We start from the raw sequence: 243,793 nt of genomic DNA on the forward strand, positions 1-243,793 counted from the left end.
AACATACGAACATTGACTCACGAAACACAAACTTACAGAGTGTAAACACACGTAACATAAACACAAAGAACACAACACACAGAACATACACACACGCATATATGAACAAGAATTACCCAAAACAGCAAACAGATGGTACACTCTTACTTACAGCAACAAAGCAGTGCACATGATAGGCAACATACTCAAAATACAAGGACTAAAAATAGCCTACTGAACAGATAACTGAAGGGCAGGCAATAGAAGCACAAAAACAACACATCCAGTATACCAACTGATATGCCAGGAGTGCCAGTCAATTTATATTGGAGAGACAAGCAGATATTTTAATACTAGGTACACAGTGCACAACAGAGCATTTTAAATTTGCTGAACATCTTATGGTCATGATATACAGCCCAACAGACATCAACACTGGCTTGAAAATTCTCAAGTACAGCAATAGCTCCCAACAAAAACTAATAACTGAAGAAAACTGACGAATACAAGAACCCATTGTCAAAGGAGAACAATGCACAGATTTCTGCAATGTAACTCTGTTTTCAGCCCTCGAATCACTAGCAGACAACGCCAACCATAAAATAACACACACATATGCAATTAAATAAATAAATAATAAAAATAAATAAATAATAATAACAAAAGTTATTAAATAATTAAAACCCACCATACACACACACACACACAAACACACACTCACACACGCACAATGGCAAATACATCCCACAAAGATTCAATACTCCTATCCAGAACACATTCAACTGTTCAACTGTCTAACATTTTGACTTATAATTTGTATGCGGTGTCACCGCCAGACACCACACTTGCTAGGTGGTAGCCTCTAAATCGGCCGCGGTCCGTTAGTATACGTCGGACCCGCGTGTCGCCACTGTCAGTGATTGCAGACCGAGCGCCGCCACACGGCAGGTCTAGAGAGACGTCCTAGCACTCGCCCCAGTTGTACAGCAGACTTTGCTAGCGATGGTTCACTGTCTACATACGTTCTTATTTGCAGAGACGACAGTTTAGCGTAGCCTTCAGCTACGTCATTTGCTACGACCTAGCAAGGCGCCATATTCAGTTACTATAATCTGAACAGATAATATTGTGAATAATGTACCGTCAAGAGCGACGTTCATCATTAATGGATTAAAGTTAAGTATCAAACTAATTATGTCCGCTTTCTGAATTCTAATTCCTTGTCATGTTCCAGACCTCACGTCAGTATAGTTCTTCCCTCCTCATGGCAGCCTGCGTAAGCTAAAACGCGTGCATTTCGGCCTTCTCTAGTAACATGGTGGTGGCTCTTCTGCCAACACAACATTGTAAACAGTGATAATCATTACGTTTACATGCGATACATCTTCCGAAAGGCTAAAATCGAATTTTGGAATCCATTTTTCCTTATCGTGTTCACATGTTAAGATCTGAAGTTGATTTGGTAGCCCAGTTAAATATGGTGTCTGGAAAACAACTGTTCCAGTTTCCGATTTAGTCACCACAATCGCTGTTTCTCTTCACTTAATTGTTAGAGGTAGACAGCTTCACGCTCAGTCTAATATTTCTGCTTCTCCTTAACTACACAATAAGTCACCCCGTCCATATTAGCCAAATATTTTGAGAACAAGACGTAACCTGACAACTCGAGTTCGTTTCAAAAACGGTTATGCGTTAACATGGGAGCGAAAATCGAGTGTGGAATTTGCAAACCGGCAACTAGAAGAGGAGGATTTTCAGAATCTAATTTGAAGTGTTTACATGACCACCCAGAAACGGTATAGGGAAATCGGTTTACGAAATCTGGTTTTGGGAGCCCCATGTAAATGGGTGAGTGAAAGTTAGATAGTGCAACTTTTCAAAGTGAAGATGGCGTCGAAACCAGAAAAAGTAAGTCAAACATAATGCACACACAGACACAAACACATACACACAAACACTGAATCTTCGGCATAGTATCACAATATTCCCATCGTAAAATTTCGAAGTAGATAACTTTTCTACATTAAGTTCTCTATCGCTGCAGACGACAAACTGTGAAAGGAAAACAAATAATGCAAAACATAAAAAAACCAGGAAAATCGCAGCATGTGGTAACAAGGTATATGTACAAAACTGCCTATTTTTAAAGTTAGAAAATATCGTCCTTTCTTAAAAAGTCGAATATAAATGTGTACAATTAGTAATGAGCATTTTTCCCTTTGTTTAATAGAAAGAAAATAAAAGCCTACTGATGATGCTGAAACTTCAGCGAAACACATCTGGGCGAGAGAAGAAATTAAAAAAAATGTGTCCTACTCAAGGCAGATCCCTTCAAAACAAAATTAATACTTTCCAACCGAGTAGGCCTGCAGATGGTTCTTGGCAGACCCTCTTCCAACAGTGCTGTGAATGGAGAAATTAACCACCCACAGACGGCATATGAACATACTGTTATCTTCCAATAGCCCGAAGCGTATATTGACTGGCAGTCCCATAACTTCACCAGTCACTGTCTGATATCAAGAACCAGCAGTAGCAGCAATAATAACAGTACGGGACAGCAATCAAATTAATATATGAGACAGTGGCGCGCATTCAGGAGAAGCAACTAAAGCATTTCTTCTATAGCGATAAGTGTAACAATCTGTTACTTAATTATAATCACACGGTTATTCAACAGTATCTAGATAAAACCGTTACATTTCTTCGAAACACATAGAACATTACGTTACACTGTTGACAGAGCTTTGTGAGCCGAACCCTGTAGCTTAAGCTGAGCAGCGAGAGACTTGCAGCGCGCAGTTTTGTTGGTCAAGGACCGTGTGGTTGTTTTCTCTGCCTCAACCGATGCTAGCATATAACAGACACTGAGCAACGGGTTTGCCCAAACTGTTTGAAACGAGTGTAAAGGTTCAAGTGGCTCTGAGCACTATGGGACTTAACTTCTGAGGTCATCAGTCCCCTAGAACTTAGAACTACTTAAACCTAACTAACCTAAGGACATCACACACAGCTATGCCCGAGGCAGGATTCGAACCTGCGACCGTAGCGGTCGCGCGGTTCCAGACTGTAGCGCCTAGAACCGCTCGGCCGCCCCGAGTGTAAAGGTTCCAGATAGTATCTGTTACTATTTTCTAGTAATGTAACGGTAATATAGAACAGTGTATACATGTGTTGTAAAACAGCTTTTGCCCAAGCTGTTTTCTGCGCATTAGTTCTCAGAAAAAAGGATATAATTAAAAAGTGATGGCCAACATCAGAACTACCGAACTTGGTTCAAAAGACCAGTGAATCTAATAAAAGATGTCCCAGACGTGTATGTGCAGTAGTTTTCCAGAACACCCAAAGAAGAAAAGAAGTAATTTCGTAAAATTTTTAATTTATTAACTACTTAGCCCAATTTGTTTTTTAAATTCCAGACAATTGCACCAAGTTTTCAACAGAAGTTGTAGAGAATTTAATTTTGGAAAAATGATGATAATGTGGTATTAATAAAAACAGACTATCTGACATTCATACAGCTTCAGCTAACGTTATTACCATCATTTAAACAAATTGGGTCAACTAGTTAACAAATTAAAAAATTTACGAAATTACTTCTTTGCTTCTATGATGTTCTGGAAAACTACTGCAGATACACGTCTGGGAGATATTTTATTAGATTCTCCAGATCAATAATAACAAAATAAATGGAAATCGTGCTGTACTTGAACCTCGTACAGTTTTGCGATGGCTTCAGATTAGCGAAGTTGCTAAATTTCAGGCAAAATCTTTAATTACCCGTAACTCCGTAACTAAACATTTGCGGACCTATGTTTATACGAGCTATTTTCTTTAGTTTTACTTGTAGAATAACATATTAAAATATTTGCATATCTTCGTGAGCCACCCTGTGTAAGTTCGACGACGTGCTGAAGCGATATTTGATATATTGTTGTTACCTATTTTTTTATTTTAACTTTTTGTTAAGAGAATTGCGTTTTCTAGAGCTGTATGATAAATCTGTATTGTTTTCTTTATTTTTACTGCAAAATTCCTCTGTTTCACTTCGCAAGTCAACAATTTTAGAATAAAATCATAATTGAACATACCGTTTACAGTAGAGCCCCAGTAATTTGAGTCCTGGCATTTCGAAGTTCAGTGTAATTCGAGCTGGTCTTAAGAAAATTATAATTTTACATAGAACTAGAGCAAAAATACGTTTTCATACTTTGTCGGCATGTACGTTTTACGTGTTTCCAAATGTGTAACCGGCCGGTGTGGCCGAGCTGTTCTAGACGCTACAGTCTGCAACCGCGTGACCGCTACGGTCGCAGGTGCGAATCCTGCCTCGGGCATGGATGTGTGTGATGTCCTTAGGTTAGTTAGGTTTAAGTAGTTATAAATTCTAGGCGACTGATGACCTCAGAAGTTAAGTCCCATAGTGCTCAGAGCCATTTGAACCATTTTTGAACCGAATGTGTTACATTTTGAATTTTCTTTAATTTTCCATGTAAAAAACAGGTAAGACTGCCTCACTTAGGGTTATCGTTTATAATCCACAGAAATAACTTTGACCTCAGACCGTTAATGCATTTCCATCACAGATGGACAGGTACCGTTATGTTCCGAGGAGTATGCTTCCTCTTTCTTTATCGACCCTTCACTAATTGGGACCGCCTGACAATAAGTATAGTCAGTCTAAGTAACAGTATGATATTTATTTTACAACATTGGCTGACCATTTTTGTATGTACTGTAGTTGGTTGCATAGTAACATCTGTGCTGTAGTGAACCAACTGTGTCACGTTAATTTTTTAAGTGTTGTATGCATGCCTAGTGTACTGTACATGTGTAACTGTGTGTTTGTAGTTGTTTTAATCCATACATTACAATGAGTTGTGGGAATAAGAGAAAATTTCTGCCGTTGAATGTGAAACCGAAGGCTTTGAAAAGACTAGATAAAGGAGAAACATTAAAAAAACTTTCTGTGCTGAGTGTGGAGTCGGTGAAGTGACAGTTGAAGATTGGAGTAGAAACATAGACAAAATTAAGAAGTTGTCATCAAACAAGTGTTTTATTTCGTCATTTGAACGGAAGTCAACGCAAAAATTTGAGAATAAAAAACGAGTGAAGCTTTGTTTGTTTGGTTCACTAAACAAAGACAAAAATGAAATCAAATTTCAGGGTCTATTCTGCAAGAAAAACCTATATCTTTTAGAAACTAGTTAAAGGAAAGTGAGGACGATTTTACTGCAGATTCAGCATCGTTGGATAAGCGGAAGGAGCGATACGGCGTAAGGCAGCTTGAAATTTGCAGTGAAAAACTTTCTCTGTATTCTTAAACTGTTACATAATGTTGTGATAAATTGAGAAAAATTATACACGAAGAAAATCTTATTCCTTATCAGCTGTGTAACTGTGACGAAACAGGGCTAAATAATAAAATGCTTCCATGTAAAACTCTAGCCTCAAAAGAAGGGAGGCTGTCTCGGGCTGTAAAAAACATAAAGAGGGGTTAACAGTTCTTGTTTTATCAAATGCAAGTCGAGACCATAAATTGAAGTTGCTGGTAACAGGGTAGTCTGTTAAGCTTAGAGCTTTAAAAATATCACTGCATCTGCATTGCCTGTTGCATATGTCAACAAAAAATCTGCTCAGATGGACAAAAATAATTTTAAGAATTGGTTTTTGGAAGATTTTGTTCCAGGGACTAATATATACCTAAGGAAAATGTACTTACCTTAAAAAGTAATCTTAACACTTGAAAACGCAGGCTCACACCCTGATGAGGAATCATTAACAATGTGGCGGTATTCGCGCATTTTTATTATCCCCTAACGTGACGAGTTTAATACAGCCTATGGACCAAGACACTTTAAAAATGCGTGACGAATAGGTATCGTCGTCGTTTGCTTCAATCGCCTCTACAAACAACAGAAGGTGAAGCAACCATCAAAGAATTTCTACAATAAAACTGCGATTAAAGACGTAGTTTACTGCATAGCCGATTCATGGTCTGAAATAAAGGCGGAGACACTAAAAGAAGTCTTGGAAACAGATTTTAAGGAATGAAACGAATACCTACAGTACAGACGAAGATGACCTACTGTTGGCAGAACTGATGAAAAAGCTCGCTGCATGTGAAAATGAGAGTGCAAGTGATGTTTCAGAATGGATGAATAGTGATGAACAGTTTGAAGTGATTGATCTTGCAATTGAGACGAGGTTCTGTTTTAAAACAAAGGGCTATAAACAATTTCTTTAAATGTAACTCATGTTTTTGCATCTTGGAAACGTATTCCCACAAATGTACCTACAACACAGGTATCTACTATATTGTTTTCTATTTACTTTTTAGTCATTACCGTGTTCATTAAACATATATATCCATGACATACCTATTTATTTAAGGATATTTCCGTATTTTCCGAGTTTTTTTTTTTAATCGAGGTAGCTTCAGCGACAATTATCTCGAATTGCTGGATCTCTGCTATAATTTTAAGGAGCAGGCAAGAGGATAACTATGCACAACAAAAATGTTCCGTACGTTACATGGCCCTTTATACACTGAAGCGCCAAAGGAACTGGTATAGGTATACATATTCAAATGCACATACATACATACATACATACATACATACATTAATCGTTGTTCCATAGATCATGACTACGACATTTCGTAATGATGTGGAACGTGTCACTTTAACATAAGTTTTCTTTACACAAAATAATTAATTTTTAATTTTTTTTTCTTACAGTTACTACTTCATGAGCAGTTGAACGGAATGGACAGTGTCTTGAAAGGAGGATATAAGATGAACATCAACAAAAACAAAACGAGGATAATGGAATGTAGTCAAATTAAATCGGGTGATGCTGAGGGAATTAGATTAGGAAATGAGACACTTAAAGTAGTAAAGGAGTTTTGCTATTTAGGGAGTAAAATAACTGATGATGGTCGAAGTAGAGAGGATATAAAATGTAGACTGGCAATGGCAAGGAAATCGTTTCTGAAGAAGAGAAATTTGTTAACATCAAGTATAGATTTAAGTGTCAGGAAGTCGTTTCTGAAAGTATTTGTATGGAGTGTAGCCATGTATGGAAGTGAAACATGGACGATAACCAGTTTGGACAAGAAGAGAATAGAAGCTTTCGAAATGTGGTGCTACAGAAGAATGCTGAAGATAAGGTGGGTAGATCAGGTAACTAATGAGGAGGTATTGAATAAGATTGGGGAGAAGAGAAGTTTGTGGCACAACTTGACTAGAAGAAGGGATCAGTTGGTAGGACATGTTTTGAGGCATCAAGGGATCACAAATTTAGCATTGGAGGGCAGCGTGGAGGGTAAAAATCGTAGAGGGAGACCAAGAGATCAATACATTAAGCAGATTCAGAAGGATGTAGGTTGCAGTAGGTACTGGGAGATGAAGAAGCTTGCACAGGATAGAGTAGCATGGAGAGGTGCATCAAACCAGTCTCAGGACTGAAGACCACAACAACATCTAAGAATTCATCTGTTGAGTAGAAGGAGTTCTCATTCAGAAATTCTTTTAATTAGCTTTTAATTGTTGGTTGGCTATCTGTCAGACTTTTAATACTATTTGGCAAATGACCAAATATTTTTGTGGCAGCATAATTCACCCCTTTCTGTACCAAAGTGAGATTTAATCCAGAATAGTAAATATCATCCTTTCTTCTAGTGTTGTAGCTATGAACTTCGCTGTTATTTTTGAGCCCGCATCTCGTGGTCGTGCGGTAGCGTTCTCGCTTCCCACGCCCGGGTTCCCGGGTTCGATTCCCGGCGGGGTCAGGGATTTTCTCTGCCTCGTGATGGCTGGGTGTTGTGTGCTGTCCTTAGGTTAGTTAGGTTTAAGTAGTTCTCAGTTCTAGGGGACTTATGACCACAGCAGTTGAGTCCCATAGTGCTCAGGGCCATTTGAACCATTTTGTTATTTTTGAATTGGAATGGGTTATTAATGACAAATTTCGTAAGTGAATATATGTATTGCGATGGTACTGTGAATATCCCGAGTTCCTTAAATAAATGTCTGCAAGGTGATCTTGGGTGGGCTCCAGCTATTACTCCGATTACACGCTTTTGTGCAATGAATACTTTCTCTCTCAGTGACGAATTGCCCCCAAATATGATGCCATATGAAAGCGGTGAATGAAAATAGGCATAGTAGGCTAATTTACTGATATGCTTATCACCAAAATTTGCAATAACCCTAATAGCATAAGTAGCTGAACCTAACCGTTTCAGCAGATCATCGATGTAAACAGGCAGAATATGGCACTGCGCTCGGCAAAGCCTATATGAGACAACAAGTGTATGGAGCAGTTGCTAGACAGGTTACAGCTGCTCTTATGGCAAGTTATCAAGATTTAATTAAGTTTGAACGTGGTGTTATAGTCGGCGCACGAGCAGTGGGACACAGCATCTCCGAGGTAGCGATGAAGAGGGGATTTCTCCGTACGACTGTTTCACGAGTGTACCGCGAAAATCACGAATCTGGTAAAACATCATAGCTCCAACATCACTGTGGCCGGAAAAAGATGCCGCAAGAACAGGACCGACGACGACTGAAGAGAATCGTTCAACGTGACAGAAGTGCAACCCTTCCGCAGATTGCTGCAGATTTCATTGCTGGGTCACCAACAAGTGTCAGTGTGCGAACCATTCGACGAAACATCATCGATATGGGCTTTCGGAGCCGAAGGCCTACGCATGTACCCTTGATGACTGTACGACAAAAAGCTTTATGCATCACCCGGACCCGTGCACATCGACATTGGTCTGTTGATGACTGAAAAAATGTTGCCTGATTGGACCAAATTGCTGAGGTCATCGGTCCCTAAGCCTACACATTACTTAATCTAACTTAAACTTACGCTATAGACAACACACATACCCATGCCGGAGGGAGGACTGGAACCATCGACGTGGGGAGCCGCACGGACCATGACAAGGCGCCCAAGACCGCGCGGCTGTTTCAAATTGTATCGAGCGGACTGACGTGTTCGGGTTTGGATACAACCTCATGAATCAATGGACCCTGCATATCAGCAGGGAACTGTTCAAGGTGGTGGGGGCTCTGTAACGGTGTGGGGCGTGCGCAGATGGAGTGATATGGGACCCCTGATACGTGTAGATACAGGTTATTATTATAGCGTATGGCATTGGTGACCGGGAGACCCCTCGCGGGGCAGTTCGACTACCGGTTAGGTTAGTGGTGTTTAGCGTCCCGTCGACAACGAAGTCATTAGAGACGGAGCGCAAGCTCGGGTTAAGGAAGGATGGGGAAGGAAATCGGCCGTGCCCTTTCAAAGGAACCATCCCGGCATTTACCTGAAACGATTTTAGGGAAATCACGGAAAACCTAAATCAGGATGGCTGGAGACGGGATTGAACCGTCGTCCTCCCGAATGCGAGTCCAGTGTGCTAACCACTGCTCCACCTCGCTCGGTTTAGTTCGGCTACCGCTCCACAAGTTCTTTAACGTCACTACGTCGACTTGCGATTGAATGAGGATGAAATGATGATGAAAGACACAACACCCAGTCATCTCGAGGCAGAGAAAATCCCTAACCCCGCCGGGAATCGAACCCGGGATCCCGTGCGCGGTAAGGGAGAACGCCTCCGCAAGACCACGAGCCGCGGACACTCTGACAGGTAACACGTAGGTAAGCATCCTGTCTGATCACCTGCATCCATTCATGTCCATTGTGAATTCCGACGGACTTGGGCAATTCCAGCCGGACAACGCAACACCCAACACGTCCAAAATTGCTACAGATTGGCCCCAGGGACACTCTTCTGAGTTTAAACACTTCCGCTGCCCACCAAACTCCCCAGACATGAACATTATTGAGCATATCTGGGATGCCTTGCAACGTGCTGTTCAGAAGAGATCACTACTCACTCGTAGTCTTACGGATTTATGGACAATCCAGCAGGATTCATGGTGTCAGTTCAGTGCAGCACTACTTAGGACATTAATCGGGTCCATGATACGTCGTGTTGCGGCACTTCTGCGTGCTCGCGGGGGCCCTACACGATATTAAGCAGATGTACCAATTTCTTTGGCTCTTCAGTGTACATCCTCACTCAGTTTCTAGACGGTCTGCCGCTTACAGTTTTTAGGAGAATTTAGTAATACTCTGATCGCACACATAAAAAAAGCGATCGTTGTGGTGTAACGCCCGATAGGTAAGCAACACAATGTACAGGTAACGCGGTTACCACCGTAACTGACCAAAGCTACTAGGAAAACTACCGTAGGCTACACTTACTTATGAAAATCTACAGTGGCCTACGGTAGTTTGAATACTCTAGGGTCAATACATTCCACCAGCAGTGTCAAAGACCGTTGCATTTCAATGTCAGGTAGATCAGCATTCCAAATTTTACTGAAAGGGCAAGCCTTTTCTCCTTTTTTTGTATTATCTGCCAGTCTAATTTCGATTAATTCATTTAAGACGCAGTCCGATAGCGAAGCGCAGGGCTGCAGACCTGACAGGAATGTCATCGGTTAATATGCCAGGCAACTTTACGAGCCATATCAAGTGGATCGTATGGGGAGGAGATGGTGGGACTCGTACAGAAACTTGTTAATCTTTTTAAGAAGAAGGGAAGCTGCTGACTGCTCTCGTTTCTCTACTGAGGTGCGGTAATTAAGGTATTATACCTAAATTTGTAAGGTTCGTTCATTACATTAGTACCAAAGTCGCCCAACGAGTGAGGTGGTGCAATGGTTAGCACACTGGACTCGCATTCGGTAGGACGACGGTTCAAATGCGCGTCCGACCATCCAGATTTAGGTTTTCCGTGATTCTCCTGTATCGCTCCAGGCAAATGCCGGGATGGTTCCTTTGAAAGGGCACGGCCTATTTCCTTCCCCATCTTTGAAACAATCTCAGCTTGTGTTCCGTCTCTAAAGACCTTCCTTCCTTCCAAAATGGCCATTAGTATCAGGAAGCGTGCTACTTCTGCTCTTGTGAGGAGGCACATTCGTTTTACTAGCAAACACCTGGATTTCATATCCAAAGATTTATTTTACATGCATTTGGAGGTTTCTTCACTGCAGTTCATAGTATCTTGGGGGAATGGGTGCATTGTTCTTGTTGGGCACTATCAGACTGGGCATAGAGGAGTGCTGTCACTAAGCAGTCTTCAAAATTTCAGCGCTTTTTTTCTCGACCAACGATAATGGATGACGACATCAGTCGACGGATCGTGATTAACATCACGAGCAGATATTTGGACAACGCTACTCTATCAGTAGAGAAATTTGTTAACATCGGGTATAGATTTAAGTGTCAGGAAGTCGTTTCTGAAAGTATTTGTATGGAGTGTAGCCATGTATGGAAGTGAAACATGGACGATAACTAGTTTGGACAAGAAGAGAAAAGAAGCTTTCGAAATGTGGTGCTACAGAAGAATGCTGAAGATAAGGTGGGTAGATCACGTAACTAATGAGGAGGTATTGAATAGGATTGAGGAGAAGAGAAGTTTGTGGCACAACTTGACTAGAAGAAGGGATCGGTTGGTAGGACATGTTTTGAGGCATCAAGGGATCACAAATTTAGCATTGGAGGGCAGTGTGGAGGGTAAAAATCGTAGAGGTAGAGCAAGAGATGAATACACTAAGCCGATTCAGAAGGATGTAGGCTGTAGTAGGTACTGGGAGATGAAGAAGATTGCACAGGATGGAGTAGCATGGAGAGCTGCATCAAACCAGTCTCAGGACTGAAGACCACAACAACAACAACTCTATCAGTTTTGGAGAAAGCCCTAAATTTTGTCCCAACTTCCATGCTCCTATGCATCACGGAATTCATTTGCTCTGTGGACCAAGCAGAAAAATCGGGTAGGAGGTTTCACATGCGTTGCTTTTAGGGCTCTGCCCCTGTAAGGTAACATCTCCTGTGCCGAAAAGTTACCAATACGGTCCCTTAGAGAAGATCCGGATTTACTAATTCTACCGGCGATTGAAATTAATGGGCCGGCCGAAGTGGCCATGCGGTTAAAGGCGCTACAGTCTGGAACCGCGAGACCGCTGCGGTCGCAGGTTCGAATCCTGCCTCGGGCATGGATGTTTGTGATGTCCTTAGGTTAGTTAGGTTTAAGTAGTTCTAAGTTCTAGGGGACTAATGACCTCAGCAGTTGAGTCCCATAGTGCTCAGAGCCATTTGAACCATTTGAACCATTGAAATTAATGCCACAGTTCTTTCATGGGAGGATTATATGGACAAAATGGATCTTATACTTAAGGACTTGACAACAGATTATGTGAGCAAAAAGGATCTTGTATGTAGGGGCTCTTATACTTACGGACTTCATTGACCGAAGATGAGCTCAAAAAACTTCATTCTGGTTTTGTTGTTACAACGAGATTATATGATCTACTGAAGGTCCCAAAGACAGGTCACCACTAGTCCCACTGTCAGTAATTTGAGTACGCTGCGGGCTTTCAAAAAAAATGGTGGCCCTCAACTACGTACCCTCAGACTCAGAGTTGAAATATTAAATGTTTTGGTTCAAATGGTTCAAATGGCTCTGAGCACTATGGGACTTAACATCTATGGTCATCAGTCCCCTATAACTTAAAACTAGGTAAACCTAACTAACCTAAGGACATCACACAACACCCAATCATCACGAGGCAGAGAAATAAATGTTTTGATTGGTTTAGTTGTCAAGGGGCTGGGATACGTAGTTGCCGCATTACATGCCAAATAATGCTGAGTCTACAGTATACAATATGAATACACACATGAATCGAATAGTCGCAGGTTCTTATCACTTGGCAATTGCGAATTTTGAATGTAACATAGAAATTTATAAATGAAAGAGTGTAATTAAATAAAATCTGCAGGAACTATTTTAACGACTTTAAATGATGAGTACGATAGCAGAAGTACATTTAAGAATGCCATTTATTACTGTAAAACTCTTATTGGTGTCGTTGGTCCAGCAATTGAATAAAATATAAGTTGAATAACAAGGAAACAGTAGATTCCTACTTCGCGTAATTATTTATGAACAACAACATAGCTCGTGAGATATTCACTTCTAAATGCGTACTACGCCTTCACTGCAGAAACCACGGAAATCTCACAAGTGCACAAGTCGACACTACGAAATACTTCTATCTCCCGCGACCACATGAAAAGTGCTCAACACTCTCCAAGTATTTCCTGCGACCGTCCGTCGCACCTTCCCGTCCAGCACTCCCCTGTCCTGTGCGACCCGATGCTCCTTCCCCACTTCCATACAGTCTCTCCATTTACTTCGGTAGTCGTCTACCGTAGTAACGAGCGCTGTGATTGGCTAGAGCGCTCCCGCCATGTCTCCAAGCAAATACACACAATCATATTGAAACACATACGAAATACTGTATTTGCATTAAATAACTTGAAATTAAATAACTATTCCTGTGGCTGGACCATAAACCGCTCTAACACACATTATTAAATACATAAACAAATCAAATAAACATATATCAAAGGAATAGAAACAAAAGTAGGCCAGTAGCTTAATGTCTGTGCTTTTTAAAACACAGTAAATATTTGACCAAAGTCTTCAGGAATATTATATATCGCATATAAACAAAGAAATAGACGAATAAATATATTTATAAGCATGCTGCTACCGTTTTTTCGTGTAACTGTGGAGTACTTAAGGCCTGACGCGATCAATAGTAATCGGCCACTTTGACCTCCAATAACTCATGTACTATCCATGTTACATCCCTTTAATTCATACGGATTTAGGTTTACACTAACAGCTTTCTAAAGACACTTCGATCGACAAAATCGGATGAACCGTTTAGATTTTGGAAATTCGTTGCTAGGTGTTAATTGTATAATTTACAGTCAGATACTGAACTTTAAACTAACAAATATATTGAAAATCTGATTACACCATCAGAATCGTCGTGCAAATAATGGTAATATACATGTTTCTTTTTAAGGTAACGTGATTCCTCTGGCTATTATTAATTTCTACATGAACTGTGAAATGTCTGCCATTATGGTTTCTCAAAGACCGCCATCTTTGGCACTGCCAGCATACAAATTCCTTCATCGACACAAAGCACAGTCCTCGGCCTGGACCACGCGCTGGGGCTGCCCCTCTTGCTCCGGCTAATGTTCGGCACCACACGGTTGCTGATGAGCCCCGGCTTGCTCAGCGGCCCGTACGGCCACGCCAACTCCGAACTAGAATATTTTCAGGGCGCCACAACTCGCCCGTTACCTCACAATGCTCACGTACAACAAACAAAGTATTTAGCGTTTGTTCTTAGTCCTCACGTAGGAAAATTTGAACACCATACACTATTTGATCAAAAGCATCCAGACACCTACTAGTGTACGGTAATATGTGCTGTATCCACGCTTCGCCTTTGCGATGGCTTCAGCTCTACTGGGGAGACTTTCCATGAGATATCTGAAAGCCTGTGAAGGAATGCTAGTCCATTCTTCCTTAAATGCCGAAACCAGGGAAGGTGGTAATGTTGGATGCAGGGGTCGGGAGCAAAGTCGACAGTCTAATTCACCTCAGTAATATACCATTGGGTTCAGATCAGGACCCTGCGTCTGTACCCAACGATTTTCTACTGCTGAGCTTCTCTTCTAAACAGCATCCCATACAAGCAAACCAGCAGCATCTTTACCTGTGGTTATTCATACTTCAGGTGCTTGGGATATGCACGGCTCTGTTTAAAAATAATAGCTCGATGTAGTCATATTGTTGAGCCCCGCACGTCTGCTTTCATGCAGCACAGATAACTCCTTGCAGGTAACAACCTGTAGGTGTGATCTTGTAGTGAAATAATTTATGCATTGGCTAGGATTGAGAGTTAGTAAAATACACAAAAATGCAAAGTAAAAGTTCAATGAATAATTTAATCACAAAGCTTCTATTCTAATGTCTATAATTGATGTAGACGACAGAGAATTATGTTGAATAATACGAGGTGTGGCTAGAAAAAAACCGGACTAGTAGTGGTGAAACAATAAAACGAATGCAATAAGGCTGAAAGTCGCGTGGCCTGTCACGTGACTCTCGCTCCGCCTACTGCTCGAGTTTCATCTGCCTCCTGCACTCAGTCTGCCCGTGGCGTCTGTTTTAAGTAGTTGACGTTTTGTCTGTGCGTCGGAAAATGTTGAGTGTACAGAAAGAACAGCGTGTTAACATCAAATTTTGTTTCAAACTAGGAAAATCTGCAAGTGAAACGTTTGTAATCTTACAACAAGTGTACGGCGATGATTGTTTATCGCGAACACAAGTGTTTGAGTGGTTTAAACGATTTAAAGATGGCCGCGAAGACACCAGTGATGACACTCACACTGGCAGACCATTGTCAGCAAAAACTGATGCAAACATTGAAAAAATCGGTAAACTTGTTCGACAAGATCGCCGTTTAACAATCAGAGCAGTGTCTGAGTTAACAGGAGTTTCCAGGATGTCAGAACAAATCATTCTTCGGCGTTCATTCTGTTCAATTGTGAGACACTTTGGAACCATTTTTGAACACACTTTGTTCATGTTGAAACTTTTATGAAGAATCTGCCTAACACTTTCCTTGTCAACTCCTGTTAACTCAGACACTGCTCTGATTGTTAAACGGCGATCTTGTCGAACAAGTTTACCGATTTTTTCAATGTTTGCATCAGTTTTTGCTGACAATGGTCTGCCAGTGGGAGTGTCATCACTGGTGTCTTCGCGGCCATCTTTAAATCGTTTAAACCACTCAAACACTTGTGTTCGCGATAAACAATCATCGCCGTACACTTGTTGTAACATTACAAACGTTTCACTTGCAGATTTTCCTAGTTTGAAACAAAATTTGATGTTAACACGCTGTTCTTTCTGTACACTCAACATTTTCCGACGCACAGACAGAACGTCAACTACTTAAAACAGACGCCACGGGCAGACTGAGTGCAGGAGGCAGATGAAACTCGAGCAGTAGGCGGAGCGAGAGTCACGTGACAGGCCACGCGACTTTCAGCCTTATTGCATTCGTTTTATTGTTTCACCAGTACTAGTCCGGTTTTTTTCTAGCCACACCTCGTATTTATTCAAGAAAGGACATCTCAGATAAATGGGAAGTAGTCCTATGATATTCAGTTGAAGTACATAAGGAAAATAGTCTTATCCAACACAGTAAAGTTACGTTGATAGCGTTGTGAGGATGGTAGCACACTCCTCAAACTAAATTTAATCAAAGATACGTCAAACCTAAGTCGATTTCGTAATGATAATACACGAAATATTCGCCAACTCAAAGCAGTTCAGAGTTCAACACGATAACTTACAAATTTTCACATGCGCTACAAAGAATAGTAACTCATACCTATCTATCCTCAGCTCCGTAATACAAGCGGAAAAAGTTAGAATTCTACTCTGGAGCACACTCAGACGTCTCGAAATATGAAGTCCCTTCAGAAGTTAAAGTATGGTAGCAGCCAGTCACCACACAGAATCATACACCTTCACGGTCGAATAGCACTCGTTAGCACAGGCAGGTCTGCCTCCTTCCAGATCTCACGTTAAAGCGCCTAGAATCGCTCCCTTGAACTCAACACTAGAAAATGTGTTCCTCTCCACTTGATCCCATAGTGTTCTGCTACTGTCTGCTTTTCCACTGGCTGAAGGCTATGCCCACCAAAAATATATCATTCTTAAGTTCTACAGACATCATTTGACTCAACTTGACGACTTTCCAAACTAAAACTAATTCATTACAACAATGTTTAAATAAAAAATGTTATAAACATTCAGACACACTCAAACCATTCACAATAAAAATAGAGGTTTGTACATAAACACATAAGCCAGTATTCTTGCGCAAGTGTGCTCACAATAAACGACAACAGATTGTTATGAAATAGTGTTTAAACAATTATTTAGGCCTGTATGTCAGAAGAGTCTTTTAGCACTCTTTTACAAAGGTGGCGTCAGCTAACACATGCGACTGACCACTTCTTAAATTACCACAATTTTGTACTATCAACTGTAATTAATATTTCAATAAGGTTACTGGGAAAATAGTAAACACTTCATTAAATAAATAAACCAGTTTGACAAGATATGAGATAGTCATGCTGTAATCATTTGCTGTGAAATTGTGTAGGATACGATGTCTTGACAAATATTTGCATAATAAAAAGATATAAAAAAATTTACAGATACATAGCTTGCAGAGATGATATCCATAGTACAATGCTAGCTAGCTTCTGAGGTATCGTATATTGCAATTGCATGAAGTGTTTAAACGTCGTTAATTCAGAGATTTATTGTGAAAATGTTTATTCAGTCTGAAATATAACTTCTCTAATTTTAAAGGTATTGAAAACACTGTTGTGCCACTGGATGCACTTCATTTTTATGAGATCGTAGATATATTCAGATTTGTTTTAATACTTGACTGTGGGTTATTATACACTCCTGGAAATGGAAAAAAGAACACATTGACACTGGTGTGTCAGACCCACCATACTTGCTCCGGACACTGCGAGAGGGCTGTACAAGCAATGATCACACGCACGGCACAGCGGACACACCAGGAACCGCGGTGTTGGCCGTCGAATGGCGCTAGCTGCGCAGCATTTGTGCACCGCCGCCGTCAGTGTCAGCCAGTTTGCCGTGGCATACGGAGCTCCATCGCAGTCTTTAACACTGGTAGCATGCCGCGACAGCGTGGACGTGAACCGTATGTGCAGTTGACGGACTTTGAGCGAGGGCGTATAGTGGGCATGCGGGAGGCCGGGTGGACGTACCGCCGAATTGCTCAACACGTGGGGCGTGAAATCTCCACAGTACACCGATGTTGTCGCCAGTGGTCGGCGGAAGGTGCACGTGCCCGTCGACCTGGGACCGGACCGCAGCGACGCACGGATGCACGCCAAGACCGTAGGATCCTACGCAGTGCCGTAGGGGACCGCACCGCCACTTCCCAGCAAATTAGGGACACTGTTGCTCCTGGGGTATCGGCGAGGACCATTCGCAACCGACTCCACGAAGCTGGGCTACGGTCCCGCACACCGTTAGGCCGTCTTCCGCTCACGCCCCAACATCGTGCAGCCCGCCTCCAGTGGTGTCGCGACAGGCGTGAATGGAGGGACGAATGGAGACGTGTCGTCTTCAGCGATGAGAGTCGCTTCTGCCTTGGTGCCAATGATGGTCGTATGCGTGTTTGGCGCCGTGCAGATGAGCGCCACAATCAGGACTGCATACGACCGAGGCACACAGGGCCAACACCCGGCATCATGGTGTGGGGAGCGATCTCCTACACAGGCCGTACACCACTGGTGATCGTCGAGGGGACACTGAATAGTGCACGGTACATCCAAACCGTCATCGAACCCATCGTTCTACCATTCCTAGACCGGCAAGGGAACTTGCTGTTCCAACAGGACAATGCACGTCCGCATGTATCCCGTGCCACCCAACGTGCTCTAGAAGGTGTAAGTCAACTACCCTGGCCAGCAAGATCTCCGGATCTGTCCCCCATTGAGCATGTTTGGGACTGGATGAAGCGTCGTCTCACGCGGTCTGCACGTCCAGCACGAACGCTGGTCCAACTGAGGCGCCAGGTGGAAATGGCATGGCAAGCCGTTCCACAGGACTACATCCAGCATCTCTACGATCGTCTCCATGGGAGAATAGCAGCCTGCATTGCTGCGAAAGGTGGATATACACTGTACTAGTGCCGACATTGTGCATGCTCTGTTGCCTGTGTCTATGTGCCTGTGGTTCTGTCAGTGTGATCATGTGATGTATCTGACCCCAGGAATGTGTCAATAAAGTTTCCCCTTCCTGGGACAATGAAATCACGGTGTTCTTATTTCAATTTCCAGGAGTGTATATTCTCAAAGAGCTGTAAAAAGCCATCTTGCAGCTTGTCTGACACTCCGCCATTTTTGGTGCATCTTCTGTGCAAAGGCCATGCGAGCAACAGCCATCCAAATTGTCAGCTTTCGGATTGACCCATTTCTGGCGACGCTGCACGTCTTCGTGCCTGGACTCTACCGTATCGGTCGCCTAGCCAGATTTGCCACTGTGCAGTCTGAGCCCTGGGCCCGCTAGCGTACAACGTACAACAGTTTCACCTCCACTCACACCAAACCGCTCACCTACATACCACTCTTACCAGGCCAGTCCATTTGAGGGGTATTACTTTCCACAACTATTGCCTCACAGATGCTGCTTTATGACAACATGCAGTGTCATGCTGATACAATCACCATTTACGAACTGTTCCTCTACTGTAAGCAGTATACACTGCTGTAAAAAGTTTCATGTCCTTTCGCATTTAGCGTTTTCATAAGGACAGTAGAGGAACACACACTAACCATGAAAAACACCCACATATCGCAACACTGCCCTGTACTTCATTGTTAGCATTATGCTAGATGGCATTTAATGCCCTTCAGGCATTCGCTAAACCCATATTCTCACCACAGGATGCAGTGTAATTCGTCACTCTGAACCACTCATTTTCAGTCATCTACTGTCCAGGGGCGTCGCTCTTTATGACACATCTAGTGTCGCTTAGGACTAACTATGTGTAGTTTATGAGAAGCTGCTCGACCCCAGTCTTTTCAACACCCCACGCACAGACATTGTGCTAAATGGCGTGCTGGTAGCCCTTTGGCACTCACACCTGATTCCTACCGCTGATTCCATGACATTTATTATTCAGTAACAAGTCTTTTGAAAGAAATGATGGAGTGGCTACCACTAGTCCATTATCTCCACAGCCGCCAATTTATTTAAGGAAGATAATGAAGACGGCACGCCGAGGACAACACTTTTGAAACCTACCTGTGTTTGGAGGCAGCCGGCCGAAGTGGCCGTGCGGTTAAAGGCGCTGCAGTCTGGAACCGCAAGACCGCTACGGTTGCAGGTTCGAATCCTGCCTCGGGCATGGATGTTTGTGATGTCCTTAGGTTAGTTAGGTTTAACTAGTTCTAAGTTCTAGGGGACTAATGACCTCAGCAGTTGAGTCCCATAGTGCTCAGAGCCATTTGAACCATTTTTGGAGGCACATTGACAATACGTTTACGATGTGGTCACTTGGACTAAGCACTCTCAACTCTTTTATGCATCGTTTTAATTAGCTTCATCCCAGCATCAAGACCACAGTGGAGGTCGAAAGGGATGGAGAGCTTCCGTTTCTGGGTGGGTTGGTCTACTGAAAGGACGATGGGGATCTGGAACAAGGTGTTTATAGAAAATCAACGCATACGACGTGTATCTATAGGCATTGCCAATTCAGGGCTTCCTGAGGAAGCTGGCTAGGAGGGCGTACGCCATCTCAAGCGCAGAAACCTTGACACAACAGCTAGGACACCTTAAGCTCGTTTTCAGGAGGGGAAGATGTCTGCAGATCGGTTGCGTTTCTAGCATATGGTGGGTGTGTATCTTCAAAGATAGGCAGGATTTTAAAAATATATAACATTAGAGTTGCGTTTCGACCACTAGACAAAATTAGACGCTCCTTGGCTCGATTAAAGATGATCTAGGACTGAGAAAGTTCGGCGTTTACAAAATCACTTGTCTTTGTGGGAAATCCTGTATTGGCTACAAAATTCGCACTGTTCACGACAGATGTGTTGAGCACCATCGCCGTACACGGTTCCTACAATCTGAGAAATCTGCGATGGCAGAACACTGTCTAACAGAAGTACAGAGAATTATGTATGATGGACACATGTAGTTGCCACTGTGTCTCGCTGTTGTGGCTTTTTATAGTCGAAATTAGTTTAGGATACAATATTACACTGACGGCAAAAAACCGTAACACCAAAATATAATTAATGTAGAGTAATTAAATTTCGAGAATACGTTTGTCTAAGTAACATTTTTGAGTGATTATCATTGCAAGATCATATCTTAGTGTAAGCGCGAAATTAGCCACTGCAAATGTGAATGCCCGGTAAACGAGTAAGTGGTGTAACCGGCAGAGTGTTGAATGCAAGCATGCGAACATGGATGGATTGTGATGTACAGGTGCCGGATGTCAGATTATGCAATGGAGAATGTTCCACTCGGTTGGTCAATACAGGGATGGTTAATGTAGTTTGTGGACGACGCAGGAGTTGACGTCCGACGATGTCCCATATGTGCTCGATTCGAGAAAGATTTGGTGATCGAGCAGGCCAAGGCAACATGTCGACAACAGTGGTATGCGGTCGAGCGTTATCCTGCTGGAAAACACGCCCTGGAATGCTGTTCAAAAATGTTCAAATGTGTGTGAAATCTTATGGGACTTAACTGCTACGGTCATTAGTCCCTAAGCTTACACACTACTTAACCTAAATTATCCTAAGGGCAAACACACACACCCATACCGGAGGGAGGACTCGAACCTCCGCCGGCACCAGCCGTGGAATGCTGTTTGTGAATGGTAGCACGACAGGTCGAATCACCAGACTGACCTACAGATTTGCAGGAAGGGTGCGTAGGATAACCACAAGAGTGCTCCCCAGACCGCAACTCCAGGTGTAGGTCCAGTGTGTCTAGTTCACAAACAGGTTGTTTGCAGACCATCAACTGGTCTCCTTCTAGCCAACACAAAGCCATCAAAGGCAGCGAGGCAAAAATAGTTTTCATCAGGAAACACAACGAGCCTCCACCCTGCCATCCAATGAGCTCTCGCTTGACAACACTGAATCCATAAATGGCGGTGGTTTGGTGTCGGTGGAACACACGCTGCAGGGCGGCTGGCTCGGAGCTGTTTTTGAAGTAACCGATTTGTAGCGATTCGTTGTGTCACCGTGGTGCTAACTACTGCTCAAATTGCTGCTGCAGATTCATTACGATCAACACTGACTCAAAGGAAGGCCTCGGCGCTTGTTCGTGACGTCACGTCAGCTAGGCACGGCGAACGCCAGGTCTGTTGCAGGCACACTCATAATGGTGGTGTCTCCCTCTTTGACACAGGAAAATGTGAAACTATTGGCGGTAGTTGACCAACACACATTGTTCTGAGAGATTTCTGCGATCAATTAATTGTGCAATTCATTACACTTCTTAACAAATAGTGTACTCCTGAACTTAAATTTCCGCCTGTTTTAAGGATTGACATACAAAAACAACTTCATGGTCCAGCAGCAACAGGATTCGTGCTTCTTTACCTTATTTGTAAATCTGAGGAAGTTACGTTTTTACTGGGTTGCTTTTTCGAGAAAATGTGAACATATTGGTGCTCTTCTTTAGGTATCTTGGTTGACTATGGGGTGAGGAGCACTGAATGTTAATGAAGTATCTTGCGATTGTACACGTTGGGGGAGGGGGTGGGGGATAGAAGAAGAGGCAAAAGAGAGATACTTGTTTTACCAAATAAAATTTTTTTATCTTATAAAGTTTCTCCTTTCAGTTGCAAGAGGGGAATATTTATCCTTTCTAATGTGCATGTTTAAAAAAGTTTAAGCTCAGTAGTATTTTCGATGTATGAAGCTATTTTGTTTCCTGTTTAGAATTCATTTCGTCGAAAACGACTGTAATCTAATGACTGGCAACAGTTGGACATTTACACATGTAAATTAGTTCGCATTTCCAGTGACGATGTCAAACGAAACTAAATAAATAAGTAAAAGAAACCAGTTCATTGTAAGGGGGTTGTGGTAAGTTTCGATAACAAAATGGATCAAGTAAATATAGTTTCTCGAATGTAAAATTTCCGAAGCTTGCAATGGGGCAAAGCATCTTCTCATATTGATCTACGTTTGTTTCGACAGGATTCAGTAATACAGAACTATGATCTTCATTTGTAGCTTTACGATAGTAAGAAAATCTTTCATCTAAATAAAACTGCAGAATCCAAAACAATACCAAACAGTTTGAGCAAAAATAAGAGATTTATAGTGATAAGCACGCCCAGGCGTTTCTGCCTGCAACAGACCGGGCGTTCGCCGTGCCTAGCTGACGTGACGTCACGAACAAGCGCCGAGGCCTTCCTTTGAGTCGGTGTTGGTACGATGCGCCAGAGCAATACGCCGGACACGATGGTCTTCTCTCTCAGTAATGCCATATGACCGTTCACAGCCCAGTCTTCTTGCGATCGTACATTCTTCTGACCACCACTGATAGCAATCAACTACAGTGACTACATACCTACAGTATTGCAGAAGGAATATTCATCCTCTCATAGCCCTATTATACGACCTCGTTAAAACTCAGCGAGGTGTTGATAATGACGTCTTTGTCCTCTTAAAGGCATTCTTGCCTAACACCAACTCACCACGTCGATTTTCAAAGGCAACTAACGCTGACGACCGTTGTATCGTATATTTAAATCAAACTTGATTTGAATCCTCATAGCCCGCATCTCGTGGTCGTGCGGTAGCGTTCTCGCTTCCCACGCCCGGGTTCCCGGGTTCGATTCCCGGCGGGGTCAGGGATTTTCTCTGCCTCGTGATGGCTGGGTGTTGTGTGCTGTCCTTAGGTTAGTTAGGTTTAAGTAGTTCTAAGTTCTAGGGGACTGATGACCGTAGATGTTAAGTCCCATAGTGCTCAGAGCCATTTGAACAATTTTTTTTGAATCCTCATAGTGCCGCCGCTAACTTTCGTTAATGTCGCTAAACTCCTTCTCGGTGTTGCGATTTTTTTCCGTTAGCGTATAAATACAGACAAGGCTCACCTTAAAGTAAAATGTGGAACTCTGTTGTACCTTACATTAAAAAACAACTGTCTTTGTCTTAGGCAGCAGAATATATTGACCCAAATAATCGTAAGCGATTCATCGTTTCTTCCACCTTTCACCACAGGGGCATTACGCTTTCACTTTGCGTTAGGGAGCAGCAGCGACGATTTATGACACGCGCGCTGTTGGTTTTCTGCAGCGTACAGAAGACTAACGACACGAAACAAAGCAAACGGGGTCGCTGCTGTAAAGCAGCGCAGTTATGGATGTACGAGGGCAGTTCAATAAGTAATGCAACACATTTTTTTTCTCGGCCAATTTTGGTTGAAAAAACCGGAAATTTCTTGTGGAATATTTTCAAACATTCCCGCTTCGTCTCGTATAGTTTCATTGACTTCCGACAGGTGGCAACGCTGTACGGAGCTGTTAAAATGGCGTCTGTAACGGATGTGCGTTGCAAACAACGGGCAGTGATCGAGTTTCTTTTGGCGGAAAACCAGGGCATCTCAGATATTCATAGGCGCTTGCAGAATGTCTACGGTGATCTGGCAGTGGACAAAAGCACGGTGAGTCGTTGGGCAAAGCGTGTGTCATCATCGCCGCAAGGTCAAGCAAGACTGTCTGATCTCCCGCGTGCGGGCTGGCCGTGCACAGCTGTGACTCCTGCAATGGCGGAGCGTGCGAACACACTCGTTCGAGATGATCGACGGATCACCATCAAACAACTCAGTGCTCAACTTGACATCTCTGTTGGTAGTGCTGTCACAATTGTTCACCAGTTGGGATATTCGAAGGTTTGTTCCCGCTGGGTCCCTCGTTGTCTAACCGAACACCATAAAGAGCAAAGGAGAACCATCTGTGCAGAATTGCTTGCTCGTCATGTGGCTGAGGGTGACAATTTCTTGTCAAAGATTGTTACAGGCGATGAAACATGGGTTCATCACTTCGAATCTGAAACAAAACGGCAATCAATGGAGTGGCGCCACACCCACTCCCCTACCAAGAAAACGTTTAAAGCCATACCCTCAGCCGGTAAAGTCACGGTTACAGTCTTCTGGGACGCTGAAGGGGTTATTCTGTTCGATGTCCTTCCCCATGGTCAAACGATCAACTCTGAAGTGTATTGTGCTACTCTTCAGAAATTGAAGAAACGACTTCAGCGTGTTCGTAGGCACAAAAATCAGAACGAACTTTTCCTTCTTCATGACAACGCAAGACCTCACACAAGTCTTCGCACCCGAGAGGAGCTCACAAAACTTCAGTGGACTGTTCTTCCTCATGCACCCTACAGCCCCGATCTCGCACCGTCGGATTTCCATATGTTTGGCCCAATGAAGGACGCAATCCGTGGGACGCACTACGCGGATGATGAAGAAGTTATTGATGCAGTACGACGTTGGCTCCGACATCGACCAGTGGAATGGTTCCGTGCAGGCATACAGGCCCTCATTTCAAGGTGGCGTAAGGCCGTAGCATTGAATGGAGATTACGTTGAAAAATAGTGTTGTGTAGCTAAAAGATTGGGGAATAACCTGGTGTATTTCAATGCTGAATAAAACAACCCCTGTTTCAGAAAAAAAAATGTGTTGCATTACTTATTGACCTGCCCTCGTACATTGATCCGATGTTGTGCCACAGCGCTCAACAGGCATCGCCGTCCGCTTGCTGATCAATCCCTGGACGATTACCGTACCGGAACCAGGGACACTTCGACACACGGCATACGAGACTTCTGCATCTGCAACAACACAAATAAGCCCGTTTTGAAGGTAATAAATACTTGCCGTCCAACCAGGCTGGGTATGGGTCGAAGCAGCGAGTCTTCGAGTGTTCAACCACCATGGTGTCAGCCTCTGCCGTGAGGTCGCCGCCATACTATAGTCATCATGACAGGACAACCTGCCAAGAGAATCCAGCTACCGCTTGACGGGCCGAGGGTCGAACTAAAGCCCCTTAGCCACCAAGCCACTGAGGCGCTCGCCAGCACCAGTCGCCACGAGCCAGTCGCAGGTCGGGGGTTTGCTCCCTAGACGTTTGCGCCCACCCATTGCCATGGCAGGATGGGAATCGGCATCCCGCGCTAGCAGAGAGAACACGGCAAGTACCATAACCCTGTTTCCTAGAAACTTCACTTAGTGGAAGAGGGGTCAAAATAAGCGAACATATGTCTCGACATACCCGTAGATACATGACCGTTTCTGAGAAAATCACCGTTTTAGGCCCCTTGTTCAAACCCTAATTATTACTTTTAATTTTGTTTTTCCCTTATCTACCCATACCTGTAGAAGATTACTGTGGTTCAAATGGTTCAAATGGCTCTGAGCACTATGGGACTCAACTGCTGAGGTCATTAGTCCCCTAGAACTTAGAACTAGTTAAACCTAACTAACCTAAGGACATCACAAACATCCATGCCCGAGGCAGGATTCGAACCTGCGACCGTAGCGGTCTTGCTGTTCCAGACTGCAGCGCCTTTAACCGCACGGCCACTTCGGCCGGCGAAGATTACTGTAACAGTGTGTTAAGTATATATTGGAATATCGTTGTCTTTATTCGTCGACTAACTGAATGGCTGGTGAGTGAATTTTAAATAAGGTGTAAGTAGGCTGTCTAGGTTTTTATGTTGGTAACGCCACGTAGCGCTCTGTATGAAAATCACTGACTGTGCTATGTGCAGTCTGTGGCTGGTTGGACTCATTGCTGGAATATTCGCTTGTGTAGTGTTGGGCAGTTGGATGTGAACAGCGCGTAGCGTTGTGCGGTTGGAGGTGAGCCGCCAGCAGTGGTGGATTTGGGGACAGAGATGCCAGAGTTCAAGGTTAATATAAGCGGACGATCTGGACGTGTGTCCGCCAGAAAAAGGAAATTTGTAAAGTTGGTTGTCATATATATATTGTGGTGTCACCGCTAGACACCACACTTGCTAGGTGGTAACTTAAATCGGCCGCGGTCCTGTAGTACATGTCGGACCCGCGTGTCGCCACTGTGTAATCGCAAACCTAGCGCCACCACATGGCAGGTCACAAGACACGGACTAGACCTCGCCCCAGTTGTACGGAAGACATAGATTGCGACCAGACGTACGAAGCTTTCCTCTCATTTGCCGAGAGACAGATAGAATAGCCTTCAGTTTAGTCCATAGCTACTACCTAGCAAGGCGCCAATTGTATCAGTGCTAATAGCTTACTACTATTCAAGAGATGTATTCCAACAAGAGAATAAAAGTTAAGTAACATCTACGTACTTTTCTTCTTATTCATTAATAAGTCTCATGTTCCAGAACTTCAAGCCCGTCTGCGTTAGTTTAGCGTGCACCTAGCTACCTCATTGTGTCTATGCTGTATGAGCTAGACACAACATTATTTGGCGACGAGTAAAAGAGTTTGTATTAATTCGTTTGTGTCATGGCTTCGCCGCAATCTCCAGATGTACTGTCCGAATTTTTTCGCTTGCAGAATCAGCAGACGCAGGCGTTATTGGAGGCTCTTGCACAGCTCGTCCAGGGTCAACGTGCGCTGCAAACCGATGCGGCCGCGGCCGCTTCATCGCTACCGCAGCCTCAACACGCCGTTGCGCCGCCCTTCCGAGGTTTTGACGCAACGCAAGAATCATGGCAGGAATGGTCCCGCCGGTTCAACTTCCACCTAGCAGCCTACAGAATTCAAGGTAATGAGCGGCAGCCGTTTTTGCTTTCTTGTGTCGGTGTGTCTACCTACCGTGTGATAGTGAAATTGTTTCCCCGACGCGACGTAGCAACTCTGTCCTACGACGAAATTTTGTCTGCTTTAGATGCATATTTCAAAGAAACAGTAAATGTAGTTGCAAAACGGTATACGTTCTTTCGTACAAAACGTACGGCCGGTCAGACTAATAGGGAGTGGGTAGCAACTTTGCAAGGACTTACTAGAGACTGCGCGTTTGCCTGTGAATGTGGCCTCCCATATTCCGATACTATGGTGCGTGATGCAATTGCCCAGAACGTTTCTGATGTTCGCATAAGGGAACAGATTTTGAAACTAGTTAATCCCTCCCTTCAACAAGTGATAGACATATTGGACAGGCAAGACACACTTGACTTTGCTCAGGAATCATTTGAAACTTCGCCAGCCGTGTGTCACATTAACCGGCCCGCCGGCCGCGCTGCACGGGACGCTAAACGGCCCTCGCGCCCGTCCGCACAGCAGCGGCAGCCTAGCTCGCAAACACGTGCGTCGCGAAAGCAAGCAACTGCAGTGAAATCATGCCCGCGGTGTGCAACGAGACATTCGCGTGAAAATTGCCCGTCACGCCAAGCTATTTGCTTTTACTGTCAAAAGAAAGGACATGTACAAAGTGTTTGCCAGAAAAAGCTTAGATCAGACAATCACACAAATTCCAGGCCTTTTGCTTCGCGCCGGAATCGAACCCAGGACAATCGGGCTCGTGGACCTTCGCCCATGGACATTCATGTAGTTCATTCCCACCCGTCCAGTGACACTTTAGCTAACAGTGACTGTGTTCGTCCCACCACAAATGTGCGTCGACGTCGCCGAAAATCACGTAAAGTCGCAACTGCTTCTGTACCTGTCTCAGTTCACATTGCACGTGACAGTCGCTCTTGTCGTCAACAGGACAATAAACTTTTTGTGGACTTAGACTTTGACGGCAAAGTGATCCCATTCCAGCTCGATACCGGAGCTGCAGTTTCATTGATTAATCACGACACGTACAAACAACTGGGCCAACCGCCATTGCGTGCCGCAAATGTTACGTTACATAGTTATTCAGGACAGCCGATCCCTGTGTTAGGACAGTGCAGCCTTCTTGCAACATACAAGGGACAAACAAAACTTGTGTCATTTTACGTTCTTCGTTCTTCTAGTGCAGTGAACTTGTTTGGTTTAGATTTGTTTCAATTGTTTAATATGTCTATAGTAAATCAGGTCCTATCAGTGAATCAGACTGTGCCTTCCGCCAGTGTTTCTAGTCTTTGTGAAGAATTTGCAGACATTTTTGCACCGGGCCTTGGTTGCGCTAAGAACTATGCTGCACATTTGGAATTGAAAGACGACGCGCAACCGAAATTTTTCAGAGCGCGCAATGTTCCCCACGCATTGCGTGATGAGGTCGCAAGAACATTGCACGATTTAGAATCTCAAGGTGTAATTGAACGTGTGCAGGCTTCTCTCTGGGCCTCACCCTTAGTAATTTTGCCAAAACCGTCCGGAAAATTGAGACTTTGTGTGGACTTCAACTTGTGACTGCTACTTTTCCTTTGCCCCGCCCGGAAGATCTTTTTGACAAACTGTGCCCGGGAAAATATTTTTCAAAATTGGACCTAGCAGATGCGTACTTGCAACTACCTGTGGACGAAGACTCCCAGCGCGTCTTAGTGGTAAACACGCATCTTGGCTTGTATCGCTTCAAAAGACTGCCATTCGGGTGTGCATCCGCCCCTGCTTTGTTTCAGCAATATTTACAAACTGTGTGTGCGTCGGTCCCTACTGCTGCGAACTATCTGGACGATATTGTGATCTCAGGAAAGACAGAAGCCGAACATTTGCAAAATCTCCGAACATTATTTCAGGTCTTGCGTCAGAATGGTCTTCGCTTGAGGAAGGACAAATGTGTGTTTTTTGCTCGGGACTTACCCCACCTGGGGCATGTCATAAATGCCCAAGGTATACATCCGAGTCCAGAGCACCTCCGTGCCATACAGGATTTACCTGCTCCGCAGAATTTAAAACAGCTACAGAGTGTGCTGGGTAAAATAAATTATTATCATAAATTTCTGCGCAATGCTTCTTCCATTTCAGCTCCGCTTCATCGCTTACGCCGTAAAGGTGTTCCGTTCGTCTGGACGACGGAATGCGAACGCGCCTTTCGCCGGTTGAAATCGGCGTTACTTTCACATACGTGCCTTACGCCATTCGATCCCCGAAAACCTCTTTTGTTGATGGTAGATGCCTCGTATTTCGGGATCGGTGCTGTGCTTGCGCACAAAGATGGTTCGCATGATCGCCCTATTGCCTTTGCGTCAAAATTGCTCTCATCTGCGCAAAGAAATTATTCACAAATAGAGAAAGAAGCTGTAGCTCTCGTGTTTGGTGTTACCAAGTTCCATGACTTCTTGTATGGTCGTCACTTTACAATCATCACGGACCACAAACCTTTGACATCGCTTTTTCATCCGAACAAGCCTGTACCTCCACGTACAGCGCAGAAATTCATTCGCTGGTCACTTTTTCTCTCGCAGTACCGCTACGATATCTTGTATCGGTCCACTGCTAAACACGGCAACGCTGATGCGTTGTCCCGTTTGCCTGTTGCTGAGGATAAAGCATTCGATTCTTCCGAACTTGCTTGCATGTTCATTGATTCGGAAACCGATGACGTGGTCGAATCGTTTCCGATTGATTTTCGTCGTGTAGCTACAGCCACAGCTGCTGACCCTGTCCTTGCTACTGTTTTGCGTTTTGTTGCTACGCAATGGCCCTTGTCAAAGTCACGGATCGAGGATCCTTTGGTTCGCCGTTTTTTTGCTCACAAGGAGAGACTTTTTGTACGACGTGGTGTTTTGTTGTTGCGTTCCGATACTGATCAATCCCGAGTCGTAGTCCCACGTTCGTTACAGTCCTCTGTCTTACAGCTTCTTCACCAAGGACATTGGGGTATAGTGCGTACGAAACAACTTGCTCGTCAGCACTGTACTTGGTTCGGAATCGATGCTGCGATTACGAATATGTGCTCCTCTTGCGTGGCGTGTGCCGAACAACAATCCGCACCGCCGCGTAAATTCTTTGCATGGCCGAACGCCACTTCCCCTTGGCAACGCTTGCACATCGATTTTGCTGGTCCATTCTGGAATGCTCGATGGTTGGTTGTGGTCGATGCTTTCAGTAATTTTCCTTTTGTTGTCCGGATGTCTTCCACGACGTCTTCTGCCACAATCCAAGCCTTGTCTGCCATCTTTTGCATTGAAGGTCTTCCGCAGACTATTGTTTCCGACAATGGCCCACAATTCCTGTCCGCAGAATTTCAGTCATTCTGCAAGGCCAATGGTATTCAACATCTGACGTCCGCGCCGTTTTCGCCTCAGTCAAACGGTGCCGCTGAACGCTTGGTCCGGACTTTCAAGTCACAGATGTTGAAGTTAAAAGAGTCGCATTCTCGAGAGGACGCTTTGTTACTCTTTTTGTCTTCATATCGCTCTCAGCCACGCGATGGTCGCTCGCCGGCTGAATTGCTCCATGGTCGTCCTCATCGCACCCTGATGTCTTTGCTGCATCCGCCACATCAGGTTCCTGTGCAGCGGCAGACTCCTGCTTTTGCTCCTGGCGACGTTGTCTATTATCGCAACTGTCGCGGTTCACAGCGTTGGCTCGCGGGGCGCATTCTTCGCTGCCTCGGCCGCGCGATGTATTTGGTTTTGGGGGCCTCTGGTGAGGTGCGTCGGCATCTCAATCAGCTGCGCCTCTGTCGTCGCCTGGGTTCTGCCGCTCCCCGTCTGCTTTCAGCGACGGAGCCGTCAGGTCAGCGCCCTGGGGACCCATCTACTGGCTCGCCTCATCCCCAGGTGTTACCGACGCTGCCTTCCATTTTGCCTCATGGCGTCGCGCCGCCGCCGCAGCCGCCGCCGGCGCCGCCCGCAGCGGACGCTTCGCTGCAGCCGCCTGGCGCCTCCCTGGGTCACGCGCCGCCGCTCGCTTCCCGTGCCCATCCGTCCTCCGCCATGGACCTCTTGCCCGCTCCGGACCAGATGTCGTCGTCGCGCGTCGGCTTCCCCGACGCAATGGAGGTCGACCCTTCGGACCCTCTTGTCTCATTACGTGCGCGTACACCTCATGTTGACGTGCACCCTGGACTAGGTTTGCAGGCGTTTCCTAGCTCCCCTCGGACCGAATGGCCGGGTGCGGGTGGCACGGCCTCGCCTGTTGTTAGGCTCCCCACCTCATCGCATACGTCAACATGGGGTCCTCCCCACGGCGGGCGGAAGCCTTATCTCACGACCGTTCGCCGATTTGCGGGGGAGGAATGTGGTGTCACCGCTAGACACCACACTTGCTAGGTGGTAACTTAAATCGGCCGCGGTCCTGTAGTACATGTCGGACCCGCGTGTCGCCACTGTGTAATCGCAAACCTAGCGCCACCACATGGCAGGTCACAAGACACGGACTAGACCTCGCCCCAGTTGTACGGAAGACATAGATTGCGACCAGACGTACGAAGCTTTCCTCTCATTTGCCGAGAGACAGATAGAATAGCCTTCAGTTTAGTCCATAGCTACTACCTAGCAAGGCGCCAATTGTATCAGTGCTAATAGCTTACTACTATTCAAGAGATGTATTCCAACAAGAGAATAAAAGTTAAGTAACATCTACGTACTTTTCTTCTTATTCATTAATAAGTCTCATGTTCCAGAACTTCAAGCCCGTCTGCGTTAGTTTAGCGTGCACCTAGCTACCTCATTGTGTCTATGCTGTATGAGCTAGACACAACATATATATATATATATATATATATATATATATATATATATATATATATATATATATATATATATGGTGTCCCAGCTATCTTGTCCACCCAAAATATCTCTGGAACAATAACAGCTATTGGAAAACGACTTTCACCGGTATCAATGTAGGGCTGGGGCCCATGAATGTACATATTTGGAAACATTCTAAAACGAAAGCATATGTGTTTTTTAACACAAACTTATGTTTTTTTTAAATGGACCTCCTATATTTTTTCTTCAGCAATCCATAGCATGACAAAACACATACACAATGGCGTTGATTGCATCGCAATATTCCCATTACATCCCGAGATATTAAGACTCGAAGTTGACGTCTGAAACACCCGACATGCGCTGCTAGCGCACGTCCTGAGGCTGAGGCGTGAACCCCATGCCGCTCGTAATCGCGATGTGATTGACATGCGTAATTACACTTCCATACTTATCGAGAGGTCCGAAACGAATAATACGGTTTGCTGCCATCCTGCATTAACGTCGTGCATTCCAGCAGGTATTTATCCCATAGGCTAGGGGTGATGCGGTTCTGTAACATATCTGTGTACCGCAACGTTAGTCACAAAGTTAACTTCGCTTATAGTTAATCCGTTACTAAAAAGGTAATGCCGTTCAACGTTAAAACTTTACTTTACTGTAGATCTAGCGCAAGTGACAGTTAATCATTCACTCGTAATAGTAAAATTCATGTTGATGGTTTTAGTGAAACGAGCAAGTGGACTAAAAGTTTTACCGTTGTTTAGTAAAAATGTGTTGATTTGGGAAGTTCAGGTAGGACATAGAAGATGAATGTAAACATGTTTAACCAATTAGTTTTATTATCACATAATTATCAGTGTTATGTTTATCTAATGCGTTAAATGACAAATTGTTGCAAACAGATCTTTCTTAACATCACTGGGTAAAATGGCCCTTTGTAGAAACTGCCACTGTGATACCAGCACTACATACTAAACATAGCGTTCACATCTCATGCTCAAAGTGATGCCCATTGGCTTGCATACATAGGGTCACTCTGCGGATGAAGGATGCCCTTCTTCGTGCTACTGTTTCCTCTTTGATGGTTGTACAAGCATCGTTGCTTCATGTCCTCTGGTGTTGTTGGTTCATGTTGGTAAACAGCATCCTTCACTGCTCCCCAAAGAAAATAATCCATTGGTGTAAGGTCCGGAGATCGGGCAGGCCACCTAACTGGGCCACCTCGTCAAATCCACCTACCAGGGAACTTACGGTTCAGAAGTCGTCGTGCTCGTAAGGCGTTATGTGCAGGGCATCCGTCATGCTGATACCACATGACCATTCTCCGGTTCAGAGGTACGGTGTCCAAGAGAACAGGAAGATTGTGTCGTACAAATCTGGAGTATAGTCTGCCATTTTGGATGCTATTTATAAAGAAAGGTCCGATAATGGTATCTCCAATAATCCCACACCAAACATTAACTTTCCACGGACGTTGATGCTCTACCTGACGGAGCCATTTTGGATTGTCTGCGGACCAATAATGCATATTCCTCATATTGACAATTCCTTTGTTGGAGAATGATGCCTCGTCGGTAAAGAGAACATCTGCAAAAAAATTTGTATTAGTCAGAAGTTTTTGCTGAGCCCACCGACAAAATGTTACCCTATTGCGGAAGTCATTTCCATGAAGATCCTGGTGTAAATGAACATGGTAAGGATGAAATTTATGACGCGTAAGAATACGCTGTGCACTTGATTTCGACACACCAACTTCACGTTCAATTTGACGTGTGCTGATTTGAGGATTCACAGCTATGGTAGCGAGCACAGCAACTTCAGCACGTTCATCTGTGAGTGTTCTAGGACGATGTCGAGATCTTGGATTTAAGCTTCCCGTTTCACGTAGACGAGATGTGAGACGACCAAACATCCGGCGAAAAGGCGATGGCTTGACAGGGAATCGTCTTCTGTACAGTCGTTCTGTCTGAACAGCATTTCGTCCACTTACAACAGGGTACAGTACAGGTATGTAGAGTAGGGTAGAAAACAGACATATTAACTTAATAATTATAATGTTCGCTAACAGTACAACAACATACAAGCAATCTCATAACGTATTTCCCGTCAACGTACATTCTCCATAGATCAGCAGCATTTCTACCATATCTTCATGTGTGTACATTATACTGTACAGTATAAGTTCCACAACACAACGTTTATTCACAATGTGTACTACCTCCGTGCCGTCACTAGATTACCCTGATGCACGACTACACTGGCAAGCGGTGTACTGCACACCAAAGCAACAACAAATGGGATGCTCGGAGGGTGGTGGAGTACAGGAGTTTGCATGGGTCGCAAATCATAAACAAGGCGAAGTGGTAACTGTGGCAATAGTGGGAACTACGTTGGACACTTGACTAGGTAGAGCCAGGCCCTGCGCGACAGGCAAAATGGGTCATATAACGCATTAGATAAACCTTATTTTGGGTGTGCAGGATAAATAAGACAACCTGACGGGTGTACACGGATCGGTACTGGTTCATATTGTGTACGTAGATACGTAAAACGTGCAAGAGGGAAACCATTATGTGCTTATGAGATTTGATGGCAGCAGACCGTATTATTCGTTTCGGACCTCTTGATAAGTATGGAGGTGTGATTACACATGTCAATCACATCGCGATTACGGGCAGCATGGGGTTCACGCCTGAGCCTCAGGACGTGCGCTAGCAGCGCATGTCGGGTGTTTCAAGCGTCAACTTCGTGTCTCAATACCTCGGGATGTAATGGGAATATTGCGATGCAATCAACGTCATTGTGTATGTGTTTTGTCATGCTATGGATTGCTGAAGAAAAAATATAGGAGGTCCATTTAAAAAAACATAAGTTTGTGTTAAAAACACATATGCTTTCGTTTTAAAATGTTTCCAAAAATGTACATTCATGGGCCCCAGCCCTACATTGATACCGGTGAAAGTCGTTTTCCAATAGCTGTTATTGTTCCAGAGATATTTTGGGTGGACAAGATAGTTGGGACACCCTGTATATATATATATATATATATATATATATATATATATATATATATATATATATATATATATATATATACAGGGTGTTACAAAAAGATACGGCCAAACTTTCAGGAAACATTCCTCACACACAAATAAAGAAAAGATGTTATGTGGACATGTGTCCGGAAACGCTTAATTTCCATTTTAGAGCTCATTTTAGTTTCGTCACTATATACTGTACTTCCTCGATTCACCGCCAGTTGGCCCAGTTGAAGGAAGGTAATGTTGACTTCGGTGCTTGTGTTGACATGCGACTCATTGCTCTAGCATCAATCACATCAGTGCGTAGCATCAACAGGTTAGTGTTCATCACGAACGTGGTTTTGCAGTCAGTGCAATGTTTACAAATGCGGAGTTGGCAGATGCCCATTTGATGCATGGATTAGCACGGGGCAATAGCCGTGGCGCGGTACGTTTGTATCGAGACAGATTTACAGAACGAAGGTGTCCCGACAGGAAGTCGTTCGAAGCAATTGATCGGCGTCTTAGGGAGTACGGAACATTCCAGCCTATGACTCGCGAGTGAGGAAGACCTAGAACGATGAGGAAACCTGCAATGGAGGAGGCAATTCTTCGTGCAGTTGACGATAACCCTAATGTCAGCGTCAGAGAAGTTGCTGCTGTACAAGGTAACGTTGACCACGTCACTGTATGGAGAGTGCTACGGGAGAACCAGTTGTTTCCGTGCCATGTACAGCATGTGCAGGCACTATCAGCATCTGATTGGCCTCCACGGGTACACTTCTGCGAATGGTTCATCCAACAATGTGTCAATCCTCATTTCAGTGCAAATGTTCTCTTTACGGATGAGGCTTCATTCCAACGTGATCAAATTGTAAATTTCCACAATCAACATGTGTGGGCTGACGAGAATTCGCACGCAATTGTGCAATCACGCTATCAACACAGATTTTTTGTGAACGTTTGGGCAGGCATTGTTGGTGATGTCTTGATTGGGATCCATGTTCTTCCACCTATGCTCAATGGAGCTCGTTATCATGATTTCATACGGGATACTCTACCTGTGCTGCTAGAACATGTGCCTTTACAAGTATGACACAACATGTGGTTCATGCACGATGGAGCTCCTGCACATTTCAGTCGAAGTATTCGTACGCTTCTCAACAACAGGTTCGGTGACCGATGGATTGGTAGAGGCGGACCAATTCCATGGCCTCCATGCTCTCCTGACCTCAACCCTCTTGATTTTCATTTATGGGCGCATTTGAAAGCTCTTGTCTACGCAACCCCGGTACCAAATGTAGAGACTCTTCGTACTCGTATTGTGGACGGCTGTAATACAATACGCCATTCTCCAGGGCTGCATCAGCGCATCAGGGATTCCATGCGATGGAGGGTGGATGCATGTACCCTCGCTAACGGAGGACATTTTGAACATTTCCTGTAACAAAGTGTTTGAAGTCACGCTGGTACGTTCTGTTGCTGTGTGTTTCCATTCCATGATTAATGTGATTTGAAGAGAAGTAATAAAATGAGCTCTAACATGGAAAGTAAGCGTTTCCGAACACATGTCCACATAACATATTTTCTCTTTCTTTGTGTGTGAGGAATGTTTCCTGAAAGTTTGGTCGTACCTTTTTTTACATTGTTTGTTCTCTACCAATATCTTTCATTTGCTAACTATGCCTATCAGTAGTTAGTGCCTTCAAGTAGTTAGAGTCTTTTATTTAGCTGGCAATATTGGCGCTCGCTGTATTGCAGTAGTTCGAGTAACGAAAATTTTTGTGAGGTAAGTGATTCATGAAAGGTATAGGTTATTGTTAGTCAGGGCAATTCTTATGTAGGGATTATTGAAAGTCAGACTGCGTTGCGCTAAAAATATTGTATGTCAGTTTAGTGATGATCATAACAAGTAAAGAGAAAACTGTCTGAGTACGTTGAGTTTTACTCAGCTGTTTCTGTATCAAATAGCGTAAGACTTTTTCCAGCACAGTCATTCTTAATTTTTCTAAGGGGATGTTTCATATGTCGACCCTTAGCCGCGGATACCTCACTGGAATCTTCTGTTTTTTTTCTTGTAGTTTGAGTAATCAGTGAAATTATTGTTTATTGCTAGGGCGTATTTGTAGAGAGAATTTCCTTTGTAGTTGCAGTTTTTCATTGTTGTACAGTAAAACAGTTGTGGCATGCATCTAGACTTGCACCAAGTATTTTGCAGTCACGCTTGCAATTAATTAGTTATTATTTTCAGTGCTATGTTAATGTGTTTTCTTATTTTTGCTCTTCAAACTGTGCTTTTCTTGTTATCGTGTGAAATATGTGATAATTATGGCGTGTGAAAAACGTAACACTAGGCTGCAAAGTAAATTGAGAAATGACAGTGAAGACGAGAATACTATGTTAGCTCCACCGTGTAATGAATTAACAAATATTCAGAATAGTAATTTGGTAACGTGCGGTTAAAGGCGCTGCAGCCTGGAACCGCAAGACCGCTACGGTCGCAGGTTCGAATCCTGCTTCGGGCATGGATGTTTGTGATGTCCTTAGGTTAGTTAGGTTTAACTAGTTCTAAGTTCTAGGGGACTAATGACCTCAGCAGTTGAGTCCCATAGTGCTCAGAGCCATTTGAACCATTTTTTAATTTGGTAATTGTGCATAGGGAAATTGACCAGGCGGAAAATAATGGTGCAGTCTGTGAAACAATTAGTGAACAGGGATGTATTGTCGATCGATCAGTCGGCAACAGCTCGCCTCAGGAATCCGAAATGACAGGACAAAATTTTGCAAATACTGTAGATTCAGGTTTTGCAATCTCAACTTTTTCTCAATTAAGTCAAGACACATTTTCTGCTTTTCAAAATACGAATGCTGCCGGTGCAAATGCACTGCCGATAGGCACAAAGGAACATGTTCCAGACACTAATACATTATTATTGCAATTATTGCAACAAATGGAACAAAATCAAAAACAATCACAGCAACAAATGGAACAAAATCAGAAACAAATTAAAGAAACACTTCAACAAACACGTGAAGGTTTAACTGCTGAGTTACTTAAAATCGAATCGAAATGTCAAAAAGTCTGTAATGACGTAAAAACAAAACATGTGAGCATTTTCAACCTATTTTTTCGCGGCATGAAAATGCATTACAGAATCACGAAGCAGCCAGAAAAGAACTGCAAACTATTGTTCATGAAAATCACGACACCTTGCAAGCTAAAATTGACTCAGTTGCATCTACCGATTCGGTTACGCAACTTGCAAAAACTAAGGAAAACTGAAAAGACTCAGTAGATACTCTGAAACTTGGTTCAGAAAGACACGTAGGAAATCAGTTCATTATCAGAGAAAGTAGTGGAACTTTCGGATCAGATAAATAATTTATTTACGAAGGTAGATGATAATCTGAATGACACAAGGAGAGTACGAACAAATTAGGAAATTCAAACAAAATCAGAATCAAATTAATACGCAACACAAAAGAGAAATCCGGGAAGTACAAGATCAGTTGGCACAAGTAATACAAGAATTACATATTTCAGATAACACTCGCGCTCCAACACGGGTAGATGGACATAGAAATACAGAAAAGCCACAAAATAATAACACAGGGCATTTCGGAAATTACGAAAGAAATTGGCAAAGTGCACCGAATTTTGAGATGGAACCGCCGACGCGACGTAACAATAACCGATATGCGACTCGCCGTCATGATGACTTTGACTATAAGCTGTTCTTTACTACACGTAAATTCAAAACATTTAAGAATTCCGGCAACGACATTCATCCACAAGCATGGTTTCATCAATTCTCTCATTGTTTTCCTCCCGACTGGTCATTAGAGCACAGATTAGAATTTATGTGTGGCTGCTTAGAGAATGAACCAGCTGTAAGAATGCGATCGGTCATTCACGATTGTCACAGTGAGAGGAGAATTTTATCATGCCTTCCTCTCAGCATATTGGTCTCAAGCTACTCAAGATCGCGTAAAACATAGCATCATAATGATGAAACATTTCGAACAATCTGAATCTTCCAGTCTTGTCAAATATTTTGAAGACATGTTGCATAAGAATCAGTACCTGTCAAACCCATACAGACCCTCAGAACTTATTCGCATTTTCTTAATCAAATTGCCTGAACATTTACAACATATTATTTTGGCACGACGTTGCAAAGACGACATCGAAGCTTTTCAGGGACTGTTACAAGCATTGGAAATTGACACTGACAGTCGAGGGACGCGAAAACAGGAACACAACAATTACAGGTCACATCCGTCACAATTCCGCGATGACAGAAATAATAACTTGACACGGCAAGGATATTCTTACTACGCAAATCGTGACCAAACCAGACACCACCCGTATGACAACCGTTGGCAGTGTGATAATAATTACAGGGAAAGATCACCTCTCTGCGGTAATGACTATGACAGAGACAATCAGAGAAACAGACAATATGGGAACCAAAATAATTTTTATCAAGGGAGACAGAATAACTTCAGACGCAACGGTCCACCGCACAGTTACTATTCCAGCAGAAATTCTCCACCACTTGACCGAAAAGAAAGAAACTATGGAAACTACCGACAAGACGACAGACGATATAGTCTTAATAACAGACCAGAATTTAATCAGAACTGGCGGGATTCAAACAGGGTAGTGCCCTCTCGACATGTCGAAATTGTAGAAGCTGGGTCTCCTAATCCCAATAACGACATGCGACAACAAAGAGACAGTAGATAATGACTCACACCGTTGGCAGCCGCAAAAAGTACTTATGAAGCTGACGACGTAGCTGCCGTGGATATTAATTACGTAAAAATGGAAGACATTAGGGACATCTTACTCCAGGAACACGAAGTAAAACAGAACAACATTGCATATCCTGTAATTCACATTACAGTAAATGATGTAAAATTTACAGCAGTACTTGACTCTGGCAGTCCCATTTCAGTAATTAGTGAAACAGCTTTTAGCAAATGCAACAGATCGAACGATTGTCCCACACTTCCGCTACGTAAGATTAAATTACAAGGTGCAATCTTTAGAAAAAGTGTAGATGTACGCCAACAAATCAACTTAGAATACTTTTGTCAAAACCACGGAATCTCTATGAACTTTCTTATTGTTCCATTATTGTCGACTGAAATTATATTGGGAGTAGACTTTTTGAATGAATACAAAGCAATCTTAAACTTTCACGATTCTGAAATAAGTTTAGAGAAAGAAGGTAAGTCAATAGCGTTGAAATTTGTAGATTGGCTCTCAAACCATGACGAGGATATTAATCGGCTTTACCTCTTGTTAGACAACAGTTCGAAATTTTCGAAGGACCTTGACACTAAGTCTGCTCAAATTGGTGATAATGAGGTCCCATACTCCGAAGAGCGTAAGGGACGATGCGGGAGACACGCACCGCCGTACTAGGCAAGGTCATATCGGAAGTGGTTTGCCATTGACAGGGATGATATGGACCATGTATTTGATACTAATGACTTAATTCAGAATAAAATTCAAACAATTCAGAACTGTAATGACACTGATAGGCAGGACCTTCCTGACATTTTACAAGCACATTCCGCAGTTTTTACTCACTATACAAGAACAATCAATGGATTTCAATACCAGTTTCGTGTTCGTGAGCATACTCAATTTTGTGTTAGACCATACGTAATTCCGGCACATTATAGGGACCGTGTTATAACAGAAATACAATCTATGCTTGACAATGGCATTATTGAGTCTGCAGTAAGCTCATACAACAATCCATTACATGTTGTTGAGAAGAAAAATGGATCGATCAGGTTTGTCTTAGATTCAAGACAAATCAATACTATCATCATTCCTGAAACAGACAGACTGCAAACGTTGGAAAAACTTCAAAATTTTAATGGTGTAAAAGTGTTGTCTTCTATTCACCTCAGATCCAGCTTTTATCAGATCCAACTTCATCCAGAATGTAGAAAATACACAGCTTTTCTTTGTTTCAGCGTTTTTTATCATTTTCGGAAACTTCCTTTTGGTTTGAACATTTCTTCGGCAGCATTCATTGATGGACTAAATTCCATACTACCTGAGTTCTTAAAACGTCATATCACCTTATATGTGGACGATATTCTAATAGCAGAAGCCTCATGGGAACAACATAATCGCATCCTCAACAGTGTGTTACGTATTTTTGCAGAATCTGGAATTACAGTTAACTTGGAAAAGTCTGAATTCGGTAGGTCAAAGATGAAGTTTTTGGGACACATTATTTCTTCTGAAGGCATTCAGCCGGATCCTGAAAAGTTAGAAGCAATCAGAGCCATTCCAGTTCCATCCACACAAAAAAAGTCCGCAGTTTTCTAGCCTACTACTTTTACGTTGGTAACAGGAAAAGATGGACACTGCCATTTGTCTATGTTAGCCTCCCTCTCTTCTTTGGATAAAAGACTTACTTGGCCATCTGTGACCAACACAAAGTCAGCACCTTGATTCCCTGTTCTTCCCTGCATTATTAAGGCAGATATGTCTTTAACGTTTACTTTCTTTTCCAGCAATAACTCCTCATTTAGTGGCTGCTGCCCTTGATACCTTACAAACGCACTTCTAAAACCATTATGACTATTAGATGGACCAGCCGTCGGAATAACCCTACCATATTCAGTCACTTCCTGTATAATAACTCCTGATTGTAACCTATGAGGCTGTGGATTATCTTGGCTCATTACTTTCTCCTCATTATTAATCTCTCTAGGTGCCACATTTGACGGAACAGTTCCATTACCATTAGTTGAGTTAGCACTAAGATTACCCTGCATTCCTCTATTAAATTGAGTATAATTATTCTGGTTATCATAATGATGGTTTCGCTCACCACGGCCTCTGCCACGTGGTTTACAGTTAACTGTTAGAATTACGATTATAACGAACGTCCTTATTCCTATAGAAGCTCGATAGAGGGGATTGCTCACTTGCTTGTACCCAGATAGCAGACTTGGTCTCTGATTTATCTTTTTCCTATTGTAAGTAATCCAGCTGGTCTAGCAATTCTAATAAAGGTTGCGACTGAGTCCATTTTTCACCCATCAACCTTGAGAGGTGGCATGAGCCCCCTCTCATATTTCTATCTTACGATTCTCCTCTCTAATTGCATGCGGTGGGAAGTTGCTATTCCTTCACACGCGGACTTCCCATGCAGCGTCTCTCGTCACCCGGGTGGTCCAGTGACAGGCGGGCTCTTCTGACTTTGAAAGGGTAAGCCGACAGGTGTGAGGGGTCGAGTGAATGCTTTCCAGACGCCGACATTGTCAAGAGGCACGCCCGCAGAGGCCGGAAGTAGCGGCTGGGCTAGAGGTTCCGTTACTTCGCAGAAACTTAGTGAAAACACTTTCTGGCGGGCTACCAGCGAGGCGTGGGAATGACTTGTGTACCCAGGCAGTTGTGGCGGGAAAATTCCTGCGCTTTCTGCAAAATAGTAACTGTGATTGGCTTGCTCAGGGCATAGCTGCGTGACGTAGCAAAATCAGCACAGAAATTGGCGCCAAGAATCTCCATTGGTGGAATGGTAGTGCTCCAGCAATGGAGTGGAATTTCCGCCGGTTTTCGAGTTGCTGATTGGAACGTTTAACCACGGCCACTGTCGTGGGGGCGGGAATGTTCTGTGTTCGGCCTGTACGGGTGCTCTTGTGGGGAGTCGGCAGTCGCTTTTCGGTCGAGGACGTCGAAGCAACCAGCCCTCGCCTGCGGTACGCCAGATCGCGTTCTGGCAGTCAAGAAGACAGTTTGGTAATGGTATGTCCGCAACACCGGCAGACAGGGATTTTCCTAGGTGATAATCAGAGCTCAGCAGAGCGCGCCTGTTCGTCTTTTTCTAACTTTGTTCTGTCTTGAGTAGCAGCAATTACTGTTGGGTTAGCTGTGTGTCTCTCTTGAGATTTGAGTGGCAAGGAATTGGCTCCACATACCACTTCGTCTTAAACCTCACGATCTAGTTTAGGGACAACTTCACCTTTACAGTGTTTGTATGAATCTCCAATTTGAGCCAATTTGATGTGTTATAAATATTTCCTGTGTTTCTTTTACTATTCTGTGTTTAGTCTTAATAAAGCATATTGTTATTTTGGACAGAACTTTCATTCTGTTAATCGATAGAGCAACCCTATCATTCCTCACTATGCTAATGAAACCTCTGTTTATTTAACTTATTTATCAAATTAAATTATTGCAGGTGCCAAACTCTTTTCTACTCCACTTGCAGGGTTGATTACAGTCAGTTCGCGTATATTTTTTTAATCCTTGTGTAACAGAAAAAGTCGGAGTTAGAATAGGGGGGGGGGGGCCTTAGAGCATCATTTGCATATGTAGATTCTAGAATTTAGTGTTAAATACACTGCTAGCCCCGGCACCTCGCAACCTCTCTCTGACTCGATCTGGTAATCTAGTTGTAAGAACTGCTATAAGATGCACTACATTTATTGGATGGTCTAAATATAACGCTTGGTTGAGGTGATGTTCAACAAAATTACGATAACCACACAAGCCGTCATGATACTTTTTAGGACCAAACAACTCTAACCCCAGTTTCCGTTTGCAGTTTCTGACCAGTACCTAGCTTTGAAAGCTTTTGCAAATCCCTCTGCCGTTCTGAACTTATCGGAATTCAACGTTGCTCACTGGGCTGCATCCTCTCCAGAATTTCGAACAATGAAGTCTCATCCCACACAGCTGGTAAAGCATCTTGAAATGATTTAAGGAAAATTACTGGATGAACTTTCAACTTTCACTCTAGGGTTCAATTTCGGAAAATTACCACCACTGTGCTTTAAACCAATTCTTATTTCTTCTACTAAATTACATCTGCTGAAGTTCGAATGACACTATTGTACCTACGAAAAACTGTATTCCTTTGAACGAATTCCGACACAATCCCAGTATCTGCCATCAGTGATTTACTCGCCACATTGCTACTAGGTGTCGACGTTTGAGTATCAATGCCTTCTAGACGTCGGTCGTCTTTACTAGACTGACTCTTACTATTAAAACTAACTTCAGTCATGATAATATTAATCTCTTTCAGCTTCTCTACAATCCAGTTTTTCGTTTCACCTAGCTTATGGCTTACGGTCTCATTGAAAACCTCTGAAAATAGACGTAACCCATTCATCATTACTTTCGATCTCATCGTTAGCATCATGCCTGAGCCAACTTTTCCTCGGATTCCCTAAGTTTTTCCAATTCCTCAGAATGTGACAATAGCGCTCCCTCCACCGACAATACTTTCTTATTAACAGCTTCGTATTTGCTGTTTAAAATAGTGATTTCATTTCGGAATTCTTTCTGACCGTCGCTAAACTCCTTTTTCTAATCATGTTTAGTTTCTTCTGTTTTATCATTAAGCTTATCTGTACTGGCTTACATCTTATCATTGGTCTCCTTCGTACTAACTCCTATCTTATCATTAAGCAGCTTTATACTAGCTAAAAGCTGCGCAAATTTGTCATCGCTTAGCTCAACGGCCATCTTAACTACCAATTACACGTTGAAATTCAAAACCAACAATATTAATAATACTTCCTTCTGTTTAAAACTCGCTTATCGCCTTTAGTATCTGACCGACTGATAATCCTCCACTTAAATCATCAAAGTATCCACTTCACTTCAGAATGCACACTTCTTCAAAATAAACAATAAAAATTCAACCAAATTATTTTTTAGTTGGTCATGTTCGTGTCTCCTCCTTATCGTAGTCAGACACACCGCCGTAGACGCTGCCGATGCCGTTGGCGAAGACGCAGACGAAGCAGCAGCGGCAGGCAATGCCGTAGCTGCAACCGCAGGTGGGGCATATGCCACGGGGACGATTGGACTTGTCGAATCCTATCCGATGAAGGTCGAAATTCTATGCTGGACTCACAAGGGGAGGCCGCCAATTGTGAAATTCAGATTCGATTCATACTGCGCATAATAAAAGCTCATGGCTAGAGGTGTAATGTGGCAAAGCACCAAGATGCACTTCTCAGCCGTTGTCGAGAAAATCGACAGTTAAAAGAAACCGTTGCGGTGAAATACTCTCTACGATTAATAATATTCTACAGCGTCGTGGCGCAGCGGTAAGGGCTCGGGTTCGTAATCCGAAGGTCGCCGGATCGAATCTCGCGCCATGCAATTTTTTTTATTATTAGTTTTTTCTAATTCATATATATATATATATATATATATATATATATATATATATAAACTATTAATGAATTGCTTATGGATCGCTCTCCAATTGTACCGCCTCAATTTTTCCGTTTTTTTAACAGGGTGTACCAAAGCTCTCCCGTCCGCACTGATTTTCGACGATATAAGTTGCGCTAGGGACCGCATCTACTTTCTTTCGAAGTTAGCAGGCAACTACGCTGTTATGCGGCGGCTCGTTTCGACCCATTCAACATCTGTCCTTCAAGTGTATCGAGCGAGTAACGGAGTTTATATTTCATACCTGCCACAGCAAATTTGTGTTCGTGGGGTCTCTATTCTAATTCGAACGTTTGACTTACGCTATACGTATTCGTTTCGGAATATCGTTTCTACGTCTTCCGTTAACTATACGTGGTTGACATTATGAAGACAATTAATAACATTTGTGAAATACAACTTTGTTTGCGGAAAACATAATGATGTTCGAAGTCGCCAGTTTTTCCACGACAAACGACTTTCAACAACTTATTATATGCATGAATTACAAAAAAACAAATACTAAAAAAAATAGCATGGGGCGAGATTCGATCCGGCGACCTTCGGATTACGAACCCAAGCGCTTACCGTTGCGCCACGACGTTGTAGAAATTTATTAATCGTAGAGAGTATTTCACCGAAACGGTTTCTTTGAACTGTCGATTGTCTCGACAACGGCTGAGAAGTACATCTTGGTGCTTTGCCACATTACACCTCTGGCCATGAGCTTTTATTATGTGCAGTATGAATCGAATCTGAATTTCACAATTCGCGGCCTCCCCTTGTCAGTAGAAGACACTTCTCTATTAGCCGACTCACTCACAATGTACTACTTTTGAATATACAATCAGTAGCACATTCTGGACCACAGGGTCGCCAAATCTTGTACTCCGTCGCCGTTTAGATACAGACCACTCGTAGAAATAACGCAGTATGAGACGACGCTAGCAACACTGCGACACGGAGAGAAAACAACGCCGACCAGTGTAGGCTCTACCTTGGAATACGCCCCTTAAATGTGCAGACAAGACAATGCCTAAGATCAACGACGTAATCTTTGTATTCAGAAACGATCGTCTATCCCTACACAACGATGGCACGTAAGCTAGGATGTTAATTTTCTCTCACTGCACATCACACTACGTATCACTGCATCGACACTATGTACTGAAGGACAGCCACAGTTAGTATTTTCATTGTATAAATGGGCCAGTGGTAGCTACAGGGATATGTTAATACTGATCTAAATAACGCATCTGACTCACATATATCACTACGTTCGTAAGGTTAACTATCACCAAAGCTAATCTCGGTCACAACGATTAATACTATGCACAAGAGTATACGATAGATAGAAATCAGATATTCCACTTTAATACTTGCAGAGCCAAACTAAAATCTTCCAGTGTATGACCTGACAATACGACGACGCACTTCACTAAGCAACGGTGTAACTACAATATGCCAAAAACGTATAATGTTAATAAGTACAGGCTGTCTGACCCGCTGAATCCTCTTACATGCTTTTCCTACCAAAGCTTCAAACTATCATGTAAACTCATCCAATCAATGTCGACTTTAAGTACTTTTTAGTAAAATTAAGTTTACGTTCAGCTTCCAAAGACGTAATTTAATCTTTACCTATCATTTGTTTCTAGTCCTTACGTAGCATCTCGCTACAACAAAATCATTGGTTGGATCGAATTATAACGTCTTAACTCTTTCTCAAAAATCTCAACCTATCTGAACTACATGAAATTTATTTCTTGTAAAAGAAATTATCTTTGATAAAGCGTGAACTGTCTCCGACTACTTCCCATTGGTTCTCAATATTATATTAACAACGTAGGACGTTCTTTCTCCTCACAACAAAAATTATGCTTTCAGCGTATCTCTAAATAGATTTCCAATATTTATTACAATAAACGACGCTCACGCTGAAGTAACAAAATATATCCTAACACCAAATCGCAAAGGGACTAAATGCTTACTTTCTATGCCACAACCACAATACACCAACGCATCGCCACTATTCCCTTAGCGCGTGCTATATTCCGCCTCACAAAATCAAATAATGACTTCACGTGATATCTCGTAACATCTCTCCTCTTCACCAAACCAACGGAAAATCTCCAAATACATCTGCAAACGCTTGGCTATCAAGCAACGCAACATTCAGCGACTGCATCAACACAAAATTAACAAACAAGAGAAACCAATCTCAGACTTCAATTAATCGTAGCCTCAACTGCTACTACTCACAAAATTTTAAGTTTCGTCAATAATTCATCTTCTGATGAACTTAAACTCCACCCAAATCGGTCGAACAATTACTTTCTCCAACAAGCCGATAACACTTCCAAGGCATCTACCTAAACCTTAAGAGTTGCTTTGAACTCTCTCGAGTCTAAACCCTGTAATAGACCAACTTATTGTGACCATCCCATTGCAGCTCGCTCATCAACATTAACTCTTAAGACAAATTCTTAAGACTAACTCTTGAGAGACTAACTGAAATTATTAAGAGACAAGCTAAGAACCATTTACGGCTAACAAACATATCATATAATTTTCTCTTCTTAGCAGCCGCCGGCGTGATCTTGTTGAACCCAGCTACTCCGGAGCTGATACACTATGTGATCAAAAGTATCGGGACACACCCAAAAACATACGTTTTTCATATTAGGTGCATTGTTCTGCCACCTACTGCCAAGTATTCCACATCAGCGACCTCAGTCGTCATTAGACATCGTGAGAGAGCAGAATGGGGCACTCCACAGAACCCAGGGACTTTGAACGTGGTCAGGTGATTGGGTGTCACTTGTGTCATATGTCTTTACCCGAGATTTCCACACTCCTAAACATCCATAGTCCACTTTTTTCGATGTGGTAGTGAAATGGAAACGTGAAGGGACACGTACAGCACAAAAGCGTAGAGGCCGACCTCGTCTGTTGACTGACAGAGACCGCCGACAGTTGAAGAGGGTCGTAATGTGTAATAGGTAGACGTCTATCTAGTCCATCACACAGGAATTCCAAACTGCATCAGGATTTACTGCTATATGACAGGTAGGTGGGAGGTGAGAAAACTTGGATTTCGTGGTCGCGCGGATGCTCATAACGCGCACATCAATGCCAAGCGACGCCTCGCTTGGTGTAAGGAGCGTAAACATTGGACGATTGAACAGTGGAAAATCGTTGTGTGGAGTGGCGAATAACGGTACACAATGTGGCGATCTGATGGCAGGGTGTGGGTATGGCAGATACGCGGTGAACAGCATCTGCCAGCGTGTGTAGTGCCAACAGTAAAATTTGGAGGCAGTGGTGTTATGGTGAGGTCGTGTTTTTCATGGAGGGGCTTGCACCCCCTGTTGTTTTACGTGGCAGTATTACAGCATAGGCCTACCAATGATGTTTTAAGCACCTTCTTGCTTCTCACTGTAGAAGAGTAATTCGGGGATGGCGATTGCATCTTTCAACAAGATCGAGCACCTGTTCATAATTCAGGGCCTGCGGCCGAGTGGTTACACAACAATAACATCCCTGTAAAGGACTGGCCTGCACAGAGTCCTGACCTGAATCCTATAGAACGCCTTTGGGATATTTCGGAACGCCGACTTCGTGCCAGGCCTCACCGACCGACATCGATATCTCTCCTCAGTGTAGGTTTCCCCAAGAAACCTTCCAGCTCCTGATTCAATGTATACCTACGAGAGGGAAGGGGGGAGGGGAATGGGGGAAGGAGGGGGAGTGGGGGAGGAGGGACCGTCGTCACCCACTGCCGCCCTCCAGTCTGTATTTTGTATTTCTCTGTTCGACTCCCCCCCACGGGGAGCTCTGTTGGGCTCCACTGCCTTGCCCCATCTACCGTCTGCCTTATTGCTGTCCCACCATCCTGACTCACGCTGCCACAGGTGCATGCTCGTGTACTCAGGTATGAGGGACATCGCCTTCCACTAGCAGTCTGTACTGTAAAATGTAAACTTTCAAAACCGGAAATGACACAATCAATAAAATGTTCCGGGCTATTATACCGTGGTCGAATGGATTTCACCTTAAAACTCGGCGTTTTGTCCCCATCTACGAAGGACGTTTTCAAGAGGGATCGTAGCTTTTTTAAATGTTTGATTCATACCCTGGCTCGCTACTGACTACAATAAAATTCCGCTTTCTGAGCTTCCGCGCTGTGGCGTGACGCATGTTTTGAATACGTGAGCGCCATTGGCCGTTGTCGACTGCCTATGGTGAGTGCTATTGATTCGCCCACCTATTCGATTGCCAAGTTCTTGACAACATTATTACTACCGTATGTGGGCCGATCGGAATCGTATATCAAGAATTCGGCAAATTTTATCAGTTAATTAAAAGGCATAATGGTACAGCCGGAGGACATATTAGTTACTTTTGATGTCGTGTCACTATTCACTATGATCCCACTCAATGAAGTGTTGCAACAGCTGAATCGGATTTTTCCTCCCGATGTTGCAGAACTGTTTAAATATTATCTCACAACCACGTAATTCAAATGGAACGAAGAGTTCTATGAACAGACGGATGGTGTCGCTATGGGGAGTTCCTTAAGCCCATTTATAGTGACCTTCCTCATGAAAAAATTGGAGAAGCAGGTATTGGAAACTGCGAACAAGAAACCGAATATTTGGTTCCGTTACGTGGATGATACATTTGTTTTGTGGCGGCATGGCAGGGAGGAACTGGATCGTTTAATAAACATCTGAACGAAATCGATCTGAAGATTCAGTTTTCCGTGGAGGAGGAGGCAGGCGGAAGATTAAATTCTCTTGATCGGCTAGTTTTCAAGAAAGAAGGTGGTAGCTTGGGTCACACGGTTTACCGAAAACCCACGCACACAGGCCGCTACCTACACCGGGATTCGAACCACCATCCACTACAAAAGCATGGGATCATAAAAGTGTTGACAGATAGAGCAAGGAAAATCTGCGAACCAGAACTGCTTAACGCAGAATTAAAACATCTAACAAATGCATTGCTCAAGAATGGTTATTCTGAGGATCAATGTGCTCCATCTACTACATGCCACAGTGTACGCTAGGAGTGAAAATTATTGGTTCAAAAATGGTGCAAATGGCTCTGAGCACTATGGGACTTAACAGCTATGGTCATCAGTCCCCTAGAACTTAGAACTACTTAAACCTAACTAACCTAAGGACATAACACAACACCCAGTCATCACGAGGCAGAGAAAATCCCCGACCCCGCCGGGAATCGAATCCGGGAACCGGGGCGTGGGAAGCGAGAACGCTACCGCACGACCACGAGCTGCGGACAAACGCGAAACATCGCGGTAATCTACACACCCACTTGGAAGATACAAGATCACCTAAAATGGGCCAACCGCTGGAAAAAGATGGAATTTATAGGATTCCGTGTAGTTGTGTGGCGGTGTATGTGGCTACTACAAAAAGAACTGTCAAAAAACGACTAGAAGAGCACAAGGACAATTGCAGAATAGGGGAGATCGACACATCAGCTGTTGCGGAACATGCTTCGCAGTAGGAGACCAGCACATTAATTTTGTTAGGACTCAAGTACTGGCAGCCACAAGCGGATATCGTGAAAGGCTATACTGAGAGGCCATTGAGATTGTAAAACACCCCAGGAATTTCAGTAGGAAGGAGGAGGGCGTGAAATTGAATGACTATGGATTCCGGTGCTGAAGAAGATACGTACCAGTCTTCCACCGTGGGATGATAGCAACAGAGCACGACGGCAGCCGACAACGGCCAATTGCGCTCACTAATTCACATGTGACGTCTCGCCACTGCGCGGAAGCTCGCCGAAGTGGAATTTTACTGTAGTCAGTAGCGAGCCAGGGTGTGTGAATCGGCCATTCAAAAAAGATACGATACCCCTTGGAAATGTCCTCCGCAGATGGGGACGAAACGTCGGTTTTAAGGTGAAATCCATTTCATCACGGCGTAATAGCCCGGAACATTATATTAATTGTCACCAGCTGTCGGCCTGCCACACATGAACTGCTCTACGTTCATGTAAGACTGTTATTAAAGAGTTTTGGCAACAGACTGGTTGCCTACATCGTCTGGACCTTCACCCACCTCCAGCAGAGAGCCGCTCAAGCACGCATTTTTAATGCTCGCTCTCTTACACTTGTTGTCAAAAAAAAAACTATTGGAGGCTGTAATGGTGGACCAACGGAGGGCAGAAACATAGAAGAAGCAGAAGCAGTGTCTACCTGGCTACCAGGGCTAGATTCAAGGACCGGCTTTAAATTTTTTCTGGCCTGTATGCTTACGGTTCTTGTCCTTATCTTACTTTTCCACTTCGGTTTATTGGACGTTTGTGGTAGTAGTAAGCAGAATGCATGTCGGTGAGAAAGTGAAAACCCAGGAGACGATTCAGAATTTTCTGGATGAGGTAGTTAAAGAACGAGCAGATAATGAAACATTTCATAAGGAAATACAATGAAGAGCCAAAGAAACTGGTACACTTGCCTAATATTGTGTAGGGCCCCTGCGAGTACGAAGAAGTGACGCAACACGACTTGGCATGGACTCGGTTAATGTCTGAAGTAGTGCTGGAGGGAACTGACACCATGAACCCTGCAGCGCTGTCCATAAATCCGTAAGAGAACGAGTGGGTGGAGATCTCTTCTAAACAGCACGTTGCAAAGCATCCCAGGTATGCTCAATAATGTTCATGTCTGGCGAATTTGGTGGCCAACGAAAGTGTAAACACTTCCACTGACCACCAAACTCGCCAGACATGAACATTATTGAGCATGTCTGGGATGCCTTGCAACGTGCTGTTCAGAAGAGGTGTTCCTGGAGCCACTCTGCAGCATTTCTGGACGTGTGGGGTGTATCATTGTCCTGCTGGAATTGCCCAAGTTCGTCGGAATAAACAATGGACATGAATGGATGCGGGTGATCAGACAGGATGCTTGTGTACGTGTCACCTGTCACAGTTGTATCTAGACGTATCAGGGGTCCCATATCACTCCAACTGCACACGCCCCACGCCATTACAGAGCCTCCACCAGCAACAACAGTCCCCTGCTGACATGCAGGCTCCATGGATTCATGAGGGTGTTTCCATACTCGTACACGTCCATCGGCGCGATACAATTTGAAATGAGACTCGTCCGACCAGGCAATATGTTTCCAGTCATCAACAGTCCAATGTCAGCGTTGACGGGGCCGGGCAAGGCGTAAAGCTTTGTATCATGTAGTTATCAAGAGTACACAAGTGGGCCTTCAGCTCCGAAAGCCCAAATCGATGACGTTTCGTTGAATGGTTAGTACGCTGACACTTGTTGATGACCCAGCATTGAAATCTGCAGCAATTTGCGGAAGGGTTGCACTTCTGTCACGTTGAACGATTCTCTTCGGTCTTCGTTGGTCCTGTTGTTGCAGGATCTTTTTTCGACAGCAGTGATGTCGGAGATTTGATGTTTTACCGGATTCCTGATATTCACGGTACACTTGTGAAATGGTCGTATGGGAAATTCCCCACTTCATCGCTACCTCGGAAATGGTGTCTCCCTCCGCTCGTGCGCCGACTATAACACCACGTTCAAACGCACTTAAATCTTGATAACCTGCCATTGTAACAGCAGTAGCCGATCTAATAACTGCGCCACACACTTGTCTTATGCAGGCACTGCCGACCCCAGCTCCGTATTCTGCCTGTTCGCATATCTCTGTATTTGAATACGCATGCCTATACCAGTTTCTTTGACGCTTCAGTGAATGAAGTACAATGAAACAAATAACATCTGTTGCGCCATAAAAAATTTGCGTTGAACATACATATGGTTGTCTTCCAAAAGTCTACATACATATAGTTCACATACATAAAACATTCAAAAACATTACATCTCATTTGTTTAGCCCATAAGTTTTGTAAAAAAAATTGTTATGTAGCCCTACTGAAACAGCGTCTCATAACATCGAATCATTACTACATCGCATTATGTGCGACCACCTTGAAATAGCCTTGTCCTGTACACAAAGTACGTATCTGTTCATGTGAGTCCGCAACTCGTGGTCGTGCGGTAGCGTTCTCGCTTCCCACGCCCGGGTTCCCGGGTTCGATTCCCGGCGTGGTCAGGGATTTTCTCTGCCTCGTGATGACTGGGTGTTGTGTGATGTCTTTAGGTTAGTTAGGTTTAAGTAGTTCTATGGGACTGATGACCATAGATGTTAAGTCCCATAGTGCTCAGAGCCATTTTTGTTCATGTGAGCCGGCCGGGATGGCCGAGCGGTTCTAGGCGCTACAGCCTGGAACCGCGCGAACGCTACGGTCGCAGGTTCGAATCCTGCCTCGGGCATGGATGTGTGTGATGTCCTTAGGTTACTTACGTTTAAGTAGTTCTAAGTTCTAAGGGACTGATGGCCTCGGAAATTAAGTCCCATAGTGCTCAGAGCCATTTGAACCATTTTGTTCATGTGAGTCCTGTTGTGAATTACAGAAGTCAGATGTCGAAATAGGGATACTAAAGCATTTTACGAAATTCCAAACAATTTTGCGTTACTTCTCATGCATACTGCATGAACAGCCTTTTTCATAAAGTGCTCGTATGATCACGCCGCCCTTCAGACACACACATCATGACCTGACATAATTTACTAACTAGACATGCTAATCCAGTTACAGATTCACTTAAACGCTCTCATACGAGACATTGTTTCAGATTCAAACATCCTGATCCAACATGTTTTCTGGCTTTATATGCACCTCTAATTACGGATAACACTCAAATGATATAGGCCTAATATCCACGACAAAGCGCTCTCGTGCGAGACATTCTGCTGCGTGTCATACAGTGCGCAGTACCTCCCTGTTTATTCGCTGTGAGATCATGATACAGTATTCTGGGCACCTAATGCAGTAATTAAAATTGAAACGGCTATTATAAGTAGCCTGCATATGAAAACCCACATACCCTTAACTAAAAACGAAATAAAATTAAATTAAAATTAGAAGTACTAAAATTTTAAAAGTCAAGAAATATGTTTTTTTTTAAATCAGGCCGTTGTGTCCGACGTCCGTGTACGAGCATTTTGCACGTCGTCTGTACACACTGCTTAACAATCACTTAATCCCAGAGTCCGCGCCACTTAAACGATTGGTGTTGGCCATGCACGAGTGCAGATGACGCTTTAAGTAATGAAATAAAGTTGCTGTTCCCTGTTAACGAAATGTTGAAACTGAAGAATCACTTCGGTATTTTTCGGTTTTCAAGTGGAGAGGAGAGCCTTCCAGGTGTGTGTGGAAGTACTCCCTAATGTAGGCATAACTTACGATGTGATTCTTAGGTTAGACTTTCTGTTAAACATAACGCTGAAATAAACATCTTGAGGTTGAAGCTCTTTTGTACGTGTTTGCTTTAACGATACATAAGTTTTTGATGGGGTCCGCCTATAGCAAAACACAATTTTGTTTTTTATCCCGAACATTTTTCACTGCAGTTGCAGGGATTTTCTCTGCCTCGTGATGGCTGGGTGTTGTGTGCTGTCCTTAGGTTAGTTAGGTTTAAGTAGTTCTAAGTTCTAGGGGACTTATGACCACAGCAGTTGAGTCCCATAGTGCTCAGAGCCATTTGAACCATTTGAACTGCAGTTGCATTGTCATCAGTGGGCTTTTACTTTATGGCTTCTTGCCAAATGGTGAGATTTACCTGAGGCATGATAAAAACTTAATGCCTCAGGGAAACCACACAATGCGGTAAAAAAACCATAAAATAAAAGCCCACCGATGACGCTGCAATTACAGTGAAACATGTTTTGGAAAAAAAATGTTTTGCTAAAGGCGGACCCCATCCAAAATATATGTATAGCATCGCGCTGAAGTTTATCTACAGCAGCGCATAGCAGAGTAGGATGGGACATTGTTCTGTTGAGTTGAACAGGGATTTGACTGTAGAATACACGAAGCTGGGACAGTCTGTCGATTTAACTACACTAAGGAAAAAGGTGTCACATCTGAATGGACTTGATAAAATGGACATCAAGAGATTGTTGGAGAAATACGCAGTATTACTTCATCCGCCTATGCCACTAGAGCAACATAGAATTCCCACTGGGAAAGAGCCACCTGTACACAAAATACCTTATTTGGTCCCATATCATCTACAGCCATTGATGGAGGAGTTTATTGATCAGCAGGTCCAGGAGGGAATTATTGAACACAGCACCAGTCCTTGGTCAGCAACAGTCATCACCGTTCCAAAGAAGTGACCTGATGATAAGAAGGCTTATAGACTCTGTTGCGACGATAGATATTTAAACCAACAGGCATTAACTGAATGCTGAACATTACAGACACCTTCGACTATCTGGGACAATGCTGTTATTTTACCATCATGGACTTACGAAGCAGGTACCACCAATTAGAGGTATAACTGGACTATCAGACCTAAAACAGCCTTTTGGTTCCCATTTGGTCACTACCAGTATCGTCGGATGTCATTAGGTTTCAAAAATGCACCGTTGACTTTTCAACGCTTGTTATGGGATGTTACAGGGTCTGAATCCAAACAATTCAGGGTCTGCCTAGACAATATCATTGTATTCTCCAAGGATATCCAAGAGCATGTAATGCATCTGTTAGAGGTCTCTGAGCCGTTACATATGGCTCGACTGACCGTTAGCTTAGGAAAGTGCCGCTTCTTGTTATAGGAGGTACAGTATTTAGGCCATGTTATCGGCCAAAATTTTCCCACAGTGAAGGAATTACAGTAATATCTCAGGATCATTAATTTTCGTAGAAAATTTATTCAAAAACTTACAGTGATAGCAAGATCTCTTACAAATTTTTTAAACAAGAAAGTAAAGTTTCAATGGACTTCAGATTGTGAAGCAGCGTTTGAGTGATTGAAAGATTTATTGGCCACCAGTCCCATCCTTGCTTTTCCTGACTATCAAAAACAGTTTACATTGTTAAGTGACTGAAGCAACCATGCTCCAGGCTGCTTTCTTTAGGTCGAGAATTAGACGGAATAAAACACCCAGTGGGCTACACGTCTAGACAGCTCAATGAACTCCTCAATTATCGAAAAAGAAGTGCTCGTGCTAATTTCTAGTATCGCCTATTCCCATTTTTATCTGTATGGGCGAGGTTTTAATGTCATAACGGATCACACTACAGTGATATGGCTTTAGAGACTAAAAGAACCAACCAATTGTTTGACCCAGTGGGCTGTACAACTAAACTATTTTGATTTTGAAGTTGTACATCGTCCAGGGAGGGCTCATGTGAAGCCGATGGACTTTGCCACAAAAAGCACCATAGAATATATTAGAGTATGTGCAAAAGATGGCGCAGAGCTCAGGTTGCTGACCCAGTATGTCAGGAGTTGACCAGACAAGCACAACTCAGCTCTGACCACAAGGTGCTGTACAAGCAAACGTGATGCAGTCATTGCATAGTTGTGCCAGCAAGTTTGCGATGTGAGGTACTGAGGCGGGTTCACGGTTTCGTCTTAGCAGGACATCTTGCACTTTGTGGCACGAAGCGTCGTGTTACAGAAAATTATTGGCGGCCAACGAGGTACCAAGATGCAGAGCTTCACGTAAAGAACTGCATTCCGTGTGCTCAAAGAACCGTGGTGAGTCGTAAGCAAATCCCATTACAAAATTTACCTGAGGCAGGCAGGCCTTTGCAAATGATCAGAACAAATATCCTCGGCTCCTCTACACAAACAGCAGCATGGAATCGATATGTGTTATCTATAACTGATCATTCGTCACGTTTCTTGGCCATGACTGCCATACCAAATCAACAGGCAGATACAGTGACACAGGCTATGGTTGATCAATGTTATTGAAATTAGAAATACCAGAGACCATACGCACTAACTTTATGTCCGAGTTATTGAAACAACTAATCCGACTATTACACACATACTAGTGCACTAAACCAAGTGAACAGCAGAACTGAAAACTTCACAGGACACTGGAGAAAATGTTAGGTTATTACGTAAGTAGTAACCACAATGATTGCGACGCCCTCCTCCCGTATGTCGTAGCAGCAGATAACACGAAAATCCACAAAAATACGGGCTTGTCCTCCTGTGAAGTTGTTTTTGGCCAAAAAGTGCCCTCCCCTTTCGAATTATGCCAACCTACCCCAGTAGAAGTTATATCTCCAGTTTGAGATTTTGCTACAAAATGAAAAGTATATGGCGTCAGATTACATAGATGAATGCAAAGGCTCTAGGTCAACAGAAAGGCACACACAGCAGAGAAGTGCAATTGCTTGAGTACCAGGTTGGACAGTGGTTAATGTTATCTAACCCTTACATGCCGAAAGGAAAAACTTAAAATTTCATTTCGCGTTACCAAGGGCCTTATTAGGTAGTCGAGATGACGTCTCCAGTTAACATCAAGCTACAACTGCTGATCTGAAGTACAGTTGTCCATCTAGGAAAAATTTGTCCATTTTAGGGCGAACCAGAACCACTGTCTAATTTAATGGCAGTTCCCTCTCAAGGGGAAAGGGAAGTGGCTAGAGGAAAAAAGACAAAGAAAGGTAGAACTAGGCAAGTGAAGCGTCACGTACCAAAAGTTGTTCCGACACATCCGTACGCCTTAAGAGCAGAAAGTGGCCTTGTGAACTATTTTTTTGTGTTTCGTTATTAGATATTATGGGAACTTCTAAGAATATGCTATGGTTATCTCTATGTTTGCGTTACTTCTATGAGAGGGGCTCACGAGTGAGTGGAAAGCAAACCGTCATGTTTAGCAAATAGCTTAACAGAATATTCAGGTCAAATGTTGTTTGCAATGTTAGTAGAACCTTGGCGTGTCTTATTTAGTTTAGAAGGAAAATATTGATGTTATATGGTGCAGTATGTTTACTATGCCAACGGCCTCACCGCAGTGGTAACACCGATTCCCGTCAGATCACCGTAGTTAAACGCTGTCGGGCTAGTACTTTGATGGGTGACACGATCTGCCGAGCGCTGTTGGGGTGCACTCAGCCCTTGCGTGGCAAACTGAGGAGCTACTTGTTCGAGAAACAGCGGCTCCGGTCTCGTAAACTGACATACGGCCAGGGGAGCGGTGTACTGACCACGTGCCCCTCCATATCCGCATCCAGTGACGCCTGTGGGCTGAGGATGACACGGCGGCCAGTTGGTGCCGTTGGGCCTTCCAAGGCCTGTTAGGACGGAGAGAGGGTGTTTATTATATTGTTATTTGGTTTGTGGAGAAGTACACATTAATGTGAGCACTACCTATGATCAACGTCAAAGTGCGATAACCACTCACAGGCGACAAGTGGCAACACTAGGGGAGGGTATATAAAGCGTGTCGGGCGACGCGGCAGACAATGTGGTTGTGTCTGTTTATCTGACGTCCGAAAGGGCATGATCATAGGCTTTCAGGCCAAGGGTGGAAGCATTTCTGAAATAAATAAGTTTGTAAAATGTTCTCGTGCCACTGTGGTTAAAGTACAGGGTGTCCCAAAAGGAAGAATGACCCGATTTGAAATAGAATTATTTATTAGGAAGAAGGACTTAACACCAACAGATTGCATACTAAATTACTCAGAAAAGACAGAAGTTTATAAAAATCCATGACAAATGTTCAATATGTTCTCCACTGGCTGCACGGACGACATCTAGCTGATAGCCGAATTCATCCCAAACTGACCGTAAGGTGTCTTCTGTCACTGAAGCTACAGCAGCTGATAGTCTGGTTTTTAGCATCAATGCCACAAGATATTGTTTAACATATCCCCACAGGAAGAAATCACATGGTGTTAAGTCAGGGGACATAGGAGGCCAAGAGTGTAAAGCCTGGTCTCGCGGCCCTCTACACCCTATCCAACGTTGAGGCGCGTTGGCATTGAGGAAACTGTGCACGTTGTTGCGCCAGTGTGGTGGTGCTCCATCTTGCTGATACATGAAATTGTCAGAGTCAAGTTGTGGGAATAACCAGTTCCGTTGCATTGCTCCACCCAAATGCTCATCGGATATGTTCCACTGCTTGTTCAGGAACGAGTGGCTTGGCCAGGACTTTTTTGCCTTTACAGAGCACCCTGTTTCTTCAAACTGTTTATACCACCGTCGAATGTTCTTTGGTGAAGTTGGTTTAGCACGAAATCGAATATGAAACGCCCGCTGAACTGCGATCACTGATTGAGTATGACTAAATTCAGTAACACAATATGCCTTCTGTTGCGTGGACGCCATATTGCGGCAGATTGGCTGCACGCTGCAGGTCAACACTCGTAGCGACATCTAGCGGATTTTTTCTGAAACTTTAGACCATGCCGATTACATCTAACGCTGCTTCAGTTACATAGTGACGTTTGTCTCAACATTACGAGGGCTATCCACAAAGTACATTACGTTATGAAATTAAAAATAAAGTATTGGAAATTTTTTTTATTATATACAGATGAAAGCCACACTTAAATACTACATTTCTACATAGTTGCCATTTAAATTAAGGCACTTATCGTAGCGATGGACGAACTTGGAAATTCCTTCGTCGTAAAATTCGGCAGCCTGCGCCTTCAACCACGTGGTTACCTCTTCTTGAAGCTGTGCGTCGTCATCAAAACGCTGCATAGCCAACCACTTCTTCATTGCTGGGAATAAGTGGAAGTCGCTCGGTGATAGGTCGGGACTGTACGGCGGATGAGGAAACAACTCCCACTTAAAAGATTCGAGAACTTCACGAGTGGCATTTGCCGTGTGGGCCCGGGCGTTGTCGTGAATCAGCAAGATCTTTGATCCCAGTTTTCCCCTGCGCTTGTTTTGTATTGCTCTTCTGAGGTTGTGCAGAGTTTGGCAATACCTTTGAGAGTTCATTGTAGTGCCTCTTTCCAGGAAATCCACAAAAATCACACCTTTTCTGTCCCAAAAGACAGTCGCCATCACCTTCCTTGCCGTCATTGCCTGCATGCATTTCTTGGGTTTTTGGGGGGAATTTGTGTGCCCCCACTGCACTGACTGCAATTTTGTCTCACAGTTCACATGCTTAACCCATGTTACGTCACCAGTAACGATGCGATCGAGTAATGAGTCGCCATCTTTCTCGTAAGCGTCCAAAAACGTTAACGCTGCAGCCATTTGCTGATTTTTGTGAATCTCTGTCAAGGTTTTTGGTATCCATCTTGCACAAAACTTGTGGTAACCAAGCTTTTCGGTAATGATTTCGTGGTGAAATTTGTGGAAAACTCATAGATAGTTCCGTTATTATGAAATTACGGTTTTCACGGACCGCGGCATCGACTTTTTCGACAAGTTCGGCAGTCACTATGCTGGGTCTTCCACTTCGCTCTTCGTCGTGAACGTTAATTCGGCCATTTTTAAATTTTATGACCCATTGACACACTCCACCTTCAGTGATTATGTTGTCCCCATACACTTCATAAAGCTGCCGATAGATTCCTATCGGTGTACAGTTTTTGCAGCACGTACTTCACACTTCGCGGCATTTTCAATTAACGCTGACATTTCAAACTGTCACAGTAACTCAACGGAGTACAGCACGAACCTCTCACTAGCACGGCAGGATGCCGACTGAGCGGCGGAATGTCATGACACCAAGATGGCCGCGCTAGCCCTGCCCCTAACGGACACAAACGAAAACGTAATGTACTTTGTGGATATCCCTCGTATTTCAAGTTAAAATTGGGTCATTCTTTTTGGTACACCCTGTACACTGTGAATGTCAAAATGGCACTATCCAAAACTGTCACCGAGGCAACTGTGGTGTACCACGGCCATAAATGGCAGGAGTGAACAACGGCTGTTGAGATGTGTACGGGTGAATAGCTGTGTAACTGTTGAGTAACTGACCACCCAGATGAACCAAGGGGCTATCAACAGTGTCTCCTCAACGAACGTCCAGTGAACACTGCAGCAAGCACCTGGTTCATGTAACCATGCTGACTGCTGTTCATAGGCGACAAAGACTGGAATTTGGGCGCCAATACCGCAACTGGACGTCTACGGAGTGGAGACAAGTGGCCTTTTCAGATGAATCACGTTTTACGCTCCATCGGACAGATGTCGGTTGGAGTGTACTGTGGGACAGCAAACACCCTGCAACAATTGTCAGAAGGGTCTAGGCCAGAGGGTGATTTCGTCATTCTGCAGGGCATAAAGGATCAACACAAGTATGCATCTATCCTTGGGGACAATATCCACCCACACATGCAGTTTGTTTCTCCTCGGCACAATGACCTCTACCAGCAGGATAATGCAACATGTCACACAGCTTGCAGTGTACGTCCGTGATCCGAAGAGCACCAGGTTGAATTCACTGTACTCCCCTGGCCGCCAAACCCACCAGATCTAAATCCAACATAGAATCTGGGCCTCCCTCTAGATCAGGGCTTCCCAACCTTTTCAGCTGGCAGACCCCTTCTTCAGTCGAAAATCCATGGCAGACCCCTAGTCAGTAGAGAGCAAAGTAACTTTAAATTTCAGAGTGAGACCCATGGGAACCGAAAGCTTCTTAATGCAAGTGCCATGTTCCAAATGACCTCCCCTCCCCCTCGCCCCCCCCCCACCCGACCTATCAATAGTCTTTGGTTTAGAGATGAGTGAAAACAACTTGAAGGTCAAAAATCGACTTATGAAATAGGTAGTGCACTGACAAAGCAAGTTTAACATTAGATGATGCCTGGGGCCCCATATGTGCCAGCGAGCGCTGTTATTGGTCGACAAAGCCCGCTCCGCGCATGCGTAAAAGGTTTCAGCGCATCTAGTGCAGTGAGCCGGCGCACAAACGACCCCCGTAATGTTGCGAAACAGACGATCAGAGAAGCCGCATTCTCCGGCACTAAACTGTGTATGCGTTCTCAATTAGGAACCGCAAAGGCTGCTTGGCAATGTGACCTGAAGTAAAAGTACACATGTTTTTCAAAAGAAAAAAAAAATGTGATGAATTTGATTTTCGCATTTTTATTCAATAATTTACCTCATTATTTTACACTATTTGGTGAAAGGTGGCTGCGGACCCCCTAGAAAGAGCCGACGGACCCCCAAGGGGTCCGCGGACCACACGTTGGGAAGCCCTGCTCTAGATCAAGCTATTCGTGCAGTGGATCCCCAGCTGAGAAACCTAGCACAGCTGGGCATGACATTGGAGTTGGGAGGGCTCCACAGCCCTGTCGCTACCTTCCCTGACTGGTGATCACATAAATGTGACTGAAAAGTATACTTGTGCAGATTTGCAACAGGAAGCAGGTTCGCAGTCAATGAGAATGAGTGTGTGTATGTATAACACACTACGGCGTTTAACTGTGAGGTTAAAGGTTCTTACAACGGATGCTCTCTAGGTTAATTTAGTCATTAAAGATGATGGAGGATTTGAGGAACTACTGCTCTCCACTGTAGAATTACTGAAGCGCCAAACCGGGCAAGTCACTGTCCGCCCCACAAAACGAATACGCATTGTCCCTGAGTCATGCAAGTACATTGTACACTACAAGCCATTAAAATTGCTACACGTGATGACTGGGTGTTGTGTGATGTCCTTAGGTTAGTTAGGTTTACGTAGTTCTAAGTTCTAGGGGACTGATGACCATAGATCAGGACCGGCCAAACGCTGCACAGTGTGCAGACGTGCGGAAGTGCTGCACATGTGCGCACGTGTGCAACAGCGAGCATGTGTCCTAAATGAACGGCGGCGGCTCCACTTCCCTGTTCATGTGGTACAAGCAAGAGCTTGTTTGTGAAAGATTTTTCTCGGTGATGAAAATGAATAAATCAAGGTTTCGATGAAGCATAAGTGATGAAAATCTTCGCAACTGCTTGCGTTTGTCAATGAGCCGTGCTTTTGCGCACGATTTTAACTATATCATTTCTCATGACCAGTGATAAACGTGTTGGGATTTATTCCTTTCATAATTAAAAATTACTGTTAACTAATTGTGCATTATTGCCTCATTCTGCTCCATGTTACATTATTATAAGGAAAATTGGTCATTAAACCGATTGTTCCAATGTATACTTACATTTAGGGGTTTTTATTAACGTGTGAAGGGCTACGCTCAACTGAAGTCGATAAAACATAACATTCATCTAATTGTCGGTTGTTATGCACATTTCAGACGGAACTGATGAAAGATACAGCAATAATGGTACTGAAATAACAGCTCATCATCGAGAGGTCTGCGGTTATCATTCTGTTCAAAGATCAGTGAGACAGAAATTATGTGGGTGTAACTCAGGGCACCGAGAATTAGTTATAGGAGACCTTGCATTAGTTTAATGTTATTTGAAATCATGAATAAGGTTCGCTGGAAGTCGCTATTTTTTTTTTTTTCCTTTATTGTATTTCAATTCCTCATCGGGGCGGGCTGGCAGCAGCATAGGCGCTGCTCTTCAGCCGAAAGACATAGAACAAAACAACAGAAGACAGTTAAAAACAGCAAAGGAGAGAATAAGGTGAACATAGATATAAAAAAGGGGAACATCATGGAAGGCAATAGACAAAAAACGGGGTGACTAAAATGGAGATAAAAAAACTGTTTAAAAGTAGCACACACAAAAAGCCACACACTGCGACGGTTAAAAGAACACGAGGCACAGTATGACTGGAGCATAAAGGTAGCGACGTATGGCATAGCACATAATGTAACACTGACGGCGAACCTCAAGGCAGGACACAATTAAAATCACACCTCTTGACGCACACGAGAAACAGCACTAAACAACACTGATGTGGCACACTGATGAAGAGCAACACAGAGGATCTGCCAGGCGCTAGGAGATGAGGGAGACCTGAAGAAGGGAGGGAGGGGAAGAGATGGGGGAGGTGACCGGGGGGCGCGTGGAAGAGGGCCAGGGAGGGAGGGATGTGGGAAGGAGAGAGGCAAGTATGGGGTGCAGGGTCTCAGGGGAGGGGGGGACAGAGGAAAATCCGCTCTGGGAGAAGGAGGAAAGAGGGAAAGAGGCCCTGGGGAGGGGGGGGGGACAAGGCCAGGTTATAGTTGGAAGGAAGGGTAGATGTCACGGCGAAGTTCGTCATCCGGGAGGGGGAGGCGTTGGAAATTGCCCTGATGAAGGAGATGGAGGGTGTGGAGGTGGAGAGAGGGAGGGATACAGCGATAGAGGCGCGGCAATGGGCGGGGGGTGGAGAGGAAGGAGGAAACCAGAGGGTGGGGGGGATCAAGCCTGCGAACAATGTAAAGGATGCGGAGATGTTGGAGGAACAGGAGGAGGTGGGGGAAGGGGATCAGTTCATACAGGAGCCGTGTGGGGGAAGGAAGGCGGATACGGAAGGCAAGGCGGAGCGCATGGCGTTCAAGGATTTGGAGGGCCTTGTAAAAGCGGGTGGGGGCGGAGATCCAGGCAACGCTGGCATAACAGAGGATAGGACGGATGAGGGATTTGTAGGTGTGGAGGATGGTAGAAGGATGCAAGCCCCATGTCCGGCCAGACAGGAGTTTCAGAAGGCGGAGGCGGGAATGGGCTTTCTGCTGGATGGTCAGGAGATGAGGGGTCCAGGTGAGGTGGCGGTCAAGGGTGAGGCCAAGGTATTTCAGGGTGGGGGTGAGTTGGATAGGACGACCATAAAGGGTGAGGTAGAAATCATGGAGGCGGAAGGAGCGAGTGGTGCGGCCTATGATGATTGCCTGGGTTTTGGAGGGGTTGAGACGGAGGAACCACTGGTTACACCAAGTGGTGAACTGGTTAAGGTGGGTTTGGAGGGTACGTTGAGACCGTTGAAGGGTAGGATAGAGAGCCAGGAAGGCGGTGTCATCAGCATACTGGAGAAGGTGGACTGGTGGGGGTGGCTTGGGCATATCAGCTGTATACAAGAGATAAAGGAGAGGGGAGAGGACAGAACCCTGGGGGACGCCAGCCGTGGGATAAAAGATACGGGAGTTGGTGTTGTGGAGGGTGACATAGGAAGGACGGTGCGAGAGGAAGGAAGCGACCAGACGGACAAAATTGATAGGCAGGGCGTAGGTTTGGAGTTTAAAGAGGAGACCGGGATGCCATACACGGTCATAGGCATTTTGGAGGTCAAGGGAAACAAAAATGGCGGAGCGACGGGAGTTGAGCTGGAGGGACAGAAGGTGAACAAGGTTGAGGAGTTGGTCGTCAGCAGAGAAGGAGGGTCGGAAGCCACACTGGGTAAGGGGGAGGAGGTGGTGTTGAGCAAGGTGCTGATGGATACGGCGGGAGAGGATGGATTCAAAGACCTTACTGAAGACGGAGGTGAGGCAGATTGGACGATAGGAAGAGGCGGCAGAAGGGGGTTTGTTGGGTTTGAGGAATAAGAGGACGCGGGAGGTCTTCCACAGGTCAGGGTAGAAGCCAGTAGAGAGGACGACATTATAGAGATGGGCGAGGACAGTCAGGAAGGAATAGGGGCTTTCGCGAAGGTGACGGTAGGTGACACAGTCGTGACCAGGGGCCGTGTTGCGTTTGGACCGGAGGATAAGTTTAATGTCTTGTGCTGTGATGGGAGTGTTTATGTCGGAGGGGGGCAACTGCCCCAAGTCCTGGAGACTAGGAGCAAGAGGAGCGACCGAGGTATCAGCACGTTCCATGACCGTGGGGAAAAGAGAATAATCAAAGTGGGGATCATCGGGGATGGAGAAGACCTCGGAAAGGTGGGAAGCGAAGTGGTTGGCCTTACTGAGGTTGTCAGGAAGGGGGCGATCGTTATGGAGAAGGGGGTAGTGGGGAGCGGAAAGGGAACCAGTAAGACGATGGAAGGCGGACCAGTACTTGGAGGAGTTGATAGGGAGGGTGGCGTTGAGTCGTGTGCAGGTCTGGCGCCAGTCTCGGCGTTTCGTTGCTGTAATAAGGTTCCGTACGTGTCGCTGTATTTGCCGGTGGCGTTGGAGTGTATCCCTGTCACGAGTGCGCAGGAAGGAGCGATAGAGGCGGCGGGATTCACGGAGGAGGAGGACAGCCCGCGGAGGGAGAGTGGGACGGTGTGGGTGGATGGTTTTAGTAGGAACATGGGCCTCCACGGCGTCAGTAATTACCTGCTGAAGGAAGGACGAGGCGTGGTTGATGTCGTCAGGATGGTGATAGGTAAGAGGGTGGCTTTCGACCTGGGCGGAGATGGAGTCCCGGTAGGCATCCCAGTTGGCACGGCGATAGTCATGGACGACCTTGGGAGGGGGTGCAGGGTGCGGAGCCGGAGGGGGGCGGTTTGCAGATGTGATGGTGAGAAGGACAGGGAGGTGATCGCTACCTGTGGGGTCAAGGACGGCGACAGTGATACGCCCAAGGAGGTTGGCGGAGGCAATGACAACATCGGGGGTGGTGTTACTTTCAGGTCGGGTGTGCTGGGGAAGAGGAACAAGGTCACCTTGAAGTGTGGAGAGGAACTGATGCCACCGCCGAAGGGCAGCAGGAGTGCGGCTATGGATGTTGAGGTCGGCGGCAATCACATAGGTGGAGAAGGTGTGGTCAATGTGTGAGATGAAGTCATAAGGAAGAGGAGCAGTGGGGCGGACATAGATGGTGGCACAGGAAATGGTGAGGGAGGGGAAGAAGACGCTAAGGATAAGGTGTTCAGTGGGGTCATTGAGGAGAGGTTGTGGCCAGACAGGGATATGCTTAAGGTGGCCAATCGCGACTCCACCCTGCGCACGAGGACCAGGAGCGTCAGTGCGGTGGAGGATATAGGGGGAGGTGCGGATAGAATGGTGGGGCTGGAGAAAGGTTTCGTTCAAGAGGAAGGTGTCGACCTGGTGGTGGGAGAGGGTGTGCATGAGGAGGTATTTGTTGGAGCGGAAGGAGCGAATGTTCTGGAAGAGGATGCGAGACTCGTGCCGCGCCATGACGGGAAGGAGGGGGGGAAGAGAGGGAAGGGAAGAGACTTAAACTAGGGTGTCGAGGCGGGTGAAGGTGAAGTGGGCTTGGTTGTGGGAGTAAGTGGCGAAGGCGTTCAGGTGGAAAACAGAGCGAGCAGCAAGGGATATTTGTTGGAAGGTGTGGGGGCGCTGAAAAGGGTGAATGTTTTGGAGGACAACGGTAATGAACCGGATGATGTCCTCGGCCGTGGGGGGTGGACGGAGGGAATTGTTGGGATGGACAGGGGGATCGACGGGACGAACTGGGACCGTAAGTTCAGGGGTGGCTGGAGGGGGTTTAGCTTTACATTTGTGGGAGTATGTGGGATGGGGGCCATTGCAGGTATTACAGGAAGGAGGAGCAGCGAGGTTGGGGCAGTTTTTAAGAAAGTGGGAGGCCTTGCAATGGGGACAGGTGGGGGGGTTTTTGCAGTTGGGAGTCAGGTGGTCATTGTACATCAGGCACCGCTGGCAACGGTAGGATTGGGGAGGGGATTTGGAGGATTCAACAGGGTGGCGACGGTGGTATATCAGGGCACCCTGGGTGAGGAGATGGTCTATGGATGGGGCGGATTCAGAGAATACCCGCATGAGGTAGGTGGGACCAGAGGCATTGTGGATACGGCGGGCAGAGCGGATTTCCAAGTCCGGGTGGGAGTTCAGTTCTACCAACACTTCATCCTCTGTGATCACCGGGCTGAGCTTGGTGATCACAGCGGTGTAGGTGGGGGGGGGCGTCGGGGAGGCTGGGGCTGACGAGGAGTGGAAGCGGAAAGGAAGGGTGTCAGAGAGGCGTGGGGGCCAAACATAACCCGTGGGAGTTTTTGCAGGAGGTCTGTGTGAAAGGATGGGGACGGGGACTTGATAAGGACTGAGTCCCTGCGGGGAATGAGTTGGGAAATGGGAGCACCAGGTAAGTACTTCCGTATTTCCTTGGTGAGGGTACGAGCGTCGAGGAACTTAGGATCGGGAGTTGACAGGACAAAAGTGTGGAGGGTGGGCGCCAAGGTATGGGTGGCAGGAGGAGGGGTGGTGTCCATGGTGACGGCAGGGGGAGGGGGAGGGAGCCCGCATCTCGTGGTCGTGCGGTAGCGTTCTCGCTTCCCACGCCCGGGTTCCTGGGTTCGATTCCCGGCGGGGTCAGGGATTTTCTCTGCCTCGTGATGGCTGGGTGTTGTGTGCTGTCCTTAGGTTAGTTAGGTTTAAGTAGTTCTAAGTTCTAGGGGACTTATGACCACAGCAGTTGAGTCCCATAGTGCTCAGAGCCATTTTGAGGGGGAGGGGTAGGTGGTGTTGATTTTTTGTGGGAAGTCTCGGGAGCAGAGTCGGTAAGGACGCGCTTTTGGGATTTTGTGGAGACTGGAGGCTGGGAGGAGGGGAGAGGGACGGGGAGGAGAGGGAGGTGGCGGGTGGCAGATCCCTGTGGCGTAGCGGAGGCACCGGGAGAAGCAGCTGGTTCAGTGGTGGCGATGGTGGCTCGGCGCGACGTGATGCGTGCGGGAGATGCAGAAGACGAAGCGACGGGGTCGGTGAGAGAGGGGAAGCCAACGACCTGAGGGGCGGCAGCAGAGGCGGCAACAGAGGCGTACGTGAGGGCGGGGGTAGGTGTGGGAGCTGTTGAGGGTGTGGAAGCTGGAGGAAGGGTGTAGAGGTGTGGGTATACAGCAGGGGAGGAGATAGGGGGATGTGTGAGCGGGGGAAGGGAAGGGGAGGCGGAAGGAGGGAGGCCAGGGGCGGCACTCCAGGAAGTGACTGTGGGAGAAGGGGAGGGGGAGGTGTAGATGACGGTGGAGGAGGGAGTACTCATTGCAGACGAACGGCGACGGACAGACGGACGTGCAGCAGGCAGCGGCGGCGTCAGCGTCGGCGTCGGCGATGGTCGGCGGCGAACAGCAGGCGGCGGCGGCGGCGGCAGCGGTTACGACGACGGCGATGGGCAGCGAGCAGGCAGGCAGTTACGACGACGGCGATGGACAGCGAGCAGGCAGGCAGACGGACGGACGGACGGACGGACGGACGAACGAACGAACGAACGAACAGCGACAAGCGGCGGGCACACAGACAAACACACACAATCTTCGAAGACGGAGATTCCACCCTGAGAGTAGCCCAGGCTTTGCAATCTGACGCTTTCGAAGGAGGGGATCCAACCCTCTAGATGGGGGTCGCTAAGTGCTCTCTTTCTTAAATACTAGCTCAAAAACATTACACGTATTTACGTGCCGTCAGTCAAGCTGCCTTAATAAAAACCCACGATTGTTAACTATATTGCTTGTCTTACTGGGTGAAACTGTTAACATAAAAGTAGACGTCTCAATGAGCAGTGACAGTAATGTTTAATACGCGAAATACCTTCCCATGGTTGGCTTGCAAGCTGTGGAAAGAGCAGTAGAATTCGCCGGTACAGAGTATCCCAGCAAGTGGATAAAGCGACATCTGTGCGTATAAACATGCACTACATGAACGCTGACGGCTGCGGCGTGCACGCTGTGACCCGGAAGTTGCACATGTGCAGGAGCACCGCACGCGTGCAGAATTTCTGGCCGGCCCTGCCATAGATGTTAAGTCAAATAGTGCTCAGAGCCATTTGAACCCTTTTTTTTAAATTACTACACCACGAAGATGACGTGCTACGGACGCGAAATTTAACCGACAGGAAGAAGATGCTGTGATATGCAAATGATTAGCTTTTCAGATCATTCACACAAGGTAGGCGCGGGTGGCTACACCTACAACGTGCTGACATGAGGAAAGTTTCCAACCCATTTCTCATACACAAACAGCAGTTGACCGGCGTTGCCTGGTGAAACGTTGTTGTGATACCTCGTGTAAGGAGGAGAAATGCGTACCATAAGGATTCCGACTTTGATAAAGGTCGGATTGTAGCCTATCGCGATTGCGGTTTATCGTATCGCGACACTGCTGCTCGCGTTGGTCGAGATCCAATGACTGTTAGCAGAATATGGAATCGGTGGGTACAGGAGGGTAATACGGAACGCCGTGCTGGATCCCAACGGCCTCGTATCACTAGCAGTCGAAATGACAGGCATCTTATCCGCATGGCTGTAACGGATCGTGCAGCCACGTCTCGATCCCTGAGTCAACAAATGGGGACGTTTGCAAGACAACAACCATCTGCACGAACAGTTCGACGACGTTTGCAGCAACATGGACTATCAGCTCGGAGACCATGGATGCGGTTACCCTTGACGCTGCATCACAGACAGGAGCGCCTGCGATGGTGTACTCAACGACGAACCTGGGTGCACGAATGGCAAAACGTCATTTTTTTCGGATGAACCCAGGTTCTGTTTACAGCATCATGATGCTCGTATCCGTGTTTGGCGACGTCGTGGTGAACCCACATTGGAAGCGTGTATTCGTCATCGCCATACTGGCGTATCACCCGGCGTGATGGTATGGGGTGCCATCGGTTACACGTCTCGGTCACCTCTTGTTCGCACTGACGGCACTTCGAACAGTGGACGTTACATTTCAGATGTGTTATGACCCATGGCCTTACCCTTCTGTCGTTCCCTGCTAAACCCTACATTTCAGCAGGATAATGCAAGTTGCAGGTCCTGTACGGGCCTTTCTGGATACAGAAAATGTTCGACTGCTGCCTTGGCCAGCACATTCTCCAGATCTCTCACCAAACGTCTGGTCAATGGTGGCCGAGTAACTGGCTCGTCACAATACGCCAGTCACTACTCTTGATGTACTGTGATATCGTGTTGAAGCTGCATGGGGAGCTGTACCTATACACGCCATTCAAGCTCTGTTTGACTCAATGCCCAGGCGTATCAAGGCCGTTATTACGACCAGAGGTGGTTGTTCTGGGTACTGATTTCTTAGGATCTATGCACCCAAATTGCGTGAAAATGTAATCACTTGTCAGTTCTAGTATAATATACACTCCTGGAAATTGAAATAAGAACACCGTGAATTCATTGTCCCACGAAGGGGAAACTTTATTGACACATTCATGGGGTCAGATACATCACATGATCACACTGACAGAACCACAGGCACATAGACACAGGCAACAGAGCATGCACAATGTCGGCACTAGTACAGTGTATATCCACCTTTCGCAGCAATGCAGGCTGCTATTCTCCCATGGAGACGACCGTAGAGATGCTGGATGTAGTCCTGTGGAACGGCTTGCCATGCCATTTCCACCTGGCGCCTCAGTTGGACCAGCGTTCGTGCTGGACATGCAGACCGCGTGAGACGACGCTTCATCCAGTCCCAAACATGCTCAATGGGGGACAGATCCGGAGATCTTGCTGGTCAGGGTAGTTGACTTACACCTTCTAGAGCACGTTGGGTGGCACGGGATACATGCGGACGTGCATCGTCCTGTTGGAACAGCAAGTTCCCTTGCCGGTCTAGGAATGGTAGAACGATGGGTTCGATGACGGTTTGGATGTACCGTGCACTATTCAGTGTCCCCTCGACGATCACCAGTGGTGTACGGCCAGTGTAGGAGATCGCTCCCCACACCATGATGCCGGGTGTTGGCCCTGTGTGCCTCGGTCGTATGCAGTCCTGATTGTGGCGCTCACCTGCACGGCGCCAAACACGCATACGACCATCATTGGCACCAAGGCAGAAGCGACTCTCATCGCTGAAGACGACACGTCTCCATTCGTCCCTCCATTCACGCCTGTCGCGACACCACTGGAGGCGGGCTGCACGATGTTGGGGCGTGAGCGGAAGACGGCCTAACGGTGTGCGGGACCGTAGCCCAGCTTCATGGAGACGGTTGCGAATGGTCCTCGCCGATACCCCAGGAGCAACAGTGTCCCTAATTTGCTGGGAAGTGGCGGTGCGGTCCCCTACGGCACTGTGTAGGATCCTACGGTCTTGGCGTGCATCCGTGCGTCGCTGCGGTCCGGTCCCAGGTCGACGGGCACGTGCACCTTCCGCCGACCACTGGCGACAACATCGATGTACTGTGGAGACCTCACGCCCCACGTGTTGAGCAATTCGGCGGTACGTCCACCCGGCCTCCCGCATGCCCACTATACGCCCTCGCTCAAAGTCCGTCAACTGCACATACGGTTCACGTCCACGCTGTCGCGGCATGCTACCAGTGTTAAAGACTGCGATGGAGCTCCGTATGCCATGGCAAACTGGCTGACACTGACGGCGGCGGTGCACAAATGCTGCGCAGCTAGCGCCATTCGACGGCCAACACCGCGGTTCCTGGTGTGTCCGCTGTGCCGTGCGTGTGATCATTGCTTGTACAGCCCTCTCGCAGTGTCCGGAGCAAGTATGGTGGGTCTGACACACCGGTGTCAATGTGTTCTTCACATCTTCAGCGATGAGAGTCGCTTCTGCCTTGGTGCCAATGATGGTCGTATGCGTGTTTGGCGCCGTGCAGGTGAGCGCCACAATCAGGACTGCATACGACCGAGGCACACAGGGCCAACACCCGGCATCATGGTGTGGGGAGCGATCTCCTACACTGGCCGTACACCACTGGTGATCGTCGAGGGGACACTGAATAGTGCACGGTACATCCAAACCGTCATCGAACCCATCGTTCTACCATTCCTAGACCGGCAAGGGAACTTGCTGTTCCAACAGGACGATGCACGTCCGCATGTATCCCGTGCCACCCAACGTGCTCTAGAAGGTGTAAGTCAACTACCCTGACCAGCAAGATCTCCGGATCTGTCCCCCATTGAGCATGTTTGGGACTGGATGAAGCGTCGTCTCACGCGGTCTGCATGTCCAGCACGAACGCTGGTCCAACTGAGGCGCCAGGTGGAAATGGCATGGCAAGCCGTTCCACAGGACTACATCCAGCATCTCTACGGTCGTCTCCATGGGAGAATAGCAGCCTGCATTGCTGCGAAAGGTGGATATACACTGTACTAGTGCCGACATTGTGCATGCTCTGTTGCCTGTGTCTATGTGCCTGTGGTTCTGTCAGTGTGATCATGTGATGTATCTGACCCCATGAATGTGTCAATAAAGTTTCCCCTTCGTGGGACAATGAATTCACGGTGTTCTTATTTCAATTTCCAGGAGTGTACTCACTAATCTACATGCTAGACGTATCTTCGAGATCCTGCACAAGGAAAAACTAACTTATTTAAATGGCACAATAGGCTCGATCTCTCTTCCTTTCCTGGGTCAGATGGTAGCAGCACAAAATGGTCGTTTGAAGGTGTAACACCTGCTTGATCATGTGAAAAAAAAAAATTACAGGACCAACACCTCCACCGACTCACCACTATAGAAACTAACACATTAGCTGCCTGCATAAGTCTGACGAAAATCAGTGTTGTGTACTGCCACCTCAGAAGTAGGGTTGCCCGAATTCGTAGTAGTCGAGTAGGCACTAGTGACCCAACCACAATGAGTGAAGCAAACTAATGAAAACAAAACAAGGGACATAGAAACTCTGTGCTCGAGCATCCCAAGAGTGAGATGGTGTATACAGCGTGATATAAAAAGGGTCACGTGAAGGACACGTAAAGTGGAAAAGTTAAGCAAAATGTGTTTACTCTGAATCTGTAGACTATAATATAAAACGTACATTGAAGCGCCAAAGAAACTGGTATAGGCATGCGTGTTCAGATACAGGGATATGTGAACAGGCAGAATACGGATCTGCGGTCGGCAACGCCTATAAAAGACAACAAGTGTCTGGCGCAGTTGTTAGACTGGCTACTGCTGCTACAATTGCAGGTTATCAAAATTTAAGTGAGTTCGAACGTGGTGTTATAGTCGGCGCATGAGCGATGGGAGACACCATCTCCGAGGTAGCGATGAAGTGGGAAATTTCGCATACGACCATTTCACGAGTGTACCGTGAATATCCGGAAACCGTTAAAACATCAAATCTGCAACATCGCTGCGGTCGAAAAAAGATCCAGCAAGAACGCGACCAACGAAGACTGAAGATAATCGTTCAGCGTGACAGAAGTGCAACCCTTCCGCAAATTGCTGCAGATTTCAATGCTGAGCCATCAGCAAGTGTCAGCGTACGAACCATTCAACGAAACATCATCGATTTGGGCTTTCGGAGTCGAAGGCTCGCTCGTGTACCCTTGATGGCTGTGCGATACAAAGTTTTACGCCTTGTCTGGGCCTGTCAACACTGATATTGGACTGTTGATGACTGGATACATGTTGCCTGGTCGGACGAGTCTCGTTTCAAATTGCATCGATCGGGTGGACGTGTACGGATATGGAGACAACCTCATGAATCCATGGAGCCTGTATGTCAGCAGGGGACTGTTCAAGCTGGTGGAGGCTCTGTAATGGTGTGGGGCGTGTGCAGTTGGAGTGATATGGGATCCCTGATACGTCTAGATACGACTGTGACAGGTGACACGTACATAAGCATCCTGTCTGATCTCCCGCATCTGTTCATGTCTATTGTGCATTCCGACGGACTTGGGCAATTCCAGCAGGGCAATGAGACACCCCATACGTCCAGAAATGCTGCAGAGTGGCTCCAGGAACACCTCTTCTGCAAGATATCCCAGACATGCTCAATAATGTTTATGTCTTGCGAGTTTGGTGATCAGTGGAAGTGTTTACACTTCCGCTGGCCGCCAAATTCCCCAGACATGAACATTATTGAGCATATCTGGAATGCCTTGCAACGTGCTGTTCAGAATAGATCTCCTCCCCCTCGTACTCTTACTGATTTATGGACAGTGCTGCAGGGTTCATGGTGTCATTTCCCTCCAGCCCTACTTCAGACATTAATCGAGTCCATGCCACGTCGTGCTGCGGCATTTATAAGTGTTCGCGAGGGCCCTACGCGATATTTGGCAAGTTTACCAGTTTCTTTGGCTTTTCAGTGCAGAAATAATTATGGATAAATCAGTGCTTCTGTTGCTGTCGGACTCTTAAGTAGTAATCAGTGGTCCAAATTAATCTAAGGAGAGAGGAAATGTAGTGGCATAGAACTTCAGTGGCGTGGAGATCATATCAGAACCGTAATCGGGTCACAGCCGTAGCCTGCCAGTGGGACAGCGCCCCTGCCGATACGGCGATCCGGCGGAAGCCACGGCTTCCATAGAGCTGCACCCGCATACCAACAACCTAGGAATGGATCAGCCTTCGGGAAGATTGTGCAGTTTGACACACGGCCACATAAAAACAGCAGGATCCTGGTCATCGACCATGGTTCCAGAGGTTTGAAAATGACATAGATACACAGCTCTTCCACAAGCTCAGCCCTGAGCAGCAGTATTTAAACCCCCAGGTCCATCTCGTCATCGTGGAACAGCTGGGCCATACTGTGGCACACAGCCCATGCCAGTCATCGTCCAACTTATGGCATACCCACAGACGTCGCCTCCTGGCTACTGCCTGACGGCCTGCGCTCAGATGGCCAGTAATCTGCCACCACCTCATGGTCTGCGCCGTGCAGTGAGTTCCAGCCAGCTCTGTACACAGGGTGACCGTCATCACCCTCTGCCGCTCTCCAACCTGTTCATCACCTGGGTAGTTCCGCTGGGCTCCCCAGCCTAGCCCCAGCTACCAGCTGCCTTATTGCTGCCCTTCATGGTATCCCACGTTGCTTCCCCTCTGTGCCGGCGTTCTTCCACCCGAGGGACATCTCCCATGCCAACTGTCTGTCTGTCACAGATGCACTGCTCTGCGTATGGTTGTTAATGAAGAGTTTTGGCAACAGAGTGGCTGTCTACATCGTCTGCGCCTCCACCCACCTCCATCGGAGATCCTCTCATTTACACCCTCCCAAAGCTTTCTCAGTTACAAGAAAAAGAAGAGAACAAGACTCTGGTCGAGGGAATGATTTAAAATATACACATGAAAACCTGTAAAAGGAAATGCTACTCCCAGTTAAAAGTAAGACCAAATCAAATTGTTTGGAATTTATTGGAAAACTATAACGCAATTGTACAAATAGATGGGACTATTTACATCAGAATTATGTAAAACAAATTTAAGAGTTAGTTATTTAGACAGGAAGAACATATGTATTTTTTCCGCTCGTCACTCGCTGTATCACAAAATTTGTGATTCCAGTTGAAACACGAAGAGCACATAAACCACTGTTCTCCACTAAAATCGTCGGAAAACTTCTTATTACAAAATGCACAAGTGGCATCTTTATAATCATCTTCAACATCCAGATCATGATCGTAATCGGTGTCTGCCAGTGAAGGTTCACTACCAGCCTCACTGTCAGAAGAACTTGAGATTTTAGACTTTCTTTTAACTTTCCTCTTGGTGGCAGGATTCCTCTTTCGTGTTGTTCCACTTGTTGAAGCCTCATTGGACTTGTTTGTGACTTTAGAAACATAAAAGGTTTCCAACTTCTTCTTATAAGGAGAACTAGCCAACACAATGTTCTCCCCTCACTTTCGTTTGTAAGATGCTGATTGAACTTTTGGTACAGCTTTAAAAGTTGCCACTCAGTGTTTATTATAATAAGAACAGGCACTTTCAGTGCAGGTATGCTTGCATTCAAATAATTAATTTCTGTTACATTTGAAGTTTTCATTGTAATACTTTTTCATTCACTGTTCACTAACAACTGTGTACCACTTTAGTAGCCTCAGTAGGCCAGGTTTGAAAATGAACCTGTAAAGTTTCGAAACTATTCGCCCAATAAATACTGCAAATGTTGACATAACCATTAAAAAACGCTTTAATGAATGCGGAACTGAGCAAGCTCACACTATTACCACCCACACCACTCACTCTACAACTTGGTGGGTCCAAATTCACGCATCAAATACACTCCGGCTATCCACAGATACATGTGATCCTGCATACTACAAAATCTTACACAATCACTCCTTCACATAGCTGGATAGGCAAATGACTGCCACCGATTTTGCGCAGGGGTGTCCCGTGATAACACTTACAGAGAACGTTGTGTCGTGGTCACACCACCTCTTATCCCATTTAATTCAGGTGTGCAGGTATTGCCCTGGTTCCACTTTTCAAGCGCCTGTGGACATTTGTGAATGAAGTATCCCATTGTTTGCACCTTTGACATTGCGGCTTCCTACAAAACTGCTGAATATGGCGCAGACGGCCACATCTATAACACATGACCCCTCCATTAAAAATTACTTCCTTCTCTCATAATTTTAACAGAAAGAAGAAGCTATGAAACTCAATGATATGTGGACAGTGGCTCTGCAGAATCACTAGATAAGTTTTTATCCCTGACAGGCGACGCTCGATAGTTCAGTTTTATATCTGACAAAGATTAACGACGATAATCGCGTGTAAACTCGACCGCGCCCACTTTACACTGTATTTATGTCGCTCTCCGACGTCTGGCTGTTCAGTCGGCGAGACTCAGCGTCGCCAGGAGCACCCCCGAAGATGTCCAGCACGGCTCTGGACGAAACGTTAGAAATCGAAAATTTTCTTCACCCACGGCCACACATCCCGGAAGACTCATCAACAACCAAGACACAAATGTTAAAATTTTTTTTTCTTCTACTTGGTCCTTCAATGTCAGTTCGTTAAAATACTACAATGTGGAAACATACAGCCTACACAGCCTGTGGAAGAACCGCAGAACTTCGACTATTTTTTATTTTGTTATACTCACGCTTATATTGTGTGCATAGAATATTGATTTACTTCTTCACCTCTTCCTGCCTAACATATGGCTGAAAAAGGTGCGACACCTCTATGATTCTCATAACTGCCAGTGCTGTTTTTATTTTTATCATTGACTGGAGATTCCATAGTTGTTAAAGTTCACGATACAGCGAGATAAATTGTAATAAAATTCCGCCATCTTGTCAAATTTTCCGTCAATCAAAATTTCTCTCAGGCACGTCAAAGCCGTCTATGTTTGACATACTCGTCAAGCAGTGGCATAAACGGTCAAATTTTTGACAAACCTAGTTAACAACTTATTCATTCGTGTTTGGGGGCCTTACCGGCCCATGTAAACAATTAAACTTGTTTGCTAAAATCGCTCTTATCAAGCTGCTGATTTGTCAAACACGCTCTTGCAGATACCACGAAAGTTTGTCAATTTAACCTCACTTTTGAAGTACATGTTCATGTAGGCTGTATTTTGACTCTAAGTGGGAATGTCTACAACCGCAGATAAAACGCCTCTAACACTGACTCTGGCACCGTGCTCAAAGAAACAGAAGAAAACAAGACACTGGTTCAGAGAATGGTTTAAAACAACAGAGGAATACACACAAAACAAGGAAATGTCGCTCTCTAAATCTTATCATTATATCAACTTTCTGCGAATGAACAGTGAAACTTTTAATAACATGTTTAGGGTTACTGCGTTCTCACATTGAAAAATAAGCCACAAGTACGCGAAAATTTATTTTCTTCTACTTGGTCCTCAAATGACAGTTCATTAAAATACTACAACGTGGGAATATATAGCCTACATTGTCCGTAACAGAACCGGAGAACTTCGATTTTTTTTATTTTATTGTACTCCCGCATGTATGTTGTGCTAATTTTTTTTTTTTTTTTTTAACCTCTTCCTGCGTAGTGTATGGCTGGGAAAGATGCGGCAACTCCACCATTGTGGTAACTGCCAGTGCTGTTTTGCTGTTGCACTTGATCGTATGTTCTAAAGGTGTGGAAACTCGTGATACAGTGAAATAAAATGTAATAAAACCATTTTTCACTAAAAGTATGTGCCGAAACATCAACACAGACAACATACACCATCATCTCAGATTTTCTGTCAATCAAAATTTCTATCTAACACGGTCTATGTTTGACAAACACATCAAACAAGACTTACACGGTCAAATGTTGCAAACATAGTAAAACTTGACAAATTGTTTGATCGTACACAGAAGCCTTAACACTTCTGATCACACAGTACACAATGGAAGACGACAATTTCACCAACATAAAGTACTCTTCCTTTCGGCAGTGCACTTGTATGTATACTGGCATCTTGAGATCCACTCTAGATGTTGGAACCGACATCGCTACGTTGCTTTTGGTGTTGCCCACTCCTGTCCTTGGTCTTAAAGAAGATTTCTATGTGATCCAGGTTTAGTTGGAAGCAGATGGTAAGTTTCCTTAATCGTCATCTGTCACTGGTGCTGGGAATCTTTGCACAAATGTAGTGTTACTGTTTTAGGTGATATAGTTAATTCCTGTGATTGTACCAGGAACCTATTTCAGTCTTCGACCTGAAGGTAGTTGCAACTGCAACAGAAGGACACTTTAAGGTTCCATTGCGCTTCTCTTCAAACTCGCAGCTATTTCTCTGTGAATATTAGAGAGGACTATCTCATAAAGTTGACACAGACTGTCAGTTGGACTGTTCTTTGAACAGCCTGTCACTGGCTTACGAGTCTAATTGTGGGCAATGTCCAATTCTTCGCCTTTAGATGATCAATAAGAAACTGGGCATACATATTCTACGGAAGAGTAACAGATATCCAATACCAGTGTAAAAATAGTCGGTGGCTGACTACCACACTGTGATCACTTCACCTGGATGGTTGAAGTGGTCATTGAAGCAAACAGAAATCTACAGATACCAGTATTTAAATGCTGACTGCCCTTTTGACCGGAACCGAGGTTGGATCTTCCTGCACGTCGGACAGGGACCTGAAGATGGCGTAGTAAATCGCCGAAACTGGTAGCCAAATAAAATAAGCTTGAAAATTAGACTGCTGAAAGGTATTTGATTTGACATACAACAGAAAATGAGGTCTCATTAAGTTTGAGAACACATTCTTTTCCAATAGCTCTGTTTTTATTCTAATTTTGCATTCCATTTCCTTGCTTTGAGAGAAGCAAACTGATTGGTTATGTCATTCAAGTCCAATTTAGCAGATATGTAGTGTTCTATCGACAGGATAGTCTGTGTCACCTGTACTCAGCCTTATGTAGTGTTTAATCACCTCTTTAATTTGCTGAAACTGAGTTAGCAAGTGCAGACTTTAAACGGGACATCCTCCTCTAGCATTACTTTCCCTCAACAGTAGTTGTCGATACCAGTATTATTTTTCGACTTTTGGTCAGATCAATATTATTTCAGTTCCTTTTTGAAAACATTCATATAATTTTATACACAGTATTCGGCTCTGAGCACTAAGCGATTTAACTTCTCAGGTCATCAGTCGCCTAGAACTTAGAACTAATTAAACCTAACTAATCTAAGGACATCACACACATCCATGCCCGAGGCAGGATTCGAACCTGTGACCGTAGCGGTCGCCCGGCTCCAGACTGCAGCGCCTAGAACCGCACGGCCACTTCGGCTGGTTACACAGTATTTCAAGCTAAAATTTATGAAAAGAAATTACATTATAAAATATTTTAGTTTCGATGTTATAATCGATAATGTGTACAGTTAAAATTATTTTTTTATAAACATTTGAAACTACGAAATATTTGCACACTTACAGTTTCTACTATTAATTACGCAATCCTGTACTGTTTACTATGCTTATCTCTGGATTCATTTATGAGATTATAATCGAAATTAATAATGTAACGAAAACTAGTAGGAATTCATTTGTTAAGAAAATTGTACAATGTAATTTCAGCTTTGTTAATGTGAAAAATCAAAATATTGTATGATATACTAAAATGCGAGAAAATCAGTGGAAAATATATTTACATAAAAAAAATTGCAACAACAATCTTCCAGTTATTTAGTTCAAACCAACCGTGAGGACCTGATGTTAGATTTTCAGCTTCATGAATCAGACCCCTAGAGAAGAAGAACTGGAGCCATCTCAACATGACAAGCTAAGTAAAGTTGAAAGTTTATTGTAATCTTCGCTCCTCTCAGATCTTCATAAAAGACTTGGGTTATTAATTACTTGGACTGAGCGTTGTTCAATGTGGAGAATGGATGGAAGAAGGAAGGAGGGGAAGATTACAAGACCCTAGAATTGACGTAACTGTCCTCAAAGATCCTTCGATGTTTAAATAATTATCTCGCAACCCAAACTTTGATGGGGAGGGGGGGGGGGGGCGGGAGGGGAACTTTTAAGATATCCAGATGGGAACTTGTGTCGTTGCTTTTCATCAGCCATTCCTACCGGAATTAGAAAGCTACAATTTCGTGCCGGTATTTCTGCTATATTTGAGACCAAAATCTGATGCATATTTTTCGAAATAAGATGCAGAGCTCTTATTTAAAGCGTTCCCGATTGGAAATTAAAGTTAAATTAAATGGTATGTTACGGTGTGTGTCAGATCTGTTTCAAGTTTTACTCTCTGCCGGTATTCTATCAAATAATTCGAATCACTCAAACTTAAAAAGTTTTTCACTCTTGTAGCCGGTTGCCAGATATCGGATTAGATCGAAAGGCTTCGGACAAATAGCACAACTGCTTCAGCGCCCGATGGCTAACCTTTGAAACCAAGCACACCGTAGCGAATCAGCAGCAAAATATCCAGTGTTGAACATGAGCTAGCTGTGTATGCGGAAACTCTATACATCGAGCGCACTGTTGACACGGAGCCCATGTGACCCCTATTCAGTACACAGTAGGAGTCATTTCTTTGTGATGCTACTTGCACTGAATGACACTATTATAACAGCGTACTTTTACAGTCTCGGACCGAGTGTAGGGCATCTTCGCACAGGCAGAATCACGTAGGCCTAAATCTTACGGTTAATTCTTATATCGTCTTCTTTGTCAGTATTTGCGCCCCCTCTGTGCCTGCGTTCTTGGCATGGGCCTATTTCGCCATAGTCCCTTTACGGTCCTGTGATCGAAATATAACAGTGTTTATACGATAGAATTGGACTCGTATTAGCGAGACGCGCGATTTAAATCCACGTCCAGACTTTCTGACTCAGGTTCCCATTAGTTTCCCTAAATCGCAACCGACGAATGACGGAATGCTTCTTCTAGGCAGGTACCAGTCGCTTTCTTGTCCCATCTACAGATATTTCCAATTCATGTTTGTGTTTCGCATAAAATGATCGTTTTAGACGTAACGTTTAACTAATTTTACTTTTGTAAGATATGATCCATGCAGTCAAAAGGTGCGTCCATCGACGTTTTTGCTTTACGCAACCATAGAACTACAAAACCTGTATTAACAATCATCATTACATAAATTGATCGTATACACTTCTCCCCATCGACCACAGCCTCCTACCTACGTGCGTGGCAACATGTGGCGAGTATTGTACGTCTCTGTCCAGCTAGTCTACGTCGGCAAAGATGACTGACGCGTTTCCAAGGCTTGCCCGGAACAGATGACAAGCGTTTGAATTAAACCACTGTGTACATAGGTAGAAGTGCCTTTTTTTGTATATATTGTGGATGTTGTGGGTTAGAAAGAAAATTTATTAGTTGAGTTTTACTTTTGGTTCCCGTCAGACACGCGTTTTCTCAATGAAATGTCGTCGAGCATCGAAGTCGTACAAATTTGTGTCGGCCGGTGACGTTTCGTAGGGCTGTGTAAGAAGTTTAGTTGAAAAGAATGTGTTAGTTAACGCTAGCATTGAACTTTTCATTATTGTTGATATGTGGCAACATTCGCCGTCGGAGGAGGTGAATGTTTGGTTGGCTGTGACGCTTCGTCGCAAGAAACCAAGGTTCAAGTGAAATATTCAGTGAAAAACTCAGTGCTAACATTTGCCTGAAAACCCAATAAAATGGGAACTTCGTCAAGCAGACACGGTGATATAACGACAAATGAATATTTGCAGCGTTTTGTTGGATCGGAGAATATATCGCCAAATGATCCGTTCTGGAACAGATTCCTGTCTTTCTCATACACTCCACCAGTTTCAAGGTAAGACAATATTTGTAGAGGCAAAGAAAATTGAAACACGTTCATTTTTTGTCCACCCCCGCCCTCCACCTATAGTACAGTGTTGACATAACAGATCATAACAAAATACAGATCATCAGTGAGACATGCCAAATTAATCCTTTAAACGCCATCATATGTCTGAGATTATTCGTTAGTTTAATTCTAGTTAGTGAATCAATTAAATCATGTTTTACGGATCTCTCACTAACAAATATTCCCTGAACAATAGATGATCTGAAAACAATATCAGGATTGTGTGTGCTTTCGAAAAATCTTTGAAGCCCACTTTTGCTAACAGATAGTATCTACTTTAAAATTTCATTGACATAACTGTCTTCTATCCTGTGTTCCACAAAACTTTCTTATTGTTCATTCTATATTTGAATCCATTACAACAAAAGATGACTGCCTTTTATTTTTAACTGTGTCATCTTGAGCATACCAGGGAAAAAACCCACTAAAAGGTAAATCAGTAAACTGTTTGCCTAGGCAGTATTTTTTTGTAAGCTTTAGTTGCAAGTAAATGACTGTAGGTCTAAAGCATAGTTTTACATAGCTGGTTCAGAAGGATTATCAAAAAATGCAGTTTGAATTGGTAATTCGTGTTCAAAGCATAACACTAAATCAGAATGTTGTGCACTCTTCATGATAGCATCATTTATTAACATATCTTTGCCAGTGACATTGTAACGTTTTTAAAAGTCTTAAGGCTATAAAATATATTTTCAAATGTAACCTGAAATTTCTCTGACTAATCAGTAAATGAAATTATGATAACTAAAAGATAATATAGTAAACATTACCCTAACTGCATTGCAAGATTATAACTCAATAAATATTTTGTAAAGATGGTAGTAGTTTAATTAAATTTGATGGTCCACAGGCAGTGTTATTCTAGTCAATTTTGTTCAGTTGCTGGCTGAAAGATTGAATGGTTGCGCTGCTCACAGCCTGAGATTATACAACATTTCTACCCAGAATATTCTGCTGCTGAGACTGTATATAGTTCGAGTTTTAAAGTGATTAACTTCAAGTTTCCTGTACTACCTTAACACCTCTTTTTCCCTTTGGAGACCAAATTTTTCAACTCCATATTTGTTCAGTTTGTTTTGAAGACCCCATCATGAAACAAATCTCACAGCTGTAGTTGTGCATAGGAATTTAACAAAACTGGTAATTATCTCAGTGAAAAAAAATACCAAAGACTTTGACATTAGAGAAGGATGCTGAGAAGAAATTGTCTGTATCCATGTTAAATGAATTACTAGCATACTCATAAAGTGATTTAACGAAATGACAGAAATCTTGAAACTGAATGACAGGCTGGAATTTGGATACCTCCTGCCCCCTCCGTCCGTCCTTCCCTCCTATTCTGTTCATACTGTTCCTATTGCATTTCCCAAAATCAGCTAACATCATATGTTACTTTAGGAATATATAGTGGGGTGGAAAGGTGATTTGTTTTTGTGAATTCCCCCCCCCCCTTTCAATAAATTACCTTTTGTACACTATGTGCTTGTTATTTAGGGCATGTCCTTAGGCTTACAGTCAAGAAAATATATACATATAATAGCATACCTAGTAAATATATATAATTGCTTGCACAGTATATAAACAATGTTACTTAGTGCCTAGCTATGAGCATTACGTAATGATTTACAATACCAGAGTTGAAACAATACAATTTTGTGCAATAATAGTATCTTATATGGTACACGAGCGGTCATAATTCTTATTTACTTTCTAACACTAATTTCTAATGCCAGTTTCTCGTAATGTGGTAATAAAATTTATCACTCACAGGATGAATTTTTGTTCACTGTCTACTCATGTACCCATCCATGCTATAAAATTCTTCTTCTATAAGAAACTTCTGTAGGGTTGCGGGGAACATCATCTCAGTTTTGAGTTTTTTTTAAGTCTCCTTGCAAAGCGTGTATTAACTTGATACTGGAGTGTTTAGGATCTCTTTAAAAAATCTGAAGTCTATGTGAAATACACCACAGTTGTTTTGTGTTTGTTGTTTTATGGGGATGAACAATCTCATTGGTCTCTGGTTTTGTGGCAACTCCTAATGCAGCCACGGTGGTCTTGAATATATACAATGATGAAAATATCAAAATATTTAGATCTTTGAAGCAATTTGTGCAAGATTCCTTTTACTTATTTTTCCATATATTTAAATCGTTTTCATGTGTGGTATGAATACTCGTTTCATTCCTGTGCCGTCCAAGTTCCCGCATACTGAGTTCCATATTGCATACACAGTTCAAAATGTCTTACTCAGGTAAGGTTTAGACAGTTTCTTGGTAAATGGTAAGATCTTCTGCAGCCTTTGCTGCTCTATAAACACACATAGAAAAAGTTTCATCTTTTCTTCATGATGTAAAAATCCCTCTTACTTGTTTAACACAACAAATAAGATTCATAATCATTACTATTCTCTCCTTAAAATACTTGTTTGAGAGCTGGTGGTAATATTGGCACATTTACATTACCTAATATGTGACCCAGGCCTTCACTATCAAGTATTTATGATTTTGGGTAGGACAAAATACTGATGTTTGGCTCCAAAATGCACATTATGTTGAAATTAATAGCAGTAAGTGAGAAACGAAGAGTTGTTGTACACCATGGTTCCATAATATTTGTATCATTAGTGTATCTGCACTATAGAGTTAATCTACAGACTGCTGAGTCTCGTACCTAAGTTTGCTTCAGATGTTTTATATAAAACAAATGACAATTGATAGACATAGCAGAAAACGTATGACTATTCTTTGGTATTGCTTATAGAGCTCACAGCCACCTGATATAATCATGGATTATGAGAGTTGCAGGGAATCTTTTAATTAAAAACTTTTGGCAATGATGAACAACTCTGTATTTGAAAATTGCTACAGCTATATATCCAGAGGGTACTGAAATGCATGAGAATGACATTTATCTGTAATGAAATGAAATAAAGTCCAAGGACATATGTGGTCCCGGCATCACCATTATAGTCCAATCAACAAAGGAAAAAAATGGGGGGGGGGGGGTCGTAATCACAAATTTTTGTACAATGCTGGGAGGGAGTGTCATGAACAACATACTAAAAATCCTGACTGGTGGGGTTTGAGCATTGGGGTTTGGGAATTTAAAGGTCACTTTTTATGTTTCCCCGTAAAGACTCAAAAACAGTGGCTCAAAGCAAAAATGGTTCCCAGCACAGAATTAAAGTACATTAAATTTCCTGTTAAAAAAAAAAAGGGTCCTATTCATTTTTTCTCTGGGACTAATAGTTTTGGCATTGCAGTTAATGGAAAAATTGCAGATTATTAAAAATATTGTTCTAAAAGTATAGCTAAAATTAATGTTTGTCCTTAAATTAGGTGGGTTAAAAACAGATATTAAATATGTGTACCACATCTAAGTGCAGTAAAGCTCTATTGAGGGATAAATTGTGTTTTGCGGATGTAACCGAATGGAGGGGGGTGGGGGGGGGGGATGTGTGGGGTAGAAGCACAAGGGAAGGTAGGTAACCAGATTGTGTTCATGCACTCCCCTCCATTATAGGTCTGCAAACTGAAGGTTGAACAAATGATTCCCCACTCCATCTACCCTAATGCATCACAAGAAGCAACTGCCAGATGTTTCACACAATCATACAGACCTTCCACACCACAATGCAGTATGCAGACATGCCCTGAGAGTGTTTATTTTGCGTAAAATGTGTTGACACTACAAGGATTGCAGATATGAGTTACTGATAACAGTAATGCGAATGACAGAATCTACATAAATATCTGCACCCTGTCCTACACTGATAAATACGAAATTTCTTTTGCTTCTTAGTCATATGTTGTGTTCTTCTGGGAAAGGCAACTACTCCTACTGCAAGTGCTGTTCACTTTTCGATTCATGGACAGACTATACCCCACTTCATTTCCTGTTCAGTTTCTTATGTGGATACACAAACTAACTCCATTGAGCTTGTGTTTATATAGTGGAGTTATTTTCAGTTTATTGAGTACTTATTTGCAGTTGTTAAGTGAGCAACTATATGAAAAAGCTCAACAGTTGGAGCTGTCGACTGTCTACCACACTGAAGAGCCTTTTCCAAGTGTAACATGCTGCCAATATGTATTCAACTTTCAGAAGAGGACCAGAGGCTTAAATTGCCTCCCTCTGTAACATAAATAAGTCACTTAGGTGTTATAGAATTTCAGGTATTTGAACTTAAGTGAATCAGTGCTTTACAGCAGATTACTGTTCCAGACTTGAACATGATCAGTCATATTCCATCAAACATATTAACACCCACCTTGCAAGATATGCTGTGGATGTGTGAGAAGTATCTCCACTCAGTACAGCCTACCGTAAAAGTGCCAGCAGTTCCTGAATGGAAAAAACTTGTGTAGTCTCACAATTGAAGTTAAGGGAAGTGAAATATCTTTCTGGTCATTCATTAATTCTCACCAGGTGTCAACAACACAATTACACAATTTTAAAGTATGCTGTAGCAATAGACAGCAGCAAAATGCCATATTTATCAATCCCGTCCCTTTCTCACCAACACTACATAGGCCACTGATAATATCACACTCGTAAATTAAACTCACCGGAACATAGTTTATTTAATGCCTACTTGACAACTGCAGATAAGTAGTCATTTAATAAACTGAAGATAACTCCACTATATAAACACATGCTTAGCAAAGTTGTTTTCTCTATTCGCATAGGAGAGCAAGAAAAGAAGTGCTGGGGGGAGGTACAGTCTGTCTGTAACCTGAAAATTGAACAGCAGTCGTGCAGTAGGAAGTCACCTTTCCCAGAAGAACATTACAGCTGCCGTACAGGATGACTAAGAATCAATTTCCCCTTGAGCAATGCAGCACAACGTGCAGATATTTACATATGTTGTGCCCATTGTGTTACTTGTGTTAGTGTTATTAGTAATTCATATGTACTTTCCATGTAGCGTTAATACCATTTTGGACCCCCCCCCCCCCCCCCCCTCTCCCAGCTATGTCTGGTCTCTACACTGTGTCAACCCCCACTGCTGAACTGCCGAAGCAGGCTGCAATCACTGTGTGGCACTATGGCCCGGCAGTTGGTGTTTTGATCTTAAGCAAGAATCAACTAGACAATGTAGGAGAAGCCTTGGAAAGAAGTCTTATCAAAAACAACTTGTAAAATTATCATATACACACCGGGGGGGGGGGGGGGGTGCTCTTGTATTGTCCTGCATGAAATAACTGTGGGTATTTTCATTAGTTGCTAGTCCTCTGAAGAAAGGTTGCAGTAGTGTATTCACGTAATGATCAGAAGTTATGGTCTGTGGAAAAAGATTGGTCTAATAATTGTGTTGCACTAATTGCGCACCATAGTCGTGCTTATACACCATGCAGAAGCTTTTGCTGTAACTGATGAAATTTTTCAGAACTCCAACATCTGTTATTCAGTGAGTTCATGAAACCCATAAACTGTAACCATATTTAAGAAAGCATTCTAGGATTAGAAACAGTTTCTGAATCGGTTAGTCCACTATGATTACGTTGTAAGGTTTCAGTTTGGAGTTTGTGCTCAGCTCTGTGGGCAGTTGGAACTTGTCTAGTTTATTAGTTGCTAAAACCTCCCATACTGGTCCAGAACCTCAAGCAATGATTACAGCGTGCTAGGAGGGTATTGGCCCAATACCAGAGACATCAGTGCATTATATGAGAAATGGTGTGGGGTATCAGCTATAGTGAAAAGGGAGCTCCAGCTAAACTCTTTGTGGCAATTTGCTGTTCACTCACGTGGTATTCCTCTGTATTGTGGAGGGCTTTCAGTTGTTAGTGGAAGATGGATTAAATTATAAACAATTTAAGATGCAGTCACTGATACTAATAACATGGACATATAATCTTCATAGTGCTCTTGTATCAATGAAACCTGATGTAGTATCTGGTCCCACCAACAAATGTAAGTGAAGTGCAGAAGTAGCTGATGCCTTTCTAATACCACTGACGAATGTATGCAGCCACAGAGGTTAAAGGACATTTACAATCAACAAGAAAGTTCAGTTTCTGGGATCTTGTAAGTGAAAAGGATGGAAATTTTGAGTGACAATGACAGGTTTTGTTACCAAAGCTAGTTGGAATCACCTTGCTCATATACTGATTCACTATAAATTAGTTCCTATTGGGTACGTCCTGTTCCACCAAAAAAATAAAGTTCTTGGACTCATTTTTGGATTTCCTCAGAGCTAAGATGACTGTATCATGGTCCACTACAAAGTGGAAAGGATTATTTTGTTGCTCAAATAGTAAAACTCGTCAATTACTTTTAGTGTCTCATTTCCTTATGTAATCCCTTTAACATTGCCTGATTTAATTCAACTACATTCCATTACCCTCATTTTCTGTTAGTTGATTCTCTTCTTTATTATCTTTTTCAAGTCACTATCCATCCCATTCATTTGCTCTTCCAAGTTATTTGCTGTCCCTGATAGGATTACAATATTGTAGGCAAATATCAAGATATGTATTTCATCTCCTTGTAGTTTAATAACTTTTCCAGATTTGGTCCTAGTGTTGTTTCCATGGTTCTCACTATTTTTTGTGAAGAGAGAAACATTGGTAATGACAAAGGGAATTTCACAAAGCATGCTTACGAAGGTGTGCTGAGAAGTAATGCCTCAGAGATTTTTATGTGAAATATATAAAGCATTTTAAATAAGACAAACATTATCAACATTCTACATCTTTCTTCTTCATGTCTGCACCATTACTTCTCAACATAGTCACTGTGACGACGAACACATTTCTCCGAACGAGATACCTGTTTGTTGATACGGTCACTGTAGAGTTTTTGATTTTGTTGATGGAGCCACAACCTCACCTCTGCTTGCACCACTTCGTCACTATCAAAGTGAAGTCGTCAAAGGTGTTCTTTAAGTTCTGGAAACAGACGAAAATCGAATGTGGCCACTTCGAGAATGTATGGAGGATGATTGATGACAGTGAACCCAAGACATCAGATTGTTTTAGAGGTTGCAGCTCGTTTGTGGTGTGGCATTGCCATGCTGAAGGAGAGGGTGCTCCATGTGTGGATGAACTCTTCAAATTTGAAACTAGATTACGGCAAGCTGTTTCTCTGTCACTGACAAAGCTACATTACATGTTACCACGTTACATACTACAGTTCGGAGCCTTATAGTGATAACAGAGGGCTGTAAATATGTAGACGTGAAGAATAGAGATTTATGCTGAAGCGCCTAAAAGTCATTGTGTCAGACCTCTGTAGTGCAGCATCATTGAATATCCTCAGGATGCAACAGGACGTCTCTTATCAGTCAATCCCTTCATTGATTCCAGTCGTGCCATAAATTTCCTTTTTCCAGTGTCTCTTTATTAGTTATGTAACCCATCCATCTAATCTTCAGCATTCTTAATAGCATCATATATCAGAAGTGTGTATTCACTTATTGTGTACACTATTTACTGCCTGCATTTCACTTTTGAATGTCAACTTCTTTTAGAAAAGCTTGTCTTACTGTTGGCCATCTCAATTTCATTTTGTCTTTACTTCTGACATCATCAGGTATTCTGCACCCCAAACAATAAAATTCATCTACTATTTGCAGTGTCATAGTTCCTAATCTAGTACCCTGATACAATTTTTACTTTCCGCATTTGCCTCCATTACCAAACCCTGACATTTCCTTGATGCCCCAGCATGTGTCCTACCCTTCTTTTAGTCAATTTTCCTGCAATTTCAATTCAGTATTTTTTCATTAGTTATCCAGTTTACCCATCGAACCTTAGGCATTCTTCAGGCCAGTTTACCTATCTAATCTTAAGCATTCTTCTGTAGCTCAACATTTCAGGGCTTCTATTGTCTTGTCTGAACTGTATATAGTTGTCATTTCACTTCTGTAAAGGTTACACCCCAGATAAGTACATCAGAAAAACATTTACTAAATTTGTATCTGAAGTTAGGAAATTTCTCTTTTCTAGAAACACTTCTGTTGCTGTCGACAGTCGGCATTTTATATTGTATCTACTTCGGCATTGTCAGTTATTTTCCTGCCCAAATAGTGAAACTCATCAACTGCTTTCAATGTCTCCTTTTCAAATAAAGTTCCATCTGCATCATCTGAATTTATTTGATTGCAATCCATTATCCTTCTTTTACTTCTTTTGAACTTCATTTCAAGACACTATCCTTTCTGTTCTCTTAAATCTCTAAATCCTTTACTGTTTTTGAAATACTGACAATGTTATAGGTAAACAAAGTTCATTCCTTCTCCCTAAACTTTAATTCCCTTCTCTTTACTACGTACTCAATGTACACACCGCCTCAATCCCTTCTCAACTACTGCTTCCCTTTCATCTCCTTTGATTCATATAATGTGGTTTCTGTACAAGTCATGAATAACCTTTCACCTCTCTGCATTATATCCTTACTGCCTTCAGACTTTCAAAGAATGTTTTCTAGGCAACATGGTGAAAGATTTAGAGAAATCTACAAATACTATAAATGAGGGTTAGTCTTCTTTGAATCTCACTCCTACAATAAGATAATAGGATACAATATTCCTCACATTTGTTCAGAATCCAATCCGATCTTCCCTAGGGTGAACTTCGACCACTCTTTCCATTCTTCTATAATTAGTCAGTCACTTGTTACGTATATCATATTCCTGATTAACATTATGGTGTTGACATGGCAACAATACAAACATAGAAAACCTGTATATTACTAAATAAAAAAATAATATTTATATTACTGCATGCAGGCCATTTATAGTTTTCAGTTTTTAATAACTAATTATCTACACTTAATAATTCCTCTATTGTATAGGAGTTCTTTGGAAGAAGACTTCTTAATCTACATTTGAAAACACTTCTGTTGTATCTCACAGATTTTATTTACATGGGTAGATTGCCAAAGAGTTTTATAGCTGCATATTTCACCCCTTTCTTTGCCAAAGTTAGATTCATTAAAGGGTAATGCAGATCAGTTTCCTTTCTTGTGTTAAATGTGTGACTATCTCTGTTAGTCTCAAACTTAAGATGATTACTGATAAAAGATTTCATAAATGAATAAATGTACTGTGAGGCAGTGGTTAATACTCCGAGCTGCTTAAAGAGTTACCTATAAGATGTTTATGGGAGAACTCGACAAACATTCTAATTACTCTCAATTGTCCAATGACTACTTTTTGGCTAAGCAAGAAGTTACCTCAGAATATTATCCCATAAGAAATCAATGAATGATAATATGCTAACTTGCTTCTGTAGCCCCAAAGTTGGCATTTATTCTTATGGCAATAGTAGCCAAACCTAAACATTTTAGCAGGTCTACTACATGTTTTTTTTTAGTTTGTTTTCACCTAAGAACTTTCAGTTTTCTACCCTTTTCATTATTTCTTGTTGGTGTATTTGGTTAGTAGTATGGGGGATATTTTTGTCAGTACAAAACTGGATGAACTGTGTTTTTTCCATTCACAGAAACATCATTTACTATAAGGATCAATCAAAAAGTTTCTGTTCAAAGGCAGTACAGTGCAGAATATGAATCTGACAAAATTTCTGTGAGCATTGCAGCAACCATCCCTCTGATAACACCAGGTTGAAGATACTCATTTGATTGAACACCTTGTCCTACTGCATGAAAGTCTGTAACTGCCTGCTGCACGTCCTTGCCTGACAGGAATCGTCAGCTCTTCAAGACCTTTTATTAAGGACCAAAGCTGTAATGATTGCATGAGGACAGATCACGATTATATGGGGTGGGGGGGGGGGGGGTTCCCCACTTGTGTTGGCATCCATAATGGATGAGGCTGCCCTTCCAGATCGACTGGTGTCTTGTGTCAAATCACACCCAGCACCGCACTTGGTGCACCATTCCACAATGGTGCTTTTCGACAGACGTGGTGCCTTCTATGCACTCTTCATTCTCCAGTGGATGTCTGCCTGTGTTTGCCCTTCAGCAGCCAAGAGAAGAATAACATTACATTGGTTCTGTTTGGACACATTTGGTAATGACATGACCATACATGATGTTTCAGCACACACACACACACACACACACACACACACACACACACTCACACTGAAAAAGACACTAATGCCATACTAATCCCTTGCCTAAGGTTGATGCTTATATACCTGCATCAGAGCTGCACTGTGCTACAGCAACATCCTCAGATGGAAACTTTTTGATCGTCCCTCATACTTCCTCTGTTGATGCTTGTATCATCTCCAAAAAGGACAGATTCTGCCTCCTGATTAAAATAAAACAGCAGATAATGTACATAAAGCAAAAATGGTAGTGGGTCCTGTGGGGCACCCACTGTAATTTATTCCCCTGCAGATGATGTGGTGGCCCTCTTTCTATTACTTGAACAGCCTAAGATAACTTTCTACATCATGTCAGTATTTTGCAGTAGTATTCACACCTGTCAGCAACTGCCTTTTGTGGAACTGAATTATTACATTTTTCTTGATGTGTGTGAGTATTGGTTCTGTCTCACATATACTGCATACCAGGTGGAATAGTTTTGAAACAGTACATTTGTCCAAGGATTGTAATAATTCTGAGGGAATTTCATCCACTTCAGTTGCCTGTTTTGACTTAGGTGTTTCACTGTTCTGTCAGCTTTTTTATGCAGTATCATACCACCCATCTCATCTTCATTTACCTCCTAGGGGGCCCACAGCTGTGTTGTAGGCACATATGTGGCGCACATGGGGCCCAAAGCTATTGCAGCCTCCCTTCTCTCTCAGGCTGCATTCCATTTCCCCAGATCCACCCCTTCCCACCCTAGCTCCTTTCCCTCCTGCCCCCTTTCTTCCTTGGTGTTTCCATTTACAATGTGCCAGCTATTCCTTCGGTTCCACTATTCCTTTGCGATCTTGTCTCGTGTTTCCCCCTCTCCCTTTTTTCTTGGCATTTTCTGGTCTATTTTGGGGTTTGACCCCCCTCTCTAATTTTTTTCTGAAATTTGAGCCATTTGGGGAAGAAATCCCTCCCAAATTAGGCTGTTATGTAACCATCAGGTTGAGCCCCCTGACAACACAGGGATCACACTTCTGGGACCTGAACTGTCACTGCCTTGTGTATGCCTGGCAGTGGTTGCTCGTCTTTTTGGGTCATTGTAACTCCCGGCAACAACCATTGTGCCAGGTGGCATTTGCTGCGGCTGAGTGGTGACCATGGGGTGAGCTCCTGATCACAGTGGGTGGTTCCAGAGCAGACTGCATATGAAGTGTGCCAAGCTCCCTACTTCTGGCCACTCTTCTGCTGCCATCTCTTCAGATAGAAACTGTTCTCTCTCCCCTCCTACCTTTGCTTCCTTAACCTTTCCCTCCCTGGTCATGCTATGGGTGGAGGACCAGGCCTGCTAGCTGAGGGTGAAACCCGCTCCTTGTTGTAGAACACATCAAAGATAAGTTTGGTGAAGTTGAATCTCTTAATAAGATGCGTTATCGGTCCCTGCTGATTAAAACCTCTTCCGCCAGTCAGTTGGCTTCCCTTTGTGCTTGTGAGTGCTTATGACACATCCTGGTAAACATTACAGCTCACCAGTCCTCAAATGTGACCCAGGTCATTCTTTTTCCCAAGTATCTTCTTTTTCAATCTGATGAGGGAACTCGGGACTAACCTGGCATGCAATTCATTTCGTCTGGCGAGTACAGAGGGGTCCAAAGGACAGTGGCGTTGATACCACCACTTTCATCCTGGCTTTTGAGGGGCATACACTTACAGAAAAAATCAATGTTAGGGTTTATCATTGCAACGTGAAGCCCTATATTCCACCTCCCATGTGCTGTTTCCAGTGAATCTGTTTTGGTCACATTGTCATAATGTGAGGCGACTCCTATTTGCAGCGACTGACTGCACTGCCCAAGTGCATGAACTGTTCCGGCCCACAGTCTTCTCATTTGCCTGATTACCCTATCTATAAAAAAGGAAGATTCTGGAATTCAGAACTCCAGACCACTTATTCTGCTCTGAGGACCAACTGAAATCCAACTGTCTTCACCCAGTATCTTTAGTATTTGTCCTTGCTTCCATTGTGTCCTTTGCTCCTCCTCTGTCCTCCTTACCTCCATTCTCTCCCCCTTCTCTTTCCTAATGCCTGGTGGTTCCCATTCACTCCCTTCATGGTGCTTTCTCTGGCACCCACCGAGGATAGGGCTCCCTCTAGGAGGCCCTCCTCTCCGCCACATCCGGGACAAGAAGCCTGTTACAAGTCAGACGTGGGACCCATGCTCTCTGGGCCTCAAGGTCACTCATTCTCTATCAGATCCTGATGTTTATGTTGCAACTTGCTCTCTTCTCGACCACACCTCCTCTCACCCTCCAAAAGAGAAGAAGATGCATAAGTCTTGAGTCAAAGGACCCCCCTAACCTCCACTGTCTCAGGGGGTGCCCCCCCCTCCCCTCTCTCTCAATCAGGGTCCGATCTTACATTCATGGATGTCACTTTGTCCTTACCGGTGATGGACACTGACACAGCGAACGATTGTTTCTGCCACATTTGACGTCCATTTGGACTCTTTTTACCACTCTCCTCCAATGAAATTGTAATGGTTATTCTCATCACCTTCCAGAACTGCAGTCTCATCTTTCCCTCTACTCTGTATCTTACATTGTATTGCAGGTCTCTCATTTAGTTGGTACTTATTTACTGACTCCTCATGCTTTTCCAAGCCAGAACCGGGTCAGCCATTTGAAGGCCCCTGATGGTGTCTGCCTGTTTGTCTGCGCAGACATTGTTAGTTCCTGGGGTGCTCTTCAAGCTGCACAGGAAGCGATCATTGTTCTGATCCGTGTAAACTCTGCAGTAACGATATGCAATCTTTATCTACGTCCAGTTGGCCTCCTATGCTTCCTGTTCTTCTAGCTCTCCTTCAACGGCTCCAGGCCTTCTTTCACTCGGGGATTTCAACATGTATAACCCTCTGTGGCATGGTACTGTGACTACTGATTTCGGTAGGATTGTTGAAGACCTACAGGCGGAGCTGAATCTCTGCCTTCACAACACTGGAGCTGCGACTCATTTTAGTGTGGCACACGGCACTTTCTTGACCCCCCCCCCCCCAATTCAATGGGGGGTTGACAACAATTTGAGTGACAGCAATTATTTTCTGATTGTCTCTTATTTTTTTCTTCAGTGTCACTCATGTGGATGCCCGTTACTAATGCAGATTGGGATGCCTTTTCCTCAGCTGCCATCCCAACTGCTTCACCACAAAGTGGCACTGATGAGTCTGTACAGAGCTTAACCGACACCATCCTTTCAACAGCTTCTCCAGCGATTCTCTATTCCCCAGGTCCTCCCTGACAGAAGACTATCTCTTGGTGGCCCCCGAAATTGCTGTGGCTATTAAAGACCACCCTTGTGCTCTCCAGTGATACAAATGGTATCCGTCTCTCGACCTTACTTACTTACTTACTTACTCACTCACTCCATGGCACTATGGTCCTCTGAGGACCTTAACCTCCTCAATCACAGACTTCCAGTCGTCTCGGTTGTCAGCACGCCTGCACCACCTCCTCACTCCCACTGCTCTCAGGTCGGCTTCCACATCTTCCAGCCATCTCACACGTGGTCGTCTTCTCCTTCTACCACCAGGATGTCCCATCAGCAGCTTCTTTGGGAGCCTTTCTTCTGTCATCTGCTGGACATGTCCTAACCATCTTAGCCTTCCCATTTTGACTGGGGTTACCAAATCAGGTTCTTTGTACAGAGACCTTATTTCTTCATTAGTCCTAATTCTCCACACCTCTCCTTTTTTTACTGACCAAAAATCTTCCACAGCACTTTCCTTTCCCAGATATTTAGCTGCTTCTTCAAAGCCTACAACAGTACCCATGCTGCACTGCCATACATAAGAACTGGTTTGATCTTTGTTTTGTAAAGTGTCAACTTTAATTTCCTACTTAGGTTCTTACTTTTGAGCATGGAGTATAGTGCTCTCTATATGATCTGTTGGCAGCCTTAATTTGGTTTGCTATATCTGCTTCCACTTTGTTTTCTGATGATGTTGTTACTGAGCCAAGATATATAAAACTCTGTATTACAAACAGAGGATCTCAGCCGAGGGCGGACTTGCTGAAAGATGAGACAGACAGTTTGATAGTTGGAAAGGAGAAAATGATGGAAACGTGGGTACAACATTTTGACGTATTAATGTCGAACAGACACATAGTAAGTGAAGAGAGAAATGGATGGGATAGAGAAGAAACTGAAGAAGAAGAACAAGATGTGAATGGAGATGATGATGATGATGTAGTAAACACAGAACCACCCTCGATAGAAGAGTTAAGAGAAATTGTAAAGCAACTTAGGAATAACAGTGCTCCTGGATACGACATCATAATGGTGGAAATGGTAAAATATGGAGGTAAAATATTAGTAAGGAGGATACATAAAATAATTACAGTGGTCTGGGAAACAGAGAAAATGCCAAAGGACTGGACGTTAGCAACCATCTGTCCTATACATAAGAAAGAATCATGCATGCAGTGTAAGAACTACCGATGAATGCCTCTGCTGAGCATCATCTACAAAATCCTTTCGGCTGCTATAACAAAGAGAGTAAGTACAAGAACCGAAAGAATTCTAGGCGAGTACCAGGCAGACTTCAGACCTGGGATGTCTACAGCTGACCATATCTTTACAGTACATATGGTGCTGGAGAAGCCCTATGAATATAATATACAATTAGAACATCTCTTTATAGATTTTAAACAGGCCTATGGCAGAGTTAAAAGATCAGCACTGTGGAAAACAATGCAGACATTCAAATTTCCTAAGAAGTTAATAAAATTATCTAAGATGACCCTGGAAAACAGCAGAAGCCAGGTTAAAGTTCAGGGATGTCTGTCAAGATTGTTTCGAACGGAAGAAGACCTAAGACAGGGAGACCCATTATCCCCAGTACTATTCGACCTGGTATTAGAGAATACAGTAAGATCAATAACCGCAAACCCAGGAGGCAATATTTACAATAGACTTCTTCAAATTTTAGCCTATGCAGATGATGTGGTAATAAGTGCTAGGAGTACAGAGGTGCTTACATCAGCTTTCAGGGAGTTTGAAGCCACTGCCAAGAACCTTGGTTTAGAAATTAGTGAGACAAAATCTAAGGACATGGTAACTGAGAGAGTTAGAAGAAACACAGGTGATCTCCAGTTAGAAGGGTTCAGCTTCAAAAGAGTGGACAGTTTTATATATTCTCTCGACCACCTCATGTTCTATAATTGGCTTTGTGCTGACCCAGTTATCTTCTCAACTGTCAGAAGCTGATTTGGTGGGAACAATATGTCACGGCCATAGGGCCGCACACTGTCTCTTTGTAGGTATGGGCAAAGATCAGGTGCACTTTTTCTGTCGTCCTACAGCCAGAAATTTCCCTAAATGGTTTTATCGTCACTAGCCTGTAATCTGTTGCTGAGCATTTTACTCGGCATTTCACCCAGGCCTACCTTTATTCTTCATTCCCCATCACCTAGTGCCTTATAATGCCCTGTTTAGTGAGTGGGAATTCACTAGCGCCCATGTTCTCTACCCCAACATGGCTCCTGGACTGGACCAGGTGCACAACCAAACGCTTCAACACTTTTCGGTGGCTAGCCAATGTCATATATATGCCTTTTTTAACTGTCTCTTGAGTGAGGGGATTCCCTTCCCAGTGGGCTATATGAATATCAAGAGTTTAGGTGGTAAGGTAGTACTAAGCAAAGAAGAGAAGGCTTAAAGGTGGAAAAAGGAATTAAAGGGAAAGGTGCCTGGTAGAATTTTGCACAGAGCCGAATTTGATGATTGGTAACATTGATCGTGGCACCTATCTATAGGAGGACCATACAAAGGAAACCAACTTGAAAACTGTGTTACAGAAAGAGAAGAGGAATGAAATGAAGATGAGATTGGTGACTCGATATTGCATGTAGAAGTTGACAGAACAGTGAGATACTGGAGTGGTTGACATACCCTCAGAATTATTGAGATCCTTGGGAGAATGTACAATTACAAAACTATTCCACCTGGTTTGCAATATATAGGAGACAGACACAGTACGCTCACACATAATGTAAAACATAACAGTACAACCCCAAAGAAGGCAAGTGCCAACAGATGTGAATACTGCTGAACTGTCAGTTCATTAAGCCATGGTTGCAAAGGTACTGCCACTGATCATTTACAGAAGGGTGAAATGAGTAATAGAAGCTGACCTTGGCGAAGATCAGGTTTGGCTCTGGACAAATGCAGGCGGTACAGCTTCCCATATCTTACCATAGGAGAGAGATTCAAAGAAGACACATCTCATTCATAGCTTTTGTAGATTTAGAGAGAGCTTTTCACAGTGTTGTGTAGAAGACAGTCTTCGAAATTTTGAAGGTAGTAAGGAAAACAAAAGCAAGGGGGTGAATGGTTGATCACAACTTGTACAGAAGCCAGACTTCAGTTATAGAAAGTGAAGCAGTAGTTTAGAAGAGGTGATACAGGGATGTAACCTATTCACTGTGTACAGTCATAGGAGTTCACTTAAGGCAGCCAATATAACTGGTTGCCCCTCAGTATTGTATAAGTCCAGCCATATGCACGATCTGGCAACACTGTAGGATGTAGAATTGTGTGGAGGAAGTGCTGTCAGTCTTCATGAGCTATTACAATGCTTGTGGTCTAGTGGTAAACATCATGCAAAGTAGATAAACTATAACGCCCTGAGATTGAATACACTACATATGCTATATTTATAAATTGTATTTCAGTTCACTGCTAAAGTTGTCAGTCTGTTGGAACTTAAAAGATAATTCGCTTTACTTTCAAACCCACTTCCAGAAACAATTCCACAACACAGCTTGTGGCAGCATCAAGATTTGCTTATTTTCAAGAGTTTCCTTGCTCTGCAGCAGCCGCCGGCTAGCAACCACAATTAACACTCTGCCTGATGTCAGGTGCTGTCTGACCCGGCAACCATGGCGCAGTGCTGTGAGTGTATTTGTCAGCTGCCATTTGAAATTGTAGTATTCATCTTGCAGTAATGTATTGGAGTTGCATAACTGAAACTTATGACCATTGTTAAAGTGTTATAAAACAGTCGCAAGCAGAAAAAGGTCCAACATTTGTGACATATTCTCCATTTTGGGTTCAATAGAAGGCAGTGGAGGCAGCTCTTAACCTTTGTTTTGTGTGTGGGGTTAGTGCTTTTGTGCAAAATACATCAGAAAAGGATTTTCTTGTTTCACAAAAGATGGTTCGGACATGAATGGGTTTCGACATTCAGGAAGATAAAATAACTGAAGGATGATGCATTGCGACCATTTGAGTATCATGAGACATTTCATTCCATATGCAATGTTTGGAAGTCGAGGTTAGGAGTACTACATGCTCTAATTCAAGGCAACAAAAATCAAATTGGTGACTTTTACTGAATTTTTGCTTGCCCATTGAGCATTCCTCTGCAATATTGTTACTGGTGACGCGTTATGATGCATTTATGTTAACTTCTTAAGAAGTAATTAATGGCTGAACTCCAACAAAAGACTATTCTTGATCAAAAGACAGTGAGAACATAATACTTTGCATCTGGTGGCACAAAAAGGGTACTGTGCACAACAAACTCCTCCCCAGGATTGTATCCATCGCAGCTGGTATATGTTGCCAGCAACTTGACACTTTTTGGTCACAGTGTAAGAAAAATGACAGACAAAATGCCATCCTGTATTGCTACTACCCAACAATACACTCTGCTGATTTAACAAATGAAACTATCTAGAAATTTGTTTGGAAGGTAAACTGTCACACACTTACTTTTCTCGTCTCATGCCCTCAGATGTTTACCTTTCCCACTCCTTAACGTAAAAAATCAAGAAAATTCCTTTGAAGGAAAAAGTGCACTTCCAACCTGTTTTGATGACATATCTGATTCAGATCCAACAGGTTTCCACTGGCGTAGAATTGGTAAACTACGTGACCATTGCCAGAATGTTCTACATAATGTGAGAGAATATATTGTTAATAATTGATTTCTCTTTGATGTTTCCTGTTCTCCTAATGGAAAACTCTATTAAAATATGCGCTGTACTATACAAATGAAGTACGGTGTACCACAATAACCTTACTATGAAAGTATATTTTAATAAAACTTAAGGTATCTTAACTAAAACGAGCCAATATCGGCACAAATTAGTAAGATATTACTCACTCTGGACTTTGAAATGGTCTGTGTGTACTTGCAGTACTGGGATACTCTAATGTAGTAGACTTATGACTATGGGGAATTTCATAAACAAAATAAATAAGATTCTCTTGTTGATTTTCAATCTGGCTGCCTGTAGCTTTGTCGCAAAATGGCGAAAAATGTTGCATTCAGTGAGATTGGAACCAGAAGTCAAAGCAACCTTCATTTCATAATCTTCATTTTACAGGCAACCACATTACCTCTGAGCTAGTGAAGTGTTACACAATTTCCCTTTCACTTATTCCCCTCAGTGGGCTCACAATTCTTTGGTGACTTTGTGCATGGCTACCATGGGGCCCCAGCCTTTGCAGCACCTCCTCCATTTCCGTGCTGCATGTCTATCCTTCTGCTATTCTGTTTCCTCATCCTGGGGAACATGTCTGGGATAATTTTTGGAATGTGTTCTGAGGTTTTAATAGCCTGACACCAGAAAGTGCTCATTAGTTTTTTTTACCCCCTTGCCGCCGCCCCCCCCCTCCCCCCCCCCCAAATCACCTGTGTGCTCCGGAATGCCGGTCTATGCATTTGGCACATAACAGGTGACTGGGGTAATGCGTAATTCCCAGTCCTGGGTTGACAGGTTTGAACATACCTCCTGGTACAGGCCAGGCCCAGGGAGGAGTGATTGCTTGAGCTGTTACCTTCCCAAATTGCCAGTTAATTCCTCTGTCAGACGTTCGGGAGTTGTGACCTGAGATGTGAACAATCGTGTAAGGTGGGTGCGCCCCTCCCCCCCCCCCCCTCATCCCCCCTCCAGTTGAACGCATTGGCAGCCATGGGGCATTTTCTCACATCTTCTTCGCAGTCTACGTCTACTAAACATAAATTGAATGAAGCTAACAATTCAAAGACCCTCTCAGCTGCACCACAGTTCCTCATGGTTTCACATACTGAAGATGGTCAGTCCTTTATTACTGTAAATCCGTTTATTATTCATAAAGGTGTTGATGCAGTTGGTGGCCCTGTGAAATCCTGCCCTTGTTTATGCAATGGCACTTTGCTTTCGGAGACTAATTGTGATTCTCAAGCAAAACAACTGCTTGCCACTTCATTTCTCCACGGCTATCCTGTTCGTGTAGAGGCCCATCAAATGCTGAATTCTTCACGTGGTGTTATTTACACTAGGCTGGATGATGGTCTGACCGAGGAAGAAATCCAAATGTACGTCTATGATCAGGGAATCCTGGCAGTGCATTGAATGGTGAAGAAGGTAGATGCATCCTCAGCGCCCACACACACTCTTTTTCTCATATTTGATATAGTAGTGCTTCCATCAAAGATCAAAGCAAGCTATGAAGTTATCACAGTCTGATTGTACATTCTGAACACAATGCACTGCTACCAGTGTCATCATTACAACAACACTCAAATGTCCTGTCAACATCCAGCCAAATGTGTAACATGCATTAGGGATGCTCATGAGGGTGATTGTCTGCCCCCCTTCTCCCTGCTGTATCGATCCCAATGGTGACCATGCAGCCTCCTCCTGAGATTTTCCCCTGTATCTCAATGAGAGGGCCATCCAGGAGATCTGCGTGAAGAAAAAAGTGCCTTACCCTTGTCTCTTTCAAGTTGTTGGCTAGTTGGAAATCCTGCGTTTTACCATCTGGCACTTACAGTACTGTTCTTATTAAATCTCGCTCCACAGAGGACATGGCCACGCAGACATGCGACCTCAAATTCAGCACCACAATTGTAAAATTGCCCAGTGTCGCAGTAGCATCCCCATCTCCTGCTCCTCCAACTGTGCAACAAGCCACCAAACTTTCTCCTCTCAGGGCGAAGTCACTAGCTACAGAATCGGCAGGCTGGAAAGGACAGAAGAAATACTCCCACAGCCACGTTTTATGTCCCTCCAGCCAACAAGCATCTAAATTGTCATCTGCCACCTGCAAAGCCTCCAGGAAATCAAACAAAGGCATACGATCTTTTCCTTTGCCGACTTGTAGATCCTCTTCAATAGTGTCGCCACGTGATACGCACACCTGGCCAACCTTTGTGTCACTGGTGTGCACTGCCAACCATTTTTGTGCCCTGGACTCTGCAAACTGACAGAGGGAGAATGCCGACACCTCTTTACCTCTCATGGAGCAGGATCCTCCAGTCTCTGTGCCCTGTAACAGTGAGTCTTCAAAGGCTGGCACTCAGCAGCCGCCAAGGTGACACCTTTTCATTTCTTCCCTCCTCCCCTTTCCTCGTCATGACTCTCCTAAAGTGGAACGTTCGCAGCTATAGATCCAGCAAAGAGGAATTGTAGCTGCTCTTGGAATTGCAGTGTCCACGTGTTCTCTGCCACCAGGAAACAAAATTGTGTCTTCACGACCACTTTGACATCTCATTTCTTTCCGGTCTGCTTTGACCTTCTCCCCTGAGAACAACATTCTGTCTCGTGGGGGAGTCACACTGCTCATCTGGGATGACGTTCATAATCAAACCGTCTTCCCGGCTTCAAGGCAAACTCCCTCCATCTTATTGGGCAACTCCCTCGCTCCTTTCTGTTGCTTGGTGACTTCAATGTGAACCATCCCCTTTGGGGTTCTCCCAGAACCTGTCGAAGAGGTGCCCTCTTGGATGACTTTCTCAGTCAGCTTAACGACATTTGCGTTAATACGGGAGCACCCACATTCTTTTCAGACTCCACGCACACGTGTTCTCATTTGGACCACCCTTCTGCACTGCCCAGCATGCCCTTCATCTCGAGTGGTCCATCCTCTCTTACACATACTGGAGTGACCATTTCCCGTGTGCTATCAGTTTGCTGACTCCTACCCCACCTACCTGTACACCCAAGTGGAAGCTCTCTAAGGCCGACTGGAGACTTGATTCCTCCCTGGCCTCCTTTGATGAATAACATTTCCCCAGTTGTGGTGACCAGGTTCAGTACCTTAGAAACATTATCTTCAACTGCTGCAGAACATTCCGTACCCCACACTTCTTCTTTACCACACCGTGTCCTGGCCCCTTAGTGGACTGAGACATAGTGCAACAGAATACACGTGTGGAGATGCGCTCTCAGTGTTTTTAACATTCATCCTATGATGGCGAACTGTGTTCATTATAAACTGTTATGTACACAGTCTCGTCGCATTCTTTGGGATAGCAAAACAATTAGCTGGATTTCATTCACTAGTTCTTTTAACAGCCCACACTCCCTCTTCCGTAGTGTGGGCCAACCTCCGATGGCTCTATGGGACCAAGGCCATTCCTCAGTTTCCAGCCTGACCTTAGCAGAGCAGATGATGTCATTGTGGATCCCATTGCTACCTTCAACACCTTAGGCTGCTATATTGCGGAGATTTAGACCTCCACCCACAATCACCCTGCCTTCTTGCACCAGAAGTGACTGGAGGAGACTCAGGTGATACCGTTCTCCTCTCAGAATCTTGAATGCTACAGTGCCACCTGTACTATTTTCTGCCCCAGGGCTGGATGATGTTCCCATTCAGATGTTGCAGAATCTTTCTCTTGTGGGCACACACTTTCTCCTTGACACATACCATTGCATCTGGGCAGATAGCATGTTTCCTAGACACTGGCACGAAGCCACTGTGGTACCCATACTTAAGCCCAGTAAAGAATAAAAACCTTCCTTCTAGCTAGTGCCCCATTTGTCTCACCAGCTGTGTTTGCGAAGTGATGGAACGTATGATTCATGCCCGGCAGGTATGGTGGCTCGAGTCTCGCAATTTACTGACCATTGCACGATGTGGATTTAGTGTGTGCTGTTCTGCAGTTGACAATCTCATCTCTTTGTCAATCCATGTAATGAATGGTTTTCTGTGAAAATACCAGCCTGATTTGGAGAAAGTGTAAGACACTTGCTGGAGGACTTGTGTCCACTGTACTTACTCTATATGTGTGGCTTCTGAAGTCACCTGCCCTGTTTCCTTCAGGAATTTTTAAAAGACAGTGTTTTCAAGGTACATGTGGGTTTTTCCGTATTGGACACATTTATCCAGGAAAAGGGGTGCCTCAAGGCTCCATCCTGAGTGTCATCCTCTTTGCTGTAGCAGTTAACCTTATTATGGCCTGAATGAGATTTTCACTCTGCAGCGGAGTGTGCGCTGATATGAAACTTCCTGGCAGATTAAAACTGTGTGCCCGACCGAGACTCGAACTCAGGACCTTTGCCTTTCGCGGGCAAGTGCTCTACCAACTGAGCTACCGAAGCACGACTCACGCCCGGTCCTCACAGCTTTACTTCTGCCAGTATCTCGTCTCCTACCTTCCAAACTTTAAAGAAGCTCTCTCTTCGCAGGAGAAGCTCTCTCTTCGCAGGAGAGCTTCTCTCTGAGGTCGCCACCCTCCCTCCGTTTTAACTCTGTCACACTTTCCTTGCATTTGTTTGTCTAGGTGGTCATCTTTTCCCTACATGTGTTCATCTCGTCTTGCCTTTTTGGGGTTGGCATTTTAATTTGTTGCAGAGTGGCTGGCTCAACCTCTTTTATTACTGTGAATAGCCATCCCAGGCCATATGCTCTATGGTTTTAATACCTTCTTCTACTTTTCCTTGTGGTGAATGTTTTCCCCATTTTTTGTTCATTCCATTCATTTTCTTTTTAGGCGTGCTGTTGGATGTTTTTGTACCTTGAGCCTTGCTTGCGTCGGGTAAAAGGGACTGATGACCTTGTAGTTTGGTCCCTTTATACCCCAAACCAACCAACCAATCTCCATTTGTACTTATCCCTTGTCTGTTCGAAACTAGGCTGTGGGTATTTTGTTTACGCATCTGCACATCTTTCGATCTTATGCCATCTTAATACAACCCACCATTGTAGAATCTGTTTGGCCACTGGCATCTTTTACACTAGCCCAGTGGAGAGTCTTTATGCAGAAGCTGCCAAACTACTGCTGTCATACTGGCATGATGGTCTCTTCAGTGGGTACACATGCTGTTTGTCTGCTATGTGTGGCCACCCATCCTGTGCCTCCTCTTTCAGGGACTCTTTTGACTGCCAGTATGGGGAATGTCCTTCTTCTCTGCTGCCTCCTGGAGTTTGCTTTCGGCTATTACTCCGGTAGCTTAACTTCACACTACCTTTCACTTTTCCAATGGGTGTGAACCCTTTATCATATTGGCTTTCTGCGGCGGCCCGTGTTCACCTTGGACTTCGTTCACTTCCTAGGGAAACTACCCCAGATTTGATCTAACACTGTAAGTTTCTCAACCTTTGCACAGAACTTTTTAGCGATAGTACTTTTGTGTACACTAATGGCTCTCGGGCTGACGGTGATGTCAGGTGTGCCTTCATGATTGGCACCGATGATTTTCAGTATTGGCTTCTGGAACACTGCTCAGTATTTATAGCAGAACTCTTCGCCCTGTATCAGGCCACGCAGTACATCCGGCGACACAGCTTTACAATTGTGTCATCTGCTCAGATTCTCTCTGTGCCCATTAGAGCCTCTGTGTGCTGTACACAGCCCATCCCTTTGTGCAACGGATCCAAGAAAGCTTCCAGTTGCTCACTCTTGAGTGAACATCTGTGATGTTTATGTAGGTTCCTGGTTATGTCAGTCTGAGGGAAAACGTGGCTGCTGTCACTGCTGCCAAAGCTGCAGTCCTCCTACCTTATTCCGCTAGTTCTTCCATTCCTTCCGATGATCTCTGTGTTGCCATCTGTCAGCAGCTAGTGTCACTTTGGCATCACCACTGGTCTTCCCTTAATGGGAACAAGGCCCGTGGAATTAAACCTCGCCCAGTGGCTTGGCCAACCTCCTCTCGGCCCTCTCTGTGTCATTTTAGCCATCACCATTTGTTAAGTGGTGATCCCCCACCACTTCATGCTCATTGTCATCAACCTTTGACGAGTCACCATTTCCTGACCGAATACCCTTTTTTTTACCCACTTATGTTCTTTATCCATCATAGCAATATGGTTAAGGACATTTAATCTTTAGCTCGGGACCTCCGTTGTCTGTACGGTGCATTTTGTGGACCTTTCTCTAAGAGGGAGTCCTTGTTCTTAGCTCTCTTTACTTCCATCAATAGGGCTTAAGGCGTAGTTGCTTTTAACTTCTTTTTCGTATTTGTGTTCTAAGGTTCTGACTTGGGGTGCATATGACCTTACTTGTTTTTGTGCCCTAAAACAAAACAAAACCTCTCCCTTATTCCACAATGGTGCCTAGGACAGCTAAATCACAGCGTAAAATATGAGAGAGTTGCAATTTTTACGTGTAATGACTTTCCTGAACTCTACACCATAAATTGCTGACTTTGATTTTCACATGAAGTGTGAAATACTCAGATTATTCAATGGAAATAATACAAATGTATCAAGTGCGTTTAGCAGTATAATTCTGTGCCATCTAGGAAGTAGCTCGTCGGTCACAGTGTTGCCAGACTTATTCTGCATTGCTGCCAAGATTCAATTATACTACCAGCAGGAAGAATACCAGCTGATGTATGCCTTGAGTGGCTGCTGAGGGTCGGAATACTGAAAGTACACTGATGAGCTAAAACAATATGACCACCTGCTTAATAGCTTGTTTGTCTGTCTATGTAATGAAATACATCACAGAATCCACGTATCAGGGATCTGTCTATCTGTCTGTCGGTTTGTGGAGGTATGTGGCATTAAATGTCTACCCGCAGGTCATGTAATTTGCATAAATAATGAGCTGCTGATTTATATATGCGGTGATTGTGCCCAAGAATGACCCAGATGGGTTCCATAGGATTTACATCAGGCAAATTTGGTTGTCGAGACATCAACGTGAGTTCACTATAATATTCCTCAAACCACTGTAACATGGTTCTGGCTCCAAGACATGGACAATTATGCTGCTGAAAGATGACATTGCCATCAGGGAAGACATCAAGCATGAAGGTATGCAAGTGGTTTGCAGCTGTCAGTGTGTCCTCGATTACAATCACAGGTGCGGTGCAAGTGCCGGAGAACATCTCCCATAGTATAATACTGCTTCCACCAGCATGCATCTGTGGCATGCTGCATATTTCAAGCCACCGTTCAGCTCGATAACAGCGTTTCTGGAGATGACCATTGACCTAGTGTAGCAAAAATGTGATTTCACCCAAAGAGCCAACACGTTTCCATTGATCGACAGTTGAATCCTGGTGGTCCAGTGCCCACTGCAACCGTGATTGACAATGTCGTTGGGTCAACATGAGAACATTGTTCAACAATGTATGATGAACAGTGTGCTCCGAAATACTTATGTGCGCACCAGCATTGTGCTGTTTTTGCTGAATGCCATAATCACCATCCATCCTACTTTAGAGAGCAGACAAGCCTCTGAACCCCACGTTCTGTAAAGAGTCGTGGATGTCCAGCCATTTAGTGCCTAAAGGTAGTTTAATTGCCCTTCTGCCGCTTTCCATAGAAGTTCATAACAGTATCACATGAACATTTGACCACCTATGCTGTTTTCGAGACACTCGTTCACAGGCTCTATGTAATAATAGGCTGCCTTTTTTCAAAGTCGCATATTTCAGTGGATATCCCCATTTACAGTTCATATCTTCACTAGGGTAATCCCTCATCCGTGTCTGCCCCACATACGTACGTTATGTGCACGCAGTGCCATCAGGCGACATCCAACATTGCGGTGGGTACTTGATTTTACGTGTCATTACGAATGAATAATCTTTGTGATTTTGATTTGAAATTAGACATAAGGTTATTAATTTATGGTTTTGAATCCAGGAAAGTCATTCCATGTGGGAATTGCAACTAATCTCATCTTTCACATTGGGCTTTAATCTGTCCTCTCGCACAGTAAGTGAGAGACAAACACAGCAACCATTCACTAGCTCTGGGGTAACATGGTTGCCTGTCAGACAAAGGCTGAGTTGGCTCATGTATCCAGTCTCACAGAAGGTCATACTTCAGCTGTTCTGTTACAGAGCTATAAGCAGCCATGCCAAAAATCAGTAAGGAAATCTTAAGAAAACTTTACCCTCAAATATCGTCTCACTACTTCTAGTACCTCATAGTGTAAGGGTAAAAAACTTACGATGCTGCACAATTGATAATGACTCTTTCTGCTTCTGCTCACATAACTTCCAGTTTTTGTGAATGCACAATTTTATTTATGAAGTTCCACATACTACTAGAGTGTGACACAGGACAGCAAGTAAACACTGACTGTTTTGAAGCCCAAAGTAAAAAATATCTTCTTAATGCATGCTCATGTAGGCTCACTCACGTTACAGATACTTCATGCTTTGGTACAATAGACGTTCGTCGTTAGGTTATCGTGATAAGTTGTATTTCATTTTCATGTGTACACTGCATATTTTGACAGTGTTTTCCATTAATTTATTTAACACAACAGTTAACGTTAATCAATCATCAACAATATATTCTTTCACATTATCTACAATAATGTGACAGTGCTCATGCAGTTTACCAATTCCACGCCAGTTGAAACATACTGGTTCTGAGTTAAAGATGATTTGAAGTGCATTTTCATCCAGAAATGAAATCTCTTGATGGTTGTTTGATAAAGGATGGGAAAGGTAAACATTTGAGGTCATAAGATCAGAATAATGAGAGTGTGAAGTATGACTTCCCAAACAACCTCCTGGATATTTTTGTTTTTGAAATCAGCAGTGTATGTTATTGTGTAGTAGCAAAATGAGATGCAGTTTTGTTTGTTGTTTTTCCTACACTGTGACCGAAAGGTGCCTCAGTTGTCGGAAACAAATATCAGCTGTGATGATACACTTCTGGGGAGGAGTTCCTAGTACACAACACCCTTTTCCAGCCACCAGAAACAAAATATGATCACACTGACCTTTGTTCAGTATAAGTCTCTTGTTGTGGCTCAGCTATTAATTTCCTCTAGAGCAGTTAACATAAAGTCATCATAACTCGCCACCAGTAACAATAATGCATAGGAATGCTCAAATTATGAACTGATTGTGTTCAACCATTAAAAACTTGGTTTCATATAAATCACAGTTTGAACAGAGTTTGAAAGACTTTTTGATAGGTAACTCCTACTCTGTAGATGAATATCTTAACAGTGACTGTTAGACCAACTTAAATAAAAATGTCTGTCAGATTTCAGTTTTGTCAGCACTTGGTCACAACAGTCAAAATTGGGTATTTTGTGTATGATAAATTTATTAAAAGTGCATAACTATATTTCATTCTGAGAGTGTATTCGTGCTGTAAATATTAGCAGTTCCACTTCTCTGCAATGTATTTACATATTTTGACAATCTCCTGACAAATGACCAGGGTAGTGAGTATTATACTCAAATGTTTTATGTTTTTCATTTTAGATTTTCTGACTTGTTCCGCACATATGAGAATCGTCTCTTTTTTCCCATCATGTGGAACTAAAACTTAATGTAATCTAATCTCATCTCATCTCAAGCAAAAATGCAGTAATAATTGCTACTTTGATTTTTGTTGCTCTGTTGTACTCCTATACCTAACTTCTGAAACTCTTCTATTGAATGCAGATATCACACAATGCTTAAAGGGTTGCAGTTCGACACATACAGTTTATCAAACATGTCTGCTAATGAGACTTAGTGATTGTGTAAAATCATTCATTCGAGAATGAACTTCCGTGAAACAAGAAAATCCTTTTCTGACCTGTTTTGCGCAAAGATATTCACCCGCATACAATACAAAGGTTCAGAGCTCCCCCTGCTGCCTTCACCCCTCTATTATATACAAAACGAATAATATGTTACACATGGTAGATTTTTTTCCACTTGTGAGACTATTTTACAACTCTTGAACAACATTCATAAGTTCCAAGCGTGCAAAATCCAATGTGTAACTGCAAGAGAGTGCTAGTACTTCAAATACAAAAACGACAGTTGATAAATACACTCATAGCCACACATTCATCCAGTGGACGGATGGCAGGTGGCGTATGGCCAGTAGCTGGTGGCTGACAGCCGCCGCAGGGCAAGGAAACTCTTGAGCATAAACTGTTCTGGTTTTGACACAGCCGCGAGCTGCTTAGCAGAATAGTTTCTGGAAGTTTTTTCTATTATGGGTGGGTAAGAAAATGATGCAAATTATCTTTGAGGTTCTGTTAGATTGACAACTTAAGCAGTCAACCAAAAGGTGATTCAGAAATATAGTGTGTGTAGTGTACTCGAACTCAAGACTTTATATCTATATTGCACAATGCTTACCACTAGACCAAGAGCAGATACAACACTGTATCACTTCGTGAAGACTGACAGCACTCCCTCCATGCACTTCCATGTCCTAAAGCATTGCCTGATTGTGCATATGACTGCATATTTTGAGAGGTGGCTGGTTATATTGGCCACATTAAGTGAATGACTCCGACTTACAAGGAGAACATGTCAAGTGACATAACCCAATTTCCTAGAAACTTCACTCCATGGAAGAGGGGTCAAAATAAGTGAACACATCTCAATGTATCTGTAGGTACTCAACCATTTCTTAGAAAATGATGGTCAATGTTTTCGAGGTACTTTAGGTGCCTTTTAGCAAGTAAGCTGTCCAGCCGTAGTGGTGGCACAGTGGCTAGTGTCGCTGATTTGCACTTTCTCACCCCGTGTTAGTAACTGTATTATTATTTTTGTTGCCGGCTGGGGTGGCCGAGCGGTTCTAGGCGTAGCGCCTAGAACCGCTGGAATCGCGCGACCGCTACGGTCACAGGTTCGAATCCTGCCTCGGGCATGGATGTGTGTGATGTCCTTAGGCTAGTTAGGTTTAAGTAGTTCTAAGTTCTAGAGGACTGATGACCTCAGAAGTTGAGTCCCATAGTGCTCAGAGCCATTTGAACCATTAGTTTTGTTTTTCATTTATCTTTGCATGCCTGTAGAAGATCACTGTGCAAATGTTTTATAGTGCATATTGAAATAACATTGTACTTATTCATGTACTAATTGTATGTCTGGTGAATGAATTTTTTGAAAGATCAGAAAATTATTTTAAATTGTTTTCGGTGAAATTCCTGTAGTGTATCTAGATTCACAACGAATTGCAAGTGCCAGTTCTTGGTAAATTGATCCATTATGCATGGTTTTCTATGAAATTATTGCCAGTGCATGATATCTTCAGTACCACTGACAATGTTTCCTTCCCAAGTGAGAGTCATAGGAAGACATGTCACTCGGCAAACCTGCCTTCGCACAATGTTTGTGGTGTTGGGGATTTGTATGTTTCAAATGTTTCTGTGATTGGTATCATCCAAGGGAATCCACTAAACCTACCTGAAGAATAAACACAGGAATAAAATATAAGAATATGAGAATTTATTAAGATTGTAACCCTTGAAAACAACAATAGGGTGGAGCCCCTCCACACCCACACCGGCATGATGGTCAACACGAAAGGTCTACTGCCATCTCTGCATATTGGTTAGTTTCCACTAAGTGAGGTCTTGAAGGATGTGGTACTGCAATGTTTGCGTATGACTGGTTACAATTAACCATTAATGTGCGACCATTTGGAGATACATTGAGTCATAAGTTGAATGGAGGGTAGCAGCTTGAAGGGCAGAGGAAGTAGAGTGCCAAGGCAAGAACCAAGGCAAAAAACCTCTATGATAGTTGGGTCAGGTTGTAAGAGCAGTAGCAGTTTTCTTGCTGCCTACAACAGGTCATGCAATGGTAGGCTTTGTTAGTAGTGGGTATCATGATGTTGTGGAGCGATGTTACTCGGCAGCTGCAGCTGAGTACCAGTGTTGGCTTTTTGCTCACCATCAGCATACCTGTAACGAGTTGGGTTCATCATCATTTAGTGTCCGACACGTCATATATCGGATTCATAGTGTACGGTAGTGTTGGCGGTTTGTTTGTGCATTAGTGTGCGAGCTTGTCGGCTTCCCTGCTGTAGCATGTTGGTTGGCTGTGATAGCAGCTGGCATATCCAGTCAACAGTGTTGCTGATGTGCAGGGGCTTGCCAATGTTGTTGCTCATGAGTGTATGTTAGCTCACCATAGGTGATTATTATGCAATAGCTAGCTATGTCTTTAGCCACCTTTGCTTCCACCTATAATTGTGATCATAGTTTCCCAGAGTAAGGATGAAAGGGTTGTTCGAGTGTCTCGAGTTCCCGCATAATCATGTGGTGAGTTTTTTGAATACTTCCTTGAGGGTTTCAAGGTGAAATTCTTTGTGAAGATCCACGGTGCAGGTGTAGAGTAAAGTGTTGCTATTGACGCGTAGCACTTTGTTCTGCATGATCTGCAGGCATGTAGGGGCTTCGTATCGCCAGATGGGAGCAATGTACATCATCAGATGTCTTATCAGTGTCATGCATATGGACCTTGACACCCTCCTGTGTAGTGTACTTCCCCTGTTGAGCATTGGGTAGAGTTGTTTGAGCCTCCCGTGCCCTCTGTTGGTAACATATTCTCTGTGGTCCCCCCATATAAGTTTCCGGTCCAGCCAGACACTGAGGTATCTGACTCTCTCTTGGAAGCATATTGGGTGTGCATGTATTGTTACCTATCTACAGTGTTGATATCCGTGCAGTAGCTTCGGTCTGCGTGTGAACAGGACAGCTTTGCACTTGTCGATGTTAACTTCTAATACGCCATCATTCCAACCAAGGCTCTGCAGTTCTGATTGCCATCTGTAATCGTGAATTTATGTATGATGGTTTCCAGGCTTGCGCAAGGATGGCTATGTCATTCATGTAGATGGCTAATGTTGTGTTTTGTGTTGCTGGAAAGTCATTAATTTAGAGGTTGAACAAGATGGGCCCCAGAATGCTTCGCTGGGGTACTCCAGCTTGGATAGATACCCCATTGTGTTGATTGTTTGCCCTGCACGTCAGTGCTGAAAAATCAGTTTGTGAGATATGAGTGTATGAGACATAAAAGTCCATTGGGGAAACCAGCATCACTTAGTTGTGCCAAAGACAGTCGAAAGCTTTTTCGATGTCTAGGAATATGGCCCCTGTGGCTTTGTTCGTGTTGTAGCCGTGTGGTATATGTTGAATTGCATGGAGGAATTGTGTTGTTGAGTGGTGATTCCTAAAGCTGACTTGCTCTGATCATAGGGTGTCATTGGTGATGCAGTGTCTAGTGATGTGTTTTAATATTACCTTTGCAGCAATCTTGCTGAACAAGCACATCAGATTGATGGTTCAGTAATTTTGTAGGACGAAGTGGTCTTTCCCTGGCTTCTACGGCTCTGTCCGTGAAATCATGGGGGGCATGGTTTTGAACACCATTGGGACCAGGGGCTTTCCTAGTACTGGTATGCTTGATAGCCCAAGTAATTTCATTTCTACTAGTGTGTCTGATTTCATCATGCGTGGGCTGAGCTACAAGTTGTGTAACCCCCTAGTTCATTTCAAGTGTGAATACTGGGTCTGAAGGAGCCAGATTCGCCATGAAGGACACTGCAAGTGTTTTTGCCTTAACCTCTGCCACCTCTTTGTGGAGTATGCAGGGCCATCTGGTCCTTGTAGAGTAGAAACATAATGTTTCTCCCTGGTGAAGTGTCTGGCTAGCTTCCACACATCAGGACGTGGTATCAAACCCTGTGAGTTTCTGCTACCATTGCTTGTTTCTAAATGTCTGTATTTCCTCTTGCATCACATCCTGGAGGATGTTGTCATGCAATTTACAGAACCCGTGCCTGGTATGCTGCCAGAATCTCCTGAGGTGGTTCCTCATTGAGATAAGGCCCAGGATTTCTTGGGGGCAGGGCTGTCGAGTGGTGTTGTATGTGGAATGGCGTCAGACATTGCACCTTGGACAGCAGTAGTAAGAGGCTCCACTGTATCATCAGTTTGTTGCATGTTGTTAATTTTGTGAGTGTCTGGAATATGGCTATCAAGCGTTTCTTTGAACAGGGTCCAATTCGCGCACTTGTAGTTCAGTATTCCGCATGGTTCTGTGTCCTGCAGTGTTTCTTCCATGTGCAGTATTACAGGCATGTGGTCTGAGTCCAAATCATTTTCAACTGTAAGTTTAAGTGTGCATGTGATGCTCTTGATGAGGGCTATGCCTGAGTTGGGCCTGTGCAGGCACATACATGGGGACGTGCAGCCCAAGTATAATGTAGTTTTGGCCTGGTGTATGTTCGTATAGGTTTTTGCCATTGGAGGTATGTATTCGTGAATTCCAGTTGGGGTGTTTTGCGTTTAAATCTCCAGTGGCAATTACCTGGAGCACTATGTTGAGAACTGTACTGACATCCCGTGTTACCATGTTTTTAGGAAGGTTGTCTAGTGATACCAGTGTAGTGTTAGCTCTTTGAACTTGACCCTGCCTCTAGTCGCTCAAGCGCAGAGAGCTCAATGTTCGTGTGTTCTATGTCTTTGTGTGTCATGATGGCTGTGCTGCCCCCTTCCTGCCGTCCACTCGGTTGGTACGATAGATGCAATAACCTGGGATGTTTAGCTGTTTGTGAGGCATAAGCAGTGTTTCGTTCACAAGGGCGATTTGGATACCCTTTCACTCCATGAACACAACCATTTTGGTTCTTTTGCTTACAATCCCATTGGCATTCCAAAACAGGATCTATGAGTTTGTGTTGGTGTTTGCATTTTGGGGCTGTTGCAGCATGTTATCCATGTGTTGATGTAAACAGTGGCATGATAATAGTTTGCATGTTGGTCCAGTTGAGCAAGGCCAACGAACTGTGTAAAGAGTTGTGAAACACACCCCATAATCTTCATGGCTACTTCGGTGGTCGTGAGTGCGTGGAATAATGTCTCCATTATTCTTCGGAATGTTGACTTAATGTTGGGAGTGTCAGCCTATGGGTTATTGTTTGTGTTGGCAGATGCTAGTACTTTTGTTGGTGTATGGTGTTGTCTGGCTTGTGAGTTAACTGTTTGTGGAGTAGTTGGGGTGCTTGTGTGGTCTCTGTGGTGAATGGGTGCTTTGTACGGGTCGGTGGGTTGATTTCAGAGTTGTGTATGTGCATATAGGTGTCCTGTTGTCTGTGTACTTGTGGTGGTGTGATCATGTCTTCCTTTTCTGGTTGTTTCTCCTCTTCCACCTTCTCTGGTGTTGTGGCTGTCCCTGTCCCTGTGTAGATGCATTTTCTGTAGCTTGTGGTGGGCTGCAATACATTGTCTCAGAAGGGGGGGGGGGTAGTGGTGTTATTTTTGTCTTGTGAAATCAATGCGGGTGTGGCGTTGGGTGTTGTCTGTCTTGTCTATGTGTCTCTTGCTGTGGGTTTTTGTTGTGTGGGTGCACTGCTCTTAGTTTCCTCGCCCTTCCCTGCGCTGCTGGGGTGCCAGCTACCACTCCAGCAAAGAATATGCCACTTCTTACTGGGTGCGGGGGCAGTTTTGGAGCTACAATGGTGATAGTTTTTACGTGTTTAGCTATTTTGTGCCTCAGAGCCTCCTTATAGGCAATGCACTCCGTGCAGTTGGGAGGATGTGCCTCACTACAGTTGGCACGTTTGTGTGGTGCTGTATGGAGGAATTTGCAATGTTGGGTTGTGTGATCACCAACGCATTTGTGGCAGCAGGGAGCGAGACTGCATACCTGTATGTGCAAAGTGCTGGCAGTTGCGGCATTGTTGGGGGGTGCATGGCGTGTTATATACCTCTGCATGTACAACATGTAAAGAAATAATTTCATCTTCATCAGGTTGCGTGATTTTTCCACATCAACCATCTCAACCATGTAGTTGTGCAATGGTCTCTCTGTACTAGACTCAGTCATTTGATTTACATGATTGTGTTCCCAGCCTAGCGCAGTAAGTTCGTCGTGTATTGTTTTGGTTGGGCTTACAGCATTTACCCCGTTGATCACTTACTGCTGTCTTTATTAAGGCGGCTCTGTACATGAATTATTCTGAAAATACCACACACACACACACACACACACACACACACACACACACACACACACACACATATTATATAGTAGATGTATGATACTTATTATGAAACCCAGTTGTAATTTTACAACCAATATAACATCCTTGTTTCCCCTAACTTGATAAGAAACATTCACATAGTAACCTGCTGTGGTCATTGGTAGATAAATGAAAACCAAAAATAAACAAATGATAACAATAATTGAGTTTCAAAAATGGGACACTAGCCACTGCACCTCCATTTCAGCTGAGATTATTGCATATTAAAAGGCCTATAAACCACATCGAAATCTGTGACTGTCATTTTGCCAGAAACGGTGGATCGTCTACAGGTAAGACGAGACATGTGTTCATTTTTTGAGTCCTTTTCCTCTGAGCATGCTTCTGGGAAATCGGATTAAGGCACTTGCCGTGTTCTCCTCACTAGTATCTGCAGCAGCTGGCCAGTGGCCGGGTTTTGCATCTAAGACTCTACATTTAGCAAGCAGCAGAGAGAAGAGAATTAAAGTTCAGTAAGAAGAAATAAACTTTGTTTACCAATGAAAATGTAATTCTTTCAGAAACAGCAAAGTATTTGGTTGATCATGCGAACAGATTGGATATTGTATTGGGAAGAGGTTGGAAAGTGAATATCAGCAAAAGTAAAATGAAGGTAATGGAATACATGATTAAATTAAATCGGATGATGCTGAGGACATTGCATTAGGAAATCGGACACGAAAAGTAATTGAGGAGTTTGCTATTTGGGCAACAAACGATGGCCAAAGGCTCGAGGATATAAAATACAGACTGGCAATGGCAAGAAAAGCATTTCTGGAAAAGAGAAATTTGTTATCATCAAATATAATTTTAAGTCTTAGAAAACTTTTCTCAAGGTATTTGTATGGATTGTAATCTTGTACAGAAATGAAACATGAATGATAGCAGGTCAAACAAGAAGAGATTAGAAAAGTTTGAAATGTTGAAAATTAGATGGGTAGATCAAATAACAAATGAGGTTGTGCTGAATAGAATGGTGTGGGGGGGGGGGGGGGGAGAAATTCATGATACAATTAGAATAAAAGAAGAGAGTGGTTGATAGGACGCATCCTAAGGCATTGAAGACTCACCAGTTTGGTAAAGGAAGGAAGTGTGGGACTAAAAATTGTACAGGGAGGTTAAGTTTTGAATACAGTAAGCAGGTTATAATGGATGTAGGTTGCAGGACGTATGCAGAGATATAGATGCCTGCACTGAGTAGAATAGCATGGAGAGGTGCATCAAACCTCTCTTCAACAAAATGAATGAAAGAAGTTAACATCACAATAGCAGTCACGGGGTGACCGTGATGAACTGGGAACATAATAGTTTCTCAGCCCTTAGCTATGACACACCATTTACTGCAGGATGTCACTTGGTTTTTACCCAACTTGTGTGCATGAATAGCACAAATAGAGTTGTCATTTGGACCTTAGTTATACTACAGAGAAGTAGCTGTAGTCCTGTCCACAAGATTACCTGGTCACTGTAGGTGAAGAGACAGCGGCAGTGTGAACTCTGAAAGCTTTAAATGTATTGTCTGCTCAGGTAAATTATTTTCTGTCTGTATGTGACTGTGTGTTCATCATATACCTTGGCATGTATTCCAGGAGGACTACATACAAAGAATGGTGCAAACATGACTAAGGTTCTGCCATGTTTTGTAACGTTTTAAATTCATGAGAATGATTTCTTTTGGCTTAGGTGATATATAACTGGAACTAAGAATGCTTCATCAAGCTGCAGGTTAATAATTTTTTTTCCTGTTACACAACACCCAGACTCATGTAGCAATTATAGATTGATAATTAGTTCCTAAAAACAGCCTCGTTGTTGCATCATCCACCTTATTTTTGAGATCTGTCAGCCGCCCTGTCTATATTCTCTTTCCTAAACCTGTAATGCACCAGTGGTTCAAGATTTGACTCGATGCAAGAGATCTCAAAGAATGTGTCAAACAGACTCAAGACAGTTTCTAAAGATGATTTGTAAGGCCATGAAACTGAAAAGTTATGATTAGCAGTATTAATTTCATTTGGATCCTATATAGAATATATAAACAGTGAAGAATTATATTGAGGAGCAGGATTCAGATCACCGCCCAGCCATCCAGATTTAAAATTTCTGTTCTTTGCCAAAATAACTAGCAGTGGATGTCCGTGTGGTTCCTTTGGAAAGACCACGACCAAATTCCTGCACCATTCTTGTTCAGTCTGATCGTATGGTATGTCTGTCTATAATAACACTGTGGTCGGTGGGAAGTTATATCCAAATCATCAGGGAAAGAGCATAAAATTATCCCCCTTTTGCTGAAGTTGTTCTGACTGAAAACAGTCCTGTTCTTGTGTTACTTGTTCCTCTCTATACAGCTAAGGAAGACAAAAAAAAATGAAACTACAGTAAATAGCGTGTAGCACAAAATCTCCATGCAGTTTAATTTTTAACATTTTTTGAATTGAGGTTCACCAGAAACTTTATTTATGTATATATGAGTATTTTCTCAAACGAGAAAATTAGACAGTTAGAATGGTAAGAACAGTCTTCAATAAGACTTAGGAATTTATGTTTTTGGAAAACCCAACTTTAAAATCAACTTTACTTTTGTGAGTGTATTAACTTCTACTATTATTATTATTATTATTATTATTATTATTAGTATTATATAATTGTATTGCCTTTGGACCACTTAAGTCATTCATTTGCTGGTCATCTTCTTTCATAAGGGCATGTTTCAGTCCTTCTGAATTGCCTTATATCTTTTCATTCATTGTGATCTTTTCCACCTTTCCTCACCTGTAAATACCCTGTCCACTGTGCGTCATTTGTTTATTTTTGGTTTAAATCTGAAGTCCTTGTTTTTCAGTTTCTTGAAATTTTCTGTTTTGTTTTCAACGTAATCCAGGCTTCCACATCTACATTCATACGTACATAATCCGCAAGCCACCATATTGTACATGGCAGAGGGTATCTTGTACCACTACTAGTCAGTTCCTTTCCTGTTCTGTCTGAAAATGAAATGGAGTGAGGGAAACAACGATTACCTATATGCGTCTGTACAAACCCTAATTTCTCCACTCTCTTCTTTGTGGTGCTTACACAAAATGTAAATTGGTGGTAGTAGATTCGGTGTGCAGTCAGCTTCAAATGACTGTTCTCTAAATTTTCTCAGTAGTGTGCCATGAAAATAATGTCATCTTCCTTCCAGGGATTCCCATTTGAGTTTATGACGCTTTTCTGTAAAACTTACATGTTGATATAATCTACCAATAAAAAATGTAGCAGCTCGACTCTGAATTGCTTCGATGTCTTCCCTTAATCCGACCTGGCTGGAATCCCAAAATCTCCTGCAGTACTCAAGAATGGGTCACACTAGTATTCTGTACATGGTCTTCTTTGTAGATGAATCACATTTTCCTAAAATTTTTGCAATAAACCAAACTCGATAATTCGCCTTCCCTACTACCATGTTTACGTGGTGATTCCGACATCTCGCCAACATATTCAAACTACATACCTGTATCAAGCAGTATGCAACTAGTGCTGTATTCAAACATTACAGGATTGATTTTCCTACTCATCTGCATTAATTTTCATTTTTCTACATTTAGAATAAGCTGTCATTCACAACACCAACTAGAAATCTTGTCTAAGTCATCTTGTATCCTCCTACATTCACCTTCCTGTACACCACAGCATCCTCAACAAACAACTGTAAATTGCTACTCACCTTGTCTGTCAGATCATTAATGTGTATAGAGAATAAGAGCTGTCATATTACCATTCTCGTGGGCACACCTGACTGTACTCTTGTCTCTGATGAACACTCACCATCAAGGACAATATTCTGGGTTCTATTACTTAAGAAGCCTTCAAACCACTCACATATCTGGGAACCTATTCCATATGCTCTTACCTTTTTTAACAGTCTGCAGTAGGGCACCATGTCAAAAGCTTTCCAGAAATGTAGGAATAAGGAATCTACCTGTTGCCCTCCATCCATGGTTTGCAGGGTATCATGTGAGAAGAGGGCAAGTTGATTTTAACATGAATGATGCTTTCTAAATTCATGCTGATGTGTAGACAAAAGCTTTTCCATGTCAAGGAAACTTATTATATTCAAACAGAGAATATGTTCAAGGATTTTGCAGCAAAGCATTGTTAAGGATACTGGACTGCAATTTTGTGGCTCCATTCTTTTATCCTCCTTTTGTATGAGAGTTGCTTGAGCTTTCTGTGAATCCCTTGGGACTTCGCGCTAGGTGAGAGATTCTCGATAAATTCCTGCTAAGTAAGGGGCAAATGAGTATTCTCTGTAAAACCAAATTGGAATTTCATCTGGGCATGGCAACTTGCTTGTTTTTAGTTGCTTCTCTGCACCAGGGTTGCCTGTTACTATGATCTCCATATGGGAGGCTGTACGGTGGTCAAATGATGGTACGTTTGTACAATCCTTCTGCATTATTGACTTCTTAAATGTGAGATTTAAAACTTCAGCTTTCCTTTTACTGTCTTCTATTGCCGCACAAGACTGGTCAGTGAGTGAGTGGATAGAAGCCATTGAACCACTTACTGATTTTACATAGGATCAGAATTTTCTCAGGTTCTTGGCAAGATCCGATGCTAAGGTATGACGGTAGTAGTTGTCATATGCTTTAGCATTGGCCTGTTATCATCTGTGCATTCTTTTTTTAACCAAGAGTGCAACAGTCTCTGCTTCCTCAACAATTTATGAATTTTGTTGTTAAACCACAGTGAGTCTTTCCCATCCTTAATACACATAGTTGGCACATACTTCTCCATTTAAACTTTGCCCATACTGGCTTAGTTCTAATTCTTCCATACCCTCTCCAGTTTCCTTGATCTATCCTACTTGTTTGAGATTCCCAAGTTTCTCCATAATTCGTCTTGTTGATTTGTTTTCTGGTGTCTTCATGATGTGACCAAAGAAGAAAATCCTGTATCTGTAATTGGCTCCATATCACTCTACACCACTTTAGGACTGTTGACATTTTTTAAAAATATCGAGAATCTCATGCGTTGATACTTTAAAAAATATCGTTATCAGTTCTCGATGTATCGAAGGCGGGGGGGGGGGGGGGGGGGGGGGAAGTATCGCTATATCAACAGATAAATATCGACGTACCAGCCTATAAAAATATTGGTTGCACATTATAAGCATACCACTGGTTTTGGAGCTGTATATTTTAATATTGAATTATTATTATATGCTCTGTACATCAACAAGCTAGCAGCCTGTGTATCCCCCTTAGAGCAAGAATTGAAAGGAAAACTATGAACATTCACACTTGGTGATAACCACGTTGCAAACAATGGTAACTGCATGTAAGTGACGTAATAAAAGGTGTCCGATGGGGTCCGTTGTTCAGTTTCATCACATATCGGATTTATCTGGAACACTTCATGTCGACTTCCCTGTTCCCCCCCCCCCCCCCCTTTTTTTTTTTTCCCCCTAGCAGCTCCAGTGACCTAGCAGGTGTAGTGTCAAAATTGCATGGTGAAGCTAAACATTGAAGTTGAGGTTGGGAGCGCTGAGTGCTAATTACGTCAACATTTCCCCTCATATGTCTCTGTCCGCCACAGAGACCAAACATGTAGTTTAGATATTGTTCATCACTTACAGCAACTGTTTTGAAAGAATGCTGATGTGAAGAAATAGCACACTAGTTGCAGTAAAAATGGTTTTTTGACACAACTGGTGTGCTATTTCTTCACATCAAAAATCTTGTTATTCTGTTCACACCACCAGCGCAATTGGATTTCTTGTTTTTTGCCACCTATACTTGTTTCACACAGTCAAAGAGAAAGACTGGAAATGATAAAAGCTCAAAAATAAGTAAAACTCCTTCACACCGTGAAAGTAAAATCATGTTCTACTCTAGTTTCGAAAGAACAACTTCAAATATTTACCAAAAATTGTGAAAAAATGTATTATAAAATAAAAATATTCGCTCTTGATATTGTCATTTTGATACCGATATATCGGGGGAAAAGCTATTGCCAATATACATAGATATTTTTGGAAAAAATATTGTTATTTCAATATTTTATCGGCAGCCCTACACCACTTCATTTGGCACTGTTCTCCATTGTCTTCCTAATACTTTGTATTTATTCATGTCCTAGCTATTTTCTCCTTCTATAATTTTGTAAATTCTCTTTTTCTGAGCGACTTAAACATTTATGTTATCTCATACCTTTTTCTGCCTGGTTATTTATTTTGTGGTTCTCAGAGAGAGAGAGAGAGAGAGAGAGAGAGAGAGAGAGAGAGAGAGAGACTGACTCTGAAAATATTTAATTTTTGTATTTCATTAGTTTTTAATATATTCTGTGTTGAACTAGGCTGTTTCAGAGTATGTATTTGTTTCAATTACAGCTTCAAAAACCAAGTACTAGATGAGAGGATACAACCATTATGTAAGCAACTAGTTATAAACAATCCACGCTCTGGCAATGTAGGTTCCTTGCTCCACGTGTTCCTGAGCCGATCAAGTGAGCTCCTGGCATCTACACAGACTGAAAAGTAAGTAGATAATGACATGTACAAAAAAATCTTATGACTGATCTGTACTACTATTTGTCAATAAGAAAAACTATATTCTGTGATGTAATTTGTCACAGTGGTGCATAGTAAAAGGGAAAATTATAAAGCATGAAATCTAAACATTTGAACATCGGTGCATATCAGGAGAGGTATTAATGTAAGTCGGTGCAGTTTTTGTGTTTGATTTGTTGTTGGTGGTGGTGGTGTTGCTGATGTTTTTTCATTCCGGAGACTGGTTTGATGCAGCTCTCGACAGTAGTCAAATCTGTGCAAGCTTCATCATCTCTGAAAAACTGCCGCAACCTTAGTCCATTTGAACCTGCTTACTGTGTTCATGCCTAGTTCTCCCTAGTTACAATTCTTAGCCCTCACACTTCCCTCCATTATCAATACCAAGGCTACAGTCTATTGTGCTCACATAGGTAACATTTCAGTGGCGCCAGTTGAGTCGATCAGTAGATCGGGTTTCACTAGGCATGGCCTGCACATCAATAGGTATGGAAAGGGGAGGCTGGCAAAGCTTACAGGTGACAGTGTAGTGAGTGGTGGTGGGATCACTCATGGAAAAATTCCTGTAGTAGTTGGTTTTAGAGGTGCACATTTTTTAGATTGAAGTCAGCTGAAGGTATACTTGCTTAAAGGAAGTCTCTCTAATTAAGGGATCACCTTCAGAGGACGTCATGTTTCCAAGTAGAGAAAGAATTAGCATATTTCATCAAAATATAAGGGGTATTAGAGATAAAGTTAATGAACTGCTTATAGATGTTGACTCTGAAATTATTGGTATATCGGAGCACCACTTAAATAATTTGACAATTCAGAGGCTTCCTTTACCAGGATACAGATTAGCTGGCTGTTTTTCAAGGAGTTCCTTGCAGAGTGAGGGAGTGGCCATGTACGTAAAAAGCAGTATTCCATTTGAGTCCATAGACGTATCACAACACTGCACTGAACAGATATTTGAATGTTGTGCAGATGCAGTTGAATTTACTGAAACTAAACTTCTAATTGTTGTTGTTTATAGGCCCCCTAACTGTGACTTAAGAGCATTTCTGCTCAAGATAGAGAGGGTTCTTGATTCACATTGTAGGAAGTACCAGAAATTAGTTAAATGTGGTGACTTCAATACAAATTTTGTGTATGATGGTGCAAGAAACAGGATGTTGGTAGATCTCTTAAATTCATATGATCTGATGCAGACTGTGTTTTTTCCAGCTAGGGTGCAGGAGAACAGTAGCACAGTTACAGACAATTTTTTATTCATTCTTCATTACTAGATGGGCATTTTGTTAGTAAAAGGGTGAATGGCATTTCAGACCATGATGCACAAATTTTAACACTAAACGGCTTTTGTACTCAAACAAATGTCATATAATTACAAACTATGTAGGAAAGTTAATCCAACAGCAATTGACAGTTTTTTAAATCTCGCCAAGGAACAATAGTGGCAGGATGTTTATAGTGCCGATAACATAGACGATAAATGTAATTCTTTCCTTAACACATTTCTCATGTTCTTTGAGAGTTGCTTACCATTAGAAGGCTCTAAACGGGGAACTGGCAGTTAAAGGCAGCCTGGGTGGCTGACTAGTGGCATAAGGATATCATGTAGAACAAAGTGGCAATTATATCAAAATGTAAGAAGTAGTCACAATCAAGCCACAGTAGCCCATTACAAACAGTATTGTAAGATGCTTAAAAATGTTATTAGGAAGGCAAAGACTATGTGGTACACAAATAAAATAGCTAATTCAAAGGATAAATTAGAACCATATGGTCAGTTGTGAAGGAAGTGTCTGGTCAGCAACACAAGGTTGACAATATAGTGTCAGTTGTAGTAAAAATATTTCTGTTACTGATAAATCAGATATATGTACAGTATTTAACATCATTTTCTTGAGCATTTGCTGGTGAATTAAATAAAAATTTAGTCTCTACAGGGAATCGTATAATTCCTTTCCGAGATTGATGTCTGAAATACTTCTCTGTGATACAGACAAGGGGGGACATTGAGTAAATAACTAAACCACTGAACACTAAGGACTCTCATGGATATGATGGAGTGCCTAGCAGAATATTAAAGTACTGTTCTGCACACGTTAGCCCTGTACTTAGCCATATTTGTAATTTTCCTTTAGGAATGGTCAGTTTCCTGAGTGTTTAAAGTACTCAGTAGTAAAGCTGCTTTATAAAAAGGGAGAAAGTGATAATGTAGACAATTTTAGATCTGATTCTATGCCATCAGTGTTTGCTAAAGTTATTGAAAAGGCTGTGTATGTAATGATAATTGATCATTTAATATCACACAATTTACTATCAAATGTATATTTTGTCTTTAGAAGTTAACAACTGAAAATGCTATATTCTCTTTTCTGTATGAGGTACTGGATGGGTTAAACAAAAGATTTTGAACACTAGGCATATTTTTTGATTTAACTGAGGTGTTTGATTGTGTTGATTACAAAATATTGCTTCAGAAGTTGAACCATTACGGAATACCGGAAGCGGCTCACAATTGGTTCACCTCTCACTTTACCAACAGACAGCAAAAGGTCATTATTCACAGTGTTGAGAATGGTTGTGATGCGGGCTCTGAGTGGGGTACGGTCAAGTAGGGGGTACCCCAGGGATCATATTTATATAAATGATATGCCCTCTAGTATTACGGGTAACTCTAAAATATTTCTGTTTGCTGATGACACTAGCTAGGTAGTAAAGGATGTTGTGTGTAACATTGGCTCGGTTTCAAATAGTGCAGTTCATGACATAAGGTCATGTGTTGTAGGAAATAAACTAACGCTAAATCACAATAAGACTCAGTTTTTAAAGTTTCTAACACACAATTCAACAAAAGCTGATGTTTTAATTTCACAGAATGGACATATGTTTAATGAACTGAACAGTTCAAATTTCTAGGTGTTCAGATATATAGTAAACTGTCATGGAAAGCCTACTTTCAGGATTTTGTTCAAAGACTTAATGCTACCATTTTTACTGTTCGAGCAGTGTCTGAAGTAAGTGATTGTTTGACACAAAAATTAGTCTACTTTCCTTATTTTTGTTCACTTATGTCATATGGTATTATATTTTGGTGTAACTCTTCCCATTCTAAAAGAATATTTTTGGCTCAGAAACAGGTGGTTCGGGCAATAAGTGGTGTAAGTTCGCGAACCTCTTGTCGACCCCTGCTCACGAGTCTGGGTATTTTGACACTGGCTTATTCTTTACTGTCATTTCTTGTTAACAATATCAGCTTATTCCCAAGAATAAGCAGCTTTCACTCAGTTAATACTTGGCCGAAATCAAACCTGCATTTGGGTTCGACTTCCTTAACTCTCGTGCAGAAAAGTGTGCAGTATACTGCTGCATCAGTTTTCAATAAGCTACCACAAGAATTCAAAAATCTTAGCAGTAATCCATGCGCATTCAAATCTAAACTGAAGAGTTTCCTCATGGGTCACTTCTGTTCTGTTGAGGAGTTCCTTGAAGCTCATTCTTGTTGTATTGTTGATTGTATTTACTTGAACTTATGGCTTGACTTTTTTGGGTTCATAAACATTTTATTTTTATCTGTATTACTTTTAAGTTGTAATTTGGTGTACTGACATATTCCGTGACCGTGGAGATTTGCTCCTCAATTTGGTCCTATGGAACTTGAGGTGTAAATAAATAAATAAAATTGAGACAAAAACCTTCAGAAAAGACTTCCTGACACACAGATTCATATTAGTTGTTAACAAATTCCTTATTTTTCAATAATGCTTTTCTTGCTATAGCATCTGCATGTTGTAACATATCTACTTCGTCCCTCAACAGTTACGTTGCTGCCCAAATAGCATAACCCATCTACCACTTTTTAGTGTCTCATTTCCTAATCCAGTTCCCTCAGTACCACCTGATTAAGTTGAACTTCAGTCCATTACCCTAGTCTTATTTTTGTTGTTGGTCCTCCTGTAATCTCTTTTCAAGACACCATCCATTTCATTCAACTGCTCTTGCAAGTCCTTTGCCATGCCTGGCAGAATTGCAGTGTCACTGGCAAATCTCAGAGCTTTTACACTGAAGCGCCAAAGAAACTGGTATAGGCATGCATATTCAAATACAGAGATATATAAACAGGCAGAATATGACGCTGTAGTCGGCAACACCTATATAAGATAGCAAGTGTCTGGCGCAGTTGCTAGATCAGTTACTGCTGCTACAATGAGAGGTTATCAAGATTTAAGTGAGTTTTAATGTGGTGTTATAGTTGGCACACAAGCGATGGGATGCAGAACCTCCAAGGTAGCGATGAAGTGGGGATTTTCCTGTACGATCATTTCACGAGTGTACCGTGAATATCAGGAATCTGGTAAAACGTCAAACCTCCGACATCGCTGCGGCCGGAGAAAGATCCTGCAAGAATGAGACCAATAAGAACTGCAGAGAATCGTTCAGCGTGGCAGAAGTGCAACCCTTCCACAAATTGCTGCAGATTTCAATACTGGGCCATTAACAAGTGTCAGTGTGTGAACCATTCAAAGAAACGTCATCAGTATGGGCTTTTGGAACAGTAGGCCCACTCGTGTACCCTTGATGACTGCACAACACAAAGCTGTATGCCTCATCTGGACCTGTCAACACCGACATTGGGCTGTTGATGACTGGAAACACGTTCCCTGGTCAGATGAGTCTCATTTCAAATTTATCGAACGGATGGACGTGTACGAGTATGGAGACCACCACATGAATCCATGGACCCTGCATGTCAGCAGGGGAGTGTTCAAGCTGGTGGAGGCTCTGTAATGGTGTGGGGTGTTCGCAGTTGGAGTGATTGCGACCCTTGATACGTCTAGATACGACTCTGACAGGTGACATGTACATAAGCATCCTGTCTGATAACCTGCATCCATTCACATCCATTGTGGATTCTGATGGACTTAGGCATTCCAGCAGAACAATGCGACATCCTACACATCCAAAATTGCTATAGAGTGTCTCCAGGAACACTCTTCTGAGTTTAAACACGTCCACTGGCTGCCAAACACTCCAGATATGAACATTATTGAGGATATCGGGATGTCTTGCAATGTGCTATTCAGAAGAGATCTCCACCTCCTTGTATTCATATGAATTTATGGACAGCCCTGCAGGATTCGTGATGTCAGTTCCCTCCAGCACTACTTTAGCCATCAGTCAAGTCCATGCCACGTTGTGCTGCGGCACTTCTGCATGCTCGCGCAGGCCCTACGTGATATTAGGCAAGTGTACCAGTTTCTATAGCTCTTCAGTGTATTTCTTCTCCCTGAATCATAATTCCTTTTCAAAATTTCTCATTGCTTGCCTGAACTATTTGTTCTGTACAAATTGAATAACACAAGGACTTGGTTACAACCCTGTATCATTCGCTTCTCGATTACTACTTGTCTGTCTGATTTCTTCACAAAGTTGTAAATAACATCTGTCTCCCTGTATTTTATCATTGCTGGCACCAAAATTTCAGAGTGTAGTCCAGTCAGCGTTGTACAAAGCTTTGACTGAACCTACAAATGCTTTCTTCAACCTGTCCTCTAAGATAAGGCATAGGGTCAGTATTGCCTCATGTATTCCTACATTTCTGCAGAACCCAAACTGATCCCCCTCGATGTCAGCTTACGTCAGTTTTGCTTTAACTATTGTGTACACAGTCCACAGATCTGTGCAGTCATGATATTACTGAATGTGGAACATGCCAAGATTTTTGTTGCATATATTTTGATATACGCTTTTATTTATTCCTTGCTGTTACAACGGACTGTGTCATCTTGTGATTCTGAGATAGGTAGTTATATTCTATACGTACATATACAGGATTATTCACAAGTACCTCCAGGGCTTTAGAAGATGACTGTGAAAAAAACAGGGTCTACAAGATAGACAGAAAAGGACCCATCAGTGGCTAGAGCATCTCTCCAAGACTTCAACTCGCATTACAACTGCTTGTATGGGCATTGTTTGTGAAGTGGCAAACATCAAAATGAGCAGAAAAGCACATGGAATTCATTGAAGTCTTTTTTGCTGGTTCCGCTGCTCCCCGGGAAGGCCCAACAGCAGCTGCCCACTTAGGAACAATGTTCGTTGGATCCCATATCTGCACGTGTAAACTAATTTCACGCGACAATGCAGAGTAGATGACTTGTCTAAAAGTTCCCACACACCTGTCTCCTAGTTGCCCTCTCTGCATGTATGCCAAGGTGCATAATGTGAATCAAAACTTGGAGCGATGCTCTATCCACTGATGTGTGTCATTTTTCTTTGTCTCTTGCAGTTTTCCCCAGCTGTCTTAAATTATTGATATACTTATGAACAGCCGACTTTCGTGAATTAGCAGTCTAGTTAAAAGCTTATTCTCTGTGGTAAATTGTTGATTTCTTAGGATGGATAGGATGTGTGACTGCTGTGTATGGACGCAGGAGGAGCTGGAACCTGTTCGTGAACAGCTGAACTTGCTGATGGCCGTGGTCAGCCGTCTTTAGGCTGCTGCCTCAGAGTGTAGAGTGGCAGTGGGGGTCTGGTGCATCCCATGGTACACCCCAGGTGTTACATGCTTCACCCAATGTCCCTGCTGTCGAGACATATTCGCAGGTACCGGACGTGGTTGGACCACCCTCTCCCCAAAGGGAGTGGCGGGTTCAACGGCATTGGCGTCGCACGAGGCAGAGGGTCAATGTGGAGACTGGCAATGTGGTGTCGCCCGCTCTGCCTGTGAGTGGACATGTGGCCGCTGCTTCAGCAAGGTCCGAGCAGGCACACGGGGGGAGGGGTTTATTAGTGATTGGGAGCTCCAATGTAAGGCGGGTGATGGAGCCCCTTAGGAAAACAGCGGTTGGGGAATAAGGCCAGTGTTCACTCTGTCTGCTTGCTGGGGGGTCTTATCCAAGATGTGGAGGAGGCCTTGCCGGCGGCAATAGAGAGCACCGGGTGCACCCAACTGCGCATTGTTGCTCATGTCAGCACCGATGACTCCTGCCGTCTGGGTTCAGAGGTCATCCTCGGTTCATACAGTTGGTCAGCGGAGATGGTGAAGGAGGAAAGCCTCGCTCATGGGGTGGAATGTGAGCTAACTATTTGTTGTGTCGTTCCCAGAACATATCACGGTCCTCTGGCTTGGAGCCGAGTGGAAGGCTTAAACCAGAGGCTCAGACGATTCTGCGGAGATCTGGGGTGCAAATTTCTCAACCTCCACTATCGGGCGGAGAAATGTAGGGTCCCCCTGAATAGGTCAGGCGTGCACCACACGCAGGAAGCGGCTACAAAGGTAGCGGAGTACGTGTGGGGTGCACATGCAGGTTTTTTAGGTTAGAGAATTCCCTCCCTATGCCCAACAAGGCACCTCCTGAGACGCGACAAGGTAGCAGTAGGCAAAACACAACAGGGAATGACAATATTAATGTGGTAATAGTAAACTGCAGGAGCGTCTATAGAAAGGTCCCAGAACTACTCTCATTAATAAACGGTCACAATGCCCACATAGTACTAGGGACAGAAAGCTGGCTGAAACCAGATGTAAACAGTAATGGAATTCTAAACTCAGATTGGAATGTATACTGCAGAGACAGGCTGGACAGTGAAGGGGGAGGCGTGATTATAGCGATAAAAAGTGCAATAGTATCGAAGGAAATTGACGGAGATCCGAAATGTGAAATAATTTGGGTGAAGGTCACGGTTAAAGCAGGCTCAAACATGGTAATTGGATGTCTCTATAGGTCCACTGGCTCAGCAGCTATTGTGGCAGAGCACCTGAAGGAAAATTTGGAAAATATTTCGAGTAGATTTCCCAACCATATTATAGTTTTGGGTGGAGATTTTAATTTACCAGATATAGACTGGTAGACTCAAACATTTATAATGGATGGCAGGGACAAAGAATCCAGTGAAATTTTTTTTAAGTGCATTATCTGAAAACTACCTTGAACAGTTAAACAGAGAACCAACTCATGGCGATAACATATTAGACCTTCTGGTGACAAACAGACCCGAACTATTTGAAACAGTTAACACGGAACAGGGAATCAGCGATCATAAAGTGGTTACAGCATTGATGATTTCAGCCGTAAATAGAAATATTAAAAAAGGTAGGAAGCAAAAGTGACAAAAAGCAGATATCAGAGTACTTGACAGCTCAACACAAAAGTTTTATCTCAAGTACAGATAGTGTTGAGGATCAGTGGACAAAGTTCAGAACCATCGTACAATATGCATTAGATGAGTATGTGCCAAGCAAGATCGTAAGAGATGAAAAAGAGCCACCGTGGTACAACAACCAAGTTAGAAAACTGTTACGGAAGCAAAGGGAACGTCACAGCAAACATAAACATAGCCAAAGCCTTTCAGACAAACAAAAATTACATGAAGTGAAATGTAGTGTGAGGAGGGCTATGCAAGAGGCGTTCAACGAATTCGGAAGTACTATGTTCTGACTTGGCAGAAAATCATAAGAAATTTTGGTCTAATGTCAAAGCGGTAGGTGGATCCAAACAAAATGTCCAGACACTCTGTGACCAAAATGGTACTGAAACAGAGGATGACAGACAGACTAAAGGCTGAAATACTAAATGTCTTTTTCCAAAGCTTTTTCACACAGGAAGACTGCACTGTAGTTCCTTCTCTAGATTGTCGCTCAGATGACAAAATGGTAGATATCGAAATAGATGACAGAGGGATAGAAAAACAATGAAAACCGCTCAAAAGAGGAAAGGCTGCTGAACCCGATGGGATACCAGAGTTCACGAAGGAACTTGCACCCCTTCTTGCAGCGGTGTACCGTAGGTCTCTAAATGAGCATAGCGTTCCAAAAGATTGGAAAAGGGTACAGGTCATCCCCATTTTCAAGAAGGGATGTCGAACAGATGTGCAGAACTATAGACCTATATCTCTAATGTCGATTAGTTGTAGAATTTTGGAACACATATTATGTTGGAGTATAATGACTTTTCTGGAGACTAGATATCTACTCTGTAGGAATCAGCATGGGTTTCGAAAAAGACGATCATGTGAAACCCAGCTCGCGCTATTTGTCCACGAGACCCAGAGGGCCATAGACATGGGTTCCCTGGTAGGTGCCATGTTTCTTGACTTCCGCAAGGTGTTCGATACAGCTCCCCACAGTCGTTTAATGAACAAAATAAGAGCATATGGACTATCAGAGCAATTCTGTGATTGGATTGAAGAGTTCTTTGGTAACAGAACGCAGAATGTCATTCTCAATGGAGAGAAGTCTTCCGAAGTAAGAGTGATTTCAGGTGTGCCACAGGGGAATGTCGTAGGACCATTGCTATTCACAATATATATAAATGATCTTGTGGATAACATAGGAAGTTCACTGAGGCTTTTTGCGGATGATGCTGTAGTACACCGAGAGGTTGTAACAAAGGAAAATTGTACTGAAATGCAGGAGGATCTGCAACGAATTGACACATGGTGCAGGGAATGGCAATTGAATCTCAATGTAGACGAGTGTAGTATGCTGCGAATACATAGAAAGAAAGATCCTTTATCATTTAGCTATAATATAGCAGGTCAGCAACTGGAAGCAGTTAATTCCATAAATTATCTGGGAGTAGGCATTAGGAGTGATTTAAAATGGAATGTCCATATGAAATTAATCGTCGGTAAAGCAGATGCCAGACTGTGATTCATTGGAAGAATCCTAAGGAAATGCAGTTCGAAAACAAAGGAAGTAGGTTATGGTACACATGTTCGCCAACTGCTTGAATACTGCTCACCGGTGTGGGATCCATACCAGATAGGGTTGATAGAAGAGAGAGAGAAGATCCAACAGAGAGCAGTGCTCTTCATTACAGGATCATTTAGTAATTGTGAAAGCATTACAGAGATGATAGATAAACTCCATTGGAAGACTCTGTGAGAGAGACGTTCAGTAGCTCGGTACAGGCTTTTGTTGAAGTTAAGAGACCATACCTTCACCGAGGAGTCAAGCAGTACATTGCTCCCTCCTATGTATATCTTGCGAAGAGACCCTGAGGATAAAATCAGAGAGATTAGAGCCCACACAGAGGCATACTGACAATCTTTCTTTCCATGACCAATACGAAATTGGAATAGAATGGAGAACCGATAGAGGTACTCAAGGTACCCTCCGCCACACACCGTCAGGTGGCTTGCAGGTGAGTATGGATGTAGATGTAGAACAACCGTGTATTCTTACACTACAACATTAATATTGTATATTAAAACATCTACAGCTAAATTCTAGCTTTATTAACATCTGTCACTATACAAAATTGTTAAGGCTTTCATGGCCACTTGTTGACAAACTGCCTATTGGCTTCTGTCTCGGGTTCTTCGGCCGACGTTCATCTAATGATTTTTCTGACGTTTCGCCAGCACGAGTGGCTGGCATTGTCAAAGCTTCACCCTCCATTGCCGGTGGTGAACTGGAGGCGAGCTCGCGGCCGCAGACTATATATACCTGGCGCGCCAGCGTCCGAGGGCTTCTCCGCGGTCATTTCCGGTGCGGTTCTCCTCTTGCTACCTGCGACGGTCGTTCGCTGCAGTACGGGAAACCAGGATCCTTTTACCTTAAGGCTTCCCCCGTGCGGGTCCGGGGTAAGAATAGGCCCGAGGTATTCCTGCCTGTCGTAAGAGGCGACTAAAAGGAGTTTCAACCGTTTCGGCCTTTCATGTGATGGTCCCCCTTGGGGTTTGACCTACATTTTTCAAAATTCTTCTGAAGTACGAGCCTTTTGGGGAAGGACACCTTACGTGGTGTACTATTGGTCCTAAGTGCTCTCAGACCTTGGCACTCAGTATTGCACCGGCGTTGTAACCATACCCACTATTCCTCCAATTGGGCCTAAACGCCTGATGGGTTGTCCAAGTTACGCCCATAGTGCATCTCCATCTGCACCAGCGATCATGATGGACTTTCCATGGCACCAGAAATCCAGCACGGTAGCCAGCCCGTTGTGGTGGGGTCGTCATGTACCCTCTAGGTTGTAGCCCCCTGACAACACAGGGATCGTACTGCCGATACCTGAGCTGCACCCTCCCCACGTCGGCCAAGGAGTAGATGCCCGTCTCCTTGGGGCATCAGGACTCCCGGCAATGGTCATCCTGCCAGGTGGCCCTTGCTGCGGCTGGGTGGCGCCCGTGGGGAGAGCCCCTGGTCGGAGTGGGTGGTATCGGGGCGGACGTTTCGCAGATGAAACGTCAACACGTATCAGGTCGCTCTGCGGCCGAGTCTTTCAAAAGAAAAGGTACCGTTTCTAGTTCTGGTTCTCCTGCCCTTTCCCCCTTGGCCACTCCATGGGAGGAGGGACAGACCCGCTGGCTTGGGGCGAAGTACTTCCCCCGCTATTTGGTCTGTTCTCGAACCGATGGGGGGACATTCGCCACCTCCAAGCCGATGTTCTTTGTTCAGCACATTGAGGACGTCTTTGGGGAAATCGAGGCTCTCAGCAAGATACGTTCATGGTCCGTTCTTATCAAGACCACCTCTGCCACACAGTCGGCAGCGCTCCAGGCTTGCGACCGCCTAGGGGACATCCCAGTATCCATTGTCCCACATCTGGCACTAAATAGGACGCAGGGGGTGATTTTTCATCGTGACCTCCTGCTACAATCTGATGAGGAGCTCAGGGCCAACCTGGAGCGCCGAGGCGTGCATTTCGTCCGGCGAGTCCAGCGCGGCCCCAAAGACCGTCGCATTGACACTGGGGCCTTTATCCTCGCCTTCGAGGGGGACGTTCTCCCGGAGAAGGTAAAGGTGATGTGCTACCGGTGTGACGTGCGACCCTACGTCCCGCCTCCTATGCGATGTTTTAGGTGTTTGCGTTTTGGGCACATGTCGTCACGGTGTGAGGCTGAGCCCCTTTGTGGCGATTGTGGCCGCCCTCTTCGTGAGGAACATACATGCACCCCACCACCTCGGTGCATTAATTGTCCTGGCGTCCACTCGCCTAGATCCTCAGACTGCCATGCCTATCAGAAGGAGAAGAAGATACAAGAAATCAAAACTTTGGATCGGCTCTCCTATACTGAGGCCAAGAAGAAGTATGACCGTCTCCATCCCGTGCCATTGACTACTTCTTTTGCCTCAGTTGTGTCCACTCCTTCCGCGGTATCCTCATCCCTATCCTGTCCCCCCTACGCCTCCTCCGCCCATCAGGGGGCTCCGCCTCCGCCTCCCAAATCCCTCCCTTCCAAATCCTCCTCCCCCGTGGCCCCCACCCCCTCTGCCCCAGGGGCCACCCTTCCTCCTCCTCCTCCCCCCACGCCACCTGAGAAGCGTTCCTCTTCTCAGGCATCCATCGGGGAAACGTCCCAGACCCCAGCTTCTGAGGTCCGGCGTTCCAAAACGGACCCCGCGCGTGAGGACCTTCTTCGGGTCCAGCCCACCATCCCTGTGCCTCCTCGGCCTTCCAAGAAGGCCTCCAAGAAGAAATCTCTATCCCCCTCTCCACCCCGGCGCGTTTCGTCTGACGCTCCATCCGTAAGTCGCCGCTCCCGGCCGTCCTCAGTTTCGCCGGGACGCTCAGCTGCCAGGCACTCAGCTGGCCCCTCGCCGGCAAATGATGCTGCCCAAACTACACAACCCGGGACAGCGGCCGCAGCTGGTGACGACTCGATGGAACAGGATCCGCCTCCCGCCGGTTGTAGCGTTGTTCCCTCGAAACCTGGCCGTCCGCGGCCGTCGAGGTGACCAGCTCTTCCCCCGTCTCGTTCCCCCTCTTTTTTGACTAGCGATGGCCTTGTTACACTGGAACATAAGAGGTATTCGATCTAATCGGGAGGAATTACAACTGCTCCTCCGCCTGCACTGTCCGCTCGTCCTTGGTCTCCAGGAAACCAAGTTGCGCCCGACTGACCGTATTGCCTTTACCCACTATACCTCGGAGCGGTATGACCTCACCCCTGTGGATGGTATCCCAGCTCATGGTGGGGTCATGTTGCTCGTTCGGGACGATGTCTATTACCATCCTATCCCATTGACCACCCCACTCCAAGCAATAGCTGTCCGCATTACTCTTTCTGCTTTTACTTTTTCAGTTTGTACCATCTACACTCCACCGTCATCTGTTGTTAGTCGGGCTGACATGATGCACCTGATCGTTCAGCTCCCCCCGCCGTTCTTATTGTTTGGCGACTTCAATGCCCATCATCCCCTTTGGGGCTCTCCTGCATCCTGTCAAAGAGGCTCACTCTTGGCGGATGTCTTCAACCATCTCAATCTTGTCTGCCTCAATACCGGCGCCCCGACTTTCCTCTCGGACTCTACTCATACCTACTCCCACTTGGACCTCTCGATCTGTTCTACCACTCTTGCCCGTCGGTTCGAGTGGTATGTCCTTTCTGACACCTATTCGAGCGACCACTTCCCCTGTGTCGTTCGTCTCCTGCACCACACCCCATCCCCACGTCCTTCGAGCTGGAACATACTGAAAGCTGACTGGGAACTTTACTCCTCCCTGGCGACCTTTCCGGACCACGATTTTCCTAGTTGTGACAGTCAGGTCGAATACCTCACGGCCGTTATCATCAATGCTGCCGAACGTTCCATTCCTCGTACAACTTCTTTTTCACGTCGCGTTTCCGTCCCCTGGTGGAACGAGGCTTGTAGGGACGCTATCCGTGCTCGGCGACGTGCTTTACGCACCTTTCGCCACCATCCTACGTTGGCGAATTGTATTGAATACAAACGACTCCGAGCGCAATGCCGTCGAGTCATCAAAGACAGCAAAAAAGCTTGTTGGGCCTCTTTCACCAGCTCCTTCAACAGTTTTACTCCCTCTTCCGTCGTTTGGGGTAGCCTGCGCCGGCTGTCGGGCATTAAGGCCCACTCCTCGGTACCTGGCCTGACCTCAGGTAATGGGGTCCTTGTTGATCCTGTGGCTGTCTCCAACGCCTTTGGCCGCTTTTTCGCAGAGGTTTCAAGCTCCGCCCATTACCATCCTGCCTTCCTTCCCAGGAAAGAGGCAGAAGAGGCTCGGCGACCTTCCTTCCACTCGCTGAATCTGGAAACTTATAATGCCCCCTTTACTATGCGGGAACTCGAACGTGCGCTTGCACTGTCCCGGTCCTCTGCTCCGGGGCCAGATGACATTCACGTTCAGATGCTGGCACACCTTTCTCCGGCGGGCAAAAGCTTCCTTCTTCGTACCTACAATCGCATCTGGACCGAAGGTAAAGTCCCCATGCGTTGGCGTGACGCCGTTGTTGTTCCTATACCCAAACCCGGGAAGGATAGACACCTTCCTTCTAGTTACCGCCCCATTTCTCTTACAAGCTGTGTCTGTAAGGTGATGGAGCGCATGGTTAATGCTCGGTTAGTCTGGATTCTTGAATCTCGACGACTACTTACTAATGTCCAATGCGGCTTTCGTCGCCGCCGCTCCGCTGTTGACCACCTTGTGACCTTGTCGACATTCATCATGAACAACTTTTTGCGAAGGCGCCAAACGGTAGCCGTGTTCTTCGACTTGGAAAAGGCTTATGATACCTGTTGGAGGGGAGGTATCCTCCGCACTATGCACAGGTGGGGCCTACGCGGTCGCCTGCCCCTTTTTATTGATTCCTTTTTAACGGATCAAACGTTTAGGGTACGTGTGGGTTCCGTATTGTCCGACGTCTTCCTCCAGGAGAACGGAGTGCCTCAGGGCTCCGTCTTGAGTGTAGCCCTTTTTGCCATCGCGATCAATCCAATTATGGATTGCATTCCACCTAATGTCTCAGGCTCTCTCTTTGTCGATGACTTCGCGATCTACTGCAGTGCCCAGAGAACATGGCTCCTGGAGCGCTGCCTTCAGCGTTGTCTCGACAGCCTATACTCATGGAGCGTGGCAAATGGCTTCCGGTTCTCTGAAGAGAAGACGGTTTGTATTAACTTTTGGCGATATAAAGCGTTCCTTCCGCCATCCTTACATCTCGGTCCCGTAGTGCTCCCATTCGTGGACACAACTAAGTTTCTAGGGCTCACGTTGGACAGGAAACTGTGTTGGTCTCCACATGTCACTTATTTGGCGGCCCGTTGTACACGTTCCCTTAATGTCCTCAGAGTTCTTAGTGGTTCATCTTGGGGAGCGGATCGCACTGTCCTGCTTCGCTTGTATCGGTCCATAGTCCGATCGAAGCTGGATTATGGGAGCTTTGTCTACTCGTCCGCTCGGCCATCCCTCTTACGCCGGCTCAACTCCATCCACCATCGGGGGTTACGTCTTGCGACCGGAGCCTTCTACACTAGTCCTGTCGAGAGTCTTTATGCTGAAGCTGCCGAGTTACCGTTGACCTACCGGCGCGACGTACTGCTGTGTCGGTATGCCTGCCGGCTGTTGTCTATGCCCGACCACCCCTCTTACCAGTCCTTCTTCGCCGATTCTCTCGATCGTCAGTACGGGTTGTATGTGTCTGCCCTGCTGCCCCCCGGAGTCCGCTTCCGTCGCTTGCTTCGACAATTGGATTTTGCCCTCCCTACCACCTTTAGAGAGGGTGAGAGCCCGACACCACCTTGGCTCCAGGCTCCGGTTCATCTTTATCTCGACCTCAGCTCACTCCCGAAGGAGGGTACTCCGGCTGTAGTGTATTGCTCACGGTTTGTCGAACTTCGTGCTCGACTTGCCGGACACACCTTTATTTACACCGATGGCTCCAAAACTGACGATGGTGTCGGCTGTGCCTTTGTCGTCGGGGCCGCCACCTTCAAATACCGGCTCCTCGACCAATGTTCCAGCTTTACGGCCGAGCTTTTTGCTCTCCATCAGGCCATTCAGTATGCCCGCCGCCACCGCCATTCATCGTATGTACTCTGCTCTGACTCACTCAGTGCTCTTCAGAGCCTTGGAGCTCCCTATCCGGTCCATCCCTTGATTTAACGGATACAGCAGTCCCTCCATTCTTTCGCTGATAATGGTGGTTCTGTCAGCTTTCTGTGGGTTCCCGGGCATGTAGGAGTGCCTGGGAATGAGGCTGCGGATGCTGCAGCCAAGGCTGCAGTCCTCCTGCCTCGGCCAGCCTCCCATTGTGTCTCGTCATCGGACGTTCGGGGGGATGTATGTAAGAGGCTTGTGTCGTTGTGGTGGGATGCTTGGTCATCCCTCCAAGGAAACAAGCTCCGGGCAGTAAAACCGCTCCCAACTCCTTGGACAACATCCTCCCGACCATCGCGGCGCGAGGAGGTCCTTCTGACCAGGTTGAGAATTGGGCATTGCCGGTTTAGCCACCGCTACCTGCTCTCCGGTGACCCAGCCCCGCAGTGCCCTTGTGGACAGGCCTTAACAGTGCGCCATGTTTTATTGTCGTGTCCCCGTTTTAGTCAATTTCGTGTTGTCCTGTCCCTGCCGTCTACCTTACCGGATATTTTAGCTGATGACGCTCGAGCAGCTGCTCGTGTTCTGCGTTTTATAACTTTGACTGGCTTGTTCAAAGACATCTAACCTTTTTACTTATTTTATCTGCATCTTTGTCAGGTCTTTCTGGTGTCCCCCTTGAGTTTTACTAGATCCCTTGTGCTCTAACAACTGTGACTGGGCGCTAATGACCTCAGTAGTTGAGCGCCCTTAAACCCAATCCAAAAAAAAAACCTTAAGGCTTTCCTCTTTCTTTTTGAAAATGTTCGCGTGTTTTTGGATTTCTACAACTTCTCTGAACAAGCGCGTGTGATAGTGCTTCTCTACAGCCAGAACTTCCGTGTCGGCGAATTTTATTACGTGGTCGGTCTCATTCAGTGCGTGCTCTGCCACGGCCGATTTCTCCACCTGCCCCAACCTGCAATGTCGCTTATGCTCTTTGATCCTGGTGTTAATGGATCGTCCAGTCATTCCGACATAAACTTTTCTGCATGTGCAAGGTATACGGTATATTCCCGACATTGCAAGTGGGTCTCTTTTCTCCTTCGCCGATCTAAGACACTCTTTGATCTTCCTTGTCGGTTTGAAAATCGTCTTTACGCCGTGTTTGCGCAATATACGGCCAATTCTGTCCGTCACTCTGGGAATGTATGGCAGAAAGGCCGTACCCGACATTTCTTTTTCTGGTTCCTTACTTCGCCGAGTGTTTAGCTCTGTTACACTTCTAATGTAATTTGTGGAGTACCCATTGCTCCTCAGAACAGTTTCCAGGTGTTGCATTTCTCGTTTGAGGTGTTGAGGCTCACATATTCGTCCTGCTCTCGTTACGAGCGTACTAATCATGCCTCTTTTCTGGCTCGGGTGGTGGTTTGACAGTTTGTGCAGATATCAGTCCGTGTGTGTCGGTTTTCGATACACGCTGTGTCCCAGGTTTTCGCCGTCCCTTGTGACCAGCACATCTAGAAATGGCAGTTTCCTGTCCTTTTCTACCTCCATGGTAAATTTTGTGGCGGCGTTCGTAGCGACAAACAATTCGCTGTAGAAACAGCTTACGAAGTCACCGCCACACTTTTAATAGCGGGCCAACCGGTCCGCTGGAACAGTGAACAGAAAGATGAAAACCCAAACACTCTGATTAAATAAAAGTCGGTACTTATCTTTATTAATGAAGATACAGAAACACAGTAGTGAACTCCGTGTCTACAGAAATCTGTCTAGTTCGAGTCGGAGCGGCTAGGTCAGCGTCGGCTGACGACAAACAACAAATCTGCTGCGATGAACACACAACTGACTAGCAAGTACACAATTCGGTGGCGAGTATACAACTGAGCGGCGAATACAGGACTGTCCTAGCGCTCGCGACTCCAGCGCTTAAGAAACCAGAAGCCAGCGGTGGCGCGCGCAGACTTGCGGCGATTTCCTGTCTCGCTGGCGCTGCTTATGCAGACGGCATCCGGACTTTGATGCTGCCAACCTTTTGGCAGCGGGCTCGGGTGGCATTACTGGCTAGGATATAACAGTAAATGTTATGTTGGCATGGAGGCTGTTCAAGTGTCTCAGGAATTCACCGAGCTGTTCTTCACCATGGCTCCACACCACGAAAGTATCATCGACGTACCTGTACCACACCTTAGGTTTGCAAGTCGCCGAGTCCAGTGCCTGTGCTTCGAATTGTTCCATGAAGAAGTTGGCCACCACTGGACTGAGAGGACTACCCATGGCGACGCCTTCCAGCTGTTCGTAGAAATCGCCATTCCACGTGAAATAGCTCGTGGTGAGACATGCATGGAAGAGCTTTTTGATGTCTTGCGGGAACATGGAACCGATGTGCTCCAGAGCGTCGCTGAGTGGCACTTTCGTAAATAACGAAACAACATCAAAACTGACCAGGATGTCGTTTGGCGCAAGTTTCAGTTTCTTCAGCTTCTCAATTAAATGTCCTGAGTCCTTAATGTATGTGTCGGTCTTTCCCACGTGTGGCTGGAGCAGAGGGGCCAAGTGTTTCGCCAGTTTATACGTTGGTGAGCCAGGAGCGCTAACGATCGGTCTCAGTGGAACGTTGTTCTTATGGATCTTGGGTAATCCATACAGCCGAGGTGGTAGGGCTTCTGTGTTGCGCAGGTTTCTCTGTATGTCCGCCGGCAGAGAAGACGCCTTGATTAATCGATTCGTATTCCGAGTGATACGCTGCGTCGGATCTGCGCTTAGTTTTCGGTACGTCGTCGGATCTAATAGGTCTCGGATCTTTTGCTCATAATCTTCGGTCTTCATTACGACGGTCGCATTCCCCTTATCGGCAGGCAGTACCAATATACTCTTGTCGGCGTTGAGATTCTTAATGGCTTGTACCTCTTCTTTCTTCAGGTTGCAAGCTGGTGGTTTTGCTCGGCGCAGTATCCTGGCTGTTTCAGTGCGTATTTCCTCTGCCCTTTCACAAGGAAGGGTCCGAATGGCTGCTTCGGTGTTGGCAATGATGTCCTCCATAGGTATAGTTCTCGGGATGATAGCGAAAAAACCTCCTTTTTGAAGGACTGCCTGCCGATAAGGGGAATGCGACCGTCGTAATGAAGACCGAAGATTATGAGCAAAAGATCTGAGACCTATTAGATCCGACGACGTGTACTTGCTAGTCAGTTGTGTGTTCATCGCAGCAGATTTGTTGTTTGTCGTCAGCCGACGCTGACCTATCCGCTCCGACTCGAACTAGACAGATTTCTGTAGACACGGAGTTCACTACTGTGTTTCTGTATCTTCATTAATAAAGATAAGTACCGACTCTTATTTAATCAGAGTGTTTGGGTTTTCATCTTTCTGTTCACTGTTCCAGCGGACCGGTCGGCCCGCTATTAAAAGTGTGGCGGTGACTTCGTAAGCCGTTTCTACAGCGAATTGTTTGTCGCTACGAACGCCGCCACAAAATTTACTATGGAGGTAGAAAAGGACAGGAAACTGCCATTTCTAGATGTGCTGGTCACAAGGGACGGCGAAAACCTGGGACACAGCGTGTATCGAAAACCGACACACACGGACCGATATCTGCGCAAACTGTCAAACCACCACCAACCGAGCCAGAAAAGAGGCATGATTAGTACGCTCGTAACGAGAGCAGGATGAATATGTGAGCCTCAACACCTCAAACGAGAAATGCAACACCTGGAAACTGTTCTGAGGAGCAATGGGTACTCCACAAATTACATTAGAAGTGTAACAGAGCTAAACACTCGGTGAAGTAAGGAACCAGAAAAAGAAATGTCGGGTACGGCCTTTCTGCCATACATTCCCAGAGTGACGGACAGAATCAGCCGTATATTGCGCAAACACGGCGTAAAGACGATTTTCAAACCGACAAGGAAGATCAAAGAGTGTCTTAGATCGGCGAAGGAGAAAAGAGACCCACTTGCAATGTCGGGAATATACCGTATACCTTGCACATGCGGAAAAGTTTATGTCGGAATGACTGGACGATCCATTAACACCAGGATCAAAGAGCATAAGCAACATTGCAGGTTGGGGCAGGTGGAGAAATCGGCCGTGGCAGAGCACGCACTGAATGAGACCGACCACGTAATAAAATTCGCCAACACGGAAGTTCTGGCTGTAGAGAAGCACTATCACACGCGCTTGTTCAGAGAAGCTGTAGAAATCCAAAAACACGCGAACAGTTTCAACAAGAAAGAGGAAAGCCTTAAGGTAAACGGATCCTGGCTTCCCGTACTGCAGCGAACGACCGTCGCAGGTAGCAAGAGGAGAACCGCACCGGAAATGACCGCGGAGAAGCCCTCGGACGTTGGCGCGCCAGGTACATATAGTCTGCGGCCGCGAGCTCGCCTCCAGTTCACCACCGGCAATGGAGGGTGAAGCTTTGACAATGCCAGCCACTCGTGCTGGCGAAACGTCAGAAAAATCATTAGATGAACGTCGGCCGAAGAACCCGAGACAGAAGCCAATAGGCAGTTTATCTGTCACTATGTTGTAGCATTGGTAATCAGCAGTCTTGGAATTGCTTAAGATTGCTGATCAGGCAGTTCTGTACATCTATTTTTATATTAAACTGCTGCCAAATGGTCCCAAGCGACTCAGCAATACTGAAATCTTAGGATTACCATAAAGGTCCTATCTCAAAATTTTGTCGCCATGCTGTTTAAATAACTGTAGAGTTGAATTGAAAAAATTATATCAGTCATAAACTTACTCATTAGTATCCCATTCTGACTCATCATCATTTCTGTCTGGACTTAGAAAACACCATGACCAATCCTCTTTATTGTTCTGTTGTTGGACCCCTTTTGAGGTGGTTTTGCTGCAGCTGTTATCTTGTGTGCATATGTTCTGTGAAACTCTTTGATCTTGTTCTATTTATTATCATGTATACTGTCCTGTAATTAGGTAATGATACCCATGTGTTCACTTTTGTAGAACTGATGCTGCATTATTCCTGATATTCTGTCTGCAGTAAAATAACTTCCATCCTTCAGTATCTTGGTTAGTCCTATACAAGTTGAAGTTATGCAGTGTGCTTCCCCTTTCCGTTTGGTATAAGTTGCTATGAAGAACAAAATGTTCAGGCATCCCTGTTTCTCTGCAGTCCATGTTCTGCATGGTGGACAGGATAAGGACATTTTTCAGTAGTGAGATGTGTGGTTCTCTTAGTCTGTTCATCCAGGTACAATCATAGTGTGTCGGAGACACTTCAAAAAATGTTATGTATTCACCTACTGATAATTCAGTCATAACAGTTGCACAGTCATTAATCTGGTCTCCAGTCTCTGACTTGGATTTTGTTAGTAATAATTATCTCTGTAATTATTTGCCCTCTTTCTACTCCATCTCGACTTACCAGTGGCCCGCTATTCCGTATTGTACTTGAATGTCGGATCAGGCAGATTCTCAATATTACCAGTATATCCTCAATAGATGCACAGCAGATTTCAGTTGGATTTTTAACACACTAAGCAGAGTATACATGATAGAAAGGAAGAAGGCTAGAAAAAGAGATGAAAGACAAAGTGGTACAAGGTGTAGGCCAATAACATAGACTGAAATAAACGTTGACAGGAAGTTTAAGAATGTTGGAGATATAAGTTTAAGGTTTGTACCATTCAGAACCAAAAGTGAGGACCAAAGGATGCTAGAGCTTTACAATATAAATCTGGAGAGTCTTGTCGAGTAATTTCTACTACTATGAGCTCCGTGTACTGGTCCTGTTTGTTACCAACCAGCTACCTCACCATCCTCTGTCAACAGTGTCATCTAAATGCAGTGTGGAGGGGAATAAGGTCACTGCCTTCCTCATTGTTAAACTTACGAGACCTTGAAGCCCCAACTTCTCGCTGAAATAATTCCTCAGTTGGCATCATGAGGTTGAGTGCACTTCATTTCAGACCTTCCAGCAAGGAAAAAGCCCTTGAACCCGTAAGCCTTGCATAACAGACACATGATGACCACTTAGCTGTGGGGGCAGACTGTAGAGTCATTCCGTAGTATCAGTATATTTTAGATGTGGGTTTCACATAATTATTTAATTTTTCAATTCATAAAGAGACATTGGTAAGTCATACTTTAAAAAGGGGGGGGGGGGGGAGAGAATTGAGGAATTTTACTGGTGGTAAAGTGAATAGTATTTCACAATTAACTAAATAAAAATAATTAAATATTGTCACTATGTAAGAATGTGCTATTATGGGTACCCTTAAAGTACTTCATGTTAATGGTGTGTATGTCACTAGTACTTGGAATAAAATGTGACTTGTTAACAGACATTGAAAATTACTGATTACTTTTTGCATTTGCTGAAAAGCTTGTGATTCAAATTTTCAAGTCTTCTCCTTGTCGTAAGCCTTGTTTTTATTTAGCACTAGTATTCTGCTAATTAAACTACACACACCAAGCTAGTTTCTCGTGTGATGAAGACTCATATTCAGCCTTGCCCAGACCCAAATCTCCACCTGGCAATTCTTACATAAGTTTTCTGCAGTTTCATTGCAGAGAACAATATTGTAATGCAAGTACAATAATAGCTTTGCAGAATTCTTTGGAATAAGCCAGTTAATGTTTGAAATATAACACAAAAATAAAAAGTTAACAGATTTTCGTATTTTGCAGCAGTATGTTTAGCTGGCAGACATACAATGCATTGTTCATTCTACGCTGTGTGACAAAATATTTAATTGAATCTATTAAAGAAGATGATGTAATTCGTCAGTTCGAAGCTCGACCACAGGAACAAGATGGTATGTATCAGACTTTCAGGAACATACAGTATTGTTATTGATAATGACTCCATGTATATTTTCCTACAATTGTATGACTCAATGTGTACATTTTCAGGGTTAAAACAAGCGGACGAGCATGTGAGTCGCATGGAAATTTTTCTCGATTCCTTGCTTGAGATTGTTGTGGACGTACCTCTAAAGTAAGTAAATTGAAGTTATAAATATGTACATACTGTATACATAAATTTAATTCAGGAATTTGTTAAATGCATAAAGAGACGAATGGACTAACTAGTACTCACCCAGGGCACACAATTCTCAGTACTGCTGACATACACAAAAACAAATTGTGACAGCACTCCTAGCTGTTGGAATTGCATATTTTTTCTTCAGTGGTAAAAGGAAAAGTAGGAGAAAGAGTAAATAGTTGGGAGAGATTAGGGAGGTTGATGAGGGGGGGGGGGGGGGGGGAAGTTGGAATCAGTCAGAACCAATCTTTAGAGTTCTCTGAGGAAAAATGGAAGCAGAAATTAAGGAAAAAGTGTCTTAGAGTATCAGATGTTACAGATAGAAAACTGCACTTTGTCAGCTTCAGTTCAGAGATGATGGAAAGGATGGATAGAATGAGAGGTAGAGGTGGATATTCAAAAAGAAAAGACAGTGACAAGTGGAGATCACAAAACAAACAAACAAACAAACAAGTAAGTGTTAATGTAAAATGGGAGAAGTGCAAACAAATTAAAAAGTAAATAAAAATAAAGAACTTCAAAACAAATGTGAGTGGAAGAAGGAAAATGATGGAGTGAAGAGCTGAATGTAGGTTGAGCCAAGAAGAGTGACAGGATTAGGTGATATGTTGGAGAACAAGTTCATGTTTCAGGAGTATAGGAAGCCTGGTGTTGGTTGGATGTAACTAAATGGCCCACAAGCCATAGCTGGCCTCAGGAATTAAGCTGTTGAGCATGCTCAATGACTGTATAGTGGGTGTTCATATATCAGTTCAGATACAAAACTGAGTATCATTGGTAAGCATAATTGGGACCTTTTATTGACCATTGGACTCCCCTCTAGATGTTACCAAAAACTTAATTGAAAACCTCAGCTTGTTAGTGTATATGCTCCTCAATTGTACTCTCATCATACGGTCAACAATGAAAAAGACTTTAAATCATCTAACAATAGATTGAGACAATTATAGTTGTGTTTGTGGTTAGCTGGACAGTACATCCTGTGAAACAAATGCTTTGTCTGAAGACCAGACAGTTCAGAAATTCACCCATGACTGAAATATATTAGAGCTAATGGCAACAAATAGATTTGACTTCTTTTAGGATGACCACATTGAAACTGGTATCATCAATCATGGGAAATAGTACCAACAATGATTACCAGGATACACAGGCTAACTAAAGCAAGCAGGAAGATGTAAATTTTTAAGCAAAGTAGATGAAGAGGCAGTATGTGAAGGCTATCAGTGGCATCAAAATCAGTGTCCAGACTATTGGATGACACAGGAACTTAAGTTAAGATAGCAAACCAACCAAAATCAGAAATACTGAACTCCATTTTGAGATGTTACTTTACAAAGGAAGAGAAAGGAAGTACTGCTCCAGTTTGCGTCTTGCACTGCTGCAAAGATGAGTGAGTGACCAGCTGCGACATAGTCGCATATATGAACAGTGATCCAATACTGTCAAATGTTTTTTATTCCAGTCTTTGATCACAATATCAATTCTTTTGACAATGACCGGTCTCACTCAGTAATGACCATCCTCAGATCTGCAATATAAAAATATACACACCTAGTGTTCAGTGTGTCTTTCAACACAATAAAGCATTATGTATCACGATATACTATCATACAACCAGGGAAATGTACAGATAAAATACAGTGAAATGTACCTTTTCCACACCATGTCCTAAAATGATGAGGCCATAATGGCATCGTCAGAACATATAAATATACTCAGCACAGCATCGTCACATAGATCTAAAATAAGGCGTAGAATAGGCCACATTGTCCACACACTCATTTTTGCAACTAGTTACTGAAGTACAGTAGCTACCAGAAATATGTTTGCCTACATCCTACACAGATGTCGCTACTGTGGGCTTAGATGTAGTCATCATTTACGTAAGAAACATGATCTGATAAAAAAACATTAGTTAAAATACACGTAGCAGACTTTTAAATATTGATAACTATTATAGAAACCAATTGTGATACAGTAAAAGATGAAGGCAGTTACCTATATAAAATTATTAAAAGGATATATATAAAGATAATAGGTCTGACACTTTTATGATGAATTTATGGTCAAAAATTAATATACATAATACATTGCCTGTAGCAACCCATAAACTACCTGTGAAAGATAAAATGTCTGTATGACAGCTGAAGAAAAGACAGATCAATGATCAGCGCCCTCTGTTGGGTCAGTCGCCAGGATGTTATGTAGGCGCGCACCGATCATAAGAACTTACCCACTAGAAGGCTTTACATACATTGTGATATGTCTCCCACAGAAAACGTGTAAACAACATATTAACAGTCAATAAATAAAATTGTCTATTCTGGCCATACAATGCATGAATAGGTAGGACTTAATCAGTTACAGGATTAGAGCGATGAATGTGTGGAAGTAAGGCAAATAAATGCCTACTTTTCTCAACATAAATCATCAAGCAAGGCTAGGTATAAATACGCGAGGCATTATTTAGTTATCATAGTACGTTATAAAACAAAGCAAAGTAGGCGTTGGGCACAAAATCGCTTTGTCCATTGATTACCCTAGTGGGCTCATTCTTTTTGGCCTTGTAAATCTCGAACTCCTCCAACAAGTCGAGAGCGCGACCCTTCTCTGCCCTGTGTAGAATACACGTAATACAACTCTCAATATTGCCTACAGTGTGGCCAGTTTCTGCCAAATGCTTTCCCAATGTAGTTTTGTTATGTGCCTGCAAATGCTCCCTGAATCTTATTTTAAAAGAACAGCAAGTTTGACCGATATAAAATTTGCCACATCTACTACAAACAATCTTGCAAGCCCCAGAACCGTCAAATTTGTCAGAATCATTACTCAAACTATGTTTTACACAGAGTTTCAAAGTGTTGTTAACTTGAAAACCACATCGAACCTTAGATTTACTCAAACACGTTTCTATTTGTTGTGACATTTTTCCATAATATTTCATTGGAATAGTTTTCAGGATTTCTTTATTATTTCTTTTTTCTAGATAATTGTGGATCTGCCTACTATTTACTGTCTGTTTTTTAATCCTATTGTATGAGCACATAATATCATTTACTGAGAAACCGTTGGCTACTGCAATTTGCTTTAATATACTAAGTTCTTGGCGTATTTCATTGTCGGCCAATGGTAACTGAAAAATTCGGTGGATTATAGAGGTGAAAAAGGCCCTTTTATATCATGGCAGATGGCATGAACTGACTCCAATAATAGTATTTGTACATGTAGGCTTTCTAAAAATCGAAAATTTATGTCTGTTGTCAACCTTCTTAATAGTAATGTCTAAATAGTTGATGGAACCCACTTCTTCTATTTCTGTAGTAAATGCTATTTTTTGTTGCATGCTGCCTATGGCTTGAGCAAATGCGGTAACCTCATTCTCGCCACCCTCTGACAGTAACAAGATGTCATCGACACATTGCTCACTAGGTGTAAATATTTTTATATTGTAGATCTGAGGATTGTCATTACTGATTGAAACCGGTCATCGTCAAAAGAACTGATATTGTGATCAAAGACTGTAATAAAAAACATTTGACGAGTGATTGATATTAATGTCAATGGTGATGAGAAACAGCTAAAATTGAATGAGGCCTCAGTTCCCTTTGGAATCCCTATCCGATTCTATACCAAATTTGCTACTGAGTCATCTACTATTTTAACAATAATCCACTACAGGTCATTGAATATTTCTGTTATTCAGCCAGGTGGTGTCATCCAACAGGAATGATGTTTTGGCAAGCCAACTTTTTGCAGTCTTCAGGCTTTCCTTATGACACTGATATCTATTGGGATCCAGCTTCATATCTTTGCCCTCCCCCCACAGCCTCCCATTGGCTACCTCCAAACGCGGAACTGAGACAATGGTGGGTGAAGTGTGACATCAGGAATCGACACAGGGTCCTCAGTAGTGCCACGGTTGGCTTCAGACACAAATCTCTGCTGGCATGATGACAGTGTGTCCTTTCTTCTTCAGTTGTCATGACAATAGTGGGTTTCCTTGCAGATTTCTACTGTGCTTTCATCATGCTCGAGGCTGGGTTCCATACCTTGCGTAATTGAAAGCCAATGTTATGAAAAGGAAAGTTACTACTCACCATATAGTGGAGATGCTGAGTCGCAGATAGCACAACAAAAAGACTGTCACAAATAAAGCTTTCGGCCATTAAGGCCTTTGTCAACAATAGACAAGACACACACACACACACACACACACACACACACACACACACACACACACACACACACACACACAAATGCAAACGCAACTCTCACATGACTGCAGTCTCAGGCAACTGAAATCACACTGCGAGCAGCAGCACCAGTGCATGGTGGCAGAGGCAACTGGGTGGGGGTAAGGAGGAGGCAGGGGTGGAGGGGGGGATCAATAGTATGGTGGGGGGTGGCGGACAGTGAAGTGCTGCAAGTTAGATGCTGGGCAGGGGAGAGGTGCTGAGTGGGGGGGGGGGGGGGAGTAGTGGAAAAGAAGAGAAGTAAAAAGACTGGGTTACGGGAACATAGGATGTGTTGCAGGTAAAGTTCTCATTTGCACAATACAGAAAAGCTGATGTTGGTGGGAAGGATCTATATGGCACAGGCTGTGAAGCAGTCATTGAAATGAAGGATGTCATGTTTCGTAGCGTGTTTAGCAACAGGGTGGTCCACTTGTTTGTGGGCCACAGTTTGTCGGTGGCCATTCATGCGGACAGACAGCTTGTTGGTTGTCATGCCCAAATAGAATGCAGCACAGTTGTTGCAGCTCTGCTTGTAAATCAAATGACTGGTTTCACAGGTAGCCCTGACTTTGATGGGATAAGTGATGTTAGTGACCAGACTGGAGTCCTGGGTGGTACTGAGTTATGAGGGGAATGCTTCTCTGTGGCAGTACAGTGGGTCTCGAAGCACAGCAGCAGTCTATGTGGAAATCTGCTCCATTATTGCAATTAAAGAAGACAAGGATGCATTGTTCCCACTCCACCAGAGATCCACATCTAGCACTGGCTGCAGCACTACAGAGGACCCTGGGTCGATTCCTGACGTTGCACTTTCCCAATCATCACACCAGGTTTGTACCCAGAAGGAGCTGGAGCTGCCTGGAGGCTGCAAGATATGGGGAGAGGATTATAAAGGCATAAGACATAAATCAGTGATCAGGAGTGCCTGAAGATAACAAGAAGTTGGCTTGCCAAAATACTGAGCCCTTGGACAATGCCACATGGTTAAATATCTGAGAAACATTCAAGATTTTTCAATGCTAGGAAAATCAAACATCACATTCTTTAGGTTCCTTGAATGAAAAACCATGTCCAGTTGCTGGAAGAAGGGTTGCAGAAGTCGCCCATAACACTACTCTTAGATATCAGTGATATACAACCGTTGTAGAATCTTGGAACATATTCTGGGGTCAAATATAGTAAGGTATCTCGAATGGGATGATTTCCTCTTGTGCTAACTGATATAGATGCTGAAAACCTGGGTCATATAAAATCCAATTTGCCCTCTTTTTCATGTGACATCTTGAAAGCTGTGGATTTGAGGCAGTCAAGTAGATGCAGTGTTTCTTGACTTCTGAAATGAATTTTACTCAGTATCCCATCAACACTCGTTAATGAAAGTGCAGTCATGTGAGGTATCAAACAAAATTTATGACTGGATTGAGGATTTCTTGGTAAGGAAGATACAACGTTAGTGTGGTAACTTAGGAGCATGCTCCAAGAAAGTGTGTTGAGACCCTTGCCATTCATATTGTATATTAATGAACTAGCAGACATTATCAGCAGTAATGATGTCACCACCAATTCCACTCAAAGCCCCGATGCTGCTGATATCATTAGTTTCTTCCCTTTCCTATCCTTTCTCACCTCCCCCTTCAATTCACATAATATGTATCACAGCTGGGGACTTCATGTGGTGTCTGTTATTTCAGACATTTCTGAAAGAACCAGTATCACACATTCGTGTATGTAACAATGAACTTTTGCAGATGATGCGGTTAGCTATAATAAAGTACTAACTGAAAGAAGTTGCAGAAATAGGCAGATCTTGATAAGATCGACAACTTGGTGTTAATGTTTAGAAATATAAATTGTGCACCTCACAGAATCAAGAAAAGAAATGTTTAAGGCATCATTTTTCCACACACTACAGACACAATTAACTAACAGTTGGTTGCAAAATATGCATTGAGATGCTCCGGTAGTTGGTGGTGGTCATTCCTATGTATAAAGCCACAAAATGAACACATCTGGTATATGCCAAGAATTTTTTTTATATTGATCGTGTTTTTAATGTTCTATGTTTCACTAGTAATGGAACTGGACCGGTTTAAAACTAGTCCCATGCATCCACCCACTACCACCTAAATGATCTGTATTATTGCTGCTGCTGCTGTTGTTGTTGTTGTTTTGCTCGTGGCATTAATGTTCCCCAGCACAAAAGAAATTAAATTTGGATGTACAGTTGTATTTTGGACAAACAAAAAAATAATCGGGGTAGGGGTTATTACTACAAAAGTATAGTAGAGGGTTGAGAAAAACTTGTACTGAATAAACTCAAGTGGGCAGTACGAAAACAAAAACCGACATTTCAAGTTTGGAACCACAGGTTTCCTATCCAGTAAAAGAAAGGAAAGATTTGGGAGAAACTGGACTGTGCTGGGACTGCATGGAATGTCACCAAGAAACAGGCCAAGGAGGTGCAGAGTAACAATACAGTAACAATATCACTTTGCAGATTCTTCCCCTTTTTATCTGTCATCATTGTGGAATCTATATAAGCACAGGCTATTCCTGCTGATGAGCACTACTTTTGAAGTTTCAAGTAGATGTTATTTCATACTCTTGCTTAATTCCGCAGTGATATGGGTGCAGGCAAATTGCTTGGGCATGCTGTAATTTTTATCTACCTACAGTGGTAACCTTCAGAAAGCATAATTTTTGTAGAAAAGATTTTTGTTGTGTTGTTTATTGCCTGGGAATCAGTTGTGTGTGTTATAGATCTACTTGTAATTGAACTTATCTTTTCTCACCTCATTGTTCACTGTAGACATGGCTTATTAATAAAATGGGCACTACTGCAAATATTGACTTTTTGGAGTTTCATTGTATTTGTAATAGAGAACATACATTTCCAGCACTGATAATCCCTAACAAACATTCAGTATAAATAAGTGAAGTTCAGAAGTTTACTAATAATGGGAAATAATGTACAGGCTAATACCAACAGGTACTAACAGTTTCTTTTCTCATTTCAGAGATTTTACATATCCTCTACATCTTGAAGCAATCAACTGCCTTTTAATTCTTTTGTCAGTTCAAATGTTTTCCCAGAAACCAGCAGCCAGATCATTTATCTATAGGTAAGTATGTTTGCACACAAACTTGGGAGCATATTGTAGAACACTGTTACTTGTGATGTGTTTCTCATTTGCTTAATATATTATGGTTCTTATTGTTCTTTTGTTTATGGAAGAACAGTTTTTGTGTCATACATTTGTTCAGAAATGAAGTTTGTTCACAATAGTAATTCATTATGATTATATTTTCAACCAGCTGTTAAAAGCTTTCTAATGTTGAAGGAAATGCAGTTCTTTCTGTGGAACTGTAAAGTAAGTCTTCACTCTATAATCTTTGTACTGTAGATGCCAATGAACTCAAGTGTAGGTGTATGGTGGAATCTGCAACTACGTAGTGAAGTGGTATGTTGTTATATTGTTTGCAGCATTCAATTCAAAAATAGGTTTCCTTAGAATGTATTGATGTAAAGATTCTGGCTTTTACCATCTTTGAATGTTCACGAGAGTTCTACAGCATACATCTCAAATAAATAATTTGTTAATTTTGCTATCACATTAATATTGAAACATTTGTTCAAAATATAGAACTAAAAAATGTCTAGACATAGCAGTAAAGAAAGTAAATTTTTATCCACATGAGAAAGCGGCTGCCACTTAATGATTAACATGTTTTTCTCTCTCTCTACTTCAAGTGAAAGCAGAAGTTCTTCTAAGCAAATTCTTCATTTAGTTTTAAAAATCTGAAGTGGTAAGAATGCCAGAGAGGGGAAAAACTGTAATGGCAGTTTCATAAAACATTCCAGTGTTCATGGTTAGAGTATTTCTCAAAGAAGGAAATTGTGTATTATGTCATCAGTGTCACATTTCCACTCTCCATGTGAATGATTGTATGAAGTTTTTCCACATGTTTTATTCCTGTATAATTTTCTATATTTATCATAACTAGGTCCATTGCTGTTAATGGCATAAAGTGAAGCAATTTCAGGACAACATGTGCGTGTAATTGGCAAAATAAATAGCAAAAAGGCAACTACTTGAGGAACTTCTAGCATGAACTATGTTAATACACTCATGATACATTGCAATGTACAGTGCTGTAACAACTATCAGACTTGTCAACAAGCTGACAGTATACACCACAGACCCCACGTTCTTTTACTAGCTGTGAGGTGATGATTAGATAATTAATACCATGTGGATCTTTCCATCCAACACTGACAGATCAGAACAGCAACTAAGAGCTGCTGTACAACACGTACTTTCATCCCACACTCAGTTTATTTATATTACTTCCACAGTTAACATACTCTCAGAACCTTCCCTGTTGTTCCAAAGTGCCATCTCTATCTTGTTCTTCATATTATTCTCTCAAGAACCACTCTTTCTTGTCCTTTTCTCCTTCATTCTTGTCTTCTCTCTGCTGCCTACCAACTTCCTACCACTGTAGTCAGTTTTCATTATCAGTGTCAATATGTTTCTCCTTTGCTGTTGATACATCACCTTCTCTGTCCTCTGTTTGTCAGCTGTAGTCATTTGTGTTTTTGGTGGTGAATGGTGATCTGTATTTTCACGAACTTCTCATCTCTCCTGCCATTTAAAGCTTCAAAAAATAATACTACTAGCATTATTTACAGTTTTATCATTATTTCAAGTGTGGTACTAGATCTTGGAGTCTTGCTTTCCTTTTGTTCATAAATTTTGCACCCTTTTTCTTCACCTCACTCTTCTATGTTCACCCAAATTTTCTTTTATTCAGTACTTCTTTGCCCCACATTTAACCTTTATGATGTCAAGATGTCTCATATTACCACTTTCAATGCCTGATGTTCCTTGATCTGCATGTGAGAGGTCTCTCTTTGATCTGTTGTTCTGTGTGAAACTTCTCTGTCAATTAAGACAAACTCTACCTCCACCTTCCTCCTTTACTGTTTCACTGAGTTGGTGCTGCTGATATTTTTTTCTTCTTGCTCACTAATATGATAGAGCCATTCATATTGATTCTTGTTTTATTTCATATTGTATTAAGTTTACTGAATCAGTTGTGCTGTTCAATTAGTTGAAACTGAGCTAGTAGTATTGTCTTTCAGCACACCTTGATGTTTTTGTGTTTTACATGTCTAATTCCACTGGACCAAATTAAGGAACAAATCTCCATTATCAGTGAATGAGTCAGTACAGGAGATTAACATCAGAATCCCATGAAGACAACAAGCTGCCAATATGTATTAGAAAAATCGACAATATAACACATGAATTAGCTTAATTTTTTTTTCCAGGAGTTCCCCAAGAAAATTGGAGTGAGCACCTTGGAAATTCTTTAGTTTAGACTCAAAAGTGTGAGGATACTGCTAAGATTTTTTAATTCTTATGGTAACTTTTGAAAATCGATGTAGCAGAATTCTGCACAAGAGTCAATCCAAATGCAAACTGCATTTCTGTGTAATATTAACTGTGCAAAAGCTGGTAGTTTGTGCCTATAACCGCATATTGTTAACAACATTAAATGAAATATATATTGAGAGCCCAATGTCAGAATTCTCAGACTCCTGAACAGGAGTCGAAAAGAGGTTAGCTGACTTACCTCACACATTGCTCAAACTGCCCATTTTTGCACTAAAAATGCCCTTTCTGAATGGGAAGAGTTAGCTCAGAATATGCCACATGTCATGAGTGTATGAAAATAAGCAAAGTGCACCAATTTTCTTGATGGACAATCACTTACTGCAAATATTTGTTTATGGTAAATACAGCAGCATTCAGTTTGTGAACAAGATCTTGAACATGGTCTTTCCACAGCAGCTTACCATTTATGTTTCAGTATAGAAAGCACCTGAAATGTCATATTGTTTAATGGTGCTTTGATGTGCCAGTAATGTCAGAGTCAACATAAACAGGCAATTCAATAACTTTTTCTCTAATACCAATTATGTTTTGACAAAGTATACTAATTACTTCATTACTTTGATACCCAATCTTTTTTGAAGATGGCTCCTAGAGAGACTTCTCTCAAGCAGGGATACCTTTCAGCTGACTTCAATCAAAAAAATGTGCAGCTCTTAACACCAATTACTACAAAATTTTTCCGTAAGTTAACCAACCACTCCCCACAACACTGTCACCTCTAACATGGCCTGCATATCGATAGGTATGGGAACGGGGGATTATTACAGCTTACAAGGGAAACTCCCATAGATGTCTTGCAGAAATGAAAACAACAAATAAACAGGTGTGAACTATGTTACAACAAAGGAATTGAAGAGTAAAGACTTCCAAAATGGAACACAACTTTAAAAATGTTAAAAACACATGTTTTGACAGAGCACATAGAAACTGTGAGATTGTGAAACCGTTGCATTCATTTTTGCAGCTTATGTGACCAACTATTATGTTTTCATCATATCTTTGGGAGTGATCACATTCATATGAACACCTATATCAGGCAGGGAGGCATATCTCACTCACCAGTCATACAAATCAGGTGCATCAGTAAGAGATTCCTATCATATGACACACGTACTGTCACGAATGTCGTATATGACACACCAGGTGTGTTTTCCGGTGGACGATTAAGCTGACTTGCCCATTTGAAAGCCACTTCCTTTTGGCTGCTGATAGATTAGTTGTGCAGGATCGGGAGGTTCTGACACAGCTTGCCTGCTTAGCAGTCCAACACTGTAACCACTTAACCACGATGCCATTTCTCTTCTCTGCTGCTCTATGTTGAACTTCTTGTTCTTGGACTGTTCACTGTTTCTAATATTTATTTATTTATTTTTAGTAGAGTACACCTTATTCCTGTTTTCATGCTTTATCTGTGTTCAGTTTTTGATAGACTGTCCTCTGGACCCTCGTAGTACTAAATCTGAGGGATGTACGGTGGGGAGTTTCTATTGTAAGTTGTACAAACCTCCCCTTCCCATACCTATTGAGATGCAAGCCATGCCTAGTGAAACATGATCTATTGATAGACTCAAATGGCACCACTGCAATGTGAGCCACAACCTACATAGTGCTCTTTCAAACATAACAGCTGTATTAAAATGAGGCTGATCTTGATGCTGAAACAGCTGCATGAGGTGCACATTTGTTCCACAAGCCTGAGTAGCTATCTTTTCCAGTTCCTCACCTATGTCAACTCCCTGCCCCTATGAAGACTATTCCCAGCTCCACCACAATGATCCTCTTTTGTAAAATTCCTATGTAACTCCAATGCTATCAGTTATCTGAGTTCACAGTGATGGTGACCTAGTGCTCACTCCCCAATATTTCCTGCAACTGTTGGCCTACTTCTCATCCATGAGAGGTACCTAGCAACAGAACCTTCTTCTTTCTATTTGAATTTACAGCTGACTTAAGCTTCTTAACTGTTGAGGTCTACTGCATGTTTTCTACACCAAGAGCTAAATAAGACACCTGTCCACTAAACTCTGACTTTCGATCAGATCTATTGGTGATACAGGAAGTGAAACTCTCAGTATTTCCTTCTCCTAGCCTCCTTACTACCAACTACCAGTTCCCATTCCACAGCCAAGGGGCTGCTCCTATCTTATCCAGTTTCTCTCTTGCATTTTCTGAATGCACCTGAAGGGCACAGATCTTACACTCCTGCTCCTCTGTTAACTTTTCTTTTGTTCCTACATGTCCTGCACTTCCAGGAGAGTATCTCATTAGAAAGCCCACTGACTTCTCCATTGCTTCGCCCCCCCCCCCCCCCTTATGAAAATAGTTTCGATAAATCTCACACTGTAACCTACTACCCATAAACTTATGACAAGTTCACACTGCTCACTTATGCAAAAAAATTTAAAATTTTGAAAAAAACTTTGTCTACATCACCTAAGCTGTGCTACTAGATGAAAGCAGTTTTATGAACTACAATGATTTCAAATTTTACTCTTTAGAAAAAAAGTAACTACTCTATTATTGCTGCTGCTGCTGCTGCTGCTGCTAACTCTAATCATCTTTCCTTCCTGCCTTTTTCCACCACTAATATTACCACCACAAATATTTGACATGATTACTTGCAAAAAACAAAAACAAAAATTCACATGTCCACTAGTAAACTCAGTGAAAACTGAATACTAGACAGTGAGCAGAATTTTTCAAAAGTTTTTTTATACAGCTATTTTACAAGAAACAGCAAGAAATACTGGTTGAAAATTAATAACTGACTACAATACACAAACAAATTTATAGCTTTCACTTCTACTCCAACCACAAAGTACTCGTAACAAAATGTAAACCCAGCTAAAAGACTTTGATGCAAGGCATAAACACACTCACAGATAACAGCTATTAGAAGCAATAACACCACAAGATAGTTAAAGATTAATGTAAATCCACTAATAAATTACTTTTGGAGCCAGTATTTTCACAACTCTTAAAAAAGTATTTTGAACTTCAAATTATTTAAAAACTGCAGAGCAATTTGAGTAGCAGTCCACCACTTATGCTATTAGTGCATATTGCAGTAAAGTTACTGCTACTGTGGCTCAAACACATTAATGATGATCACCATAAGCCTCTTACTGAGCAAAATTACGTCTACTGAGTGTGTGTCAACCACTTTTGTTGAACTATTGATGTGTTACTACATTAGATCAATCATATCCAGTGATCACACTAAATAGTGGACATTAAATCTAATATGAAGGTGTGCTTACCATATTGTATGCCATACTCCTGTGTTGTAGGAGCCTGATGCAAGGTCGATACTCAATCCATGCACCACTGCTGGTCAAGAAACTTCTTCAGCACTTCATAAAGCAAGAAAAAGCACCTCCTGGTCTGTACAACTTATCTGGTGGAGGTAGCCTGGTTGTCACTCTAGCATGTAAGTGTGTACTGTGTTTCATATTAAATATATGTAGTTCAGCAACAGAATGCTGAGTTTGCAGTTTTATGCAGCAACTTTATCTTCATTTTCGTGTGTGTGTGTGTGTGTGTGTGTGTGTGTGTGTGTGTGTGTGTGTGTGTGTGTGCGCTACATGAATGGAAGAAGGTGTTATTGTGTTTTCTTTGAACTTTGGTATTCAGGGTACTACGATGAAAAGAAACATCCCTGGTTAATGCTAACTGCAAGATCCATTGAAAAAGTATTTGAGACCCCAGATTGGATGGAAAGAGTAACTTGTCACACTGTTTAGTTTTTTACAGTATAATTCAAATTTAGAACTTTCTTATTTTACAAAATTAACACAGTAAGATCCCCTTCATTATAATACTTCTGAAAGACTGGTTTTAGAATAGTTTAACATTATGATGATATATTATCAGATTTGAGGAAAAAACCACTTTTCAGATTTATTTTAATTTTCAGATGCAACAGGTATCTGTGTCTTAATACTGCAGGAGCTCACAGACAAGCAGAATGTAATCCTTAATGAAAAATTTAAATTGTTGTTTCATCTCTGAAAGAATCAACTCATCATTTGAATTAAGCATTTTAGACAAACCACAGACTAGCTGATTTGGGATAATTCCTCCTCCAAAAGAAGAGACTTGTGTCATTTTTGGCCTTGCTTTCTTGTAAGCTATGGATATTTGTTATGGATTGAATAGGAATGTTGGTATGAACCCTCAAAACCAGATCATTCCCTTATAGTGGTAAATGTGAGGCTAAAGTTATTTTCATGTATTATAATGAGAGGTAAAAAAACTAGAGGTTTTGTATGATAGCAAATAGTCCATTGGTTTTGGTATTCATTTTCGTAGATTTTTTTAAAAAAATGAAAGAGGCTTATTATTCATGTGAGTTTACAGTCTGACATTTAATTGCAGTGTCCATAGGATCATGCGTTTCTTGACGGTAGATGAAAAGGCATGTCAGATATTACTTATTGTTAATACCTCTAGTAGTACTGGTGTGCTGTTTAACTTTAGGCTCTGTGTAGTAATGCCGTGAAGTTTTCCTGAAATTAATTTTGCCTCAGATACTGCACTGAGCAGACACTTATAGTTGAACTAGATCAGTATTGCAATGTTTGCGTCAGTGTGCCACTTCAGAAAATTAGAAACCATTGCCTCGTACCACCTTTTGACATTATATTTCAATATTGTAGATTTGTAATGCTCTGGATGATCTTTAACTTTCTTCTTTCATCTGAATTCACAGAATTTTCAACCTCTGTTCTTCACCCCTTGACTGAAAAAAATGGTCATGTCTGCAAGGTCACTCATCCTGAAAACTTCTTATATAATTTCAGTGTTACACCCACTCTGTATTGTGTTGCTCATTTCTGCACCTTGTGAAGAAGCAGTTGTACCACAGGTCAGCTTCAGAGTTCATCTCCTATCTTTTCAGCTCTGATACTCCATATTAATGGTCAGAAAAGTGTCATACATGCACTGTACCACAAGCTTTTCAGTAGTTCCATCTCTTTTTTCAGGTCTGCAGTAGTCAACGTAATCACTACTTCCATCTCCCAGGCATGACCTCAGTCTCAAGATTTTTACTGGACAATGAAAATTGACAGAATGCTGCTGCATGACATAAGTACCCTGCTTGTTGGTTTGTGAGGTAACAGGCAGATAGACAATCTCTCGCCCATTTTATAGTAATTTTAATTATTCTGCTTTCTCAGTTGTTTTTCCAGAGTCTTCAGGTAGCTGCATTTCAGCTTAGTAGTTTTTGGATGAAACAGCTTGTTTAAGAAACAAAAATACCATATACTTCCTATCAAGTTTAACTGAGAGCAATAAGAGAATTGTAAAAACTGAAACGGCACAGTATGTTGTCAGTTGACAGCTTGCTAAATAAAGCAAGTTGAAAGAACACAGCAGAAGTGGCACACTGATGTTTTGCGACACAAAATAAAGAAATGGTGTCGAAGAGCTGTGTGTGTGTGTGTGTGTGAGAGAGAGAGAGAGAGAGAGAGAGAGAGAGAGAGAGAGAGAGAGAGGGGGGGGGGGGGAGAGAGAGAGAGAGAGAGGTATCTGGAATAATAAGTACCAAATGCAATTAACAATAAAAAATAAATAGTCAAAAAGACTCATCCACTTTCACAAGACTACCGTATTTTACAGACTGTAAGGTGCAACTTAATTTTTAAGAAGTTTTCTAAAAATTACATTGTAATCATTTTTATTATTACAGTGCAAAGCCAGACTAAAAAAAAAAAAATCTTAGTTTATAAAAATGAACTGACCATTAAAATCCCTGAAGACTGTCGTCAGAACTTACTTTCTTCTTCTTCTTCTTCTTCTTCTTCATCATCATCATCATCATCATCCTGTTTGTATGTAAGATGGTCTTCCCTGCCATTTAGAGTGTTACTTGTGCCACAGCTCATGAAAGATTTAACAACTCTCACTCTAGAGCAATGACTGTTTTATCCACTTACACACCTGTTTGATTGTAGATCATTTTAAAACTCCCTGCACAGTGAATTCATGTTTGGTTTCATTCCTCATCCATTTGTTCAATTCCTCTCTCATATACACTTTAAATGGTTTATTTATTGAGACATCAAGAGGTTACAGTTGTGAAGTAAGTTCTCCTGCAATAACAGCAAGCTCTGTATTTTCCTGTCTGAATTTCCCTTTCACAGAATTTTACAAATGACTGCTAAACTCATCTAGCACAAGAAGAGAACTCTTCTTCGATAAAGCACCTTTACTTCTCTCCCAAACACTGTTATTCCACAATTTCATACCATCTTCATCCATTCAACCCATGTCATGTACATGAACAACACCTGGCAATATTTTAGGTTTTGGCATGTTTTGTGCTTCAAAATGATCATTAGATTAAGTTTAGTACCATCAGCATAACATGAAAGGACAACAGTGTAGTATAGTTAGAGTTTTAGCACCTATCATGACAACAGTTCTGTTTCTCGGCACATCAAATACCGGACGAGTTTCATCCCTATTCATTATCTGACTTAGTTCTACACTGGTTTTATTTCGATGTTGAATAATAAAGTGATGGAAAGATAATATTTTCTCTTCATTTTCAGAGATATTTTGGTTTTGGTCTGCATGTTAAGTCCATGACACTTCATAATCCTGTAGCACCAACCAACACCACCCTTAAAGTCTGTTAAGTTTCTACTGTAGTGCTAGCTTACGAGTGTGTATTTGAATAATTTTTGTATTAATTCCAATGCCATTTTGATGTTGTCATTGAATACATTTCAATACGTTGTCATCTAGTTTCGGCCATTTTGCATTCAGTTCTCTATTTGCAAATTTAGTCTCCCTCATTTTTTTTCAGTTCTTTACTAGCCTGCCAATTGCTAATGGCTTTTTCTGTTGGTGGAGGGCCAAAATGGTGCTCATCTGCTCTGTTTCCATGTTATGCATATGCTACTACTTTCAATTTATAGCCCACACCATATGAATAAGTTTTATTTTGTTTCCACTATGAAACTAGATACTAACAAAAATATTGTAGTGTTGCCAAAAATTTATCACTTTCAATTTAAGTCCACTGGCACTTGAGACTGCAGTGGCTCATCATAGGCTAGACAGTGTTCTGGGTTTGTGATGGCAGGGTGGAAGGGAGACAGTGTTAGCAAGCTTATGAATCACAGCAACTCATGTTTATCGCATTGGTGCACTGCTGCTGCCAGTTGAATCCAGTGTTAGCAGATAGATGTAGGTTTCCCATGGCATCAAGCATATGGCCATTTTTAAGACTGGCAGAAATTTTAAATGAGACACTGGACATTTTTATATTAATTTTGAAGAAGGTGCATCTTATACCGCATTTACTCGAATCTAAGCCGCTCCTGAAAAATGAGACTCGAAATCAAGGAAAAAAAATTTTCCCGAATCTAAGCCGCACCTGAAATTTGAGACTCGAAATTCAAGGGGAGAGAAAAGTTTTAGGCCGCACCTCCAAATCGAAACAAAGTTGGTCCATAGTAATATGAGACACAATTTAGGTCGAATGAATGACGATACAGCTACAGTAGTTTGGTTCGAGTCGTAAGCTTAGCAGTTAAGCTTTACCAGGTAGCCATTGCTATGCGTCAGGCACTCCGTCCGTATTTATACGGGTACCCTTCCTTTTTCACGTGCTTCGTCTGGTTTGAATTGATTGCTTATTTTTCTTTGATCTGATAAGTGCCGTTCTCTTTGTTATAGGTGTTTACGTCACTCTAAGCTGAAAATGCATTATTTTACTGTGTCATGCATTGTTTGTCGCATTCTGATAATGAGTGTTTATGACCTGCCACCGCTCGCGGCATGGCTTGTTTTTGTGCGCGCTACCGCCGCTTTAAAAAAAAAAGGAATCGTCTCATCAGCGAAACAAAGGCAAGAGACTGCTATTTGTTTTCTTTGCTGCTTTCTTTGATAATGATCAGCAAGAACCAAATAATAGACTGCATATGATAGAAGATGTTCTGAACGAGAGTTTAGCGAAAACTTTTCTCCGTTTGAAAATCTTTGCAGACGCCTCTTTCGTACATTACATTCTGCACAGAAATTAGAGTCGTCTTAGATTTAAAAATCTAGTCAATTGCCGTGCTTAATTTCTGACTGTATCACTATTAGGCATAAGAATAATATGAATATAAACATGACATGATATGTATATTCTTCCACGTTTGCTGTTGTCTCACTCTAGTTTCGTAGTTTATTAGGCAGGCAGGATTTAAATGAGATAGCAGCAAACAGGAAAGAATACATGGCAAAATGTTTATATTTGTATTATTCTTATGGTGAAGAGAATACTGCATGTGATTCACAATTTATAAAAGTTCATATTTGCAACCATCTCTTTTCACACGTAGGAAAAAAATTCAGAACGTAGAGTTGGCCATATTGACAAACATCCCAAACAGTCTTGCCAGTCGGATTTTCATAGTACATTGAAATGCTGCCACATTCGAAGATGAACAATACGGCATTTGTATTTACTTCATTGGATAATGTATGAAATTGCTGTGGTCGAAACTCGGGGCGGAGAAAAAAAGCTCGTCTTCCACCTTTTTTTAAATTTATTTACTGACGCAGAGGTTTTGGCTCTAGTATTTATCTTTCTGCCTGCAAAGCATGCCTGTGTAGCGCTACATATATTCGATGGCAGAAGTTAGTTGTGGCGGCACATACCAACATTTTTCAGAACTTCCGCCTACTTTGCACTCGATTCTAAGCCGCAGGCGGTTTTTTGGATTACAAAAACCTGAAAAAAAGTGCGGCTTAGATTCGAGTAAATATGGTAGTCTGTAATATACCTTCTGCACGAATGAAGATGGAAACGTGGGGTGAATTTTAACTTACATGCCAAACTAAAAAGCTTTCATTTGCCATTCAGAAATGTTCATCGTGCACATCAAACATCCAGATGGTAGTCAAGCTAATGCCATACTTTTCTGAGCATGTATGGAACAGCTGCATTCACTGGTTGTTGTAGTTCTCCCAAAGTTATTGGGAGGGGAGTCACATGGAAAATGATGTTCACAACTGCCCCCAAAAAATATGTTCTACTGTGAAATAATGCAATCTTGCAGGCCAGTGTTGCAATGCAAGATCCATACAATTCTTACATTGTAGGAGGTCCAGTGCCATACTTTTGACGAAAATCGTGGTGCACCATTCATTTCGGCTAAACACACTGTGGGCAATGAATGAGCAAACTAACTGTGCCAGGAGACCCCCTTGGGGCAACCACATGAACCTGCAACTTACAACTGGTACCAAGGTAGACATGTAGTTTCGGTGTGTGTGTGTGTGTGTGTGTGTGTGTGTGTGTGTGTGTGTGTGTGTGTGTGTGTGTGTGTGTGTGTTAAAATTCATCCCAAGTTTCTGTATTTATTTGTGTATAAGATGGAGTCTTCTAAAATTGACTGAATCTTTATGAAACACCCTATATATAATGGTAGAAATTCATCACTGAATAGTGGAGATTTAGACCTAGGAGATGTTGACCTGCAGATGGGCACTTGAAAAAGGCTGATCAGCAGGTGAGCTACTCGAGAAAGTAATTGGTCAGAGAGTTAATAAACATCCAGTCTCTCTCCCTCCCTCCCTCCCTCCCTCCCTCCCCCACCCCAACTTCCTCTGCCCCTCAGCACAGTGGGTTGGGTTGGGTTGGGTTAGCTTGCATAGTTGGCTCATAATGCTGGGAGTCAGTGGTTCAGTGCACATTGTGCATTTGCATATATCTACTGCACAAAAACTACTTCATTTAGCTAGTAGTGATCTATCCTCATAATTATTTTGTGGGTTTTCCATTGCAGTATAAATGTAATGAAGTAACATTTTAGAACAGAATATGGCTATGATGAATTAAACTATTTAATACATTTTTCTTATCTTGCAGCTGAATTGTGGAATATGATTACCTGGGGTCTGTCACGGGCATCATCCAGCAGTGAAAATGCCGAGACAGCAGTAGCTAAACAAGCTGATGTTGGAGCACCTTTAGCAAATCAGTCTGTGCTGCTCATTCTTGTGTTAGCCAATCACTGCACTAGTGATAAAAATCTTCATAATCCCTACCGCCAAGCCTTATTTTCATTCAGCAACTCGGAAGGTAAGAAATGAGCTATACTAATATCTGTTGCATGACTTGTGAACTTGCCTCCTTTGTGAGTGGTATTCAGTTGTAAGAATTTCGTGTGACAACAATAATGTAAAATTCAGGATAGTATGTGTAGTTGTGGGTGAGCCTGATGACTGGTCATCTTCAAATTGAAATTGAAGAGTTATTTGTGCTGTACATTCTAGGCTATGTAGCGGACTTTCTAAGTGCACTCAGCTGGTATATAGTACAGTGCATTAAATTTAGTTCTGGCAAAATAACGATTTTTTGTTCAGTTTGTAACTATTCTGGCTTCAAATTGGCATAATTATTATCCCATTGTAACAGCACAGGCTATAATATTCCGGAAATTAGTTTTCCCGGTATACCCAATACTTCATTTCCAGTTGCCATTTAATTATGAATGCAGGAAACCAACACTTAGTGGTGTCATAGTCACATTACTTCATTTTAGTGTTAGAAGACTATATACAATTGCTGATGTACATGTTACACACCTTTACCTATAACTCGTTAATGGTCCTTATGAGCTGTAGGATTTAAATCACAATCAATCATTAATTTTTATTTCACTACTCATCAGATGTTAACCCCATTCTGTTGAGTAAGCATATCATCTCATGATTTGCCTATATTTTAACATAATTATTGCTATTTCACAGTACTGTCCAATACTGCAGCGTATTCCAAGGTCCCTGCTTCTAACAACTTCTATCTACTAGTGTATGTAGTGGTTACTAGTACTATGTTCAGCATGGACTCTTAATGTTGAACATAGCCCCTCTCACTGTGTAATTCTTTTCTTGACAGTTCATACATTTTTATGTTGTCCTTATCACTACTACAAAGTGATTCAGAAGGTTGCACAAATTGAGAGAGCTGATAGAGGATTCTAAATACACAACTGGGAGAAAGTTTAGTTCACCTTTTCAGAGATTTACAATTTATTGTTGCAACAGTACATATGGAGTACATGAAATGATTACATTTAGAGAACAGTAGGACAAGCAGTTCTGTGGTACCAGGTATCGAAGCACGCTGAAAAACCCATATTAGTACGTGTGTTGCCTCCACAGGTGGAAATGCAGGTGCTGACTCTGGCATCCAGTCAATCGTACAGGTGGTGTATACAATCTTGGGATACTTTATGCCACACCTGTTCACATAGTTTTGTAAGAGTTGTTGGTTCACAAGTTGCACGAGTCACTTCTCATCCCATCATATTCCACATGTAATCAATTGGAGACAAATCCAGAGATTGTGCTGGTCAGGGAAGATTCTGAACACGTCGCATTGCACATTGAGTTTCGCAGACAGTGTATGGGTGAGCATTATCCTGTTGGAAAAACACACCACCTTTCTGTTCCAAGAACGTGTCCAACAACATTCTACATGTACTGAAGCTGGTTAATGCTCCATTCAGAAACACTAAATTTGAATGAGAGTTGTAGCTTATTGTACCCCAGACCATAATGCATGGGTGGGATCAGTGTGTCTTGGACAAATGCACTCTACGAGACAGCGGTCACCAGGTCTACAGTGTATGCCTCAACAACCATCACTTGTGTGCAGGCAGAATCTGCTTTCATTGCTGAAGGTCATGGTGCACCATTCCATCCTCCAAGTGATCCTGTGATAGCACCAGTCAAGCCGTGCACATTGATACTGTGGTGTTAGTGGAAGTTAGGCTAGAGGTGCGCTTGCCCGCAGTCCCACTGCAAATAACTGATTCGCAACAATTCATGTTGACACATCTGGGCTCACAAGCCCTCTTATCTGTGCTGTGGTAGCTGTATGATCTGCCACTATTGCCCTTACAATAAAACGATCCTGCTGGGCATCTGTGCTGTGTGGACATCCAGAACCTTGTCTATGGGTGTGAGACTGTTCATGTGATCCTGATACCAGCACTGTCGCACAATTCACGCAGCATGTCCAACTTATGTGGCAGTTCTCCAGAAGGACCATCCCGCCAACTCGGAAACCCGCAATTTGACCCCGTTTCAAACTCGCTCAGTTGGCTGTAGGAAGCACGAGTGTGTCGCCATTGCATGGTTGCCTGCTTACTTCACATGTTTGCACCATATGAAGCCTTCTGGCTTCAGCATTCTCTGTTAAAGGGTAGACACAGATGGCACCCTGGTAGCTATGCCACTACACTATCTGTTGGCAGATGACATTGAAACCATTGTCAGTACAACCTCCCCCCCTCCCCCCCCCCCCCTCTGTTATTTTACAACTACTTTGAAGTAAAAACTTATGGAAGTAATCCTGAGAAAGTGAAAGCTTTGAAATGTCAGGAACAACAAGTGCAACCCAAGCACACACACTTTAACTTCAGCGAAGGTGATATATTGTTTACTCAACAATGTTGTACATTACATATAGCATTCAAAATGGCTACCACCGCAGTCAGCTCAGGCATAATAGTTTCACAGAAAACGTTGACTCTCTCTTCCAAGTACACCAGGTACCCGAAAAACTTCTTCAGACACTGCAGGTATCCTGGTGAGAAATGTTTCTTTGTCAGGAACTGTTATCACGTACATGAGCATAAAAGATCCCATGAAATGAGGACTTACCTGCTGAGACCATTCCAAGTGGCAAAACTGGGATCTATGCAAACTACTTTCAATATGTGTCTTTTTTAAGACTAGACAAGTGACACAGTGTGCATTTGGATTAGTGAACAGTTAATGGAGATTGCTGTAACAGAGTGTTAAAATTGATAAGCGTGACAATGCTGCCATTATACTCAAATGTGTATGTGGGTGATACATCACCATCTTTGACAAGGAGGGTGAAGAACCAGAAACTGCATTCATTTAGAAACTAACACACTCAACCAATTACCACACTGTAAGTGCAGTGTATTCCATCAGAGATAAATTTTATGGCATTTTTTTGTGCTCAGGGAAGTGCACAAATGCAAACTGTTTGAGTACTTTAGAGAATACTACTTACATTTTTGCTTTTAAATAGAGTTTCTAGATTTTTTTAAACAGTTTTATTGATTGCACACTATATGTCACTTGCCACATCTATACTAATAATAAAACTTTAGAACGGTTGTGTCTGTCTGAACACGCTAATCTCCAAAACTACTTGACTAATTTTCATGGGGTTTTCACGGGTGCTTGAGCTCAGCTTGGGGCAACATGAAGGCTTTATTTGATGAAAATTGGATTACAAAAATTAATTTAAAGTTGTAGGAGGCTATTCAGCTTAGTAGTTTGAATGTTTACCTTAGTTTTGGTGTAGTATACCAAAGAACCAATAGATTGCGCTATTAGTTTTTTTACGTCGGTGACAAAAGTATTTTCAGACGTTTATGTCAGTGGCAAAATTGAGTGCTGCAATGTTATCTTTATGAATACAAAGTACCATTGAATTTACTTGTCTGGGATATACAGATGTACTGACTTTACTTTGTGTATTAAAATCTTAATGGAATTGCTTTGCTTCTTTTGATAGATTTCATTTATATTTGAATTCTTGGTTGACAAAAATGAATTTATTGACAAAGTGATCCTATAAGGGTTCAGTTTTTACCAATTGAGGAATGGAGCCATAAAAAGTGACAGTATGCAAAAGCCCTTCTTAAACTTTTGTTGCAAAGCATGGGCATGTAGCTAATATTCAATAAATCTGATCACACAGTATTATGTTTTTGCTTTGTTATGATCAGCAATTCCACTTGGCTTCCACACTCATGTCCTCTGCAACTTTTAACCATGGTTTCCTGTGTAAGTCATGGTGGTGATGTCTCTTGTCTTGCGTATTTCACAGTGACCTGTTCTCATTACAAGACTTATAAGCATTCCAAGTCAATCATTGATAATTAAGTGCTAGCCCAGCCTAGCAGCGCTTAACTTCGATGATCTGACGGAAACCGGTTTTACCACTGCAGCAAGGCCATGGCTCAGAAAGATATTATAACTATCACATTATTTGTGAGTGTCAACAATAAGATGCATGCAACCTACTGCTGTGGTCATGTGGTTCATAGTGAGTGTATGAAAATGATACTAGAACCACATGACCACAGTAGTGTGCTGCATGCATCTTATTGTTGATACTTGAAAATAATGTAATGGTTAAAACATTCTGAAGAAGGGCAATAAGTGCCTGAAACCAGTTAAGAAATTAGATTTCTTTTATGCATCTGGTTGCGGATTATTTCGATAAATACTGAGTGTTGCATGAAAAACTTGATGAGCACTATATGTTTGGGCTGACTCCAGCTTCACGTTGTAAATAAAATAAAATAACTACTGAAACACCAGAAAAAATGTGTTTGATGACTCTTAGGCGGGGGGGGGGGGGGGGGGGGAAGAGAGAGAGAGAGAGAGAGAGAGAGAGAGAGAGAGAGAGAGAGAGAGAGAGAGATCGCGCGCGCATGTGCGCATGCGCATGTGTGTGTGTAAGTAATATATTGTTATAAAAATATAGGATTGGTGCAGAAGTTTGTAGCCTTTTTCCATAAGCTTAATAAACACAACAGATACACATAAGAGACATCAGTCGTCAATAATATGCTCCCCTTTACCATTTACAACAGTCTGCCAACACTGGGGTAACTTTTCGATTCTGTGGCTGTAAAAATTATGGTTTTGAGGTGAAAAACTTGTCAAGTTATGTTTGGAGCACATTTTCATCCAGAAAGCAAGTTCCTTTGAGATTGTTCTATAGAAAACAGAAAGAGCAAAAATCTGTGGGTGTAAGATCAGGTGAATAAGGTGTGTGCAGAATGACTTCCCAGCCCAACTCCTGTATAGAGTTTTTTGTCAATTATGCAGAATGGGGGTGGGTGTTATCGTGGTGTAGCATCACTTCATGCAGTCTTCTTGGTCATTGTTCTTCAGGGTGTATATGCCCCGGGTCAAGCTGGAAGTCCAGAAAAGAAACTTAGAAATTTTTTCATCCAGAAAAATCCAGAAAATACATGGGAAATTTTTGGTATTCCGGGAATTTTTAGTTATTTTAGTTTCCAATTAAATTCCTGTACTTTTGACTGGTGTGAGCACATACTCTAACAGAGAATTTCGCTTTAGCCTGCTACTGCAAAATAATACTGCAACAGTAAAACATAAACATGAGAATAACACCAAACTAAAGCTTTAGTTGCAAATAAAATGCAGTATTTACACCAACAAAACACAGTGCGCACACAAATGTCCGCCAACAGCAAAATGTGACAAAGACTATGCAATACTCCATAACAAAAAACTTCTTTCAATGAGTATGATATCTCAACTGTTTACATTTGTCATAGGTCCTTGGAAAATATTGCAAATGGTGGTTTGAGAAGCATTACTTTCAAAGTAAATTTCCTTTTACACAAGATGAATTATGTAATGTGTGAGAATGTGCAATGAATTTCTTAAATCGTGGTGTGTTTGACTGTTTCAAAATATAACACTTTGATGACCAGCCACTTACAAGGGAACCTCCCCATTGTACCCCCCTCAGATTTAGTTATAAGTTGACACAGGGATAGGCCTTGAAAAACTGAACACAGATCAATCGAGAAAACAGGAAGAAGTTGTGTGGAACTATGAAAAAAAATAAGCAAAATATACAAGCTGAGTAGTCCATGCACGAGGTATGCAACATCAAGGAGCATCTGAGCTTACGAGTGCCGTGGTTAGCATGAGCAGCTGCCGAATGAGAGGTCCTTGGTTCAAGTCTTCTCTCGAGTGAAAAGTTTAATTTTTTATTTTCTGACAATTATCAAAGTTCAGGCACTCACACATAATCAACTTCACTCTCCAAAATTCCAGGACATGTACAGATTTGCTTGGACATATGCAGGATTTGACGGTCTACACACAGAAACATTTGAAAATGTAAAAAACATATGTTTTGACAGAGAACAGCGAAGGCTGTGCGACTGTGAAACTGTTGCATTCATTTGTTGCAGTTTGTGACAAACTCTTATGTTTTCATCACTTTTTGGGGAGTGATTTTCACATCGACAAGAAAACCTAAATCGGGCAAGGTAGAAGAATCTTTTTACCCATTCGCCAGGTGTGCAAGTTAGGTGGGTCGACAACATATTCCTGTAATGTGATGCACATGCCGTCACCAGTGTCGTATAGAATATATCAGACGTGTTTTCCTGTCAAGGAATCGGTTGACATATGACCTTGCGATCAAATGTTTTTGGTTCCTATTGGAGAGGCACGTCCTTTCGTCTACGAATCGCACGGTTTTGCGGTGCGGTCGCAAAACACAGACACTAAACTTATTACAGTGAACAGAGACGTCAATGAATGAACGGACAGATCGTAACTTTGTGAAAATAAAGAAAGTAAAATTTTCACTCGAGGGAAGACTCGAACCAAGAACCTTTCGTTCCGCAGCTGCTCACTCTAACCACGGGACCACGGCGCTCCTCAGCTCATATTGTCCTTGATGTTGCCTATCTTGCGCATGGACTACTCAGTTTGTATATTTCGCTTATTTTTTCATAGTTCCACACAACTACTTCCTGTTTTCTTCATTGATCTGTGTTCAGTTTTTCAAGGCCTATCCACTGTGTCAATTTATAACTAAATCTGAGGGGGATGCGATGGGGAGGTTCCCTTGTTAGAAAAATTTCAGGCACAGACCATCAGCCATTTATTCCACACCCCATTTGGCTCATAACTCTTTTGTGAATATGTGCTTGGCTACCAAGGGGCCCCAGCCTTTTGCATTACTTCCTTTCCATGCTGCAAGCTGATACTTCCACAATCCCTTCCCCCTCTGCCTCTTCTTGGTACAGACCTTGCTTGGACCTGGTTTATGACAGGGACTCAGGTTTCCACTTCCAGCATTTTCTGCAACTTTTCATTGAACACAAGGTCCCCATTGTTGGATTTGACCTGCCAACAATTTTCAAAATTCTCTAGAAGTGTGGATCGTGCAGAGAAGGATGTCCAGTGCAGTGTATGCTCCACCTTTGTGCCTTTTCATCTTCGCTTCCTTCCCTTTATTAATGAAATATACCCAAAACCCAGCTCAGTAGCCATCCTGGCGTGGGGGAGCTCATAAAGTACCAGCAAGGTGGTAGCCCCGCTGCCCGTGCAGGGATCACATTGTTGGTGCTCGAACTGAAAACTCTCCATATATGCCAAGGAGTATGTACCTGTTGCGACTGGGGTACGGGGACTGAGCAGTGGATTACCGGCTAGGTAGCCGTTGCTGAGGCTGGGTGGTGCCCATGGGGAGAGCCCCCGTTAAGAGTGGGTGGCACCATGGTGGACGAGGCACATAAGAAGCAGATGAAATTATCTCCCACTAGTGACCATATGACACTAGCAGTCTCTATGAAAAGACAGTCCTTTTTAAATGCAGAGAGATAACACCCTAAAAGAAAAAAAAAAGAAAAAAAAAAAAAAGAAAGGGGGATGGCCATATCCCGTGGGAGGAACGTAGGGCTAAGAGGCAAGCAGAGCAGTACTCCCTGCAGTACTTGATTTTGCACGAGGACTGATGGTGATACTGTCTTGGCCACAAAGCTCTTATTCTTTGTGGAGAACTTAGAAGACAAGTTTGGGGAAGTGACAGCCATCTCAAAAATGAAAAGTGGGTCAGTTTTGATCAAAACAGCATCCCCTGCCTAGTCACAGGCACTGCTCGCTTATAACAAGCTGAATGACATACCAGTGAATGTCCCTCCCCATAGTAGTCTAAATAAGGTACAGGTCTTCATTTTCGACAGAGACCTGCTCTTACAATCTGACGATGAGCTACATGCCAACTTGGATCGACAAGGAGTACACTTTGTCTATCGTGTATGTAGGGGGCCAGAGGACAATAGGGTCGCTACTGGTGCCTTCGTCTTGGCCCTTGATGGTGATTCATTGCCTGAAAAGGTCAAGATGACGATATACCATTGCGACCTCAAACCGTATGTTCCCCTCCCTATACAGTGCTTCAAGGGTCTAAAATTAAGGCACATGTCTTCGTGTTGGAACACTAAGCCCATCTGTAGAGATTGTGGGCAGGTAGGTGCTACATTCCAATGCTCCTCATGCCCCCCCCCCCCCTCCCCAATCTGTATCAGCTGTGGAAAGCACCATTCTCCCTGCTCACCAGATTGCACTGTTTTCCTGAAAGAGAAGAAACTATGAGAATACAAAACTCTGGATAAAATGACTTACCAAGAGACCAGGAAGTAGTACAAATGGTTGCACCCAAAATGTAGAACAATGTCATATGCTACAGCTGTGCGATGACATCATCTACTTTGGCAACGGTACTCCTACCTGTTACATCTCCGACAGTGGGCCGTCCTGGCCCCCTGATGGGTGGGGATCTCCCCTCTTGCTGCTTCTCTGCACCTACTTTGGGCTCAATGGCTTCACACTCGCCAGGAAATTGGTCCCCAGCTCCCAACCAAAGACAAATCACTTTCCTACAGCTTCTCTCACCAGGAAGGGGTCCCTCAGGACACTTTCTTCCAAAGTTTCCACTGGACTACAACCAGACACTAGCCAGTGCTGAAGGAGCCACTGCCTGCTGGTCACAAGGCTTCACGATCATAATCTTCATGTGAAACTTATTCAGAGAAGCCCTTGCAATAATCAAAATTTTCTAAGGAGAGGAAAGAGAAAAAAAAGTCCTCCAAGGAGGAGGACATTGCGATGCCTCCCCCCTCCCCACCACCACCACCACCACCACCACCACCACCACCACCACCACCACCGACCCAGAAGCCGTCGCCAAACATTTTGCTCTGCATTATGGACTGAAGACCACAACAACAACATATGCTCAAGCCTTAGCATATGACATTTATCAATGTGCCTTTTGTGTTCTAAAACAGTGGGTGGAGCGAAAGGAATTATCTTTTACTTTATGCGACCTGGAGCCATATAATGCTCCATTCAGTGTCCTAGCCCACTGCCCAGATATAGCCCCAGGGCCAGACCCCATCCATAACCAAATGATTAAGCACCTGCTGGTGGATTATCAGCATCATATCCTTACCATTTTTAATGGTATCTGGAGTGAGGTTGAGTTCCCATCACAATGGCAAGAAAGCATCATTGTCCCAGTACTGAAACTAGGTTATCAACCTCTAGAGATGGACAGTTATCGCCCAATAATTCTAACCAGTGTTTTCTGTAAGTTGCTTGAACGCATGGTGAGTGGGCTGCTGTGTTGGCTCGTTGAGTCTTGGGGTCTTCTGGCTCCATCCCAGGGAGGTTTTCACGAAGGCCCTTTGACTACAGATAATCTGGTTTACCTGGCGTCTGCCATCCGAACGGCTTTTGCTCGACGTCAACATCTCATAGCCATCTTCTTTGAGCTGCAAAAGGTTTATGTCACCACATGGCGATGCCACATCCTTGCTACGTTAAATGAGTGGGGTCTCCGTGGTCCGCTCCCAGTTATTAACCAGAACTTCCTGTCACAACATGCATTCTGGGTGCAAGTTGGTACTTCCCACAGTACCCCCAATATCCAAGAAAATCGGGCCCAGCAGGGCTCTGTACTGAATGTCTCTGGTATAGCAGCAGCTGTGGGGTCCTCAGCATTACCCTCCTTGTATGCTAAAGACTTTCGCTTCTACTGTTGCACCTCTAGTGTGGGTGTCACTGAATGTCGACAACAAGATACCTTATAAAAGTCACAGGCATGAGTCCTCATCCATGGCTTTCAGTTTTCAGCTGCCAAAATTCACGTTGTGAACTTCTGTTGACATCGTATTGTTCACCCACAACCATAACTGTATGTCGATGACCAGCTTTTCAGTATGATGGAGACTTATCAATTTTTAGGACTGGTCTTCGATTCTTGGTTGATGCATATTCTCCATCTTCACCAGCTTAAGCGAAAATGGTGGCTGAACCTTTACACACTTCACTACCTAAGTAACACCAGCTGGGGTGCAGATCGCACAACCCTTCTGCAACTTCACAAAGCCATGGTACAATCCCATCTTGATTATGGGAGTCTTTCATATGGTTCTGCATTGCCCTCAGCATTGTAGATACTGGATCCAATACACCACTGCAGCTTGCAACGGGAGCCTTTTGAACTGGCACTATGAACAGTTTACTCGTGGAAGCTAGAGTCCCTTCTTTGTGGATCAGGTGCCAACAACAGCTTGTTGATTATGCTACCCATGTTTGCAGTTTCCCGAAGCATCCGAACTACCAAATCCTCTTTCCAAACACAGAAATTCATCTCCCTCAATGACGGCCCAGATCAGGGATTAGGATTGCAATCCATGTCTGGTCCGTCCTCTCTGAACTCCAGTTGTTTCCCCTTCCACCTCTCCTCTGGGCCCACTCACAAAGACCTCTGTGGTGCATCCCTTGGCCACAGCTTTGTCTTGACCTATCGCAAGGTCCAAAAACTTGATCCCTCCCGAGGCCCTTCGCCACAAATTTTTGTCCATCCTTGGCACGTTCTGGGGCTCAGAGGTAGTCTATACTGACGGCTCGATGGTTGCTGGTCATGTTGGCTTTGTTTATCCTCACGTGGGACATACTGAACTGTGTTCCTTGCCGGATGGCTGTAGTATTTTCACTGCAGTGTTGGTAGCCCTCTCTCATGCTTTTTAGAATATCCGTTCCTGCACCAGTGATTCCTTTGTCATCTGCAGAGCAGTTTTCAAGCTCTCTACCAGTTTTTGGACTCGCATTGTGGAGGACGGCGGTTCAAACCTGCATCCGGCCATCCTGATTTGGGTTTTCTGTGATTTTCCTAAATTGCTTAAGGCAAATGCCAGGATGGTTCTTTCGAAAGGACACAGCCAGTTTCCTTCGCTATCCTTCCTCGATGTGAGTTTCTACTCCATCTCTAATGCCCACGCTGTCAACAGGATGTTAAACAGTAATCTCCTCCTAATCTTTGACCAGTGTTATCCTCACCATCCCTTGACCATTGCTATCCAGGATTCCCTGTATGCCCTCAATGTGACCTTCATCTGGACCCAGGCCACTTTGGGATCCTGGGGAATGAACTTGCTGATAGCCTGGCCAAACTGGCTACCAGTTAACTGACTCTTGAGATCGGTATTATGGAAACAGGCCTCCAATTGTTATTATGCCATCAAGTTTTATGAATCTGAATTACAGAATGGCTGACTTTGATGTCACCAAACAGACTGTGGGTGATAAGGGAGACTACTAATCTGTGGAGGTCTTCCATGCAGGCCTCTCGCAAGGAATCTACCACCCTTTGCCAGATCTGCATCAGCCGTACCTGACTGGCTCACGGTCATCTCCTCAGTCGTGAGGGCCCACCCCACTGTCGTCATGGTTCCCATTTGACAGTGGTTCACATGCCATCAGATGCATAACATTATTTTTTTATGAATGTGGGCAGGTCTTTAAATGGCGAGTTGCTGCTTTGTTTGGGGTCAACCATACCTTTGTTTTCATTATGTTAGCATAAAGACACCATTTCTCATCACCAGCAACCATACAGGATAAGAATGGTCGGTGTTGTTCACAAACCAATTAATAACGGACAAGCCGGCCACTCGCTGAGTTCTGTGATTTAGGCTTAGAGCATGCAGTACCCATAACCTGACTTTTTAACCTTCCCCATTGCATGCAAATGTCGCATGATGGTGGAATGATCACATTTCATCACATTGCCAGTTCTCGAGTATGCTGATGTGGATCATCATGGTTTAATGTGTTTAAACGATCTTCATCAAACCCCGAAAGCTTTCCTATCGGTGAGAGTCACTAATGTCAAAACGATCCTCCTTAAAATGAGGAAACCATTTTCTTGCCATGCTCTGTCCATTGGCATTATCCCCACACATGGCACAAATGTTTCTGGTTGCCTCTGCCACTGCCATACCTCTACTGAACTCAAACAGAAGAGTATGTCATAAATGTTCCAATTTCTCCAATTGGCACTCCATTTCCTAGCATCCACAGCTCCACTCACTATCTCCAGATCCAGATGGCAATATGTAAGCTCAAATAGCAGTGAACTAAAAGAGAGAGAGAGACAATTGATACATAAACCCCAGAATACCAATATGTGAAACAGAAACACTACAAACTTATGCACCATTTAGCTTTAAAATCATTCAAAAATCCTTAGTGTTTATGTCAGAAATACAAGCCTTCAAATTCTCACAGTAGTTTTAAGATTTCAATTACAAATCATTGCTAAAAATGAATTTCATTCATCATCATCAAGAGGAGCACACCAACACACAAGCAGACATCATGTACAATACAATGTAAATAGTTGCACTTGAAAATAGGAATAAATTCTTGAAATGTGTTGTTCTATGTGTGAAAAAATGTAATTGGTGCTGTGTTCTATTATTTAACCCTGCTCCTTTCCCATCAAAAGTTATTAAAAGGTACTATAATTTTAAGTTTGGGTTCTGTTTTCTCATCTGCAGTTACATTTGTGCCAGGATTATATAGATTCAAAAGTACACTGGTGTGCAAAATTTAAGGATGAAAGTAACTTTCACATAGTGTATCACTGCCAAGTAACATAGCTTGGAAAAAACTTGGATCATTCCTAGAAATAACTGACACACTATAGTACGAAAGATAACTGAAAAAAACACACAGTGAAATGGACATAAATGACACTTTCATTCAGAGATAACAATAACACTGAAGTGACCACAATTCATGATATTTACAGAAAAAAAAGCAGCAAATAGTTGTATGTTTTCAGAAGTTGTAAGTTTATTTACATGACCAGTTTCAGCATCTCGATTAATGCCATCTTCAGGCCCCTATGCCCTCTACGTATAGAGAATTAGATACATTGATGCATGCATAACCGGAGCCATCGGTACATGGATTCCATCAATTTTTTTGTGGAGTGTGTACCTCGAAGACTTGACTTGACTTGACTTGACTTGACTTGACTTGACTTGACTTGACTTGTCCAGTTTTCGAAGTACACAGTCTACAAAAAATTTACAGAATCCAGGTATTGATGGCTCTTGTTGTGCGTACATTGATATATCCTATTCTCTATAAGGGAAGTGCATAGGGGCCTGAATATGGCATTAATGAGGTGCCAAAACTGGTTGTGTAAATAAAATAACATATCTGAAAATGTACAGCTGTTTGGTTATATTTCATTGGTAAATTTCTGACTAGCCGCTGTCCCATATCTGTGATCGATCAGCAGAGATGTAATTTGTGGTGGTCCCCTGGAAATTACAAAAGATGAGACATGGTTCTTAATAGGGTGTGTGATCGCCACAGATGGCAATGTATGCTATGCAATGTGCTCCCATGCTGCTCACAAGATTGGTAAGTTCTTGTGGTTGGGTGTCCCTTTCCTCCACTAGCATGGATGACAACTGCTAGATGATTGTTGGTGCATGTTAACATACTGCAGTACGTCTTCACAATGCACCCCACATTGGATTTAAGTTGAAGGAATGGACAGGCCAGTCCATATGCCAAATATATTGTTCTGAGAATGTCATCACATGCACTATTCGATGCAGTCACACATTGTCTTCCATAAAAAGTCAGGGCAGAATGTACCACTTAAGACACACATGAGGAAGGAGTACAGTGTCACAATAATGTTTAGCAGTGAGTGTACTGTGATCAAAGATTTGGAGATCATTACATCCGTGCAGCTTTATGCATCCCCATACTATAACATGTAGACTGCCAAAACAGTACTGGTCAGCAGTGATCGTGGGTGCATTACATCTTCTCACCGACAGCCAGCATTGTCGAACATGATTGTTTTGGTGGTCCAGGTGTTATGGTGTGGGGAGGCATAATGTTGCATGGGCATATTGATCTCCAAATCTTTGAACACAGTACACTCACCAGTCAATGTTATTGTGACACTGTATCCTTCCCATGTATGTCTTTTCAGGGGTGCATTTGGCACTGGCTTCTTTTTATGGATGACAATTCGCAATTGCATCAAGCTGCACAAGTGGGGAGGAGCTCTTGGAAATAGAGGGTATTTGGTGAATGACCTGGCCTGCCCTTTCCCAGACTTAAATCCCATCGAGCATGTCTGGGATGTAATGGGGAGACGTGCTGCAAGAAGGTAACGTGCACCAATGACCATCCAGCAGTTATCAACCATGCTGGTGGAGGAATGGGACACCCTACCACAAGAACTACTTACCAATGTTGTGGCCAGCACAGATGCATCTGGCAGAATATGCGTTGCTGTCCATGGTGATTACATACCATATGTCCCACTTTTTGTAACATGCAGGGGAACATTATACATCATGTTGACTTCAGTGTAGTTGTTGTCTTTGAATGAAAGTATCATTTCTGATCATCTTGTTGTGTATTTGTTTCAGTTACTGCCTGTGTTATACTTTAGCAGTTCGTTCTGTGTGTGTTCCAACTTTCTTTGAGCTGTATTCCTTTCATACTTAAGTTTTGTTCACCAGTGTATTTCTCCTATGGGTGCCAACTTATCGCTTACTCTTTGTGCTCTTCGAGTAGGCTTGTCATCAGAAGGGAACCTGTTTCTGGATCTCATAGACTCTTTGTTGCTTCACCATATGAATTATACACACCAGACAGTAACACCAACTCATGTAGGCTTAAAGTGTTATTTGATCTACATCTTTTCAGCTGTCACCATAAATGTTTTGACCCTCAGTATTAGTCATTCTGACAACAATACTCTGAATACGATCATTCATGAGAGCTTGAAAAGAGGATTTTGTAGCACTTTGAATTTCTCATACCATATTAGACAAGGAGTCAGGTTTATACCACTTTCACTTGGTGCTCTTCTAGTTTGTGGAAAAGGTTCTAAGGTCCACATGATATTTTCGTCATTTGACTGAGCCACTTGCATGTTGCCATGTATCATTCTCCTAAGTGTCTTCTGATTCAGATGCAGGATGAATTCTGTCATTAATTGTGTGATTTTCATCTTCAGACATATTCTTCTCACAGTCAGATGCATTTACTAATACTTCCAACTGTTTCTCAGGGGAAAAAAAAAATCATTTAGTTGTGATAGCCACACAGAAATTACTATGTTAGATGCAGTTCAAGCTACATGACCTGAGTCTGCACAAACAGTTGGCGAAACATTACCGGTAGTGATAATGCTTTGATAATTTGAACATATTAAGCGACTTGCATTGTAGTGTACCTAATGAAATTTCAACAATGAACAAGCAAAGACTTGTATTGTTATGAAACACCATTATGAATGTATCTCATGCACATAGGAATACTGATATTTGTACAAGTTGAGAATTTTTTTAAACATGCAGTTCATGTACACTAAGTTGTAACAAATTATGCTATAACAAGTGGGAGAGCCTTAAGATATGTAGAATGTAAAGAAAAATGAAGTCATTGAGTTTAGAGTGTTAGTGCTTAAATACAAAAATATAATGGAAGAAAAATCTCCTTTGGGTCATATTGACTCAAAGAGAACAGAAGGGTTAAATCATTATTAAAACACATGATTTGCAGCTTTCAAAAAATAATGATGCACTATTGTGTGTTCATATAGTTTTGAATACCTGCATGAAGTTTCTGTTGTAGTTTCATGTGGGTCTCATTTTGAAACGTTTTTCTGGGATTTACAACAAATAAGCAGTCAAACAATACCTCTACCATGACATTTACACGTAAAACGATCACAACCTCAATCCCTCACAAAAAAGGATCATATTGTAACTTGCCAACTAAGGAATCTCACTGTTGTGTATGTTAGGTATGTTTCATGACATTTTTCCAATTCGTGAATCTACATTTAAATACACACCCTACAAGTCAATGTATGATGCATAGCGGAGGGCACCCTGTGCCACTACTAGTCATTTACTTTCCTGTTCCACTTGCAGATAGAGCGAGGGAAAAATGACTGTCTGTATGTGTCCATATGAGCCATTATCTCAATTATCATTATGCAAAATGTGCGTTGATGCCAGTAGAATCGTTCTGCAGTCAGCCTCGAATACTAGTTCTCAATAGTGCTCCTCAAAAAGAATGTTGCCTTTCCTCCAGTGATTCCCATTTGAGTTGCCGAAGTATCCACGTAATACTTGCATGTTGTTCTAACCTACTGTTAACAAATCTAACAGCTCGCCTCTGAAATGCTTCAATGTTTTCCTTCAATCTGACGTGGTGCAGATCCCAAACTCTCCAACAGTACTCAACAATGGGTCATAGCAGTGTCCTATACGCGGTTTCCTTTAGAGATGAAACACACTTCTCTAAAATTCTCCCGATAAACTGAAGTCAGACATTCACCTTCCCTACTACAACCCTTCATATTGTTTTGCAACATTATGCTTAAATATTTAATCGGTGTGACTGTGTCCAGAAGCACACGACTAATGCTGTGCTGGAACATTATGGGATTGCTTTACGTACTCATCTGCGTTTTTGTATCAGTCATATTGTATCATCCTACACTCACTCACCGAGCGAGGTGGCGCAGTGGTTAGCACACTGGACTCACATTCGGGAGGACGACGGTTCAATCCCGTCTCCAGCCATCCTGGTTTAGGTTTTCCGTGATTTCCCTAAATCGTTTCAGGCAAATGCCGGGATGGTTCCTTTGAAAGGGCACGGCGGATTTCCTTCCCAATCCTTCCCTAACCCGAGCTTGCGCTCCGTCTCTAATGACCTCGCTGTCGACGGGACGTTAAACACTAACCACCACCTACACTCACTCATTGACAACCATACACCATAGCATCGTCAGCAAACAGCTGCAGACAACTGCATACCCTGTCTACCAGATCATTTATGTATATAGAAAATAACAGCAGTCCTATCACACTTCCTTGGGGGCACTTCTAATGATACCCTTGTCTCTGATGAACACTCGCCGTCTAAGACAACATTCTGGGCCCTGTTACCTGAGAAGTCTTTGAACCACTCATGTACCTGGGAACCTATTCTGTATGCTTGTACCTTTGTTAACAGTCGACAGTGTGGCACCTTATCAAATGTGTCATAGAAATCTACGAATATGGAATCTGTATGCTGCCCTTCCTGCAGACCATGGATTATTTCATGTGAGAAAACGACAAGCTGCATTTCACTCAAATGGTGCTTTCAGAAACTGTTCTGATTTGTAGACAGAAGCTCTTCCCTCTCAAGGAAATTCATTATACTCAAACTGACAGTATGTTCAAGAATACTGCAGCAGACTGATGTTAATCATGTTGGTCGGTAATTTTGCGGGTCTGTTCTTTTACCCTTCTTATTTATGGGAGTCACCTGTGGCTCATTCCAGTCACTTGGGACTGTGCACGGGGCAAGAGATTTATGATAAGTGCAAGCTAAGTAAGGGGCCAATACCGTAGAGTACTCTTTGTAAACCCTAACTGGGATTCCTCCGGCTCTGGCATATTACTTACTTTCAACTCGTTTAGTTGTTTATTTGTACCAGGGATGCTTATTATTGTGTCCTCCAAATGGGAGTCTGTGCAGTTGTCCGTTGAAAGATTGCTGAATTGCTAAAATTGATTTTCAGTCCTTGAAAGTCTCCAGAAGTCAAAATGCTGATCATCTTGATGTTGTAGATTTGTGGACATCCGTTATTTTTTGACATTATGTTGAATATTAAATTACACTTATAATCTGTATTGTCTAATAGACCATATTCTGTTTAGTAGAAATTACACATCACATTAATTTAGATGAAAACAAATTTTTATGGTAAATCTAGCTTCTTAAAGTAAAAATAACAGTGGAAGTAGGCAGCACTTTAAATGAACGGTGGTGACATTTTATCCACAACTTGACAGCATAGTCAATGTCACAGCACCAATTGAGGATTAATGGGTTCGGTTACCTGCAAACAACTGACATTTCAATGTTTCCTGAGGGCATGTTTAGTTGCTTTTTAACTAAATGCCCTGACTGCAATGTTCAGCAAGAAAGAGTAGTACACACATCTCTTCTAGGTTAGTATCTGGATACTTTTGATTCAGTAATATTCTAGCATCCTGCCCTGACTTTGAATGACATAGTGATGATAAATTACATACCTGAGCCTACCTCATGAATCAGTATTTCTATTAATGAAAACAGGGTCAAATTCCTACAATAGTTCCAATATAATAACTTCACGTACAGAAAGAAAAACTTGGCGGGAGAGTTTAATTTAATAATATGTATAGCTATGTGATACTTGCTTCCATAACAGATGATCAAGTCATTCTATGTGTAGACAGTGTAAGAAAGTGGTAATTTTAATGCTTTACCTAAAGCAATTCTGAAACAAACATAGAAGTGCTGCAAAGTGGGACTGAGTTGGAACAAACATACACAGTCCAGTCACATTAAGGTGACTACCTCCTATGTTCAACATAAACTACTTATGAACAGTTGGTGGCAGCACTAGCAGTGGAGTGTATATAAAGCATGTCAGGTTGGAGGACTCCAAAAACATCGCATTCATTGTTGTAATGCATAAACAGAGTTATTTATCAGGTGTCCAAAAGGTCACGGCCATTGATTTTCTGGCCAGGGGTGGAAGCATTTCCAAAAAAAACTTTGTCTGTAAACTGTTCATGTGTCACTGTGGTTAGAGTATGCCATGCACAGCAAAATGGTGCTATCCAAAACTGCTGCTGAGACATCTGTGGTGCACCATAGGTCATAGATAACAGAGGCAAACAACAGCTGCAGCGATGTATAATGGTGAATAGATGTGCAACTGTTGAGTGGCTTGTGGTGGTCGCTGCACTCCCCTTGATTATTGGTAATATTACTAGTGATAACCCAATCATTGGATTTTGTATGGCGCGATTGCACACGGGCACGACAGATTGCACACAATGACCCGTATCTTGGTGCCTGGAGTTTACAACCTTCACGCTATGTTTATATTAGTAAACTTTTAAGATTGGGGAATAATCTGCAATACTTCACACAGTAAACTATAGGATTGACTCGATTTGAGGTACACTATTTTAACTAATCTTTCCTTAACCAGGGGTCTAGTTCACACACTCGAACTTTCTTCAGCAAGGACCCTAGCTTCTCTTAATACATCACACGTCATATTGGTTACATTTCACATACACTGTTACAATAAATAGTACATGAAAATTTCACATACTAATCTACAAATATCTTTTCACTAATTACTGACACGTCTACTATGCTGTGGTGACCTTTCTTTGTTTTAATCAAAGTAATTATCTTTAATACTAAATTTTTAATCACCTTAAGGTTTCTGGTCGTTACACTTCTCAATAGTTTTGCACCCACAGCATAGTATTCTGAAACTTGCAATTACAGTACCTTTTGTTGTCTTCTGCTCCAAACTGCTCATTGAATTCCACAGTTATAACTTGGTGTAAATATTTAAATAGAAATTTTCAGCCTCAGTAAGACTGACCATGCTTCCGTTGTAATTTTGTTGAAACCATGACTCGTACAAAAGCCATGTATCATGTGGTAGAGGAAACAGGTTAACTATTGATAAAATTCACTGGTAATGCACTTTGATGTTAACATTGATTTAATATAAACTATTCATCATAGCACAATATTATTACACTTGAAAATGATTACTTTTGTTGGTCTTTGTTATAAGGTGCGGATTCACACTTACGATCACAACACGTTGCTGGTAGCGTCTTATTTGAACGAACTTGGCCAAAATAATGCACTTAGTAAATTTCCTCTTAGTAGTTGTATTGACATACCAAAGTGAGGATTCCAATTACGTGGTCATGCACAGTTGCACTAGTCATTGAATTATTAATATAATAACTTTTAGTGCACTTAGTAATAAGTCTTGGCCTGCTTGCGTACGATACATCCGATGCCTTGCTACCTCATGACTCGACTGCTCATTGTTCTTTCTTCCCACGGTCCGCTGGGCTGTTCCGTTTTAGTTACCTGGGTGAATCCCCATCTTGCTACTCTCGTAAAATTAACTCATACTTTTACTTATATCCTATTTACTTTCATACATTCTTTTACCATCAGTACATATTAATTATCTTTATTCATTCAATTATTATCTATATTCCTTGAACACTTTTGAATATTTACTAGGGGGGTACTGGTCGTATAGTAAGGCTTGCAGTACTGTTCACCTTTTGGCCGCTAGATGGCTCTCCTTGCCTGTCTCCAGTCACTCCTGCCATCTCGCGCCATTCATTTACCCTAATACTACTGCTCTCAGCGCTTATAGCGTCACAGCCTGATCATTCAGATGACCAAGCGGCCACCAATGTGTACCTCAATGGCCATTTAGCACACATTGCTGTGTATGGGCCTCTGCAGCAGGTGCCTTGGTTCATGCACCCATGTGGACTGTTGTTCATCAGCGATGCAGGCTGGAATTTGCACACAACTGGATGTCCACTGGGTGACAACAGGTGACCTTTTCAGATGAATCATATTTTATGCTCCTTTGGGCAGATGACTGTTGACAAGTACTGTGTGAAATGTCGGAAAGCAAACAAGGAGGGACTGTTATAGTCTGGGGAATATTTTCCTGGCAGTCTCTGGGTGATCTCATCAGTCTGGAAGGCACAGTGAATCAACACAAGTATACATCTATCCTCAGGGACCAAGTCCACTTCTACACTGCTGGCCACCGTAAATGCAACACCCTGAAGGAAGCATCCGAATCAAGTGAAATTTACACCATGGGTTTGAAGCGATGAGATATGCAACTGATTAGAATTTCAGCGCAGACGCACATCACGCGCGCCTGTGGCGCCACCTCATAGCGCCATTTAAGGCTTGGCGATTTCGACGAGTGTACGTTCGGCATGTGTGTTTACCTTGTGGTTGTTTCACAAGACGATCAGTTATGCCTCGTAGACAACAGCGAACATCGTTTGATCAAGTATCCGAGTTCGACAGAGGAAGGATAGTGGCTTACCGAGATTGTGGATTATCATACAGAGAAATTGCTAGTCGTCTTGGACGAAACCAAACAACTGTAATGCGGATATGTGACCGTTGGATGCAGGAGGGTACAACGGACCGACGTAGTCGATCGCATTCACCTCGGTGCACCACTGCACGTGCTGATAGGCAAATTGTGCGCATGGCAGTGACGGATCGCTCAGTGATTTCCCGAACCATAGCACAGCACATTGCGTCTGTAACGCATCATCCAATGTCTGCGCGTACCATTCGACGCCGTTTACAGCAGAGTGGTCTGTCCGCAAGACGTCCATTGCTTTGTCTACCATTGACGCAGAACCGCAGACGTCTCCGTCGCCAATGGTGTGATGACAGACGGATGTGGACGACAGAATGGAATGACGTTGTCTTTACTGACGAGGCACGCTTCTGTCTGCAGCACCACGATGGTCGGATTCGAGTGTGGAGACACCGTGGAGAGAGGATGCTGGAACACTGCATTATGCACTGCCACACTGGTCTTGCACCGGGTATTATGGTATGGGGCGGTATTGGATATTACTCTCGCACGCCTCTAGTACGCATTGCCGGTACTTTAAATAGCCGGCGCTACATATCCGAGGTGCTGGAGCCAGTTGTCCTTCCTTACCTTCAGGGCTCGGCCACAGCCATATTTCAACAGGATAATGCGCGACCACACGTGGTACGCATTGTCCAAAGGTTCTTTGTCAATAACCAGATTGAAGTGCTTCCCTGGCCGGCTCGCTCTCCGGATCTTTCGCCGATAGAAAACATGTGGTCCATGATTGCTCAACGAGTGACCCAGATTACATCCACAGCTGCCACACCAGATGATCTGTGGCAACGTGTGGAAGCTGCTTGGGCTGCTGTACCCCAGGAACACATCCAACGTCTCTTTGACTCAATGCCGAGACGTGTGGCAGCGGTGATCTCCAACAATGGCGGCTACTCTGGCTACTGATTCTGGCAGGAACCACATGTCACAGACGTTTGTAAATGTAATCATTTGATACTTGGTCAACATGTTATCTACAAAATAAATTTTGTTGTGCTACCTCTTGTCTTTCTTGGTGTTGCATTTATGGTGGCCAGCAGTGTACATACAGTTAGTTTTTCTTCAGCATGATAGCATCTACCATCAGGACGGTGCAGTGTGTCATACAGCTTGCAGTGTACGTGCATGGTTTGAAGAACACCAGGATGAGTTTACTGTATTCCCCTGTCCACCAAACTCTTCAGATTTTAACCCAATCAAGAATCTGTGTGACCACCTCATTCGGGCTGATCACAACCATGGATCCTCAACCAGAAAACCTAGTGCAGCTGGCCACAGCACTGGGGGCAGCATCACCCGACATCACTGTTATTACTTTTCAGAATGTCACTGACTCCCTTCCTGCATGTCTCGCAGCAGTCCGCACTGCAAAAGGTGGTTATTTAGGCTTTCAGCAGGTGGTCACATTAATGTGACTGGACAGTGTAGTATAGGTAAGAACCACCAATACATTCTTTTGCATATAAATAATGCTTAAGCCTTGTGCAGTACCATAATTCAGTATTAGTTCATCCTCAACATTACTTATGCTAAGTACATTTTTCATTGCTCAAATAATAGAGATGTGATTAAAATTTATATGAGCTTTGTAGAGAAAATGCACAAAGGTGAAAATAGTTGTGGGATACCTCCTAATATTGTGTCGGACCTCCTTTTGCCCAGTGTAGTGTAGTAACTTGACATGATATGGGCTCAACAAGTCTTCAGAAATCGCTTGCAGAAATACTGAACCTTGATGTCTCTATAGCCATCTGTAATTGCGAAAGTCTTGCCACTGCAGGATTTTGTGTACAAACTGACCTCTCAATTATGTACCATTAGTGTTCAATGCAATTCATATCAGGCAATCACAGTGGCCATATCAGTCACCCGAACTGTCCAAAATATTCTTTGAACCAAATGCGAACAATTGCTGCCTGGTGACATGGCACATTGTCGTTCATAAAAATTCCATCGTTGTTTGGGAATACGAAATCAATGAGTGGCTGCAAATGGTCTCCAAGTAGCCTAACATAACCATTTTCAGTCGGTGATTCCTTAAGTTGGACAAAAGGACCCAGTCCATTTTAAGTAAATGCAGCCAATGTCATAATGGAGCCACAACTAGCTTGTACAGTGCCTTGTGGACACTCTTAGGTCCATGGCTTCATGGGCTCTGTGCTACACTCAAACCCTACCATCAGCTCTTCTTACAAACTGAAATTGGGACTCATCTGACCAGGCCACAGTTTTACAGCCATCTAGGGTCCAAACAATATGGTCACAAGCCCAGGAGAGGTACTGCAAGCGACATGCTGTTAGCAAAGGCACTCGCGTCGGTCATCTGCTGCCGTATGCCATTAACACCATATCTTGCCACACTGTCATAACAATATGTTCATCATACCTCCCACATTAATTTCTGCAGTTATTTCATGCATTGTTGCTTGTCTGTTAGCACTGAGAATTCTACACCAGCACCTCTGCTCTTGGTTGTTAAGTGAAGGCCTTTGGCCACTGCGTTGTCCACAGTGAGAGGTAATGCCTTAAATATTGTATTCTTGGCACACTCTTGGTACTGTGGACGTCGGTGTATTGAATTCCCCAACAATTTTTTAAATTGCATGTCCCATGCACCTACTTCTTATTACCTTTCCACATTCATAGCCTGTTGATTCCCATCGTGCAGCGGTAATCACATTGGAAACTTGTTCACGTGAATCGCGTGAGTACAAATGACAGCTCCACCAATGTCCTGCACTTTTATATCATGTGTAAGCAATACTACTGCGATCTGTGTATGTGCATATTGCTATCCCAAGACTTTCACTGCCTCAGTGTATGTCTATAACATTTGAGCTGAAGGCCTAAAAAGTGAAGAGAATATGCTAAAGAATATAATCTCCCCCTCCATCCCTTTTCACCCCAGAGAGAGAGAGAGAGAGAGAGAGAGAGAGAGAGAGAGAGAGTTTTACACATGGTCCAGTTTATAGCTGCAGTGAGATTTCCACTGGTTTGCAACTTTTTTTCTCCTAGATGGAGAAATTGTTATTTCAAAAAGGAAAAACCTCTTTTGTTTGTTTTTCTCCATTCTCTGTGGTTTCCAAGTAGTTAATATTTCAGCTCAATTAGTGTTTTATTTATTTTTTGTATTAATAAAACCAGATTGTTTGTTATATTATAAATAAGATTTATATATGCCTCAGAGGTTTGTTTTATGTCTATTAAATATTTTGAATTTGTGGCAAATAAATAATAATAGTTATACCGAAGTTAATGTCATGGTTAAGTAACATAAAAGTAAGGAACAATTTAGTTTACAAATGGGAGGAAACTACAGATTGTAATTATATGTTGTCAACTGTGATATTATTATCCTAATATCAAACAAGTGAGCAATACGGCTTCTTTAGTGTATCCTATTAAATGTTTACTTTTTTCTGTGACAATTAAAATCTGAGGGAAACAGTATGAAACACTTAATTCATTATTATCACAGACAACGGGATAGAGCAGTTAAAGGTGTACATTCCGATTAAACTTTCTTATATGATCACTGAAAATGTTGAGGTGTTACTCAGCTAATCCGGAAGTCGCATATTATATTTTGACTAATAAAGTTTTTGTTGTTGCAGGCAATATAGAAATCACACCTACAAGAGCAGCTTCAACTTTCAAGATTGATATGTCCCAGTTGTATAAAACACTGAGCACAGCTGTCAGTAGTGACCAAACAACACTACTTCTTTATCTATTAGTGCATAGAAATCCTCATGTACGGACATACATATTAGCATGTTCTGACATTGAACAATTGGTATGGAAATGAATGTACTTTATTATTAGTATTATTATTTTTTATTATTATAATTGTCATATGTGTAATTGCATACTGTACCATTTGGATACCAGTAAGTTCTGTTTATAGTCAAGCTGTAATTTTTAACTTGAATAATATTTGAAGATTTCTGTCTTCATGTGCTTCCCACTAACACTTGTCAAGAGGATTCTGTTGTGCAACTCGTAAGTGTCCCTGATCGCACTCATGAAACTCATCATTGTATCTTAACAGCTTCATGATTTCAGTTTTTCCCTGTTAATTTTTGAAGGGGTCCTTCAATTTTCTGTTAAAAAAAAAAAATTGAGTTTCAATAGGAAAGCCTCACTGTACCGGTTTTTCATCACTTTGCAAACGAATTCATACCTTAAAAACTCTGTAGTGTATTTTATACCCAAGGGTAAAGTGATCACATTTTTATGTTGTATTGTTGGTGTCCATTATTTTATAATGCACCTCTGAGTTTGCCTGAAGATGCATTCATGAACTCCATTTCATCTTTGAGGCCTCCCTTTCCTACATTGTGAGAGGCACAGTCTTCACATAGCATTTGTGGAGACATCACTAAAGAGATAATAATTGGCTAATAGGACACTGCAGCTAAAAAAAAGTAGTAAACTAGAAGGTAATATAAGAGCTATAACAGAAATAGAAAAAATAGGGTAGATAATGCATTCAGGAATATCTAAAACAGACGTGGACACAATGAACTGAAAAGAAAGTTCATGTTTAGTACACAGAGTATCTTGTTGCAAAGATGAAAGTTTGTTAGGGTGTGTTCCAGAATCAATTAATCTCGTCCTTAGGAGAACAGTAATAACTGCCTTGGCTGTGCTGGTGAAATGTGTTGTTGCAAATTAGCTCTTCTACACTTTGTAATGGACTATTAAGATTCTGAATGAACAGCAAGAGGATGAATATGAATATATATTTCACCAGGACTGTAATTTTCCAAAAGATTCGTGTGGGAATGATGCTGCTGCCAAAGCTCAGGACCAGGGAAAGATGATGCTCAGTCCAAGTGGTACAGAATTATCCATTGACAGCCCACTGTAATTTAGAATGTTATTCAGATGCCTTTCATAAATTTATTGCTGTTCATCTGATTTTTACATGATAAATAGATCCATTATTGGTATTTATATTAACTCAGGGGCAGGATTCACTCCGTGTTAGTTCGTTGAGCATCCACAACCATAGTGAAAATTTTTTGTTCTTAGATGTTTTTTAGACTTTCATATATATGTAACTGTTCATGTAATTTTATATTTTTATGGTGTGCTATTCAATATAACTGAAATGTTCTAAGAATTTAATTTTACACTTGCCATGTGTGCTTGAAGTAGAGCATTTGTGACATTACAATGTTGTAGGGTACTAGAACTAGGCTTTGTTAAGGCGGTGGTGTTTCACTTCATATGTTGGATGATCTTTTTCCATGAAAGTCAGCAGTCGGAGCTAATGCTCGCATGGCACATAGTTTTAATCCATCATAAATGGCTTATTTCATTTTGTCCCTTCTGAGTGAATTATTGAAATTTTCCTATAATTGTGATTTTTCTTTTATTTTTTTCAGGTTATCCCCATTTTGAAGACTTTATACCATGCCCCCAACAGCAATTCTCATCACATATACATGTCATTAATTATTTTGCTCATTCTGAGTGAAGATGATCTTTTCAACAAGGCAGTTCATGAGATGGTAAGTTAATGTAGTTGCAAACAGTGTTTGAGGTGTACTGTAACAATTTCTAGCACACTTGCCATTATATAGTTTCGATTTGTGAAAGGAAGAAAAAGTTGGGCCACTGTAGACAAAATGACAGAAAAATTAGACCATTTGCCAATAGCAGCAGATGAACCAGGCCAGAGCATGATGTCAAACAGAGGAATGGGCCACTGATTTAAGAAATGTGAGATATCAGACACTCACTCTGTGTTCACATGTGCTGTGTGTGCTAAGGATCATTTACTTGACTGGCTGGCAGATGGTGCTGAAGATCTTCTGGTGGATACGGCACAGATTATGGACCTGACTGAACATCCAAATCACAGAAACAGCACCTAGGTATCAAAAAATAAGAGGCACAGAGGCTATAAAACTTTTAAGAATGCACTTATTAGGGTTCACTATCTATCATTCAGGCTTAATCAATGGGAGATAGCTGAGAATAAAAGACCTATGTTACGTACAACTGATATTTTTTTTTTCTAAAACTGCTTATGTTTATCTTTTGTAACTTGAGGTTGTGACAGTATATTTCTTGGAAATGAATTCTGGGACACTACATCACACAGATGCACTAGTCATTGTTTACAAATAAATTAACAACAGCCTTTAACAGTAGAAATGAGAGGGCGAAGGTGATGAAGAACATAGCAAGATGAGCTACAATGATGTTGGACCATCATGACAACAATAGCACAGGGCGCTGAGCAGTGTTAAGAACAATAGTAGGATACTAATTGGGTAGTAACAAACATAACAAATAAACAAACACAAACAAACAAATCTAACACAGCATGTCATTACTCATCCACTGGGTTCAACGCAAATCCTTGACCTCCATTAACTGTAGTACTGATTGCAAATGGATGACTTTAACTGGGGAGTTGACAAAGTGGTTTATGACTTATGTCAGACATATCATATTGACCTGAAGTTGATTTATCTCTTGTCATGCTGTTGATGTCAAAGGTATGTAAAACAATTTTCTTTGATCACATGGCCTGTCTTCCAATGTGAGACTGTCAACAGCTGCACAGAACTCGGCAAACACCTGTAGGATGCACATGAAGTGACTTGTCACTACACGTCACATATCTGGTATATTTATTAGGTTCTTTTTTTTTTAATCCTGCATCCATGCGGCAGCATTTAAGCAGCAGCAATGTTTATTGTCAAGGTTACACAAATTCACCTCACAGATGACCACAGGAATGGAAGTTGCCTGTGTACTAGAAACTGTGGTTTAAATATCACCTCATCTCTCATTTGGAACCTCACCTTGTCACGGGTTTATTGCTAGACTCGAGTTCTGGATGTAATAACAATTTGACTTATTAGGCAAACAGCCATTCACTGTGTTATATCTTTTTTTTTTTTTTACTAACTATGCAGAAAAACGACACAAACACTGAATGAAAATCACTGTGCCTTGGGCAAAATTTGATGTGGCATATTCCATTTTACCACCTTACTTCAATCTGCCACAGCAGGTCAGCCGGACAGACTTTTTCTCTTCATTTAGATAAATATGTTTTTAAAAAAAATTAATCTTGGACACATTCCTGTCATACACACCAACTAATGGCATTTGACAACTTTACATTACAGCTACCAATTATTTGTCCAAATTCAAGCACATTTCTTAAGAACTAGTTCACTCAAGAGAGAATTGTCCATGTCATGGGCAGGATTCGAATCAACGACCTTCAAAAAATGGGTCTTAGTATCTAGGCCTACACAGCCTCCACCAGCTGAATGGATATAGTTGTACAGGCACACTTAAAGTGGCAAGAAAGTTTGAATATTTCTTCTTTCAGTCTGTCACCACTGCTGCTCCTTTTGACTACAATGTCTCTCCCACCCGCACTCCCCCACCCCACCCCTCTCGGCATCAGCATAAGAGTGGCAAGCACAAATCATGTTGTGGGCAGTCAGTTTCAGTAGCTCAGTGGGAGCATCCAGTTCATTACTCTAATTGAAAGAGGCAAGTTTTCAATTAAAGATGCAGGCAGAAGGTGTGGTGTACCAACTACTAGTGCAAAGGGATGGTGGAAGAATTATGTTGAACGAGGTACTATGTGTGTGGCTTTTGGTTTCCCATTAGGGTTCGATGTCTGCAAGAGTTCATCACAGATTTACATCCTGAGCCTCACAGGTTCCATGTGAGGACACGTGATTGAAGTTAGAAATAGTGGAGCATTCTGACCGTGACATTAGAGCACTGAAAGCATTTTATTTTCCTTACTTGTTCTTTTACTCAATTTTCTGTCAGTTAGAGCCAGTAGGTGATCACTTGGCAATGGAAAAAATATCTATCCCAAGATAGTAAAATATGAGTTAGTTTTCCTTTACATTACCTTTTTAATTGAAATAAGTTTCTTTTAAATATATTTTTTGAATATTACATTCCTCTTTCATTTGCTCTCTGCCTACACATGTACAAATTAATAAATTAAGCACTTGTTATTTCAAATTCATCTCTCTTTGCCCATTGATTGATAGCCCCTGCATCCTACCAAAAGTTACCATAGCATCCAACTGTGACCACCTCTGCAAAATACTGAATAGAGACTGCCAGGTAACTGTATGAATAGTTTTCAGTATTATATATCACAAGGAAAACTAGCAGTATTCCCAATGTAACGAAACTTGTTCTACTATTTTCAGTTAATTCAATGGAGCCAGTAGTTGAACCAACAGTAAAATATTGTAGACTATTCAAGACCCCACATTCGTAGTGTTCTGGTAGTGTTATTACTTCAGTAAGTGGGTAATGTGCTCCAAGGTGAAATGCTTTACTGTCATGGTGATACATCTTCTGAAACTGTAGATTTGTACCTGCATTACCAGCTTCCTATACTTCTATTATGACTGGGTGTTCTCCTTTCATTCTGATGATTAAATGAGAATATGGGGTCTGGAGAAGATGCTTTCATTCTTCCAACACCACCATTTAAGAAAACAAAGGGGTGTGGTTGAAAATAAACAACAGAGAAGCTGAGTAGTATAGTTTAGAGTGATTACTTATTTCATGCAAGCTTGCAACTAATAGCTGTCAGTGTGCAACATTAATACTGTGTTAATTTGGCATCACAGATGACAGATGACCAGCATATGGTTAATCTCCCCACACTGCAGCACCAACTGCCCATTAGCACTATCGCTCATCTGTGCATCGTGTAGTGAGGACTCGAGCCACGTTGTACCGGAGCTGTATTGTCGGTCGTGACTGTGACCTTGAGTTATTGCAGTAAGTTTGGAAGAAGTTGTCGGTGACATGTCTTAGAATTAGTTTTGACATCAAGGGACAAATTTACACAGGGAAATGTATGGCAGCAGTGCACTTAATTTTGGTACCAAAATATTTAATTTGTTCCTTCCCCATCACACCTAACACTGTTGCTGAGCTATTTTTCAATTTCCTAATGACTTTTCAAGTTTTTCCAGTGATGGCATAGTGAGGTAGCTACTATCAATGCTTATTTGTGATTTTGGCTTGGCTCTATTTGTGCAACTCTAAAAGTTTTCATTTGAAGAAGAGCCAGTGAGCTGTAATATCTGGAGAAACCTCTCTCTGTCCAAGGCTTTCTTGAAGTCTCTTTTTGACTGGTTTGTAATATGTTGACCATTTCAAGGGCCGCCATTTAACAAGTTTGCTTCTCTAGCAGTGATAAGCCTTTTTTGCAATATCTCTTCACCAAAGAGGTTTACCTAAAATGGAGGGTTATATCCAAGTAAGGAATGACCGTTTGGTAGGGGGAAGAAGGGGTGCAGACAGGATGTAATATGGCGTGGTAGTCTCTTGTTTATCAATAGTCTGTCATTCTTGTTTATCACCTCCACAGTGAGGTGACCATCTGCAAGAGAAGAAATTAAATTGTCTGCTGGAAGGTGTAACATTGAGCATGTTCCTGCAAATAACTAGCACATCATTTGTCTGTGTTGTGTGTCTAGTTAAGAAGTGTATGCACTCTTCGCACACTGCTGAGCCATTCTCTCACATAGGAAGTAAGTGTTGGCTATAATCTGACTTAAAAGACTGCTGTTATGGAATGAGGGTAGTATTGCATAACAGATATTATTATCTGGATGGTTTCCACATATTTCACCACCGACTTCAGTCTGAATAGCCAGCCGCTGTGGCCTAGCGGTTCTAGGCACTTCAGTCCAGAACTGCGCTGCTGCTACAGTCGCAGGTTCAAATCCTGCCTTGGGCATGGATGTGTGTGATGTCCTTAGGTTAGTTAGGCTTAAGTAGTTCTAAGTCTAGGGGACTGATGACCTCAGATGTTAAGTCCCATAGTGCTTAGAGCCATTTGAACCATCCAGTCTGAATAGCCCTATTTGTATTCCCTAACGTAGCTGTGTGGCACTGGACATAATTGCCACTCCAAGTTAAAACTTTTTTAATATTTTTGATTTAAGGACTTGGTTTCATAGGACCCTTCAGCAGAATCGGAGTCAAAATATTTTGATGATTACCACTAAATGAAGCAGTCTTTTGTAGAAATTTTCTCATCGGTGATTCTCATATAGATATTGTGGTGGCCTAGAGAAGTCGTTAATAAGAAAACATCAGGCAATAAATTAAGAAAACACTGCACTGGCAATGAGGCATTGTTTTGCAAATGTGCCCCACACTCAGCTAGGTGAACCTCTTTTTGCTATTTCCGTCTTTCTCTGTTATAAATGTACTGCAAATGGAATAGCTTATTCATCAGAAGATTTTATCTTTTCTGAAGAAAGCATCAGCAATGATTGTTCTGTAATCGTTTTGGGTAGTGGCTATTTCTCATTCTTCTCGTGTTATGGACTGACTGACAGTTTTACTTTATAATGACATTTTAAAGATGGTACGGTTGGCAGATTACATTCCTTTTTACGTTCCCTGCTTTCATTTTATTTACACTGACTGCCACAATGTGATTTGTGCTTGCAACTCATATGCTGATGCCTGGTGGGGTGGGGTGGGGTGGGTCTGAGGACATATTGCAGTCAGAAGGTGCAACTGTGATGACAGATTGAAACAAGACACATTCAAAACTTCTTGCCCCCCTTTAAGTATGCCTGTACACCTAGGTGGGTTCAGCTTATGGAGGCTGTGTAGGTTGAGACACAGAGACTAAGGTGGTTAGCTGGAGGATGCCAGCTCAAATTTCGTGCATACATATCCAATGTGTGTGTGCGCGAGTGTATACCTGTCCTTTTTTCCCCCTAAGGTAAGTCTTTCCGCTCCCGGGATTGGAATGACTCCTTATCCTCTCCCTTAAAACCCACATCCTTTCGTCTTTCCCTCTCCTTCCCCTCTTTCCTGATGAGGCAATAGTTTGTTGCGAAAGCTTGAATTTTGTGTGTATATTTGTGTTTGTTTGTGTGTCTATCGACCTGCCAGCGCTTTTGTTTGGTAAGTCTCATCATCTTTCTTTTTAGATATATTTTTCCACGTGGAATGTTTCCCTCTGTTATATTTAATGTATTATCAGATATTTATAGAGCTGTGTGTAATACTTAGTATGTAAACTGGCCAGTAGACACGCCAAACACCAACAATTCTCCACCATGTGTGAACTGCCTGTGATGATGCTATGCAACATTACACTCCCAACACAATACTTTTGACTGAATGTGTGTGCACTGGTTACTCATCACATACTATATTATATATTAACAAATTTGTAGCATCTCAATAAATTCCAAAATTTTTAAAGGAACTTTTGCCTTCAATGTGACAGATTTTATGAAATATTCAACCATATCATAGACTTCTGTCAGTTGCCAACTTTCTCAGTTGTACGTTTTGAGTTTGCCCTAACGTAAATTTAATTAGCAGTTGTAATTGTCTTTATACAAACAATTAATTCCTTCCGATTCAGTTTATATAAAATATCACTTCTTTTTCCTGAATGAGGGTATGAAAGGCATGATAGAAAATCTAGCTAAAAGATTATTGGAGGTAATTTAGCTGTTAACACACTTCCTGAAATGTGAGCAAATAGTATATTTTCCCATTAGAATCGGTTTATCTGGAAAGATAACATTGAAGAAGAAGAAGAAGAAGAAGAAGAAGAAGACATAGGTCCATCCTCTATGGCAGAGCTGTCAGTATGCTTGACTTGGGCCCTAGTTTATCTTTGTCATGTTACTACCACTGTCTGCCAGTTGTTCATGAGTTTATTTGAATAACTGTATTTTAGTATCACAGCAGTATTTTTGGCTATACATTTGTGTTCTTTTATATGTTCATTAAGTAAAAATTTTGTTTCTGAAATTGCATGTTGTATGTACAAGGGCGAATCAAATATAAACTGATTTTTTTTGTTTTATGCACCTTTTCGTAAATGGAGAATGATGCGCTTTCTGATCATTGTTGCTTTCGTTTCCAGTGATTGTTCTCCACAACTAGGATGTGGTCATACCTTGTCTTAAGTCAGAATCACAGTGTCACAGCAAACATACCGGTACTGTTATCTGTAGCGTAACATGTTACAATTGAGTTTCTCACAGCAGAGCACATAAAACTGTCCAAAATTTTGAAAAGACTTCTGGTGCAGTTTGGGGACAACACCCTGAGAAATACTTGGGTGTACGCATGGCACAAATAGTTTTCACAAGGACAAGAAACACTTGAGAATGGAGCTCACCAATGCCTTCCAGCATAACTGAGGAGAATACTCACATTGTTAGCCAGCTTATTGAATACAGTCTCTGAATAACAGTTGCTTGCTGAGGTTGGTATAAGCTATGGTAGTGCTCGGGTGATCATTACGGACAATCTTAGTTTTCGGAAAGTGTCCGCAAGGTGGGTACCTAGTCTTCTGCAGCAGAGCACAAATTTCGTCATCTTGAGTTATATAAACAGCTACTGACATCCTACCAAACTGAAGGTGGACATTTTTTGCACAAGACCTGTGATGAAATGTGCGTGCAACATTACACCCCAGAATCTAAAAAAAGCAGCACAGAATGGCGCAGAAAGGATGAATCTGCACCCGACAGAGCCAGAAACCGTCTCTCCACAGGGAAGGTTCTTACAACAGTCTCTTTTTTAAAGGAGTTGTTCACATCAGTTTTCTCCTGAACACCGTCCTGTGAATACTACATACGAGGTGTGGCTAGAAAAAAACTGGACTAGTACTGGTGAAACAATAAAACGAATGCAATAAGGCTGAAAGTCGCGTGGCCTGTCACGTGACTCTCGCTCCGCCTACTGCTCGAGTTTCATCTGCCTCCTGCACTCAGTCTGCCCGTGGCGTCTGTTTTAAGTATAGTTGACGTTTTGTCTGTGCGTCGGAAAATGTTGAGTGTACAGAAAGAACAGCGTGTTAACATCAAATTTTGTTTCAAACTAGGAAAATCTGCAAGTGAAACGTTTGTAATGTTACAACAAGTGTACGGCGATGATTGTTTATCGCGAACACAAGTGTTTGAGTGGTTTAAACGATTTAAAGATGGCCGCGAAGACACCAGTGATGACACTCGCACTGGCAGACCATTGTCAGCAAAAACTGATGCAAACATTGAAAAAATCACTGTTTAACAATCAGAGCAGCGTCTGAGTTAACAGGAGTTGACAAGGAAACTGTCAAACAAGTTTACCGATTTTTTCAATGTTTGCATCAGTTTTTGCTGACAATGGTCTGCCAGTGCGAGTGTCATCACTGGTGTCTTCGCTGCCATCTTTAAATCGTTTAAACCACTCAAACACTTGTGTTCGCGATAAACAATCATCGCCGTACACTTGTTGTAACATAACAAACGTTTCACTTGAAGATTTTCCTAGTTTGAAACAAAATTTGATGTTAACACGCTGTTCTTTCTGTACACTCAACATTTTCCGACGCACAGACAAAACGTCAACTACTTAAAACAGACGCCACGGGCAGACTGAGTGCAGGAGGCAGATGAAACTTGAGCAGTAGGCGGAGCGAGAGTCACGTGACAGGCCACGCGACTTTCAGCCTTATTGCATTCGTTTTATTGTTTCACCAGTACTAGTCCGGTTTTTTTCTAGCCACACCTCGTACTATTGCCAAATTTTGTTCTCAACAAAATATCCATATTACCAGAAAGGCATGCATTACCAATCCGGAATGTGATTGTGTTTCATGACAGTGCTCAGCCCCACACAGCTCACCAAACTCAAAAGAAAATTCAGGATTTGTTCTGGACCACACTAGAACATCCTCTCTTCAATCCAGATTTATCACCCTGTGATTTTCATTTGCCTGAACCACTGAAGGAAGCAGGTGGAAGACAGATTTGAGGATGATGTTGCTGTCGAGGTGTTCGTGTACAACTTGATGCTGTCACAGTCACATTCCTTATACTAAAACAGGGTTGAGAAACTGCCTGTCCACTGGGAAAAATGTTTTTCTGTTCAGGAGACTAAATAGAAAAATAAATTAGTGTCTGTGAATTTCACTGAAGCTTAAATAAACTTATAAAAATTCAGATTTATATTTGATTCACTTTCATATATTGGTAATGAGAGAACATCACAATATTTATGATATATTAAATTATTGAACAGAAAATTTTCTTGTCATTTAATATAGATGTTCTACAAGTGTTGGACAGTTCAGTTCTGCATGAAATATGTGTTGTTTAGTTCTTTTTCATTGGCATTTGTGAAAAACATATTTTATAGCACTTCTTCAAGTAAAATATGTTTTACACCAGAAACTTTTGTTCACAATATGTTATACATGGAAATTAATGAAAAATGCAATAGGAAGTACATTCAATTCAATGTGTTTCACAGTGCAGTGTAATATATGTTCGCATTATGTAATGTTTGATAACTCAGCTGAATCTGAATTTCTTAGCTTGTGATAATGAGACTTTAATAATAGATTTAGGGTAAAGGGAGAGTCAGAAAAAATTTAAATTATATGTAAAATTAAACTGCGGAAAGTTTAGGATGGAAGAACAATTATATGGAAAGGATTGGTTGCTACTCACCATATACGGGAGATGTGAAAAAGGACTGCTAAAATAATAAAGTTTTTGGACAAAGTCCTTCTTCTGGAGTAGAAAAAAAACACACACACACACACGCACACAAGCACAGCTCCACACACGCTTGGGTACTATCACTTTGCCTGTCTGCAACTCAGCACTACTTCTACATGGTGCGTAGCAATCCATCCTTCCCGTATTGTTGTTAAATAATATAGAATACATAGAATTAATTTCAAGAATTGAAATTACAGGTTTTGAAAGGTGTGTCTTGGTATACAGAGCGTTCTATCTCTGAGATTTCGCTTGGCGGTCTTCTGGTCCTCGTTATTATAAGGACGATACAGTACAATATGTTGAAGATGAGGGTAAGTAAATCAGATAGTCAACATTTTCTGTATCATACCTAAGATTGTAGAAATTACAACTTCAGAAATGCTAATGAAATGGGGTGTCTAATTTTTGTGTGACGGAAACTACTACTGTTGCCTGTACCGTAACAAAGTGAAATGATCATCATCAATCCAAAGGTTAGTGTTGAGTACCAGAGACCATAACTGGGTATTGTCATATTGGAGATGGTGGTCCCTTGTCTTCCTCCAAGGTTGAACTGACTTCCACAGCCAAGTAAACGGGGACCTATAGCTAAACTTAGAATCTGAACTGTACTGCTTGTACCATAGTGCCTCCTCAAACTGTAAAATCTGCCAATTCATAAGCCCCAAGCTAGCCCTCAAAAACAATGTCGGGAGATCAGAAGTGTAGCTACCAGCATGGCAGTAGTGATACCCGGAGAATACTTTATGTATACTGATGACCTAAAACATCAAGACAACTGTCCTTCCCGAGACTGAATGCCACCAGTTGATGATGTGGGCATCTGAAGCAGTAAGAAAAGTATGTAAGCAGAATAGAGATGAATGTGGAATCATTCTAGTGATATGGGGTGCAACTGAGGAAATCCAGGATGTCCGTGCCTCGTCACGGAATACTCTCTAAAGCAGGATAGGCGATGATCTTTTGCAGGTCTTTAGACAGAATACAATGATGATGCAGGCACATGTATTTGAGCATACCATTCAGGGCATTTTTTTGTACTTGGGGTCAGCAACAGATGAAGTGTACTTGTTCCTGTGTCATTCCAGCGATGTTTCATATTGTGATTGCAGTCAGCCTGGGATCATTGAGATTGTATCATGGAAACGTGTCACCTGGTTGGATGAATCACATTTCTTGTAACACACAAAGTAAATGGACATGTCCAGATATACATTCAGGCTCACAGCTGCTTGAAACATGCAGCATAGTGTGGACTCAGGCCAGTGAGGGCAGTACTGTGCTGTGGGGGACATTCACCTGGGTTTCCATGGGACCTGTGGTGGTAATCAAAGGCGCCATGAGAGTGGCGGGTTACACGAACATTACTGTAGTTCCTGTATCCCTACGTGTTTAGTCTCTTAGAGATGGCATTTTCCAGCAGGATAATTGTCCTTGTCACAAGTCCAGAATCATACTACAGAGGTTTGAGGATCATGATAGTGAACTCACATTGATATTTTGGCCTCCAGATTCAACTGATCTGAATGCAGTGGATCACATCTGGGATGCTATCAAGTGCTATTCTGCACCCACAAACTAACTGTCCCTAACTTAGGGAATTGTGTAGCCTGTGCATTGACATTGTATTCGAAAGGTGGACCAAAGATGCTATTAAGGAGGTGATCATGTTTTACCTCATACACCTCTTCTACAAAGTGTAATTACCTCAGTGTTAATGGGATGTTAAACCCAATCCCTATGAAGTGTCACATGAAAAGTTGTATTCTGTAATAAAGCCCTCATTGTCGTACCTGAAGGTGGATTGTAAAAAAAAAATTAGTGTATATGACAGTCTGTCAATAAATCGTGTCCTCAGATTGAATCAGGACTTTAAAAACATGAATGTGCAGCTGAATTCAAGAATGATTTCAAGATTATCAAGTTATAAACTTATGATTAAACTTTATCTGTGATTACAATTGATCATCAAAGTTCGTATGCTGATTGTGAGAACACTGATTTTAATGCCAACTAGGAAGATTTACACTAAGCTAGAAACAGTTTTGAATAGGTGCATTTGACTCTATTTTTGATCACAAGAAAAAGTTAAAATTAATTATGTTTTAAGGTAAATTTATTCCAGTATATTGATGGTTTGCCTCCTGACACAAATGCTGCAGGCAGTTTCTCTGGATATAAAACAGTAATTTTACTAGTAGTCATACAGCAGTAGAGTTCCGCTGCTGCGAGATTTTAATGTCCTTCCATTTCTTTCTGTAATTTTGAGACACAGACTCCCAAAAAGGTAGTTTTGATGAAGATTCTGCTTTGTGGTGCTTTTTGGTTTAAGTCTTCACATTAATGAGTTTGGTGGCTACTTAAAATGAATCTGCTACATAAATTTACTTAGTCAATGAGTGGAATGAAATGAAGCTTGAGTAAGTTACATTAAATACTGTTCTGTTTATTTTGTATCTGAACAATGTTTACTCTGTCTCTTTACAGGATAAATATCTTCACACAAATTGTTTAGCAGCATTGGCAAATATGTCAAGCCAATTTCGAAATCTGCATCCGTATGTAACACAGCGCCTGGTCAGTCTTTTTGAAACCCTAGCAAAGAAGCACATTCGTCTAGAGGAACAGCTTCATAGGAACACATCTGATGTTGCAGTCAATGTAGATGATGATGCTGCTGCAGTTGATTTGGTAATTATTTGCAAGAAATATTGTTAAGACACTTTTTTATTTTCATTTAAAAGTATATGAGAAAGTAATTGAAAATTTAGTGTCCTGTATCTTTAATAAATGTGCAATAACTAGTAGGTGCATTCAAAAATAAGTGCTTCCTGTTGAGCTTATGCAACAATAGGCTCCTTTGTCATGGACTTGTGGGGAATAATGACTAAGATAAAAGTCGCCCAAAACTCTTTAATAAGTCACAAGTCTATAAATAAGTAAGAACCTTGTCAAATAATACAGAAATGGTTGAAAAACCCACCACACATGCCCAGAGACAATCTGGGGCAGTGGGGTGGTTAGAAGCAGCATTAGTGGTCTAGGCATGGGACAGATGTAGATAAAAGAGAGGGAACTAGTGAAGATTGAGGCCAAGAGGAATGGGTGTCTGTGTTTGATAAAGGAGAAAAGGGAGGGGGAGTGGGGAGGAGCCATAAGGTATTTTTTATGGATCACCCCTAAATGGCAACGATTTTGTATTGAATAATATGCTCTGCAACTGGGCGATAAAACTTGACATAGTCCACAGTGGTGTGGTAGTTTTACATGGGTTAACATGTGGTTGGTAATTATGCCCATAAAATGCTTTGTAGTGTTTGCAGCAATGTTGAAGGAAAATATGGCTACTTTCATGCATGAAGTTGTCTATAACACTACAAAATATGACATTGTCAACACTGGAATAGGCCATACCACACAGATGCATGTATAGTTTTGCTCGTGGTGCTTAAGATATGGATGTCCCTTGAGAAAAGGGTTTTTGGAACAGGAGTAACTTAGAAGAAGGCTGTGGGTTAGTAACAGGTGTAGTAGATAGGATCTGGGGGAGGATTGCCACATTTTAGTGTATGTTGACTGAATGGCAAATATGGTCAAGAGTATTCAGGGTTGGTGAGAACTAGCTCATGGTACCTATTTGTGAACTAGAGTTTGATTATAGTGCCTGTGTCTGAAGGTCTTGAGGAAACACTTAAACATCTTACAATAAAAATTGCTTGTTACATCATATTGGCCATTTGCAGTGGGTAGAGATTCTCTAATGTGGAAATAAGGCATATTGTTGAGGATTGGTAGAGTTGTAAAAGGAGTGGATGTTGACATCCTGGAAGTGTGGAGGATGAGGTGTCTCTGCCCTGGGTGCAGACCATAATAGAATGTACACTCTTTGACATAAAACTCGACCGGCTGCTTCAGAGGCTAAGTCCATGCCGATCGTGACATGGGACAAATAAACTGGCCAACTCGCTAATTCTCTAAGTCCGGTTATCTGCACGATGACTTGTCCCATTATAGAGAAACCATACGCTGATTACACCTGTGGTCTAGCGGTAGCGTGCATTGTTTCTGTTCATAATGTCAGCAGATCGAGAGCAGCTGTTGCAAAATATTTTTATAGCCTCTTCTGTCTGAATGCTGAAGACGTGACTGTAATGGTAGCGAAGATTCAATCTATTTCGCTTTCTGACACATTGATATCAAAATTTTATCCAGTAACCATTTTGCGGCAGATTTCCTGCAGACTGTCCTCCTCTGGACGCCGTATGCTGCATAGCTCCAGGATCCATTTGCTGGCTACCGGCAGCGGCCGTGGCGAGAACAGTGACGCTGCACTCCGCTGTTCTTTATCGAAAGCACCTGCTACCGCTCATCACTTTTGATGATTTAAAACGCTTTATTATTAACTGCTGCTCCACAGAAAATTTCTACGATTTCCATTCACGCTCACAAGCAACGGAGACAGACGCCCTGATTAGTAGACTGGTACTATATTACATTAATCGGCAAGAGGTGAGTATGGCCTGAAATTAATTTTATAGAGTGGGACAAAATTAAACTACCTCACTACATTCAATGAGTTTATAAATGCTTCATACCTTGTTTCTTTTCCTTTCAAAGTCAATTATTTGTGCAACTTTTGGCCAATATTCAGATGTTTTCGTCAAGCCAGAGAGCGTCTGTGGTGTAAAGCGTATTACAGTTCTTGTTTCATTCCTTATGGTAAGTCTACGCGATAAACTGTGTGAATACCTTGCAATGCATGCTCTGTAGCAGTGCAGGAACACTGCACATTTGGAGTTCCATGTATGGATTTATGAAGTATTTAATGTTGATCGGAAGTGATAGTTAAGGTCAACAGATTTAAACTAGAAAAATTTATCGTTTTGGAGGTTTCAGAGAACGGAAAGGAACTGCTAATGCCGGTCTCGGAAAACTTCTACAGTTAAATGCTATTGCAAAAATTTAGAAGAGAGGAACTGTGTTAGTCAACATGTGCACTTCATAAACAACCTCCTGACATGTTAGACCTATATGATGAACAAAGCTCAAATTCGTATTGTTGATAGTCGGTTTAAATCTTTTCAGGAATTATTTTACAGTGAAGCACCTTGGCATTTGGAAAGCAGATATCCATGATATTAACATAATTTACTAAGTCGAAATTGGACGAAGATTGATGTGTATAAAGGCATTCTTCAGATTTTGCATAAGGAATTTTTACTAGCAGTTCGCTACACCATTAATTAAAATGGAAAATAAAAGGTTCTAATCAGTGGCTTTTATTGAGATCGGAACTGCAATCTCCTATAGCACTAGCATCGCAACGCTCAAGGGAACCACTGAGCTAACGGCACACTGACGGCAACAGGTGGAATATAGTCCTTGCGATGTTGCCTGAGCCTCAAAACGCAACCTTAAACACACAAACAGGTGCTACTTATGTGAAGAACACCGTTCTTGGAGTCCAGAAATTAAATATACTTCATAAGTGTCTCATCTTACAGTGGATTATATTGTATGAGCCTTTGATGTGAAAAACGAATGTCAAGTGAATTTAGCAAGGTATGCCGCGGTACACCCGGAAGTAAATGCACTATCACATTGTTGACAAATACTTGCTACGATGCTGCCAAATCTTGGCTCTCTTACGAGGCAGCTCTTCAGCTAAATGTTTGTCGTGATTGTCCGATACGGTTCTTCAGAGTGGAGACACGCGCGCACGTTTGGTTTTTATGCGGCGTTCTCCCCTGATAGGTTCTGACGTCGCCTTGTGGGCTATGTATACATTTGAGACATTACATTATCATTAATGCTGAATGATACAAGTTTCAGCTTCCGGCGTGGAAGAAGGCTGTTGACGCCGACATTATATCATTTCAACGTAGGGAAAGCAAAACAGATGATTCAGTGTTTCTCATTCAGCATAAAGCATGTGAGATAATTTTCTGTAACATTCAAAATCATCTAAAATAAAAGAAGTAAAAATACCACGGAAGCTTATTTGAATAGAATATAATATAAGATAGCAAATGCTTTGCACCTCGATGTCGAATGTGTCCACGTGCAATCTTTTGCAGCGTACATATAGAATGTCATGATTACCACGAGAATGAAGAAGTATGTTGGTAAGGATGGAAGCAAGAATAAATTCCTCATGGCATTCATTTCATTTGAGATGTAATAAGAGGTAAAGCGGGATATTACTTTCATTAACACGAAAGATATGCCGCATACATTGATAACGAGAAAGTCTGCGTCTTCATATGTTTTCTCCTTGAAATCTGTGTGCTATTTTATATACTAAGTAGCCTGATCATTGTTTCAGTAATATTACCCTCTTGTTTGGCCCCTTAACGATGAACAGTAGTTGTTCGAACCCTTCCTGCGTTGTTTTTTGTGTTTTTTGCTTGGGATTCATGAAGCAGATCACTGTGCCTCCGCCCCTCGAGGGTTAGGTCTCAAAACTAAACCGGTTTTTATCCAATGGCATAATTTATTCAGACAGCATCAGTACAAGACTATCAAACAAAGCCTTCCATTTACAGTTGCAATACTCTAACCAGCAGCTGACCGAAGGGTAATCCACGGTCATGGTCCGAAATTAGCAGCTCTCGGCTACTGTGGCAAAGTCCGTACTACACTTTCGATTCTGCAGCACCATTTTATCTGATAACACTGTGTAGTTGCAGAGTTGTGCCAGCATGTCTGTCCTCCCAATGTCAACTTTATATATCTCACTTTTCCTGTAGCGTTGATCACGAGGAGCCGAAGTAAATGAATGTATTCTGCATGACGTAACATTCAGTATTCCCTTCTTTCATAGCCACTCTTCATGTGCATCGATACCAAATAGGAATGTGAAAACTCTTGCAGTGAGAGAATGACAATAATAATTGTAACAAGAACAAGCAAATAATGAATGAAGTTTATTCCAATGCAGAACGAGAATGGCTTTAAAAATAAAAATCTATAAAAACAGGTTGATCTTTGAGTTGGCACAATGCAGATATCTTCTCAGCATTTTGTTACTGAATTTAGTTCTGGATGTTTGCAGAGAATAAAGAAAAGTCGGTACTTCTTGCTAGTGTAATATAATGTGAACCAGCAACTACCATTTCCTTAGAACATGACTCAAGCAGGTCCCCAAGAAGCTACCAAGGCACTGCTGCATTCTGTTCACTGACATTGCTCTGATGACGGTTAATGCAGATAGTTCCAATTATGAAGTAGAAAACGTATTGCAGGTTAGTTCCTAGGATAGTAATATTAAATTTGCGATGTAGACGGCACATGAACATGGTGGCTATCTAGATTACTCATCAATATAAAAAGACAATATTATGGGAATTTAGCAGGATTACTCAACATGAATTCTGAAATTGGGTGACTGACCGCACAGGTGTTAAATGTCGTCAAGAATATAGGAAGTCCCAATCGAACTAACCGACAACAGACCACATATTGATAAATACAAGCGAATTCTCTTGCAGCGTAAGCTTATTGTAACTTAACTAAAAATTATTGGAGAGCAACATTGTCCTATTAAAAAAAAAAGTAAAATGTTACACACTGTTGACGTCAAACGGACATTATCTACGTCCTGTCTTGTGTCCTACTCATCCATAATATCAGGTGGACCATCAAAATGATTATATATAATGGATGCTAATGTAATGCATTGATACCAGATGGTGGGTTCACAACAGTACTGATGCGAAAATAAAACAGAAGTTCACCAAAGTGCAGTTGTGTATTTTTGTACGTTTTTCACCTCCAGATGTACCACATATAATGCATACTAACAAACTTGGTCACTGCCTCTGTAGTTTTTTCCCTCTTATTTCAGACCGAGTTGATTAAAAAAAAAAGTACAAATTCATGACTCTTATAGATGCTTCTGTTCAGTAATTTTGTCATTAATTTTGATGTGACTTAAGATGATTGAGGTCTATGGTCATGGCAACCCCTGCGAGCTTGCTAGGACACACTTACATGTGACAGTTAGCACGTGATTTAAAACTCACCAAAAGGAACTGATACATCTTTTGCCTGGAACTGCTTTCAGAGGTAACTACCATTTTATAAAGTTACTACTTTAAAACTATGCTGCCAAGGAATTCCTGCATAAACACTCTCATTGCCATAATCGCGGCTGCAGTAGATAACTGATAACTCGCAACGTGAAGGATGAGACAAGGGGTAGCTTCTGCATGACTCAAGGATGGTCAAGATGGTATACCCAGTGATAAAACATAGCATTAGGATTTAACCATATATATTGACCCTTAGACAATGTGTCTAATAGTGTATTTTATATACGACAGTAAGCCATCTTAGGCACTGTATAACATTAAAACACTTGATAATGGCATTTAAGCCGAAATCACGATCGTGTAAATGTAACACTGCAAACAGAAAAAAAAAAAAAAAAAATAGTCCAATGGCGATACTGACTTTAAAGCCACACGTAATTGCTAGAATACTTTGCTACGTCAGCTATCAGATGCCGTTTATCAGACGCTTGATCTGAGCTGTTAATTTTTATTGAACCAACCTACCTGCTGTGTTAAGGTAATTGATCAGAGCAACTGGATGAGTTTATTATTTTGGTATAATGTATGAAGACCCACTTATCCTATCCTAAATAGTCGACGATTGGGTTGAGAGCAAAGTAAATAGTATACAGTGTGGATAGAATGGGAGTGAATATTGAAATGAAATTATTAGACTCGTGGGAAGGCAATGACATATCGATATGTAGCGACACGAGAGTTTTCTAAGGTAAAGGTCTGTCTCTGACATTGGAGAGACAGGGCCTAGGTTTGTCTGTATTCTTACGTTAAGCTCATTGAGTAGAAAAGTGCGGGCAGATATCATTGTGTGTTGGGGAGAAGACAGCCAGGAGTTTCAAATGCTTGAAATTCTGGAGTCTTGATTGGCCAGGATGCACACCATCCTTGCTGTAGGCAGGAAGACAGCGGTAGCGTAGTAAGAGAAGGCACTTTCCTGGGGAAGACTGAAGCAGCCAGATGGACTGAGGAAGTGGTGGAGCAAAATGCTCTCCACAAAGGGAAAGGAAATGAGTTATTTAAGGCTTTAATGTTCCACCTTACATAGAAACCTTCTCTTTCAGGATATATTTAATATAATATTTTGGAGGGAACCAAATTGTTTATAGGCAGGTAAGAGATAGGCAAATGTGAGAATACTATATCGCGACCGTGAAGAGTAACTCGAAAGTTAACGGAATTTGATATTTCATTTGGGTAATTCGATGAACAGTAAAGTGTTAGAATTCAATTGTAAAGCAGGTACGACACAAATAGGATGCATGTGATGAACTATTATAACCTAAAGATGTGGCACTCACCACATGGGGCTGATCAAGAAAATGATGAAGTGTGGATGACTGAGTGCTAGGAACCATTAGTTTATAAGTAGGAATGTGTTGATTTACCATAATTCTTTTTAGTAATGGTCAATTTAAATTCATGATTTTGGTTAGTTTGTTTCAAAATCTAATCTGGAAGTGCAGGAAAATATTATCTCGTGGCTTTAACTAATCAAGCTGCTAACAGAAATTCATGGTAGAAAGTAATGCTCTTAATATTGATCTGAAAGAATTGGTTTTCAAAGAAGCCATTTGTAGCTTGCCTGTGTTTCAATTTGTAATTTGACGAGTTTCTGAAATTCATGGATAATGGGGGGAAAGTAAATTTCAGAATTGCTGCCGCGTGAACTTTCCAACCATGCGAGCGAGACCTAGTTAACATCGAGGCATGTCAATAAGTGGGAGGTGTTTCTGGGATCAGACAGTGATTGAAGAAGTTACAGAATTTTTCTGATACTAGTCCGTGTGGAGATACAATAATTGCTTTGGCCAATGGTAATGAGAGTGATAGTGTGTTGCTGTGACGTTATGAATCAAGCATTGTGGGCTATCCTTCATTCCTTCCTGTGGGTGATAAAAAGGATATCTTCATAAGAGACCATAGGAAGTAGAAATATCTTTATATGTGCTGTTACAAGATCAGCTGTTAGGCAATTTAATCCTGTATGTTACTGGTAATACCGTTATTATGTTTTGAGAGATGAAAGTAAGACAGAATGAAAAGAAATAGCTTACAGAACGGAGAAGGAGTTATTATGCAGGTCCAGTTACGATTCCAGTTACTTGCGCGTTTTCTTTAAACACAGTCGGGTGATTAACAGTGTACCAAATTTGGGGTTAATACTACAAAATCTAACATTTATCTGTTGCGCATTCATTTGTTTATTTATTTCTTTGAGTAAAGAATTTAATTAGTAGTTGCTATGTGTAAGAATCATGCAGTGACACATTTAATGAGAATACACAAGGACCATTTAGCTTTGGTAGGTTTCTGGAACACTTTAGGACCTCGCAACTGGTTTGACCTTTATTTTTCTTTCAATACTGTACCCATCCTCCCTCATTTTCTATAATTGCTCGAAGGCATCTGGGAAGTGATAAGGCTAAATTCCCCGAGAGATTGTGATGATCGTTTATCTCCCACCATGTGTTCTCCATATTTTCCCACAGAGTTTCTGAATTCCTTGACACAGGTGGTAACAACCTCGTAACCTCCGCCCACATATTTTCAATGGGGTTGAGGTCTGGTGATTTTGGCACGAAAGGAAGTAGTTTTATTCTCTGCTGACCTTGGAACCAGTTCTGGACAGCTCTGCTATTATGAATCGGGCTATGGTCCTGTAAAGAAATGATCATCCATTAACTTAGAAATTTCAATACTTCTGATACTATGAATACTTAATTTCCATACTGGGAAAAAATTCGACAACTTCAATGGCTGTGTAGTCTAAGCTACAGGTTTATAAATTATTCGGAGGATTCCACATTCCAAAATGCTTTGCTGACAGCTGTTGACAAAAACCTACATTGACAAGGGGAGGGTGCTGGGACGGAGATCAGAATACAGAGTGAATGGTTATATAGTTGAGGCACCAGTTATAACACGCAGGTAGGCCTTCTTTCAGAATATACCATCCTCCTATTCTTTGGTAATGATGAGGTGGGGTGTAAGTTGTTCAATACAGTGCAGCGGTCTCTTGAACTGTTAGACTCTGGTACATGGTTGTAAAGCTAATCTGCTTCGCTTATTCAAAACGATTGCTAACCTTCACTATAGAATTCTTTTTTCTATCTTTCCACTGACAAAGATATAAAGAAGAAACAAATCTGTTTTATGACGAGATATTCTCTACGGACTTTACACGTGCTCGTTCACTCAATGTGTTGCATTTACCGAAGGCGACCGTGGCTGTTGACGTTGCCTGTTCACACCTCGTGTCAACGTGGCCCCACGCTCAGAGTAAACGCCTGCAGTTGAGATAAATAGCTGATTTCAGGAATGTTAATAAAATTAGTCTTCCCTTCATATTAGTGTGAACTAAATACCACTACGCGTACTTATCTTTATGTAATGCTCATTGCTCAAGAACAATTCATTTATGCAACATAGCTGTTTTGACTAAGATCATAAAATCTGTGAATCGTAACCCAATTCATATATTTGCATGCACCTACGGAATAAACTATTTGTTTCTTTGTCATATAATTTTTAATCAAGGCAATGTGGGCAGTTGCCAGCTGATATCAAAATTGAATATAAAGGAGGAATAAAGAAAAGATATACAAGAAACAAATCTCGAATACGTGAACAACTGTGTACTATCCTGGAAACGTGCTGATGCGGCTATCTGACAATTTCAAAGGATGAGAAAACCATCCTTTCTACTTTTCGAGGATGACATTTCCTGACAGAAAGCATACTAGGGTGAACGGCTTTAGGTTGAGACACCAGGAACCTCAAACTACGTCACCAGTACGTTCACTCTCTGATTCCTAGCCCCGTCACCACGCACTTCCCATGTCAAAGTGGCTGGCAGAAACGAGTGCGAACGACAAGGGATTAGGTGATACAGACCTCGCCTCTCCTGTTTGACAGTTGTGTTATCATTCACTCATGCCAGGAGGTGAGGAAATACACTTACAAATACACTGAACACATTATAATTTTACATGTGGACATTACTGCACAATTATATTCTAAGTTACGAGAAGTGACTTGGAGAAAAAGAGTGTATACCTTGGAGGATATGTTATAGATCATGATTGTAATGTTAGTAAAGTACTGTAAAGTATATTTTATCTTATGCTTAACTTTAAAAGAAAAATCAGCCAAGGCAGTCAATAGTGAAAACTACAGCATGCCTCCAAGAAACATACGAATATCATACAATTTTAATAAAAGGAAATATAGATCGGTTTATTGGGGCAGGCCAATTCAGGAACAAAGTAAGAACAACCAAATCAATTACAGGTTTGTATGTTCTGCTAGTTAAAAGAGAAGAAATGAACCGATAAAGAAATAATTCCTTCATTTATTTAGGAATGGTTCGAAATGGAAGGTGTAATTTTACTATTAGAAAAACTGGCCTGGATTGAGTTGATTAGTTCCAATTTTTTAATACATTACAGCCCAATAATCAATACAAATGGAATAAAATAGAAATATAACGTCTGGAAATGAGTAAGCGAGGACATCCTTTGTCTACATATCTGCTTCGAATATAGGGTATTAAAAACAAGTAGTCCATATTTCAAGAGCTGATAGGATGGACAGAAACAAGACAAACATATCCAGTAAACAAGAGCAATGAGTCTGAAATGAATATCTTAAGAGCAATGAGCATTTCTTCACCTTTAACACTGTGACAGACATTTGTTGTTCTACTTAAAACACTTCTCTTGTACTGAAGAAGTGTGTGTAGCTCTTACGATATGCAGTTTGTCTTGTTTTAGTCCATACTAGCGACTCGGTTAAGTATGGAATACCATTTTCCTTAACAACGTGTGTGTGTGTGTGTGTGTGTGTGTGTGTGTGTGTGTGTGTGTGTGTGTTACAGAAGCAATACAAACAACAGAATAGTTAACATTACCAGTTAAATTCAATTGTGAAAAGATACGCTGCATCACATTTGTTAACAATTTCGTAATAGTTCCACATATAGAAACAAAATGAACAACATTTTGCAGGTATTATCCGAAAATCGAGAAAATAACAACACTGGAATGTAAGAACAACAACAAATGGTAATTTCAGTGAGAAAAAGTAATAAACATATGAACACAGCAATAAAAACTGATGCCATTACAAGTATAGCACTTCAGCCACGTCAGGACCAGAATGAGAGAGAAATAGATGCTTAACAAAAGAACAAAGAACAGTGCTAGCAAAACCGTTTATGTTTATGAATAATGTTCTTTCAAGTAAACATACAAGTCATAGAAATATAGAAACACACTGCAAAATGGATTATGTAGAGTACTCTTTTCTTTGGAAGTGAAAGATGGGATCTGAAAAAATGAATTATGGTCCGCCTACAGGTAATAGAATACTGATTTTAGTGGAAAATGACCAAAACAAGGTAGAAGGAGATAGAAATGAATCACAGAGTCATATAAGAAGTAACTGTGGAGAGAAGCCTAAGAAAAGAAAAGGTAAGTAGGAAAATGAAATTACCGAACTATCAGTTTAATAAGCCACTGCTGCAAAATACTAACACGAATTCTTTACAGACGAAGGGGAAAAACTGGTAGAAGCTGACCTCGGGGAAGATCAGTTTGGATTCCATAGAAATGTTGGAACACGTGAGGCAATACTGACCCTACCTACGACTTATCTTAGAAAATAGATTAAGGAAAGGTAAACCTACGTTTCTAGCATTTGTAGACTTAGAGAAAGCTTTTGACAATGTTGACTAGAATACTCTCTTTCAAATTCTGAAGGTGGCAGGGGTAAAATACAGGGAGCGAAAGGCTATTTACGATTTGTACAGAAAGCAGATGGCAGTTATAAGAGTCGAGGGGCATGAAAGGGAAGCAGTGGTTGGGAAAGGAGTGAGACAGGGTTGTAGCCTCTCCCCGATGTTATTCAATCTGTATATTGAGCAAGCAGTAAAGGAAACAAAAGAAAAATTTATCTTGTACTGAAGAAGTGTGTGTAGCTCTTACGATATGCAGTTTGTCTTGTTTTAGTCCATACTAGCGACTCGGTTAAGTATGGATTACCATTTTCCTTAACAATGTGTGTGTGTGTGTTACAGAAGCAATACAAACAACAGAATAGTTAACATTACCAGTTAAATTCAATTGTGAAAAGATACGCTGCATCACATTTGTTAACAATTTCGTAATAGTTCCACGTATATTGTCAACTAGCTGAGTTCCCAGCATTTCCCGGATATGTACGTATTTATTCCAGTCCATCTCCTCCCCTCCCACCCCAGGGTCCAATTCCTCCTCCTCTTCTCTCTGTCCAAATTCACTTGAAGAAATAAAAACTTTGAGGTTTGCTGATGACATTGTAATTCTGTCAGAGACAGCAAAGGACTTGGAAGAGCAGTTGAATGGAATGGACAGTGTCTTGAAAAGAGGATATAAGATGAACATCAACAAAAACAAAACCAGGATAATGGAATGGTGTCAAATTAAGTCGGGTGATGCTGAGAGAATTAGATTAGGAAATGAGACACTTAAAGTAGTAAAGGAGTTTTGCTATTTTGGGAGCAAAATAACTGATGATGGTCAAAGTAGAGAGGATATAAAATGTAGACTGCAATGGCAAGGAAAGCATTTCTGAAGAAGAGAAATTTGTTAACATCGAGTATAGATTTAAATGTCAGGAAGTCGTTTCTGAAAGTATTTGTATGGAGTGTAGCCATGTATGGAAGTGAAACATGGATGATTAATAGTTTAGACAAAAACAGAATAGAAGCTTTCGAAATGTGGTGCTACAGAAGAATGCTGAAGATTAGATGGGTAGATCACATAACTAATGAGGAGGTATTGAATAGAATTGGGGAGAAGAGGAGCTTGTGGCACAACTTGACTAGAAGAAGGGATCGGTTGGTAGGGCATATTATGAGGCATGAAGGGATCACCAATTTAGTATTGGAGGGCAGCGTGGAGGGTAAAAATCGCAGAGGGAGACCAAGAGATGAATATACTAAACAAATTCAGAAGGATGTAGGTTGCAGTACGTACTGGGAGATGAAGAAGCTTGCACAGGATAGAGTAGCATGGAGAGCTGCATTAAACCAGTCTCTGGACTGAAGACCACAACAACACCATATATTATTTATTAATACACGGCGTCATCCTAACACATACAATTATGGAAAGAGGCACCAAAGGAAGAAACTAAGATGATGCCCAGAAAAGCTATATTCCACGGCCATCAGTATCAAAGCAAGGTGGAGAAATCAAAATTATACAACTGACAAAGTAGAGCTTATCAAAGTAATGAATAAATCGTAGGAAAAACTGGAAATACTCTTAATTGTTCCACATGTCCACTGTTCATACCTGCAGAAGATATATTTCACCGTCTGGGTACAGCATTTCATCACTCGGCTTCATAATGGAATTCAGTATGTTAATGTAGGCCTCTCCGTTGAGAATTCCCTCTATTCTCCAGAGAGGACCTGCCCCTTGAGCGAAAATATAGCTCCATACAGCTACAGAGAACCGTCCACTTCTTTCACTTTCGTTAAGATACATTGGCTGGAAGCGTTGTCCTCGTGGGCGGTATACCTAACCCAAAAAACATTTGCGTGTTAATGCAAATATTCACAAATTCAGGGGTCATATTTACTTATCAGATGACGGATGAACTACTAAAATCAAGATATAGGGAACTGTTTATATTTATTATTTTGTGCCTACTACAAATGTAAAATCACTAACAGCATAAACTAATAACTTTATGGAGAAAATTTCGTCTCTCACGTGAACAGGGGCGTCGCTGCAGGAAGAAAATATTTTTTCATCCGAGAAGATTACTCTACTCCACTCAAAGTCGATATATTCTGCTGCGGTCAATCCTCTGTTAGTCGGTCAATGGCTGTTTTATAGCAGCTCTCCGACAATATAATCCGGCGTCTTTCAGTCTCCTCGCAACAGTCTTTCCGCTGCCGGGAAACTGAGATATCTCTTTCAGGCCACGGCAACTGAGGAATGGATTAGCACGTATATTCTCCAAAACTCGTTGATCATCTGCTGCAGTAGACACACGGCGCCGGCCACTTCCTCCTTTCCGCCCTATATAGCCCCTTTCCTGGTATTCTTTCCACCAGCGTCTAGCTGTTCTTGCCGGTACTCCACACTTTTCTCCAGCTTCTGATGCCGAGTAGTTGCCATGCTCAATCAGTGCAACCACACGCACCCTACTCTCTCGATTCCACTGCGACTGCATTTCGACTGTTGCCCTTATGACTTTACTATTCGTTTTATAAAGAGAACCATTTACAACTCAGTGGAGAAACAAAGGCTGACAAAATAAAAATATATAATTTTTCAGTTATGTGACGCACAAAAATATAAACTTCGTTAAAACTCTTTGTCAAGAATCACTGTTAAGAAAGAAACGACAATCGTTAGGCAAGATATTAAACGATGCTGTAGTTCATTTAAGTCAGACCACAAATAAGCAATGAAAGGTAAATTAAGGTTCCTGTCCCACTTACAATATTCATGTAATCCATTTGAATTATTAATTGAGTAACATCTTGAAAAATCACTGCGCCCCCTTGACACTCCCACTCGCAGCATGTGACGTCATGAGCAGTGTGCCCAGTCACGTGGTGTTTGTGCTGACGAAACACTGCGGCAGCCACTGTGATGTAGAAACAGCACTCGGTCTTGACCATGATCACATCACTCGACTACCCAAAAACTCATTCCCATTCTCAAATCCAACGGAACTAGTGAAATCTGTGTTACCCGACTTTTTATCATCACAAAAACACCCTTCCCATACACTACCAGACTCGAAAGCATTCATGAAATGAGTTTTTCGAAAAGTATATAAATCAGTTCTGCATCTTGTGACGTAAAACATGGATATTGTTACTGCCCACAGTGTTGTATTCCACGACCTGCTGACAGCAGGCTCTTCTTCAGAAGTGGTCTTCTGTATTTTCGAATCGCTGCTCAAATGATTTGATGCTCTAAAGCAAGTCAGAGCTTTATGGGTGTCTAACTTACCGTGTGACTAACACACGATATAACGCTTTAGGAAATCTCTGAGGCCGGAAACAATGAGAAAAGTTTGAAAACATTACAGTGCGTCATCAAGGAATGGGCTGAAATTAAAATTAGTGATGGCCGCAAGCGAAACGCTACCTAACTTCACAAGGTATTCTTTCAATTACAGGTTGGTAGTAGTTCCCATATGAGTACACTGATGCTTTTGTATCAAGATCATATTTTAGTCTATCAGGAACTAAATTCGACGGAAACTGGTCCAACTTCAAGGCACTTCATCAAATCCTTCCCACGCTCGCTATGGTCAACTTGCTCCTCTTAATATTATTTTCTTTCATGACCCAATGTATGGTGTGTGCTGCAAATTGAAAGGCTCGTTCAGAGGTTCTGAGCGCTTTTATAAGCACAATTTTCTGATTTCATCACGGTAAACATTACATATAGATGTTATTTCTTTTTCCTTGGTGTATAGCCTTTAATAAAAGGGTAATGAGCAGCAGTAAAATTAAGGAAGGCTATGCAGAGGGTATTAGGTCAGGAAATGAGACGATGGTAGTCTTAGGCGTGGTTTCCCATGTGGGCAGCAAAGTAACTACTGCGGCAGAAGTAAGAAGGATATGAAATGTTGTCTGGAAATAGAAACAATAGCTTTATTGAAAAAGAAAACCTGCTACATCCAAAAATGAATTCAAATATCAAGGCGTCTACTCCGAAAGTATTTCTCTCCGTTCCTGCTGTTATTTGATGATGTAGGTAAGAACGAACAGTGGTAATACATGGGCTTTAACCATGATACGAGTCACAGACGTGGGAATATTACTCAAAGGGTTAACAATTAGGTTTTCTGCTCTTTGTAGGCATACCGCCATATCTGTCATTCTGACTGAATTGTATCCGCATCCGTTCGTGAAGAATTCCTGCTAAGGAAACGGAATCTTCTTGCCACTAACGTAGTCAAGGACTCACAACGTCGTACGCCCTTCTTGGCAACTGTGTTGGTATGAGAATGATTTGCGGCTGTGGGACTACATTGTATCTGCTACATCCATTTAATATTTTCCTGTCATCTCGATCAAATATTGTCAATAATTATCACAGAAGGAGTGGTTTTGAGTTGTTGTTGTTGTTGTTGTTGTTGTGATCTTCAGTCCTGAGACTGGTTTGATGCAGCTCTCCATGCTACTCTATCCTGTGCAAGCTTCTTCATCTCCCAGTACCTACTGCAGCCTACATCCTTCTGAATCTGCTTCGTGTATTCATCTCTTGGTCTCCCTCTACGATTTTTACCCTCCACGGTGCCCTCCAATACTAAATTGGTGATCCCTCGATGTCTCAGAACATGTCCTACCAACCGATCCCTTCTTCTAGTCAAGTTGTGCCACAAGCTCCTCTTCTTCCCAATTCTATTCAATACCTCCTCATTAGTTATGTGATCTACCCATCTAATCTTCAGCATTCTTCTGTAGCACCACATTTCGAAAGCTTCTATTCTCTTCTTGTCCAAACTATTTATCGTCCATGTTTCACTCCCATACATGGCTACACCCCATACAAATACTTTCATAAACGAGTTCCTGACATTTAAATCTATACTCGATGTTAATAAATTTTTCTTCTTCAGAAACGCTTTCCTTGCCATTGCCAGTCTACATTTTATATCCTCTCTACTTCGACCATCATCAGTTATTTTGCTCCCAAAATAGCAAAACTCATTTACTACTTTAAGTGTCTCATTTCCTAATCTAATTCTCTCAGCATCACCCGACTTAATTCGACTACATTCCATTATCCTCGTTTTGCTTTTGTTGATGTTCATCTTATACCCTCCTTTCAAGACACTGACCATTCCGTTCAACTGCTCTTCCAAGTCCTTTGCTGTCTCTGACAGAATTACAATGTCATCGGCGAACCTCAGAGTTTTTATTTCTTCTCCATGGAGTTTAATACCTACTCCGAACTTTTCTTTTGATTCCTTTATTGCTTGCTCAATATACAGATTGAATAACATCGGGGAGAGGCTACAACCCTGTCTCACTCCTTTCCCAACCACTGCTTCCCTTTCATGCCCCTCGACTCTTATAACTGCCATCTGGTTTCTGTACAAATTGTAAATAGCCTTTCGCTCCCTGTATTTTACCCCTGCCACCTTCAGAATTTGAAAGAGAGTATTCCAATCAACATTGTCAAAAGCTTTCTCTAAGTCTACAAATGCTAGAAACGTAGGCTTGCCTTTTCTCAATCATTCTTCTAAGATAAGTCGTAGGGTCAGTATTGCCTCACGTGTTCCCACATTTCTACGGAATCCAAACTGATCTTCCCCGAGGTCAGCTTCTACCAGTTTTTCAATTCGTCAGTAAAGAATTCGCGTTAGTATTTCGCAGCTGTGACTTATTAAACTGATAGTTCGGTAATTTTCACATCTGTCAACACCTGCTTTCTTTGGGATTGGAATTATTATATTCTTCTTGAAGTCTGAGGGTATTTCGCCTGTCTCGTACATCTTGCTCACCAGATGGTAGTGTTTGGTAAGGACTGGCTCTCCCAAGGCCGTCAGTAGTTCTAATGGAATGTTGTCTACTCCCGGGGCCTTGTTTCGACTCAGGTCTTTCAGTGCTCTGTCAAACTCTTCACGCAGTATCGTATCTCCCATTTCATCTTCATCTACAACCTCTTCCATTTCCATAATATTGTCCTCAAGTACATCGCCCTTGTATAGACCCTCTATATACTCCTCCCACCTTTCTGCTTTCTCTTCTTTGCTTAGAACTGGGTTTCCATCTGAGCTCTTGATATTCATACAAGTGGTTCTCTTTCCACCAAAGGTCTCTTTAATTTTCCTGTAGGCAGTATCTATCTTACCCCTAGTGAGATAAGCCTCTACATCCTTACATTTGTCCTCTAGCCGGCCGGCCGAAGTGGCCGTGCGGTTAAAGGCGCTGCAGTCTGGAACCGCAAGACCGCTACGGTCGCAGGTTCGAATCCTGCCTCGGGCATGGATGTTTGTGATGTCCTTAGGTTAGTTAGGTTTAACTAGTTCTAAGTTCTAGGGGACTAATGACCTCAGCAGTTGAGTCCCATAGTGCTCAGAGCCATTTTTTTGTCCTCTAGCCATCCATGCTTAGCCATTTTGCACTTCCTGTCAGTCTCATTTTTGAGACGTTTGTATTCCTTTTTGCCTGCTTCATTTACTGCATTTTTATATTTTCTCCTTTCATCAATTAAATTCAATATTTCTTCTGTTACCCAAGGGTTTCTACTAGCCCTCGTCTTTGTACCTATTTGATCCTCTGCTGCCTTCACTATTTCATCCGTCAAAGCTACCCATTCTTCTTCTACTGTATTTCTTTCCCCCATTCCTGTCAATTGTTCCCTCACGCTCTCCCTGAAACTCTGTACAACCTCTGGTTCTTTCAATTTATCCAGGTCCCATCTCCTTAAATTCCCACCTTTTTGCAGTTTTTGTTTTGAGTTAGGAAACGTATTTCAGTTCAAAATGGTCGCTTCATGCAATGGGTGGTCGTACTCTCTTGTTTCAGGTTGGACGCTGTATACGTCAGCTACGATTATGGTAAGGGTTGTATTTACTACTGTGCGAACAAGGCACTACTGCAGTGAAGTGCTCAATTTATATAACTATAGCCGTTTTTTTTCATTAGTTCCAATTTTCTGCAAAAGCTTGATCTTATCAATTCCTTCCGCTAGTGCTCTTTTTTTTTAAGTTTAATGCCTAAGGGACCAAACTGCTAGGTTCATCAGTCCCTAGACGTAGAAACTACTTACACTAACTTAATCTAACTTATTCGAAGGACATCACACACATCCATGCCCCGGGCAGGACTCGAACCTCCGGTAGAAGCGGCCGTGAAATCTGTGAAACGTCGCACCAGACCGCGCAGCCACCCCGCGCGGCAACTGCTATTCTAAAGGTCAAAACAGAGAGACTATTCTTAACCCTCCGTATCGTGTGTTTTGAAAACCTCTCAGGATTTGCGACAGTGGTATTCTTCGCGAATACCAATTTACAACAACAACAAAACAAGACTAAGTCCCTGAAGAGACTAGAATTAACTGTCAGGGACCCGAATTTGTGTTGTTTACATCATCTCGGTGTCAAACAAGACGGTAACAGTTACTGAAGCAATAAACGGGATTATTATTGATGTATTAACTATGGCAGCTATATCCTAGTCATGTATAACAAATTTCACTGAAGCAGATGAGCGTAAGTACACAATTCATTCGTAGATTTCGGCTGTGTATTGTGCTATCGGGTTGGCGTCTGGCAGCGCAGCTCCACTAGGGCTGACACAAACAGGCTGTGGATAGCAGTGAGGCCTTTCTGATCTGTCCAGTGCTTTACTCATATTGCTATTGTTTTTGGTACTTGGCAGACATTTTGAAAAGGGTTTGGCACGCCTGTGATCATTAACTCTCTTTCAGCATTGGTGCCGAAAAACCATGCTCAATTCCCAAAATACTGTCTTTTTATATTGACGAGTAAACTGGATAGTCTTATCACGTTCATGTATCATCTACATCGCAAATTTAATAATACGATCCTAGGTCCTAACCTGCAATACGTTTTGTATTTCATAATCGGAACTATCGGCATTAACCGTCATCAGTGCAACGTCAGGGAACAGAATGCAGCATTGCTTTGCTATCTACTTGGGGACCTGCTTGAGTCTTGTACTAAGGACAGGGTAGTTACTGGTTCACATTGTATTACATTAGCGAGAAGTACCGACTTTCCCTTTTTCTCAGCAAACATCCAGAACTAAACTCAGAAACAAAATGCTAAGAAGATATTTGCATTGTGCAAACTCAACGATCAACCTATTTTGATATTCACGGCCATTCTCATTCTGCATTGCAATAAACTTCATCCATTATTTGCTTGTTCGTGTTACGATTATTATTGTCATTCTCTCACTCGCAAGACTTTTCACATCCCTATTTGGTATCGATGCACGTAAAGACTAGCTATGAAAGAAGGGTCTGCTTCATGAATTCCAAGCAATAAAACTCAAAAACAACGCAGGAAGGGTTCGAACAACTACTTTCATGCAGAGATATGCATTTGGAGGGCCAAACAAGAGGGTAACGTTACTCAAACAATGATCGGGCTACGTAGTATATAATAGAGCATACAGATTTCAAGGATGAAACTTATGAAGACGCAGACTTCCTCGTTATCAATATGTGCGGCATATCTTTCTTGTTAACGAAAGTAATATCTCGCTTTACCTCTTCTTACATCTCAAATGAAATGAATGTCATGAGGAATCGAATATCTGTTGACTGCGTCTCTTCTTGCTTCCATCCTTACCAACATACTTCTTCATTCTCGTGGTAATCATGACATTCTATATCTATGCTGCAAAAGATAGCACGTGGACACATTCGACATCGAGGTACAAAGCGTGTGATAATTTACTTTATATTCAGTTCAAATAAGCTTCCGATGTATTTTTACTTCGTTTGTATTTTTAGATGATTATGAACGTTACGGAAAATTATCTCATGCTTTACGCTGAATGAGAAACACTGAATCATCCGTTTTGCTTTCCCTACGTTGAAATGATATAATGTCGGCGTCAACAGCCTTCTTCCACGCCGGAAGCTGAAACTTGTATCATTCTGGATTAATGATAATTTAATGTCTCAAATGTATACATAGCCCACAAGGCGACGTCAGAAACTATCAGGGGAGAACGCCGCATAAAAACCAAACGTGCGTGCGCGTCTCCACTCTGAAGAACCGTATCGGACAATCACGACAAACATTTAGCTGAAGAGCTGCCTCGTAAGAGAGCCGAGATTTGGCAGCATCGTAGCAAGTATTTGTCAACAATGTGATAGTGCATTTACTTCCGGGTGTACCGCGGCATACCTTGCTAAATTCACTTGACATTCGTTTTTCACATCAAAGGCTCATACAATATAATCCACTGTAAGATGAGACACTTATGAAGTATATTTAATTTCTGGACTCCAAGAACGGTGTTCTTCACATACGTAGCACCTGTTTGTGTGTTTAAGGTTGCGTTTTGAGGCTCAGGCAAGTTTGTCGTTAGCTCAGAGGTTCCCTTGTGCGTTGCGGTGCTAGTACTATATAAGAGAGCAGTTCCAATCTCTGTGAAAGCCGCTGAATACAACCTTTTATTTTCCATTTTAATTAATGGAGTTGCAATCTGCTAGTAAAAATTCCTTATACGAAATCTGAAGAATGCCTTTACACATCAATCTTCGTCCAATTTCGACTTAGTAAATTATGTTAATATCATGGATGTCTGCTTTCCAAATGCCAAGGTGCTTCACTGTAAAATAATTCCTCAAAAGATTCAAACCGACTGTCAATGATATGAATTTGAGCTTTGTTCATGATATAGGTCTAACATGTCAGGAGGTTATTTATGAAGTGCACATGTTGACTAATACAGTTCCTCTCTTCTAAATTTTTGCAATAGCATTTAACTGTAGAAGTTTTCTGACACCGGCATTAGCAATTCCTTTCCGCTCTCTGAAACATTCAAAACGATAAATTTTTCTAGTTTAAATCTATTGACCTTAACTATCAATTCCAATCAACATTAAATACTTCATGAATCGATACATTGAACTCCAAATGTGCAGTGTTCCTGCACTGCTACAGAGCATGCATTGCAAGGTATTCACACAGTTTATCGCGTAGACTTACCATAAGGAATGAAACAAGAACTGTAATACGCTTTACACCACAGACGCTCTCTGGCTTGACGAAAACATCTGAATATTGGCCAAAAGTTGCACAAATAATTGACTTTGTAGGGAAAAGAAACAAGGTATGAAGCATTTATAAACTCATCGAATGTAGTGAGGTGGTTTAATTTCGTACCAGTCTATAAAATTAATTTCGGGTCATACTCAGCTCTTGCCGATTAATGTAATATAGTACCCGCCTACTAATCAGGGCGTCTGTCTCCGTTGCTTGTGAGCGTGAATGGAAATCGTAGAAATTTTCTGTGGAGCAACATTTAATAATAAAGCGTTTTAAGTCATCAAAAGCGATGAGCGGTAGCAGGCGCTTTCGATAAAGAACAGCGGAGTGCAGCGCCACTGTCCTCGCCACGGCTGCTGCCGGTAGCCAGCAAATGGATCCCGGAGTTTTGCAGCATACGGCGTCCAGAGGAGGACAGTCTGCAAGAAATCTGCCGCAAAATGGTTACTGGATAAAATTTTGATATCGATGTGTCAGAAAGCGAAATAGATTGAATCTGCGCTACCTTTACATTCACGTCTTCAGCATTCAGACAGAAGAGGCTATAAAAACATTTTGCGCCGGCTGCTCTCGATCCACAGACATTATGAACAGAAACAACGCACGCTACCGCTAGACCACAGGCGTATAGTTTCTCTATAATGGGACAAGTCTTCCTCCAGGAAGTGCCGCAGCCTACAGTGTTGCCAGATCGTGCAGATAACCGGACTTAAGAGAATTAGCGAGTTGGCCAGTTTAATTGTCCCATGTCGCGATCGACGTGGTCTTTGCCTCTGAAGCGGCCGATCACCGGTCGAGTTTTATGTCAAAGAGTGTACATCATATGTGACATTCTGGTTCTTGGATGCTTTGAAGGATTCACATTGGTGGCTTTTGAACCTGTTGCCATAATCACAGCACTATGCAATTCCTTGTTTTGTACCCCAATCTCAGCACAGAAAGGCTAACTTCAATTTCTGGTCTGCAAGCCGTGTTGTTCATATCCCTCTTATTCCCTGTCCCTTCCCACACCTGCTTTTCTGAACTAGTAAAGTGAGAGTTCTCTCTTCAACACATCCTTCAGTCCCACAATAACACTCACATCAGTCATTTTTAGTTCTTATCCTCAGACTATCCCTGTCCTCCTTCCTTCTCTCCCCACCTTCATACTTTTCTTCTCTACTACTTACTTTCATTATGTTCCAGATGTTTAGATATTGTTAATATGTGTGTTTTCTTTTTGTTATGAAGGCTCAAGATGTATCAGTTCTTGAAGAAGTTCTGAGAATGATTTTAGAGGTATTAAACTCATGCCTGAGTCATCAGTTAGCCTACAATACCAACCTCATCTACACACTTTTGTACAAAAAGCATGTATTTGAACCATACCAGTCACACCAGGCCTTCCAAGATGTTGTTCAGAACATAGACACTGTAAGTACATAACTTCACATATTGTCCTGTGCATTTTATTGGTTTATTTATTGTCTGTGAAATTATGTGACTAAAACACTGGTAATATTCTCTAGCTCACTAGGTAGAAAAATGTGTAATTACTATCTTTGGTATGATTTTCTTATTTATTGTGTCTTTTTTTAGTTGAATCAATAGTGTACCATATGCTTAAACTATTTATTTATTTATCCAGGCATCATGCCACAATCTATTCAGGAATCAGGGAGACCAATCAAAAAGGAGTGGATGGAGATATTAGAGAGGCGAAGGTTAATGTCCAGAAATGTGGCACATGGTGTCAAAGAGGGCAAGGTGGAGCAGATGGGAGAGGGTGTGGAGGTGGTGTCATCAATGAATCTAAAACAGACAATGGGTTTGGGGTTTTGGGAGGCTCTGAAATATTCCTCTAGATGGCCCATGAACTGGTTGGCATAGCAGGGTGCCATGCAGGTGCCCATGTCTGTGCCAGGGCTTTGTTTGTGTATCTTCACCTCAAAAGAGAAATAGTTGTGTGTGAGGATATACCAGTAAGGTGAAAGTGAGATTAGCTGCTGGGCTGGAGTCAGAAGGACACTGAAAGAGATAGTATTTGATAGTTGCAAGGCCTTGGTCATGTCTGATGTTGCTGTATAGATACCCAGTGAACTTTTGGAAGCAAGTAGAAGGTGAGTGAGTGGAGCGGGGGAGGGGATCCTTCAAGTGAGGGCGGAGGTGGACTCATGGTAGAAATTCTAAGATGAGCCTAAGCCTAAGGATTTCAGTAGGGACTGGAGGTTGTTGGACTTGGTGGATGGGATAAATATGGCAGAGTTTGTGGGTAGAGTAATCAGTGTGTTGGCAGAAGTCTTCTGTCAGGAAGTCACTGTGATTCATCATGACAGTGGCGGAGTCTTTGTTTGCTGGAACAGTGATTAAATCGTGGTGTGTTTTGAGGTTTTCAGTTGCTGTCCTTTCTTCTGTAGTTAGGTTTATGTTTGTGGGAAAGGAGGGTGAGACCAAGTTGGGGGTGAGGAATTCCTAGAAGGTGACCAAGGGTGGTGAGGTTAGGTGAGAAATGGGTCATTTTTTAATTTTAGTAAAACCTGGGAGAGGCAAGACTCAATGTTGGGACTAGGTAGGCTTTGGTTGGAGGGATTTGTGGCAAAGAAGCGTTTACACCGAAGGGGTTGGGAGAAGTTGACAAGTCCACCATGGCTCAACGTGGGTGTGGAGCTGAAGGAGAGGCCTTGGGATAGGACGGAAATTTGTGTGGGATGGAGGTTTATTGTGGAAAGCTTAACCAAAGCGTTATGGGGTTGTATACGTTCTGAATTTTGTGGAGTGTTGGGAGGGAGTTTTGGAGAATGTGACAAGTTGAAAAGGTCACCAAGGCAGGATCTGGGTGATATGAATGGTTGATTGGGGGGGGGGGGGGGGGGCACTGTGGGTAGGATAGGTGTGCAGAGTGCAGATGAGTAGTGGTGCTCAAAGGTGGGAGTAAGCTGTCGACAGCTTTGATAATTTATGAAGTCTATAGTGCTCTTCCAGGTGTTGGAGAACAAGGGTCTCAATCTGGCAGATGTAGTGAGGATTGCAGAGTAAAAGTATCTTGCAGAGGGTGTTCTGGGATACCTTTGCCATGGAGATGTTTCTGCAATACCAGCTTTGTGAGGGACAGGGGCTGGCAGAATTTAAAACATGAAGCTCCTTTTGGAAGGAGGGCTGCGGATCCATAGAAGGGAATTTTCATGGTTATACCATTGGGGTAATTTCATGGCTTAGGCTGCATTTCAGGAACAGGATGTGAGTGTGGGTTTTGAGCACACCAATATCCATAATGCCCATGCCTTGCTACTCAAGGGTCTGGATCACTAGAAAGTGTCTGCACATGTGGTGTGCATTCCACACTCGCCATAGCTAAAACTGATGGCATTAATTCGCCAGCAAGCCTCAGCAGAGGTCTGAAAGAGGCTTCTTGTAAGCAGATGTAACTGGAAAGACAGTAAGTTTGGGTCACTTATCCACAGCCAAAATTATTTTGGGAGAAAAGTTGTAAAAGACTTGAGACTTGGCTTGGGCCTTTGAAATTTCTTTTTCCCACTAATTTCCTAAAATATTCCTTGACTGGCTGCCATGCTGAACATTGGTTCCCACTTCTACAGGAATGGTAACTCACATTGATTACATAAAGGCATCATCCACTTCCCAGAAAGACGGTTTGCCTATGTATGGACCTTATATACCAAAGGGGGGGGGGGGGGGTTGCAGAGAAAAGGGGAATCTTTATAAATTTTTGTTTAAGTCTGAAGAGATTTAAATGTGGTTGTATTTCAGATTTCATCAGATAAGTAAATAGTAAAATACTAAACATTAAAATGTAGTCAGAATTGTAAAATATTGATTACAGTAAAACAATGGACTGTGCTTTGATGGCTTAAAACAATGTGCCTTAAACAATACTAAATGCAGTGTAGTTAAATAGTATATATTGGCCGAACTGAATCAGCATGGATGCTGTAATAGTCAACAGGCACCCTAGAAATGTATAGTTACTTGGGTTACCTTGCAAATATTAATCTCATTCCTACATAATGCAAGCAGTGCCAAAATATAAAACACATCGTCAACATAACATAATATTCAATTCTGTGGTAATGTATTTGGATGAGATACATACTAAATCAACCTCAGTGGAAAACATTAACACCTAACTTTTATTAGAACTTTATTAAGTACATTTGCAAAAGAGTAATAACAAAGGTAAAATCTTGCTACATGCTCCCCCTGTTATTCACAGGCTATAGTTGCCACAGTTCCACAGACTAAAGCACATCAAGACAATGCCAATAAAATGCAGAATTCAGTCAGCAAGTCAGAGAGATGGTGCACCATAAAGCACATGGAAACCTTATCTACATTAACCCACATTAAAATACAGAACTACAAAATATTTTCTTATATTACATAGCATATCCACATTCAGAGTAACAGAAACAATTTCTAATTGTCAGATTCAAGCAGGTGGGTGATTTCATTACCCAGGATCACTTCAAAAGACAGTATACTGACAAGACATTGAAAATATGGATAAAGTTAGCAGATAACCAAGCTAGACAACATAGTCCTCGAATTTCTAGTATTAAAATTCCACCTTCCACTTTGACATCTGAAATTACCCCATAATGTAATAGTCCTTCATATCACCCCATATTCAAGTACGAATACATACAGGACAGTGAAATATTATAGCTAGGTCTAAGTTGTTCAGTCATTTTAGCTGGAAAATGCTAGCATAAACTAGACAGAGTACCTGTCAAGCTGTCACTGCCTCGACTTGAATACATCATTGATAAAGGTTGATGCAGCCAAATATTAGTGAAAATCTCAGAAAAGCAAAAAGAAAACATATAACTATTCACTTAAAAACCACTGTATGTTACGTCGTAGGATATTAGTTCTTATAGACATCACTTGGTTAAAATTACACAGATAGTTTTACAATTTAATTAAGCATAATTGAGGGAGATTAAAATTATTAAGATTGAAATGTGACCAAGTTGTGGTGTGAATGTTTTCTGGTTTGCCCTACAAGTAATACAGGTTTCTTCTTCTTCTTCCCGTGACATTGCAACTTTCCATGGGTCTTAGCCTCTAAAACAAGTTTCCTCCATTCTACCCTCTCTGGTGCAGTTCTCTGCCATCCTTTAACTGTGTATCTTCTTCCAAATTGTGAAATTTAAAATTTTCCTGGTGAATTGAATGTTCGAAGAGATTTTGGGATTGCAGCTGGTCGTCACTCGACAATCTTTCAGCTTGGCACCTGCCAGTCATCTTCAGGCGAGCCCTCTTACAACGACCAGCTGCAATCCCAAAAACTCTTCAAATGTTCTTCCTTATTGTCTATCCACCACTTTTGTGGCCTCCTCTGTCTTCTTCCAGTTGGCCTCCATTGAGAAACTTTTTTAGTTATTCATCCAGTATCCATCATAAGGACATATCCAGGCTAGGCTATTCTTCAAGTTTTTATTGTTCTTACAATGTCAGCTCCTTGTATGTGGCAATCCACCTTAGTGTTCATTGTAAATCTCCAGGAACTATTGTCATCCTGAATTGTCCCATAGGTCTTGCACAGAACACTGCATTCAAATATCCTGAGCTGCTGCTCATCAGCACTCATTGTCCATGTTTCACATCTGTAGGTGACAACTGGCCTGATCATGACCTTATAAATTTGATGTTTCAGTTTTCTGTTTAATAACCTAGAGGCCAACAATTTCTTTAATGTGTCTAAGCATCTATTATCACTTAAGATGCACTATTTTATTTTAGTTGACATGAGATTTGTCCTGTTGTTGTAGATCCCAGATAATTAAAGTTCTGCACATGTTCAAAATTGAAACCAGCTGCTTATCGCTAGTGAAACTCTTCTTCTAGTACTAATTGCTACATCATCAGCATATGCACATATCTTGGTTGACTTTTTGCCTATGTAACCAAATATTTGAAGCTTCTGAATGCCTACTTCAAGAGTCAGATTTAAAAGCATTGTAGAAACATTGTCTGACTCATTTACTAAGGCTAAACCATTTCGTGGGTTCGCCACTCGCACTGCAGCCTTGGAAATGAATCACTGTTGTTGGATAAGTTAAACATACTTATATGGTGTACCGAGCAGTAGCAAATCATTTAGCATTTATGCCCTACCAAGACTATAGAAGGCCTTGTGGAAGCTCAGTATTATACCCATATGCCTTTTCGTGTATTTGCCTCAGCACAAATATTTGATCTGTCGTTGACATATTAGACTGAAATCCACACTGATATTCTCCCCGAATCTCTTCTGCATATGGCACCAGCATGTTGTAAATAATACTAATAGAATGTTGTGGGTTACATTCAACTTGGTAATTTCTCAGTAATTCGAACAAGTCTTGTCTCCTTTCTTGTGGATTGGTAGGATTACCCCCAAGGTCCATTCTTCTGGATTTCTTTCCTGATTCCATATCAACTTGATAAGTTTTTACATTTGCTTATGGTGACATATTGCCCCATTTTTTAAACAGTTTTGCTGTTATTCCATCAGTTCCTGACGCTTTGTAGTTTTTTTAGAAACTACACTACCTTCTGTACCTTTTCTAATGTGGATTCTTCTATCTCTGGATCTGCAGTGTAATATAGTGACTGCACAATCCTGGTAGAATTGCTCCCCTGAATTCTCTTGATGGGTTCTCTCCAGAATGTGTTCCTCATCTCGCAGGCAATTTCTCTCTTTGCCCTTAAATGCTGTAATTTTCAGGCTATATTCTTGAGTTCCTCCTTCAATTTTTTTTTATAAAACTTTCTGCTGTATTCTGTTGATAGCGTTCTTCCATCTCTTTTATCTTTCTGCTTATGAGCCCGCATCTCGTGGTCGTGCGGTAGCGTTCTCGCTTCCCACACCCGGGTTCCCGGGTTCGATTCCCGGCGGGGTCAGGGATTTTCTCTGCCTCGTGATGGCTGGGTGTTGTGTGCTGTCCTTAGGTTAGTTAGGTTTAAGTAGTTCTAAGTTCTAGGGGACTTATGACCACAGCAGTTGAGTCCCATAGTGCTCAGAGCCATTTTTTTCTGCTTATGACTCCCCCTTCTTTTTCCCTTCCTCTCCTACACACCCTTGCTGTCTCTATTCTCCTTTCATTATATAATGCCTGATTTGATCTTGTCTTTCACTGTCAGCACTTCAGTCTTGCTTCCTTTTTCTGTTCCAGTGCCTGTCTGCATTCATCATCATACCCGTATTCATTTCTAAGGCTCTTTGTTTCCCCCAGTATTTCATGTGCTGTTGTCAGAATAGCGTTTTTAACAGAGTTCCATTCTTTGTATATATGGTATTCACCATCTTTTGTTTGTAGCTCCTGTCTCATCTGATTCTTCAGTTGGTGCATATACGTCCACAAAGATCACATGGTGAAATTTGCTTTTGACATGCAGAGTACATATTTTTTCATTATGTGGAGTGAAAGCAATGAGAGAGCTACACATATCTTTGGTGACTATAAACCCACCTCTATCCCCCTCATGTCTTTCATCTTCTACTGATTGATGTGGCACATTGGTTAGCACAGTAGACTCGAATTTGCGAAGACAACAGTTCAAACCGCCGTCTGGCCATCCAGATTTAGGTTTTCCATGATTCCCCAAAATCGCTCCAGGTAAATACCAGAATGGTTCCTTTGAAAGGGCATGACCAATTTCCTTCCCCATACTTGAAACAGTTTGAGTTTGTGCTCCATCTCTAATGACTTCGATCAATATCGATGGGATGCTAAGCCCAATCTTCCTTCCTTCCTTTTATCTTTTCCTGAATAATAAGGGAGAATTTAAGCTTATGATTCTCTCCTCTCCCCTTCCCTTCCACCTGATTTCCTGAAGTGCGTAGGCTCTTCCACAATACTGTTCGTAGCTCCCATCTGCAGCAGTGTACGAACTTTCCATGTTCAAAATTTAAGTGCCAATATACCTATATTCCTGTTTCTTGGTGCAGTTCATCTCCTTAAGGGCAGTCCGGTGTTCCTTGTTAGTTTATTCATGATGACAAGCTTTTTACAAGGCAGAGGTATCGATGCTATGCTCAACCTCCAACCTGGAGGACCAGGCTTTTATTTTGGGTTTAGCTCTTGTGGAAGGATTGATGGCCTAGTGTATACAGCCCCCCTAGCCCATACCCAATGGTGTGGGATGCGCTCCTCCATTGAGGCCAGTCCAGCTTGGGTGACCCTGCCAGCAGGCCAGCAACTGCACTACTGCCAGCATAGTCCGCAGCTTCTTCAGAGCTCACAAGCCACCCAGCCTAGCACAGAAGGTGTCTTCAACATGGCAGTATCACCTTTGTAGGATAATTGGTTAACTATAATCAATATTTCTCATAAGTTGCTGCTCAGGTTTCAACCTAGTAGTGTCCAGTTGCAAAATAAGGATCTTATATGACCTTAAATATTTGTGGAGTGAATGCACGTAGTGTAAGAGCTTGCCAGACATCATACAGGTCCAACTTGTGTTACTCATGAATTGTAGAAAATGTGCACCCCTTTGCATACTTATTGAAATCCCAGAACCACAAATTAAAATTGTCAGCATGTATGGTATAACCTCATTATATCAATTATAATAATAACATGAAACAACAAGTACTTCAAGCACAGATCTGTGGCAGGTCGTTATCTTATGTAAGAACACTGCTCACTACCCCATCAACCCTCATTATTGAAAGCTATGATCTGCTGATTTGATACTACTCTAAGACCCTTTGACAGGAAATCTCATGAACAATTACCAATTCCCTATAGGAGGCATAATGTGAAAATACTCTAAGAAAGTACAAAATACAAAGTTACTGACATGGAGAAACACAAGAAAAAACCCATGAAAAGGTAAATTAATTGTAAATGTCCACAACAACGAAACAACTAAAAACAGTCTGTACTTACTCATAAAATTTTATGTAAAGCAAGGGAAAGAATGCAGTGAATTTATAATCTGTTCATAAAATATGAAAAGGTCATGAGTGGTCATGTGGTTCTGTACAACAATGGCGCATGTTTGTAAACAAGCTCCTGATTGAAACGAAAAGAGCATGTTGCATGGAGGGAAAGGAGAGAGTTGAGCAAGTGGTGTTGACATATCATAATGGTGGCTCAAATGCGTGAAGGGTTGGCAGGGTACAGCACTGCATGGCATGGGAGGCACAACATGTTATGGGTGTGTAAGGTCAGGGCAAAGTGGAGAGAACGCATTATTTCTAGGAAGAGTGGAAGGTGAGGAGAGTAGGAGAAATGGCATGCTGTTAGTGAAGGTGTGAAGGGGGCAAGAGGAAGGGTAAGCATAGCAAGATGCGGGAGGGTGAGGAGTGAATATGCGGCAATATTGGAAAAGAGGGGATATGCAGCAGTACTGCTAAAGCAACCTTGAAGTAAGCATGTGTTTTTAAAAACACAGTTGGTGATAGGTTCCAGTGATATGATGCTAAGTGTGTGTAAAAAGAAAATAATACAATGCTGTCTGACAGCAGGTTAAATACGGAGAACAGTCTGCACAGAGCGACACCAGATTTGTACATGAAAGGATCTTAACTTTTGTATGACAGAAGACCAAACACTGTATCAGTTTCTACAGGCTTACTCAAAAACTGTGGTAAGGCAGCAGAGTAAACGAGGCTGAAGAAGCCATAGCTCAGATTTTTAGTACAGTACGAGTTTTGATCTTGAAATAGAAATAGGCTGACAGAGCACATCTCTGTGTAACATTCTTGTGTTATCTCAATGCTCCTCCATGTTGGCTTTCAGCAAACACAAAATTCAGAAGACACTGGGTAATCATCTTATGAATTTGCTATCCGCATTAAAAGTGCAACAGAGTTGCTTCAAGATTATGAAAATTCCAATACATAAGGGTCACAGTGTGATAGGGCACTGCAGTTCAGAATTCATATGCATGTAAAAACATGCAGGTAAGAAAAAGAGTGCATATTAATTTCATTGGCAATGATCAGGAAAATTTTATAAACAGAGACTGAAGGGAAATGTAAGAATTAAAAGCACACAGCTATTTTTAACCCTTATGAGTGCACCTTGAAAGAAAATAACAGAACTAAATTCTTCTGAACCAACCTTGGACTTAGCTCATCTGCAAAACAGTGGAAAATTGGTTATGAAAATTAGATGAATATTTGAAGAATGATTGTCCATTGAACAATAAAAGATGAACAGAATGGACACTACAAAAGAGGCTACGCATTCTATATATGACAACACAATGAAATACTCAACGAAGCAGACTTGTAAAAAGTAGTATTGCGAAAAAACTGTAGTGAGATAAACTCAATGCATTCTTTCAAAAGAAACTCCAAAACAGACAAAAAAATCCCTGTCAACAAAAGAGATCTACAAGGAGAATACAATACAAAAGCAAAATTCTGCAACAAAGCTGAATAATGCAAATTGCTTAATATTGTCTAATGACTAAAGATCTATTCAATAGATGAGAGGGGGGGCATCTTTAAACAGCTCTTTCTTGCACATTCACACTTCTGTGCTGGCTCTTTAAAAAGAAAAAACTGGATCCTTTCTCCAAAAATCTGTAATATCCATGACTATTTATAACCTATGCAAAATACACTGCCGGAAAAAAAATTAGTAGACTCATTTAGAGGTTTCCAGTACACTCGAGATTTATTATTGCAACAGTGCATATGATGTACATGATATGATTGCATTTACAGATCAGTAACACAAGCAGTTCTGAGGTACCAGTTGTGGATCCATGCTATAACACCCATATTAGTATGTGGTGCAGGCTCCACAGGCAGTAGTGCAGGTGCTGACTGTGCCATCCAATCAATCGTACAGGTGGGAAATACTGTCCTGGGATATGTAATGCTCGACCTGTTCCCATAGTTTGTAGGAGTCATTCATTGTTCTCATCCCATCACACCCCACACGTGCTCGACTGGAGACAAGTCCATAGATTGTGGTGGCCAGGGAAGTTGCTGCATGTCTTTCAGAGCATGGTAAGTTTCACGGACAATGTATGGGCAAGCATTATTCTGTTGCAAGAATGAGTCTAACAGCATTCTGCACATACCAAGCACTGGTTATCGTTCCTTCTGAAAACATCAAAGGTGAACGAGAGTTGTAGCTTGTCACACTCCAGACCTTAAGGCATGGTATGGGGCCAGTGTGTCCTGGACAACTGCGCTCTACGAGATAGTGATCACCAGATCTATGTTGTATACATAAACAACTATCACTTGCATGCAGGCAGAATCTGCTTTCATTGCTGAAGACCACAGCGTGCCTTTCCATCTTCCAAGTAACCCTCTGATGACACCAGTCAAGTCGTGCACATCGATGTTGTGGTGTGAGTGGAAGATGGGCTAGAAGGGTGCGTGCCTCTAATCCCACTGCTAATCACTTGTCGGTAACAGTTCATGTTGACATGTCTTGGCTCACGAGCCCTCTTATCTGTGTTGTGGTAGCTGTACGCTCTCCCACTGCTGCCCTTACAATACGACGATCGTGGTGGGCGTCTGTGCTGCTTGGATATTCAGATCATCATCTATAGGTGTGAAACTGTTCATGCGACAACTCATACTACCACTGTTGTACTGATGACCATAGCAGTCTGGTCCCTTCAATCCCACAACCACACACTAGCACTGTTGCACAACTGATGCAGCATGTCTAACTTGCGTGGCAATTCTGTGGAAGGACCATCCTGCCGCTTGGAAACCCACAATTTGACCTTTTCAAACTCACTTAGTTGGCTGTAGGAAGCACAAGTGCATTTTCCGTTGCATGGTTGCCTGCTTGCTTCACGTGTTTGCACCACACTGAGCCTTCTGGCTGTGAGCATTCCCTATTAAACAGTAGAGACAGGTGGCGCTCTCATAGCTATGCCGCTACGCTAGCTGTTGAAACCATTATCAGTAAATCTACTATCCCCACGAGGCATATACTGTCATCAGATCAAAATCAACATCAGATCAAAATCAACATCATCTTTTCAAGTGTACTTTTTTTCAGTGAATAGTCAGCTAAGCATGTACATTGTAAATAAATTATTAGTTAGAGAAAAATTGCAAGTAGGCACAGTAGACAAAATATCTTTGATCTGTTAAAAGATGATGGAAAGTCTCCCACAAAATTCATTACGTACCTGGTCTTGTAATAAAAGCACATTCCCGTCAATGTTCAGAGGATTTAGTGCATAGATTATTTCAGTGACCTCTCAGACATGGTCCTTGAGCAGAAGGTGTTTGTGTGGTCCCTAATGCTCTCACATCTGTGGAACAAAGTTTAAGAGCCTACTCTCATTGGGGTACAGGAATAGTACAGACACAAAACAGAACAAGAAAATGCTATGAATGGCTGGGAGACTCTTGCTAGGTGCATTTCCTTGGATATTAATTGAAAACTCTCAGAAATATACCTGTAGGAACTTCTCCACATCACAACTACTAAGCATGAAATTAAATAAGTGATAGTTAACTAGACAGTGCCCAGTATGAAATTTAGTAGTACAACTGACACACCTATTGAAAGAAAATAGGGGAGTTGTCTAAACTTAAAACATTAACGGCTAAAGATATTTAACAGTAAAATGCAATAACTAAATAACCTACAAAACTTACTCCTATACTACATACTTTTCATTAGAAAGGGGAACTATTCAGACAAGCAGCAGCAGATATGGTGTATAAAATCACAGTCTGGTAACACAAAAAATCTGTCCTGAATTGAAGTTCTAGGCACAAAATGGCACTGGTAATAGGCCTTTTAAAAAAGAAATTTCTGTAAGAATAATAATCTGCTCTAAAGGTGGGACTGTTCACTTATATGTTGGCACTTAACAGGAGCTGCAGCTTATAGGTAGGGGTGGTCACCAATGGTGTGGTGTGTGGGGGGCAGCAGTAGATACAGTTGTGAGGTCCACAGCTCGTGGTCTAGTGGCCAGCATTGCTACCTATGGATCACAGGGTCCCGGGTCAGATTCCCGGCCGGGTCGGGAATTTTTTCCACCTGGGGACGGGGGTGTTTGTGTTGTCTTCATCATTATTCGGGAAGTGACGAGATTGGAACTGGAAAGATTGGGAGCTTGTACGGGCGTTGATGACCTCAATGAGTGCCCCCCAAACCGACATCATCATCAGTTTTTTACAGCTGTGAGGGCTGTACACACGTGATACCCACGTAGCAGTGATGTGCATGGTGGGGGTGGCTGGCTACATGGCAGAAAAAGTACTGAGGCCAGGACCCTCATGTTTGACTCTGTCTCTGGGCAGTGCAGTGACAGGTGTGCCATGTAACTGTGCAGCAGCAACAGCCGGGTCCATAAAGCGGATATCTCAGCCAGTAAGCAACATGGTGGCAACAGCCAGTAAGCAACATGGTGGCAAGGAACATGGCCAGCCATGCTGTGCTCAGTGGACGGGCAGTGCCAGTAGGCAGCATGCAGCAGGGAAGCATAGCACAGACTTGTCACATGTTTTTTTCACGTCCCAGCACCTGGCTGAAGGTTAGCGCACAGCGACAGGCAATCTGCACCGGCTACAATTATAAAATGGGGCTAGCATGTATATGGCACACAGGTGTGCCGCAAGGCATGGTTCGGTGCTCTCCATGAGATTCAGCCCATTCTGCAGAAGGCAGTACCGTAGACTTTGCCATGGGCACTGGTACACACGGGATAACGTCTAACAAGGCAGCAAAGACGGCACACTGCAGCACCAAGGCTTCCAGTGAAATACGGTGGCGAATTCTTACTGACTTCGCATATGAACCAAAAGTGAAGTCGACCTATGGATTGCAAGGTGGGGTCGGATTGTGATTCTGACCTCGCAGGCAACTGTTCGAGTGGCGAAGACTTGGGAGTGAGCATTCAGGACTGACATTGAATGCAGAGCATATATTTCAGCATACGGGATACATGGAGTGTGCCTAGAGTGGGAAAGTGGGCAATGGGAGAGGAGGCAGTCCATGTTAAGATCTGTTGGTGGCTGGCCATGTGGTGCTGATCCAGAGGCTCTGATTTCCAAGAAAGACTCTTGTTCTGCTTGAGGTCTGGATCACAAGAGAGTGAAGCAACTGATTTCTGCTCACCAGAACCCTCCAGTGTACACACATGGGACCCGCACCTCAAGCTCGCTGTTAGCTAAAACTGATGATGGTAATTTGCCAGCAAACTTAATCAGAGGGCTGAAGGCATCTCCTCTTAGCAGATGTAACTGGACAAAACTCCATCAGTTCTGAAAGACAGGCAGCTTGTCATGTAGGTACAACTGAAGTACTCCAGGAGAAAACTTGCCAAGATTTTACTGGGACCTATGAAATAAAATTTCTTAAACCGGTTGTGTAAAATATTCCTCAAGTAGCTTGTAAAAGGATTAAGTCTGAAAGCTAGCAAAGATTTAATTCTTTTGTGTGTGTCTCTATCGATGACTCAATGCTTCTACTGTTTGGTGAGTGCTCTCTACTACTCCTTAATACTTTACATTCTGCCAAAATGTTCCTTATATAGGATTTGTCACCATAATAGAATAAACATAAATACATAGCTCAAAATATACATATGCACAGAATGCATACAAACACTCTCATGAGGAAGGTACTGGTGTTCCTTTGTTGATTTGATGAAGGATCCATTCTGGCATTTGCCTGAAATTACTTACTAAAAAACCACAGAAAATCTATATCAGGATGGCCAGGCAGAGCAAACTCCATCCTCCAGAATATAATCTCAGTGTGTTAACAACTGCCCTGTCTCATTCAGTTGGTTCCTATTGTTCAGTGTTCTTTGATTTACACGCAGTTTGCTCCAGAGAGCTTATACTATAAAAGATAGTATTGCACTTCATCACTGCACACATGCTAAGAACAGCCACTGATGAGTCACAGATCATGAACATGGTACTATGCCCCTTGCACCAACTCTAGTCTGTTTGGAATATTGACTTCAGGCTGATAAACACGCAATATTTCCCATGCACGCATTCCTGCCCACCCCTCAGTCCATCTAAAAAACTGAGGCAGCATCCCCTCATGTTGAGTGAGATGTTTAGCTTCGGAGAGTGAGAAGACATTACTATCATACACTATAAATGGTGTGCCAGGAGGAGTGGTAAATATTTAGGGATATGGCCAGAATGATCATTCGAAGCAAAAAAGTGTAGCAAACATGGGCTCTAAAATGAATTACATCTTAAGAGCTACGAGTACGTGTTCAGTGGAAAAGATGTGTTTCACAGTAGTGAAGTCAAACAAGTGCTCATAGCTTTTAAGTTAAATATTCCAGGGCCCATGTTCACTATACTTTTTTGGATTGAATGATCATTCCTGCCTTATCAATAAATATGGACCATTCCTTCTGGGACACCCTGTAAATATTGTACATAATTTTCTTGTAAAAGCATTTCATTGTGATCATCTGTCGTAATGTGAAAGGTTGTTATAGTTATCCCCTTTCACTACTAACGAGTACTCTCAGGCCTCTAAGCAATCTTTACTTTGTGTAGTATGCATTACTTATGAAGAATGTTTCAATTGCCTTTTGAAATAGATGTATTTTAGTAACCTTTTCATTTGCTTGGGCAAATTGTTGTACAATTTTGCTCCTAGATAGAAAATGGTGTTCTGAGTTTTTTGTTTGTTTTTCCTTCGTAAAAGTAGATCCAAATTATGTGTAGAACTATTAGTGAAATATTGATTAATGTTTTGCCTGATATGCACAACAGATTGGTAGATGTACTCACTTGGTGCAGTAAGGATATGCAGTTTCCTGAATAGTTCTTTACAATGAGCTTGGCTGCTCCTTTTAATTATTATGTCCCTATTTTGTGCCTTCAATCCCCGGAAAAGAATAGAATTATTGATTAGTCTCATGTCAAGAATTATGTAATAGAAGATATAAGATGATACCGTTGGGAGACAGATATCTGACAGATTAATGTGCAAGGAAGGGATCAAACAGAGGATCTGTGTGCAATATAGAGAGATTGACTTGTTCTAGAAATTCCTACAATATATAGAAGTAACGAAATCAGTCAACAGTTACGTCTAAAAAGGACACTTGTTTTTGGGATGTAAATGAATGACTTTACACCAGCCTGCACTGAAATAAGGGAGTGGTACCCATGTGTGCAACCTTTTAGATTTAAATATGTTACCTGTCACATAGGATCGGCAGAGTAGTAAATGACGATATTGACTGCTGAGGCTTAACCATGCTCTCATATCATACCAAACACTCCAGGCCTTCACATGCTAGTGTATTATGGATAAAGTTGTTTGAGGCTCCATTGCCATGTGTAAGTTCCTATGACATGTAATAAGACCCTAGTGAAAAATTATTGATAGTAGTGGCCTGAGTGAAGCCAGACATTAGCTTGAGGCCTTGGGGCTCACGTCACTGTGTCAGTGTCCATGTCTTGCTACATAATATATGACTAAATAAGCAATAACATGAATCTTGAAAACCCAGCTGCTTCTACGCTCTGTTCAGAGACAGAAAATTTCAGGACTTAAAAATCCAGAAAAGGGTATTGAAGGTTAAAGAAGCATTAAATAACATCAAATGGAATATAATAAGTTTAACACAAGTGTTGTAAAAGAAAAAAAATACCAATTAGAATTACAGTTAGGACATATATTTAGGGAATACTTCAGTGAATTAATGAAGTAGGCTCTAGTAATTTGTGCAACAAGAGCTGTATAAATAATGGGGACAGAATAATTTGGAAAACGAAACAGACAAAACAGCACAAATTGAGCCTGATAGAATTACTGCTTAGGTAGAAATAATATGAAATAAGTGAAAGTCCTAATTGAAACTTCAAATTGAACAACTGTCTGAAACAGAGTTTCACACTTTTAGTGTAAAGAGCACCTATGGAAAATCATTGATTTCAGAAAAAAGTAAGAGAAGATAGCAGATAGTTTGCATTAGTGAATACTACATGGTTGCTGAACATATAGTTTATGACAGAGGTGATATATTAGTTATGAATAGGAGTGTGGGCATGAGAATATTTGTCATTATGAAGTATATGATTTTCCTAATATCTGTGAATTAGAGTGACTCATAAAGGAACAGGTGTGGCATCGGGACATCAAAGGCTCCTCAATCACTCCTCTTCTTCAACATGTATGAATAAGAGCTTTTTATTTTTTTGAAGTTTGCTTCCCTTGCTTCCAGGTTGTTCTTAATTGTGAGGAACCATAGAGAGTCACTTTGTTTCTCTGTCTTTATAATCTGTGGAATTAACCAATGACAGATGCGGAAATGCCCAATAATTATTTTTAAGTCAGTGTTGTTCTTATCAGACAACTGGGCCAAAGTGCTAACTCAAAGGCAAATTTGAATGCATTGGAAAACTTGAATTTTTAAACAGTGAGATGTATTAAAACAAAATAGCAAACGAACACAACGAGGAACAGGCACATGATTATTGCAAGTGTCTCCCCATATGTGCCTGTCAACCATTCAGTGCGTCCACTATCTGGCGAGTGGGTACATTTCCTCCTTTCATTATTTAGAGTGTGTTTTTATCATATTTTAAATTATTGTGCTTATTCAGTATTTTCTTTTAGGTTATCACGTACTTCTCACATAAACTGAATCAAGTTCAAAAGCATCTGAGTGTGACGGAAGTTCAGGAAACCATTCAACAAGGAGCACTTGAGTGGAATAAAGAAAAACTGCGGGTGAGAAATATTTACTATCATTTTGGCACTTTAGAACTCTTGTAGTATATCATACACAATTTTAATATAATGCTGTGTATAGTAAATACAATAGTATTATATTTGTAACCATTATAGATTCATTACACTGTTTGTTTGTCAGCACTGTCTTTTCCTCCTTGCAGAAATTTCCTGACCTGAAGTTTAAGTATGTGGAAGAAGATCAACCAGAAGACTTTTTCATTCCCTATGTGTGGTCACTTGTTTGCCAGACTTCAGGTCTGCACTGGAATCCTGCCAACAACAAGCTTTTTGTTCCAGACATGTTGAATGTACTCACTTAACTTCATCATTTGGTTCAGGGATAATTGTGCATAGTTCTCCTTTTTGTGGAGGTTGTACAATTTATTTTTTTGAAAATGTCCACATATCTGTGCAACCCAGATGTAAATGTATGCTGCCAACTCGTTTTTAGCTGGTATGCTTTGTATCATTATTCTTAAATGAAATTTGTTAATTTCATACTGTTGAAATTATGCACCTATTTATTAAAATATTGGTATTATATTTAGCAGCTTTTTACTTTGACAGTCCAGTTTCTGATATGCTCTACTCTATACAGGGTGTAGAAGAAACCTATACCATTTTAAAATGTACACCAGACGCTCTTGGCAGTACATGCAATGGTTCATAGCTTTTGGTATCTATGGAGCATGGCCTGAATCAGCATGTCACTCCCAGAGTGGAACTGGCATAAAAATGGGAAATCTTTTACACTAATGTAACATGCTGCCCAATGGAAGTTCAACTTCAGCAAAAAATTGGAAAGTTCCAACACAGCAAAACAGT

General features: G+C 42.3%; 1 protein-coding gene across 2 annotated transcripts; it reads left to right on the forward strand.

Annotated features, from left to right (window-relative positions):
* Positions 1–82,278: 82,278 nt before the first annotated feature.
* LOC126248130 (dymeclin) lies at positions 82,279–243,511 on the forward strand. 2 transcript variants are annotated; one of them, XM_049948817.1, is made up of 14 exons: positions 82,279–82,860; positions 123,288–123,434; positions 145,880–146,007; positions 146,105–146,189; positions 153,493–153,597; positions 159,228–159,367; positions 165,809–166,021; positions 190,525–190,706; positions 192,304–192,429; positions 201,669–201,782; positions 203,959–204,162; positions 226,551–226,733; positions 242,852–242,965; positions 243,130–243,511. In XM_049948817.1, the coding sequence occupies exons 1-14, from the start codon at positions 82,721–82,723 to the stop codon at positions 243,286–243,288; spliced, it is 2,040 nt and encodes a 679-aa protein (XP_049804774.1). In that variant the 5' UTR covers positions 82,279–82,720; the 3' UTR covers positions 243,289–243,511. The 2 variants fall into 2 exon arrangements, with proteins under 2 accessions (XP_049804774.1, XP_049804775.1); XM_049948818.1 differs by having other exon boundaries at positions 145,883–146,007.
* Positions 243,512–243,793: the final 282 nt, after the last annotated feature.

The sequence above is a fragment of the Schistocerca nitens genome, chromosome 3 (genome assembly GCF_023898315.1).
Source record: "Schistocerca nitens isolate TAMUIC-IGC-003100 chromosome 3, iqSchNite1.1, whole genome shotgun sequence".
NCBI lineage: Eukaryota > Metazoa > Arthropoda > Insecta > Orthoptera > Acrididae > Schistocerca > Schistocerca nitens.

Bases quoted from the DNA above. Each gene is read 5' to 3' on its own strand.
- LOC126248130 (XM_049948817.1), top strand. From the start codon at position 82,721: ATGGGAACTTCGTCAAGCAGACACGGTGATATAACGACAAATGAATAT. The intron at 153,598-159,227 runs GTAAGTATGTTT...CCTGTGTTGTAG, and splicing joins GCCAGATCATTTATCTATAG to GAGCCTGATGCAAGGTCGAT. The intron at 159,368-165,808 runs GTAAGTGTGTAC...CTTATCTTGCAG, and splicing joins CCTGGTTGTCACTCTAGCAT to CTGAATTGTGGAATATGATT.